The sequence below is a fragment of the Strix uralensis genome, chromosome 4 (genome assembly GCF_047716275.1).
Source record: "Strix uralensis isolate ZFMK-TIS-50842 chromosome 4, bStrUra1, whole genome shotgun sequence".
In the NCBI taxonomy this organism is placed as follows: domain Eukaryota; kingdom Metazoa; phylum Chordata; class Aves; order Strigiformes; family Strigidae; genus Strix; species Strix uralensis.
The window spans coordinates 88,387,829-88,631,621 of NC_133975.1; the positions used below are offsets into that span (position 1 = coordinate 88,387,829).

Sequence of the window (243,793 nt, forward strand, 5' to 3'; positions counted from 1 at the left end):
AAATCTGTTGTAATACAAATTATGCAGATTTTTTGCTTTCCTTGATAGCTTAAGAGAGAAACTACAATTCACCAAGGAGTTGAAACAGTATTAGTTGATCAACAGACTTCTATCTGATGTTGCAAAATTGCAAAACCTCTTTTCAAAGGCTTAATTCAGCAAAGTGGGGAAAAAAAGAATAAAAGAGCATGAAGACAGAGACTTATTACCAAAAGGAGAGTAATTAAAACAGACCTGAGACTGCTTGAAGCAAGCATGAATACATTAGCCAGAACAGGTCTATTAGGGCAGATTCTTTTCTAATAAGGGTTAACAAATGAGGGAAGAGAGGAGAGAGGGAGCCTGGGAGGAAAGCTCAGCACTGACATGAAAAATATGCTGTGGGAGAGAAGGGAATTGAAGGGTTAGGTGTACAGTGAAACTCTGATTTATGAGCATGAAGACAGTTGTGGATAAGCTCCAGCATCTAGTCTAACTATAATCAGGTCCTTAGTCCCAAGGAAGCACAGTATGTCCCAGAACCATTTAGTAACAGGCACTCACCTGACTCATAACAAAGAGAAAGACAAAATTATTTAATAAAACATGTGCCATCCACCTCTCAGTTATTTTAGGTGATAGATTTCTCTACAGAGAGAGCAGCCAGTCTCTGTCCTGTTACACTGACCATCCACCATCCCTAAATATTCATATAGTTTTGTACATAGCACCAATTCACCCTGGTGATCCATGTCAGGATTTCCAAATGTGTCATTTAGTTGTCTAAGATTCTTGCCTCAAAAGGGAGGGAGGCTTAAAATGAAATAGTGAATGAATGAATGAATGAAGTTCACGGGAAGTTAAAAGTTCCACAGGATTTCTGAAAAGTAGCTCTGCTGAAAAATTTCTCTTCCCTGTCTGCATATTGCCCATATGCTGCTCTCAAAACAGATTTTACTGGCAGTGTATAGAGACGTGCATACTGAGTGTACATATACCAAGCAGCATATACCAAGACAGTGCCTATTTCAGGCTTCAGATGCTAGAGATGCTATAGGAAGGTAAAAATAGAAATTCTAGAAGTCTTAGTTCAAATACTACCTGTGCCACAGACAATGCACTACAACAGATGTGTCTCACACTGTATGCCTCGGTTTCCCCATCAAGAAATTAAATCCAAAGAACCAATAACCTCTTACCAACCTTGCAAAATAGGAAATAAATCCACAAATATTTCCAAGATGAATAGATTCGGTGAGGACGCAGGCTTAGCTTCAGGTGCATTTTCTTCATGTAGAGATTTTAGGCTTATTGATTTTCAGCTACCACTGGCTTTTTATTTATTTTTTTATTTATTTATTTACCAATTCAGAGCCAATATGGCTAAGGGAAGTAAACTACAGTGAGTTCTTTTTGACCCCGAATCAACGCAGCTGTTTGCTGGAGTGACACTGGTGTACCACTGGTGTTGCTTTTACTAGGAAAAAAAGAGTCTTTTCAGAAGATTTAGTTCCTTCTAAATCTCTATTGAATTGATGGCAATATATATTTTACACAGAAGAACTATTGAAATTTAACACTGGACAACCTGTGGGTTTCTCTCAGCTAGATGAATACACCAGAATTGCTAATCACTTTATCTACTTTAAGATTTTAAAATAAGCAAATGTTAGGTGAAACTAGGAAAAAAACTTCATCTGTTCAACAAATCTAGATATAGCTTTAGAGGGTCTAAATCTAGGGCAGTATACTTTTGTAACAGGTGAAAGCCAGAGAAAAAGTTCAGCTTGAACATTCAAAGAAACAGCAGGACAAGGAACCTTCTTTTACTTCTAAACTGAGCACATTTTTTTGAGAAATAACAGACATGGAAACTTGAAAGCCTTTCTAGTTTCTTTTCAGAGCACGGCCAAACTTTGAAGTCTCATCCTGAGAACCTATACACAAAAAACATGATGCAGCCTGGGGTAGAAAACTGCCCTGCTTTGCTGCTGGGTGATTCTTCTGTGACCATCACCACGGGCCTCTTGCCAGCACAGTTCTGCTTTTGCCGAGGGATGTTTGAGGCAGCTCCACAACAGCAACAGCTGCTGCCACCTTCATTTGCAGCCCCATCCTGAGCTCAAGCAGAAGAAAGCCTGATTCTATGGGACCCTCCTGTGGAACTTCATCTGGCCCTGTCACTTCATCACACAATCCCTCCTTGAAGGAGGGAGGAAACAGCAGGGGAGAAAAAGGTGTGTAGGGAAGGTGGACAAAAGAAAGACCCCCCCCCAAGCCTCACATACATACCTTTCCCAAACCCTGCTGACTCCTCCTCACCATACTAGCTGTTATTAAATATTTTATCTTATCAATACCTTTGCTAATCCCCGACATCCTGCTGTCATCTCCTAGCTCTGTCCCCTGTACAGAGCTCCCGAGGCTGTGCCACTGCCCTTCCCTTGCCGGGGCCCTGCATCCTCCTCGAACACCGCTGAATCCTCCCTGCCTCTCCGTCACCCAGTCTCAGCAACCCACTCACCAGCTACCCTTAGGACAGCAAACCTGAGCATTGCTGACCTTACTGAAAAGTTTTCTGCTGACTCTGGCCTCATCCTCTCTAGATTTCTTCTTTAAAAATTAAATAACTATATGTATTTCTTTAGCTTTAAGTCTCTAAGTCAAAGAACAGGTTTGGAAGGTAATGCATTTTTAATGAAGGGTAGAAAACTGACAAACCATTTTTAGATAGAGCCACAACAAATATTTTTCTCTATCTTTTTAAGTGTGGGGTTTTTTTCTGCACAGTAAATTTAACACAGTTGCTTTTACAGCTATACATGCACTGATACACTAAGTAGAAAGAATTAATCTCTGAAGAAAAGGATATTAAAAATGAGATTCATTAAATTAGTGCAGGTTTACAAATCTCTCTATCCCCACTATTTATATGAAAAGAAGAGAAGATAAAGACACAGAGAAACCTGCATTTTGAATATGAAACAGCAGAAGCAGTCCAAAGACGCTAGTTGTCCTGGGGCCAGTTCTTTCCATTTTTGCAGATTAGTGTAACCTCATGGACTTCAGTAGAAACCACATCTGCTTCCATCAACTGAAGATCTAGTCCTTGATTTCCGTGCTAAGCCAGATTCCCTTCACAATTGTACCAGTATAACTCTATTAACTTCATTGGAAACATTTGCTCAACTGAGCACACTAGCAGTCCTACTGTATTTATTTTTCCACCATGGGAAAAATTTTTTCTAGTTTTTTCCCCCAACTCTGTTTTCAAATCTATTCTGTTTTCATTGCTTTTTTCCCCAGTTATCTAGCTAGAACACGAGGTTCCAAGTGGAACCTGGCTCCACTTCACAAATGCGTGGTGAGTTTGTGGTCATTTCCAAGGGGTTTGGAGCAAAACTAAAGCCCTTTGTCCAGGTCTTACATTTACCTGTCAGCAATCACCTGCTCACCTTTGACTGTGTTGAAACAAACATGTTCAAATATAAAGATGCATCTTCTTTAAAATACTGAAACAATACATAAGAGAAACACAGGTTACTGGGTTGCTTGCCTGTCCTCCTGGGCCAAGCAGAGTGCACTCCCATATACTTTGATCAGAGATACACAAATGCAGCTCATGTGGAGTTGGTGCTTGAACCTAAAAGCTGATCATAAATAAATCTGCCACACAGTACAGCTCCACAGTTATCCTGCTGCGTGGGAGCTCAGCCTAGTTATGAACCTGTGCAGGACTTTGATAGAGACAGGGTATCGGGACTGTTGATCTATTATACTAATTTCTTGCTTTCCTTATGGACTAAATCAGGCTTGGCAATTCACTCGTGCAGAAGACAGATTTGGTATTCATTATAAACAAAATGTTTACAAAAAGCACAACATTTCCTTTTAACTTATCCCACCTTCTCCCAATGGGGCCCATCCACTGGTTAACCAGATTTGCAATAGAGGAGGAGTCAAGATGAATGGCTGCTTTCCTGCCACCGTCATTCAATCATCTGGAAATCTAATTTGTATCTTATTTGGCAGTCAAGCAGCCATCTGCTCCAAGGATATGCTCCAAGGGCAGCTGCCAAATACTGAGCAGGCTTTCTGCCATAGGGAAAACTAATTGCCTTTATTGGACTAATACAGGTTGAGAGCTAATGATACAGGATGTTTCTCCACAAAAGAAGTAAAAACTATGTTTTTTAAAAAATATAGTTAAGAATGACATTAACTTCTGTAAGAGCTAAGCCTTTCAAATGACCGACATCCACCCACATGGGATTGTGACTCAGTTATATGGGCCAGAGCAGCAAACAAGAAGGTTGTCAGCCCCATAAGACTATTTCTGCCCTATAAAAGGTAATGTGTGTGTGCAGATGCATCCTGCCTAATCTGCAGCCATGATGCCAATGGAGATAGACTAGCTGCACACAGAACACAGGCAGCTTGAAAACATCGCATCCCATGAGAGCATTATGTGGTCTACATCTTATATTGCCTTCTTTTGGGATTTCCAGTCTCAACCAAATCAGAAGTGGAAATGTTCTTGGTATTGCAATGCCATTTTTCAAGATTGTTAAAGTATTTCCATTCTGTACCATAATAATACTAGACCTTTAAAGGGAAAGGAAAAGGGGGGGGGGGGGGCGGGGGGAGCTCTCTAAAATAACATCACATAGTTAAGTTCATCATAAGCACAAAAAACTCAAGCAATTATTGTAGTCAATTCTCTCAAACCCTCCCTACATTTCACCCTGGTTTTAAGAACATTCTTGATAAGTCTAATCAGAATTGATACATTCCCAGAAATTTCTAGTTGTGATAAATGGAGTATTTTTCCAAGGAAATTGCAAAAGGGTAGGACGACCAGGGGAAGGACACAGGGGAAACAGCAAGTTTTAATCACAACACAAACAACACTCAGTCTAAAAATTCTGTTTATGTTTAGGGGAGATACCCAGGAGGTCAATTGTGACTGCTTTTTCTGCAAATACTGCTTCATTTCCCACATGTCATCAGCCTGTCCCTCACTACCTTTTCCAAACACAGCAACCACTGCCCTCATAGTTCAGGAGTTCTGCAAGATATTTAAGGAAACAAGCAGGATAACTGAAAAGCATTTCTCCACATTTGTTCAGTGTTGTGACTGAAGCAACTTGGAATAAGTAGGGGCCAGACTACAGACTAAACTGTTCACAAGACATCCTGTGCTCTGAACATTCCTCTCAAATTAATACCACCAAAAAATCTGGGTGGGCAGTTCTAGGACCTGCTGTCTTTTGCTTGTCCATGACAAGAGATACAACATGGTTATTTGTGATACACTTGCAAAATATATGGGCAACTTGTAGGCAGAGGAAGAGACACAAAGATAAAAAGGATACTGTTCATTTCATGTGTCCATTGAGTGTTAACCTCACTTTTAGAAGAGCCCAGTGATGTCACTCATGACAAATGTAATCCTAGCCATTTCTGTTCAGAAAAAAACAAAAACAAATATCATGTTCTTTTCTATATGAGCCTATACAGGCAGGTTTTCTGCATTGCTGACCTGGAGCAGGTTTAAAGCAGATCTTACAAATAAGGAATATCTCTCTCTCCCCTAATTCCCTCAATGATTCAGATGCACCACATGCTAGAAGGTTTCTAAACATCAGATCTTACACTACAAGTTTTAGAAATATGAGTACACGCACTGTTGGCATGATTCCACACTAACACAAACACTCCATGCTCCTCTACTGCCTTTGGTTCTTCACTGACAAAGGAGAATAACAAAAAGATATTTTGCAATATAATGTATCTCTGCATGACATTCTCCTTTACTGAAATAATAAAAGAAAAGGTGTGGGAAGGAGGGGGAAAGGGTAGTGGGGACTAGAAGAGAAAATCCTGAAGTGTTTAAAATCCCCACAAAGTTATTTGCCAGAAGTAGGTTTGGGTAAATGGGCAGAGGGGAAGAAGGAGAAGGATTGGTGAGTTAAGTCAATGTGCTGTGCCATTCTGAGCATGCAAATAAAAGTAATTACTGAAAAAAGGGAAATAATACCACACATCTGCCCACAACAGTAGTATCTTGTGGCAAAAAGAATTACATATCATTTCCTACTTCTCAGCAGACAACAGCAGCCACTCTTACCGAAGGAAAGCCTGACAGTGTTTAACCAGTCCACTCCTTCAGCACAGCTGGCAGCTAGAGTGCTATCAGGGTAGAAAGCTGGCAAGAACAGGGCAAAAGGGTCTGGGTACATTCACTGTGAGTCTTGGTCTGATTCCTCCATATCGGTAAGCTCTGGGCTATTGGACATGCTTGTGTACCAGAATTCATCAGTCAAAGGAGAGAATTAGACCTGGATCCACCTAGTCTACTGAATCCTTCTGTCCTGCAACCACACTCAAGATAACGTCCTGGTCCATACAACACCTGATAGCAATAATATGTCCAGCTCTTGGGGGACGGAGACTGGCATAGTGTAAAGGTCTCCTTAGCCTTACTCCTTCTTGTAATCCCCTTTTCTTTCATGATACCCTAACCCTATCATGAACCATTGGTTCATGATACATTGATACAATCCAAAAATCAAAACTTTGGATTCTTATTTGAGTTCTTATTCCTCTATTTTCTTCTTGAAATTTGCTTTCCACCATTCATCTTCACATGGTTCTTTATTCCACTATTTCTAGATTTTAGCCTACAAACTAATTAGTGTTGTGTATGTGTTCTGTGTAAACATAGGAGCAGAAAGATACAGTGGTAACAATAAGCATTTCATACATGCTCATTGCTTTTTTCCTTATCTGCTCAGCTCCTTTGGCAGGGGCTGAAGTGTGAGTGGTATGTGCTGTTCTTGTTTTCCCTTGTACTATATTTACTTAAACCCTAAAACCTTAGGGCACTTCACTCACTTTGCCATGGCTCTGCAAGACCCAATGGATGATTCCTGAAAAACTCAGTGTAGGATCAGGGATCAAATTATTAATCCCTCTGAGTAACAATCTGGAAGTGTCTGCAAAATGCTTTATGTCTCTGTAGCACTCTTGTGATAATACCACTGCTCAGAGGAGGAAAGGAAATTATAAGCTATTTCTTTAAAGCAGCTGATCTCTCAGTCTCAAAAAAGGTTAGGTAAGGATACAGGTTAAAAAAAAAAAACAAAAAACCAAAAAAACCAAAAAACCTCCAACAGTAAATGTCATAGCGGTATTTCTTGGAAGAGTCATGTAAATGTTATTTATTGTGACAAATACATTTCCAAAGCAGATGTCTTCCACAATCTATTTTACTCAGCCACATCAAAATAAAACAGTTGCAGTTTCAGCCTTCTAGGCAGTATACCATTCACAGGTCTCTGTAAGGCCAGTTCATCCCAGCATGAGAAGAGCAATTCAGCTTGTTCATCTATACTGCTCTTCAGCCCTCTCTCAGCTACACCACATGCCTAGTCTATCACAAAGCGGAGCTGTTTGGGGCACTCTGAACCGGCCCTTATATGGGACATCCTGACCTACACCTTGAGGCACAGACCTCTCTAAAGTGTTTGTTACCCTAGACTCTCCTACTAGAGGCATTCAGGCTTGCTCTGCATTTTCCTTTTGTATTGCTATCTCTGCTACTCGTAGGTAAGCTTTGGAGAGTTTGGGGTTTGGGTTCAGGCCCAAAAGCTTTGGCATCAAGTGTAGAAGTTTGTCAAAACAATGTGAAACTTCAATTAAATGTGATTTGTTTATCTGACATAGATGTGACAGAAAACTACCAGATTCATTTCATTGCAAGTTGTTCCTTTCACCCCATACCCCTTATCTATTTATATATATTCAGACTGTGTAGATCTTAGGACAGAGATTTGCACAATTTGAACATTTTTACAGGGCCCTGAGAGATGCTAGACTTGAGTGACTGATAAGGCTGACGAATTTCCCAGTAAAATAAACTATCTCTTCAGGGAAATTTTCTGGGGGAACATTCTGAAAGGTACACAGATCTACAACTTTCCTTCAGTAAAGCCTAAACAAAAAATATGAGCCAAGCTGACACAAAACAAAAACACTTTGATTTTTTTTCAAGTTGAATCAGCTATTCAGTTTTGGATGAGTTCAACATTAATCTACATTTGTTTGAACATGCTGCCTCAGTGACAGATGACCGGACATCTAGCACATCTCCTATTCCTCCTGAATAACACTTGCAACATCTCCTGAGCAAGTACAAGATAAAAGGGAGATGCCACAGCTATGGGGCACCTCCTGGGAGCTGAGGTCTAACTACTGAGACCAACCTTTCTAGCTGAGAGAGCTCAAACAGCTGAATACCAAACCCTTGATATTACATTTACATTTCAAGTTTGACCAAGAGTTAAAAAATAAAAATAAAAGCCCAAAAGTAGTCTCTCCCCAGGAGAGCAAGTCAATTTACAAATAGTTCTATTTAATAATAATGAAGCCACAGAATCTCACTTACCAGACATGTTACTGCCACATACACCCTTAATACATTACAGCCTCTCAACTTCTAAAGTTTGCCTTCTTGACAGTTGCTGCATACATATACAACTGATCAACCTTTGAAATTAAAATCAGACAGCACCACCAATAACAGGAAGAAGTTAATTTGTTGACAACTAAGAAGCTTCAAGATATGTTGCACCCCCGATATCCTGAGCTGAACTGTGCACCACTCAATAATCCTTTAATCTGAACAAAGGTCCTCATGGCCAGTGACAGCATGCAGGCAGGCACTGTTGCAGCACCAGAGAGCACCACTGCACAGAGAAGTTGTGTTTTTTTCTTTACCACATCAACAGAATTGGTTTGATCTACAAGGTTGAAAAACAGTGGAGAAGCTGTTACACCAGGTCTGTTGTCCTCCCTGGGGGTAACCTCTATCACACATTCTCAAAGATTAGAGTCTTGTTGCCTCTCCCCACCCAACCCTCCCTTCTCTCCTTTTTTTTAAAAAATACAAAAGCAACCCACACACAGTACAATGAAGTCCCAATACAGCAAGGCATACAACTATATCTTACTAACTGTATGCAGCACTGGGTACAAAGTCTCTTTCAATCTGATTAGACTGTTTTTCATTCTTTGCTCTACAAATGCCTCCTCTCTATCTTGATATTATTCTCTTCAGCTTTGCTCGAGCCTGTTAGTTTATACTACAATTTCCAAAACGTAAAATATATCCTGAATTTAGCTCTAAGATCAATGGCTCCAGAGACTCAACTCTGTTTAGAGTCCAACTACACAACTGCGTAGCACCCACACATAGGGCTTCTCACATGTGCGTTGGTGCTGGTGTTGTAGAGGGCAAAAGGAGAGGAGAATGGAACAAAAGCTGTTACTACAGGCAGTTCTGTTCTTTAGCACAGGGTGTTGGACTTAAGATTTCTGGGTTTTAAGGGTTTTTTTGCAACACAGGCTCCAGACTCTCTCTGAACATCTTTTCTCTTTTTACCTCCAGCTTAGCTGCATGTTTCACGTCAAGGGCTATGCTAGCACATGGAGAGACTTGTCTCCAGATGTCTCAAAGCTTATCCCTCACAATTATTGGTCTGGCATGCTGTAAGAGAGGACATCGGGTTGTCCTTGTACTGTCACTCAGGTGGTCTGTCACCACAGGCAAGCTAACTTAGAAGACCTGCTTGGGCATTCTGGAATCTGCATCCTCATGCAGTGCCTAGCCTGTAGCAAGTGAATACAGCCAAAGATTTAAATGAGTGATCTGTTCTGAGCATCGTACTCTTCCTTCATGCAAAAGAAGATTTTTCAAATATCTTTCAAGCTACACTTGTGTTCCAGAAACGAAGAGGTATTTATCATCACTTAGGAGAGAGAAAAATATCAAGAACGGTGCACTTTTGAGCCTGCAACTATGACAAAGAAGCCTGCAGAGCTAGCTTTGGGCAAGCTGAAATATGGCCTTGCCTTTTGGATACCAACTGCAAGATGATGTTATAAAGCAGCCAGTGAAACCCTGTAGGTCTACTGTTGGCTGGTTTCACAAAAAACTCAGATATTAATAACTTTGCTAGGGCTGAACAAATTACCCTCAGTATGTCACACGCTAAAGTCAAGATCCACAGTACTGAAAAGACAAGTTGAATAGATATGAATATACAATCCTGCTCAACTCCATCTTTCAGGAGAAGCTCCACTGACGAAGGATTTCCTGTTGCACGGGATCTCTCCCATCATGTATAGAACAGGCTAAAAGAGTATCAGTCTCGATATATACTATATATATTATATAAATATATATAAAATAAAAACCAGTCCAATTCACTTCAACTTTCAGAGAGTAGATCAAATGAAACCATTACATGGTCAAATCAGCCCTGATACTGTAGAGATGCTGATGCTCCTCACTACACTGTTTCTGAGGACTGGCTGTGAATACTGTGAGGGAATACACAGCTAAGCAATTATCCTCAGGAGTTTTCAGGCAGAACCATGACGAGGGTATGTAGGCAACCAAGTATGATCTGAGGTAGCAGTTTCCCAGGAGGCAGTAAGAGAGAAATGCCAGCGTCTGTCACAAAGTAAAGTCATCCTTTGTCTAACAAAGTGCATGCTTTCAGTCTCCTTAAAACATGAGGGACTCCCACTGCTCCAAGGATGTGAGTGAATACAAAAGAAGAATAGGTAACAGTAATTCACTTACAAAAGTAAGAGCTTTAGCATGCCTTCCCTCAGTATTGGGGCTATATTGAAGCTATTTCAGAGCTTCACTGACTTAGTTAATAAAGGATCATTAAGAATTATGACAAATGGTTTCTGCTCAGTCACATCAATGACAGCAACTAAAGACGGATGACAGATAATTAAATGAAGAAGAAAAATGTTCCATTTACCTAGCAAGACTCGGACTTGTTCTGTAAGAACTGTTCTAGCAAAGGTTTGGAAAATTCAGTGCTACTGAATACAGATCTGATCTCCTGGAGAAACACTTGGGAGTGTTAGCATAAGTAGAGGATTTCCTCAGCCCTCCACTTGAATTGCATCTGGTTCTATGATGTTCATGTTTCTGGATGTCAGAAGCATCATTGAGAAGTCTAACATATTTATTAGAGAAAACTTCAATCTTTATAGTATTTGTATCCAGTCAATCTTGGTATCTGGGTCTGAGAAAGATAGTCATAGAACACCAGGTTGGAAGAAACCTCAAGGATCATCTGGTCCAATCTTGGCAAAAGCACAGTCTAGACAAGATGGCCCAACACCCTGTCCAGCTAATCTTAAAATGCCTGATGTTGGGGAATCCAACACTTCCCTGGGAAGATTATTCCAGTGGCTGATTGCTTTCATTGTGAAAAATTTTCCTCTTCTGTCCAATCTGAATGTCCCCAGGAGTAACTTGTACCCATTACCCCTCATCTTCTCCATGTGACTCCTTGTAAAAAGGGAGTCTCTGTCTTCTTTGTAGCCACCCTTTAAACACTGGAACATGGTGATGAGGTCTCTCCTAAGCCTTCTCTTACAAACGCAGTTCTCTCAGCCTTTCCTCACGTGCCAGGCTGCCCAGTCCCCTGACCATCTTTGTGGTCCTTCTCTGGACCCTCGCCAGCCTGGCCACATCTTTTTTTTATAGCAGGGACCAGAACTGAACACAGTATTCCAGGTGTGGCCTGACAAGCGCTGAGTGGGAAAATGACTTCTTTATCTCTGCTGGTGATGCACTTGTTGATGCAACCCAGCACCCCGTTGGCTTTCTGTGCTGCAGCAGCTGACTGTTCGCTCACGTTAAACTTCTTGTCCACCAGGATGCCCAGGTCCCTTTCCATAGAGCTTCTTCCTAGCTGGGTAGATCCCAGCCTGTGCTGCGCTCCTGGATTATGTTTTCCCAGGTGCAAGACCTTACACTTGCCCTTGTTGAACCTCATAAGGTTCTTTCCAGCCTACCCAGCTCTTCCTGCAGGGTGGCTCTCCCTTCCAAAGTGTCCACTTCACCACTCAGTTTAGTATCATCAGCGCCTGAATTTTTGCTCCCAAGGCCTGGGGCCCAACAGTACTGGTAAAGACAGAGGTGATGAAAGTGTTGAGAACCCCTGCCTTTTCAGCATTGTTGGTGACTGATTCACCTCTCTTGTTTAACATCCTCTGAATGAGGCAGTAAGACACCTTTAAGACTATGTCCTTCGTTTTTTCCTGCCACCATTTTCAAAGCTCAAATCTTATTCATCTTGACATTGATGATGACATAGCATTAATGCAACAGTTTCTCCAGCAGCTTAGAGCAATCTTGTTAATGAGTCTCAGTGACAAGGCTCAACAGTGCCTGACCACCATCACAAACTATCCAGAACCCTGAACTAATACACTGTTTCACTTGATGGGGTTTAGTACAAATTGAACACCAGAATTTGTGGATAATATTTTATGTAAGTCCATTTCTTATGCCAGCTTTGAGTAAATAATCACTTGGAAGCAGACACCAAGAATTAAATAGCAGAAGGTTTTAACCACAGAATAAAATATTACAAGTATTGTTGGAAATTCTTGATGAGGGGTTGAGAATCACAGTACATCCACCTGCACAGCCTGTCAACACAAACCCAGAAACCTGTTGGAAACAGCTGACAGTAGGCATTGCTTTTTATTTGAAATATTCATTAGAATTACTGCCTCCAAGGCAAGGGTTGGCCTTCTCTAATAGTCAAATGCTTTTCAGAGTATGGGAAGCAGATATTGGATATACTATTTGTTGTGTTTATACTGACCAACAGGTACTGAAGATTTATTTTCTAGTAAAAGAATTCTACTCATCTATGGAATAGGTACACATCTTAACGTCACTATGTCGAAAGCAGCTGTAACAAGATAGATTACATCTTTATCAGCATTGAATCCAGTGTGAGGAAAGTTTTGATTTAGTCAGCTTACATGGGAGATCTCAAAAGAATAAAATGAAAACACATACACAACCCTATGGTGCAAGACACGAGGATTGCAATTCACTAGGCAAGCTATTTTATTTCAAACACTAAAGCAGTTTCCTGTGGAAGTTACTGGCTGGTGAAGTTCATGACATTGTGCCCACTTTCTGACCACTTTCATTCAATAAACATATTTAAGGTTTCTCTGGAAAGGTAAGGAAAATCTGCCTGAAGGCCTGCAAAGACACTTAGGCTACATATAGCCTTATTATAGGTAGAGCTGAGACCAGCTAATTTCAAGATTACCTGAGCCTTCTTCTTGCCTATAATCACCGGACTCCACTATTTGGCTTGAAGCATTTTTTTCCCGCTAGAGCTGAATTATTTTGGAAATTTTTAGCCACATTGTTTCACCCATTTCTGAAAACAGTACCAGTGGAACAGTTGTTTGGTGCCTAATAAAATCCAAGATGAGATAGGAGTGCAAATTCCTGCTTTCCTGTATCTGAAAAGAGCCTGCAAGACATATGAAGTTACATTTCTATTGTACTGAGCTCTGATAAAGCCTCATTAGGAATATTTCTACCTATTTGGGGGAAGACACTTCAAGAGTGATAAAATCTAGTCAAAGAACATCCAGGTGAGAGAAATGAAAATTATAGAGAGCTAAAATGCACCACCTACAAAAAGCAGATTAGACAGATAATCACCATACAGCCTTAAAAGGCTGAGGGAAGCCAAAAGTCTTCAAATATGTAAAAGGCTGCTACACCCCCACCCTACATCCCCCCCAAAAAAGCGCAATGTCAGTTTAGGCCTGTTTTTCTTGTCCTACCCATTGTTACAAGATGAATAATTGAGATAAAACATTTGGCAAAATTTCTCTTTTTAAACACAGATAAACACTGCAACAGCATGCTTAGGCTGCTTGGAGGATCTGTCACTGAGGATTTTAAGAACAAGTTAGACAAACATCTCCAAGACTGATAAAGGTATTGTTGATTCCACCACATGATGCAAGACATCTCTCTCGTTTTCTTCCAACTCTATAATTATTTAACTGTCTATACATCTAGATTCCAACTACATCTCCACACAGTCAGTGCTTCTGCAAGTCAAACCCCAGGCTTTATTATTTTCTATGTGCCCAACATATAAAACCAGTAATCACCTCTGATCACAGAATCACAGAATCATCTCGGTTGGAAAAGACCTTGAAGATGGGAGATCTCAAAAGAATAAAAGTCCAGCCACTAACCTCACACTGACAGTTCCCAACTCCACCAGATCCCTCAGCGCTGTGTCAACCTGACTCTTAAACACCTCCAGGGATGGGGACTCCACCACTGCCCTGGGCAGCCCATTCCAAACACGCCTATCAGATACTGACTGGTTAGTGATTAACACATAATTATAATACGGCTTACAGAATGCTTCTGCTCCTACGCATGCTCAGGGGAAGGGTCCTAACCTGGGCAGGGGTCTTTTTGATCCGCGGGTGTGTTTTTTCTGTTATAATGATGGTAGTTCTCTTTCAGGACACTCAGAAGTTAGTTTCATTGCCAAGTTAATGAATCCATTAGTCACTTTGCCAGGTTGTCAAGTAAGTCATTCTCAACACAATCTTTATGGTCCAGGATGTTCTACTTCTCTTCTAGGGTTTGGAGATCAAAGCTTATTCTTTATCAATTTCTTACCACTAATCAAGGTCATCTTGACCACGCTTCAACGTCTCACCTGACCAGGCTTCAAAATCTTGTAACTGTCCCCATATGTGCGGTAACTATAGCGACTAGCATAATCATGAACCGTGGCTACTAGCAAATGTGAAGTATCAGTTGGAGGCCTGAAGAGCAGTAGACTGTCCCTCTCACTCCAGTGGATGCAGCTCTTCAGGGAGAGCTTGGGCACCTCTGCCCTCCTTCTGCCTTGCTCTCCTCATGTGCCTTTGAGTGTATTAATGTGGCAATAGGCAAGTTCAGGTGCACAGCCACACTGTTGTCAAGCTAATTCACAGCACAGGGTGGGGGAGGTTGGTGGGCTGCTGCTTCACAGCTCCACTTCCACTGTCCTCTGTTGGCAGGGAAATGGGACCACATTGGTGCAAGCATCATTTCCAATGGAAGTCTCTGTCAGAAATGCTTGGAAGAAGGTGACTGAGGTGGGAAGGGACCTCTGCAGGTCATCTGATCCAACATCCCTGCTCCGGCAGGGCCACCTACAGCTGGTTGCCCAGGACTGTGTCCAGATGGCTTTTGAGTATCTCCAAGGGAGGAGACTCCACAACCTCTCTGGGCAACCCGTGCCAAGGCTCAGTCATCCTCATGGTAAAAAAGTGCTTCCTGATGTTCAGAGGGCACCTCCTGTGCTTCTGTCTGCACCCATTGCCTCTGGTCCTGTCCCTGAGCACCTCGGAGAAGAGCCCAGCTTTGTCTTTGTTGCACCTTCCTTTCGGGTGTTTATATACATTGATGAGGTCCTCCTCCCTAGGCTGAACCATCCCAGCTCTCTCAGACTTTCCTCAGAGAAGAGACGCTCCAGTCCCTTCAACACCTTACTGGCCCTTGGCTGGGCTCTCTCCAGTATGGCCATGTCTGTCTTGTACTAGGGAGCCCAGAACTGGACACAGCACTCCAGGTGTGGCCTCACCAGTGCTGAGGAGAGGGCAAGGATCACCTCCCTCCACCTGCTCTTGCAGGTGCAGGATACCATTGGCCACCTTTGCCGCAAGGGCACATTGCTGGCTCATGTTCAACTTGGTATGGAACATAAACACCAGCATGTACTGGTGTGTGACGGTTGTTCCCCACTCAGGCGCAGGACTTTGTCCTTCAGTCCTTGATGAACTTCACGAGGCTTCTGTCAGCCCATTCCTCCCGCCTGTTGAGGTCCCTCTGGCAGGCAGCACCACCTCTGGTGCATCAGTTCTATGTCATCAGCACCAGCCCGCGCTGGGGCGGCAGGAACGGGGTGCAGCTCACGGGCCCCGAGCTGGCGTGAGCCTTTCCTCGTGGTCAGCTCGAGCCTGACCTGCTCCACTGTGCCTTGTTTCCAAGGGACTGGATGAGAAATATGAGGGCGAAACTCTGCTGGGAACATTCACGTACGCCGCGCAGAAAGAGCCAACCCAGACCTTCCCTCTGCAGGTACAGAGAGTGCGTGTGGGTAAGAGGCCAGGACAGAAACGCTGCTTTGCCAGCAAGTCACTTGCAGAGAGAGGGTGGACGGTCCCTGCCGTGGCAGGGGCCCGAGCTGGGCCAAGAGAAACGCGGCCGGGATTAGGAGGGAGAGAGGAACAAAGGCCGCACTGGCCCCAGAGCCCCCTCAGACCCCAGAGCTGCCAGGGAGGATGCCCAGCACCTTGACAGGGCAGCAGGACTTTCCCTGGGATCACTGAGCCTGAGGTTTCCACAGCTACCCGCCATGCTCTCTGAGGCCGGGCGTTGGCTCTGCGGGGGCACAGGGGTCCTTGGCCGCCTGAGTGGGAGAAGGGAAGGAGGGAGAGGCTGGCACCTCAGCCAGAGCGGCAGCTGCTCCCGGAGCAGGGTCGGCCTGGCAGAGGATGACGCATGCAGCCTGCTCTCACTCTTTACACCCCAGGAGTAACGCTGCTTTTTCCATGGTTTCTTTGCAGAATGGGATCCCCAGAGTTTTTCAGCTTTTGAAGCTTCACATATAGAGCAACTGGGGAGATCCAAGATACACCTGCATTTATCGAGTGCAGGTGCATGGGAGGGTCGTGGGAACGAATGTCATCAGCCAGACACATTCGGAGACCTTCCCTCCATGAGAATGTGCTGGGTTGGAGTGGCGGGGTTTTTGGTAGCAGGGGAGGGGGTGACAGTGGTGGCCCCCTGAGAGAACTTCTCAAAAGCTCCCCCGGCTTGGGAAGAAGTAGCCCCCACTGTTGGAGTTCGGTGCTGGGAGGACTGCAACATGTGGAGGTGACCCACGCAGAGCATCTCCAGAAGAATGCATCCTGTGGGGAGGACTCACGATGGAAAGTTTGTGGAGGACTGTCTCCCATGAGAGGGATGCCACAGGGAGCAGGGTGCAGAAGGCAGAAGAGTGCTTCCCTGCCTCTCCCCTTGTTACAGGGGTAAGATCGCTTCCTTGTCCCTGCTGGCCACACTATTGCTGATACAAGCCAGGATACCATTGGCCTTCTTGGCCACCTGGGCACACTGCTGACTCATGTTCAGCTGGCTGTCAATCAACACCCCCAGGTCCCTCTCTGACTGGCAGCTCTCCAGCCACTCCTCCCCAAGCCTGTAGCACTCCTGGGGGTTGTTGTGGCCAAAGTGCAGCACCTGGCATTTGGCCTTATTGAAACTCCTCCAGTTGGCCTTAGCCCATCGCTCCAGCCTGTCCAGATCTCTCTGCAGAGCCTCCCTACCCTCGAGCAGATCAACACTCCCACCCAACTTGGTGTCATCTGCAAACTTACTGAGGGTGCACTCGACCCCCTCATTCAGATCATCAATAAAGATGTTAAACAGGAGTGGCCCCAAAACCGAGCCCTGGGGGACACCACTCGTGACCGGCCACCAACCGGATTTAACTCCATTCACCACAACTCTTTGGGACCGACCATCCAGCCAGTTTTTTACCCAGCAAAGCGTGTGCCCATCCAAGCCACGAGCAGCCAGTTTCGCCAGGAGAATGCTGTGGGAAACAGTGTCAAAGGCCTTACTGAAGTCAAGGTAAACAACATCCACAGCCTTTCCCTCATCCAATAAGCAGGTCTCCCTGTTGTAGAAGGAGATCAGGTTTGTCAAGCAGGACCTGCCTTTCATAAAGCCATGCTGACTGGGCCTGATCATCTGGTTGTCCCACACGTGTTGTATGATGGTACTCAGGATGAGCTGCTCCATCAGCTTCCCGGGCACCGAAGCTGACAGGCCTGTAATTTCCAGCATCATCCTCCCGACCCTCTTTATATATGGGCGTCACATTGGCTGATTTCCAATCTGTCGGGACCTCCCCGGTCAGTCAGGACTGCTGGGAAATGATGGAAAGCGGCTTGGCGAGCACCCCAGCCAGCTCCTTCAGTACCCTCGGGTGTATCCCATCTGGTCCCATAGACTTGTGTGTGTCTATGTGATGCAGTAGGTCACTATCTCCTCCTGGATTGCGGGGGGGTCGTTCTCCCAGTCTCTGTCTTCTGGCTGAGGAGGCTGGATTCCCTCAGTACAACTAGTCTTGTTATTGAAGACTGAGGCAAAGAAGGCATTAAGCACCTCAGCCTTTTTCCTCATCACTCACTGCCACGTTTCCTCCCACATCTAGCAGGGAATGGAGGCTCTCAGTCTTTCTTTTGCTGTTGATGTACTTACAGAAACATTTCTTGTTATCTTTGACTGCTGAAGCCAGATTAATTTCTGGCTGGGCTTTAGACCTCCTGATTTCTGCCCTGCACAGCCTCACAGCATCTTTGTAATCATTGTGAGTTGCTAGCCCCTTCTTCCAAAGGCCGTAAACTCTCCTTTTCTCCCTGAGTTGCAGCCAAAGCTCCCTGTTTAGCCAGGATGGTCTTCTCTCGCGCTGGCTTCTCTTACAGCACCTGGGGACAGGCTGCTCCTGTGCCATTAAGACTTCCTTCCTAAAGAGTGCCCAGCCTTCCTGGACCCCTATACCCTTCAGGACCACCTCCCAAGGGATCCTGTCAAGCAGGTGCCTAAACAAGACAAAGTCAGCTCTTTGGAAGTCCAGGATGGCAGTTCTGCTGCCCCCTCTCCTGGCATCTCTAAGAATAGAGAACTCTATTATTTCATGATCGCTGTGCCCAAGCTGGCCTCCAGCCGCCACATCCTCCACCAGTCGTTCTCTGTTCACAAAGAGGAGGTCCAGCAGGGCACCTTCTCTGGTCGGTTCATTCACCAGCTGTGTCAGGAAGTCTCCCACCCATTCCAGGAATCTCCGGGACTGGTCCCGCTCCGCTGTGATGTATTTCCAGCAGATAGCTGGGAAGTTAAAATCTCCCACAAGAACAAGGGCAAGCAATCGTGAGATTTCTCCTAAGTGCCTATAGAATATTTCATCCACCTCTCTGTCCTGGGTGGGTGGCCTATAGTAGACTCCTACTACAACATCTGTCCTGTTGGCCTTCCCCCTGATTCTAACACAAAGTCTTCACTATACTTGTGCTCGAAGCAATCATAACAGTCCCTAACATACAGCACCACCCCATGCCTCTCCTTCCTTGTCTATCCCTCCTAAAGAGCTTGTAGGCATCAACTGGTGCACTCCAGTGATGGGAAACATCCCACCATGTTTCTGTGATAGCCACTACATCATCATTTTCCTGTTTCATCATGGCTTCAAGCTCCTCCTGTTTGTTACCCATGCTGTGTGCATTGGTACACATGCACTTCAGATGGGCTGATGTCCCCAGGACCTTTTTGCATTTAGAGGTCCTAAGTCTGGCCTGAGCTTTCACAGGTGTTACCATGGTTACTGATCCATCAGTATCCTTGCATCTTTGTTGTGCTGCACGTCTCCATCCCTTGCCTCCACTGAGATGGCAGGGTGAGGGTCATCACTGGCACAACAGCCCACAGACATTGGTAATCTACCCTGGGGCTTATGTGTGGGAGTTCCAGTTTTGTCCCCTTCCCCCTTCAAATCTGGTTTAAAGCTCTCTCAATGAGCCCAGCTAACTCCTGCCCCAAGATCCTTTTCCCGCTCTGGGACAGGTGCATCCCATCTGATGCCAAAAGGTCTGGCGACCTGTATACCAACCCGTGAAGGAAAAATCCAAAGCCCTGCCAGTAACACCAGCCTCAGAGCCACAAATTCATCCGTTGAGTTCTCCTGTAATCTTCGGACATGCCACGCCCTGTTGGCCCATCCTGTTGCCACGCCACGCCCTTCAGACTGGCCACGCCCTTCGGACGTGCCACACCCTTGTGGCCCGTCCTGTTGCCAGGCCGTGCCCTTCAGATGTGCCACATCCCATTGCCGGGCTGCACCCTTTGGACGCGCCACGCTCTGTTGGCCTGTCCCGTTGCCGGGCCGCGCCCTTCGGACGTGCCACGCCCTGGTGGCCCATTGCGTTGCTGGGCTGTGCCCTTCAGACACGCCACGCCCTGGTGGCCCGTCCCGTTGCCGGGCCGCACCCTTCAGACACGCCACGTCCTGTTGGCCTATCCTGTTGCCGGGTCGCGCCCTTCAGACGCGCCACACTCTGGTGACCCGTCCCGTTGCCAGGCCACGCCCTTTGGTGCGCCACATCCCATTGCCGTGCTGCACCCTTCGGACGCACCATGACCTGTTGGCCCGTCCCGTTGCCGGGCCACGTCCTTTGGATGCGCCATGCCCTGTTGGCCCATTCCATTGCTGGGCTGGACCCTTGTGACGCGCCACACCCTGTTGGCCCATTCCATTGCCGGGCTGGACCCTTCGGACTTGCCACGCCCTGTTAGCCCGTCCTGTTGCTGGGCCACACCCTTCAGACACGCCACGCCCTGTTGGCCCATTTCATTGCTGGGCCGCACCCTTTGGACGTGCCATGCCCTATTGGGCTGTCCCCTTGCTGGGCTGCGCCCTTTGGACGCGCCACACCCTGGTGGCCCATCCCGTTGACGTGCTGCACCCTTCAGACTCGCCACACCCTATTGGCCCATTCTGTTGCTGGGCCGCGCCCTTCAGATGCGCCATGCCCTGGTGGCCCATCCCGTTGCCAGGTTCCGCCCTTCTGACGCGCCACGTCCTGTTGCCAGGCCGCACCCTTCGGACGCGCCACGCCCTGTTGGCTTGTCCCGTTGCCGCACCACACCTGTGGCGTATTGAGGCACAGAATCTCCATCAAGCGCAAAAGGAAAGACACTTTACTGTTACAACAATATATATTTATGCTCTGGTTAAAGCTCTTACTTCATAATTAGCAAATCAGCAATTAAACAGCTATCTACCTTTTCTCCTATCAGCACAAGACCACTCTAACACGCGCTGTGCAGACCAATCAACTTCTCATTCACGCGCTGTTCACGCGGCGGTAACTTTCCACAGTTCAGTACTTTTCCACAGTACAGTGTTGCAGCTGTCTGATGTTTTTTCCTGTCACATCGGCACAACTTGGCAGTTTCTTATCTTGCTCCCAAGGCCTGCTTTTCATCAAAGCCTCACTGTTTGTCCAGGGGCTGCGCAGAGCTGACAGGCCGCTGTCGACTTGCTTCTCTCCCACACACACCCTTCGGATGCGCCTGCCCTGTCCCGTTGCCGTGCTCCTGGTCACTCACACTCCCTGGGGGATGCTCTTGTACGTGAGGGGCATTGGGTGTCGTCACTCCAGGCTCTGCCCACCCTGAGTCCCTGCTGCCCTCGTTTGTAGCTCACTCTTCCCGCTCAGGGGGAGGCAGCTTGAGGCTCTCCCTCTTCCCTAGGCTTTTGCCTTCTTGGCTTGTGGTTTTGCCACGGGTTTTTTGATGCTTTCAGAAGGGTCCCCCGCTGCTATCCTCCACTTCAGACCCCCTCTCAGCAACAGTGATAAAGCACTGTTTAAGTGAAAGGCTTTCTATAGCACAGAAACAGTAGCTGAACGTAGTTCCCAGGACAGTTTTTAAATCATAGAATAGTTTGGGTTGGATGGGACCTTTAAAGGTCATCTAGTTTCAATCCCTCTGCAATATGCAGGGACATCTTCAATTAGACCAGTCCAGAGCCCTGTCCAACCTGACCTTGAATGTTTCCAGGGATGGGGCATCTACCACCTCTCTGGGCAACCTGTGCCAGTGTTTCACCACCCCCATCATAAAAAATGCCTTCCTTATATCTAGCCTGAATCTACCCTCTTTTAGTTTAAAGCCATTACCCCTTATTGTATCACAGCAGGCCCTACTAAAAAGCCTGTCCCCATCTTTCTTTTAAGCCCCTTTTCAGTACTGGAAGGCCACTGTAAGGTCTTCCCAGAACCTTCTCTTCCCCAGGCTGAACAACCCCAGCTCTCTCAGCCTGTCCTCATGGGAGAAGCGTTCTGTCCCCCTGATCATTTTTGTGGCTCTCCTCTGGACCCACTCCAACAGGTCCATGTCTTTTCTGTGCTGGTGTTCCCAGAGCTGGACACAGCACTGCAGGTGGGCTCTCACCAGCCCAGAGTAGAGGGGGAGAATCCCCTCCCTCGCCCTGCTGCCCACACTTCTCTTGATGCAGCCCAGGATGTGGTTGGCTTTCTGGGCTGTGAGCGCACATTGCCAGCTCATATCCAGGTTTTCATCTACCAGGTTCTTCTCCACGGGGTTGCTATCAATCCCTTTATCTCCCAGTCTGTATTGATACCAGGGGTTGCCCCGACCCAAGGACAGGACCTTGCACTTGGCCTTGTTTAATCTCATGACATTCACATGGGCCCACTCCTCAAGCTTGTCCAGAACCCTCTGGATGGCATCCCATCCCTCAGGCATGTCAACTGCACCACTCAGCTTGCTGTCACTGGCAAAGTTGCTGAGAGTGCAATCAATGTCACCATCTATGTCACTGAAGAAGATATTAAACAGTACCAGTCCCAGTACAGACCCCTATATATACTCTTTGTTTGCCTGCTGTAGCAATGCTCCTTTACTATCCCCCTAATTCATGCCTAAATTAGATAGCTGCTGTGCATAGGCTGATGCAGTAGTGTACAGGGGAACAACATTATGAGAAATGTAATTAGGGATTACATTGTGAAGGATACACACTTACAGGTGAATTAAGGTTGCATAGCCACGCTTCATTCTGGAAATATTTGTGAGAGATTTGGCCGCGAAACCTTAACAGTGTTATTTAACCAGGCTGTTGGTTAAATTTAAGAAAGTTACTATGCAGCCAGTTTACTGTTCCTGCCCTTCTCTGACTGACTTGAAAATTTCTAACTCTGGTGGAATATAGAGAAATTCATCTGCTTCCCAACTCCAGCATTATTTGCTTGAAGGGTAATCTGGCCTCTCCTGTGGCCTGTTCTTTGCTGAGGAGCACAGATGATACCCAGAGAATTGTCTTGGCAGCACTCAGTTGTTTATAGGATTTTGCAAGATTATATACAGTGATTTCCTGCCCCCCTCCCTGAAGTTATTGAGTTCTCCTCCCTCTCCTTCTCCACAGAAGGATTTGAGAGGACAATTTTGGAAAAGACTAAGGCTAAGCTTCTCCATTTATGTGAACACAGTTTACTTAAGACAGAGAGATGAAACATCTGCCTTAGAAACCAGATGCAAATGAAAACAATGGTGTTTACATCCCTGGCACTACAAATTTTTCTGATAATGAAGTGATCTAACTCAGCATTCATTTATGGAGGACTCTGCAGAGCCCATCAAACGTAAGGGGGGGTGGGGGGAAGGGGAGAATGAGGGAAGGATCAAGAAGAAATAAGTTGTACATGAAGGGAGGACATCGACAAAGGAGTTAGCTGCGGTGAGAGCCCTAGCAGGAGTTGGGTAGAGCTAAAGGTAGACTGAGGCTTAAAGAGTGAAGCCACTTGTGATCGATACCTGCATGGAAGCAAAGACAACCACAGCAATAACAAGCTCAAGGCATGTTGTTGCCCCAAAGACAGCATTACAGAGGCACCCCTACACCATCACAGTTGCCAGAAATGGGGTCTACTAGAAATGTCCATGGTTTCCTCTTAGATGGGTACCCTATGGAAGTTAAAAACCAGGAAATGATGCATTTAGTTCTCTGTTGGACTGCTCCCTGTGGACAAAGCAAGCTTTAACTGCAAGTGCTCAAGCCCTTATCACTGTAGGATTTGGGGAGAGATGGGGGTTACAGGTAATAACAACAGAAACAGGCAGAAGCACATTAATTTTTTAATCGAGTTATTATTTGCAGTTCATTATGAGCAAGAATCAGTAGCTTCTAATGGCTGGAGCGGCCACTGTGCCCATCTCCCAGCTTGTGGCATGCAGACCCTCTCACCACACACAGGGCAGTGATTCCCTCTGGTTGTAACAAAACACAGAGGAGATGCCAGTTAGCCATTACACAGTTTTAAAGGTGCCTATGAATGTAATCTACTGGGCTTAGGGATGAGCATCATCACCTAAGGGTGATCATACAAGACTTCTTGTTCCAAATATTTTGTTGGCTCCAACCACCAGAGCAACCTAAGGTTTTCCAACACGTGGCACTAGTGTTAAGGTTATAAACAAATAACAGACCTCCAGCCAGTAGAGAGCAGAGTAATCAGGCACACAGCAGTCATGCATATTTTATGTGTTCTAGATCAAAATGAGTGCAAATTTTAATTGAAACTGATTTCACCCATTATGGGAAAGCAAAAGCACACATTTTTCAAATCCTACTGTGGCAACACACAGGCTTGCATTTGCTTTATTCCAGCAGAGGGCAAAAGCTACACAAGCAAGAGCACTTTGAGAAGACAATTAGGTCTAAATAACAGGAAAGGTAAAAGAAAAGAATATGCAGACTCTTGTCACCTAAATTTTGGTGACAAATCAGCTGACCAATTTGGTGGCCTTCTACAACGGGGTTATAGAGCTGGTGGGGAAGGGAAAAGCAACTGATGTCATCTACCCAGATTTGTGCAAAGCTTTTGACACTGTCCCGCACAACATCCTTGTCTACCCCCTCCCTGGCAGTGTTCAAGGCCAGGTTGGACGGGGCTTTGAGCAACCTGTCCTAGTGGAAGGTGTCCCTGCCCATGGCAGGGGGTGGAACTAGACGATCTTTAAAGTCCCTTCCAATCTAAACCATTCTATGTTTTGACATTTTTGATAGCATAAAATAGAACTTTTTGCAGGTTTTGTCCAGCTCTTACAATAACATGTAATACAACAACTAAAGCTTCTCTTCATGCCTTTAAAAAAAAAACCCTAATAACATCACAGCAGTTCACGTATCGCTTTGTTGATACATAATTCCCATCTCCTCCTCAGACCGCATGCGCTCATTTGTTCCACTAAGTTTACCATGAACTGTTTGGAAAGATTATCTGAACTGACAGCGATTCCATTGCACAAATTGAGAATGCCATACTTCAATGTGTAACACACACACCCCTCTGAAAAGCATATGCAGAAAAAATACACACAGGTTCTTTCAGTTCAACACTCAATAAACAGTGATATAAATGTAAAGTGGCAATTTTGTTCTATTCCTAGACAAATAAACAGAAACTTTGGGACTGCGTGATTATTGGTGGTTGTAGTAAAGGAACTGCTGGTTTTGCAGATCATGTGGTCCTGTTTAACCATAAAGGAGGTAGGAAAGGGCCAGTTTGAGCTACTGAGCATTGCTAGATTATCCATATGGCACTTATCATTTCCACTTTGGGAGAAATATCTGGATGGCCACATTAATAGCGATAATAACCATACTACTCTTTGGCACACGTCTCTTCAATACATAACGTTATACTGAAATACAGTCACTTTGTCACATTGCCTTTGCTTTTGTCTGAAATATTCAAGCATCTAGCTGCTAGTAAAAAATAAAAAAAAAATTAAAATGTCAGAATCTTTTAATCTCTGGACACTTTTAGTGGTAATACTGGTTTACGTTAGGTGCCGGTGTGGTAGTTTATATTCGATAGCATGTCAGGTATTAAAATACAAAAAGGATCAGAATCTACAGAGTACATCAATTAAGTTTTACATTTACTTTACCGTAGTATTTAAATATGGCACTGATTCTACTTTCATTTTCTTATATCAATGATTGCCATCATTTATAATAAAAGAATATTAATACGAATGAAATTAAGGAAACAAGAATGTGATATGAGCATCAGAAAAAAACCATTGCAAGAGTAGAAATATCTCCCAAAGGACATAGTGAAATCTTCCATCTCTTAGACTCCTTTAATATTAGGTTGGACAAGCCCTGAGAAGCTATTATGGGGAGGGCAGGGGAATGCTGTAATAGACCATGGGAACGGACTGGCATCATCTGTCTACACCAATCTTTTCTGTCTTTAATTGAGGTAATTCTGTGGTGATCCTGCAGGCAAGATTAAGCATATTGTTGGTACAGCAATTAACGCATAAATATTCAGCTCTGACATTTCTTATCAGCTAAGTATAAATTTCTGCCAGGCTGCTTCCCTGCAACATTTGGTAAATAAACCCATTTTGATCAGAAGGTAATTTATTGCACACTGGAGTTCAGTGGGTGTGATCACTGAAAATGACAGATGAACAATCAACGGTTTGGGGAAATGATAGAAACAGCAACATATTTACACACACAGATGAAGATGACATCTCTAATGCAAACATTTGCAAGCAGTTTTTTATAACTACGCAAATCACAAGGACTGATAAACCCAGGGGCCAACACTTGACAACAGGAACACAGAGACAGGCAGCCTCCTAATCCCACAGGCAGCTTGCTAGTCTGGTAAACTGAGTTTCTAAAATACTGAGTAAGCATTCTTCTGCTGAGAGAGGTTTAGGCTGTCTACAGTGCAACTCAATGCAGATTTAAACTAGCTCATTTGGGCAGTGGTAGCTATGCAGTTATAACAGCATGGACATCAAAAGTAACATAAGAAGCTGAATAAATCCTTAGGGAACTGGCCCGGGGTGGCTGCAGCTGATTTAGCACCAACTTTGACTGAAGCATAAACATATTTGTATAAGCCTAGCTTTTGAGATGCACTCATAAACTAAGAACCTCAGCCCAGATTGAGTTTCAGAGTGCCACATCAACGAGAGGAAGCTGCCAGTGGGCAAGAGATGCCTCATAACTTTGAAAAAGGGTCTCAACAGATGGAAGTCCTGGTTATGCCAGCGATTTTTTTATGCTACCTTTGAGTCATTTGGGTTTTTTCTACACTTGGAGTTCTTCTGGATAAAATACATTTCCACTCCCAACACAACTGCTTTTAGAGGCTAATTTTGCCCAGTGAGTGCTCTGTGAGTAAAAAGTGTTGTGCTGCTGTTAAGTGCACAGCGGTAGCCGATTCAAACTTATTTGCTGTGAGGAAAAAATAAACTTGCATAAATGTTGCTACAGAGCTTTACAGTTCACAAATGCACGGAAGCTTTGAAGACTACTTATAAAACTACTATAACACTTATAAAACTACCCAGAAGACAGCAGACTGTTAAAGCAACGGTCTTCAGATAATGCAACTAATTGGTGCTGTGGCCTCATCATAAACTTGGCAGGAGACAAGCGCACTTCCAATTGACCCTTGCTAAATCTTTAAAAAAACATCTTTGCAATCTTTGCCAGCCATCTTCAGAGAAACTCATTCCTTTTACTATTGCACCAACTAAAATGAGTATAACCAAAGGCAAAATGTGTTCAACAATACCAGAGGAATAACAGTGCAGAAGATAGACAAGCCCAGAGCACAGCCCAGAAGCTATTAGTTAGCCTACAGGTTCGGCATGAACAATACTGGTTTATATGAACAGCCTAGAATTTAATAAAAGTAAGGCAAGTAGCAGCATTTTTATTTACATTTCAGCTTTTTAAATATCTAAACAAAAATTAGGCTCCAGAGACCACTTCAAGGTTTCTCCCCGTTTGCCCCTATTAAGCTAAGAAAGAAAACCAAACATTAAAACAATTGAGATGCATTAAGATACTAGGACATGAAATCACCAAAAATCTCTTTAGACACTGGAGAATCCTGCAGAGAGGACTCCCACTGGCAGTATTTTATTTGATGGGAGTCTAAATCAAGACATAAGTCTCTAACAAGCTGTAACCCAGATCCAACAGGCATTCAAGTCAAAAGAGCAAGGGCTCTTCTTTAATTCCAGTAAAACTAGCCCTCGCTGTTACTGGAGAAAAGCCTATAAGCAGAGTTGACTCAAGCATTCTTAGCAATGTACATACCATTAGAGCAGGAGAAGATAGGGCCAGGCTACTTCTGCTACCGGAGTGGGTAGGACAAAACTGGAATTAAGAGCAGAGTTAAACATTTGAGAGGAGCAACTTTTTTTCCACTGATTTTCCATTACCTTGTTTTCTGCAGCAGTCTGTTGCTATCAACCAACGTATCCCAACACCTCTCTTGGCAGCAGCCACTGCCACTTTCACCAGGTCTAACTCTAGCATAAAGCCAAGCAGACAGGCACCCTCCATTTTGTCTATGCCTAAAATTAGGGCTAGGTATACATGGAAAAAAAAATACAGACAGAACTACTATTTTAAGGAAATAGATTGAAGAAAGGAGGTGGGAGGAGGACTACAGAAGGACAGCAAGGAGAAAATAGACTTGAAACCCTAAGCTCTGCTTTTTGGAGTAACTAAGCAATAAGTCTCAGGTTCATTCTCAGGCCCCACTGAAGGCAGTATTCAAGTTCCAGCTGAGCCTAAAGAGAGCCAGGATTTCTGGTTACCTCACAATTTCTTACATGCACCTTTTTCACACAAAGTATAAACTTCCCCTTGACCAGGGTGGAAATAGTACTCTTTGAAGACAAGCCTATGAATTTAAGGCCAGAACAATGCAATATGACACAGGCAATGCCTGTTCACCAGGACTGACATACCAGGTCTGCCAGAAGGGAAATTCAATGGCTGCATGTCTTCCATAATGCAAAGCAGCCACAGGATAGCCATATCAAACAGGATTATGCACCACAGCAGCTGTGCAAAACAGTCACAACACATTAGCAAATTCTCAGCATCTAAAAAAGAGACAAGAATTCAGAGATAGCACTCCTTTCACCTCAGTAACATCACCATACAATTGCCTGTCCCAGGAGACAGCATCTCAAGGCACTCACAGGACAGGAACTTTGATTAAAAGAATATACTGACACATACAGTAGCTATCTGCAAAACAAAAATAATAAACACCTTCCCTCAAATGCAGCCCAGCACTTTGCTAAGTTACAGCTGCTATCTGATCAAGTCGAAACAGATTAGCAGTCCTTTCAGGTGCTTAACTTCAGCATGCTAACAGAGCTCGTGATTATCCATCTCTCCAACTGAAGGAGGCAGAGAAATGAAAATGAGCTAAGCATAAGAAGCAGGTGTAGACAATGTGAGGTCCTTATCAGACAGGGCTAGAGAAGGCAGGTTCTTGTTTTCACTTAGTTTATGGATAGCTGGTCATCTGCTGGGGGAGGGGGCTTTATTTTTTGCACCTGAGGGCTGAACATAACCCTCCTGACCCCCCACTCCAGTTGCATTGTGCACCTTGGATCTGTGTCCTCCCTATCTCCACAAGAGATGTGTTGCTATTTGTTGTTGTTTTTTTTTTTTTTTTTTTCTTCTTTTCCTGATATTGATCTGAGAGTATTCATGCATTTGTCTTTCCAGGACCCCTGGAGGAGAGTTTCTTGTAATTTAAATATATATTGTTTCTAATGATTGGGGGGTTTTTTTGTGAGATACATGTTTTCTTCTGCAGCCCCTTCCTATATTATACTGCTCTACTTTCTAACCAGTATTTCTAAACAGGGTGTGAGATAGTTTTTACTTGTCTTATGCAAATTGCACATTCCAACTTGAGCTGAAGACATCATTTGCCAAGGAAAGCAGTGCCATGAGGTCAGTGTTCTTACAGAGCACTCTAAAGAAGACAGATAAAACAAACTCAAAGAAAAATCTAGGAATTGATAGTTATTCTCAGCAAGAGAACTTAAAAAGCTGACCAAACACAGCAGAATAAAACTGGGGTCACATAGTCAGGACTTGGTTTAGGTCCTCAAGTACCCATAAGAATTGTACAAATGTTTCTGAGGCCTCATTAAGTGTTAGCCACTTCAATGAAAGCTGTGAAAGGGAGTTGAGACATAGATTTTAAGGAACAAATCTCCATGGTTTTATACTGCTTTCAAGGAGAAAGTCCCCACACTTGCAGGCAGTTAAGTCACAGTTTTATTTCATGTGAATACAGCCAAGGCCACTGGATTCAAATGATGGTACACAGCACCTCTGCATGGTGTCCAACCTGCTCCTTTTCTGGATGAAGCTGCAGAAGAACTGAGATTGAAATATACATTCAGATTGTCCATGGCTTTATAGTCTGGATAAACATTTACATCTCTGCAAAGAGGTTATAAAAATCTACTGAAGCAGTATAATTGTTTTACACAGACTCTGCGGAGAGGCAGTTGACTGTAGCACCCAAGAATAGGAAATCGGGTTGTTGCATGCCTCAGTCAGCCATTTGTTGCTGCCCTGTGGGTGATCCAGGTTTTTTTGCACCACAGAGAGCACTAGCTTGAGCAGCTCCCAGGTTCCTCACCTGGAGAACTTCGTAAGACACCCCTCCAAGGCAGGACCACAAACCAGCTGCCTGCCTCTTCCCCTGTGCCCCTAGGCAGCACCAAGGTAGAGCAGCATACAGTATCACCTCGTTGGTTTTGAAAGAGTCTTGCTGTGTTTTCAGAGCAGAAAATCTCCATTTACAATGCCTGCAGGAGAGCACCACGAAGCACACTGGCTCCCAAGCAGCTACCTGTCACAGGAGTGAGAAACCACTAAGCCTCTGATACAGCAGCTGCTGCTGATTTAGGCCACATGATTTCTCCCCCACTGTGTGTCAGGGTCTGTGAGACCCAACTGAGTCCTGAACTCACCATCAGATGGAAATGTCTGCCTTTTATCATACTTTGATTCTGTGAGCAGCAGCTGCTCTTATTTCCCAATTTATGTTGGAGTCCAGACTCAGTAAGGTTACTCATTTCTTGCCTGTTTGAGGGGTGGGCTGTGGTCTCCCTGTTACTGCTGACCTCTGGGGACTGCAGTTCTGCAAGTGAGGTTCTGCTGAGCTGGGAATCATTTTGCATCTTTTCAGAACAACTCTCAGGTTTCTAAAAAGTGCAGTCCATTGTTCATCTTTACTCCTGTATGCCTAAAAGCATAATTCACTTCTGTATCTCTCAGCTAAGATTTATGAATAAAACAGCGTTATGAACATATGACTTAGTTTCACCTATGACTCATGTCAAAAGCCTCTCAGTGGAGTGGCCCAATTAGCAGGTACCTGTGCAGTTTCCTATGGCTCATATTTAAAGACATCTTTTAGATATGTTTGAAAAGTATAGTCTTGTTGAAATATCATCAAAGCAGCATCTTACTGTAAGGTTGAAACAGCAGTTTTTTCTTTGAGATTGTTTTTCTGTCCTCCTTGAAACACGGTATCTTCTGCCTCTTCTTAAGCACTGTCACATGTTCCTCCTTAATGTGGATTTTCTCCTACTGACAAGTCTAACAGCTCTGACAAACTCATGCAATTTCATGAAAAAGCTAGAACAACCATTTGTATTGGAAAGACCTAGAGTTTAAATATGAGCTTTCAAGCAGCATCCCCTCAGAGTCGGTGGGCAAAGCAGACAGGCTAATCCCAATGCACAGTTTACAATACCTACTGCTGCCCCCAGAGCAGAAGGTTCTCAAGGACACTGTGGTGTGTACACAATATCCATTATGTGATACAAAGCAAAAAATCCTTTCATTGGTCATTAAAATTCTTAGCATTCAGGCATTTTTCTTCACATGTAGTACATTTACTAATTCCTAGGGATTTCACGCTTATTTAAGTCTTTTAGAATTTGATTATTCTCTTCCTGCAAAAAAAGCTGAGAAATCCCACTTTGGTCAGGTCCAGTGGGCAGCACTGGAGAAGAAAATTGTAATTCCAAAACAGCATCTAGAGCTGAAAATCTTGGGGCTGACAGAAAACCCCTGGACCAGCTATTGTCGTAAACCACTTCTCAAATGTTTGAAACCTAACATCTCCTCAAGATGGCCAAAACAATTGCACATTTTTAGTACTGTGGTACATTGTTAAGACAGCCTCATTTAATATCAGATAGACTTTCTTATTATGAATAGTTTCTGAATCCCTCACTTTGCTTTGATGTGAAGAGTCAAGGACTTGCCCATAAATTATGCTAAAGCCACTGTCTGTAACAAATGCTCAGATTTATGAGCCGTCATAACCTTCATCAGCCTCAACCTCTACACTTTGTGAATCAGGGTATGTCCATATCGCACTGGAGCCTGTAAGGTGCAGCTTTACGTTAGTTGGTTTAGGTGTACAGGGCAGGCTGTGAAATGCTCCTGAGAAGCAAAGTAATCTCAGGCAGAATTCCTTGCATCCACAGTCAGCTTTCTTGTTTATCTCTGTGGGACAGTATTTTGCAGTGCAGATGTACTGGCAGTTTCAGGCAAAAATGCTTCCATGTACTGGGCTTTGTCTACATTCTGTTAGCTGCTGACTTCTCTGTGCATGTTCTTTTTTTTCCATAAAAACCAGCACTGTCCCTGGCTGGATGCTCCTCAGCTCTTATGTCAACTCCCCGCCTCTTCATCTGCTACTTCTCTGCACACTGCTGAGAGCTTTGATTACAGTATGCCTCTCTCCTTGCAGGTGGCATTGCTATAGTAAGTTGGTTACATGTGGAAAGGCACATCTCCACATGTTAATACCTCCATCCTTAGCACCTTAACTCAGACAAGATTTTTGCTTTCCCATATAATGAATAGGAAGAGGCATTAGCTGAAATCTGTAACATAGGAAATACTGATCTAGAGTTTCACAACATGCTACTGCCTGTCCTTTGCCACATGGACCAGAGAATTATTTAGTAATCTGTCCATACTTTTCTGATTAGTCTTTCATACACTCCTCCTAATTTTGAACCTCTGTGCAAAGATCTGGGACATTTAGAGACATACAATTATAAATACAGTCGCCCCATCTTGACCTGAGCAAAACCCCCTTGAAGGGCAAGCCCTGAGCAGAATTGATCGCTCCCATCAGTCACCCACACCTGTTACAGCAGAGCAGTGCAGGGCAGGCTGCTCTGCACTGGCCTTCAGTACTCCAGTTGAACATCATCCTTGCTAGCAGACATATTTGTACGGAATAACCTTTTCAGTATTTAAAGTCACAGGTGTAATGGATCCTGTCCATGGATGAGAAGAGTTGGGGAAGTAGATGATTTTTTGTGGCCTTTAATAGCCCTGTTTTTACTAGCTACTCTAAGCTTTGAATTACTTAGGTATAACCCAAAATAATTTAAGAAATGTGCAGTTAAACATAAACCGCTTTAATCACTTTGGGACAGTAACAAAAAAAAATCCACATCAATGTATTTATTTTTGTTTCATGGGCCAACACTCAGCACAGTGAAAATGTTAAAGCCATGTATGAACCTTTTGAAAAATATTATTCTTTAAGGATCATATTCTGTATTTATATTTATCAACCTTGAAAAATAAGACATCAATATCAGGTTATTTCTTGTCTACCCACAAAATCTCACATTGTAAAAAAATTGTTAATTCATCTTTGTTCAAGATATCACTCTCCCCTTTCAGCTCTCCCCAGAACTCCCCAGGAGAGAAATAACACTTCAGTTCTGTCTTTTTAACTTGCCTGATTTACATAACTCTAATGATATTTAAGTACCTTTGGCTGCACTTTCCTTTCCTTTCTCTGCTTCTTTACTCCCAAACTCTCAAGGCAGATGAAGTAACAGTTGGCAGTGTCTTACTCATTACAGCATTGCCTGTGCTGTTCTCAAGTCACGCCGCTGTGGTTGCAGCTGGCTGAGCGGCTCTGCAGTCCTCCCATGAATTCCAGTTTTCCTTTGGGAAGCCACTTAATGAAGTGTCCTCCCCAAAGGGGGGAAAGAGCTCCTCCTTGGAGTTGCACCACACTCGCAGAAGCAAGGGCTGGAGGAAAGCAGAGGTGCAGCAGATCAGGGCAGTTCTGGTTCAAGCCTGACCTCTCCCCGTGAATGAGTGATGGGGACACATCCTGTGAGCCTTTCATCTGCACCATCCACTCTACGTATGAGAAGACACAGACATCACTCTGTCCAACAAGGCCAAGGAAGAGAAAAATTACAACAAGCCCTGATAAAAAATAGCAGCCATGAAGAGATGCAGAAAAGGACAAATTTGGATTTGAGGACTGAATTTATAGGTTAGGGATGGGCAGGTGTGCAGTTGAAGTGTTCCTGCAGACAGAATGTAAGGAATCTCAGTAAATAAAGGTGATCTTCAGCTGTGCTAATCTCCCTCATTCACTATGAGTAAAGTGTGGGATGGCCACCACAAATCATGTCTTTTAGGGATGGACACATATTTCAATATTCACAGCCATCAGCTGATATTTCACCTTCCTTGCTATTCAGCTCTGCTTTCTGTTCCTATTTTGCACACCATCTCTTTCCATTTTCTTTATGTACACAAAGGAAATTGAAGTATGGGAAACAGCAGTAACTGTTTTTCTTCACTGCTTCCCTGGTAAGTCCGTGTGGGGAAGGAAAAAGTAGAAACCAGTTCTCTCTGTCACTCCCAATGTTGTGCCAGAGGTCACACATCTACACAATTTCTGCTCTCTGTCTTTGTAAAAAGGGACTGGTGTCCTCTCCGCATACACAGGCAGAAGACATGGACAACGACCTCACGAGCCCTTGTGATTGTCTCTAAAGTGATGGTTTCCAAATGAGCATGTGGATCACTCCTGATCTTTAAACTGCTTAAAGTGCCATGTAAAACACCCTCAAAAGTGCCTAAAAACTATTTTAATCCATGCTGTCTTCTTTTCCTTTTGGCTATGACAGCCACATGCCACCTTCTGCGCTGATGCCTGGCACAGTATTGAGAGCTTCTGTTGTCACCACAATAAAGCACAACTCTCTTCCTATGATGAAAATCCAAGCAAACTGCATCCAGGAATGCTAGAACTATTGAACTTTTTGCTTCACACAGAATAGGTGTAAGAAATGCAAGCTTGGAGCAGCCCTTATCCTGGATTTTTTCAAACAACAATACCATTAAAACAGAAAAGCCATCAGAAACAGTTATGTTCCCATGATGATCCTCTATCACCAGTCATAGTGTATACCCCATCTGTTGCTCTTGCTAGCCCCCTCTTTTTTTTTTTTTTTTTAACTCGGATTCACCAAGAAAAATTTAGCATTTTGCCAAAAGCATACAATGTCCTTTGTGATAAACCAAAAATAAAAATTCACTGTTCCATTGCTTTCAAACAACTCATAAAAATGTTACCTTCTAACAGAAAGTGACAGTCTTTCATGTAAAAACTAATAAAAGATAAAGACTAATATATTCCTTTTATGGGTCACAATATCATCTTCTAAAAATTTGTGAGGACTGGACTACTTTTTGTGATTACATTTAACCATCTTTTCTCTCAGAAGTTTAACTGGAACAAGGCCCTGCAGGATATTCACTATATTACCTTTCTGGCCATTGTGAATTTACTATTTGGTTTAGAATAGATCGCTGTGGACACACAGGAGATTTCTCTCTTTTTCCATTTTAGAAGAAATGAGTCTGACCAATGTACAGTTGGTACTAATAAAGGCAGAATAATCACGTAATCAACCCCATATATTAGGGTGTGACCTTAATGCCATGACAGAGGCACACCCAAAACCATCAGAGTCACGCTGTGTGCTAGAGGAGGGAGTGCTCCTTGGCACACAGAAAACAGGTTCCAAAGGATGTATCTACATCATTTGACTTACATATGGGAACTGTAAACCTCCCCACACGCCCACCAGTATGCCATGATCTGCTGATCGTCACTTCCAATCGTTCAGAGATGCAACCTTTTGTACTGCTGTATGTTCCTAGGTGAAAGTGAATCAGTAATCAAGCCCTGCATTATGAAAAATGCCATTTTGTTTTGGTCTGGTTTATTTGTTTGTTTTAAAAATATGTTACTTTTAACAGACAGCAACTACATACATATCCTTGGTTATCCCTGGACCACCCACACTGTAATTTCCACAGCTCTTATTTTAAATTAGAAGCATTTTCTCCATTTCTACCTCCCAGATGAAACCCCTCCTTGTAACAGCAGATGGCAAGATGCTGCCTGGGTACAGACTCTACCAATCCCAGTAAATACATGAGCAATTTAAATGTCCAGAAGCATAACTAGATCTCGGCAGAGCTTCCAATAGAACCCTGAATATAAGCATCAAACTTTCTCCCACCTCAGACTACCTCACACCTTCTACTGAGAATTAATGCAAGCCAGCTTCATGCCTTCCAAGCAATCCTAAAGCCTCCAGCACCCCATTTGGCTTTCAAAACCAGTGTGTTGCTTCCTCAGTGCAGCATGCTGTTAGCACCATATTGTCTGACCCCACACCAATCTCGTTTTCTATCATGGCTAACTTAGCTCAGAGAGAACGGTTTCTGGCCTAAGAGAACATCTAAGCACCTATGGATCATAACAGGTAGAAAGGTAGAGAAAGAGGCTGGTTCTCTATTGACTGTGCAGTTCTGCTCCAAATGTACTTTCACCTCCTTAAACAAAAAAGAGAAATACTCTGAAATTGTAGACCCAGTAGTACATGCCTTCAAGTATAGACTTAATACTTCTCAAAAAAAAAAGTTATTATTCCAGGAAATGGCTAAATTCCACCACATTCTACTACAATACCCCTGTATTTTCATTTAAAGAGTTCTTTCTCCTTCATATCCAATCTCCATTTTTTAAGCAGCTGCAGTGGAACATGGCAGAAATAGATGCCCCATCCTTAAGGATGGGGAGCGAAGTGAGTTTAGTGAGGAAATCTTTAAACCCCTGTGGGATGAACGTTACTGTGGAATTGGAAGGCATAAAGATATTTTTAACAACTTCTGTTGTGTAATTAGGGAGGATTATTTTTTATTTTCCTTTATTTCATTTTTAGAGCAATATCATAATAAAAATCTTCTCCTGTTGCTTTTGTTCGTGCAACTGCAGCATCACACAAGCCCAGCAGGACAAACTGTTCTTGTGAAAACCTGATTTATTCTCTTATCTCTGACAATCTAAGACGGAAGGATTAAGTGATGATCCTCTGATCTTCCTTTTCCCTTGTCTCCATGCATACACTTCACTCTTGCTAGCTTGCTGACCAGTCTTAAAATATATTGCTTGAATGGCCCCATTCCATTAGGGAACTGACATCTCTCGCTTTAGAATGTTATTAATACAGTCCTTGAAAGCATTTAACCAATGACAATCTAACATTAGCTCACAATGGGATATAAAGATATTACAGTTCATTAATTTATGGTTTAATGCTGGCTTCTTCCAATCTGTTGTCCTTTCTCATTACAAACAGCAAAAAAACAAGCTATAAAGTCCACAGTATTCTGCATAAAATGCTGCATAAGGGCTTAATTTATTTATTTACTGGTATGATTTAAACACACAAATCCTGTCCCTGTTTTGCAAGTCAGTTGTCAAATAATAACTGTTGGACTTCTGGCAGATACTATTTTTGCTTCAATTTTCCTCTTGCCATTTTTCTTCCTGCACAGGCAATTTACATAGTATATTTTCCTCTCCTGCAAAATCTCAGTAAAACATGAGAAACATAACACACATTTCAGTCAGGCTGAATTGAATAAATGGAATAATATTATTTAAACCTTTTGAAAGGATATTCCTGAGAAGGAGGATAGGTTAGTAGTTACAACTGATTTAAGAAATGCAGACAGAATGATGTTCAGTTCTGTCATAACCCTAGTTCTCTGCAAAATTAGATCAACGTAATTGAGTTTTAACTGCTCAAAAAAACCCCCAGAAGGAACAAAAATATGTCAAAATGTCTTGTTTGGAAATTGGAATAAAATATTTCGTGTCTTCATTTCATGATCTGAACTTTACAGTGTGCTTCCTGGCAAGCAGGAAAGCGGCTGTGCTGAAAAGGTCCTTGAGAGCCTTGGTGGACACTGTGCTCTGCCAGTAAAGAAAGCCAGCAGCATCCTGGGCTGTGCTAGCAGCAGCATAGACAGTAGATCCAGGGAAGTGATTATCTGCCTCTGCCTTGCACATGTTAGACCACATCTACAGTACTGCATCCAGTTTTGGTTTGCCAGGAAAGATGAGCGAGTTCAGCAGAGGGTCACCAAGACAACTGGGGGCTGCTTGTCCTGTGAGGAGAGGCTGAGGGAGCTGGGCTTGTTCAGCTGGAGAAGAGGTGGCTCCAAGGGGACCTAGCAGCAGCCTGCCTGCACCTACAGGAAGTTATGGGAAAGACAGCCAGGATCTTCACAGTGCTGCACATTGGGACAACAATGGGAATAAAATGGAACAAGAGAAGTTCAGGTTGGATAGAAGGAAAAACCTATCTCCATGAGGGCAGTCAAGCAGCAGAACAGGCTGTCCTGAGAGGCTGTGCTGCCTCCATCCTTTGAGGTTTTCAAGACTCAGCTGAGCATCCCACTCCAAGCCCGCAGCTGACCCTAACCTCAGATGGAGGTTGGACTAGAGACCTCCTATGCTCCCTTCCAATCTGAATTGTCCTGTCATACTATAAACATAACTGACCTCGGTTCCCAAATCCTATTACATACATTCCACTGATAAGACTCTGGGAAAGCAAAGCTTGTAGGCAAGAATAAGTTTCTCTGATAAATCAGTAAGATACTATGGTGTTCCAAGATCAGAAAAAGGATGCACCTATCCTTGACTGCAAAGTGTCTTTTTTTCTCTCAATCATTAAGTTTTGTATATAATTGCTGTAATAAAGCTTTGGGGATCAAAACTCTCTACGTGTTCCAATTTGCAATGTTTGAATTCTGGGGTTAATATTCTTATATCATAAAAGGTAACAAGGAATGCCAGGGATTATTATATGGCCTGACTTTAACCCCGTGTCAGCTAAGATATTAGTATGTTAATATAAGCATTAGCAACGACAGCCATAGGCTCAGAGACAGAACATGAGCCCTGAATTAAGATGTTTACTTAAACACAGCCAAGATTTTTTTAACCTGGTATTAAAGCATAAAACAAAAAAATTTCAGTGTTACTTATAAATACATTTTAAACATAATTTGTATTTTAAAAAGCCCCTAAACCGATGCAAATCACTCCTGCAAAAACTAAATAAAGATAACATTTTGATTGGAGGAATGAGTTTATTCAGCAAGATTTAGATGTGAAAAAAACTATGAATGGTGACGTGGAACATTCATGTAACTCTGTACCATTCATAAAGTGTCAACTCTGCGCAAACCTTAAGTTGCTCCACAGAAGATCATAAAGTGCACTGCTTAATGGAAATGCTTTTTTCTAATAAGAAGTAGCAGAATATGTTTGTGGGCAACTTGGGGCAATCTCTTAGTTCTGCCAGTACCTTAGCGAGAATGGACTCTAATACATGTTTCATTGCCTTTATTACTGTTTTTCTTGCTGTTTATTGTCTCCTGTTCTGATTGAAATACACAGGTGTAATGAATAATTTATAGCATTGCACATTTACTCTTCCAGAAAATGCAAATCGTAACTGTGTCTATATCAGTGATAAAATGGGTAAGCAGATACACTAAAAAGAGATATATAGTAAATGCTTACAGAGCTTCACCAAAATTACCAGTCATCCATCCTTCATAACTGTCCTGTATTGCTCATCACAGACCACTAATGCTTTAAGAGCCACAGAGCTGTTCAGATCCATCACTGTAGGTGCTGTGACCAAGCCAATCTCCTTTAAAGTCTATGAACATAGCAAAGGTGAGACTGTAAAAGGGGAATTTAATTTTTCTTTTAGTAAAGGCCTGCCTGTATAGAGAAGCCTGAGAGGAGACTACAACTAAGGTACTAAGTAACAGGCTATATTCCCTTTCCCCTCAACAGCTATACAACATATGGATTTGTTTCTTTGTGGATTACTCTGAAATCTATTTTCTATGAGAAAGAGATGACCACAGAACAAGAAGGAAGAAAAAAAATATTCTGTGTTTGCTGGAATATATAGGATGCCCAAAGGCAGACAGGCATGAAACCCATGAAAAACCCAATCATGGAGAAGTAGAGTCAGGTCTGTAGCGATCCACCATTGGCTAGGCTTCCCAATGGCTTGGTAAGACACCAATATACACTGTAGTCTACAATAACGGGACAGCACATTATCATATATTGTTATTTTGATAAGTGCTGTCCCTTTTATCTGTCTAGGAACCATTTTAATCAACCTTCTCAATCTCTCCTGGGTTTATAACATTCTCAAGTGCTTGGTGCAAGCCAGGGTCCAAACACATTTTTTTTACAATGATCTTCCACAAGCTTCATATTAAATTGCCTCCCTTACGTGTTAGAATGAGGCTGAAAGTTCTCGACAATCTTGACAGCCCCATAAACCTTTTTCACATCCTAGAAATGAAGTTCATTTTAATGTGAAAATTAGGTTAAGGTAGGCTAGGGTCACTTATTGTGACACAAGTCATGATGACAGACCGGCATTGTACTCAGTGGTCCCCTGTAGCAGTGAAACTGTACTTGACTTTTCTTGCTTCCACGAATATTTTTTCTGTTTCCCAGACTTCTTACACCAAATTCCTTCAGATTCCAAAAATTTCTGGATGTCATGCACAGCCCAAGTCTGTCACAAGAGTTACTGATCCAGTTAGTAGCATTAGATCTTTATGAATATACAACCTCAGTATTCATCTCCCCTCGGACACTAGAAGTCTGATGTGTTTTTTTAGAGAGAATTATTTTATTAACTTGAAACTAATTACCAGTTAAACAGTAGATAGGAAAATGCTCCAGTAAATTGATCATTTTAAATCAGATGCAGTCTAGAGGAATACAGATAATTCAACCTTAGTTGATGCTTATATTGAAAATAAAATGCAAGGATTGTTACATGTCTAGAGTCAAAAAGGTTCATCACTGAAAAAAAGTTGTTACTTGTAATATTAACAGGGCTTGTTCAATGAATATTTTATTAATTGCTCCCTGTAAAAGCCAATCCAGAGTACTGGATTACTTACTTTATCTTGCTGACTCAGATCTGATCAGTTTGGTACTGATTCAGCCATTACTACCAATCTAATTTTTTGCACATAAAACTTCAACAAAAAAATATATATTAACTTTATCATTCATTTTTTTTAATGTCAAAGAATTAACACCTTGCATTTTTATAGTATCTCCTATTCAAGAAGTACTTAGTTTTGGCAAAGACAAATATATTAAATCTCATATTTTCTCTGTGGGTTAGGTATCACACAAGGAAGAATACTAAAGAAAACTCATGGGCTTGTTGAAGGTTACTTAAGGTGTCTGTAGCAGAGTAAGGAACAGCACTCACACATTCTGATTCCCCACCCTGTGCTTTTCCTACCAGGTCATCCTGACTGAAATTTTGTTATCTCTGCTTCTGTGCAATCTGGAAAACACTCAGTGCAGAAATCCTCTGCTTCACAGAAAAGGAGAAATTCTCTGCCTTACAGAAAAACAGACACTGGGATGCTCCACCATAAAAGTCAACACAGCCTAGCCACCTGCCTCCATCCTTCCAACTGCTATAAGAAAGAGCAGCAAGGTCTATGACTTTTCTGCTGGCTTCACACAGAGAAGTTCAGATTGCACCTGCTCTCAAATGCAGTGAATCACTGACCACATATTCCCTAACATCCCATATGTTACTTGAATGAATGATTAAATGAGAAAAATGTAGTCACTCATTTATGATGTTATTTAAGTGACTGGAGAATCAAAAGTAAAAAAAAAAAAAAAAAATTGAAAGTAAACAGTGAATAAAGGGAGTATGAGGAGGATTTAGGAGTTCCAAGTTTCTTTTCATCTGGGATTCCTGCATAGGCAACATTGACTTAAATGCTCTTAAGTCCATCTTTGTTAATAAATCTACATGGAAAATGCAACAGAGTTAAAGATAATAATTATTTTCCAACCTGGCAATTGTGCTAATAGTGACTTGCTACCCGCACAGCAGTCCATGATTTCTTCATCCCTCCAGGGATGGAACATGAGGCTTTAAATGTACCACTTTCAGGACTATTATATTTCTGAAGCCATTTTTACAAGAGGAAAAGTGAACAGTCTGCCACCCAGGACAACTGGGTAGCACAGCAAAACCAACAAGTGCACGGTCAGGTGCAGATGAAGATCTTGAAGCAGATGCCTTAAGGTACACACAAAAGAAAGTTCATTTTAAAAGCAATGCTTACTGGTTTTTATGCTGAATTTATACATCTGGGAAAATACATAATGTGATAACAAAGTATATTTACCATCATTAAAATTCTTCCTTAAAGTGAACTGTAGAAACTGCTAAAAAGACACTGCATTCATGCAACAAATAAAGCAAGAAAATCTGCAAGCTCTTCTGCTTCACAGAAAAAAAGTTCACACAAAGCAGACAAAGGAGTAAAAGAGACAGGAAATAAAAAAGATGATGGGGAAAAGAAAGGGACTGACTGAAAAGGCATTAAAAGAGGAAAAAGTGGAAGTAGTTTGAGAGAAGAACCTCAAAGAACAGGAATAGTAACTTTTGGAATGAATCTTATCCACAGATAATTTGTCTCAGAGGAAGCTGCTGAGAGGCAGCTCGGTGAGGACGCTCAAGGTACAGCTGGGAGCTCCTCTAGTTTTAGGAAGCAGGGAGGGAATATGAGCAAGAAGAATCATTCACAGTTTTTGATTCTCAAGGGCAGGCCTGAGTCAAGATTTTAACCACCTTTTGAGTCCCAAATAGAATATCTCAAAACTTTCTGCTAGAAAGTACTAAACTGTAGAGCTCCCTAGACTTTTTAATTTAAAATTAAGCTACAGCAATTACCATTCCATTTCCCTCTTATGAGTTAGAATAACAATTATGAATCACCAGGTTGAATATGGTTTACTCAACCGCTATTATCAATGAGGATATCAATTTCATAACCATGCAGGAAACATAACACTACTTTCAAAAACCAATTACCAATTTATATATATAAAAATGAATTAAAATATGAAAACATCAAATAAAAATACAAAGAGTAATTATTTAGTATTTCTGAAACACTGGATGATTGTTTGTCTTTTTGTTGTGATTTAGAAAGATTCTAAATGACAAACTGTCCCTTCCGATTGCTCACTTTTTTAATGATTTCTGTATAAATTGTAAGCATGAAACTCTCATCATTTGTTTGGTAATGAAATCTGATGACTGCACCATAGGGCTGCATGAGATTTTCTACACTATCAGCTCATGTAGTATCTCGTACAATGCAGATACGCAGTTTGTCTCTCTTTCATGTTCTTAAACACAGAAAGAGGCTTTGCTTACTTCCTTCAATAGATTTAATAGATCTTCACACTAATATTAGTGAGAAACTTCTACACAAAATAATGGTCTGACAATCAATGGCAAAAAGGGAAAAAAGTAAGTATCCATGAAGGATGCTTTCTGAAATATTTGGGAATCAGTCCATAAATGCCAATTAGTGAATCCTTGCATGCTATTTATGAGAAAAATAGGGTCATAGAGAGGTTCAATAACTTGCCTGTGCTTCCATGAACCTTGATCTTCAAAGTGGGTCTGCCTGGCTCCAGGTCTCCAGGTGTATCAGCTGTGAAGCATCTCATCTCTTGTATCCTTTTAATCATGTAAATATAATTAATGCTGAAAGACTTTATCAATAAGGAAATAACGATGTCAGGGGGGAAAACTGAATATCTTCAAGCTGATTCAGATGTTCTGTGTATGCAGGTCAATGGTTGACCTGTACAAGACAGTGACAGCAATTTAATACACGACAGATACTCAATTTTAAAAATACAGTCTTTCTGGCATCCTTGATATAGCAGTTGCATCAAATTGAGTTAGTTCTTGTCATAATTGCCAAAAGAAGCCAATGTAATGTTATTATCAAATATGTAAATGGGACCATTATCAAGGCTGGAAGCCAAAGGAAGTTTCAACTCTGGGAACGAATAGTTTCTGTACAGCTTTGAATGTATTAATTTATCCATTCATTATCAGATATTATCCTACGATAAGCTAAGAATACACAGCTAAAAGTCAGAGAAACTGTTAATTCATATATTTATGTTGCTTACTTGATAGAAGTAAGCAATGAAAATAAAAGAATTCAAAATGATCACACATAAAATAGGTTTTTTTCGCTCTTTTTCCACTTCTGTCATACAATATTATATGTTATTAATAAAAATAGTAATGGTTAATACTAATCTCATCCTACATTCATTGTTCTCAAAGCTTTTTACAGATGTGACCATTTGTTAATTCATAAGCAGCAAACACATTTAGTTTACCTTCTCAGTGGAATGAAGGTCAAACCCTGACCAGTCATGACAGTAGAGATGACTATGTGATAAGCTATGTAGGATACTAGAAATACTAATTTAATAGATGTGGGTGCTGCGGGGGTGCCTGCGTGGCCCGCTGTTGGCAAATGGCCTCCATAACACTACCTGTTAAAATCAGAATGTAAATAGTGTGTATGTGTGTGTGTATGTACCAAATACACAAAACTATCTGGAGGCCATTTGCCCAAAACTGGTCATGCTAAAGAAGATGAGGACCATCAAAGGTGGTCATGTTAAAGAGGAAGCCAAACATCAACCAGATTAAACAGTAACTGGGGAATTACAGAGACTTTTGAAACAAAGGAGGAATCAGCCTGAAAAGGAGTATAAAAGAAGCAGGAAAAATTGTAGTAAATGAGACATACACTGGAGTGAAGACAGCAGGAGCCAAATCTTGTCTGTTGCTGCCAGAAATGGCCTGGCTGGCATCGCAGGGCCCTGCCTGTGCCTGCCAGAGCTGCCCCCCAGATGCCACGGGGAGCCTGCCTGCAGCTCGTGGGCTGTCAGCATGGGATGCAACAAGGAGGGACCCACACAGGGGATGTGCATAAATGAACTTATGGGGTGTTTTTCTCACCAGCGTGTGCATCGGTGGATTGCAGCAAGTGGCATGGGTCCGCACAGAGGCAGAGCAGCCACATCTCCAGGAGGAGGGGTGAGCATGCTGGAAAACCCACATACCCCGAAGAGGGACATGTGCCTGTAACCCACACAGCCCATGTGCACCCAGCCGTTTTGGTGGGCGGGCAGGGAGCATTAGAACTTTTAGAATTAGCTAAAGAAGAGTATTTAGGCATTTGCAGATGTTCATTAACATTTTTTAAGTGCCTGATATTGTGTGGTATTGCTGATATAATTCCTGAGTGTGTAGTTCAATAATTGCCTTTTAACTACGTGTCATTAATAAATCAACAAACCACTTCCATCTCATTTGGTTTAAATTATTGGAAATGAGCAGTTCTTCCCTTTAACAAACACATATAATATCATGCCACTGCAACACTGTGTCCCTTCAAACTTCATAAAATGAAGACAGGAACAGCTTTTTCACTGAGAGTGTTCTGTTTCACTGGAATGTTTCATTTTTTTTACAATGTATGACATAAAACAATGGAAAAGCTGAACCATGCATCCCCGAACTTTATGACACAATAACTTGATTAAAAGGTAAATTAAAACAAAGGCTTGATGACAACATTTTGGCATAACTGTAATTCTTATCTAAAAAACTCATCAAAAGGGAAAAAAACTTCAAAAGGATTTTGTTCACCAGTGTACATTTGGCTCGAAATACTTCACATTTTGACTTCAGTGATTAAAACTGCAGTAACTTCATTCGGGTACTGGTGGGTTTATGATATGACTGAGGCAATCAAATTTAACGTTACTGCTAAGAGGAACCGTGTCTCCTTCCTTCTCAGTCACGTCCTCCTTTCTCTCCCACTTGCCAGCACTGATCATCCGATCCTCCATTTGTAAAATAGATATATTCTGAAATCTGAATTCTTCGATTTTTTTCTAATGAGTTTAACTCCCTGAAGCAGATCATTGTGGGATACTGGAAGACTCAATAATGAGCCTGAATGTTCCTCCAGAGGCTTGTAGGAACTAATCTACTTCTACCTCCAATTCTTAATTCTCTCTACTTCTTAAAGTTTGGGAAACTTACTCAGTCCATTCCTACCTCAAATGTAGCAGCTGAAATAATATTTTCCTTGTTTCAACAGATCTGGGCAGACTGCAGAGACTTGGTAAGTGATGATTTCGTTAAGACTGAGTTTCACATTAAATTTATCTGCAATTATACATATAAAGACTTTAATGAATTGACATAAAATGTATTAAAATGTGTTAGTATAATTTAAACAGTTAATTCCAATGACAGTAATTGGATTAAATCTTGGGAACATTTAAGGGAAAACATATGACCTGTTTAAATTAATGCTGCTTAGAATGGTAACTCCTAAATTAAACCTTTGCCCTAGAGTTTTCATTGTTTCCCTTTCTTTCCATTTCAGAAGATGATAATCTTATTCCACAGATGCATCTGACCCACTCTCTCTCCTAGCTTCCCATGATAGCCACATTCAAAGCCTCTGTTCCTACCTGTGAGGTGTTCAGTGACCATGCTAGATGATGCCACGTACCAGAGAAACTCCAGGGCCAACAGCCCCCACACAAGAAGAGCTCACTACCCAATGGAAATTTCACCTGTGCATAAGTCAGGGAGTTTTAGCAATCACCATAGGACTGCAACCTCCTTGCAAAGAATAGACTTATCACAGAATTACCGCTTTCTGCTCAAACTGCCAGGCACAGATCTGTAGATTGCCTTTTTCCAGGAAAGCACATTATAGGATGTACCTTTAAAGAAACAGGCCAGCATTCCCCTAGATGCCCTATGAGAACAGAAGCAAATCACATGCATGATTTCCACCTCCCCCAGAAAGGATTAGAGAGAAGTACTTTTGCCCAACAGTCCCGTTACCTAACTTAGCGTGAAGGAATATTAGCTTTGATTGGGGTGTTAACATCATGTCCAGAGCAGAACAGGTTACCATCACTGTGAATTTTAGCTCTGATCAAGGAAACATGCATAGAATGATTGGCCATGCTTTCAGGAAGTCACTCTGCTGCAAAAAATAATTCTCAACAGAGTCAACTTGGTGTGTAAGTCTGACAGTAAGTGGACATTTAGGGCTCAATTTCACCCTCATGAACAGTTTTCACTCATCTGATTAAAGGAGTATCTGCTTTAGCTGCACTTAAGCCTCACTTAAAAAGCATTTTAGGTTTAGTCAGTTACTTGGTAACAGAGGATTTTTCTCAGTTAAGGAACTTATTCATAAAAGATTTGCTACATAACAAAGCCTGACTTAATTTGTCTTTATGGAAGGCTATACCTTTAAATTCAACCTTTAATCAGAGGATATAAAAATGTCTTATAAGAGCAGCTGAGCATTATTATCCATTGACAACATCTGAAGAAGCTAAGGTGTGGAGTTTGTAATTTTTTCAGCGTCATGTTTCAAGTCAGTGGAAAAGCAGAGATTAAACAATGGTGTCCTCAAATTCAGGAGCCTTGTATCAGCTACTGTATCATACTGCTTCTCTGTTCTCTGTGTGGTTTGCACCTTAAAGCAGAATAATGTTACCACAATTCAACTGAATGACACTGTGTGTATTTACCCTTATTTTGCTCTCAGCATGAGGAAATCTGATTCAGTTTAAGATTCCTTCATTGCTGACTAAACTAAATCAAATTTGCTTTATGTTTGCGATGGGTTAAGAGTGAACTCATAACCAACACTGCAAGTCGGGCACCATGTGGTAACTTGGTAAACCACAGTAACGTGGTTACTAGGGTAAACCCTTATTTTGATGAGGTAAATGTCACTTTGCTCAAGACTTAAAAAAACCTTACCATGCCACTGCCATTTTTTATAGTGACTGACTACAGACTTATCTATCAGTAATCACTGTTTTGATCACTGATCTGTTGTCTTTCCAACATATAATACACATATATAATGTACATATTATATGTACATAATGTACATACAAATATAATGTATAACATACCCATCAACACATCACTGGAATTGGCAGTCCCAGATTTTTTATGCCCCTGCATCTTGCAGCCTTACAGAACAAGGAGACATTCCTGCAGAGGGTAAATATCAAGAGGAACATAAACCACAAATATTTGAATCTTCAAAACATTTATGTAGGAGGCAAAGAACGAAAGCAGATTTCAGCTCTTCCCCTCCTGCCTCCCTAATTGACTCAAGTTCGCCTTCTGGAACCTGCTTTACTTTTCCTACCAAAGGATATCAAGAGCTATTTTCTAACTGGTTCATTTTCATCTGTAAAAAAAATGCCTACTACCTGTGGTGTCAGACTGTAGGGGACTCTCCACAGGGAAGCAGTAGAAATCCTGTCTCTTGAGCTACAGACTGGACAAGGAACTAGAGTACATTTTACAGTGGCTAAAAAAGATAGACTGAATAGGATGCAGGCCTCTCTGTCCTCATTTTTATGACAGAATGAATTGGATTATTATAGTTACATGATGCTTTCTATGAGCAAACACAAACAGATGTCAAAAGAAAACACATTTCTGTGCGTGCAGTAACAGCAGATGGAGGATCGTCACAGAGCCTGCAAGGTAGGGCAGGGCATTCATTTAATACCAGATCATGCTTCCTGATCATGCTTATGCCTACTTCATATCACCTCATTCAGTGTTTCTTTTACCCTATTTTTTTGCTTGGAATCACAAAGAATGAATATTTTAATGTGCTAATGTTCTAGAGACAAGCTGCAGATTCAGTAGTTTCCCACTACTTTAATTAATGGATACCACACTGTCTGGAGTTCCCAACAGTCACAGTTTCTATTTATTGGGAAACCTTTAACTCTCAGTGAGGAGGATCATTATCTGATACTCTACAAGTGAAGTGTCTGATGAGAAGAGCATGATTAATCAGAAAGTATTCTGAACAGCTAGGCTCTTGGTGACAGGCCCATAATCAAAGAGGCAATAAGAATGTGCACTAAAGCAATTTTGTGATTAACATATACGTGATTCTGGCCACTGTTGCATACAAAGCAAAGTGTTGAGGACAACTGGACAAAAAATGAACAAAATTTCTTGTTTCCATAATTCTTCAAATGAAACCTGAACTGAGCAGCAATAAAGCTGCAATCACCTTCTGTCTTCAGCCTATGAGAACAATAGATGGACAACCTAGTAAGTAATACATTTCCTCTTCCTAATTGCAAAACTACTGACACTTCTTATTCGTTCCCTCATACCCTAGAATATGTCACGTAGTAAGATTTCAAAAGAAGTTTTATATTTAGTTGCAAGAAAAGCTGGGCTAGGCATGGCAAACAGGCATTGATTATCATCAGCCTGTCAAAGAGGGACTGCAAAGGTCTTCTTGCCAAGTGACAAAAAATACATCTTCTCAGTGTGCTAACTTGATGATTTTTTGTTACCTGTTTTCTTTGTTCATTTTCATTAATTATGATGGCAGTTTGTCTTCTTGTCTTCCAGGCAGCCTACCCAAGAACCATGACAAAGCAATGATGCTGTTCACCTGTCAGGGACGCCTGCAAGATCTCCAGAAGGAAAACACTACTGGTATGCTCACATCCAAAGGCTTCTCTCATAAAGAGAAGAAAGCAAGTAAAGGACCAAACCCCAAAAGTTTTGACTTCTTTTGGATCACTGAACTCCTGTGTTCCTCCTCATCCCTAAAATACTTGCTACAATAATGCAGCAAGAGAAGTAAATATATGTGATCACCAAGCTTATCAAAATATCTGAAGGTATGAAAGAGTTATTGCAAAGTTAAGCTAGGGTATTAATTTTTAAAACACACTTTAATCCTTTTTCACTAGCAGATAAGTGACTTTAGTATGTAAGAACATGCACACAAGTAGCTTGCTGTGAAGTAGTGTCCTGCAAGTTTGTACCTTAACTAACACCACAGTAACATTTTTGTGTGCCATATTCTAAGAAGGGGAACTCTGGATATATCCATTATAGGTACTTTCACTCTTGAATTAGTAGGTGTATGCCTACAGGCAAAAGCATCTCGAAAATTACTTGAGACAGATTCTTCATTGCTGTAATCCTTGTACAGCCCTTCACACTGGCAGAGAGTGGGTATAAAACACTGCAGCACTTTTCAGCCACTTTGTCTTCATTTTGCACAAATGTAAATGACTGCAAAGGTGCAGAGCAACAGAGAATCTGGCACTTTATAAATATTAATTAGCAAAGAATTACACTGCCCCTTTGTGGTGCTAAGCATTATCATTCCCACTTTATAAATGGTGCTGCAGTCACGGAACAAGGTTAATTTACTAGTTCACAATAGCACAAGACAATGACAGAGCCAGGAATAGAATACAGGGACCTCACAGCTACTTGTAATCCTGTGAGCCCCACAGTTTCACTTTTTTTGTGTTTGCCTTTCTTACTGTCTGTTCCCCAAAACAGCTAAAATGACATCATATTGCTGTCTCTCTACCTGGGGAAAATATGTGAAGATTCCCTGCAGCAAAAAGCTGTCAGTGTCACAGCAGAACACAATCAGCCAGGGATGGTTTCCCCTGGGACAAGAGGCATGACAGCCAACAAGCAAAACTAGCAGCTCTAAGGGGGTTTTTGTTGAAAAAAGGTTGGTTTAAAAATAAGTATTGTCATGTTAATTGTGATATTTCCATTGACTGTCCACATTAAAAGGCTTAAGAACACACCTTGCACAATCTAATGACTGAGATATATTATAAATAGTAGACAAATCTCAAAAACTTCAAAGGGTTGATGGTGCCCCCAGAAACCTTTATATTTTGATGAATCTTGGATTTTTGTGACTGGCAATGCAAAGCAAGTTCTGTGCTCTGGCCAGAAATACTGGGGCTGGGGGGAAAGAAATAAAAATAAAAGCAACTTCTCAGAAAAAAAGGTGTTCTCTCAGAATTTGACAATACCTGTCACATCAAGTCAATTATCTGTAAAAGGCATGCTGAAACTGAAAGGTTTAAGAAGAAAATAAAAATACACAACTATTCCTTAACCTCTTCTAGAGACCAATTCACATTCCTATTTTAGAGGTTTTTTGTGTCATTGTTTTCTTTGTTTGAGTAGACTAGAATTCCATCATCAGAAGTCTCTGTTAATTTGAAAAGCCAAGTACAGGACATTGGTGGTTCCAGATTTTGTTCAGCAAGCTCACAGTCACAGTCTGTATTACAAGATAGCTCATGCTATCTAATTTCATCCTGATGCAGAAACCTGAAGGTTCAGATGAAAGGATACCACAATCCACCAACAAGTACAGGAGTTAGTCCAATACTTCTGGAATAAGCAAGAAGACACTATTCTGAACACAACTTATTGCTGAAGAGAACTGTCTTCTGATAACTTCTAACTGGCCAAAATTCAATAATATGGGGACCTCTCAAAATATTCAGTTGTCCATACCTAGTATGAACTGCTAGAGAAGCCAAGAACAGAATGAGTAGCAGAAGCTTACTTTCTCATCTCTACAGGTGGTAATGAAAGTATCAGCACGGGGGTCTACAAGTACTTCCCCTATTGCTTCAGCAAACAGAAAAGATAACTAAATCTAACACTACTCAGTAGCAAAGCAGTCAGGTGAAGAAAGAAAGTCAAATGTAAAGCAACACTATTTTATACCCTACCAGCAGCTATCTAAAAGAAAGCTCTTACAAGAATTTGCACAAAATGATAAAGTGACAGATCTGAACATTCATTCACACTACCTAACCACTCAAGTCTAAAATTAAATATATTAAGACCAAATTGTTTCTCTTGATATATGATTGCTTCATCTCCACTTAGGTTTCAGTGACAAACTATACTCTGTATGAAGAAAATCTGAAGCAAATTGAGGTGAAGCAAAACTGAGGTGGACTGAAAATTGGCTGAAGGGTGGGGTGGTGACCAGTGGTGCAAAGTTGAGTTCCGGGCCAGTAACTAGTGGAGCACCCCAGGGGTCAATACTGGATCCAAAACTGTTCAATGTCTTCATTAATGATCTGGATGATGGGGTGGAGTGTACCCTCAGCAAGTTCCCTGATGACATCAAACCAGGAGGAGTGGCTGATAAGCCAGAGCGTTGTGCTGCTATTTAGAGGGACCTCGATAGGCTGCAGAAATGTGCTGACAAGAACCTCATGGAGTTCAAGAAGGAGAAGTGCCAAGTCCCGCACCTGGGGAGGAACAACCCCAGGCACCAGTACATGCTGGGGGCCACCCAACTGGAACGCAGCTTGGCAGAAAAGGATCTGGGGGTCCTCATGGACAGAGAGTTAACCACAAGCCAGCAATGCGCCCTTGCAGCAAAAGTGGCTAATGGTATCTTGGCCTGCATTAGACAAAGTACTGCCAGCAGGTTAAGGAAGGTGATCCTTCCCTTCTAATCGGCACTGGTGAGGCAACACCCTGGAGTGCTGTGTCCAGTTCTGGGCTCCCCAGTACCAGAGAGACATGAACATACTGGAGAGAGTCCAATGAAGGGCCATGAAGATGATTAAGGAATTGAAGCATCTCTCCTATGAGGACACGCTGGGACTGTCAAGGCTCGGCCAGGGGTCTTATCAATCTATACAAATGCCTGAAGGGAGGGTGAAAAGGAGACAGAACCAGGCTCTTCTCAGTGATGCCCAGTGGCAGGACAAGAGGCAATGGGCACAAACTGAAACACGGGAGGTTATGTCTGAACATATGGAAAAAAACTTTTTTACTGTGAGAGTGACTGAGCACTTGCACAGGTTACCCAGAAAGGTTGTGGAGTCACCATCCTTTGAGATATTCAAAAGTCTTCTGGACTTGCTTCTGAACAGCTGGCTCTAGGTGACCCTGCAAAGGGTTTGATCTCAAGAGATTCCTTCCAACTCCAACTATTCTGCAAAATATAAAAACGTTAAGTCCTATCATTACTACTACTGCTACCAGAAATTCTTGGCAGTCATATGACCATAAGGTGATACACATAGCATAAAAAGATAGCAAAGTGTGAAAAGCCATCATCTTTCTCTTCAGGGACATCAAGTAAGAATATGCAACAGAGACTTAATTTTTCCGTCATCTGCATATTAGTTCCTGTATTCGAGAAGAATATGGTGCAATGTAGAGATTTTTCAAGTACTGGTGACTTGTAACAGTCTCTCTGATGGTCCTCCACTTCCCGGGGATAAATGGCACCTGGCAGACAAACAAGAACCCAACTTTTATACAAGGAGAAACCCCAGCTGCTCTAACACAAGTTAGGAATAGCCCTGCTTCCCAGCCAGTCACAAAATTGGGACATACTGAGCTTTAGTATTCTGTGCTGCATTCATCTCTAACAGAATTTCTGTTGGCACAAAAGGCATAATGCAGCTCTGTCTGATATCACTGAAAATCTTTTTTTTTGACCTCAGCTAACAATGATCAGGTATGAAATTTCTGAAAGTGACATCTGGAAGACAGTAAAAATAGTCAGATTTGGTGGACTCTTGGTTCTACAGTCACACATATTGTTTGAACTACTCGGCTTTATCTGTCTAAACAAATAAGTAAACAGACTACATAGAATAATGCATTTCATCCCTGGCGTAATTTATCTGGGATTCCCAGACAAGTCATTAGAAGAAATGTTTGGTTGTTTCATGACAACATTCAAAAGCTAAATGTCAGCTGAACTATTAAAATTTCTTTGTTGATCATTTAAGCAGTTTTAGAACATGATAGAAAATAGTGAATAATCCCCAGCATTGCTTTTACTGGTAAAATTTCTGTAATTAGTCAATAAACATTCACCGGAAAATGAGTAGGGGACACATTAAAACTTCAGCTAGACAGTTCTTAAAATAAACAGAAACTGCAGTAAGGAAGATTAGGTTAACACTGAGGGTGCAACTCACAATAACACAAAGAAAAATGCACTTTCCCATTTTTTGTCCCAGGCATCCAGTGTTTCATCCAAGTGATTGAACACTGGATCTGCTATTTACCTTATTCATCTCTCACCTCAAGCAACCTCTGTGATGTATCTCCTGGGTCTCCATTTACTTCTTGGACCTGACAGTGTAAAGCTACAGCAGTGTTATTCTGTGAAAGATCTTTCATGCAAAATGTATCTCAAAGCAGCTCTCAGACTTAAATTAAACATTCCGCTATAATACAGAAGAAACATGTTATGCTGCCAATTTAATCTGAAAAGCAGCAAGAAAAAAATGTATGACAGACCTGCATGTTTACTGTGTCTTGCTACCTATATTAAAAGTGCTCAGTTTACCAATAAAAGTGCACATTATTCCCTGATAACCCTAATCCTGTTTAATGCATCTGAAAACTATTGTGAACAATGCACTGAACTATCTTTTCATATACATGAAACACACCTGCACTACGAAATGAAAAAACAGAAGTAATGAGTATCTGGTATGGCCCTTTACACACCTACTAGCTAGGATCTTTTGTTTAAAATAAATAAAAAAAAAAAACCAAGCCAATTTGATTAGAAATAAAGACCATTGTCTGAGTCCTGTTAGCTGCCAGAGCTGTGCTGTATAGCGGTAAGACAGAGTCTGAAAAGCAAAGTAGCACACTTTATGGATCCTAGTTCCAGAGCAAATCAGTGTCAGTTCTCTACCCAGTACAGCCTACAGAGGCAATATCTTTGTCTATGCTCTCAAATGCAGGCAAAAAAGCCATGGTGTGCACTGGTACTTCAGCCATTCTCCTTTTACTAAGAATTTGTGGCCATATTCCATGGTACCTGAAAATTATTCCCCAGTTGTCTTAACCCTAATACCAGCCATAACTCTATTAATGATTCCTACTTATCATCATTTATTCTTATTAAAAGATTAACATCTACTTAATGATACCAATTATCTTTTATACTTTCTTTCATGTCTCCTCTAATAATTTAGAGGAGTCTTTTTTAAATGTCTTCAAATCTTCCCCAAAAATTTTTTTCAGTTTTGTTACGCCACAGAAATATTCACTTGAATTTAGCTACTAATTCTTATGTAGTCTACTACATACTTTTAATCTCCTGAACTTCCCTCCCTTCAACACCCATCTTTTTTCTTGTACTTAAAATGGCCCTTGTAATAGGGAACAAGTTTCTGTTCTCAGTTTATCCTCTTCAGTAATATGATGACAAACATTGAAAGGAAAATGAGAAACTGCAGATTCTGTAGGAAGCAGATGATTCAAACTTCTCTAATATTTTTAATATAATAAAAAACTAGCAGCTGGTTAAAAAAGAAGTCAGTGAAACATAAACTGAATATAACACAATTTCATACTGAAGGGATAAATAATATCATTGCTACAAGTACATTGCAACAACAAAACAGAATGTAGTTTGTTTAATCATATTGTTTTGTGCTGTGAGGTACAATTTTGCTAATTCCTTCCTGCAAAAAGTGGCAGGACTGGCCAGCATTTCATTTTGCAAGCTCCCTGTTAATATCCATTTCAAGAGTGTTTGGTCCTGGACTGAATCAAAGGCTAATGATACTTTAGTGGAGACCACGTCTCTCCAAGCTGATGACCATCACTGACGTTTTGATTTAGACAAACTCATACTCAATTGTTTTGAATCTTTTATGGTTAGTGTTCCTTCACAAACAAGATGCAACGTTAGAAAATAAAAATGGTTATGTTTTAAACCTCTGCAAAGAGAGTGCAAATGACCATATAAACAAGACTCAGACACATTATATCAGAAAGAAGCATTATGCCCTGTGTTGTAGAAGATACTACACGAGTGCCAGTGACTAATATTCTGAAGGCAATACTTTTCTGTGTAAAACCACATCAGCACATTCACAGAGCTGTAATACAGAGGAAGAATTTTGGGCTGTCACCTTTTCAAATGCTATAAACTCGCACTATCGGTTTCAGGATTGCACAGTCTGACAACTTTTCCTGTGTCACTAATGGGCACAGTCTCTAGGATAATTATTCACTTGATGCAGGCTCTTTCTCTTCCTTTAATAAAGATATTAAAAAACAAGCACTGGCTGCAGATCCACTTCATGTGAAAAAAGACAGTCCTTGCCTTCACCCAGAAGCAGAAACAAGCAGATGGTGACCTCAGTATTAATGGCTCATAGCAGGCAAAATTCCCATTGGCACAGAGGGGTCTGTGACATGGTAAAGAGCACATGGCATTTCATAAACCCAGTGCTGAGCACCACACCAGTGTCCTTCCCACTGTGCTTAGGGGAAAGCCAGTGGTCTAGATGTAACACCCTTGTGTTTCCCAGTTCATGATCCCATTTCTCTCTTTCTTGCTTCAGTGTGTGAATGCAGGCATGTCTCCTTTTCTGCACACACTTAGAGCCTCAGCAAATGCTAAGCAGCGAGAACATTTGAAGGCTGTGGCTGAACAGATCTACTTTACACAGTATTTGACCCAAAAGCAAACTGAGAACTGTGGATTCGACACTACAGTGTAATACTATGTTCAAACTGAGAAACATAGCAAACAATGAGAATTAAATGCTACGCAAACAATGCATGTACCCATAAGCTATGAACACTTGGAAATGTAGTATTGCTTCTGAAAAATGAACTTTGGCAACTGTAATTGCTGTTAATAAAAGCAGCCACCTCTTAACAGAATATATGTGTTTAATATTGAATAAATAGCGACAGGACCTCTTTACCTACCTACTTGCATGTCAAGCAAAGGAACAATAATGCTGTCCTCCCATTTCTTCATTCTTAAGCTTTGAATTATACTTACTCAATATTCAAATATTATGAGCCTCTTCTGCCTTCTCTAGATGTCATAATATCACTGTTACTAATACAATGTAAAAATGCTTATGTGTTTCTGAATTTAATTTATGGTGCTGGTGCTGCACAAGTATTGTGACTAAACTCAGTGAGAGAACATAAAGGAAGGAAAAGGAATTTTATTTCAGTCAAAACTAATTTCACCCACAGTCCTCTCTCATGGATTTAACTCATTCATTCTTTTACGATCATTCTTTCATATCCATATATTCACAAGCAGTAAGTAGTCTGGCCATGATGGACAAGAACAGTAGTTGTCAAGCCCTCATAATGTCTTCCAGGTCCTTTTTACATTGAAGATTATGGTCTAATGTTTGGAGGCGCCTTTTATACCCTTGGCCTAAGGCTTTTCAACCTTAAGACTGACAATGACTATGAAAAACTGTCTCTTCATATTGTCCTACCTGTCTGAATCAACAGGCAACACTGGTCATTTACTCACTGTCATTTGTCTCCTTATCTGGGTGTTTTATAGCTCTAATTCTTTATCTTCTTGCTGTATTTTCTTTAGATGAGAAAAGCCCAGCAAGAATATACTTAAAGATGAGGCAGAGCCTTATTTGAAGGGTCCTATGGAGGGAGCTTTGCAGAGAACAACAAACACTAACTGGCTAATTACACATTGTTACAGCTCAAGAGTAGCACATGACCCGAAGAAGTCAGGACTGGAAGGATCCTCCCGCTGCACTTTCTGATTTGTTAGTAATTAGAAATAGTAGTCTTTATGCTGATGCAGTCCCCAAGCACTAGGGCCAGATGTGCTGAACACTTGTAGTTCTGAGACCACGGGCCAGCAAAAGAATAGAAGTATCGTTTGCTGAACATGGCAAGGGCACCTGATGATAAGATGCACTTCTGCATAACAAGTGACTAATACCACATTCCCTAAAGCCCTAAATAATGTCATGGTCTAAAAAACTATTAATTTTTCATGCAGACTGTCTCCCTTGTATGTGACTGTGCAAGTCTGTGAAAGCTACAAGCGTGCATGAGAAAATCCAGAGTTGAGCAGCAAGAATTGGAATGAGCTGGGAAAAAAATTCATCTTAGTCCCAGTGACAATATAAATACTTCTCTAGTCCCACATATGGCTGAGAAATCTACCCTCAAGCCACAAGACTCCCCTTCCTCTCACAATTCATGCATCCTAGCAGATTTTGTGAAGCACAGGAAGAACCCTGCTGCCCACAGTCGGTCAAAGTCAACTATACTGCTTAGGTCTCTTCCTACTTGCACCAATATTTCAAGAAAACTGAGTCATCAAATGATTTACAGACTTAAGCCCATAAGCAGAAGAGTAGCTAAGAAAAATACAGAGGCCAGAAAAGGAAAACATATACATTTTCTGTAAGAGTCACTGAAACCAGACAGTGTCAGCATAGAAGGAAGCACTAAGATTGCAGAAGCTGCAGATCAAAGGTTTCACTTTCAGGAAGTTATTGTTAGTTCCACCATGATGCCAAAACCAACAGAAAGCCGCACTAAAGATCAGCTGAGGGTGTCCTTTACAGACAGGAACTATAAAAAAAAAAAAAAAATGTCCAGAAATTATTGATTTGTAGGAAGCTAGTGCTGGTTAGAGATTTGATCTGGATCTGCCTAGACCTTTTTCTATAGAAAGATAACGTAAGCAGAAAAAATACTTTTAAACTGAAGAAGGGACAGGTTATATAAAAAAAGTAACCCAGCTTTTAAAATGTAAAAAATTCAATGTGACCACATCAGACAGAATGAAAATGAAACAGTTTCATAAACAACTCTCCCCTCTGCTCATTGTGTCCTTGGAGACAGATCATGGCTTGTAGGCACAGCTTTGGATAGCTCAGTGGCTTTCTGAACTGCATCAAACTTTGCCAGTCTCCTCTTTCTCCCAAGGAAGTTCATTTGGTTGACTCTGGGGTCCTGCTGGCTGCTCTTCCGAGTGGTCCTCATCCCTGTGGGCTGCAGCCTCTCAGGCTGCACTGTGACTCTCCTCCTGCCAGACCTGACAGCCCTGGAACCTTCTCCCCCAAACAGGCCCCGCAGCTCCCCAAAGCCGCACCCACCCCCTGCTGTCCTTTCCAAGGGCTCTCCTTTTCCAGCTCCTTTTTGAAGGGACACAGCATGCAACTGAGAACACGCACACAAAACAAATACCATCTGTCGCATTTGGGAATTTTAATTTCTGTATGCATTGACCTGAGACAAGCTCTGTAGGCAAGAACTGAACTACATGAAATCTCTCTGGCTGAGCTGTGGGGAACAATAATAAATTTGCTTCCTCTAAGGCACTTTCTTTACATCTCCTAGTAAAAAGAAGAAGAAAACAGTTTCTGCAGACCTTACATTCTACAACTGGGTGAATTATTTCTGAAGCAAGCAAGCCACATAGGCTTTGATGGAAGCACTTGGGGCCAGATCTCCCCATATGAAGTGCTAAGGCTTGGACAATAGGCCCAAGCCAGAGTTGACCTATAGATGAATCCTGTATGTTTTATAATTGACAAGCATTGTATCAATAGGTATTGTACTAAAATTATAACAAACCACCTGTCCGGATGTAAAAGGTGGGAATATTGAAACCTGAACAATAGGTCTTGAACCAAAATTGCTAACTCCGTATGTAGTCATTAGTGAAATATGTATAGAAAATGTAACTTAAACATCATAAAACATGTATCCTTCTTTGTGTGTGTAAACAAGGTAACAAGACCACAATAATAGGGCCACAAAGACAATTGTCTGGCCCTGTGACCTGGTGTGTGACCTTGCTCATAAATCACCTAGATAAGCTGGGAAAACTGCCTTAGTTTTTTCCCTGAGCCCCGGCCAGGCTCTGGGAAAATCTAACGTGAGACTGACTCCAGATATTTCCGCTTAAAACAAAAGGTGCCAGCTATTCTGGCTTACTGATTTCAGGTATATAAGGCTGGGCCCGCTCACAGCGACTTTGGAAGCCTCACCTACGGGTGGACGCACCGCGTAGGATTTCCCACTTGCAGGGAAAGGTTCTCCAAATCCTCGCTGTAACCGGGGCTCCCCAGCGACTGCGGATCTGGATGATGGTAAAGTATGCAAGTGGTGATGTATTTTTCTTAATCACTATTCTCTCTCTCGTAGTAATGATTTGATGCATTACCCTGTATTTTCCTATTTGTTAAAGCGCGCTACTTTGTCTTTTCTTACTGTATGTTTTCTATATTATTCTGTTATATTATTTAGTTATTTCTAGTGAATACGCCTGCTCTTTTCACTCTGGTGTCTGAGTTTAATTGATATCCCTGATCAGCAAAACACCATACCTCCCCTCTTACATAGGTGAAGTTACACCACAATTACACTAAAAATATCAGCTATTCCACATCGATCACATGATGGAGAATATGCTGTGTTGATGATGTAACATGCACACACCTAACAGTGCATTGAGAGTGTTCCTATGTCATGGTTTGACAGGCAAACTGTCTTCTTACATAGCCAAATCTGCACCCACCACCTGAACTGTGGCTGTAGGATGGCTGTCATGTCACCCATCAGTTGTGTGATGCAGATGGGAGAAGTAGAGAGCAAGGTTACTGAGGAACAGGGTGATAAGCAATACACTGCCAGCACAAGTTATTCTGCCTATAGCCCATTGACTCTTGTCTCTGAGGGGCCCCTGAGAAAGAGACTGGTGGGATCAAGCCAGATTAATTGTTCTGACATGACAGATTTGATCTTCATGATGGAAGTTTGTCACCCTGCCCTATGGTGAGAATGAATGTGCTATAATTCAGTTTGAATTCCCTATACTGTTACTCAGTCACAACTGCTTCCCATCAAGCGATGAATTCAATAGAGGTAGCAATGTGAGGAAAAAACCCAGTTGCACCAAATCACAGACAATCCTGAAAAGAAAGCAAAAGAATTCCTTCAGATTCAGGACTCAGAATCTTATAGGCCTGGGAGGAAACCTGGTATGAGTTTCCTGTGCCTAAGGAATGAATGATTCCAACTTTTCTGGAGAATTGGGATAAGGAAGCCAGTTCCTTTTTGGAAGTTGTAGCTGGAGGTACACCTAAATAGTTCTTAAATTAGAAGACTAAACCTTTGGCACGCTCTACTCCAGCCTGTGGGCAATGACGACCTACTTGAGTTTAAATGCTTTCAAATTCAGGTTGGCCAAAATAGACGATCACTGTTGTCCATTCCAACTGAAATATTCTATGCTATGCTATGTCTGTATCTAAGGTTGCATGAGTTCGAATCTGTCTCCAGATAGAATCTCCCCCTTTTGTAGGGAGCCATACTCTGATTTCACACTATAGAACTGAATTACAAAGGGATGGCAACTTCTATTATCTGTCTGATTTCTGACCACTGAGATGTCTTTATCAAACACTATGGGTATCTTCACCTCAATCAAACGCTTTTCAGCAACTGTGGGCATTGGGATCCTCTTCCACTCTTTAAAAAAAAAGGTAGAAGTAGTAAAATAAAAAGGTGGATTACAAGAATCATGCAGGAAAACTCCACAGAGAGGATCACACAAAAATGGAACCCTAGTAGAAAAGCAAGGCCATTCAAAAATGTTGGTGAAGTAATGGCTCCAGCAAATGATCTGTAAATCCAGAGTATGAAGAAATTGCTGACAATGTTGACTTCATGCTTTAAAATAAAGGTACAGAAATATGCCAGTAATGTAGATGCAAAGAGGAACTGTAGCTTGAATTGAGCAGGGATCTTAGTCTTCGTTTCCTCCTAAAGTCTCTACCAAGACAGCTGTCTACGACAACACTTCATTCCAATTACAGGTTTTTTGCAATATGATGACTTGTGTAGTAAGACACAGGTGATAACTCTCCTTAGATCATTCTATATAGAATATTCAACAAGCCATCACATCTGTAAGTCAGAGGAAATGAGGACCAGACCTCTAACCAGTGGATTTAGAGCTAAATTTTTCATATTTGTCATTCTCAGTACTTTAAGCTGCCGTAAGATACTCTGAGGAGTCTTATTAACTATTCAGCAGAGAGATTTCATCAGCGCTCTCTCCCCAAATATTTCTATTTAAAAGTCTGTTCACCTCTATCACCTGATAATCACTACATAAATTAGACTGAGACCTGGATATCTACTGCCATTCCTGTTACAGTAACAACCTTATAAACACTCAGAAGTAGTAGACAGACATTAGCTGCTAGTTTGTCAAAACATTTCCAAGACCAGCTACCAGAGATAAAGCTTCTGCATCAGACAAACCTTTTACTGTGACAGCCAGATGATGATACTGAGACAGCCTGCGCCTTGCAGCAGGACTGAAGATGGCTGATTCTGATAGTCTGACAAGCAGCACCAGAGCTATCTTTCTTTACTACAGACTGCAACCTGTTAGCATTAGTCAGTAACTAGGAGAGATGTAAAAGGACCCTTCCATCAACAACAGAACTAAGATCTGAGTAAATGCAAGAAAGGAACACAGTGCTTCTCTGGGAGGGAAATTAACATTTTCATAGTATTTTACCACAGACACCTCTGAAAAGTTGAGAAATAAGTATCACTGAAACCTACAAGGCTTTCAGTCTTTTTTTCTTTCTTTGAAATGGAATATATTATGATACAACCAACCACAGCAGAGGAAGTCTTTTACTACTGTACCTCTTCAAACCATCATAGCTTTATTAATTATGTAAGACCTCAGAAAACTAATGATATATCAGTTTTGATCATGATACGCTACGTGTCAATTTTTTAATTAATTGCAATTTTCTATAATAATCTTTCTGACTCTAGCTAAGCAGCTGTGAATATGGAGCCACAATACAGCAAACCAAGTGCCTCCTCTTTGAGATACACATAATTGCCATGTCAGGTGACAAATATGACATCTATATTGATATTACAGCCAGAAGTAGTACAAGTGTCCCTGCAGCTAAGACTGCTTTTCTCTTGTTATCCTTTATATTGAACAGGAAGTCAAGGAAAGCGTAAGACTCGGTACTTCTGGCAATGAAAAATTACAGACTCATTCAGCAATTTCTTAAAACTCCAGCAAATTGTCAGTACAGAAATCAGGCAGGTGGCTTGGCTATCCAGTTCTCATTAATCTGCCCTCTGGCATGTGTCAGTGCTCTGAGACAATTTTGTATTATGCTTTAATAAAGCCTTTCAAGACATATTGAATATGTAAGTAATTTTTCATTGAAGGACATTTGTGTGGCAGTCCCTAGACATGGGCTAATTATTTTTTCCTTGAATATTTTTTAAAGAATATCTGGTTTCAACAATGCAGGAGTAATATTTTGTCATCACTCAGACTCATGTTACTAGATTTGTTTGGTCTTTAGAGTACAGTAAACAATACATACAATCCCATTTAGAAATTTAAATGAACCAACTCCTCTAAGTTATTATACCTATCTTCATTCATCTATAAATTCCAAAGTATTAATGAATAAGAAAGAGAGTTGAATTAGATAGAAAAACAAGCTAGCTCCCTCAACTGAAATTCCAAAGAATATATTCAGGGTAGTGTTATTTTTTATTTCCACAGCTGCTTCTTCATTAAACAGCTATATCCGTATCTCAAAACAGTAAAATATTGCTGAGAGGGAGGAGATGGGAAGAGGACTATGTCCCCAGTACCTCCATGTGGGTGTGTATGCTATTTTTAGCCCAGGTTTGGACTTTCCTAAGTCTAACGTAACATCTATTTTTGCCCTCTTTCCATATCATTAACTGGGTCCTGTTAGAAGAACTCTAATAGTATTGTTTAGAAGTGTTCCACTCCCGAGATTTTTCTCATTAGAACCATTGCCCTCTGCAGAATTATTGGTGTGATTCTAATTAGCTTGCAATGCCTTCAATTAGAGAATCCATAGCTGCCCCCATTAAAAAAACCAAGGATGTCATCACTTTAAAGATTAATAAAGCCTCAGTATTAAATGTCCCTGTCTTCTCATTTCCAGCATAAATTATATTTGATGTGGAGAAAGGAGAAGTGTGAAGCCACAAAAACTGTGCCAATTCAAATATCTAGAGCACACACAAATGAAGTGCCAGTTAAATAGCTCTGATAAATTCCAGTGTTTCAGAAAGGTCATCTATTTTGTTTCTGCTAGTGCATGGGCAGTTTGCCTCGATTATGTAGTAGAGGAAAAGCAGGTCATATTTTACAGTGTGTGAACCATCTGAAGAAAGGAATAACCATTTAGCACATCTGCCAAGAAGAAACACCAGAAGGAAACATTTCCATGATCTATTTCATATACTTCTCTGCAATTATATTTTCTTTAACAGGTGCACTGCAGGATGAAAGTGTTCTGTCAATTCACTGTAGATTAAAATCAATAAATCAAGTACATCACAAATTCCCTTCTGCTTGCTTTGTAGATTTTAAGGAACTATACAGCTACATCTGAGTCTTTGCTGCCTCTCAAACATGTTTTGTCATTCTACATAAATGAAACTGTGAACAAATTTTGTGCTTACTCAGCAGAAGCATGTCAGACTAGACCAAGACTGTCAGAAAGTTTATTGTGCAGAACTGTGTCCTTTTAACTTTAGAACAGCTAAATGAAACCCTACATACCCTACCCATTCTGATGGCCCTTCAAGGCCTTGGGCAGAGGTATCCTAGAAACTATGACAATGGATACTACTTCTGTCTTCTCCATATTCTTTATGATGAAATCTGTGAAGAAATAATGTCTAGATTAATTTCCAGATCTTTTTCCTCCACTAGACTTTGGGGGGGGGGGGGGGGGGGGGGGGGGTGTGTGCAGAACCGGTGAATTACTTTTTTTTCTTTTATTTTTAATGTATGATCTGAAGACTGAATCAGATGAATACTTGTCTGTCTGGCTTCCACTCCTTATACAGTAAAAAGACATTTCAAAAGATATTAATTTTCCAATCCAATCTCATGAAATTGATACTATTGGTTGATAGTCCTGACCAAGCAGCACTTAAGATATACCTGGAAAGACTTTTTTATCAATGAGACATTTGAACCTAAGTAACATTCAATCAACCACTCAGGAGAAATTTGTTTCGGAAATGAGGGGAATTCAAACCAAACCAAAACCAACAGTTATTCAGACAATGCTTACTCTCATAACTTCACAAAGCACGCACAGTTTGACATGTGGATGGACCTCCTTGAAGTTCATCATGCAGTCTTGCTTTCCATTGTTCAAATTGCATTGTCAGGTATAGGTTCCTCCCCATCCACACCTCATATTAAGTCCAGCATATCTGTCTCAGCTCCATAACTTTAGCTTTTCATCTTGGTACAGGGAATATTTACCCTATCTGAACTTTCTTGAAAAAAACATGGCCAAGTGTTATATTTTATGTACAACCTGACAATGTGCCCTGAAAATGCCATAGAAAAAGAACTCTGAAAAGAATTTACACATTCTCCTGCTTTCAGATGACTTGAAAAATTCTCATCTACATATCTTGTAATTGTTGATTTGACACAAAATGTAACTTTAGGTGTATATGTAACTTATAAATATTAATGTCCTACTAATCTCACATAGAGAGCACTAAAAGCCCCAAAGAATAGCTCCTTTCAGTGTGACTCTGGTAACAGCAGTCAGAAGATATACTTGATCTCTGTCCCATCAACTGATGTCCTCTTGGACATGTATTCATTACACAGTCCTGTGAACCACACAGAGTTTTGCAAATTGGAATTGGAATAAGGGGGTCTGAAGACTTTATGGTGAACTTGGGGGGTGGATCTTTCAACTTTAGCTGTTTTCTTTAAAAAGTAAACTGCACATCTCGAGTTCTTAATGGGGTTGGTATAGACGCTGTTGGACCTTGTACATAAACAAGGGGATGTGAAGGCCGAAGGCTGCCATGCCTGCAGTGACCATGAGACAGTGGAGTTCAGGATCCTGGAAGGAGGGGGCATGGCAGAAAGCAAGATCACAGCCCTGCACTTCAGAACAGACTTTGGCCTCTTCAGGTATCTGCCTAACAGAGCCCCATGGGATAAGGCCCTGGAGGGAAGAGGGATCCCAGAAAGCTGGTTCATATTCAAGGATCATCTCATCATCTCATCCAAGCTCAAGAGCAGTCCATCCCAATGAACAGAAAGCCAGGCAAAAAAATTCAAGAGGCCTGCATAGATGAACAAGTTGCTCCTGGCAAAACTCAGACAAAAAGGAAGTATACAGAAGGTAGAAACAGGGATGGGTAACCTGGGAGGAACATAGAGACACTGTGCTGAGCATGCAGAGGTATAGTTAGGAAAGCCAAAGCCCACCTGACGTTGAACAAGTGCATAAGTAGCAAAGGGAAGACTAGGGAATATGTGGACCCACTGCTGAATGGGGCAGGGGCCCTGATGGGCCCACAGGACATGGAAGAGACTGAGGTATTGAATGCCTTCTTCACCTCAGTCTTTACCAGTAAAGCCAGCTTTCAGAAATCCAAGGACCCAGAAACCAGGGGGAAAATCTGGAGCAAGGAATATTTATCCTTGGTGGAAGAGGATCAAATTAGACAATACTTAAGCAAACTGGTCATACATAAGCTCACGTGCCCTCATGGATGCACCTAAGAGTGCTGAGGGATCTGGCTGATGTCATTGTGAAGCCACTCTCAATTATCTTCAAACAATCATGGTGACTGGGAGAGGCGCCCAAGGACTGGAGGAAAGCAAATGTCACTTATATCTCCAAGGGCAAGAAGGAGGACACAGGGAACTACAGGCCAGTCAGCCTCACCTTGATCCCAGGGAAGGTGATAGAACAACTAATCCTGGAAACCATTTCCAGGCACATGAAGGGCAAGAAGGTGATCAGGAGTGGTCAGCATGGATTCACCAAGGGGAAGTCATGCCTAACCAATTTTGATAACCTTCTGTGATGAATGACTGGCTTAGTAGACAAGGGAAAGCAGTGGACACTGTCTACCTAGACTTCAGTAAGGCTTTTGACACTGTCTCCCATTAGACCCTCATAAAGCATGGGCTAGATGAGCAGATAGTGAAGTGGATTGAAGACTGTCTGAATGGCCAGGTGCAGAGGGTAATCATCAGTGTTACCACATCTAGCTGGAGGCCAGTAACTAGTGGAGCACCCCAGGGGTCAATACTGGATCCAAAACTGTTCAATGTCTTCATTAATGATCTGGATGATGGGGTGGAGTGTACCCTCAGCAAGTTCCCTGATGACATCAAACCAGGAGGAGTGGCTGATAAGCCAGAGCGTTGTGCTGCTATTTAGAGGGACCTCGATAGGCTGCAGAAATGTGCTGACAAGAACCTCATGGAGTTCAAGAAGGAGAAGTGCCAAGTCCCGCACCTGGGGAGGAACAACCCCAGGCACCAGTACATGCTGGGGGCCACCCAACTGGAACACAGCTTGGCAGAAAAGGATCTGGGGGTCCTCGTGGACAGAGAGTTAACCATGAGCCAGCAATGCACCCTTGAAAGAAAGACTGACAGTATCCTGGGCTGTATTAAATCTAGTTTTCCATACTCTCCCACGTTTTAAGATGTATCTGTTTACCATAGCCTTAGTTATTGCCTTATTCCTTAACAAAACTTTCCCCAGGTACAACACTCCATTACTTACCTTTTTAAGAAGAGAGGTAATAGAAATAATCAGAAAACAGATCAGTCAGAGGAAAAGAAAGGTAACCAGATATTACCTAATCATTCCTTTTCTTCATATCAAGGTTCTTTCTATATTATCACATTGTGCAATCTCTAATTTTTTAAACTGTGTGACTCAGAAAACATTTACAATATGAACACTGAAAGGGGAAAGATTTACTAACAAAAACAGAATACCAGTGACTTTCAAAAGAATTAACTTGAAAAGGTCAGAATTGTGGGTACTTACCAGAGCCCTTGTCTAAAATCCAGGCTGCCGGAATCAACATTGCTACTTTCTGACTTTTCTTCAGCTCACACTGAAAATTTCTAGTTTACTTCAGAAAAAACCTGAACACTTTTGTAACAAGAACAGAGTAGATCCATTAGGTATAGGTAGGTAATGATGTTTATAGTACCGCTGTTCTTTCTACATTTCATTAAATTTTCACATTTATAGTGTCTCAGACAGAAGAGGATCAATTCAGATATGTACAAAACAAACTGGCTCCTGTTTTACAGCTACTACAGATGCTTTACATCCTCTAAAGACTGAAAACAAAGCTGTTGCAGTCTAAATAACCTAGACAAAAGTGACATTTGCTCAGAGGACAGATATTTATTCTGTTATGGATACAAAAATCAGGGGGATTAAAGGACCAAAGGCTAATATCATAATGCTCAATCTCACAAATGACACATTAACAGGTATTCAAGAAAAAATAAAATCAGAAAATTTAAAAAGCTTTCTCCTCATATTGATTTGATGTATGAAGCACTCTCATTCTTAAGCTTAGGGCTAGAAAAGGATCTGTCCACACAGCTGAAAAACACGGCTGGGACTGTCCTATATACACAGAATGACAGAATAACTGTATTTAATCAGTATTTTAGCTCCCTGCAGACATAAGGCGCTTGATCTTATGTATTATCTTTGATTACAAGATTCTTAGCAAAGAGAAGTAAATTACATTTATTTTTACTTAGAGGTATTTACCTGGAGAGGTTTATCTTCATTTCACATCAGAAGCAACCTTGCAAGCATCTTTGACACTTTAACTGGGATATGCAGCAGAAAAATCCCTATTATTATCCAAAACAAAACAGTTGAAAGGACATTCAGAAAAAGAACTTAAGGGAAAACCTGGCTTCAGTCAATGCATTCCTGTTGATATTAATGAAGCCAGAATTTCACCCACTGACACATCAGAAAATATAATATCTGCATATGACAGTGCCCAGGATTATCTTGTTTGTTATATATAAAATATATATATAACATTAATAATATGAAATCTTGTGGACAGAATATGGGATTTTCAGGTAAAAATTAAAAATCCTGCAGAATTTAACCAGTCTATTTTCATTTAACATTTGTAGGTTTCTTTGATATCCTCAAGTGGAAGATACAAAGAAACACAGAGCATAATACTGTTTACACAGTGTATATATTTGTTGATTACATATGTATTGTACATGATATTGTTATGTTATATGCTAATTAATAAATTGGATTAAATTTTAATCCAGTGAGGATGACCAAGAGGCAGAATATTAAGCAGATCCTATTAAAAATGTTCTTTCTTCAAAATCTGTGGATTATATTAGAATTGCTGGAAGTTTTTCTATTTATCATTTATTCCTTCCAGAGAAAGTGAGTCTGGGCATTCCTACCATATCACTAGTACCCTGCTGTGACAATTACACTGACTTGATGGGTTTGAACAGCAGAAAAAGAAATTACTCTAAATGGGGCTTAATTTGAAATACCCAAGCCATTGCAGCAACAGCAGCAATTTATAAAACTAATGTCAGGGAGGCTACCTAACAGTTATTTATTTTTAAACAACCTCACATATTCAATTATTATGCCGTCTAAGGCCAGTGCTCATGCTAAGCATTTTTGCATAGAAACATACACACATAGATCTGTACCTTTGATTTCATTTAGAAAATAAATATGTTTAAAATTAGCAGGGTTTTTTGGTTTGGTTTGGTTTTTTACATGAACGGTACCAATAGATTACTTTTCTGACAGGAACAGGCTTAGAAAATATAATTATGTGACAGTGCTATCTAGAAACATGTATAGGCAGAACCTACACAACTTTTATAGCACATAAATACATGTTGAGCTACTGAGCTACTATAGTCCGTGTTTTTATTTCTCTCAAACTTCAAACTACAGCTCTATGCAGCCCTGGTAATGCATATACTTGTGTTCTGACATAAATTTATAGATCATCTTCTCAGAGACTCTGCAAATGAACCTCAAGAATGACATATATATCCTCCTCTCTTCCAACTGAAAACTATACACACAGCATTGCTCCATGGCACACTAATATCCAAGTCCTAGGACTATTCCAGATTTGTAAATCAGCTGTAACAAACGACATGATGATCCTCAGAGGCAGACAGTTAACCACCAACAGCTCTGTATTAATACCAGTGGTTTAGTAAACAATAAAGAATAAAACTCGAAAACAATAGGCCCTTGCTATTGCTGAGGATAAAACAAATTCTAATAGAAAATGTATGACTAAAATCCCACTTAAGGAGCTGTGCAAATATTTAGGCCATTAGTGAACACTGCATTCTTTCCTTCTGCAGCCCCTCTCTTATGCAGTTTCTTTCCTCTATAGCTAAAATAAGTATCGCTGCATATCAGCGCATGCAAGTGCTAAATGCCTGTCTGACAGACCAGCCGTACGCATTTTTTGCTTTACATTACTAACTGTATCAGGAAGGATCTTCATTCCATTTACCTACTGGTGAATTTGACCTCTATCACGTCATACCTTCTATATATTTCAGAATAAATGCAAAAAACATACAGTCTCCAGAAAAGGAAAAAAGTGTGCATCACAGGTATTTACACAGTTTGTGATTTTGTTTCTCAAAGTGCATTCCAAATGATGACCTAACCAGCATCATCACAGCACAGATCTTTTATAACTTGCTGTTATTTACATTATGCATTATTAACAAAATAAGGAAAAAACCCATTTGTTCTCTCAAACATGGCCCATTTTTAGGGCCGTATTTCCTCCAAAGTTCACAATAGAGACTGAAGGCTGAATGTTGTGATGTAGCTTCAGATCACTGTCATAAATGCTTTAACATTCACATTATGAGCTGCATAACAGAAAGAAAAATAGAATTTATGCATCAATTATTCAACCTTCACAGCATCTGTGTCAAAATTAGAGGTAAATGTAAATTTGCCTTAATTAGTGCAAACAGCATATTACACCAAGCCTCTCCATGGATGTTTTCTCTGCTTAGATTCCATCAGGCATTTTGCAGGTATCTTTCATTACAAGTAGGTCCAATATGATCAAGTAAGTAAATATGGGAATCCTGACTGTTCATCCACTGCTTTTCTTGCATTCTCTGTTCCATAAACACTAATACCAGCTACTGAACTTGAAGATTAAGGTGCCAGACACCATCACACACTGGTTTTACCCAGTGACCACACCTACCTTCTGAGGATTCTCCAGCCTTACCAGTCATGGTCTCAGTCTTCCATGCTTTGTAGCTGTGGGTTATTAGAAAAAAAAATAAAATTGACTATGCTCCTGCAAGTATTCAATTGAACACATTTTTAAATAAATAGCATAAAAGTGATACCATATATATGGCTATGTTTAATTTTTCTGTGAATTTCTATAATTTCTAACTACCTGCACTTACTATTTATATTCATTAAAAATTTAAGATTCTGATATTTATTTCATCTAATGTCTGATTACTTGCAAATGTTTAAAATAATAATTTACCCTCTTATCACATCCCTTTTTCTTTAAATGCTCACTGACTGCTGTTTCTTTTATCCTAATTCTCAATATTTCCTTTCCTTGCATCCAACATTTCCTATAAACCCAACAGGTTTCCCTTAGCCTGCCTACCTCTTCCTACATTTTCACACTACTTTGTGAAAATATTCTGCACAGTTCTAAACCTGAAAAAGTAGCAAATAAGTTATGCAGAATGATATCCCTACCAGCTCAGGTCACCACATCTCTAGACTATTTTTCTTCTGGAAAGGAGTAAACCTTCCAACTGAACAGTGACTATTTTTCCTAGAAAAATATTATGGTTGTTATTTTCCTCATGCTGCATCTTCCTTTAGAATGGATATTTTAAACACAGAGTAATATTCCATTTACATTATTGCTCCTGCTTTATGTTAAATGTTGTATTAAAGATAAAACCTTACAGAAGAAGTTCCTCACCAAGCTTTAATCTTTTCCCATATATAAAAATCTTATGTATTAAAAGATGTGCAACTCTTATATAACAATAACATGATCGTGTAATTAACAACTGTATTACCATACAGAGATTCAAAGGAAAATAATAAAATTCATGTGAGCAACCATGAGGTTGCATAATGTCTGAGAACACAACTTTAGAATCAAAATAATGTTTGCATTTGAACAAAGATTTTCGTACTCAAGTGGGAGATGGAATAGTGTGTCCATGTGCTCAGTCTGGTAAGAACAGAAGGAATTACAGAGATCTTTTTCTCCCCTCCTCCTTTACCCTTTAAGAAGCCTCAGGAAAAATGGACGTATTGTTGGGTCAGGTGATCAATCATGAATCAATAACTGTTTCCTTTCAGCATCATTCCTTTCTGCTGTAGGTGCTCCTGCAGGTCCTGAATGTTCCCAATACACATTGTTCCATCACAGCAGCAGCATGGACTTGTAGTCTTTATATTGAGTCACTTTTGGCAGCCTACAAAAATGTCTTTCAGAAATGCAAACAAAAGAAGGGAAATAGTAATTTGTAACATTTTATAATTCAATGAGAATTTCAAAAGATTTACAAAAGAACTGTCTTTAGCTGCAGGTCTTTGACCATGAAAAACTCCAAAGGTTGGTGAAAACAATAAGGTATCAAAGCTTTGAGGGGAAAAAAACTCTTACAAAAATCTTACATAATGAAAAATGTTAGGCAATCTAAAGAGAGGGTTCACTATCAGCTCTCCTAATAATGATTCCACTTTTTTTATTTTGTTCTTTCATAACTAAATTAGGACTTCAGTGTTCATTCTTACTTTCTGGCTAATGAGGTCTATTCTTCTCTAGCAGTTAAAAAACTTGAAAGTCCTTTAGAGGCCTTATTGGAATATGTAAGTTTTCAACTTCTAGCATACGCTTACAGCACAGATAGAAAGAACTCAGGCTTTTTGATCTGACAGTTAAACATGCATGTGGTGTAATAAGCATGCTTTTGGTTATTATAACTGTCCAATAAAATTCCCTCTATTCTGAAACTGTTATTTTATACTTATTGATGGAGATTATTTGAGGTTTCTTTGCATGAGCTAAAAGCTTTTCAAAGCATCAATAGATTTTTGTTACATGTGTACACAGTTACCAAAACCCTGAAGGCAAGCTTCTAGATGTTCTTACAACAGTAAAAAAATTGTTTAAAAGCCTATACTCAATGAGCTCTATGAACACACATGGATATCACAATGCCTCTTCTATTTCCCTTCAGTAATCTCACAAATGCCATTATCACCATTTATTAGTATGTTGTTACTTTAGCTATCCATTGAAAATATTATTCTGCATTTTTTACTTATGCTTCCTGGCAATTGTTCCAACTCCTATTACAGGAAAAAAACAAGTATATTTGAAATATTTCAAATTAAATCCCAAGTCATGTGTTTAAGTGAAAATGACTTAAACACTAAAATGCATGCTAAAGAGCTCTCTATTTCTTTTGCATGATCAGTATAAGTTTTAGCTGAAAGCAGACAGGGAGAAGATAGTGCTGGAACATTTACTCTTACTAAAATAGCAAGATGAGTGTATATGCTAATACCATTGAAGAAGCAAAATTTGTGAAGTGGAAGGAAAGAAGCAGCTCCATGAGTCTATGTAGAAGCTCTAGCTTTAGATAATGATTTAAGACCTTAGGACTCCTGGTTCAGAGAGGCAAAAAAATATGCTACAAGAAATGTCAGAAAGACTTAAATCTCTTCTCTCAGATACATTATGTTCAGTATACAAGGAAATTTAGGGCAATACTCTTGTGGTCAGGAGTATCGGCAAGCATAAAACCCACTGTGGATCCACAGAGTAAGCAAGTTCATCAGCTGCATCATTCAGGTATACTCAGAAGCAACCTAATGTGGAACTATGTACAGTTAATATGTGCTCAAGCTACACAATTTATCAAACCAATCTGGCTATATACAATTTTTTTGGTTGCCTGATGTCTTTCCATGACCATGGATAAAGACTATAATTTTTACTACCTGACTACTTTTCAGGACTATACAGGGGACTGTATTATGCAAGTCTTCATCAGTGACAATTTCTTCTAGGCTGTCTGGCATCAAAAGGAGCTTTAACAGCAAGGTAATGAGTGACCTTTTTTTGAAACATAAGGGCCTACAAGGAGCTGCTATGCTTACAGAGCAGGAACAAGACACCACTAACATTGTTCTCAACAACTGATTCAGCAACTTTTCCAGCCTGTCTTTGAAGATCTTCCAGATTGTTGAGAACTCTTTCTTATACCTGCACAGGCAGGCCTCAATGTGTGTCTCTTGGTTAGGGAAGATATTCTTTTTACTTCAAAAAAAATCTGTGCTAATTTTTTTCCTTCATACTCAAAACACTCAGTAGGTTGTTTTCCTTAAGCTTAACTTCTAGTTTCATGTACAGTTTTATTTATGGAAAGGCACTATACAAAAAATAGTCCTTTCCTCTAATTTCCAGTCTATAACCAGCTTCACATATGAGTCTCAATGATTAAAGTAATAGCTTAATGTTTTTACTATTATCAGTTTTGTGGAGCCAATTCAACTTCAAGAGAAAAAATCTTACTCTCTATTGACTTGTAAACATCGTTGGAACATTTAAAAATCCTTTTCAAATTATGCTACTTGAGGTGTCACTAGCATCAACAGAGTTAGCACATAGATGTAAAGCAAGTTTTTAAGAAACATAGCATAGCACAGGGGAATTCAGGGTAGCATTTCGGCTACCAGATCCTTCTTACTGAAACTAATTCATCAGATAGAAACAACTGAAATTCTTATCTCCACAATGGTTTCATCATTTATTCACAAATTGACCCAACTTAGCATGGACACATTGGAAAATGAACTTGGAATTCTGAATTAATATTTCTAAATATAAGAAGACAAAGGCCACAGTATTTAGATTAGTAGATGAAATCATACAATCATAGAATGGTTATGGTTGGAAGAGACCTTAAAGATCATCTAATTCCACCCCCCCTGCCATGGGCAGGGACACCTTCCACTAGCCCAGGTTGCTCAAAGCCGCGTCCAACCTGGCCTTGAACCCTTCCAGGGAGGGGGCAGCCACAGCTTCTCTGGGCAACCTGTGCCAGTGTCTCACAGTGAAGGAATTCTTCCCTATATCTAATCTAAATCTACCCTCTTTGAGCTTAAAACCATTACCCCTCATCCTATTCCTACACCCCCTGATAAAATGTCCCTCCCCACCTTTCCTGTACCCCCTTTAAGTCCTGGGAGGCTGCTAGAAGGTCTCCCCAGACCCTTCTCTTCTCCAGCTGAACCCCCCCAACTCTCTCAGCCTGTCCTCACAGGGGAGGTGCTCCAGCCCCCTGAGCATCTTCGTGGCCTCCTCTGGACCTGCTCGAGCAGGTCCATATCCTTCTGATGTTGGGGTCCCCAGAGCTGGACACAGGACTGCAGCAGGGGTCTCACGAGAGTGGAGTAGAGGGGGAGAATACCCTCCCTTGACCTGCTGGCCACACTTCTCTTGATGCAGCCGAGGATGCAGTTGGTTTTTTGGGCTGCAAGTGCACATTGCCGAGTCATGCTGAGTTTCTCATCAGCCAACACCCTCAAGTCCCTCTTGGCAGGTCTGCTCTCATTCCCTTCATCCTCCAGCCGGTATTTGTGCTTGGGATTGCCCCGACCCATGTGCAGGACCTTGCACTTGGCCTTGTTGAAGATGATGAGGTTCACATGGTCCCACCTCTCCAGCCTGTCCAGGTCCCTCTGGATGGCACATCCCTTCTCTCCAGTGTGTCGACCGCACCACACAATTTGGTGTTATCAGCAAACTTGCTGAGGGTGAGCTCAGTCCCACTGTCCTGGTCTCCAACAAAGATGTTAAATGGCGCTGGTCTCAGTACCGACCCCTGAGGAATGGCACTCATCACTGCTCTCCACTTGGACATCGAGCCATTGACTGCAACCCTTTGAGTGTGGCCATCCAGCCAATTTCTTACTCACCAAGTGGTCCATCCATCAAATCCATGTCCCTCTAATTTAGAGACAAGGATGTTGTGCGGGACAGTGTCAAATGCTTTGTACAAGTCCAGGTGGATGACGTCAGTTGCTCTTCCCTTATCCATATCCACCAGCGCTGTAACCCTGTTGTAGAAGGCCACCAGATTCGTCAGGCACAATTTGTCCATAGTGAAGCCATGTTGGATATCACCAATCACCTCTTAATTTTCCACGTGCCTTAGCATAGTTTTCAGGATGATCCGCTCCATGATCTTGCCCAAAACAGAGGTGAGACCAACTGGCCTGTAGCTCCCCAGGTCTTCCTTTTTTCCCTTTTTAAAAATGGGTGTTATGTTTCCCCTTTTCCAGTCAGTGGGAACTTCATCAGACTGCCGTGACTTCTCAAATACGATGGATAGTGGCTTAGCCGCTTCATCCAGCAGTTCCCTCAGGACCCACAGATGCATCCTATCATGTCTCATGGACTTGTGCACCTTCAGGTTCCTTAGATGGTCTTGAACCTGATCTCCTACCATGGGCAGTTCTTCATTCTCCCAGTCCCTGCCTTTATCTTCTGTGACTTGGGTGGTGTGGCTGGAGCACTTGCTGGTGAAGACTGAGGCAAAAAACTCGTTGAGTGCCTCAGCTTTCTCCATGTCCCAGGTAACCAGGTCTCCTATTTCCTTCCAGAGAGGGCCCACATTTTCCCTAGTCTTCCCTTTATCACCAACGTACCTACCGGAGCTTTTTTTGCCATCCTTGATGTCCCTGGCCAGATTAATTCTATCACAGCTTTGGCTTTCCTAACCTGATCCCTGGCTGCTCGGACAATATCTCTGTATTCCTCCCAGGCTACCCGTCCTTGCTTCCACCCTCTGTAGGCTTCCATTTTGTGTTTGAGCTTGTCCAGGAGCTCCTTGTTCATCCATGCAGGCCTCATGGCGTTCTTACCTGACCTCCTCTTTGTTGGGCTGCATCACTCCTGAGCTTGGAAGAGGTGATCCTTGAATATCAACCAGCTTTCCTGGGCCCCTCTTCCCTCCAGGGCTTTACTCCATGTTACTCTACCAAACAGAACTCTGAAGAGGCCAAAGTCTGCTCTTCTGAAGCCCAGGGTAGTGAGCTTGCTGTTCCCCCTCCTCACTGCCCTAAGGATCTTGAACTCCACCATGTCATGGTCACTTCAGGCAAGGCTGCCCTCGAGCTTCACACCCCCACCGTCCTCTCCTTGTTGGTGAGAACAAGGTCCAGCACAGCATCTCTCCTTGTTGGCTCCTCCATCACTTGGAGAAGGAAGTTATCATCAATGCATTCCAGGAATCCTCCTGGATTGCCTATGCCCTATTGTGCTGTCCCTTCAACAGATATCGGGGTGACTGAAGTCCCCCATGAGGACCAGGGCTTGTGAAGGTGAGGCTGCTACGGGCTGTTTGCCCATCCTATTTGCAACACTCCTGGTCCCTGGCACTTGGTAGGGCTGCCTTTGTGGGAGTGGGAGGTGGCCACCATTACTCCTGGCCCGGCCCACACCTCATTAGCCACTCTCTCTTGTGAGAGCTGCTGCTGCTGGTGGGTCTCCACTCTCTCCTTGGGTTTCCCTGGCTCAGGAAACCTCCTTGCATGCCATGATCCCCTGCTCCGCTGCAGAACATGCCTGCACCTGAGCTGATCGCCTCAGCGAGTAACCATTTGTGGTGGTTACACCACATTTAAATCTTGCCCCATCACCTATTTATACACATTCAGCATGGCCGATTTTCCAAATCTTTGTGGCCCTTCCCTGGACTCAATCCAAGTCCATATTTTTCTTGCACTGGTGAGCCCAAAACTGAACATAGCAGTCCAGATGTAGCCTCACCAGTGCTGAATAGAGGGGAATAATCATTTTTCTTGACCTACTGGGAATGCTTTTCCTAATGCAGCTCAGGATGCTGTTGACATTTGTTGCTGCATGAGCTGACTCATACTCAGCTTGTCGTTCACCAGGAACCCCTAGGCATTTTCTGCCAAGCTCTTTTTCAGCCAGTTGGTCCCCGCTCTGCTCTGGTGCATGGGTTGTTCCTCCCCAGGTGCAGGACTTGGCACTTCCCTTTGTCGAACTCCATGAAATTCCTGTCAGCCCATTTCTCCAGCCTATCAACATCCCTTCGAATAGCAGCACAATCATCTGGTGTGTTAGCCCCTCCTCTCAATTTTCTATCACTTGCAAACTTGAGAGTGCAGTCTGCCCCCATCATCCAAGTCACCACTGAAGATGCTAAACAGTACTGGTTGTAGTATTGGCCCTTGGGTACACCACCAGTGACTAGTCTCCAGCTGGAGTTCCTGCTGCTGAGCCCAGCAGTTTAGCTGATTTTCAGTCCAGTGGACAGTCCACCCCACTGTCCACTTCTCTAGTTCATAATTTACTTCATAAGTTTGTCTAGAGGATGGAATTCAGAGAATGTGTCAAAAGATCAAGATGTCTTAAGATCAAGATAAACAACATTCACAGCTCTCTTGTCTACTGAGCCACTCAACCTTTCACAGAAGACTGTCACACTGGTTGAGCACGACATTCTTTTCATAAATGCATGCCAACTACTCCAAATCACCTCTATCCCTAATATGTTTAGAAATGGTTTCCCTGGTTATTTGCTCCATGGATTCCCAGGAACTGGGAAGTCTTCCTTGCCCCAAACTTTCCCACTGGTCTCAGAGGCTGGTTAGAGACCAGTCTCAGAGAACACATTTCCATTTTAAATTCTAGAAGGTATGACTTTGTCAATCCTGTCAAAGATGACTGAAGATACCAATACTCACAGTAGCTGTCTCCATATGCTATGGAAAGGAATATCACTAAAAGAATTTGTCCTTGTGAGGAAAGTAATATAGCGGTATTTTGCAGGGAAGTTGTATGGCTTAAATAAAAATTAAATAAGTATTTCAAAACTTGAGAAGAATAAAGAGTGTGTCAGAAGTCAGATGCCTTCTGTATTGGCAAAGTGGAAAACAGGCTTTGCTTAAAAAAAGAAAAGATTCCTTCTATAGGGTTTTCTATTCTGCAGCAGAAATTGTTTTCATGTTCTCAGAATAATCATAATTAATGTTATTCAAATAGTGAGTCTCCAAGCAATTAGAACCAGGGATAATGGAGCATGCTGAAAAGTTTTATCTTACAAGGGATCCACCATCAGGGCATAACAGGTCAAAAATGACAGGTAGCAAACAAAAAGAAAACATTTTATTCTATCACACCTTATTCTTGGAAGAGTCACAGGAGAATGAAGTACAAACAGGGGAAAGATTCAACTCAATCCAAAATAAAACATCCATTAAATAGCCTTAACTCCTCCCTTAGAATTTATTTTCTAGAGAGACAATTGTCACAAGTAAACAGACTTGAGAAACTTTCCAGTTTTCAAATGGAACACTGACTTAGGATCTCTTCACAGGACACAATGCTGCTTGCCAAGTTCATCTAAGATGTCTTTTTTCTTTCCAGGAAAAAATAGCAAACAAAACCCTCCCCCATGGTTATGATACATTAATTAACCTATCATTTCTAGAATATAAGAGCTTGCCAGCAGAAAAGGCTAAAATTGTGACCTGACCTCAACAAGGTTCCTCATTCCAGATGATAAGTACCTTTAATTAGCATTTAAGCACTATTAGATAGCCATATTTGGATGGTCCAAACAACTTTCATTAGGTTTGATAGCCATTAGAAGCTTAAAAAGAAAAAGTGCCTCACATTAATCTTAAAGACACATTCTCAAAAGAACAACTAGCAAGCTCGTGAATGCAGAGTCAGCTTAACAGTAATTTTTTTCAAGTGCATCTACAATTAGGACTCCAGTGTTGCGTAGATATGTTTAACCATGGGTTAAACCAAATGAAGGCTTAACTTAATTAGGCTGTGATGAGTTTCACCTTACTATGGTTAGATTTCTGCCATTACCCTCACTGGTGTATTAAAACTATCCGAAGTATGCCTGACTATATTCCACTGGAGTACAAGCAGCAGACCACTGAGATACAGACATACACAATGATCAGGACTTTTCCTACAGCTTTACCATCTTCCAGCACTTATGGACTAAGGCACAATTAAAGCAAAACTCAATTAATTTATAATTACCCAGCAATAATGATTATGTTTTCTTTTTCTCTGAACATCTGTCATGAAATGTTTTCATCTTCACTGAACATTAGTCAAACACCTGCTTCTCTGAGCTGTGATGCTGTTGGGAATCATTCTCCAACAGGGGTTTAATATGTGCTGAAATGGGAATGAGTATCTGTGCCTTTAATTAACAAGGAAAAAAATTTAGTAATACAAAAAACCAGCTAACACCTCTTGGAAGCTAAAACATAAACATAAGTTTTCTTTCAAACTAAATGAGATGAGTCACTTGAAGTCATTTCAAAATAAGGATCAAAAGCCAGTGACAAGGTTTTTTATCTGAAAGAAACTGCACTGTCATTAATCTTCAAGTTTCAGAATTCTTCCTTCTCTTTTTTGCTTTGACACGCTTCATTTTCTATAAAATCAGGATACAAATATATCATAGTTTAAATGCTTTCTGCTTTTTTTTTGGCCATTATTTGAGATGTGCAATTCAGTCTAGATTTCCTATTCTCATCTCTAGTATATAAATGCTGCCTCATTTATACAAGAAGTTGTCAATTCTTTGGACTGAAAATAGATTAAATGTATATGACTAAACTTAGAAAATATTAATATTTTGTTTAATGAAGAACTTATAAAATTATTCATGTCAAGAAATGGTGACACAGTATGAACGCAAAGGTGTTTCTTATGTTTCACATATTTTAAGGCTTGTATTACACACTGGCAGGTTGGAAGTTGAGCCTAAGTCCTGCCACTGCTCTAATCTAAATGATGTCAGGACAAAGGCAAACAGAGATCATCACCTGATGACATTTTTATTAGTAACAATTAGGTCAATTAGTATTAGCCTCTGTTCAGAATATATATGCTCAAATTAGGCTCATTTCCCAGCTGTTACAGACTTATCAGTGTCAATTTCTAGAGACCAACATGGTTCCTAAAAATAAAGAAATAAAGAGAGAACCACAGTATGCATAAATGATAATGCATTTGAATAAATGATACTTGAAAATGGTGAATCGATCTGAATATGAGAGAGACTGTGATAAATTCAGTAAAGAAATTAACAAGCTGCAATAGATGGTTGATACCCTACCTACAGGAACAGCTCAGCATATACAGAGGTTATGCATATTTCATGTCATAAATCACAATTTATTTTAGACATCACTAAAAATTAACAGCTTGCTTCAGCCACATTTACTCTCAGTCACTGGAGTGCTATGCACACTGCCTTTGTGCTTAAAGCTAGGGATGGTTAAGTAACTGACACCTGTTTCCCTCCTGTTCCTTTTATCCCCTTTCTTCATTTGAGTGAGTCTGCCTAACACTAGGTTTTTATTGTAGACCTCTTAATAATACATGCAAGAAGCCCAGGCCCTCATTAAACATATTGCTAGATTTCAACTACCATTTCAGATACCATATTGTCTAAGCCTAGTCTTCCTTTAAGAGACTGTAATTCTAGCATCATGTATGCACAGGCTACTGATATAACCATATGGAAAACAAATATCTTGGATTTCCTCTCTAACCATAAGAATATATGGAACTATGGTGGATGTGAGGGCTTTATTGTACAACAAAGCAAACTGTTAGCTGAGTTATATTTAGTACATCTCCCCCAAACCAAAGATTAAACTAATTTTTACCTCCAGCAGTTAGTCTCAAAGAGATAACTGTCTGAGTCTCACTAATATTCATTGTTTAATCCTGCTGAGCCAGAGAACAAATTCTGTGACTTCTCTCAGAGATATGACAACATTGCAATATCTACTACAGCTGGTATCTAGCCGATACTGATGTAGACTAGATTCTGCAGTAGTTTTAGAACCACTGCAATTACTCTAGGCAACAACATAAGCTAAACTCTGTATCTAGTCCAAAATCTTGAGACCTGCAGTTCAGGTCTCCTTAGGACCCCACGACAGCGTTATTTCTAATTTAATGAAGAAGGAAAACTAGTACTTCTTTCAAGAAAATAATTGAGCAGGCTCCAAGTTCTGGCAAGATTAAAATATAAAGCTATAGGGATCTTGGAACCAAAAGGATCACAGTTAAATGGCAACAAACTTCCATCATTTACACTGCCATCTGCACTTCTAAATCCCAAAATGAGTGACTTAAGCTTTCCCATAAGAGCACTCAGTCTGCTCTAACAACATTCTCTCAAAGTAAAAAGCCTAAAAATAAAATAGACAGTATGATATATATACACTTTCTAGAACATGGATTAATAATCCTAAATCAGTGATGACTAAAAAGAAAAATGTCACTATGAAGTTGGGAACTATATATTTGGGGAAAAGCACTGCTAGTTATTCCATCTCTTAACCAACACTGTGAGGAAAAGAACTGACGGAGGACCAGTCTGCTCTTCTTGCCCTAAACCCTCAAAACCAGCAGCCATAAAGAGCTATTACAGTCCAAGAGTGTAGTGGCTGACAACTAAAACATCCATGACACCACATACTGAAGAGCAGAATACATGTGTAAGACAACTATTGAGAGAAGAGCAGATGCTCAGTTCTCTCAATATTAAACCCTTAATAATTGAAAAATACATACCCGTATGGTAGCTTATGTTTTTCAGATGTATTGCTGCTGTGTGCATTCCACTGGGGCTGGGCATGCGTTCCTGCACCTAAGGTCAGAGAATTGAGACCCTTCAGTTCATAAGTACACTTCAGTCATTTGCACACAGTGTAAAGGAAACATTCTACTCTTCTTTCTTTTTCATTATAGACTTCATGAGGCATAAAGAAATCTGAAGCAAAGGGGAAAGTTGGAAAAAAGTGGAATACAGATGGGAACAGCATGTTAAAAAAGTAAATGTGTTAGACAGAGGCAATCAACTTTTCTCTTTCTTCATGTGTTTATTCCTATTCCATTGTCATTTTCTCCCAAACAATAAATGAATGAGGTAAGAAATCAGTCCTTTTCCAGTATTGATGGAATGAATGACTAGCTAGAAAACATACCCAGAACAATACTTGTTCAAAATGCTTCTACAGAGAAGTCTCTGTTATTTTCTTGTACTTGCCAATGAGCAAATATGGTGAAAATTTTTGAACATGCTAGAATTACACTGAGCATTGGTGCCTTTGACCATTCACAGCATTGCACTCTACTGCACATCTAGTTTTATAATTCCTGGTGCAAACTAGAGAACTCATCAGTCTCAAAAAAGACAAATGTTGAACAGCTTAATTCAAAACTGAGTAAAGACTAGGGCCATTATGACACCTGAGCTGTACATATTTAGCAGTGGTTTTAGGAGCTTTGGTCATGAAAAATGAAAACCTTGTAATGAAGAAACAAAGAGTATATGTGCATGTGTGGGGTGTGGGGTTCTGATACCAAAACTTTCAAGTCTGTTCTAGCTGTTTCAGTCTTAAAAAACATACATACCACAAAAAGATGAAGGCAACACATGCATGAAACACATGGCAAAGGTAAAATTTTAGAAGTTTCATTAAAGAGTATAAAGACAAAGGATACTGCCTCTTAAAGGACAGAAGACTAATTGCTGGCAAGGGCACACAAAGTAAGTCCTGGGAGCAGCCCAAAGCATGCAAAGAAACCTACAGTCATTACTATCAGTAGCTGCAATTAAAAAAAAAAAAAATTAAAATCTTTATTTCTGTATTGAAGTTTTCTTTGTAGATTTTTTCCTGCTATTCAGATTAACCTTTTACAGAGCATAACCTGTATAGCTCAGAAATGCATACAAAAGCAATCTTACTAGGTACAGTTGAAAAAGGTTAGAGTGTGAAACTAATACTTTGTCGTCAGTCCAAAAAAAATCACCAGTTTATGCCAGAAAACTGGCAGAGAATTTGAACTACCCTGTGAACTAAGTTTGTCTTGTCTATGTAGAAAATACCAATATAAAGTGCTTTACCTAATTTTTTGAGAAGTCTCAGAAGCAAGAGAATTGTAAGGAATGTATCCATCAGCACACTTGAATTCAGAATAAAAAAGGTATCCTCTGGAAAACACAGATTCCAACCATCTTTGAAAACAGGCTTGTTTCCTTTCATTGCAAACAGATACATAGCCACATGATACTATTGCTGAAAATAAGGATCGCTCACCTAAGGAATTTCCAATTTTGATTCCTGGCAAAAAGTTTTCTGCAATTGTAAGCATGCTAGAGATACTTAACTTCATTACTGACATGGTAATCTGATGATATATGTATGTATTAATTCAAGCGCACTAATAATGTTGTATACAGAAGAAAAAGCATTTGGAAATTTGGAAAACTCGTTTGCTTATGTAGCATACTGTTATTTTACTGTTGTATACAAATACAATCTTGACAAATGTTAGGAATTCTGAAAAAGCATAAGATCAGAGTAACATAAAATTATTAGATCCTCATACAAATAGTAATGAGGAGAAAACATGGGTACAGCATATTGTTCACACTTTGAAAACTAAATCTTCCCTAGACAGAAAGTTTGAAGACTCCAGAGCAGAGACATTTCTCTGAACTCAATATGAGCCTTTTTATTTAATAACTTATTCCTTTCTTAATTTAAGTGATTTGGGGAGTTTCCCCAATGCAATTTGTTTGGCTGCTGGGTGGGACTCAACTGTCCTTTGAATCTGTCTGCAACAGCAGAATGCAGTTTACATTCTTTATTATTCAGTCACTAAGTGTGTGCCATGATAAACAAGTGACAGACCTCAAACTAAAACAATATGGAAATCTGTTGTTAGTCATAGCTACTGTTCTTTAATAAAAAAATCCCAGTTAAAACGGACAATGATTTCATAAATCATTTGTTAGCCATACCACTGTGCAGTAGACAGTGATACTTTGCACATCCTGTAACTGAAATTAAAATGATTAATTAACATGACATGTCAACGTATTGCCTTATGCAGAGACAGCTGTTCCTACTCTTTCCAGATGGATATATTTAAAGTTCTATCATTCAAGCTATATACAACGCACTAGTGGTTATCTGAAAACCTCAAGATGCAAAAATATTAAATGCTATAACAGAACTTCAAGGTAATTTTTAATTAAATTTTAAAATATCTTGAGATAAAATTTCACATAGTTGTTCTGATAGGCAGTCTGTACATTGAAGAGTCTGTCCAGTTCAGCAGATGTTAATTAATGCTGATTCCTCACAGATTAAGAAGAGACTTAAATAGTTAAACCAACAGGGGAAAAACAGGAAAAGAATATTATAAACCTGTGTATTTCTTACTCTGACATTCAGAGTAATCTTTTATGCAGTCCTACTTTTAGGAATTTAATGGGTTTTCTATTTTTTATTATGCTTGTATTAGGCCTAAACAATCTACTGCTTTTGGAAAAGCTTTACTCCTTCTAGAAACCTTTTTGTCTACTATTTATTGTTTCAGGATTAGGAAGTTTGAACAATAACAAAATAAATTTTTTGCTTCTGAGAACTTAAAATTCAAAAATGTTACATATAGAAAATAAATGTTACATATAGAAGATAAAATCTCATTTAAAAAGCAGACATATTGATAATTTAATTGCATTTAATTTTCTGTTTTAATTTTTTGTACATATGCAGGTTTTTTAGAGATCTGAATGAAGAGAGTAGTAGACCATTCTATGTATAAGACAAAGACAGGGCGGAAGTCAGTTGGAAACAAAGAAATTAAATTGGCACCACTGAAAGAGAAGTTGCTGGAGAAGATATTATATAAATGAAGAGATTAATGGACACTGTTGTGCCTTGTGCTAGCAGCATACTTAGAACTCATTTACAACTGCCTTTCAAGCACAGACAACAGTATTGCCCTGTACGCCTGCAACTGCAAGATAAATTCTAAAACAAAGTAAAGCTGGATAAAGCAGACTTAGGCAAAAGAGTGGTAACGTTTGTAGGAAAAAGTGTATCACACAGAATTAGCCCTAACTAGTTTTCCATACGTCTACTGTCAGGGGGGTCACCACTCCTTCTCAGACAGCTGTAAGAACCAGAGGCTTAAAGCTTACTTTCACCACCAAATTGTTGGCTATAGCCAACAGCAGTAAGCTACTTGCTACAGAAAAGAAGTTAAAATATACCTTGTGGTGTTGTAGGTCAGCAAGGCAAATTACAGGTGTCTCGGAAATAAAACATCAGACTCAAAACAGCAAAGAATGGTATTATTTTCTTTTTTTCAACCATTGTGTATGGCTTTAGCATAAGGAAATGCTTCAAGGGAAACTGAAGAGAGACCAACATCAACTAAACACTGCACTGAGAAAATCCAGACCATTTTACTACAGAGTAGAACAGCAGAGCACCTGCATGAACAGGATGCATCTTATTAGAAAGGAACAGCATGTTCTGGAACCAATATCCATCCAGCATGAAGTCCTGACAAAATAATGTCTGTCTGTTAAATGAATCCTGAAGGGGCAGCCCAGGAAGAAAAAAGATGACCTCCAGTCAATCCTATAGGCAGATAAAGCAAAGATTGCAACACCTTCATGTCAAGCCAAGCATTACCTTGGTTGCATCCTCATCTTCTAGAGGCTTCTTCAGGCTTTCCAACAGATTTTATCCCTTCCTATTAGATACATAACTGTATGGTGTATGCATCTGTCTCTCCCATAGCATATTCCTGCAATGTGCTATCTCAAGAATGAAAAAGGGCATGAGTAAGCTCTAGCCAGTTCAACAGAAGGTGACATAAGCCTATTATTCGATTTTAAAAGCACAGAAATGAAGGATATACATCCCCATTTACTTCCAATATTCTCGCTGACTAATATATACCAACCCAATCAGCAGTGGCATAGATATGAACCTGTTTCAATTCACACTGAAATAGATTTACCATACATGTGGTCAGTTACTAAGCCCCAAGAAAAGGAATGAGAGCAAACGAAATACACAAAGTAATTTCTTAAATCATTGTGCTGTTTCAGAACCAAACATATAAATATGCTATCAATAACAAAGGTCATCAGCATGTAGTAAGGAACTAAGAATACTTCCTGAATCCGACTTCTCGTATTTGGGCTTGGGGATTTTTTTTTTTAAGAATTTCTTTTCATATACACATGATGACAAATAGGCAAGACATATAACTAAACAAAATATTAATGCAACAGAAATAGAAGCAAAGACTACAAAATTATATTGAATTTAGTATTAGAGATTAAATGTTTAACCCACTGTATGACTACAATTATTATTCATATTACTGTACTGTCTAGGGATCCTACTGAATGATGAGAATCCCACTGTGACAAGAGTGGTGGAAACCCCCAAAAAAGGAGAGTCCTGGATCATAAATCAGACAAAAGGAATGAGCAACACACTCAGAAACATGAGAATATGAGCTAATATGAATCAGTGTAAAAGTGTAATTATAACACATCAGCAGCCCTAGAGAAATACATTTTGAGCAGGCAGATACATCCTAATTATAATTTCTTAATATTTAGAAAACCTTTTCACTGTTGTATATAAACAAAATAAAAAATTAAGCAAACGAATCCATCAATCCTAAATCTGTAATGCAAAGCTTCATTAGTGCTAGCCTCTGTATAGTCTCTAATGACGCATAGGTTAAAAAAATGGTCAAGCCAGTCTAACAAGATTTGTCTATCTTTGATGAATAATTGAAGCTTAATCATAAGCAAAAATCATTTTAAGAAATGCTAGTGCACAATGAACTCTGAGGCAAGAAGAAACACTGTCAGTTTAATCCCACAAATCTGCACTTATTCTTTGTATAACAATTTTATTCTTAAGTGAAAACAAATAAAATTTTATAGATGTTACAAAGTGACCAGAGATCTAAAATTATATATAAAGTCATCACAGTTCCTTCTCCAGCATAAGCTGAAGTAGTGAAGCAGACTACTCCCATCAACCAGTCAATTGCTTTCCAGCATGTTGGTTGGACATAACAGATGTCCAATTCCTTCTCATTCACAAAGAAGGAAGCAGAATGTTCTGGTTTTTGGTCTCCTCCCATTCTTCCAGGTTGCTACTGTTTGGAAAGATATCAGCAAACATACTCAGCTTCTTTAAAAGACATCTTTTGTAGACAGCCGAATTGGACAGCAAGGTCTACATTCAGTGGATTCTCACAGCAGAGATGTAATATTCTTGTGGCTCTACTTGTAGCCGAATGATTGAGAATTGTGCAGCTGTACTATATAAAAAAACTTGCCAAAGAAAGACAGCAGGAACACTAAAACTAAGCTAAAATAAAGGATTCTAAGACTGAAGAGAAGAAAATTACCTGTCTCTTATGGTCCTGTATAAAGACTGCATTCAGATTGTGTCCCTAGTGCTTGTGTAATAAGCTGCAGGCTTTAGTGTATAATAATTGCTAGCCAAAAATAGATAGGGAATGCTATGAGAATACACCTTGCACCTGGTCAAGAAACTTGCCACAGCGTCAGCTGTAAGTCTTATTAGATAGGGAATTCCTATGTCTTGTAAGCCTTCTAAACTCTTATTAGACACATCTGATTATGGTGTTTTCTCTTTGAATCCTTGACCATACCAGTTTGGGAAAATCTAAAACTGCACTTTGTAAGAAGAAAAAAACCTGCAAGAAATATAATTTCACATGTTGTTATGAAAGCTCAAATATGGACACCTGCTGTCCCTTGGATTCCTGGTCAAGTAATGAGCACTAGCCACTAGGTAAGGAAATCAAATACACTAAGCAGAAAGGTTTGAAGAAGGTTCATACAACCATGGTAGATAAGGCTCAGATGCAAGTAGGCAGTGGGGCTAATGGAAGAGCGTGAAAATGACGTAGTCTTCAGGAAACATCCATCTAGATGATTCTATTGAAATGGTGTGACTGGAGAGTGTCTTTAAGACAATTAGAGGAAATGGGGTGAGGTCCAATATAATTCTTGAAGAAAAGGTAGGATAGTTGGGACTTTGTCTCACCATGCTCAAGAAAACTCTTCATACACTAAAATAAAACCAAAATCTTCAGTCTGTAACAAGTGGAAAAATCATGCAAAATTGAACATAAAACCAGTACATGTATGTGTCAGCAGTTTTATAACATGTACAGTATAGTCCAGTAGAGATAGCTCCTTCCCTCAACAGTGTCTCCTTAAGAGTCAGCCTAAGAGCGTGAAGTTAATTCTGAGCAACAGTAAAGACATTTTGGTGCAAACAATTCGCATGCCTTTGCATTAATCCAAACTTGCTTGAATTGCAGTGGCAACAGGATTCTGCTGACAAGTTGAGTCAAAGGAAACAAGCTTACAAAATAAAGGAAGGTTCCACTGAAACACCATGAGCATTGTTAGGTATTTGTACCTGGTACCAAAAGGGGTGAATACCAGCAAACACATCAGTGGAAATGGATTCTCAGATGCCTGTAGTAATGCTGGAAGAACTCTGTCTTGTGTACTTTGATTCTGAAATAATCTTTTACACAGTGAATGTAACCAGTGATGCAGGCAAACAGACTAGCAATTTTTTTTGCAGGCTTAGAGATTTTATACTATCCTCTTATTTGTATCATGCAGTGCCACATTTCATGGTTTTTAGAAATGAACAGTACACAGTGAAGTCTAACCCAACCTGTTTGCAGTTGATATTTATGCACAACCTTCTTTGCTTCAGTCTTGCTCCCAATAAGCTTGCAGGTGCATACAGGGGACCCTGACAAAAGTCTGTAGACTACAATTAGAATTCTAGTGGTGCCTTAGGGAAATGGAATTTCTGTGAGTTTTAAACATAGTTTTAATTCAACACAGTAAGAAAATCAAACAAAGCTTGTGCCCTTTGACAGCCTGCTCCCAACCCACCCAAATACGAATGAAACTGTAATACAGTAACAACCAATGATCAGAATATGACCAGCATGTTTATACACGACTGGGACTGGTATTAGACAAAATCAAAAGAGGGGTTGCAAATGTTAAGTATTTCTGGCAAAAAGCAGAATGATTTTTTTGCTGGCAGAGGTCCTTCACCCAGCATTGAAAGGTTTATTCGTGGCTTTATAAACTGATATAGCAACTTAAAATTCAGAGTACAATATCATGTCTTCTCATTAGACTTTCTCCTTCCCACCTCCCAAACTAAACAAATGTTTACCTTGATTCTTCAGATATTTGAGAGATAATATTGCAAAGAAACTTATGACCTGGAAAAACAAAATTTCAATTCACTGTTTTGAAAAAGTTTCAAATGGTAGGTGCTACTCCACTGGCATGAAGGAAAATCTCCCTTCCCTTTTCAAGAATTTGTAATGAAAATTTTCTATTTTATATTCTTTCATGTTCCTAGCTCAGAAGACAAGACCCTTATTTTATAATTGCATACCAAAGAAACATAAAACCTGTTATGGATGAAACCTTCACACTGTGAATATCTCTCCATAAGAAAAGTATCATCAGTTCTCTTTTCTGAAAAATTGGTAAAGGAGAAAAAACTTTCTGGTAATTGCAAGTGTCCTTAAAATTCAGTGCTAGAAGAGGCAGACAAAAGACTTCTCTGAAGGTAAATAATTTTAAATTTTGGAATAAAACATCCTTCATGAATGAATCCATTACACTCTGCAGTTCACAGTGAGAGGATGTTGGTAGAGGAGGTTTGGGAATCCCATGCACCTGACTGTAGGCTGGACTGAAAATCAAGGACAGAACTCAGGCTGGTGTAATTGCAGTGGTAGCAGCAAACTGTTGATGATGACCCCAGTCTCCAGGCATACCAGTGTCACAGAAGACTAGTTAACTGAACTACTCTGAATAAATTTCTTAGCTCAGTTGGTAAGCAAGTAGAATATTCAGTTTCCAGAGACTACATTTACCCGGCAAATAAGTTATTACAGAGAACGTGACAATGATAATGTAAAATAGCAAAGAAGGAAAGAGTACTGTTCATATTCTTTTTTGTGAACATAACACGCGAGCACACACACACACACACACGCACAAACGCTTCTTAAAGAGGAAAAATTTAATTAAATATTAGCTTGTTTAAGAGAGTATGAGGGTTGTCTTTGTTTACGGATGTCAGACATGGTGGTTTGGTACGAGGCAAAAATTACATGACTGGATTGTTGCAGAGCTACAAGGCAAATGGAAGAAACAAGATGTACACTTGCTTGCAAGCATTCTGGCTAGTATCCTAAGGAGTTCACAACCTTCAAAAGATTCAGCTTTGTTTCAGGTATTTAAGACAAAATTTTTATTTCTTGCTGTTTCACTTTTCTGTGAACTACAATAAAAATCGGGGGGGGGGGGGGGTGTCTCATTTTCATTTACCCATGGATCCTTCCATCTAACTGGACTCTCTAATATTACTTTTGTTTAATATAAAACAAATTCAGTTTTAATGTTCAAAGGTCCCAGGATTCCAAGACGTAACTAACTGGTATCCTTAATGGAAACAAATCTCTAGAAAGAGATGTATCTAGTAAGCAGTCTATTGCTAGGTTTCTTCCTCTGAGAAGTACTGCATTATAAGCACTAGAGGATTATACGGCCCAGGGGAATAAGGTCATAGCATCTACATTAGTACATTTCTTAACAATAATTTTATAATTTCTTACCGTTTCATGATCATTTTCTCAAAGATGATGAGCTAATTATTCATTAGGTACTTAGAATATCTAAGGAGGCACATGTACCCTGCCAGTATTTTGTCAGACATAGTCTATTGAGATATTGTCACATTATATAGTTATGTCTTCTATAACATCAGTGATTCCAGTTCTCTCATTACTACATCAGAAGATCTCCTCTTGCCCATCTTAGATGTTCTGTTATTTATCTTCTTTAGTGATATTTTCAATTGAGTTACCTGACTATGGAGGAATTTTCATATGTTAATTCATTTATTAATACTATTTCTGCATCACACTCATTAAATGAGCTGGAAATTATGAACTCTGAAGCTGTAAGTAAAGAGCTTCAAAAATAAAATATTTTCAAAATCTATAAATATCAAATAGATAACGTAGTATTTGTGGAGAAATAATTAAATTAGTTTTCCCAAAGATAAAATGCATTAATCTAATTGTTGAGGAAGAAATGTTTGTAGGTTTGGATTTTTTTTTCTTTCCAAGGAAAAGGAAAGTAGCAATAGCTTTATATGTACAATTCAAATTTAAGTAAGAAAGGTTATAATTTAGCTTACATTTGTGCCTCTGAAATACCACACGTTTGGCTAAGTCAGTGGAAAATTTATCAGAATCACTTAGACAGGAAACTAACATCAAACAGCTTCCTTAGTAGTTCCAAAATACAGAAACACCACTTAACTCTAGCCATATTTAGTCACAAAAATTCATCATCTTTAGCATATCTTGGCCACTCTTACTCATTTGCCTTTATCCGTCAATCCATCTTTAAATCCCATTTGGTATCTATGCTCATTTTTACTGATATGTCTATTTAATACTACTAACAGGTAATTTATTTTTTTTTTACAGCAGGTTTCAACTTTGATTTTGTTATTCTTTTTCAAGACACAGAATAGCTTTTTAGTTGAGAAACACATAACTGAAAGGGATCTACAGGATCAGTCCTGCAAGTAATGTCAGAGATAGTTCCTTCCTTAGTTAATTCCTTTACATACCAAACAAGTTCCATCTTACTCACCACTATTTCAGTTGGAAGACTGTTGCTGAACTTCACACCACCAGAGATTTCCTCTTACTTTTCAGCCTAAAATTTATTCATGGTCAAGTGCATCCGTTCGCTATGTCAACACTGCCCTTGGTCTATACATAAATAGAATTAAATATCCTTTAAACTTTTGCTTTGTTAAGGTCAACCAGCCACGCTTTTTTTATCTTTAGTCACGTGGCATTTTCTCAGTGTCTGAACAGTAAACATTTTCTGCACTTCCAGTATTCCAGATTGGATAGCACTAGAACCTGTATAATGCTATTAATATTCTTCCTATTTGGAGATAATCTCTTGATATCTTGTACATTTTTAAAATATATATATATACATACAACCCCCCAAATCTACAAATTTGTTTGTAAAATTGGTTTGTAAATTATCTCTTTTCTTAATAGAGAGCAGACTACCAACAGATTTCAAAACACTAAGAATTACTAACAGTTTTATGTCATGCATAAAAATTCATCCTTGTTTATATCTTCTTGGAACCTACTGGTTTTGGGGTAAATTGTTAGATTTTTTTAGAGTACTCCAGATTGACAGGTTCCATAACTGGGATAATCTGAAGTATTTTACTTAAAAGTAATGACATTCAATGCCAAAATTATAAATGGCCACCTATAATATCCTAAAAAAATTATTTTTGGAAGAAAAAACACAGAAGGTAAAAGAACAGTGCTAGAGAGTAAATGTAAGAAATTGAGCCACTGAAGTAATCCTGCTGAAACCCACTGTCCACAGAACTGAGCAACACTGTGTCACTAAGCACTTGTACTACACAATGAGTGTGTAAAAATTCAATAAAACACCAGTTAATTTTTCCTTTGTGGATTTTATGGTTTCTTTGGGGTTTGATTTTGGTTTTTTTTTTTTTTTTTTTCAATCAAAGGCAACGTCCAGAAACATTATCAATACTAAAGAATCTGTTCGTGGCATTGTTTCACAAAAGTTCCTAACAGACAGTGACTATTTTATTGTTGGATGTATCATTTATTTTATTAATGATGAGATGTAATCAATGGAATGCTAAAAATAAACTTGTAAAGAAATCTAGTCTGAAATCTTAATCTGTTGTCTGAAGTGAGTTCAGTGGTCACGGTAACACCAGTTGAAGATTGACTCTTGCCCATTGTGAAATAGGCATGGCTCTTCTAAAAAGGTCACAAATTTTTCAAATATAGGCACCATGTTTTCAATTTTGCACATACAAAATATGTTCATGTCACTCAAATTACACAATGCGGCAGTGATAAGTCTGAACATTATTGTCAATTAATGGCAGAGAAAAGAGCCCAAAGCTCACGTAAGACTAATGACTGGGACAAATCCTGAAAAGAGACAAAAAGTATAAAACAACAGTTTTCCTGTTGTATGTGGTTTTGTGTGTGCATGTGTGAGAGTGCATATAACAAAAAATGTTTAAGAGTAAGTTCAGATAATAGCCCATCCATTCGTTCTCAGCTTCTTATCCAGTTTCATTGCTAAAGGCTTTGATTTTAACTGCATGTTAAAATGCAAATTCAAATCCCATATAAACCATTAGTTAGTGTGTTGACTGGTTTGAACCAATCAAAATTAAGAATTACTGCCGACTGTCTTCCTTTTAATCTACTTGTCAGCCTCTGGGTATGTAGGATACTTGACTGTCTCAATTTTCTCCTTAACTTTATAGGACGGGTACAGGCCTGTTCTTCCTAATTTCCTATTGATGCCTTTTGAATAACCATCCCAGTGGTTTCCAGCTACTCCAATTATATCTCCAGGTTCCATAGGAATTTCATCAGCAGTTCGTGGATGATGAGCATAAATAGCAATCTGGTTGTGGGCGTTCTGTCCCCCAAAATAGTAGATATCATCCAAAGAATGGAAATATGCTGAAGCATCTGGATGCAATGTCTGCATAATTTCATAGGCAACTCGACAAACCTTAGAAATAAAAACAGAGAGAAGTCATAAATATTGTGTGCGCCTGCAATACACGACAGAACTCAGCAACCAATGCATAAAAATTAACTTTTATAAGAGGATCAAGTTTGGGAATATCCAGGTCAAAAAAAAAACCCAAACCAAAACCAAACAAAACCAAAAAACCTGCATATTTACTAACAAGAAGCATACAATTTTGCAGAATTTTAATTAGTACTCTGGTGATCAGATCTGGTATATAAATGGATAAATAATTACAGCAGTCGCCTTTTCAGTAAAAATTAGAAACATCTGTATGAACACTAGTCATCCTGCTTTTTATAATGAATGTGTAGCAAATCAAATGTAAAAGCAAATTCGTTTCCCTTTTCTACTAATAAAAACTGTATTTTACTTTCCTTTGAAACTTTAGAACTTACATTTTCAAAATTTATTCTGCAATAATGAAGCTTTACATTTACTTTCCTGAAGTAAGTTCCAATTTTCACAATCAAGCAGTTCCAGAAGACCAAGACTTTAAAATGCTGTTAATATTAGAACAGTGATAGAATTATGACTGTTGGTAACTTGGAAGACAACTAAATAAAACTGAATTCCAGCAGACAATAATGATGTTGGCGAGGAGGAAGATGCATTTTGAAGTGTCACTGTATCACATGCTACCCAGGGCATTTCTTTCAGACTGAAAACAGGTCCCCATATCAGAATTGTGTTGGATCTCTCAGAGTTTCCAGAAACACAAAAGGCTGCCACTATATTAAACAAAGCTCTTTTCAACAGTGAGCTAGAAAGCTCTTCTCTGTCAGGTGTCCAATCTGGCCACTATGACATTTCTGACTTCTGATCTACATTACTGTATCTTTCTCTGATTTTGTGTAAGCTTGATAAAGCTTCATAAACTAACAATACAGCAGACTTCTTCAATATGAAGAAGCATTTCAGCTTTTTCATAATTTTCAGTCTATGTAACTATAGTAAAACTTGATTTTACTTTTCTTTCCTCCCTCTGAAGATACAGAGAATAGAACTTTGATCAGTCAAACTAAACATATTTGTACATTCCTAGCTTCTTTGAGAGAGGCATTTGCTTTAAAAATGTAATAGATTTCCTTTTATCCCTCTCCATCTGATCTTTGAATTAACTTTTCAGAAGTAGCTTTCAGAAGATCAGGCTGAAGTTAATTATTTTGAAGTACCTGTTATACCCCATACTACAGAAACAAATTTGATTACCCATATATTGGTAAGAGGTCATTTATTTTATAGCTTCTGTGACTGTTTTTGATGTTTTGTTCTCTGCATCTGTGTGCGCTCCAGGAGGATACACACATACACTCTGTAAAAGATTTTAAATCTCTTCAGTAGAAATGCTTTTTGGTGAGTGTAAGTGTCCTGCATACCTGACATAAAACATACATCTCTCAGCAATTGTTTCCTTTGTAGTGGGTAACTAAACTGTAAGCTGTTGAGAGCAGCAGGTGAAGAATTCACATGCAGAATTGTAGTTAAAGCCAGCCTCCCATTTTTTGTTCATAGATTCACTTGTTTTGCAGCCTGTATACTTACATGTACAATGCAAAATACAAAGACTAATAAATCCTGGAAGGAAATGAGATTATGAAGCAAAATGCGTCAGGCAGTGGGAGCTACGATTTCATCTAAATGAAGACTGAAGAGAAAAAAGCTCTTTGTTTCAATGTGCAATCTTAATTCTGCTGCTGTGTTACAATTTGTGTAACTATCTACCATGTGGATTTTCTATACATCTCAATTAAGGCAGTGTGGATGAAATACAGTGACAAGGTAGGTTGTTTCCCTGGACTCCACATCACTTGATGGGCCTAATTTCGTTAACAACAGTATTTTAATGAAATATCTGTTCTTCAGCTTATATCAGTATTTTTTTAGTTTTGGTAACATAAATAAGAATTAACATAGGAGACTTCCTAAAGCACCTGATTCTATTCACATATACTGTAATTTTCTCTTAATACCTCTATAATGAAGCTTTGACTTTTTTTGGCAAGGGAAAAGAAAATGAAAAAAAGTCAGCATCCAATTGATTACTGTGAAAGTCCAAAATCACATTGGAAATAAATTAAGACTACATTCTTATCCTTACTTCATACAGATTGGACAACAGAGGGTCACTAACAGCCTCATTTTGCTTACCTTCAATGCCAAAGTGATTATCAAACTGTTTATTTCATTGATGAAAGGACAGAAACAGTAGTTCAAATGTTAGAGATCAGAGGATCAAATTTTAAACCCATAAAAGAGAAAACTTTCTGAACAGCAGGAAAAGTTGCAACAGACCTCAGAAAAGCCCAATATATGAAAATACTGTTGGGATCCACATTGTTGCATGACCAGCTAAATGGTGTTAAATGATTTTTGAGGAGTTTGAATTATTAAAGCACAAGAAATTGCCCAGAATAAATTAGAGTAGATGGTTGGACCAAATTCGTAATCCCAGCTATTGAGAGTAATAGTCTAATACGGGATTTCCTAGACTTCAGTAGAATTTTCTGCAACTCTGTAAAAGCAAGTATGTCATCCAGCAAACTTGTCTACTGTCAAATGCAGGGAGAGGCAAAATGAAAGTGGAGCTCAAAGATACCATGTACCTCAATGGTATCCTCAAAGGGGTTGTACCAGATGATCTCCAGAGGTCCCCATCAACCTGTATCACCTTAACTGTATCAATGTATTTTAACAAATATTCTTCTTTTGAAATTACCCCAACACTTTAAATTCAATTACAATATATTCTGTCCAAGCCATTTGTATCTATATTTAAACATTTCTTCTATGTTTATACCCAGTGTTTTATTTAAAGCAAACATTTACCACTTTTAACACAGCTATCTGAATATAATAATAGCAGAAAATGTTATCGATTGCTTATTTTTTATCCAACACATAATATGAATTCAGAATATGAATTATATTAATAATATGAATTCAGAATATTAATTATATTAATAATATGAATTCAGAATATGAACTGTCTCTCCACCAACGCACGTGTGGCATTTAAGACATACAGCTCTAGGTCTTAGCTGATGACCACCTTTCACTGTGATATGCATTCAGTGGACATACAGCTGAATCAAACAATTATAAAAGCGGATGGCTCCTCACAAGCTTTTCTTAGTGAGGATTTTTACTCTGGAGTTTATTCATGTAGTGGTTTGAAGCAGCCTATATTAATAACCTTCTAAATATGCTATAAAATGTCGTTTTCTTCACAGGGTTTGGTGAACAGTGGAAAAAAAAGTATACACAAGTATGACTGAGGGATAAGAGGGTTTTCTATACTTTTTCTGGTTTTGCTGTCTTCTTGTCATGGTAATGGTATTAAGAATTATTTTTCTTATAAGAAATTGATATTAATATTATGCTTGTTACCTATCTAATTCTCATTACAGTGCAGAAAACAATTTACATTTGAGGCTGTGGAAAACATTTCTTTTTGAAGTGAATTTTAACTTTCAGTTTTGTGTCCACTTCCATGTAACAGTACAATGGTGTGTGATCATAATCTATTGCCATCCACAGTGGAATGCTTTCCTAACCAGGAGTGTCACATAACAGCATATATGACAACAGTAGGTAAAAAACATTTACTCTGATTTCAATCATATTTTGCCATACTTGCATTAGGTGGATCAGCATATCAGTCACAAAATATTGCTTTCTGATCTTTTTTAATCTTATACAGCTTTTCATGATATATGAAATTAATATACAATACAATGTAATAAAGAAAATGACAACAATGACAATTGTATGATTCAGTTTTGTAATGGACTCCAACTTGCTTCATCAGACCACTCAAGAAAGGAAGCTTGTAGTATAATAATTATCTGCAACAATAAGTCTCTACAGATTACGGTGGTCGGAATTCACATCTATCACATTGCTGCTGGATTGCTAGAAATATAATAGACTGAAGAGAAATTAGATGTCTGCTTTCTTCATTCTTTTCCATTCCCTAAGGCATTCATCTAAGGCAACAGCAGACATTTGAACTCTAGTAAGAGTGCAATGATGTGTAGAAATGGATGGACACAAGTTATATATTAACTTTATGCAAAATTAGGTAGTGTTAAACATGTTTAAAATTATTTTTACTTATTTTAAATTCCTTAACTAAGCTGCATAGAAATGGATAGATACAAGTTATACATTAACTTTATGCAAAACAAGGAACTCTTAAACATGTTTAATATTATTTCCTGCTTATTTCAAACGTCTTAATTAAACCAGTAACTTCAACTGAAGAGAAGTAATCAACCAGTGCTTACAGTCCTCTAAATGTTCACACAGCATACTGAGACTCTAATTCTTCCCTGAAATTTTCATGAGAGAGCACTGAGAATAAGATAACAGGAGCATGAAGAAAACTACGATTTAGAACTGGTACGTAAACTCCATATTGTATTTGTATTGCAGTTTACCTGGGATGAAAATGTACAGACCAGGAAGTCTGCCTGAGACAAAAAGTGAATATCCAGAATAACACCTCTTAGAGAATTTTCAGTGTATCGGTTATGAAGTCCTGCTGACCAGGATATGGAGTTATCACTGATAAATTCATAATTTGGATACCTGTGAAAATACAATACACTGTTAATGGCAAAGTCTTACTCTATTTTTTTTATTTTTTTTTTTTTTTAAAGAAGCATCATCTTTGCTGCAAGATAAGGTTGTTAATTTGTTTTGAGTCTTTGCTTTACAGGGAATGAATTACAATTTTGCTGAACACTGCTGCCTTCAAGCATACCCGCTCTTTACCCAGAAAAGAAGAAAATTGAATAAAAATACGCTGTAAGTCTGTCTGGGATCTGACACTGTAGAAGAAGGGAAAGAATATGAGGAAGTATATGCCACATTCTGCTAATGCTACTGATTTTAGATGAAATGTACTCAGATCACTTCACTTTCTCTACTACTACACAGAATATGGGATTATGTCTTTACTAGATTTTTTTTTCTTTACTAAATTTTATTACCATACTCTCTACTTGATACTGATTATGACACGGCAACAAAAGCAGTCACCTGTAAAAGGGACATATTAAATAAACAAATCTAAACTAACCAAAAAAATAAGAGTCTTTCACAGTTAAGGCCACATAGAGAACAAATTTTTCTATTTACTGGTCAAAAAGAAATAAAAGTAGTGTAAAATTTCATGTCAATATACCTCTGAACATATCATAAACAAAACAGTAATACTTTAAGTCAAAGTGTTTTTATTTGAAATATAACACCTTGGTTTATATTACCTTAAAAATAAAAGTTTTTGACATATAACAATGACTTTAAAAGAAAAAAAAATCCTTTTAAAAAGTGTCAAAAAAGAATGGTCTTCCTCAAAATATTTGTAACCCTTTACAGGGGAACTGAAATCTGAAATAAACTGTGGAAAGTACCACAAATTAATTAAATTTTCAGTCAGCTCCTACCAAAAATAATCTGTATATGTAAAACCCCAGGTAGTTGTAACAAAGATGATCATTATATTGCTGTTATACAAGAATTATATTTCAACAATGAAATGCAACTCATGCAACTAACCTGCGAACTACAAAATTTCAGCTACAGGGCTAATTATAAAATAACTTAAATAAAACCTATTTTTCAAATTACAACTTCATAACAATTATAAAACAATATATTACATAAGATAGCAAGGCTGCTAATATTTCATTTGTAAGAATTAATTATTCTTATACTGTTTAATAAAGCAAATGAGAATATATAGAGAGAATATAATGCTGGAGCAACAATAACTTAGACCTGTATCTAAATGCTTCAAAGTCTCATAATCCTGTGCTGAACATTGCTCAAAATAAGGCTATATTCACAAGTTCTTCAAAAGTTACTGAAGTTAGCACCACTTGTATACAACAATGCAGCGCGTGCATATACTCTGAACACACGGAAGACATGGTTATGACAATCTCTCAGAAGAATATGCCTAATTTATTCCATTTTAATGTTAAAACTATGGGAAAACTGTTTTCAAAAGTGAAATAGGCAAATATAGAAGGCTTTTCCATCTAACATTCACTAGCCGTGACTACCAAATCAGGAAATTTATCTCAAGAGCAAATCAAAAAGCCATATGCAAAATTTCCATATTTGAGGAAGAATTTTAATTTATCTTCATAGTGATTTTAATAGAATTTTATGTTCCCAAGAGAAACACCTGCTCTAACAAAAATTAATGTATGTATGGCAAATTTCCCAGAGGTAGTATGAGAATTTTAAAGGGTGCATCTGATCATGAATGTCAGGGGAAGTTCATGCTGCATTAAAAACAAGAGAAAACAAAACAAACAAAAAAAGATAAGTAGGAGAAGATGGAAATATTATTCATTTGGAATAACTGATAAGATGTCTTCTGTAAATTATAGAAGCATATGGATCAAGAAATAGTTTTTTCAAGATGAACTCTGTCACAATAATAATTTTCTTTCTTATCTTTTCATGTATAATTTTTTGTCTGTACTGACATTTTTTGTCAGTATTTAACCAGCTCTCAAAATACAACAGATGAAAACACAGTATTTGTGATACAGTCTATTTCTCTTTCCATTGTGTGAATCGTTTTAATATTTTTTTGAAGGAAAAAAAAAAAGTACAGACCAAATGGAAATGTCATACTACTCTGTGAAAACTAGCTGAGGAACAGACACAGGAATCAGTCTTATTTCAGTGACACAGCTCTGAGGGGAGCAACAGGAAGAACGTTTAACAGGAGATGTCATTTCAATGGACAATGAACATAGTAAAGATACTTGCACACCCCTTTGCAAGTTCTTGGTATCAGGAATACTGTTAAAATTAATCACTTTTTTCAGACTTCAAAAATCAGAATCCGCATGCTGAGTAGAAACAAAAGAAGGTTTCTTGAAGAATCTGATTTTCTACTAAGAGAAGATCTTAGTTAAGTTAATAACTTAACAGATGAAGCACACCACAAGAACTGTAATATTGGATCTGGTAACAAAAAAAAAAACCAACAAAACAACAAACAAACCAAAAACCAAACCAACCAAAACCCAGAAGTATTTACACATCTTCTTATGCGTACATTTAAAATTTTCTCCTTCCTCCCTTTCTTCTGGAAACAGTTTTTGAGATGCTTTTAAATCTGGTCTTCAATTCAGTTTGGTAAAGTTGATCCAAATTTACCTAACTAACAGTTTCAGAACCCAGTGATCCATTTATCAATTCACAAGTTAAAGTTTTCAAACAAGCACTTTTATGTTGTCCCGCGCACACAATGCTATATTCATGCTTGGGAAAAGAGGTTGCTTTTAAAAGACCCCAAAATGTGAGCATAATAGCAGCCATACTCAGTGTGACCAAAGAATCTTCTAGTCCACCATCCTGTCTCCAAACACAGGCTGAAAGCAGAGCATAAAGAAAAATGCAGTAAAAGGCCAAGCCTATACACCTCTCAAGCTTAGCCATACATGACCCACCAGCTTCATGCATTAGGTGAGGTTTAATTCTCCTTCCCACACCTGATAGTACTTTAGATTGTATTTAAAGCTGTTCTTACCACAATGACTACAAAGAATAAAGGACATGAAACTTCTAAAGCTCTATAGTTAGCTCTTGCTTCCTTCTATTCCCTTTTACGTCTGTATTTATATTATGATTAATGTAATACATTACAAGCTTTTGAGGATTTTTTTTTTTTTTAAGCAGAACTCAGGCATGATCCTATTACTAGGATTCCTGAATGCATGGTAAATGAATAATAAATAGTAAGATGTCATATTCTTACTGACATAATCACCTAAATACAGTATTTTGTAGGATCCCTCCTAGCTTACCAAAGAAATTACCCACACAATCTCTTCTCTATAACAGGAAAGGACCAGACTTTGAAGACAAAACCAAAGAATGAAAAGTGGTATAATACTGTTTTCTTTGTATCAGACTACATATATGTAGTGTATTTCTTCCACATATCTAAAAATAATACCTAATTCTTCTAAAGCTACCTAATAGATTCTTGAAAGCTATATACAGGCCAGGAAGGATTTTTTTTTTCCCTAGAAAAAGGCGAAAAGAAGAAATCAGAAGAAGGTGGGGAAGAGATAGTTTAAAGTCTTTCCTTCCTGCACCTACCAGCCTCAGATAAGGATAGAAACTAATCACAGTTACGAGACTATTTCAAGTTCCAAATGGTTTCAGAAGCTGATCAACTAGTTGTGTCAGTATAGCTTATCACTACCCTGTGCAGCAGGTGCAAACCATGGCAAGTTCCAGGCTCCTGTTCTCAATTCGCTAGGACTGCGGAGGTGTCCAGAACAGGCAATCCAAGTTTTCTTCCCTCTGAAAGAAGAGTGCGAGCATGTGTGTAGACTGATGGAGTAAGAAGTAATGTGTTTGTTCAGGTCTTGCTCTAAAAAGATTTGGAAAATATATGAGCTGTTCATCAGACTCAAGAACTTTGAAGCACTGCTGAATTCTATGTAACAGGGGCAGGGAGGGTTGCAACAGCTATACTACAGATAGTACAGAGGGAGAAAAGACATTCACTTGCTATTGTGGAAGCAAATAAACAGTGAAATAGGGTGGAAAAAGCAGCTTTCATAAGTGCTGGGAAGGGAAAAAAAAAACCAACCAAACAAACAACCAAACCCAAACCTCATGAGGGAGGCAAATTACTGAAAAAAAAACCCAAAACAACAACAACAACAACAAACCAAACAAACAAAAAGCAAAATACAGATGACTTTATAGGTAAAAATCCTGAAAGGAAGAATGCAATTTGTTGGATTTTAGTGCTCATATACATGAGAAAGAGGCCTAAATAGATTCCTATATAAACGAGAAATGTATTAAATACGGTTTCTTAAGAATTTATGTGCATGTTCAACTGCATTATTTTGAATAATCTACCTGAAAGAGAGAAGATGCTGTAAATAACATTATAGAATAGAAACACATATAGTAGAAACACAAAAGTTTGTATTTGAAAACTACTAAATCTGGCAAATAACAAGTAATTTACACCATCCCTAACATATCACTTAGATAAGACAAATACCATGACCTCTGCTTACCAGAAGTTGTCAAGTGCTTTAATCCCATAATCATTACAGCTGTTGAACTCTCAACCATGCTCCTCTCTAATCATGTTGTTCTGTATCATGATAATTCTGAAAATATATTGCTTTTTTTTTTCTTTTGGAAAACAAAACAAACAAAAACACTCTACAAACTGACAGTACTGACTCCACTGTCTTTACTACTGTACTCGCAATTGATAGACATCTGACTGCAAGGGAAGTTTCTGAAACTTCAGTCAAAACATTTCTGTTTTCATGACTAGGAATAGTTTGAAATACTTAACAGAAACAATGGTCAACATTGTTTGACAGCCAATCACTCCTATAAAGAGAGATCTTCTGTCTAGTACTTACTGATATTACTGCACCCAATAATGAATGCAACATAAGCTACCGCAATACAACGTGACAGCTGTTTCTACCAAAACTTGATAGTTCAATATGTCAGACGTGTAAACTAATTTGGAGCTTTCTTCACAAGAAGAGGAAGAAAAGGTTCTTTGTTCCCCAAACCTGCCTTCAGATGCCCTTAAATGCTGAAATATCACATTGTGTCCTGCCTTCTGTGAAATCACAGGAAGTTTAAAATGCCTTCTACTGGACTGCAAGCAACAATAGGGTGCAAACAACTTAGGAAATTATGTTTCGGTGTAAACTATGACCTGAAAACTCAGCAGCAACACAAAAATTTCACTACTTACAGATTCTATGGCTTTTATTAAGAAAACATACAAAATGAATGCTGTACTAATGAGCTGTATCATCACATCTCAGTAAAAGTGTGATTTGGAATGAACCTTGAACTACCACAGAAACTGCAATGCTTAATAAAATTCTGTATCAGTTTACTGAGCAAGTCACAATTCTACTATTAGTTTTTGTTGCTATTGAAAATTTGGGATGATATGTTTACATAGGTAGTGCATCTCATTATTCACAAACCTAAGTATACAGTGCTAAGGATTGAAAGTTGAACACAAAAAATGCATAACCAAGACTGTTACAGTAATATTGAATTCTGTTATGTTACAAACAGTAATTAAAGTTATTTAGGACAATGTAATGAATTAAATATTATAACCTCTATTTTGTATTACCTGTCTTTTCAATGTTCAGATTTGCACTTTAAATGTTATGTTATCATAATTGTTTCTGCTACTGTTCTTGTCTCTATATATACAAAAAAGGAAGGATTAGATTGCCATCATCTGGAGTTGTGTATGTTCGTTTAGTTTTTTCAAAACTCCATAATTTTAAACAGCAGCCCTTTATAGATATGAAACAAAAATAGAAATAGCACAATTGAAATACACAGGTTTGCAATGCTGTAGAAAATTCCTCTACTACAAAATAATATTTTCTGCTTACCTTGTATATGCCAAAGAAAATTTGTAATCCAGTATGTTATCTTACATATTTTTCCAAGCATGTCTACCAAGAATAAACAGTTCAAAAATTTGTCACTTTTGATTTACCTTGATTTTGAAAAGTATTAATTTCCTTGCTTAAATGAAAAAATATGTATTCTCTGCTCAAGGGAGATAAAATTTTGGAAACAGAAATAGGTGCTATTCAGTAGACAGCTAATTAAATAGTACTCAAATGGAAAATATGCTAACTTGTACTCAGTAACGAATACACTTAAATTCAATGCATCTGAAATACTTATGCAAGTTTCCATAGTCATAGCGATAAGCATTTGTGAAATTGTTTATATACCATAAACACCACAACCCAAGAAAGATACAGTTAAACATGGAGCATTATTCTTCCATATGCATCTGCTTTCTTTTACTAAACAGAAGATTTTGCCATCTCAGTGACACCTTGCAAAACATGCAACTTAATGAGATTTACAGGAAAATACAGGCCATGTTAGGAGTAAATGAATGTATACTGTGCATTTCCAGGTTTGAACACAGTTATATTTTCTATGACAGGCTGGGATAGCCTACAGCTAGGGTAGGTTGTTACACCCGTGTTCTGAAGAGCTGGAAGAGGACAAAAAGCAAAAAAGGGACAGTGACAATGTTACAGATTGGGAATCCCACATATATTTAAGGACAAACTTTAAAATTATTCAACATGTAGGGTGAAAGTCTTCTAAGCTGTCAATACAGAAATCTTTCTGAAAGAGTCATCAGAGGCTTTTCAACCAACTTGTAAAAATTTCTCTGGCTACTATTCACAGAAAGGTATTGTTTGGACAGGTGAAACTTCTTAATACATTAACTAGTTTTTACAATATTTCTGAATAATTTCTTTTTAATATGGATGTTCTATAAAAAGCTTGGTGTGTTTATTATTTATGTTTTCACTTCCCTTTTACAGTATTGCTTTGTTTTTAAATAGTCACAGGTATGTCGCTCAACTCTTCTAGATTTTTAACATTAAGCTTTGAAAAGCATTCTTGGGGGAAAAAATCATCCAAGAAAAGAGAGAAAAATCTGAAAGAAAAATCAAAATCACTGGAAGCTGAAATGCAATCTTAACTTTAGAAATGATAAGAAAAAAAAATATACTAAGATTTCTGCACACAATAGTCAGAAATTGTGACGCTAACCAGAAGGAACAAACTGTAACATAAACATAATTCATCTTACTTGGATTTTGCCTCTTGCAACAATGAAGGGTCATCTGTAGCCAAATACACTCTTTTTTTATCAACATGCATTCTGCGAGCAAGAAGTTCAAACCGCTCTTCAACATGTACCATATATTCTTCAATGGGATGAAATGCTGCCTCTGTTCCTACTTTGTCTGTCCTTCGGACGTGAACACTGGAAAAAGGCAGAAACTAGGAATTCAATTTATAAATACAATACATGCTTTAGTAACTGAAATTTAAACTTTAAATTTCATGCCTGTGATTTTAGAATTCATGTTAAATTAAATCCCTACATAAAACAAGAAAGGATTAAAACTCATTGATGTCCATCAAGACACACTGACAACATTATCTGTCAGTCTGTTCTTGAAAGCAATATAATAATCTTGCAAGGAGGCAAAGGGTAACTGGAAGAAAAGAATTAAGGAGATTTAATTATAGCATACAAGGTATTCCTTTTGTGCAGAATGATAAGTTAGCGGTGTAGTTAGATAATGCTTGATCAATACAGTTCAAAAGCAAAACAGGAATATTTGCATCATGGATATATTGAGACACCAACTACAATGTAGGGTTTGAATGAAGGTAGTTAAAAATGCATCTTCTCCATCTGCTTGAAACCTAACAAAGCCTTCGGATCCACCGGTGGTGAAGTGGCCTACCAACTTAATGGTCAAAAGCCAACTAACATTTGGACAGACCTACTGTGTACTCCTACAAAAAGAAAGATTAAGGGTTGAAGGAAAATTCTGGCAAAGGAAGCAATATTTGCAGACTTGAGTACAGCAGCAGCAAAATTTTTCACGTTACATGAGAGTAAAAACCTTTCTTCCACAAGCTGCTCATTATTGCCCATAGGTACTTTCCTTCCTTCTCCCTGTATCTCCCCATACAGAACTTTCCAATTCATACTTACTGCTAAGAAACAACAATAGTGAAAACATCAGCAGGAAAGGGAAAGGCACATACCATATTCAAGTGCAGCCAACAATAAAATTAGTTGTGGATTGTGGCATGTAAAATGTAGGCTTAGACTTTTTTCCTCAACTGTAAAAGCTATCAGCATTTAAAAAGAAGACCCAGACAGAAAAGTGTCTGGAATACAAGCTGAAAGGCAGCTACAGGAATGAAATTCTGCATCACGTTACTAGATATGGAAGGACATATAAAAAAACTTTCTATTGAGCTGCCTTTTATGTATCTGTCCAGCTATAGGTAGGCAAGTATGCTGAAGAAGTACTTGTAATCAACTTGTGCTGTGCACAGTTAAAAAGTAATATCTTTATCTAGAAAGCACCCTCTCACCCCACAAAATGCTTGAGGCTCTTGGATAACCATCATAAAACAATTTGTTCTGTACAGGAATCACTATATACACATATTAAAGCACAGACAGTTAAAAAGAAAATTAAATACCCACCCGATCACTGGATGTTTGAAACCAAGTTTCCTTGTGGCTTCCTCTATTTCTTTTTCTAACCAAGGCTGTGGACGAATCAAGTATTTCACAAACTGTGAGACCCACCACACTGCAGGATCCCCATGTACACGAATTAGTCTATCAGCCAGGTCTTCAGGAATAGCCAACGGTAAATAAGGTGGTCGTGGGTGTAAGCTGTCAACAATGGGAAGTTCCACCACCTGAACATCCTTATCATTAGCCTCACCTGTTTTAAAATACATACTAGGATGAGTCAAGCAGTTTATTAATAAGCTTTACCATCGGCAAATAACATCCCAAACATATCAGCTAAACTGTAACTTCAACTTCAAAAAGACTACCTAATCGTTGCTCTACCTTTTCAAAATAGCATTAAAAAAATTAATAAAAATCATAGTTTTAGACTAGAGTTATGTACCAACTGTATCTAATAATCCATTCCAGCAGAATAAAGTTGAAGGTCCTTGAATTCTTAGCAGCTGGTAGTTAATAGAATATAAAAAGTGTTCCTGTTTATATATTCATACCTTTTCATATACAACTACACCATTACTGTGTGCTTACTTGGACAGACTTATTATCTAAAATGCTTAAAACTCAGTTACTTGTTTAAAAAACAAATATTTTAAGGCATAAGAAATTCTTTTAAAAACCCTATACAGTCCTGCTGCTCTTTTGAATACATTTTATTGCAGTAAATCTCAGCATTTCAGACATCATTAGAACCATTGAATTAGCTACTCTACTGACAGAAGGGGAGAAAGGACAGAGAGACAGACAATTCCTGTCTGGAAGAACTATGAAGTAGCAAATTAAATAGATCAAGGAAAACAGCCAAGCACTATGCAAGCATGTGATTTACATACAGGTAAAAATTTGTTCTCTTTTAAATACTGAAGTGGAATATACAGATGTTTTAGATGGGACTTGCATTCCGGTTCAATAACCACTAAACATTTTTAAAGCGTTTTTACAAATTACACGAACATAAGTGTCTACATAATTGATAATTCAAAGCTACTTTCATATACTGAAATAAATTATAATACACGACAACATAATACAAAGCATTACATTTTTGAAACTCTGAACGTTTCAGGTAAGATTTCTAGTGTGTTCATTTCCTCCAAAAGAATATTTACATTGTCTGCAGTGTTTACTGCCAAAGATGGCTAATTCTCTGTTTAGTGTTCACCAGCCAGGAAAGAAAACTGTTTTAAACATAAGCAAATCCAATGCATATAACTGTTGATGACCAAGGAAACCTAATGGTTAAGAAAATCAGTTCAGTGCAAGGATGAGTCTTATTTTAAGAACAGTTAAAAATCCCTAAGGTTAGAACACTTCTGCATGCACTAAAAATCATTTCAGTATATTTGTGCCAAAGTCCTAGAAATATGACAATTGCATGATTAAGTCATAAATTGCCAGAATGCTACATTAACACCACTGAGCCTACCAAAAATAGTCAAAATTCAGCAGTAACTCTCTGAGACATGGTTATTTAAATGAGGAATGTTTGTTATGGTCAGGTATATTTTCAATTAATTTTTAGTAATTTGGAAAAATCTGTCTTCACAGATATCTCTATATGTTAATATTTCATCACTGCACTGTATAACACCAGTGTAAAGGGATCCTTCAGAAGAATTTCCCATAGAATATGCACTGTAGGTATGGATGATACTTTTTAATTCACGAATCCAATTCATATTTTTACCATCCATTATATCACACTTACAGGAAAAGATTTAGTAAAAGTTCATAAATTTAGTAAAAAAATAGGCATTTAAGTTTTCTTATAAGACAATGGGTAGTATATCAGTATATCTTCAGAAAGCTGCAATAAAGAAAAGCAGCCTGAAGCCAGGGAAATGCTAAATTTAGTGCAGATGTAGTCAGAAGTCCAGACAAGAAACATTTAGCTTGGAAATGGTAAGGAAGAACACTTAAGGTTCCATCCTTTTTACCCCTTCCCCCTCAACTGAGAGTGGGGGAAGGAACAGGGTGGCAAAAGAAGCAACAGCAATCTTGGCTGAGAAAAGAAAGAAAATACTCCAATCTTGAGTTAGAGAAGAAAATTCATTGCAATTCTTTTGAGGAGAAAAAGCAGATGCTAAGGCGCATATAAAAAGGTGATTTTTTTTTTTTTTTTTATTAAGTATGGTATGACTCACAAGTTTTTAAACTTCATTTTAGCACTGAAAAAATATGTTGTGTAAAGACAGCCATTTGGAAAGTCTTGCTAGTGATAGAGCTGACTGAGCGATCTGACCCACTTCTTAGCATTTTGACCCTTAAAAGCACCCAACACATTGTTCCATACTATTCAAAGGACAAGAGTGTGCTTCTAAAACTTTCCACGGGCTGTCTTAAGGTTTTGAAGAAAATTAGATTGGCCAGCAATAACTAGGACAGCTTTCTGCATACAGGACACTGGATTAAAATATATCAAAATCAAAAGAATACTGAAGATGACTGTGGGGGGAAAAAACAAAACAAAACAAAAAAAAAACCCACACACCAGATTTCGGCTTTAAACTGCATGTGATACATCGTTTGAATAATAATGAAGTTGCAAGACTTGCTGAGAATCAAAATCAGAAAGGACCGAAATGTATTTTATTAAGGCAAAACAAACAACTTGGTGGTGCAAACTTAACTACTAGGTCAAGTCTTAATGAGTGCACTTTGAGATACAGAAAGCTACTTTTCAAGAAGGAACTGAAAATATCTTATGGTTATTTCACAGAGAAGATTAAGAGTTCCTTACTTTGTAAAACTACACAATATGAGACTGAAAATTGGAACTATTTCTGAAAGTATGGGTAAAAAATGGAAAGTGATAGAATGAAATATTCACAAATACAGATCAAATACTGTGTTGTCATTATAATTAGAAATTTTGAAATGGCTATAGAAGCCTCTCATGCTTCAGGACTTCTGCCAGTTACTAACTGTTGACAAAATAATTCTGACACACATAATGTTGTGTTGAGACAATGCATATAAGTGTTTTTTTTTTAAAAAAATAAATCAATCAATATGGTCATCACTACTTTGAACAATGTTCTGTTAACAGTTGACATAAAATTGCAAGTGGGCAAGGTGCGTAAGTCCACTTAATTCAAACATACAAACTTCTGACAAAGCACAGCCATTTGACATCACCAGTTAGAACATCTGTGTAATCAAACACGCAGCTGTGTGAACAATTCTAGGAAACTTTCTGACAACTTTCTAGTTTTTATATTACCTCTATTATCACTCTAAACAATGAAGAAAAAACCTGCTATTAGTCTTCACTCATTTCAAAAAGTACAAGATAGCAGATGCAGTAAAAGGAAAACTTACAGCAACTGTTTGCTTTTGTCCTGGACAAAACCAGTGAAGAGTAACTCTTTACTAACCTGAAGGAGTAAACAACTCTCTGCAACAGCCATATAGGCAAATGAGAGCTTTCTTATCCTACTGATTACTTTTTTTTTTTAAGCGTCTGCTGAAAGACTCCTAATAAACAATGATCTTGTCCTATTTTCAACGGGCATAGTTTAAAAAACTTTCGTGGAAATTTTGGATAGCAGGATATTGGTTTAGCTTACTCAGAAATAAGCTGCAATCAAAATCAACGATACGGTGGATAACCAAACCTCAGTCAGATCAATAGGCAAGCATATACATTACAAAAACATTGTCACTTTCTTGACTGATACGAATTGTAGCTGTTCAACTAAAGATAGTGAAGCTGGGTTAAAAATACAGAATGATCTTTTTATCCACACATTTCTTCAGTTTTTAGCTATGTATTCTCTAAATTTTAAAATATTTCAGTTTCTCCACTGCGCAGCTGTATTTTGTTAACTAATAATAGATAAGCCATAAAAGGTAATAATCCATACTAATGCTTATATCTTTTTCTCATGTTGGTAGTTCAAATCACAGTATCATCATGTCAATCAGGTCCAACTCCCTGCTCAGTGTAGGTCCAGCTTTGACATTTGATCACAGGATCATAGAATTATTTAGGTTGGAAGATACCTCAAGAGCTGTTATAGGTCATTTACACTTCAGGAATACTTCAAGCTACTTCTTCCAATGTGATTTAGTTTGCTTTTACAAAGCCAAAATTTGCCTCCATAATTCTATTTATATATTTGAATATATACAATATATATTTAAATATATATTAATATACAGAACTATATATAAAATCCTATTTATAGTTTCTTTAACTTTCATATGATTCCGGGTGCTATTTTTCAGTGACCTAAAAAATTCTCCTCCAAAGTTCTGCAACATAATCCATTTTTCCATCACTGAGTAATCAAAAGATCGAGTGTTTTTGTAACAAAGTACTGCGATACTGATAACACTCACTCTTTTATCATAACAACATACTCTGGAGGAAAATCACAGGCTGTAAAGAAATTGATTTTTATTTAGATGACCAATGCCAGTTGCACCCCTTAGTTCTTATTTATCACTGATTACTTTTTAAATACTGAAATAAGCTGTGTGTGTTATAAGAAGCATAACTTTGCTTCCCTGCAGTATCCCAATGTGCCTTAATTGCTGACTTCATAGCTCACAGCTTACATAATTTTTAGTGATTTGGCATAATCTTACTGCCTGTCTACTTTTAAAATGTCCTCGTAATTTAGAGTCCATTTAGAAACTTTTGATATTTATACCTTTCATATCACCTTCTTTAAAGCCTGAAAAACATTTGTTTGGCTCAAAATGACCTTTGGAATTCTGTTATTTTACCTTACCTTACCGTCCTGCCATCTGAACGTTGTTCAGACCTGCATTTCGATGGGCATTTTCATTGGGTGTTCATTACTTTGCATGGCAAAATGTCAGCCTCATTTCAAGTAACAATCAATATTATTAGTTAATGTTAACTGAAAACCTGTTTGAGCACTTTACTCATTATCCTATTATTTCAAAATTTTTCATCTAATTTCAAAGTATTCTTTCAAGAAGTTGTCCTTAAAAGTATGCCAAGGAACACTGTGCTAAGAATATTTCTGTTGTGTAAATGAGAACTTCAATTTAATTTCAGTCTGTGTTGCTAGAAAAACAAGTGAATTCACTCAAAAATGGAATAGCTTCATTGCTTTCCTGTTTCTATAATACAGACTTATTTAAGCCGATACCAACTTGCACAGACCAATCACAGCTGTAATTAACTAAACTCTACAACCTGAAAGACTTACTGCCAATTTGAAGCCTCACCCCAACTGAGTGAACAATTCTAAATTCACATCACACAAGATATGTCAGAGTGCTAGGAACGCTGTTAGATTAGAATAGGATACAGTGAGAGGGACAGTGCTGAATTCTCACAAGGCTCCTCATTGTCTTGGTGGCTACTGTTACATACTGCAAAGTCAGCAGGTTCATGGTTCATCAACTTCAATGATATTTTAATGGTTTTCTTTGCAAAACGGACAAAAATATGGAAACTATGCAAAGTTATGGTGTGTTATGCTATCATGAATTGTCAACTAGTTCAGAAGAAAGAAAAAGTACGCTTTCATCGGTTCTGTGCTGCAGATTACATCTCCTAAAACTTATTATTTGGGCATTTCCAAACATTATTCAAGTCACCTAGTAAGAACTTTATGCCATAGTTGAATTATAAAATGGAATTAAAATGAGATAAAAAATCCTATTTTTATTTTGAAGTAGTCGATGTAAAATATAACTTGTACATCTAAGTGATTTTTCTCTAAGATTTTGCTTTGTACATTTTTAATGCAAAGTTTTTGAACTTTGTTAATGATTACTTTCTCACTAGTGTTCCACTTACTAATTTTTTTAATCATCCTTTATCTAAGCAAACCTTTTATGGCAGGCAGGTATTGAAGAAATTTGGTGCAATTCAGTTTTAAGGAAACTGAAAATACAGTCCTTTTTTGGGGGGGTGTTTATATGACATATGGATAGTTTTGTCCCATTTGTCATCCCAAGAGGCTGATTCTTAACAGCTTCAGGAGGGAATAAACCAAAATGTTTTCAATCATGCCAACATGTCTTCTATTACTCTTCTCAACACGGGTACCCCCATGACTTTTTTCCTGCATCCTTTCCTCTCCTCTCTTGCAAAACTCTTGCAACTACCCTCAGGTACTCCCATGTCTCTTACCACTCTCTGTACTGTTTGCCTGTTGGAAGGTGACATCTGTGATCTGTCACTGCTTCTCACTTCCTGGTAGGCCTGAATATACAGCGGCTGTATACACATATCCAGGCTATCTATTTTGAGGGCTTTTGAGAAATCTTAACAAGACCTATTTTTTTCAGTCAAATTTGACCAAAATTCATCCAATATTCAGAACTTGTACTAAGTTAGGATAAAAAAAGGAGCAGATAGAAAGGTACAGCATGATGACAAAACCTTTGCTCTCACAAGAAAGTTGGCTAAAATAATTCTCTGCCAAAGATACTGTTTTATCAGCTCTCCCCCCAGAATAAAACTTTGATGGTAGTTTTATTTCTGGTCCAGCAAAAACCCTGACTTCCAGATCTTCAGAACTAGCAACATGTCTTTGTAACATGAGTTCCATTGACTTTTAATAGTATTTATCTTCCTGTGTTGTTCTGGTTCTTTGAAAATCCTACCCATAATCAAAACCACAGTGTAAAGATAAACAGTGCTCTTACTGTCTTAATAAGTAATGAGATTTCAATGAATGTTCTCCCTCTTGGACCTAATGAAAGCATGAACTGAATGTATAGATTTCTGCATTTGAAATAGCTATGTCTAACAAAACTAAAGCAGTAGCATCTACTGATGCCTTGAGGGCCTCCATTTCATTCTTAGTATGCTCAGGTGAGCTACATTATAAAGACCTATATTTCTGTTTCACTTCTCATCACTTATTAGAAGTTTTTTATAGCAATTGTCACGTCACTTTTGAGAGAACATTAAAAAGTAAAGATTTTTCTCTTCCTCAATTGCTTAGATACCCAGCATGCCAGCTGGAAAGTTTACAGGTGAAGTGTGTGATTGCACAAATTGACTGCACATAACAGTCAGTGAAGGTGTTTTCAGCATTTCAGTCAAACTAAGTAGAAATCAAGCAGCTTACTAGTAATTTATTTTCCCTTTTATCTTTATATATTCAAACTGCTTTTTGAACAATGCCCCATTTCATCTAAACAGCCTATATGAAAGGGGTACCTTTCCAAGAAGAGCTCCAGTTCCCTGGCTACCAGAAAATACCATAAAATGTATTTGCAAACGCAAATACACTTTTATAAATGCAAAGGGGTTTTGCCATGTTACCCAGGTTTAGTCGCTCATGCAAACAGTAGCCAGAGTTGATGATTTAAAAATAAGATCTTACATAAGGATAGCTGAAATAACTTAGAAAAACATACAGAAAAGATCTTTACAGCAATATTGAAAAAACCCCTTAATTTTGGATTTGATTTGGAAAAATTCCACTGAAGCTTATTCTCTGTTTCAGTCTAATGTTAATTACCATATACTGAAAATACTTCCAAATACTTGCTTTGAATATTAGGTTGTCTTTTCTAGAATAGAAGATAAAACAGCTTACTTTTATAATAATCCTTCAACAGCTGCAGGGACTTATCCGCAGGGACTGATCTCTGGCATGCATATGCTGATTGGACATAAGTATGAGCCTGTAACAAGCATGTAAAAACATGCAAAAAACAAAAACTCAAGACAATATTTTAGGAGACCTAAAAGTTTCAAACAGGTCATGAGAAAGGAGCTTAATATTCGGAGTTGGCTGTCAAGGCATTTAGTGGAAAAGGACTTCCAGTTTAGACAACATATTTTCTGTCTTTCTGAGCTTAGAGGTTTATAACTTGAGCTCCCAATCTTGTCTTGTCCTAATTTGAACACTTGGAAGACTCTTCTTTCAATGAATTAGTAAAATTCCTTCATATGCAAGTCCACCTTCAAGGTGCATGTAGACAAAAAGACACTTTAGTTACCCATAAATAAAACAGCAGAGAATAAAACTGACGTGCTGTTGGAAATTCATAGCAGTGAGGCACACTTCACCTTAACAGTGCATCTGAAAGAAACTGAAACAGGAATGCATTCTACTTCATATGATCTACAAACATAAAAGGGGGAAAAACAAGAATGTAACCCTGCAATAATGGAATAGGAAACTTTTTTGGTCTTCAGTCATAGCATGTATGCCCATTTTCAAGTGGTCTGTTATCTGAAGACAGAATTTTGTATTTTCCAAAGAAAATAAGGTATAAATGTAATGGAAGAATCAACAAAAAACCCAAGATAACTCACAATTAAATATAAAAGTTTTCTCCATAGAACGTTTTCTCCATAATTATTACAGTAATAAAGTATTATTAATTTGCACACTATTAGAAACTTAAAACGCTACTGTTTCTTATAGGAGTTAAAGGCACTTGCAAACAAAATACCTGTGTTTTTGAGGTTTGTCCCAGGATTTATGTCATAGCAGACAAAGGAAAACAGGTTCTAATGATTTCTCTACAAAACATGTCAGATGGCATTCATGGACACATAATGTCAAAAAAAATATAGTAAAGGATTTTTCTTGTATTAAATACTTATTGTTTCACATGAAATGTTAACAAAATAAATGCGTGTCTTCCAATGTAGGTAGAAGACTCATGTAATAAAATGCAGGTTTTCAAATTTCTCATCTGTTTTCAACACTAGGAAGAAATCAGTGGGCTTAGGGCCTAAAGACTGAGAAACAGAAATATAAAATAGAAGAAATTATTTCTGCCTTAAAAGTCTTGGCATAGCTTTCAGTTATTTTACATGGTGGAAAAACTGTATTCAGTACCATTTGCCTACTTAGTTGATTCTTCATGTCTAACAAAATATATAGCAATGAAAGCATCTTTTCAGTATGACATCCGTAGTCTACACAAGAAATAGTTCTTGAGTAATTAGATGACATTTTTAGGTGGGTTTTCATTCATTACTCAAATGCAAAAAGACAAGAACCCTTTAGGATTTGACAAAGTTATACTGAAATGAATGAAACTTCCAGCCTTGAACTACAACCTCGCTATACAGAATTAATAGTATCTGCATTAATAGAAAGGATGACTCCATCGTAAATGATACATTCCTAAGTATCACAGTGATATGATGACCCATAGTGCTGGAGGTGCCCTGTGATGCCTTCCACCCAGAAATGGTGGTAACCATTTTCAAGACATAGAAACCCACAGCTGCCAGGTCAGATTACCTTTGTTTACAGATTATTTAAAAGTAAGTAATATTACTTAACTATTCCATTGCTGACATTGTAATGCATCAGAAAGTAATTCAAAACTTGAATGCAGGTGATAAATTCCCCAAAACCTGAGAATGCTTCAGTTTGGACTGAAATTCATGCAGCCGAAGAACGAACTTGGATTAACATTTTTAACTTTGTAAAGATTGTTTGAGACCTAACATACTTTTGAGGTAATTTTACTCTCAGTTTGCCTCATGCTGACTTTTGATATTGAAAAAAAACCCGATTTTTTCCATTTGAACACAAGACACACTTGTATTTTTCCCTAGTGGACACGTTACAGTACAACTTTTCAAGTACAGAATGGTTACCTTAAATCCAATAAACTCTAATATTAGACCAATTTGTAGTTTTTTGCTTATGGAACAGTTCTTAGAAAAGTGACAGTTAAGTAAAAACTTTTACAGTTTGTGATAGAAACTTGGAATCTGTTTGCCAATCTATGTTTTATTATCCATGATTTAATGCTTGTGAGAAAAGTTTGCAGTTAATCACTAACCTACTAGTATATTTGCCAGTACTTTGGGGCAACATCAATCTTTTAGGAAAATGAAAAAGTCATGCTTCAAAAGGTAGTATTTCATATGAACAGCATAAGATACGTGACCAAATATGTGATCAGTTATTGGTAGCACTGCAGAGAATGGAACCAAAAGTCCTTTTTTCCCCCCTTCATGCACTCCCCAGATTTCCAAATCTACAAAATAACAGCAGTGCTTCAACTTCTCCTAAACAAACGATGTAGGGAAATAAGTCCCTACTGTTTCGAAAATAATTATTTCAGTGGGCACATTTATTCATGAATAAAAATCCCTTGTTCTAGGTTACCTTCATTCACTTCAACATACTTAAATAATTCTCGCTGAACAATGTGTTTGCTAGTCTGCTTATGGTGCTGCCCATGCATGAACTATTATCAGTCAATTGCATTTTATACAGACATCAAATCTTAATCTAAATTAAAAATGACATAAGGAGAACTCATTGTATAAAATCTCCGTATTTATGCTCCTTGAACATTAGCAATTAAATAGCAATTATATACGTCAAACATTAAATAAAGTTTACTTAACGATGACTGTATTTAAATGCAATGTATTTCCCATTTATCTCTCAGCCTGCTAAAAAATGCTGCTGACATGGAAAACAACCTCTAAGAACACCATTCCTTTATCAAGAATAGATTTAAAGTAATTCCTCATAAAATTAAATGAGAACCAGTGGTACACTTACCTTATATAAATGGCTTAATCAGAATCAACATTCAATATTGTGGTATTGATTGATTATGGTGTGAAAGAGCATACAGATTTATTTTATGAAGAACTTATTAAAATACAAATGGATTTAGATTTGTGATTGCACAGGTGAACTTTGTGTCACAAGTTGTAAAATGATGTTAAAAGTATTGCTACAAAAAAACCCCAAAACCAAAAACAACCCCAACCAACCAACCAACCAACCAACAAAACCTAAACGCACTGAAAGACCAAAGGCAAACATTCTTCTACATAAAAACAAAAGAAAAAAAGCTAGTTACAAGAAATTACTGCATTTCCCATAATTCTAATTTCAGATCATTAGATCTTTCAGGAATAAGCAAAATGTCAGTGTAGTTACTTGATTTTAATACTGAGCCCATTTAATGGTCTTTATGAAAAAGTTACAGCTATTTATACACTTTTTCCTTAACATTTTCTGAAAGAAAATGGTATTCTTGTGAAAACAGCTGTGCAGAAAACTGAAGTATGTAGTTTTCTACTTACACACAAAAAAATGCAAAATGTTGACAAAAACACCACATCATCAACAGGGCTTTACTCTGAATTTGAGAGAGAGGGGACAACAGAACTCAACTTGCTTAGTTCATGCAAGCCTTTCTGCTTCTGGAAAGGCTGCCAAAATAGGGGTCAACAACAGCAGCATCGAATCCATACACTTATTTCAGAGATGCAACCAAACACTCAGTCAGACTGGTTTTGAACCACAGATATGAACTTGTGATGTGAAAAGGAAAAACTTACTGTACTGTACATGAATTGAGCCACAAAGTTCCTTTAGTATTACCATTTTAACAGGCATTCTCTAATACAGAAGCTGAAATATTGAAAAGCAAATGTTAATCACACACTAAGTTCAAGCACAAGTTTTTAGGCAAACATGTTACTACAGTTTACTGACCACTGGATGTACTTCCACACTTCCTAATATAGCAATACATAGTCAGATCTCACCACTGAGTGTACAGTTCAGGGTTGTTCTTCTCCATTTCCTGGTCTTTATCAACACAGACTTTTATCTGCTATTTTATTTCACAGTCACTTACTACTGCAAGAGCCTTCTGTAGCTCTTCACAAAGAATTTTCACTTTCACTAAACAAAATACCTTATTATTACAAATATTGCCATCTCACATTCCATCTCTTTGCCAGATGATATATGAATATGTATAAAGTATAAAGTTTGCATCAGTCTTTGCTGGTCGATTACTCCTCTAACAAATATTAATCACTAATTTCTATCCTTTCCCTCTGAAGTTTCTTTTAACCCAATTTTACATATATCAGGAGCTTCCCTTCTATCTCATGGCAGTTGACATCTGGGGAAGCCTTCTGAAGTACAAGATATTAAATTAACTCAGTCTTCCATGTCTACATAGTTTTGCCTCTTTCAAATAAATCTACTAAATTTATGAGACATTATTTCCTTCTATAAAACTCTCATTTACTGTTCTCCACTGTAACATATTTTTCTGTGCATTCCCTAAATTGATTCTTCATTATTATTTCTGTCAATTTGTCCAGTACAGAGTCTATGATTTCCTGGAACCCTTTTTAGAAATCAGTATTCCTTCAGCCACCTTCCACTGTTCTGTAGAACAGCAATTATAAACAAATAGCAATTATAAACAAAATGTTTTGTTTTGAAATGCTTTCAATGACACTTGTTTGACAAAGAGCATCCAAAGTGTACCCTGCGAAGAAAAATTCCAGCACGGGAGCCTCCCTAAGTTCTTCTATAGTGAATGTGAATATGAAAGATTTTTATATTTCGTACTACAGTCTTGTCTTCTTTCAGAGCTCCTTTCATCCCTTGATCATTTACTGGCCCTCCAGATTTTCTGGCAGGCTTCCTTATTCTGATGTGTATGAAAAAGTATTTATTATCAGGTTTTTTTGCCTTTAGCAAGCTTCTCCTCAAAATCTTGTTTGGCCTTCCTTACCACATTTTCTTATGTAATTTGCTAGAAATTATATTCTTTCCTATTTTTCTCATTTGTACAAAATTTGTTTGGGGTTTTGTTTTGTTTTCTTAAATGCTCTTTAACAACATCAAGCAACTTCATGCTATTTGCCTTTAAAAAAAAGGGCTTTTTGACAGGTGGTGTGAGTTTGGTTTTATGTAATCTCCATGCTGCTTGCAAGCACTTAGTCCCTTTTTGTAAACAGTTGGATTATTTTTTATGTAGCTCCCTTTTTTAAATGAAACATTGTAGTGGATTGTTTGGATTAATTTTATTTACTGTTATTTATTTGTTATTTTAAGCAGACATGGCTATAGCTTTGCTGCATGACATCATCTGTTCTTCTCACGTTAATTACTGTTGAGTACTGAAACATCCCATAAGTTTCTGATATGCTGTTCTGGCTACACACACTTCAGATCAGGAATTTCAGCCTCTCATTCTGTGTGTAGACTTCTGTTTCTTCTGGCACCTTCCTACCGCCCTAGCAGAAAACATTCCTCCACAAAACCAGATTTGCAAGCTGAAAGCAGGACTACTCTATGATATCACTAAAAGTCTCCATTGTGTTTCTCTCCCCTTTTTTCCTCAGTTTCGTCCCTTTGTCTGGAAGAGAGTACTTTGTTTCTGAGGTCTGAGAGATGCACACACAGCATATAACCTTACAAATGATCCCTAGTGTCCTAAACTGAGAAATCCCTACCCTCATGCAAGATAAATTTGATTTACCTGAGTTCTGCTTTCTAAGATTTCTAAGATGCAAAGATAACTTTTTTATTTTCTCTTAAATAAGTGGATGGCCACTTCAGATTTTTTTTTCCCCTATCAAATTCACTTATCTGGTTTCTCTTACTTAGCCTTCCCACCTAACTGAACTTCCACTGTAGCCACAAAATGTTGAAGAGTGGTAAACCAATAAAGCAAGCCAAATCTCTTAACACATTTCCACTGGAACATGTCAACTATTGACAAGAAACTGCATATACATGCGTTAAGAAAATCAAGGTTGTGAAATAAATAAAATCTGCATACAATCTCTTTAGAGCATATACTAGATTTAGATTTTTTATGATAACAGTAGCTGGTTTTCATGTTCAACAGTGGGAAAAAGTAAAATTAAATTGTTAATTGGAATGCAGCCTATTAAACCCAAACTTTAAGGCATCTAGCAAGAGGTGTCATGAGAGATACTATACTGTCTTTCCATGTAAACTAATCCCATATTCTCCTGCAGGATTACGGATTGGAAAAAAAAAAAAAAAAGAAAGAAAAAAATGGAAAGTAACACAATTATAATAGTGAGTTGCACCCAAGAGCTTAAAATTCAGTATCTTTGCTTGCATAAGGAAATGCAAGTTAACATGCTAGATGAGATGGCATTCACAGACATGTAATGACAAGAAACATGAGACTATGTAATAACGTTTTTCTTAGAATATTAAATTATTACTGATACTGCAGGATATACTTTTATTAAAACATTGTATGTAACATCTGAATGTTTTGCACTGTACATACGGTTTTTAGACAATTTTCCAAAAAGTTAATGATGAAAATAACAATTAAAAAACCACGTTCTTCAACAAAATGCAATTTCCAACAGCACACTTGACTTCCTAAGCAGTTATGTTTAGTTAGACTCATAGCTAAAACCAAAATCTTTCAACAGCTGTTACTATCCACAAATAATTAGCTAACTACAACTGGTAATATCCATTAAATATCAAGCTTATGCTAATAAATGGGCACTACATAATATTAATGTTCTGTTTACTCTGTTAATTCAACAATATTCTTCCAGAGTGCTTTCAGGGGGTAAAAAACATTTCAGTTCTGATCTTGTTTTCTCCTTTGTCCTTCTAGTGTTTCATCCCATAAGTAGGAGAAAATGGGGAGGGGGGTTTAAGGACAGAATAATCCTAATTGCACGGCCATAAAATTTCTTGGAAAATTAGTCTCAGTCTTAGAAGTTTTCCTAAACTGAAAAAATACCAAACGGAGAAGTGCACAAAGTGAATTTTAACATAAAAAATAATGCTGGACAAGGGCTAATGACTGCAGCAATGTAGATGACTGAGCCTAAAAAAACCACCAAGAAGTGAAAGGTTGTTAACTGTAATACAGCTTGCAACAACTGAAGAGAGTATCTATAATAATAAAAACCACTACTGTTTTATGTTTTCTTTTTTAAACTATGTATTGTATTCTTGAAATTCTTACTATGTTCATATCTAAAAAACTGACATGGACAAGGCTTCATTGCTACAGCATTATCTCCCCAGCAGTGGTAAGAAATGCACACCCCAGAAGCACCTTCCTATCTGTTTTCCAGTTTTTAGAGTATGTTCATTTTTGAAATGGCATGTTTTTAACAGATGGAAACACATATAAGGCTGACACAGCAAATAATATAACAACATATAAAGAACAAGTTGAGTAACACCAAGTTAATTATGAATTGTTAAGGAGATAACTAATACCTGTATGTTGATACTCACAGCATTTAAGTTAATGTTGTGACATGATCCAGGCATTTTCTGACTGTAACACTCCTTCTGCCTGTAGTCCCTCCAAATCAAAAGTCCTTCTGAAGATTTCTTTTTTATTCTCAGGTCTCTGAACAGAACAACGCTGTTCTTTTACAAAACCTGCTTCTGTATTTTTACTACTTGATCCTACTTCCCACCAGGTACAGAAATTACTTTCGCAAGTATCTTCATTTCTCTGCTATGTCTGCAATGAATTCCAAGCTACTAAACAGCAGGATGGGATTATGACTATGAATAACTTTGCTGCATACTATATTTAAAAATTAAGCCAAGAGTTAAATGTCTTTATGCGGATTTCACTAGGTATAAAATTACTCACCCTACTGATATCGTATTGGTCCTAATTCTGATTGCAAGATTTTACAGTCTATAATACTATCTCCCTGGAAAATACCTGTCGCAACAAGGCTTCTAGAAGCTCTGTAACAGAAACAATAACTGCAGACACCATTTTCCAATTTTCAGACAATGACCTATATTATATAAATGCAGCTATGACAATAGCTAATACATTCTTAAAATGAATTCTAAATACTTTTTTTCCTGATTTTGAACAGCCATATTTCGTAACAAGCAAAAAGCTGTAGCACGAATTTTAAAATAATTTAAAATTAATAATGTACTTTTGGACTAAAATTTAACTTACTTTAGGACTAAAGGAAGCCTGGACTCTTCACTCTTGCTGCAATAGGCAGATGATCTATACAATTAAACCCCTTCTAAAGAAGGACAAAGGGGGGAAAAAACCCAAAATATATTTAACAGTTTTCTTTTTATTACACATGGATGGTGGAACTGAGTTCAATTACATTACCAGATACCTTCTAAATACAACTTTCTTTACAGTACTCTGAAGATCTTGTTTTTACATATATGAGAAGAACTTACTTCTCCAGAAACTATTTTCTATGTGAATAAAAGTTAACGAGAATTGATTCATAGCAGGAAAAAGATACAATCTTCTCTACCCATGGTTCAAAACAGGATCACAAATAGTCTTTTAAATTACTTGTAAAGCTACAGCAAAGTATGCTGTTCAGTTTCTCTGAGATCCAGAAAGCATCAACCTATATTTTAGAAAGGATGTAAATTTCATAAAAAGCAACACTATTAGACTATTTAGTGTTCTAATGATATTTGAGTTGCAATGATAAAAAAATAGTATGCCTAATTCTTAAGAAGTGGTGAAACTGAAAAAGACATACAGTACTTTTATCTGGTCTGCTGGTTATAACATTAGCATAAACATGTCAATTAAAACAAAAAAAAAAAAAAAAAGAAAAAGGAGCAATTTCTTTTACTTGTGTCTCATGACATATAATTCCTACCAGGAAAGAATGTAATTGCTTTTGGAATATACTGAAATATTTGCCTCATTACCCCATGTGATTTTGAATTCACCTCTATCAGTTTCATTTTTATTTCTGAATATTACTCAGAACATTTTTGACTCAAAGACTTCTAATCAGAAGAGGATTTCAAAATGTTCCAAAGCACCTTAACTTTCAAGTCAATTTTTAACCATTAGAAAATAATTTTTTCCAGATTTATAACCATCTCTAACTCTTAATAGGAGATTTGCAATTACCTCAAAGACATTATGTATAGTAAAGTAGGCTTAATAACACAAATCACTCTCCCTCTCCATCCCATCTCTCTCTCTATGTATTTTCCTTAACTGTAAGATCACCTGGTTAACTGAATTTGACTTCCATTTGTCTCTAAGACTTTGCTTCTTTCATTCCTGACTAACAGTTTTGTTCATAAAGTTAAGCACTGATCTGATATTTAAAAGTGGAAAAGGATTGCCATGTGTGCTCAAAGACAACAACTAACTCTTTAGTTATACCTTATGTTTCTTTTCATGGATTGACTCAACTCACTCAAAAAAGTAAAACACACATTTTTAAAAATGTGTCACCTTATTTTTCTGCTTTTCTGCTTTTCTGCTGTTCCAATCTCTTGAGCACAGCAGGTAAAGGACTTTTTTAAATAAATGATTCTGCTTGTGCTCATGCAAGGCATAGCTATTCAGCTGCTGATGTTCAGTCTTCCTCTCCCTAGCCTGTTCACTGTATACCAGACCAGAGCTTCAGTTGGGTCACTGAAATCACAATAACCTTCTATGTCACACATGAAAAATATTAAAAGATCAAAAGGGAGATAATCCACGGTTTTCAAAAACACACGTAATCGTGATGCAATGAAGACTTACTGATGGCCCTGCATAAATTATTACAGTAGTCAGCCAATCCTTCTGTAAAAAACAGACCTTATTCCCAATCCAAATTGTCCAGCCACATGCTTTTGTCTGAAAGTAGAAATTTTCCCATATAGAAACGCCTACAAAATGTGGTGGGACAAGCTTCTTAAACTTAATTTTTAAACTGAATGATGTCCTTTAATCTCTTACTGTAAAGCAGATTTTTCTGGCCTTGAATCAGTGTAGTTCTTTCCGAGAATCCTTTCATATTTATCAATATCCATTCTGAAGGCCAGATAACCAAACTGGACAGTGTGCTGCAGTCTGGCCATGGCTCTGCAAGGCGAAAATAACTTCTTGCTACTGTTCAATAACCCTCCACTTAGACACAAATAAGGATCACACTCTGCTCTCTTAGTCTACTGCATAGCTCTGAAAACTCAGACCTACCTCATTAGAATTTTAAGAGTTACCACTTTCTAAATATTTTTTCATGTTCACGTAAAGAAATATCTTCATACAGAAGGTACCATTAGAACAAAAATCCACACAGTATCAGGAACTTCATTTCATGATACACACAACAGAAACAAAGGGAAAATACAAGACAGATTGCTGTTCTGCTCTGTTCTCTCAAACCACCATTCCCCAGCATCCTTCACAGCAACATAAATTTGCTTGAATTAAAATGTAAATAATGAAAGTCAGTGTATAAAAAAAAAAGACACTAATAATTAGAAATATAAATGGATCCAGTTTTTTATGCAAGATTTTATAAAGAAGACTGAGATATGGGAGCACAACATACTTCATGCAATTGTCTGCAAGATAAAGGGTTTTTTAGGCTAATACTAAATATTCATCTGATCTATGTAAAAGAAAAACTTCTGTCAAGGAAGATCTAGTTCATGGAATGAAACTTTTTTATTTATTGCAATTAATTCTGCAGAACTTTTTATGGTTTGAGTTTGCAATTTTCATTTAGTCCTTTTGATTACTGTTGCCTGACTGGCTTTAATAAATTAAAAATTAATTTTCTGTACCAACAGTATCCTCTTTCTTGAATTATACATATAAACATATTAGTTAATTTATATTTCAAAATTATAGTTCAATGAATACTTAAAAGCTGGCACTACCTCCAAATGAAGAGCTCTGCCATTTTTTCCCCTCTGGGTACTCCTGCCTTAAAAGCATTCATTTGTCAAACCATGGCTAGAGGCAGGAAAGTCAATATTCAAAGGAAACTGCAGGAAACTTTGTTTCAGGTTTCCTTTTTCAAGTTATCTTTCACCTTACTGGTTTGCAGGCCTCATGGGAAGGAGCATGCACTGTTATTTAAAACATGTAGATGGCTTCTTTACCTCCACATCGCTTCACTTCCCATCATGAAATGTAGATATGACTTCTAACCATATATTAATCCATCCTTTCTATTAATCTATTTTCTGTTCCCATTTATTGTATGGTTCCATTTTTTTATCTTGTTATTTTATAGACCTCCTTCAATGTATTATTAGGGAATGCCACCAGGACATCATAAATCAGCAAGTAAAAAATGATAAAAAGAGGCCTACCCTGTTTTAGCATGTTGCAACAATAACAGAACTTTATGATCTGGCAAGTAAAAATATTCATGCTCAATATAACTAACATAAAGAAAATTAATTTAAAAATTTAATGAAAAATATGTCTTCACAAGTTCTCTGCATTTTGGTTCTTATTATTATGAAGTTCTACCTGCTTCTAATGACAATTCCCACCTAAATTATTCATAAATACTTTGGTCATAGATACCAAGGAAAAATGAACTACAAGTAAGTTACAATTGCAGGCAAGGTATAATTTTAAACTTAAAAAGAACATGCACATAACCATCTCTTATTAGGAATTTTTTTCTCTAGAATGACAGTATGAAAGTGAGTGTAACAAAGGGAAAGGAAAAATTATGCCACAGTGTAAAATAATTGCTGTATTTGCAAAAATCCATGATAGAATTCTCAATCTTTTAACATATTTAAGCTAGAAAAATTGAACTTGACTTGTAGGAATACCATGTCAAACACAAAGAACAATTCCTGCCAGAGATGAGATGACTCCTAATTCTCTGCACATATGAGAACATGCCTTACTAATCTCTTGCTATCAGACTAACGTCAGCTTGCTTATTAAAATTCACACTACTTCTGAAATTCCAAAACCATGCTAATTTCTTCTGAAACAGACAAGCTTAGCTTTTATGCCTAGTTAGGAGAGGACTGGACCAATAATATTTTAAAATATATATATTCTCAGCTCATATAAGTTTCTTAATTCTTTGTAAAAGAGATTACCATCTGAATTGTTTTGCTAAGATAAGACTTCAGAAGCTTCAAAACTTCATGTTGGTAATACAACTAAAAGTGTCAAGCAGAATCAATTTCATTCAAAATAAGAAAGATAAATGAACAGATTTAAACAATTTTGTCATGAAACACAATTTACTATATTATTATCTATGCAGGTCTGCAAATTACATGAAAGTAATTCTTCAAGATGATATAATTTTCTGACTTTTTGGCCTATTTCTGTAATTTCCACTGATGTTATAAGTATTCACTTGTATGAATATTTTTGATACATAATGAAATAACTTTTATTAAAAACCCATATACACAGCATAGTAAGTACATGACATAGGAGAAACATTTTGTTTATCAGAAATGGAAATTTATAATGTCAATGCATTTTTATACATTTATTTTGAAAATCTAGAAAATCCCATGCTGATTTCAAAAGTTGTGGAGGAAAAAAAATTAAAGGTGTGGTTTTGCAGACAAACTGTTTTTAATTACAGTTAAGAATTTCAGACTTATTCATCCTAAAGATACAGGGAATTAAAAAAAAAAATTAAAATCTCTATAAATTTAGAAAGACATAAAAAGCATAGAAACCTTCAGCAAGATAGAATATCTTTCAAATTTACTGGCAATTAAGTATCCAGTGAAGATTCCTACTGAAGCCATACTGAAGCTAGGAAAAAAAGATCGATTGTCAGTATCATTCTTCCTCAGTGATCACGCCATTGCAGAAGATTAGAATTTAATGCAGTTTGTAGTGTGTGTGGCTAGCCAGTAGGCTAACCATAGAAAAGATTGTCTTTCATAGCTGAATATCTTCTATCTCTAGAACATCAAAATTCAAATTAGTGGCATTCATTAATTTTTAAAAAATTTGATCACAGCAAGATGTCTTGCATTCAGCCTTCAAACTATTCATCCTGATCCAGAAATCAGGATTTTTTAAAAAATAAAAACTGTAGGGACCTAAAGGAAATATTTGCACTTTCATCAGCAAGAGCCCATATTGCAGGAAATCATGACCTATTTTAACAGATTTTCATTAAAATATATAGTCTTTTTAGGCCATGTGTGCATAAGTGCTTCAGAACACTAGTTTACAGCTTATTATGCTAAAAGCAAGGCTCACAAATTGCCTGCAACTAAATTCTGGGGTCACATAGAGCAGTCTGCCCAGAACCATGCCAGATGGTTGTTTCAGTTGCTAACTTTGCCAAACATGAATAAAACTTCAGCTGAAGTTTTTAATGTCAGTTTTCCATTTCTACTTAGTTTTAGAAAACATTCAACTATTTCTAAAAACTAATTTTTGGCTAAAATTTGCATTCACAAAAACCACTAGAATTTTAAAACAAAAGTTATGTAGAATCCTTAAGCTTTGAAGAACAGATGTTATTTCAGTGTGCAAATGTTGTTTCAATGCATAAACACACAACTATGTTTACACACCAATCTGTAAATTCGATTCTGCAAATCTGAAAAAGTTAGTTTGAGATCTCTAAGACTTTAAGAGTTAAACTCCTTAAGATTCCACATGCGCTGGGTGTGAAGTGTCCTACTGAGAAGACTGAAGATTTTATGTTCTGACTATCAACCACATGGAGAAAGATGTAAGATTCACCTGCATGTATGAGGACTCATATGTGCAACCAAGATAGGAGGAACTGACCCTTTGTAGGAATTTCTCTTTGACACCGCTTACCCCTTACTTGCCTGCTGTTCCTGTACTTTCACCCTCTTCTAAAGCAGCTGGTTCTGGACAGTGCCAGTTTATTAGGATAAAAGACCAGGTTATTATTAGCCATAATCAACACTTCCCACAGTTGAACTCAAGTTTGCCCAGATCACACAGTTTATAGGTTAGGAGGACATCTACTCCGAACTTCTGGTCAAAGCAGGCTCAGCCATGAGATCAGAACAGGTTGCTCAGGGCTTCAGCCAGATAGGCCTTGAAAGTCTCCAAAATGGAGGCTGCACACCCTCTCTAGGGAACTCGTTTGGCTATAGTCACGATGAAAAGGTTTTGCTTTTAATCAGCATTGTTCTTAGTGTGGTAACTAAAATAAGGACTTGGAAATGTTCTTTACCATCCAGAGAAGACAAATGACTAGCTTAGTGAAGTAGAGCTGTGTGCTTGCTTTGGAAAGGCAAGTACTATTTCTGCATTTTATCCTAAACTACAGTTCCCTGTAACATTTTACCCTGCCCTGTCTTCCTCTGAATTCAGATTATTGTATCTGAACCTTCTAAGATACCACAAACATCTAATTTGAGGAATATTTTGCAGTAGAAAAATATCCATAATACCTTTTCCACAGAGACAACAGTGGAAACTATGACATCTGGTTGACACTTACACATATACAATGTGTTGGATCAAGGAAATTTCTGCGAAGTTTAATTCTTGTTATGACTGGACTCAAATAGGCCCTGGGCTGAATTGTCCAGTGCATAGGCAATTCTCCTTCCTCTACATATCCTTCAGGGCACACTTCCTCACTAAACTGCTAATCAGCCAGATAACAAAGATCTTCAAGTACTATTGGATCCAACATGAATAAGAAATGTTACTGATTCTCTGGAAAAAAAGAGAACACAAATGAAACAAAGAAAATGACACACCACTCACAAAAACAACAACAAAACCTAGTATACAACACAAGTCCCAAGAATTTTCAGTAGGAAGTAAAATAACTATAAAGCAATCATTCCAAGTAGTACAATTGTTGAAGACACAGACACTTCCACTATATGTAACTAGAAATCCTTGAAAGGTATCAGTTCTGCCTATAATAGGTCTGAGGACTTAAATAATTTAAGAAACTATGAAAGGCACGATCACTATGGAATGACAACTGAAACCTGAGACTGTTGAAAGAACGCAGAGGGAGCCCAGCCATCATTTAATGCACAAAGGCTCAACTTTATTAGTACTCACACTTCTTTTATATCTACAATAATTAGTTCATACATATTGCAAAAAGCGAGCTCCTTATAGGTTGCTAAGGTTAGATACCTTGGTTGCTAAGGTTAAATACCAATCCCACCCCTTATGATTTCTACAAGGCCTTCTACATAGTCTTGCTTCTGTTCTTTGTTCTTCTTTGATACTTTTCGGTATTTTCCCATCACGTCGCCGTTGTCAGCAGTTCCTCCTCGGTGCTGTGCCCTTTCTCACGTAGCCAGTTGTTAGCAAACTGCTCCACATCTCCCCCGTTTTCTTTTTGCACTTGTACTAAAAATATTGCAGAGGCAGTCTTCTGCAGGGCCCTTTGCAGAAGACTGACAATACATGGCAACATCAAAAGTACAACCACAATTACCAAGATCACTACCCCTATAGACTTGATCAGAGATATTAACCATTCTGAAAGTCCCCATTCTTTTAACCAGCTTTCAATCCCTAATCCATCTACTTGTTTCAAGCTGTGCAGGCCTTCTTGCAATTTCCTAATCTTTGCATGGACTGAAGAATAATTGTCTGTCAGGTTCATGCAACACATTCCTTCAAATTCCTCACATCCATGGCCTTGTGCTAAAAGCAAAAAATCAATAGCTGCTCTATTTTGTAATACTGCATGGTTAACACTTTCTACATCTGCTGTAAGCCGATCTAAAATTTCAGAAGTGCGATTAAGCTCATCTTTTGCCCAACATCCTATCTGTTTTGCTAAGTTCATGGCTTTATTAGCCGCTCCTCCTGGTAAAATAGTTGCAACTAACACCTGTGTAAATTCTGCCCAGAATCGTGGTTCTCCTATCCCACTACAATCTAGTTCATGTATGGACCGCTGCGTCCTGGTTCTGTTAGTAAGTTTCATCAAAGCAGACATATTCGGGTGAAATAAACTTAGTCGTCCCAGGTAACAGGGACCTCCCTGTGGATGTATCGGTATACCATTCCAGGCTCTGTCACCACATATTAAAAAGATTCCTGTTGGTAGCTCTCTTGCTGTTGTTATGTTGCTACCATTACAGCTTGAATATAGTTGCTCATACACACTACCAGGGTCTAATGCTGAATCTAATGAAGCCCACATCTTCCTGTGTGTATTAAGGTGTTCCTGCCTTGGCAGAAAGCTGACCCATTTTCCAGTTCTTTTAGTTGTTATGCTAGCATTTGCACTTCCAAAAAGTTCTAATTCCTCAGGTGGAGATTCTAATGTTGTATTTAGTGATAATATAAGCTCACACTGATGTTTCCCATCATCCTCTGTATAAGCCGCACTGCATAGTGTCTGATTCACAACATAACTACAAAACTCTCCAGGTTTCCACACTGGAAGTCCAACCAAACAAGTACGGAATGGATGGCTGATACTTCCTAAAGCCAAACAGAGTGATGACTGTCCTGTCAAGTTGGCCAACGTTACCCACACATTTTCCCTTGGCTGATTAAACCTCATCAATGCATCTATTGCTCCACTTAGTGTGAGGATGTAAAGACAAATTATACCTCTTTGTTTCATTGTTTTACCTTTTTCCCTATTGTTAGATATCGTCTCTGCATCTGTCCCCACCTACGGGGAGTAACCTGCATCCATGTAGGGATAGCACTATGTATGAAACACTCAGTCTGTAAGTGCACAGATTTTGATTCTTGCACTAGCCGCTGTTTGTGATGCTGTAACCACCAAACAGCCGCTGACAAGTATAATGACTCCTGATTTTCCCACAGATATAGACACTCTTGAGCTGGCTGTCCTGTTAACCTTGCAAGTGCCCTCAGTGGATTCTCATGAATCCATGCATTACGACAATTAATGCACCTTGACCCAAAATATAGCTGTGATTGATGTATCCAATATCTTTTCTCACACCCCCCACAGAATAGTTTTACCCAGGCCTTATGGTCTTGACTCTGGCAGCCTAAGCAAGCGTGACTAACACTTGTCACACTAACATTTAACCATTCAATAATTCTCCAAACATCTGACAGCGTTGCCCAGTAAAGTGGATGTCCGAGTAGACTCTCAATCCGCGCTAGAACCGGCTGAATCTTCAGTCGCTGTCGATGAACTTGTCTCTCTTCCAGCGTCATTGGGAGGTGCGGCAGGTTTCGCCCATCTCGCTGGAACCCATGCGGTGCCTGTTGGTGTAGAAACACAAAGATATCCCCTTGAAATGACAGGTGAACAGTCTTTCTGGGTCTCGTACTCAGATTCAGTGTTAGCAGGGTCAGGCTTCCTGTGGATCCGAAGCCTTTGTTTCCGCAACTCTCCTCAGTCACTGGTCGTATTGTTTGAGTCACTTGTGGCAGGGGCACCAGCTGTGCAATCCGTTGTCCCTGTGCAATCTTTACTGGTGGATTCAGTGTATATGCCATAATATAGATTTCACCTTCATAATCTGCATCGATTACTCCCGGTAAAACAAATAGTCCACATTGTGATGCCGATGATCTTCCTAATAATAAAGCTCCCATGGCTCTCCCATTAATGATGATAGGTCCTCGTACGTTCGTAGATATTGTTTGAGGATTATTTGTTAACAGGGTAACATCTACTGCTGCTGCCAGGTCCAACCCGAGACTTCCCCGGGTGGCGGGTTGAAGGACTGCGCTGCGGCTGCAACTTTCGTCGTCGCGCGGCGGCCGGCGAACGTGCTCCGTGTGGAGTTTCCCGACCGTCTGCGGCAAACCCCCTCATTATGGGAGTTGGATCGGCAAGTTTGACACCATACATTTCTGGCTGTACAACTCTTTCGTACATGCCCTGGAGCTCCGCATCGGTAACACCGCAGCTGCCCCTTTTTAGGTGTTTGCACTCTACCTGCTGCCGAAGTCTGGAGAGGCGCAAGGGCTGCCATAACCTGACTTTGAGTAGCCTGAGCCTGTTCTTTCATTCCTTCCCCTAATTTCTTTATTGCCTCTACAAGAAAAGCCTGAGGTCCAGTGGGTATCGATGATGCCGTTTCAAGTGCCTCCTCTACAGTCCAATTTGCCCCTAATGTATTCAGTAAACTCTTTGTAGCAGGATTGCCATTTTGTAAAATACATTGTTTTAAGAGAGCACCCTGCATGTAGATAGGTACTCTTGCTCTTTCAATTGCATTCACCAACTTATCTACAAAACTGCCCAAAGTCTCTTCTCTCCCTTGCTTAATCCCCATATACATTGGAACTCCGCCTGGCTCTTTCACTTGCTCTATGGCTTCTCTCACTAACCTCATTGCCTCTCTCACCTTATCCGGACCGAGCAATGCTTGAGCTTCTACTCTAGCATAAGGTCCTAACCCCATTAATTCATCCATTGTAATCCCTTGTAATGGATCTCCTGCTTGCCGCTGTACCGCTACCGATTCTAATACTCTCGCTTGCCAATGCGCATTAAACAACAACCACTGACTAGGAGAGAAAATTAACTTTGCTATACCTCAACAATCTGCAGGCAAAAGAAGCTGAGTGCTCCAGAGATAATCTAACATTTGACGAACCGGTTCACCAGTAACACCATAAGAACTCACTGTAGAGCGCAATTGTGACAAAAGCTTCCAATCTAATGCCGTAACAGTAGCATTTATTCCACCAGCTGGGTTCGGCTGAAACTGAACTGGAAAAGCCATTGTTGTCGCCATCTGAGTCATCGCCTCATCCCCTTTTTCTAACCCCTCTCGTGCCAATGCATTCCAAGCCCGACACCTTTCTTTAGCGATCTCTATCCCCAGCCCATCTTCTGAGCCAGGAGTAGAATTCTCGCTTTCCGGCGTCACAGTCTGGCTGGACGCGTCAGGGCTACTCAGGGCGGGGGCGGGGGGAGCGGTAGGGAGAACTCGTTCTGAGCTTTCCTGTCCCGTCTCTTCGGAACGTAAAGGTGGTAAAACAAGCTCACGAAACGTAGGCGGTAATGGCCACCTAGTTTCCTCCTCCCCATATCTGGTGTTTTTCTCTTTTGCCGCAACTGCGCCCTGTGCAGCTCTTTTTTCAGCCTGATACCTTAGCAATTCATTATGAACCACCCTCCATAACTTTCCCAACTTTTTTGCTGTCTTATCATCATTCAATGTTAATTCCCATAATTTATCTCCAAATTTTCGCCATTCCGATAACTCATGAACTACATGTGGATTAATAAAACAACCTTGCTCTACCCCATAAGCTAAAAGCCCCTGAAGATCCTTTTTTACATCTATTCCCTCAACCCGGCGTTGTGTCAGCCAGGATGCAAATAAATCATATGCTGCTTGCCTGTCCATACCTGATTTTTTCCGTTGCAGCCTTTCCAGGTCTCGGCAGCACGTATCAGCAGGGTTCACCTCTTATGACACCCAGGGCGCGGGCCTTTTCTCTTATTTCAGTAGCCTTTCGCCGTCCTTGCTGCTTAAGGACCTGAACCACCTTCTCTGGTCTTTATCCTTCGTGGCGCCTTATACGTCCTTTGGCACGTATCACGTCGGGGTCACCATTTGTTGAAAGAACGCAGAGGGAGCCCAGCCATCATTTAATGCACAAAGGCTCAACTTTATTAGTACTCACACTTCTTTTATATCTACAATAATTAGTTCATACATATTGCAAAAAGCGAGCTCCTTATAGGTTGCTAAGGTTAGATACCTTGGTTGCTAAGGTTAAATACCAATCCCACCCCTTATGATTTCTACAAGGCCTTCTACATAGTCTTGCTTCTGTTCTTTGTTCTTCTTTGATACTTTTCGGTATTTTCCCATCACGTCGCCGTTGTCAGCAGTTCCTCCTCGGTGCTGTGCCCTTTCTCACGTAGCCAGTTGTTAGCAAACTGCTCCACATGAGACACTTGCCAGAACAGACAATTCTTCCCCCTCTGGAAGTAGCTATGGGACGGGGTACATGTTCCACCATTTCAAAGACAGAAAGGCAGATGAAGTGAAGGAATGAACATCTACATTTCTCTTTTCCTCTCATTATTGATGTTAATTTCCAAGCCCAGTGACTAGTTCAGAGTTCTCCTAAAAGAGAGTGCAACCCTGTACCTGTCAGAAATGAGGGAAGGGGAATATTTCTTGTGACTCTAGGGTACAGGGTACAGTCTCTGATGACTTGGACATTTGGCCATTCTTCCCTGCATCTAAACTTTACACACCATTCAAAATCTGTGTTATCAGGAGATAGCCAACGGAAGAGGAAGAATGAAGACAGTTTGGGGGGGGAAAACAGTTTCTGTCAACCCAGAACTGAAAAGCTCTACTTGCTATCCAAACAGACCACCTGTATGTTGTCTCTATGGCACTGGGACAGTACTGGTCTGCGGAAGTCATGCTGTAGCTCCTGTAGTTCTAATGAGAAAACCATATGCTAAAATAACATCTCATCAGCGCGCTATTTCTTACTGATGAGTGTAGTCTACACAGTCATTAACTGAAAATCCCTATAAATTTTTTAAATGTCCAATGAAATCCAAGTCACAACTGTCGCTGCCAAATACATCCTGGACATACTGGAAAGAAATTCTTGAGTCTGTAGGCAGAACTAACATAAATAATAAAGAGTATCAGTCCTACTTATCTGTCCTTAAGCAGAGAGTTACTGAGCCAAAATTCCTTTCTGAGATAATATTAATGTGCCACATGCTAACAATCAAAATTTGCATCAGTGCTGATAAATAAAACAGCTATAGCCTGAAAAGTGGCACAATATCTCCCTTACTGTTCCCCACTCTAAATTGCTTTTGTTCATTCTACCTGTTGTTAGTTTATCTGCTCATCCAATAATTGTGAACTGTAATTATCAATAATACAAAATATTATTAAAATTAACATTCCACCTCTCTCTAACCCAGTTGTTTAATTATGTTTTTTGAAGAATCTCCTTTTATCAATGAAGATATCTCACCACATTTACCTAGTCTTGGGTAAGAACAGTCAGTTGTATTCTTTTCCATCAACTGTGTCTTCCCTGCATTTATTATGACATTTACAAACTCCCACTGTAACACCAGTTACAGACTTAGAAAAAATAAATATGCCTAACAAAAGAGGAAGAGTCAATAAAATCCATGTTTTAAAAGCTGACAATTTTTCACATAAAAATTATCTGTGCAGAAATTTAGTTTAAAAAAATTCTTCCTAGTACTTATCACAAATTGAGAGCAAAAAGTTAGCATATTGCCAGCCATCTCCAGTTGTGCTGTATACCTACTCAATTTTGACAAATACATGAAAAATGTTTTAAATACATAGAAAAAACTATAAAACCATGCAGATGTTAATAACTCCTCAAGATGTTGACTGCAAGAATTCCATTAAAATGAATGCTGTTTACTTTGAGACAAAGCTATCTGATTCTTCAAACATGAATGCCCATCTAGTTATTCTAGCAAAATTGTTTAGCCTAGTATAAGAATGGATCAACTTACTGATCTACAAATAAAAAGGTATTTAACACTGCCACTGGTTTTACAACCTGAACTCCAAGTCAGTTCAGTTTACATTAAAAATAATTTCAATTATTTCATTATTTTGTTGGTGTGTGAATGACTACTGGATACCATTTTCTTTGTATTTCTTTTGCTTTATATTTGAAACATGCTTTATTGTTTTAAAGTTTACCAACAACAGCCTCTATTTATTACTCTCTTCTCATAAAAATTGGATTCATATCTGGCACATAACACAGTGGCAGACTGCTGAAGGTTTATAATTTAAATCTGAAATACAAAAATTTTGTATTAAATAATCTCTGCCAAAGCAGAAATATCTTAATAAGGATAATATTTTTCTCAATACAATGCAAAAATAAGATTCAATAGATGCTTATGTATTCAACTGCTGTCATAGTTATTACGCTCCACATAACATTAAAGAAAGAGGTATCAAAATAGTTCTATGTGAATGAAGCTGCAAAAAACAAGGAGAAATTGAGTATTTAATTCTTACCTGACCAGTGTCCAGTGGTGGTACCTGATCTGTCAGTACATGTCTCGCTCACAGGCCTAAATACAGTCTCCCAGCCACCGGTAGCATAGCGCCAATTCTGAGACTCTAAAATGAGTGTTCGCTGAGTGCCGTAAGCGATCATGAAGCAGTAGACTACATGATGAAGTTGACAACCATAGCCACAGCCTTTGTTGATATTACACACAAGTTTCTTAGCTTTGCTGCAATCCTTCGGGTTCTGTATGTAGGGATAAAAAAGTGAAGCTGAAGAGAACATACACACAAAGGCATATTTTTTTCTGAAAAACTGACAAATGTCATAAATCACACAAACCATCCTGCAATAATACATCTCATATTAAAATGGATGAGTAAGCTTCAGCTCCATGAAAATTTTATGTGAATTCTTCACTGTGAACACGAACAGCTATTGAACATACTTCACTATCCTAATGTAAAATAGAACACCTTCAAGATTTTAAATTACTTTCTCATTTGTAAATCTGTCAGAATAAGCTAATATTTGCACTCAGAGTTCACATTTCATCAACATGATTCTCAGTGTTAGAAGGCTTTTTCCAAGTTTGTTAGTTCTCTCTCAATGAGCATGCACGTCATCCAACGAAAGAAAATTTCCACCTGTCTACAGGATACAGAATAAAACAAATGCTTATTAATGGACTGCTTCCCAGACTAACTGACCATATACCAAATAGAGAATATAAAATACATATCTGAGCAGACTGATAAAAGACCATATTTTAATCTGCATACACTCTCAATAAAATAATATACTACACTTCCACAATCCAAGAAACAACAACAAAGGAGGCAAATGTCTACATGATGTGAATGCTATGTTTAAAAGTACAAACTACTAAATATTTTTAGGTATGTGGACAACACCAGAACATAATCTACAGAAGTTTTTCTTTCTGTAAAATGTAGTACTTTGCTGTACACATTTATTCTTGCATGCCTCTAGACATACTCCTGCATTACAAAAAGGTCTTTTATAAAGTCTCTAGGATGAAAAGTTCCTTTTCAGTTAAGCTGTGAGAATACTGATGTTTATATCAATATATATATCAATATATATTCTGTTGCTTTCACATTTAAACAACTTTAAATAAAACTTTCTGTAAATTTGCAACAACTCAGGTTTTTCCAAAAAACAAGAATCACCATCTGACAAACTCAGATCTCTCCACCAAGAGATCTTAAAGATAATCTGAATATTCTGAGTCCTAAAATGTTTATTAAAAATTTTGATTTGTGCATTCGGTTGTGTAAAAGGAGGGGAGAATATTTCAGATCTAGGGAAAAAACCAAACAAACAAAACAAGAAACAACAAAACAACAAACCCACAACGTGTAATTTCAGCATTTAATTTTTTTCATTTCAATAAAAAAGCATCTGATTCAAAGCCTAACTAGCTATGAAAAACAATAAATTACATTAAATTTCCATTCTTAATTTTGGTTCTTCAGAACAGTACTCTTGCCATCACAAATCTAGTGGATAACTTGAGATTAAATCTAACAGGTATTTTTGAGACAATAACAAATCTATTTCCCACAGTCTGTTAGGAGAGAGAGTTTTTCTAGTATTGCGTGAAAGTCCACAAAGAAATAATTCCATGAAATAAATCTCCTCCCTAAATCTACAGACATATTTACATGACACAATGAAGTGCAATGATAGCAGGTGCAAGTAGAATCATTTTCTGCTGCTTTCTCTTACTGAGTAGAAAATACAAGCTCAATAGTGTATATTGTTATGTTGCTATTTTTAAACTGAAATATTAGACTAATAAAAAAAATATAAGAAGCTTCTCTCTGTCATTTAGAAAAGCATTCAGTTGTAGAAGTTCAAAATTTGTATTTTGTGTTTCTTTATCCATTACAGTTCTATTTTTGAAAGATGTGTCTAGATCTTTTAACTGCTAGTTAATAATTCATACTTTATGCAGACTATCTCAGAAGAGTTTTAATACCATTGTGTAACATACTATATAACTAGACTGTAAAAAGAACTATTATGGTTAAAAGTAAACCATTAGCAAAATGTATTTACAAAAAGCAGGACATACAAGTCTCACAAGATATCAATTGGCTCAGACAGAATTTTATTTCTTTTTAAAATTAATTAATGATTTTGCAGTATACTTTTGTTGACATTTAAAAAACCTTGATTTTAAAGAAAGCACACAAAAAGGAACAATAGACACATTAGAGATGTCATCAGGGCCATAAAACATGTTAAGACGGTCTTCTCATTTTTTCCCACATAGCAAAATTTCTTATTGAAACTAACTTTTTCATAATTATTTTGAAAGAGATAATCTCTGAGAATTTTCAGAAAATACCAATAGATTATGTTTTCTTCACTTTCTATTACATTCAAATGCCTGTGTCCACTTGAAAATGAAAGCATTTAATTGGTGACATATTTGAAGTTGTGTAAACTTTGATAAGGTGTGCCTTTTCTTGCATGCAAATGCAAGTTTCATGTATTAGCTTATTAATAATATTATGGAAATCAAGTAGGAATAACAAAGAAACATAATTTCATACCATGACTGCTTACCAATGTTGATATAATGCACTTACTTGGGCTTTAACATTACTTGGAGACTTAACTAGAGAGTATATATATTAATATTAGTTTGTGACTTAAACAGAAAGCTAATCAGTCTTTATGACTGTGGGTTTTTTTAATTGCTATACTCAAATTTTAAGACAAGGCAGTATTTGAGCTTAAATTGTTTCTTGAGAACTTTAAAAAAAAAAAAAAAGAAAGTAAAGATACTCAGATATATTGCAGTTTCAACTGAGATTTCCTGAAAAATCGAGAAGGAAGAAAAATTACAATTGCGTTGCATGTATCTGAGCAGCTTATGCGTTCATAAGCCAAAACTGCCAAACAAAGCAACTCATAAAGGTATTGAGCTGATAAAGGGTAACAACAGTCAATTTCAAATCCAGTGAAGACTGACAGATTTTTCTTTCCGGCATGAAGTCACAGAAAACAATTACAAATCTCTGATGTGAATGAGCAGTGCGCTCTGTTCTCATCCCTAACTACACTGCTCATCACAGACTCTTATATCCAATTGAGTTGTCTACATAACCAAGAGAGGGATGGAAGGGACCTCCAGGACTGTCAAGCCCTGTAACAGCCACACAACTGCATTAAAAAACAACTGAGCAAACAAAAAAAAACCCCACAAAAACCCAATCAAGCAAAACCCAACCAACCAAGCACACAAAACATAATTCAATATGTAGATTAGATTATCAAGTTATGCCAGTTTACACCTTATTTTTCTCAGAAGTACTTCTGCAAACACTGCAACTGAAAATAGTAACAAATTTTCAGAACTGTAAAATGGTTAAAATTATGTATTTCTGAGGAATAGAATGTTATGTGTCACCTAAAATAAAAGTGGACTTTTATAACCGACAAAATGGATTTCACGGTCTTTCATCACCAGTAACATGGGCATACACTATTGCTCTCACAAAATTCAGGGTTTCCACTAATTGATACAGCTAAACTCTCAAATAAAGGCAATGTGCCATTACTTCCTATTTGCAAGCACTGGCAGATTCCAGCTCCTTCTTCCCTTAAGAAGTTTTACAGCCCTTTAGGCTGCAAATGACCTCTCCTGCCTAGGTTACAAGGAAAGTAGTATATAACCAGTTTCTCTGCAAGAAATATATCTCCCTAATCTTTCTGTAGCATGTGACAACGTTTGTAATGAGGTATGCAGGCCATGTGAGTGTAGCAGAGTTACAGAAGTCTGGCTGACTTCTCTTTACTAATGGAGCTGGAAAATCACCTATTACATTGCAGACCTACAAAACTGCACTAGCAATGGGAGAAACAGTAGCTTTTTGTCTTGGATTTAATTACAATTCATTGGTCTGCCTGTTTGAAGGAATATCCTTGAATGGCTTCTTCTGAATAACTGACTTAGGTAGCTACTTTATCTTCACAAGACTTATTTAAAATTGTTCTCCTGCAACCATTTAAAAACTATTTTAACAGAGACATACCAAACAGGACAGCCTTTAAATCAAATTATTTAAGTTATTTTTAGTACCTATGGTTCACCAAAGGAATGCTGCCACTATTGCAAGAAGACTAACAAGACTGAAGCAGATTCCATGCTATTATGACACTGTCCCAAATACATAAGCCTTCTTAAATTCAACTTTAAACTTAATTCTGCAAAAGCAGCACAGTACGAATCTTACATTGAAACATGTCTTCTTTAGAAGAGAGTGTGGAATGACAGTCTACTCATGTTCTCCAGGGTACTCAAGATTTTGTAGACCTCACAGAGGTCACATCCCTTTCTCAGTTCTCTTACTAGACTGAAATCTTCGTTTATTTAGTCTTTACTCTCAGAGATACCAAGTTCATGCATTTGATCATCCACATTACTCTCCTCTTCAAGTTTTCTAGTTTTATTACACTCTTTCTGAAACTAAGGGACTAGAACTGCACAGTCTATCCTTGAGGCAGATACATTGTTTAAATACTGTTGACCACTGAAATTATATTTTCACAGAATTATCTGTGGTAACGTCAAGATCTTGTTACTCAATGGTATTAGTCAACTGTGTATGTGTGTTAAAGACTGTCTTCCCCCATGTACATAACTCAAAATTCAGTACAGATTACTAATCTACAATTTTAATATCCCGTCAAAGGTAACATGACTGGAGCATGAGCTAATAGTGTAGAATTCTTCTATAACTGTTAGCCTCAAGCTGTTTAGCACAAAATCTGCAGAATGTTAATGGTATTAAAGCCAGATATTTTAAATAAACTGTTTAAAATGAAACAAGTTTTTGGTCTTAATTTTCTATCTCTAATTAAAGCAAAACAAACAACAAAATAGAGACTGAAATCCTAGGAAGCATTAAATCAGTATTATCTTGTAAAAATACTAAAAACCTGGAAAAAGTTTTGACGGGAAATTATAGCTATAGTGGGAAATACCCATTACTGAGTGGGTATTTATTTTTTCCCTGAACAAACAGTATATTTTAAATTGAACCATCAGCAAGAATGATGAAAACAGACCATATCTCTGTTCACATAATTCTACATATTAAACAAAAGAATCAATAGGTATAATGCTTTCTAGCACATTATTTGTACGAGTTCATGTTTGTTTCTTATTCCTATTGGGTGACTGAGTACTTGAGTAAAATAAAAACACACTCCACTAACTCCATAAGCTGCTGAAAGATAATGAAACACCACAGTATTTTCTTAATGCAATGTGTGGCTCCAAAATTAGTTTGTGGTGTATTTACATTCAGATTACTAGCACACAACAATAGCAACAAAAATCAAATCAAATAAAAATGGTTAGAAACAAGATAATTTGAAACATACAAACACAGGCAAAATCTATAGTAGTAAACTGAATGTGCCTGAGACTTATTCTAGCTGGCACAGAATAGACTGCATCCATGCTATTGAACTTTCTAAAACCTCTTAAAACAGGGTAGCCACACACAGCAGATGTCGTAAAAGTGTCTTGTACTGTCTCAAACACTGCCAAAGAATTGTCTGGGAAAAAGCTACTTGATGTGAGTCAAAAGCATGCCAGGAACTGTTCTAACAATTTAACAGTATAGAACATTATGTTCCAGTGCCTGGGAACATTCTCTGTCATTGTTTGACTACAGTAAAAATAGTCTTAGGACTATTTCCAGGTCCCCATCTTCCACTTCTTTTGGTGCTCAAAGAACCTTCTTCTCCAGGGCTCTTGGTTATTAGCCTATTCACAGAGTCAGTAGGATCAGATGGGCAAGGTGTCAGAAGTGCTGCTTCAATGCCTCACCACCTTCCACTGTTTCCAAGTGCACAGTTAGCCATCAAAACACACGACAAACTGGCAAGAGTAAATTCTGATGCTTAACATACATTTTACGATAAGAGAAATGACTGTGTTGTTTGTAAATTTAAAAAACTTTAGAGAAATGTACTCTCATCCAATGAATCAAGACAGATTAGAGAGGAGTGGGCAAGCAGTCTGCTACAAATTACAAAGCGTTATAAACACAGTATAATACTCATTAATGAAGGTGTTCTGCTTCTATATTTTCCATAAATATTTTATTCCTTAATGCTACAGTCTGATGGAGGAGACAGTCCCACCGAAATTCTGAGGAAAATCCCATATTTTGAGAGAATTATGTCAAGGAAAAGGTGTTTCTCATCCTAGTTATGACAAATGTAATTCACACCATCATCTATTCCCCGTTCTTTGTGATGCTACTTGTAATGGTTCCTTTTCATACCAGCTCCCCTCAATGCTTGGAGAGGGGGAAGGGGGGGAATAAATAAATAAATAAATAAATAAATAAACCCAAACCCAGAAGTTTCTTCCAACTGCTGGAAGAAAATTTTCTTCTTTCCCTAGTCAGAAATATCAGGTTTTTGATTTGAGTAACAGGGAGCCGTATCTGCCTCTAATGTTAATTCCTGTAGCTTGCACCTACCCTCCCCTACAACACACAAGCTTCAGCTTGCGTAAAACATCCCAGCATGCAGACAGACTAACCATATTATGTTCCTCAATCCACTATAAATTCTAGAGAAAACTTAATATAGATATCAGCAGTGATTACATGTTATTAAGTGGTCATTATCCTAATACCATACTTTCAGATACTGAATTTACTAAGTAACTTAACGAAGACAACCCAAGACAAATCACTTTTACATTTTCATATGTGATAGAAATTATTCAGTTCTTTCTAAACCTTCACAAAAAGTCAGAAAAATTGGCTTGCTGTCTGCTATTTTCTTTTCAATTCTTTTCATTTTTAAATCTATTTTGCCCAAAAGATAACTTTTTAAATGCTAAGATTCATTCATATGCCCAAGTCCTTTATTCTAGTGTTACAGGGAAGGAATCAAATCACTCTTACAGTGCTGTGCAATAAATTCAGCAACCTGGTAAAAATGGGAAAAGAACTGCAAAATACAGATGAGCTTACAATATCAAACAGTAAAGATGGTTCAATACACAACGAAAGAATCTGTTCACAAAAAACATGAATAAAATACTGAGATGTGCAACTACAACAACAACAAAAAAAAAATCCACTGATCCCTCAACTGGACAAAACATCAGATCACAAATATAATTACATTTAAATTTCAGTCCATCAAAGACTTTCAGTAAGTAATTCAGAACTATTAAAATATATAGCAGTAAAATAGACAGAAAAATAAGGAAATGCATATTAAGTCACAAAACATTCCTGAGAATCCATCAAAAGTATAACTGAACCTCCTGATGAGTAGGTTTTGGGTTGCATGGGTGGGTGCACTCCAATCAGTGAACAGAGCTCTTGGGGACTTATAAGAAATTTTCAGTTCAAGCCACACTTCCAAACCTGAAGTAGGCCAGTTATAGAAACCTTACTTGACAAAATGTGTTCTGGAGACAGTTTCATTTTGTATTAACTATTTAGATATATCACTTCCCAAGACAATTCAAGTAATTCTGGAAGTACCAAAACTAATCAAACATGTTTCCTATGCATTTTTAACTAATGGATCCTTCTTGTGTGGATTCTTTGCTGCCTAAAGAAGGGTAAGTACAAACTTCAGTCTTCTCCACTTGATGCACTAAGTTTCTTGCCTCTACCTTCCCCACTTATTTCCACAGAAAAATCTGCATTAAGAAAATGTTAAACTGATGATGCTGTAGAAAAGACTGTAACAAGGTAACAATAATCATCTGCTAGATGCTACATTTTTAGGCCTTACTAGTCTGTCAGTAAATGTGAATCTGAGACAGAATCCATTAATTGTTCTGTTCAATGACTTCCCCTTAGATATAGACAACCACATGACTGTCATTATCTCCTTTCAATTCTGTAGACCACTAGTGGCACTGCTTCATTTCTAATTAAATGAGAAAGTGTATTTAAGAAATGATTGAAGTTTAACCAAATTAATAATGGACATAGTTGTCAAGTTTAAGACAAATAGAAGATGTAGCCAAAGTGTATCAATATTATAAATTCATAACCATAAATCCTGACTGGAGCTATACTACCTAAGTAAGCAAGTAGCACTTGTGGCCAGGAACACATCTTAATCAAGCTCAAGCATATGGCCTTTTTCAGCTGTTTGCCTTGCCAGTAGCTAATCTTGTCTTTATCATTTCAAGATGAGACTATTAAAGTATGCTATTCATGGAATCATAGAATAGTTTGGGTTGGAATGGACCTTTAAAGGTCATCTAGTCCAACCCTATTCCTAAGTCTACTTCTTAAATCTATTCAGAAACTAGAACTACCATTCATGACATTTTTTTTCCTTGATTAAGTGAATTATCAGGATTCTATGTATTTGGAGTAAATGCCAGAAAGCTTTCAAATAAACCTAAGGGTATTGAGTCTACCACAGCAAAACTGAAGCGCTAAAAGTCTGCCCATTAAAGAAATCATCTCTTCTCCCAGAACAGTGCCCATACAGACACATAGCTGAAGTCCTTTACTTAGTGTCCTCTTTCCCCATAAAATAGTAAATGCTGATGGAGAATTTTCTGAGATTTTTTCCACTCTGGAATTTACTTTTGCCTTTGTTTCAAATTAGTTTGAATTTATCAACACCAACACCACACAGCAACTGCCACAACACACTACAATTTGTTTCTTATGAGTGAAGTGGAATAACTGGGAAAAGATATAATACATTAGATTTCAATTACTGAAAGATACAAGTTTACACTTTTCAAGATTTAACAGTTGTGAAGGGTACATCCCTTTGCACATAAGCAGAGTGCCAGAGCCTTTTGTGTTGCTTTGTCATTTTAGCATGAGTACTTCTTTTAAAAATATATATCATTAATTTTAATGGGAGAGAAAGAGAGAGGATTTAATACACTTTAAGACAGAAAAACTTAAGTGACACATTAAATCACCAAAAATACTGGGAAATCCAGAAATCTCAGAATAAAATCTTGTAAGCAACTTTCTCTTCCTTGCATACATACACAACCCCAACTAAATAGTATGAATATGGTAAACTATGACTATTATAATGGATGATGTTGTTGAGTAGTTAGTAACCTTTCTCACCTGCTTATATTTTTAACCTTCAAAGTTGAACAAAATTTTTTTTTTTTAAATTGGAGGCAAAAATATCCTGCTATAGGGAGACTGCATACTAAATGACAAACTTCATAAAAGAAATAGAACAAAAATAAGCACAAAAGGGGCAGAAAACAAACTGCTGCCTTCAGAATCATCTAGTCACTCTACCACTCCCAGAATATACAGTACTACGTGAGCCCTTGTCCAACTTCTCTTGCACATTCTCTTCAATTGTTTGATCGTGAACATCTCTGAAAATAAGGTCTTTTGCTTAAATGTAAGCTCCTAGGTTTTTAAGTGTTCCTCTAACTACAGGGAACTAGCTAAATGTAGCCTCATTAAATCAAATTTATGGTAATGCCATCCAAATGAAGTAGCAGTCGTCACTATTCACAATCATTCAGCTAAATGATTTCCCAGGGAGATGTCCCAAAATAATGCAGCTGTGACTGTTCAACATGTACCAGAAAGAAAACTACATGGTACTTTTATTCTTCACAAAAAAAAACCCAACCCCACACCACCCACAAATATGTTCTACACAGTTCTTTTCTGGTATGAAGTTGGGCAGGTAATGGTTGTTGAATTTTTTATTTTTTAATACAGTTATATTATGAATAGAGGTGTATAAGTGTAATTTCAGACCATGGACTTCTTTAGTTTGCATACTCACAGTCAGTCCTGTACTCTTCAAAACCCTGAAACCCACACTAGCAAATAAGTCAATTGGACTTCCAAATGTGTAGTCACAGACATATTCCAGTTGTGGATAATTACTTCCAACAATCATTCAAGACACAAGGTATTTTAATCTTTACAAGGGCTCCAAAAGCTTATATCTGGCTTACAGGCATATATGCAAGAGATTGGATCCTCATTTTTTTTCAGACAGAAGAATGAGAATAAAGCAAAAGAGAGATGGTAGTAATTGTATACATGAATGACCCATCTCAAAGACTGTAACTACTCAGAAGAAAGAACATTTTCTATCTTTGAAGAGATGGCTAGGTTTCCACCCTAACTGTGGGAAATGCTGCACACACTGAGAATTACCATGCCTTGGGGTTTGAATCTTTTATATGAATGATGATAATAGTAAACACCTAGAGATAAATGATCCTCCATAAACACATGTAAGCACTAAACCATCCTATCCACAGTTTTCTGCTACAGTGTAATTTTTATGATTTTTTTTTTTTTCTTGGTCTTTCAGCATGCAACCTTCAAAAAGGGACAAAGTGCAGTCAAAGATCAAAACCAGATTATAAAAAGGAGAGAGAAATGGCCTCTAGTTATCTTAGAGGGACTAATACTTTCATGCATGAAACATGGAAGAACTGGTAAAAGACAAAACCATTAAATTAAATGTCTAAGAAATTTTAAGTCAAGTCTAGAGAAGATTGTTATGAATTTCAGAAGAAACTAACCACAGTAAACATGACTCATGAAAAGTGAAATTTTGTATTGACAACTAAATTTAAAGTAAGCATAGTGGAAGAAAAAATATTCCAAGTTTCAAAATTCAGCTGAATTAAAAATCTTGGCCATCATCTTCAATAGCTCCATAGTGACATGAATTCAAGTGGGATGTATTATTAGCTAAGTAAAACCTTAGACTGCATAAAAAGCAAGGTAAGAAAAAGACGTATTTTTTGTACTATTCTATAAATCAATAGTTTACTGTCATTTGTCAACTAGTGAATGCTCACTTCTAATAGTCCAGTCAAGAATTAGTGTTAAGAGAAAACATCAGGCCAAAAAATTAAAAGGTATTATAAATTCTCGTACATGAAGAATGATTGAAAGTTTTAGGTATGCTTAGCCTGAAAACAGATTAATAGAAAGAAACACTGTAAGCATAAGGAAGAAAGAATAGTTTAGTAAGAGAAGGCTCATCACATATTTCTATTTCACTTTTTAGTACAACAAAAAATGGGCATCCAATACAGCTAAAATGTTTCAACTAACCTAAAAGACATATAGAATAAACAGGGTAATATTATTCATGGGATGAACCCATAATTAATTTCATATATTAAATGCATAAATATGAATAAACATTCTGTTCAGTGACAGAAATTTTATTATTGTTTCCTTTTTTCCACAAATTTATTAATAAAACAGAAACAAAAATGGCTTGTAAAATGGACATTGAGCCAAGTATGTTAGACCCAATTCTAATTCTGAACCTAATGCCACAATTTTTTGTAAATCACCTGTTCATGCTCATCATCAGGTTTCCTTCTCAAGATAATGAGGATAAAGTTAGTTACCTTTCTTAGAATTGCCTGAGGATATAATACACTTTCTGAAAGGCTTTAACTAGTTGTGCTACAGGTATGAAATATTAGGATTCTATATGTGTTGTGACTTGGCACTGGTTTCATTCTTAATATTGTTTCTACTTTTTTTTAAAAATGAGAATAAATTACCTCTATAGAGAGAGGAAAGCCCTTTACCATAGACTATACATGTCTAAACAAATTTTAGGAGCAGCTAATTGGGCTCCCAGCTCTTCACTCAGTAAGTAAATTTATTTCAACTTCACTAAAAAACAGTGTAAGCATTTATTTAATGCTTCAATTTGAGCTTCTGTCCTCCTGAACTCCTTTTATTTTTGTTATTCACTGTACATCCTTGGAGGTCCTAGTCTTGAACTCAGGCCCTGAACACTGTCAAACATACAGCAGGAAGACAATCACTCTCCAGAAACATATCCATGCTTAGGTAAGACAACAAATGGATACGGTGAAAGAAGAGAAAAAGGTAGAAAAAAGCCATATTTATCAGCACAAACAGTAGTTACAGTACACCATTGCCAAACAGTGGCATCAAAAATGAAAGAATGAGGAACAGCTCTCAAGAAGGAGTTGAAGAAAGACAATAAACTGATGTATCCTGCATAATTTATAAGGAGTTTTTTCCACAGAAGGGTGTCCTTTTTATTTAACAAGCAACAAATACATAGCTCGGTTACAGATGAGAACTGAACAGCTGAACTGTGAAATGTGAAATAATGAAAATCTGAGAAACAAATTCAGCTATTTACATAGAGAAGAGATCAGCCATTAGGGATGACCATATAAAACAGAGCAGTGAGGTGCACACATGCAAGGAAAAACAAACCAAGTACAAATAAAACAGACTACATCAAATAACTTTTTGATCACTATATAAAAGCTGCATGCATTCATACATGAATATAAGTCCCAAAACCTTCAGATCAAGTTTTGTTTAAATTTTTACAGACACACACAAGCACATATATTAAAAAGGCTTTATGCACTGACAAATATGAGCATCTATGAGAAGTCTCACATCTGTTGAAACAGTCTATGACTGGACAATGCAAGCACTTCAACTTTGTATACTCATATTTTTAAAAATGGGCTGCTTGTTCAGAAGTTTCATACAAGGACTTCCATACTTTTATTTTTAACACTGTGCAAACGTATGTATGCATTCTGATAATCTAAAGAATCAACAATAGAAACCAGAGAGAACTTTTATAATAAAACAAAGAATCCAAACAGGTAAGTACAGCCCAATGAAAACCACAGATCCAAAAAAACCCACAAACAAACAACCCAAAACAACCAACAACAAAACCAAAAAACCCAAATATTTCCTTGAAATACTATAATTCCATATACATATAAAATAATGTTTGAAATAAATGTTCTAATTTCTTTTGTATGTAATCCATTCATATACAAACATTCACTTAAAACTGTCAGATAATTATTCTATTACAAGGGTGTAGCTAAGTGCTAAATTTATAAAAAAATGTTTACCTTTATTTAAAAGCTCTAGCCCCTTACCTGTAGATAAGTTATTCTCCTCTGTACCAAATCTGTTAGATCTTTGGCCTCTTTTTCTCGCCAATCTCCTGCTCCATCTGTTTGACTGAGGTAGTACAAGTCGGTCATTATTGACCTGTAAACAACAGTGGAAAACAGTCTCAAAAAAATGGGAAACAACCTTCACATTACTAAATTGGAAGATTAGATGAAATCAAAGACAAATTAAACAGTTATTTCAATTATAGCCTCAAAAACAATGTCTTCATGCCACCTCCTACCCCACAATCCAAACAGCAGCCAAGACTGCCTGTGCTCTCCATTTAACATATGTTCCATTCCCTTGAGTAATTATAGTATTAAGGAGGAGATGGGATAGAAAAACTCTTAGGCCTCTGCTATAAAGCATTTGTTTCTGGTATGTGCTAAAGGAAACTAAAAAGAAAGAATTAGTTCCATGCTAGATACACTATTCAGTGGTGCCAGCTGAAAGCGCAATAGTGATTCCTACGGTAGCTTCTATTATAATGCTTTGTTACTTTGCCTCCAACAAGCATCTTACTGTGCTTGTATAGAATATTACAAATGTCTTTAGCACAGGTACAGCAGTAATCCTTCTATTTTTGTTAGTGAAAACAAACTACAAAATATTAGTACGAGGTTTAGTAAACAGTATTTTCTACGGCATGGGGCTCCTTCTGACTCTGGAAGAAGGTAAGCATCCTGCCTGCTTAGAATGACTGCATGCTGCTAATACTCAAATGGAAAAAAAAAAAAAGAATTAAAAATCAAAACCAGACTCATGGTCCTAGTATAAATCTAGACTACAAAAGATGAACTTTGAGGAACTATCAAATATTAAATTGAGGTTGTCTAATATACTAGAGATCCTCTTCTTAGGTTTACCACATTTCAGTGATCAAGTAAGAGAATAAAGAACTATTTGTCATGAGACAAAAAATGGTATATAACACTTATTTGATAAGATCAGCCAGGAATTTTGTGAAAAACAGCCCAAACAGTACCACCCAGGAAAAGGTTTTTTACATCTGTGGCTTCTGGCAGGAAATACAAAACTAGAGGCAAACTATTCAAAATATTTGTAAAAACATTAATGGCAATTCTACAAGTAACAGTTAGCCCAATTCAGAACCAATAATTTCAGAATCGGCTTTATAGCCTGAGAATATTTAAAGTTGCTAAAGTTGCTAAACATTTCTCCATAAGTTTTAATTTTGAACCACTTTTCTTAATTCTTTCATCTGAACTTAAGATGTTACAATTTATTGCCCGAAATTCTTTATAAGCCAGAAGTTTGACCAGGAAGAGATGCAACAGAACAAAGGCGAAGAAATTTGGGAGGTGACAAAAAAAGAGTGTGAGGGGAAGACAAGCATACTTCCAAACAGCCTTTGAAGCAGTCTTGTTAGCGAAGTAATACAAGACACTCTTGTTGGCAGCAGTACTGGAACCATAAACCTAGCTAGCTAAGGGTATCCTTTGTAAATAAGTTTAGCAAATGAGAGAGGAACAGATGATATATGTCTGTTAAGTAACTACTTCCAGTGACACAATATTTAAGTGGTAAATGATAAGAGATAAGTCAAATTGGGACAGAGTTATCGTTATCAGCAGAGTTATCAGACAGCCTTCTCTCGCTAGTAACTGGATTTATGGATCTGTATCTTTCCATTCTCATACATTCATTCTGGTCTTCATACTCATGCTTCTATACAGGGTAACAGTGACACTGACTTACTGTATCATCTACTGTTGCTGTATCAAATATTACACCCAGATTGTTCAGCAGCAGTAATGTTCACCTTCTGTCAATCAGCTGGAAGTACCATATTTACATCCTAATCTCAAACTATATAAATCAGATTTTCTTTTACAAGGTAACTGAGCTTGAAACACCCTACTCTAGCTTTGTACGAAAAATAAACAATTTTAAATATCATCAGGTAACTAGTTTCGACTCACTAACCATTAATGACACAAAGTAAGATGCAAACACAATTTAGGGACAATTAGAACAGAATTGACGATGCAGTAGATCTAATACAATGGATTATATACAAATAACTGAACAGATGAAAGAATCTGCTCCTCTGAAAGTAGCGTTTTCCAATTTACAGAAAGCATAGTAGGCAAATTAAAAAAGGAAACCCATGCATTTTCTTGGCAATATAAATATATTTTTCTTCCCAATCAGGATGTAACCATGTTGGAAGTTTAAAGAAAAACCATAAATTTCAGGTCTGAACATTAAAAAAATAATCCTCTACTATCACTAAAAGCAGCTGCGCAGCTACAGCCACATTTTAAACAATTTTCAAATGCTCTCTTTCACTGGCCTTAAAAAAGTCTTTTCTGTACTTGTGATGTAAGTAATCAGTATACTCTTCTTTTACTTTACAGAAATATATTTCTTTAAATATTGGCATAAAATAACTGAAAATACAAAGCCTACCAATAAAAAAAAAACTTTTGCCCTCTCAGCAGTTATTTTTTGTATTTCTAAAGAAAAAAAGTGGTATCCAAATTTCGTTTTTTATATTATTGGTCATGGTGACCAGTAGGTAAGTTTAAATAATAAGCCTTACAGATGAAACATAATTATTTTCCATCACTTTTGAGGTAAAAGGAATGATGAGAGTCCTTACACAGCCTCAGTGACTCACCAGTTTAGGGAATGCAGTTTTGCTCAGTACAAACCATAAAGAATATAAAATAATTTGGGGGAAACTTTATGAATTCATGCAAGAGTTTTCAGACAGTATCCACAATCTTTTTTAAAAAAAATTTACTATTATAAAAGAAATAAAGCAGAAACTGAAAAATTCACAGCTGTTATCACAGATAAATTATTATAGGGTAGTGCAATTTTAACACACTTTCAGTCACGGAGACCTTCTTTCTTTTATTGCTACTGCTGGGAAATGTGCATTTTTTAGGTTTACATCTGCTAGGTTCTTTTCTGTGTGACATCATGACAGTTTATTAATACAGATTTAGAATAGAGACAGACTAATAGCAAAACCAGTGTCAGCCTCCATGTGAACAGCTAAAAAGTTGATGGACTGGTGATGCATGAGCCCAAGATAGCTAAGAGCAGAAAAAAGATGAGCCTGCACTGGATTATTAGAGTCTGTTGTGGGTGGGTGGTAAAATGGCAGGAAGAATTTTGGGCAGTGGCATTGCAGATATTTAGTAAGTCAAACTTGGTCTTTCATTGTGTTACTAACCAACAATATCAATTTGTTACTGTTAATTTTGTTTCACATCATAAATTAAGTCTTGGAGCTGCTCTTAAAAATATTTTGCTCCTGGAAAGCAGAATGGAGTAAAGCAGCTGGCTACGTATTTCATCTGCATTTGATTATCACAAATAAAAGGGGGAGGGCAGCATTTTTAACACATTTTTAAAGATCAGTCTAGACATTGATTCCACTCATATGACAAAATTACATCATTACATTAGCAACTTTACATCAACGATGAAAACTCAAAGAAAAAAAACTGTCATATGTTCCACCAAATTCAAAGGAAATAATGTGTAAATATGTCCAAATACTATGCATCAAACCTTGGGCATCTACCACAAAAGCTTTCCTGTTCCCCAAGAGAAGGAATGAAACTAACTCGGTAACAGCCACTTTGCAAACAACATAATGCCAACACAGGAAACAACCATGACAACTAGAGGATTAATCTGTTCTTTTTTGCCAACTCTCTATCAAATAGTCTTTCCACTGTAGAAAGTTACTCTCAACAACCCTCTTCCCTATGGCAACTACAAGAATACAATTACATATTCCATAACGCAGGAAACTCTGCATTGAGCTACACTGTTTCTTAAACAGAATCAGTAGTGAAGTACTGGACAAAAATATCTGCCAAGACTGGCACTCTCCAGGAGAAAATCTACACAACCCCTAGGACACTGCCAAGAAATAGTGATTAAGGCATCCAACAAGAGAAGCGCTATTAGTAGTAGACCATTTGCATAACAGCACCAAGATTAACAAAGAACTCTAATACTACTTATCCAGTCACAGAAACTGTCTTTAAGTTTATCATCTCTTAAAAAGCATGTCTTCTCTATGACATAACCAGCTTTCCTCACAAACAAAAAAATAAATATTAGCCACTTTCCTTATACAGTTATCTCATCATTTGATCACTACCCACCCCTTTATCTGCTTTCCCACATAAGGAGGTTATTACAAACTGCTTTAATTAACACTAATCTTTCTAAGCCAAATATTAGATTAGAATATATATTAAAATATCTAAGATATATGTTTATGAATACATATGAAATAAGTAATACCAATTGCACATGCAGTGTTGCATTTATTTAAAACACATACATAACAACTTTTTAAGACACCACGTCAACAGAAGGGCATTTGGCAACCTGTCAAATCCCTTTAAAAAAAAAAAAATCAACAAGTGACACGTACTTAAAAAAAAAAAACAAAAAACAATGCAGCAATAACAAAACCGCCCCCCTGCCCTCCCCGCCCCCCCCCCCCAAGCTGTGATTGTCAGAGTGAATGAGAGCATCTGATTTGCTCATTCTAAACTTATGTTCTGTTCCTTTCAGGAAAAGGGACCAGATGGACTGTGTGGAGGGAAAAAGAGACCAGTCCTTCCCCGGGGAGCTACTGTGCATCCTAAGGGAAAGGAGCACCCCCGAGACAGCAATACATCCCAGGCCAAAGGATCTGCACACAAGGAGCTGGGAGCTTGCAACTCATGCAGCAAGACTGAAAGATTTAAGGGAAAGAGCAGCCAGCCTGCCCTCAAAGGTGAAAGAATGAACTTCCTCGGGACTAAAGGTAACCAAGATGAGCATTCTGCAACACAAGATAATTTATTGCCTTAAGCCAATGTTGTAAATACACCAAGAACACAGGCTGAATAATCTAGAAACATTTTTGTATCTATTTTCTCTTATGCAATTGCTTTGAGCTTCCATATTGTGAAAAAATTGTCTATTTTAATAAAACCCAGTTTCTGGCTGTTTGGTTTAAGCTTAAACAACTTTAGTCTTTGGGGACCACATCACATCTACACCGATCTACTAAGATTCAACAGACTCTGGGACATTCTGCTTTTGATAACCACTGTTGTCAGCCTAAAGAATACTTTTATTCAACAAGACAATTCTTAAGTAAATGAAAAAAAAAAAAACCAACCACAGTATGCATTTCTACTATGGGTTTCACCCCATCTTTAAGTACAGACAGATGTGAAGATAAGGCTGTCAGAAATACAGAAACTTGCAAGTTGGGCTAATGAATTAATAGTCATTGGTGTAGGAAGGAAAGGAATAAGAAGAGAATTCATTCAGGGAAGCAAGGACATCAAAACCTTCTGGCATCAAACACACAATATTATTCAAGGTTCCACTGTGGCAACTGCCTGATGTGATCCTGGCTATATAAACAGAGCAGTAATGTGTACACAAGTGATTATCAGTAAGTCTGGCATTAGACTACTTGCTCCAGTTTTGGCACAGCTAGTTTAAAAGGTCAATCAAGAATCAATGACCTGAAGTCACAGAAACTGAAATGGAAGTAACTTCTCTAGAGAACAAATATTTCTGAGTGGAGGTAACTGTTGGAACAAACTGTCCAGGGAAGTGGCAGCTTCTCTGTCAGTTGACTGTTTAACTGAAGATCTCAAGTCTTTTGGAAAATTCTGCTTCAGGCAAGCACTACTTTTATTTCAGTTAAACATACATAATTGCACTCAGCAGAGACATAATTGGATGAAATGTAATGGCTTATTTTATATAGATAATAACTCCTGATAATTCAATAGTCCCTTCTCACTTTGAACTCCATTGATCTGTGACAAACTGGGTTTTGGAATTGTGGAATATTAAAAAACAAAATTTAATGGACTATACTATTTGCCCACATTAATAATCAAAATATATTATTTTTAAACTATGTTTTAAATAGTGTTTACATTATTTCCAAAGAATTGAAAATTCTTTACTATAGTACTATTTTTGAACACTCATGCTTTAATACTGATGTTCACACATGCAGATCTCAGCTTTTTTGGAAGAGAGATACGTGTTTAAGGTGGTATATTTAGTTAATTCAACTGTTTTCTTATAAATGTTTACTAATGAGATACAAATTGCCATTGCAATTCTGTTGGGAACACAGCTATAAATGTAATAGGCTTACAGACAGATTTTACTGAATTTTTAACACTTCCTGAATTAATTGTGTTGAGCATGAACAAAACTCATACAGAACGTTTTAGTGTAATACAAAAGGTACTTCAAGAACAGGGAGGCCAGAAGATCTACAACAACTGAAAATATAATTCCAAAACACCTTTGAACTACATAATAATGACAGTGTAATTAAAGGTCATTTCTATCTGAAATATTTTGTTAAAATTCTAATTACAAAAAAAAGTGACTTTTCAGAATGACAATTAGTCCTGAAATTAAGATAGTACCCAATTTTAAAGTAATTCCAATTATATAATATCCCAATGATCAATGTAACTTATATTCCAGTATTTGTAAAAGGCATAATCAGATACTTAAATATTTTTAAGGTTTTTTAATGGTTATGTTATATGTACAAATATGCACATATGCACATATATAGACAGATGCAACTGAAATGCAACAACTGGCATCCAGGACCCAGGTCTTCTGATTTAAAAAATGAAAATATATCTATTTAAAGGGTCATACTCTAGGCTGTAGTGACACACACTGGATATATACTTGATGTCCCATGAAATACAAGTACTGATTTTAAGTTCACGCTTCAGACATGGTATTTTAGCCCACATAGTAGTAATTTATCCTACGAGATTTTTAAGCAGTATATCAGTAGTTTACTTAAATCAATCCATAATCCTTACAACATATATGCAGAATCAACTAAGTACCTTTCCTCATGACCCAAATCAGACAGAAATTCATCAATGCGTCTTTGCAGTTCACTTCCTTCTAGATTTTTCAACTTCTTCAGTTCACTCTGGAGGAAAAACCAAAGTTCCTTAGCCCCATTTTCAATCCTCCTCCTCAATATTTCATGGTCTTTTCCAAGGCCTCCTATTTAAAAAAAAAAAAAGCAGCATAAAAGCATCAGCACTTTTAGCTGAATTATTTCTTAAAAAAGCAATACATTTGTGATATGGAATACCAAAACTTGTTTTAGAAGTAAAAGCAAACTTGTCTACCAACCATCTCCTGTCCGCTTCTTATAGTTTTCTATCTGTTCTTTGGCCTTTAAAAGTTGCTCCTCTAAAGCGTGTACCTTTCCTGCAGCTGGTCCCTGATCAATGGGACCATCTGGTATCCTAGGATATAGAAAATAAAGAAATTTTATTATTTATAAATATGTTATTTGATAAATTATCTGCATTAACTCAGCTCCCCTCTCATTTTTGTTCCATACTGTTTTGCTGATAAGCCTTCTTGGCATTTTCTTAAAACCAGAAGAAATTAAATATAAAGATTTTTAAACCTCAATCCATAGGCGAAAAACAGTGCATAACACAGCTGAAGATTCAACCTGGTGTTAAACTGTGCTGTTTACAAGACTTCCACTCACTGAGACCAACGCTAGGCTCTACTTGTGAAAATAGTATTTGCAGCAGCTTAGCTCAGACCATTTATTGGACTGACTGGCACACAAGCAAAGCCTAATCAAGGGATGTGCTTCACAAGACTCAAGTTCTGGCTACTTTTATATTCACACATGAAATACGTTCTGGTCTTGAATGCTGGTCATACATTCTTAGAGGACCAGAGATCCAGCACTGGAACTCCACTTTCAAGTTAAGTCTTCCTACATATTGGCACAAGATGATTTCAATGTATTTTCTGGACTCAGAATAAGAACCTAGCTTCTTAAATGTACCATCATGATATTTTTTTGTGACAACTCTGGTATTCTAAACTGCTGGTCACCTAAAACTACACCAGCAACTGTAACATTCATTTGTGAAATCTCTGGCATGGAAGACCAGAAGTATGGAAATACGTATCCTGAAGTCTATGAGCCATAAATCAGCCCTGAGGGTATTACTGAGGTTTGTTCATCATCTCCACTTGAATCCACATATTAATAAACTGAAATTATTAACATGTAGAAATTAGATACTATCTTCTATTTGCCTCACAAATTAAAAATTAATGAAGGGAAAATAAAACCCCCTCTCATCTCTAGAGAAATGAGACTTCTGGTGGATCCAAGGGTTAAAACTCATTCCACCTTTTATGACACTTTTGTAAGAGTTGACACTGAAAAGGAAAAGAGAAAGCAGATGTGTAATGAAAAGTCTTGAGAACTGTAAAGAATGCAGAATTCTTGCAGAACATGAAGATGGTTCTTCATTTGTAATGGCACATGAGCATAAAAAGAAAGGGATATTCTCTCCACACACACATACACAGAGTTTCAAGGAACCATACAGGAAGACCCCTCACCTCTAGCATAGAGAATATAGTGGTTAGAGAGAGTATCTTCACCCTAAACTCGAAATGACAGCATTCCAAAGATCCCAATGAGATGTCATTAACTTTAATGTCTCTCAGATCTGTATAAATACCAATAAATTTAGGAACTGATGAAAAGTCCACTTTCACTGGAACGTTTGAAGGGAATAAATACCTAATGTGAGCATCAGAAGGGTACATCACACGCAGCATAGCATTTAAGGCCCTTTTTTCAGAGGGTGGTGGGAGAGGTGGAAGAGGTAGACTGACAGAAATGTAGTAAAAAACTCTGTACTCTTAAAGCTCCCTATTGAAAGCAAATTAGGGATAATTAAATTATTGCAAAATACATATTTGTGTTTTAAAGCTAAAGGTAAATTAAAAGGAATTATCAATAACTGCTCATATATCTGCTCTTTTATGCACTGAGGGAACAAGTATGACAAAACTGAGGAAAATATTCTAACCTTAAACGTACATTCCCTAAATATACTCCCTCTGTACGAACAATGTGTTTGTGAATTTGTTTCTACAACAAATGTACAGTATGGTACCATACTGAGATACAGTGCTGTATTGCCATGTACAAGACAATACAAACCTTTGAAAAGCATATTGAAGCACATTTAAGCTCTTGCACTAGTTTAAAACCACAAGGTTGAAATATATTTGTGATCTGCCAACTTGGTATCACAATCTGGACTGTGACAGGATAATTAACCACAAAATTACCAGGAAAAATGGAACGGCTCATCTTGTATAAGTCATATTCCTAAAGGCAGAATTTGTGAAAAACAATAAGGTAAAAGGATACAAAATCATTACCATAAGAAATCTTCACACAGCACACACATCCTCTGAATGTAAGAAAGTAGCAATTACAGAATCCTATGGAAGGATGGTTGTGGATGATATGAAAGAAGCACAGTAATTCTGACCATAATTACCATAATCTGATATAATTAAGATTTTTAAAAAGCAAAGTACATGCCATTTCACATTCAGCCTGCTTTGGCACACTGCAATAAAAATGTTTACTATACTTAGGTTGTTAGATAGAAGGAGCTAGGTTGGGGATGGAGGGCATTCTCCTAAACTAGTTGTTTGGACTTTCAAAAGTTACATTGTTTTAGAATAAAACTAAAATAACTTATTCTTTTTGCAGTTTTTTCTCTACATCTGTTACCTCATCAGACTTGGAATTGCTGTCTTCCTCACTTTCATCCAGTCTCAAAATTAAGGAAAAGGTTCTTCTCTGCAACCAGCACAGCTTGCTTGTTACTGCCCTCTACAAGTACATCAACTGAGTTGGAGATAAGGCAACATTTGAGGGAAAAGTGTTTGAAATAAAATCCTTATCTATACTCATGGCATCATGTATGTAGATAATTTCTAGTGCAGAATATCCTAGGAATAATGCATATTTATGAATAAAAATTCCTGTTGAAAACCATATACGTAAGTTTTCATAATCAAAAGTCCTGACAACTGACTTGCTCCTTAAAATTTGAGATGTGAGTTTAAATTAATCTAAACAATGATGATTCTAATCAACAATAAAAGCACATCATTAAGCATCTAGCACAGAATATCCTTCACTTAATGCTATGACACCACTGTAAATTAAGCTATAAATACAAAATAAACAACATTATAATCTACTTACATGCACAGCCATGATAATACAGCAAATAGTGGTTTTGTTTTAATGATTTTTCTCAATACTTACATGGTGTGATTTTTGCATGCTGTTTCCTACCATTTTATAGTAAATATAAATATCTTTTCCATAATGAACTCATATCAAAAAAAGATATTATTGTATAACTTTAAACATCAAAAAGATTACATTATAGAGATAACCCGTTTCTGCTTTGTCTCTTGTTTAGTAATCCAGCTACACTTATAAAGACAGCAAAAAGAATTCTGTGTACATCATCCATATCACGTTCTCATCACCTTCAGTTAACAGAGGGGCAACGGCAAAGTAGCGGTCGCTAATCTGAATCTCTAAAGGCAAAAAGAACCACTCAAAAATTAATTGTAGTGTCATTCAATTTAGCTGGAAGAACTGTCATATACTGTGTAAAAAAAGAAAAATTTAAAACAAAAAATAAATTATAAAAACCATTCTAACTCTTCCTATTTACAAGGTATTTAAAAGGTTACACTAATTTATCTGGAGGAGGAAAAATGAAAGATTTCACAAGTTCACACTCAAATATTTTCTCATTCTTTCATTTATAACTTTCTGAGTTCTTTGTATGGGGCTGAAAGGTTTATAACTAACTAAAACCACATTATGATTGGCTTTTCTTTTTCCACTTTTTTTCCCCCCCCAAGAAGAAAATTATGTTTAACTATTTATGACCAATAACACATAAAAAAGAACAGAAGAAAAGAATATAAGTTGTCACTTCACCCTTCTAAGATAAAACCCCAGTAAATAAAAATGAAAGAAAACACTCAATGTTACCTGCAAATAAAGAGCGAGCAGCATCCCTTATCAATTTAAATCAGCACAGCCCTGATCAGTGCTCACTTACATCCACTGAAGATGTGTCCCTTCCCTTAATTCAGAATTGCACAAAAACCAAGAGCAGACATGTACACCTCCTTCACACACTGGCCTGTGCAATACTCTCAGCTTCAAACCTGAGACACTTTAAATACATGCAATAGAAAACAATACTTTAAAATAGTATTTAAATTTTTATCAGCCTAAAGCTGTTCTTGTATCCCAGTCCCTTTCACTGCTTACTACAGGCTTACTGGGCCCAGCAACTGCCCAGAGTAATTGGTAGAAGTACTTTAATAGATTTGCCTATGATTAATTGATCCTGAGTTTGGATTCTATACCAGCCTCAGCGACAACTATGTTAAAGCAAGTATAGTGATCTTTTAAAATTACCATCCTATCTCTTCTTTGTGAAGCTATACTCAGAACTATAAGAATAATGTCTTAGAAATACTGGTGCTTGGTTTTATTTGTTAGATTACATTTTGCCCTTTTCCACTCCTGTTCTGCTTTATGAACGATCCTATTCAGATTAAGAAACAGGTTATCGTATTTATTATAAGAATTGCAGGTTCTACAAAATGTAATATTTAATAGAGACTCTAGGAAGTAAATACAAACGGAATGTGATGAATTAGTAATATGAACACAATATGAATACGTTTAACAAGATTCTCTATTTCCCTGAAAAGAACTCTGAAACTACTGGTTCCTATAGTGCCAGGCTTACCTTCCAGAAGAGGATACCACTAATATACCATAAAAGATAAAAATTTGACCATCACCCACCAAGACACAAAGAAGCCCATGAATACGATGAACCATTCATGTATTGCAAAAAAGGAAGTCTAGGACACAGATGAAAGCATACACACCACTTTTCCAGTTTCTGCTGAAGAATATCAGACATTACAAAAGCGGTAATTTTAAGGTCTCCTCCTCCCAAAAGTCTTTTATCATCTAGATGCAACAGTGACGGCCTTTAGCAGTCATATCATAATCCTACTAGTAAAAAAACTTTTCAGGTAAATCTACATGACAGGCAAACAATGAAACAACATTACATAATACTTTAATTATTAATCCCTATTGCGTTTCCCTTAAATGACTGCAAAAATTGTAGTAAAGATTTCCCTTTTTGCTGTGAAACCCACATCTGTAATAAGTGTTCTTGAAAGGGCTTTTCCAATTCTACTACAGTAGATATAGAACAGTAAAATAATAATCTATAAAAAACCTTTGATTTATTATTATTTTGCACTAATGGGATCTAGGCTTCTTCTAAAATCAACCCAGATTTCCTCACACACTATTGTTTATAAACATGTAACGACTATGGTAACTCTCCAAATCTCATTATACTACAATATTCACCCACATAATTTCTAAAACTCAGGCAATACAAAACCCCTTTAATTCCATTTATCTTCTGCATCACTAATATACATCTATGCCTCTTTATAGCCCACAAGTAAGGTTTTTAAAAGCATTATATTGGCAAGAGAAAAACTACAGTAACTTCTCACATAAGGCTTTTCAAATGCACTGCCAAAACTAAGTGGTGCCTGAGGTCATTTGACGTCATCAGAAGTGCACTACAAACGTGTATTCAGTTCCTAAAGGAATATTTTTATTTCAGGCAATTTTCAAAAAGATATGACTGTTCCAACTTGCACTATTGCAAAGGTACATATTGAAAAAAAGTATCTCAAAATAACCTTACCAAAAATCCTTACAAAACTACAAACTATTCATAACCAATATGGGTAATAAATTACAAATATTAAAAAAAAAATAATCAGACGAATATGATGCAGTTTGTAAGATCAAACATACAAATGTCAGGGGAAAAAAAAAAAAAAACACAAAAACACCAACAAAACTAAACAAATGAAAAAACCCCCACCAAACAAACAGACCTCTTACTGCCCTAAAACCTTAATCCTACTCTTCATGCATCCTGTCTGAAAAGAAGCAACCAGGGGAAAAATTACAAGATCAAATATAATTTAAGTATCACACAGAAAAAAAGGCCTAAGCAAGATTTTATAAAGCTTTGTCACAGATACAACATTTCTCAACTTTTGATCAGTTGATTTTGCATGCACATAAGGTGTGTTTCATAAGGCATGCTTTTGGGGGTTTTTGGTTATTGCTGCTGTCTTTGGGGATGAGGAGCTGCTACATAAATCGGCAGCAAAATAGCTTCCAAACCTCAGAGTGGAAAGATCACTTCTTGCTGTTGTATACTGGCATTCATGGATGGCTGGATGAAACTAAGCATAGCCAGTTCCTATTTTCAACCATCCCAGAGGAGTGACACTTTCGTCACTGAGAAGGAAGTCAAAGAAGTCACAAGAACCCATTATAATGGGAAATGCCAGGCAACTGAAATGTATTGTACCGAAATGTATTTTACCATATATAACTACAGTCCCAATGTAATTAAAGATGAAATACCAGTTTTCTAACTTCAAAATGGAAACTGTGACAACAACTTATACTTTTCTTGAACTACTGAATTCTTATAACCATACCCGCTTTCAGTCCCTTCCTCCCTGACCTAATTAGCTATTATTATTGGCACAGCTAGATATTATGGTAATTTTCTAACATTCACAAAGCTTCTTTGCCCACTAAGACAAATTCTGTTAACTTGGAGCTTTTTACCATCCAAAAGTTTTACCTAATTATGTCAAAATACTTTAACTAGTGTAGTTAATCAGATGCCTGTTACAATTTTCCAGGTGGGCACTCTCATTTTGTTTAAAATCCTCCCAAAGAAACCTTAAGGTAGAGTTATTATTGAAATATGCTTAAATTCATGCATTAGCTTAACCCTGTTGCATGCCAGAATATATTCTATATCTTCATGGCAAAAAGTGTGCTGCTTTTCTGTTGGAATAAAAACACCCTCTAGCTCTCTAGATGTAAAATCTTAGTGGATAAGGGAAGCAAAACCAAGTTTTTACCTCAGTGTAACTAAATACAACCTGGCAATAGGGTTTACCTTAACAGGCTACACTGATGTAACAACTGTTGTCTTAACCACTCAGATTTCACAACCTGTATCAGTAATAAGAGTTTTCAGTACAAAACCAAAAATTCTAGCATTAAATCATATTCAAATAATAGTTCCAGCCTTTCTGCCTTTGATCAGTAAAGACTAAAACAAATTATGTCTTCACTTCCATGTTAAGTGGAGCAAAAGTAATCTTTTCTGTCTAATTCTAATTCAATTTCTGAATTTAAGAGATGTTTTTGTTTCTTTAATATATGTTCATAGCAGCAGTGATCTCTTCCAGGACACAGATACTGAATCCATGAACTGTTGGCTAATGCCTCATTTTAAATTGCTATATTGCTATAAAACTGTAAATGGGATGATTTCAAAGCTAATGCTTATTTTTAACACCTCTTGTTCTATCTGGCCAACGAAGAAATGAGATACTGAAATTCTATATCACATTTATCATTTAATACTTTAATGATGCAGGTTGACCAGATATTTCTCAAACCTATTTATGAAGTTTCTATAAAAACAGTGTCACAGATTTTGCTCAATAAAAATAATGAAAAGGCTCTACATTGTGATACATCACTTCCCTCAAAGTCTAGTACTTCACCAATCTCAGACCACTTCCAGAAAAAAAACTATGCCTGAATATCTTCCAGTCCCAAGCTGGCTCAGTTCTGGCCAGCGGTGACTACTGAACCTGGAGATTTGTTGGTGTTCGAACTGGCATTTAAAGTCATTTTAGGCTTTCTCATGCAAGCTTTCAGATTCTTCTGTGGTTACACAAAGGTCTCAGAAATATTTTTAAGTAACATATTCACAAAAAAGAAGCTGAACAGAGTCCAGTTAAGACAGTTTTGGATCTATATTCCAGGTCTAATTCCAGAAATTTGCAGCAATTAACTGAAGCATAGAGAAGGAATATTCTAACATGTTTAGATTAGAACTAAATTAATGTTTTTATTTCTACAAATCATGGAAAATTATCAACAGTATAAGCTATTATTTAAAACTTGTCCACTGAAAATGTAATATTTATCTGAATATAGATAGGTTAGGTAAACAAAGGTGTTTAGAAAAATCATCACTGCCTAAAATATAACCTGCATCTATGCATATCCTGTCTCTACTGCCTCCTTCTTGAGAGGAAAAGAGTACCCTGCCATCAGTAAAATTAGGAACATTTACTCTCTTCTAGTCACTGTGTAATTTGAACTGGTTATATTTCAATGACTGTGCAATACATCACATAGCATTTATTCAGGTCAGCCAAACATGGGAGGCTGAAAGCATGGAGGGTGGTAATCTTTACATTCAAGGCCAAATATTTCCCCCTCTGAGAAAAGAAACCCTAAGGTTGTCTATTACTGTCTAGTATTAAAGGAATTTAAAGATACTTTATTTATTCAAATATAGGATCTTAAGTTTCTTCATCGCCGCATACTCTACATTACACCATTTTGTCAACAAAAATATACTAAACTCTTGCCAGTGCAGTTGTTACCACATATTAATAAATTGAGCTTAGAAAACTACAGCCCACTCAGCCATTCATGGCCATATTACTCAAGGTGAAGATTCTCTATGCTTAACATAGAGGGCACTTGGGTCAGCAGCATTTCTCCACCTCTGTGCAGCACCACATGAATGCTGAAATACTTCTTCAGGGCTGACACACTCAAAACTAAAACATTTGTTTTCCTAAGCTAAGAAGCCTCATCAGCATGCAGCCGTACCTACAGTGCATTCCAGAAACCTGGAACAGAATGTAGTGAAAAGAAATTTCAGTAAGGCAGGGAAGGCCACCCAACATACCAGATCAAATAGCCCTGGCTGTGCATGAAAGAGAGAGAATGTACCAGAAGGAACATCAGAACAGGGTTGAGAGGAAAGGTATTCATTTCACTGCTACAGAGTCCACAGGTGTGATTTCATTCAAATGAAGGGGTGGGTTGGATTTGTGTGTGGTGGGGTTTTGGTAGCAGGGGAGGGGGCTATAGAGGTGGCTCCTGTGAGAAGCTTCTAGAAGCTCCCCTGGCTCCAAGTAGGACCCACCTCTGGCCAAGGCTGGACCAATTAGCAACGGTGGCTGTGCCTCTGTGATAAGAGATTTAAGAAGGGGAGCCAGAGAGGAGGAGTTGGAGTTGTGAGGGAAATACCTCTGCAAACACCAAGGTCAGCTGAAGAAAGGGCAGGGGGGGAGGGAAGGTGCACCTGAGCAGAGACTCCCCTCGGCCTGTGGGGAGAGGGCAGGCTGTGCCCTGCAGCCCATGGAGGTCACTGGGGGAGCAGATGCCCACCTGCAGCCCATGGAGGGCCCCACGCTGGAGCAGGCGGCTGCACCCGAAGAAGGCCAGGACTCAAAGAAGCCCACGCTGGGGCAGCCTGTTGCTGGGACAAATGCAGCCCATGTGAGGGACCCACGCTGCAGAAGTTCATGAAGAGCTGCAGCCCATGGGAAGGACTCACATTGGAGTAGTTCATGGAGGACTGTCTCCAGTGGGAGGGACCCCACCCTGGAGCAGAAGAATCATGTGAGGAGTCCTCCCCCTGAGGAGGAAGGAGTGGCAGAGACAAGGGGTGATGAACTGACCACAACCCCCATTCCCCATCCCCCTGCAGCACTGTGGGGAAGGGAGGAGGGAGAGAAATCAGGAGCAAAGCTGAGCCTGGGAAACAGGGAGGGGTGGGGGCAAGGTGTTTTTAAGCTGTGGTTGTATTTCTCTCTGTCCTACTCTGATTGCTAAATTAATGGTGGTGGTGGTGGTCAAATTAAATTGATGTCCTTTTTCTTTCGAAGTCAAGTCTGTCTTTTGCCCATGGCCATAACTGGTGAGTCATCCCTCCCTGTCCTTGTCTTGATCCCAGAGCCTTTTGTTTTATTTTCTCCTCCCCACCCCTGAGGGGGAAGGAGTGAGCCAACAGCTGTGTGGTCTCAGTTGTCCTCTGAGCTTAAACCACAATAAGGGGCGAAACAAACCAACTTAAGATAACAAGAACAGGGCTAGAACCATAAAACACCCTGGTAAGGGAAACAAATAGATTTGTCCAATTCTGTAATTTTTCCTATGTTTTATGAAGTAAAATAGCAAAGTAGAAGATCCAAAATAGCATCTGCTTCTAAAGGGTATTAAAAGGCAAGTCCAAAATCAGTTTCTCCTTGCGAAGCAAGAACCACCCAGATGAAGACTCAATTGCCAGTGCCCCTTGTTTTGTATGTTCTACACAGGTGATCCTGGCCTGACCACTGCTACACACGTGTCCTGGTGCTTGTGGTTGTGAAAGAGACAGCAAGTGAATTCAGCTCACTTAGACATTTTAAAAATAAACATCACCCTCCCATTCTGTAAAATCTTGTACTAAGCTTTGCCCTTCTCTAGCTTCTTAAAACATATGAAGCCTCTGCACTTGTCCCCACAATCCATCAGGACTTTTAGGCTGTGTGTGGTAATGTCCACGTACTTAGGTCTAGTCTATCTCTGGCACACATCCTGCCTAAGAAGCTCTCCCTTGCAAGTTCTTAGAAAAGGAGATACCAGAAGTCTATGTTAAAAGCTGTCTGTCTGAAAAATGAAAGAAAACACTTTAAACTGTAATTGTACCCATCTATAACATAACAAATAATTACAAAAATGGAGATGATACTACTATTTTACAAGTATTGCTGCAAGTTTAGCAGCAAGGCAAGGAAAACCACTTAGTTAAATCATAACGCAGCAAGTCTACTGCAGCTCATCTTCAGCAAGTCCACGTTTATCTTCAACAAGCTATACAAATGTCATCAGCACTTTTAAAACAAGCTCTTCCACTTACTGCATGCAGACACATAGAAAAGTCACCAACTGTTCTAACTGGTTTGAATGTCATACTAATTGCACTTGTTTGAATTTGGCATTGAGGAGTTAATAACCTACAGAACTCTATTATAGTGACAGTAACCCTTTGGACACCATTCAATAATGACTGTTAAATAACAACTATATTAGACCAAAACTAAATGTAGATTATTTGTTTAAAGGTTTTGCAATATATTTTCTGTCAGTTATAGCATTGATTAAAACATTTATCTATATTTTTAAATGTTAAACATTATCTTACAAAAAACACCACAAACAACCCTTTCAATTTATTTTCTGATATTTCATATTTCAACCATTTTCTTTTAGATCCTACCTGAGAGATTCTGCCATCCGTCTTAAGTCTTCATTTTGCTGCTTTAAACGTTCAAGTTTAGCAAGTATCTTGGATAATTCGCGACTAGAGTGATCTGGGTGCTCACTGTCTCGTACCAGGTGTCCACCAATATAAAAGAGTAAAGTTCCCCAAGCAAAGAGGATAAGCATAATCCAACGCCAGGAACCAGTCCATGGCCGCATTTTCAGAAGTTCAATTCACTCCAGAACTGCTTCTGCTCATAAAACAACAAACATTTTAAGTCCTCAGCCTGGTCAAAAGTGGACAATTTCAGTTCCTCTGTTTCACCACACTGTACCGGAGAAAAATTATTCTCAGTGTTTATCTTACTTCAACTCCTTAGAGAAGATCCTTATGGGGCTGTACATAGAAAGCATTATTATTGCATCATTCTTCGTTTATACTCTGTGAAAATAATAAAAAAAAAATCTGAAATTATAATTCTGATATATAAAAATATAATGGATTGCAATTAACCTAAATGTACTGTCATTAACATTCAGGAATGATGATAGACCATGTTACTACTTCCTGTCAAGGAGAAAAAGAAAAAAGCTTTTAACTTGCCACAAAAAATATGCTGAGAAGAATTGCATATTATTTATGTGGTTCAAGAATGAACCACATAAAGAATATGCAATCAATTCTGGGTTTGAAATGGCCAGAAGAAATGCTGCTTTTTATAAGAGAAATATTTACCAATTCATGTGTCATTTCACCCATTAAAATAGTTCAAAAATCATTCTGTGGTAAACTTAATAGTCTCTTTTACTATCAACAAAAGAGCTTTCATTCAATTACAAATTCATCTTCATTTTTTTCATTTTTATGAACTCTCTTCTCCATTTTTATCATGACTCCCACCCTGTAAGAGAAGTTATAGCCATTCTAACAATATATCCTACTACTTTCAAGTACATTGGCCTAGTATCAGCTGCAATACCAATTAAGCAACTTGCAAGCACTGCAAAGAGTGTAAGCAATAATTTCTAAACAATCCATTGCATATTTTACTCTTAAATTTATAGTGACCTCTGAAATGCCCATCTAAAATTAAACAAAATTTTATTTCCTGCTTAAAATTGCAAGACAACACAACTTCTCTTCAATCTTCTACTGTACTTTCTAAAATAGATAAGAACACTGAACATTTAAGAGGCAGAAAAGGGAGGGATTTCAAGTAGAACTTATGTGGCATTGCTGTACTCACACATTTGAAAATCAGGCATGACTTTAAAACCCTAGTTTTTAGAAACATTTTTTCTTCTGCTTTAAAACTAACAAGTGTTATTATTAAAACTATAAAAATGCAAAAAAAATGCGCTAAAGGTAATTCCTTCTCTCATCTAAAAACACTGCATCATTTTAAAAAATGCAAAATCACCTCAACTCATTTTCTACTTGGCAAAACATCATTCAATGAGCGGAAGTATCTCCTCATTCTATCTAGAAGAGATTTTAAGATTTAACTGCTCAGCATGTCCAAAGTCTTCTTAAGTACTTCTCACCAATCTTCCCCTTTCTCTGCAATGTAACACTTCTACCTTTTGTAAAAGGCATATATATGCCATTTATACTCAATTTCCAAAACAACCTGTATTTCCAATTCTCGAATCTGTAAATCACCGTATTTCCTCTGAGATGCTATCCACACCCACCTTCTCCCAAATTATTATTCTCTGTTTAATCCTTCTTTCAGCTTATCTTCTTTTTCAGTTCATTTAGGTTTTTTTCTTCTGTTCCAACTCATTTCAAGTTCAGAGAAAAGACTTCCCAAATGGCAATAACTTCCAAATTCACCCAATCATGGACATATGCCTGGAGCACACACTTCCAGATACAAAAATTCTAACATAGTATTAAAAATGCTGGAAGATTTCTCTGGTTATCTTGCAGAAGGGTTTTTGTTTGTATGTTTTTGAAAGAGCAGAAAAATTCCACTTAAGACTAGTAAAATGGTACACAAGATAAACTATTTGAAAATTGAATATTACTAATGAAATGGAAAACATCTGTAGCACCTCTCTCAAGCTCTTCCATTTAATGTATCTGTGACAAGGTGAGTTATAAGCAGACCAGTTTTCATTGAAAGCAATGTCAGAATCACATGCTAGGAGCATGTAATTTTCTACAGATCTCTAAGAAAGCTTTACATAGCTTTTGCTTTAGCTTGGCAAAGCATGGGACTGCCTTCAGGAAGATAGTGGTTTCTTCAACAATCTTTACAGATCACAGCACAAGTAAAAAGAACCCACATTATATGAACAGAATAGGCCATGCCCAACCCACAGAGGACTGTTGCTATAAGCAAAGCAAGCCTAGTTAATTGCAGAAATGATTAATATAAAGCCCCGATGGACTGACGGTTAAGGTTGAAGTGGGAAAGTATATTCTTACATCTATACTACCAATCCCTCAGGAAATGGTTGACTGTGGCTGCGGCATGCTAAGTGAAATCACTAAGTCTGTGAAGGTAGAGGAAAGAAAAAATAATAGGAGACTTCAAATATTCTCTACCAACTGGGTAAATATGCTGGGAACCATGATGAGAATAAACAGACATCATAAAATTACTGCTTAAAAGAAAAGTCACTATGAAGAAGTCTTGACTTAATCATAAGCAGTTTGCAGAACTTAGATCAAAAAGTTTCTGCTGGAGGACCACTTTATAACAGTCTGCATAATATACTCAGATACTCTCTTCTAGGAGCAACAAAGTAAAAAAATTCACTATAGCAATGATTAATTTCAAGAAGAGGAACTATTTTAAAAGCTAAGTGGACTCCATGCCACCTGGAAAGATGTCACTGTCTTAATTAAACAGCAGGTAAAGGTGACTATTATAATTATCAAAGGAAGTATCCTTTTAAAAAGTTACAAACATGATCAAATGATTCAATAGGTAAGACTGTAAATTCTGGTACATTAAAGACATAAAAATACTGAACCTTTTATCCAAAGCAGATAGCTTACTAGAGACTCCAAAGTCAACAAATGATCAGAGTATATAACAATCATTTAGAGTACTTTGCAAGGAGAAGACTGACTTTCTTTTATTCAGTCTGTTTTTCATAACACAGGAGCTTAACCAGACTCACAAATCAGGTACCTTCTTTACAAGAGGAAGTGTTGATCTGTCTCAAACTACGGTGTTAGTAGAACAGGCTATCAAACAAATTCACAAAATTAATATAACAAGTCGTCAGGTACAGATGGTATTCTTCCAACAGTTCTAATGAAGTTAAAGAATGCAATCGTTTAATTATTAGCAGTAGTATGTAATCTCTCACTTACAATCGCCTTGTAGCAAAGGAATGGAAAATGAAAACAGTAAACCGAATTCTTTGTAAGGGGTACAACAGGGATCCCTGAAACTACAGGCCGGAAAAAAATTACACTCATGTCAAGCAAATTGGCAGAAATAGTAAGAAGATGAAATAAAACTGCAGACATAAGGATGAATGTAATAAAAGTAAAAAAGTACTAACATGGCTTTTGAAAAGAGAAATTGTGCCTCAAATTTATTAAAGTTCTTTTGAAGATGTAAACAAACACACAGGCAAGAGAGAACCAGTTGGTCTAGTCAACGTGGATTTCCAAATGGCATTTGACACGGTCCTCAAAATGTTTCAAAGAAACTAAGCTGCATCATGTGAGTCACTATCCCATTAAAAGAGAAGACTCTTAGAGTAAGACTAGGCAATCAGTTTAAGTGGAAAGAATGATCAGGGACCTCACTGGGACTCAGAGTTCATACAGTTTAATATATTAATAAGTGATTTGGAAAACAAGGTGAGAAGTGAGGTGACAAAGTACACACATAGTACAAAATATGATAGCCATGAACTGAAGGACATCAAGACACTGTAATGAAGAAATAAAATTAAAGATGAGAAATCAGTTTATATGAGTGTGTAGAGTTGTGTATAGATGACATTTAAATCATTATCCATCAAGAATGGACTTCAGCTGTGATAGGTAATTCTATAAAATATCAGCTCAGCAACCAAGTCTTCACAGGTTTAAAAAAAAAAAAAAAACCCCACAAAAAAAACCCCACCCAAAACCCCACCCACAACAGCAAAAAAAACACACACACAAACCCAAGAATGCCAAAAATAAACACCAACAGAAATCATTACCCTTATGTCATTGCATAAAAACACTGTGTCAGGACTTTGATTACTTCATAACATTTCGATTCAACCAACTCTAAAAGAAATTAGCAGAGAGAATGGCCTTCAGTAACTAAACAGATTAGTAGAAAGAACAACTCAGGAATTAACAGCAAATTTTTATAAAATCATTAATGGTATAAGAAAGTAAACAGGGTATAATTGTTTGTTGTTACTTTTAGTACAAGGTGATAACAAGTAAAACTTTCTGGTTTGAATAGATTCAAAACAAAATAAGGTATTTCTCAAAATGTGCAATTCCAGCATGAAACTCATTTTGATCAAACACTGTAGGTGTTAAAACTTTACATTTGAAAGACCATTACACCATTTCAAGGGAGATTAAAATTCATCACCGGCTACCCACAAAGATATCGCCCAATACTCTGAGAATCCCAAATCACATATTGCTGGAAACTGGAGAATATACCAGGGTAGTACCACCATAGTATCCGGGTTCTTACAGTTTTCCCTAGACATCCACTACAAGCCAGTCTTGGCGATACATCAGCCTAGATAAGTCTTTGATCTGATATGGTGTGAATACTTTTAAAACAATATTCAAAATGTTAAACAAACAATATTTTAAAAGTTATTAAAGGGTTTGTGTTACAAAACACAAAAAGACCACATTTTAAAAGGGCTAACTATCCTACATTATAACAACAAATTTTAGAACTCATTATTAACAAAAAAGTAACTTCTTCGGTGTTTGGTTTAAAAGAATAAACAGAAACTCAGTCAGACAGGAGAAATATCAGACAATCTTTTTAAGGAAAAAAATTGAATGATAGCTTTGTCAGGTATTCGTCTGTGGTTCTGAGGATAAGATTGGTCATGTACTTCTGGCTCTCGAGCTTATAAAATTTTCAAGTGTATATGGGGGAAAAATAACTAATGCCATTTTTATTTACATCACTACATCTCGAGCAATTAATGGTGTACAGTAATTTTCAAGTGCTTTGTTCTTGTAGCATGTTCACATTAAAGTATGGACACTTTAAACTTAACTTTCTTTAACAGTAAACCAGTTTTTACATCCTGAAAATTAATAAAATTGTGTCTAAAACAATTAATGGACTTAATATTTTAAAGAAGATAGGAGTTCTGAAACTACTCCTAAATATTTTATATAATATGCAAAAGATAACATGTTTTATATGATTCCTATGAATCTCTGATGATGTCATTGTTCTTTTATAAGTTAGGTCACAGTACAGTTAAATATAAAGATGACAAACTACCTGAATAAATAGGAAGAACATTCTGAACTAACCTTAAACAATCAGCCTGTACCTTTAATGTGTAGCTAATTATACATGAGTTCTATCTACTCTTAACTGTTGGCTTTGTACTGTAATGTGCCTTTATACATTTTTTCTTCCATTTCATACTCTTCTGGGAATGGAAAACGGCAAAGTATTTCAGTATTTCAAAGCCCATACAAGACCTTTAACTAAATTGAATTATAATAAAAGACTAACAGAAATAAAAGAAGATGGAAACAATAAGGGAAAATTATCACATTTTTAAAACTGTTCAATTCCTACAGCTTTTATCAGGTTTCTGAAAGATCTCCACATGCAGATGTATACCACAGACTTGTGACTGACAGTCAAGATGTACTGTCAATATGTATCCTTTTTTAATTTTATATATAGCTGTTTATGAGTTTTCATACTGTAAACTAAGCTCAGGACTGCCCAAGACTGAAAATATGAGCCCAAAGTTAGAGAAAACTCAACAGCAGCCCACAAACCAGTAATTCCAACCTGAGACGAATCATAACATACATGGTCATAAACATCGTCTGATACTGAATACCAAAATAAGAGCCCACCAAACTTAAAATTTGTGGGAAAGCAGTGCCAGTAAATACATTTTATTAAGCAGGAAACAGGAGAATATCTAAATGACAATGATTGGTGTTATTAAATTATGTTATTATATAGTGAAGATCCTTTATCTAAGAATATTATGTTACATTTCTTTTACCAGAGGAAGCCATGTATTCTAATTTACTAGTTATCCCCTGAGATTTACCATGATTTCTTGTCTTACACTTGATTGGATTTACCCATACCCTTACATTTTCCAGTGCATAAGCATGTCAAAACATAGTATATTGACAATCAGCTAATTTGCATTTTCTTCCCTGCAATTTTAGATTAGTTCTTGTCTCCCTTCTAGAGGATCCTGAGGATGGTTGACTACATTCTTATAACATCACCTTCTAAAATAATGTAATAAGATTTCTTATCTCTTTGAAAGGGCTTACCCTGGGTGTTTGGGATGAAAAAGAACATATTCCTCTATTGTGCCCAACAGCTCTTGGAATTATCTCTACAGAAATCTTTAAAGCTAATCTTCTTTTTAAGCTTCTTCACTACATCCAGTGATGAGGGTTTCAATCTGATCTCTCAGGTCAATAACCTCCCATTCTTAAGAACCCAGCTACCATCCACAAACATCCCAGTCACAGCCCTGATGTAGGTGCTAAGCATGGACTGAAAGCTCAAGCTCAGTAGAAGCAGCAGCATACATATATAGTGGCAAAAGAAGTTTTAATGCCAAGTATCAGCGTGGGGCTGGAGATGCCACAGTGAAATTGGTAACCTTCAGGGATTCTTGAACATAGGCTTGTAAAGATACAACTTTTAGCTGTCGTGAAATGAAGCAGTTTGGACTTACATAAACAGTGGAGTATCTTCCACATATGAATGCAAAGGGTCTCCCAGTTCCACGGGAGACTGAAGATGAAGACACTAGACACCTATGAAATCTTCTCAAAATACTAATAAACCGGTATCGGGGCAATTAACATCAAGGCTTTTGTATTTAAATGTAGGAGTTTTCCGTCACTCCTTATAAACTGATTTGTTATTTCAAACTCCTGTTTCAGTTACTGAAGAAATCAAACCAATATCAGGAAAAAGTTTTGTAGAATAAGAAAAAAGTAATGTTAAAACTAAGTGCTAAATTGAAAGCAAAGTATCACCTACAGTAAGCTATTTTTCAGGTTTAATTTAATCCTGTAGCTCTCTTATAAAAAGTTAACACAAAATATGCAGTATTATTTAAAGAAGCAAAAAAGTTCTGATAAGTACTTGCTATTATAAATCATTAGGAATACACAACCCTGAATGCATCAGTTGAATGGAAAATAATATTGTGAGAAATTAAGTCAAATTAAAATTTATTTACTGCTAAATGCATAGCATAGAAAATGTGGTTAGTGTCAGAAATTTTAGACTCCATTAAAGAGAAGATAGAATATTTAAATAAAAATAAGGGTCTGCTTCAATGCCTTAATCAGGAAATCAAATTGTGCATACTACATATGTAAACCACAATTGATTATAAGTATATAAAAATGTTTTGTTACCAAATTAACACGGAAGGTTTGGTTAAAAACCATTGCTTCAATACAGTGCAATGCAATGTTTACAAAATGACTAGAGGAAACAGTAAAGAGAACATTAACTTCATTAAAATGATAACAAAAAAAGAGACTGAAGTGTAGCTCCAACATCATCAGGAAAAAACTTTGACATGGATGCACATTATATTTTGCTATAGCAAAAATTATTAATCAATGAAAAAATAAATACATAGTATCTTTCATTATCCTGCCCCCATAACACCTTCTGGTTATTTTAAAGCTTTAAAAGCTACTTACAAATTAGAAACTTGAATAGCCCAATACCATCATTTCAAATGAAAGGACATCTTTCATGACTTAAATAAGGTACTTATTAACTTACTATTCCCAACATGCCTTCAATAGCAAATTCAGTGATGGAGTGGAGATTTTCTCCTTGTGTATTTCTGCTTGCTATTCAGAATTATGGCCCCAGAATAGCACCTTGCTTTTTCTTAGCAATGTACAGTTTCAAGTTATTTTAGATTCAGTTCAAAGCAAGCTAAGCAAGTCTACTTTTGGCTCAACCACCTACTGACCTAGATTCATTCAAAAAAAAAGAAGTGCACCTTATGCAAGTTGAAAAGAAAAGAAACTACTCATGAAGCAAAACTCATACATCACTATAGCTAATATATAAGGCATTACACTTAATGACATGCACATCATCTACAATTCTTTTTTTCACAGTATGAAACACAAAATTCACTCCACTGTTAAGGGCTATCACAGTAACATCACTAAATACAAAACAATCAAAAAGCATGTTACACTGTACATGCAACTTAGATTGAACCTTCGCATCATTGTTAGTTTCGCTTAAAAGTAAACTTAAATTAAGTTGTGTTTTTAAGATTTCACTAACAAAAATAACCTTCTCAGGAAAGCATGCTACCTAATGTTAACCGGTTGTGCTCTATAAAAATAAAATTTAAAAAAACAACTTTCCGATTCCAGTTCCTATGTAACAATGATGTGATGGCACAGCTTCTGCAAAGGATTAGAGCCTAAAGAAATAATCCTTTTAGGATATTAAAATAAAACTAAGGATCAAAGGACAAAAATAACAATTAAATTACTCTGTAGTGTTTTATACAAATAAGCAAATGTTGCAAATATTATTCATGGTGTATGCAACACATTCTTTACGAAGGCTTATATATTATTTGATTAATGAAACACCATCTTCATAATCTGAACTAGGTCATATGGGCAACATTTCCTCAGTTAAATCCTATGTCCTAGTATTTCAGTTAACCATGTCATAGAAACCTCTTCAAGTTCCACCTAAAAAAAAAAAAAAAAATAATGGATTTCCTTTCCCCATTACTGGAAGGCTGTTTAAAAACTCACTCTTCCATGCTTAAAAGCCTTCTTTAATTTCCAAATAAAATTTGTATTTTGCTAATTTATACTTGTGTTTTCTTGCACTACTGTAAACTCAGTTTAGAGAGCTTGGTTACTGCCCTGTTCTGTACACAGTGGTGTACCTACAGAAAGCAGCCATAGCCCTTCTCAGACGTATATGCTAGTCTGAGTCTTTCATGCTAGCTTACAAGCACTTCACTGCAAAAGACTTACAAATTCTCTGAATCCTGAACCAGCTCCCATTCCAGTCAAGTCTTTTCAGAACATCAGGAATCAGAATTACACACATAACACAAGATGCTGCCGATGTCTTGTATGAAACAAATACCTGCTTTTCTCTCTTGGACCTGATTTCTGTGATATATTCTAGTACTGGATTTGTCTTTTTCATGGCCACACTACTCTAGCTGTCAGCATTTCGCAAGGATAAAATACTTCCAAATCTTTTTGCATCTATATCTCTTCAAATTGATAAGCTCCCATCTCACATACAGAAATTCTTACTTTTAATCCTGTTAACTCCGTGTTATTACACTTTATCCCATTCTACCACTCCAGTATCCCAAACAAAAAAAATTATTCTTGCACATTTTTCTGACCCCCATCATAACACTCCTCTACTTTGTTACCTAAATTTCATTATAATCTGTTCTTTTTGTGACATTGTCACTACTGAAAAGGCCCAAGATGAATAACAGATGTAATCCACTGCACTGTCTCTCCTCCAGCCTAATACTCTTCCTTGCAGCACAAGTCCCTGTCACTTCATTCCTTCAGCTACTTCCTTTTCCAATGAATGAATCTACTTTTCATCCACATTTTCTCTAATTCAATATAAAATTTTCTATGTGCCAAGAAAATGCTGAAAGGGATCCAGATACATAGTTTCTCCTAAACTTTGCTTCATTAGGAAATTTACTTTCCCTCACTGAAACAGTTAGTAAGTAAACCTAGAATAATCCAGATCAAACAATCTTTGGCAAACCTGTGTTGCATTTATCTCATTTTCCATTTTCATCTAGCTCTACACTTTGTTAATTATCATTTCTTTCAAAATTTGTCCCCATGCTTTGCACACTACTGTGATCAAGCTAGGGCTGGTAATTATTTCTAATTCTAGCATTCATCTTTACTAATCCCAAGAGATTTTATCCAATTTAGTTCCAAACTTCTTAGACTATTGACTGGAAACAATTCAGAAAGCATTTCATTCATCCATAACTTTTTAATTACCTTTATTAATATACAAATTATATATATTATTTTCTTCAACCAGAGAACAGCAACCCATTCACAGAACATGTATTAATGTTTGTATTCTAAAAGTATCAGAAATTAAATTCCTACAGTTTTGTATTCAAGTTCACTCTTTCAGTTATATAATTTTGCTATCCATAAAAAGTATCCACTCCCTGCTTTTTCTGAAACAAGGACAGAAATTTTGTAGTATTCTGTATGTGTAATTATTGTGTAAATTTACTTCTTTTTTCTTCTTCATTTCCATTTACAGGTATCACAGGACATAAGTAAAAATAACCATGAAACTTGCTTACTATTTACTCCTACATCCACACCTTCATCTTTACTACTGTTTCTGTAAAAGCCCAATTTTATACCTGTATGGATTGCTCTGAGCAATGTGGGTGATTTTCTCTTCATATACTCCCTTATAATTTTACATAAATAAATATGATCTGCTCAGCTGATACAACCAGCACATTATTCTCAAATTAAACATTTTCTTAATGGAATTCACCACCCTTTTCAATTTCATTGCAAGTGGAGATTTACTCAATACTGAAGCCTTCAAATACTGTAATTTTGGATCTTCACCACAGCAAACTCGCTGGCAGGAAGAGATGGTACTGAGGCACTTCTTTAACTCTGTGAAAGCTGCAGGCCCACTCACTGCATTTGGTTAGAAAACAAAATCATAACCAACAAGAATAAATTTAGGAGAAAGATGCAATGTGACTTATCCTTCCTGAAATCTGGTTAGAGAGATTCTGCCTCTGAGTGTGGAAGCTTGATGACTTTTCAGAGCTTACAGAGCTTACAAAGAAGGTAAATTACCAGGAGTTGAGGAATTAAAGCTAGACTCTAAAAGCAAGATTATCAACTTGAGAAGAGTCATATTAGGATGCATTTAGAAGCATTAGCAGAATACATATTATAATACAGACAAGAAATTCAAAGCAGAGGGAAAATGAGCCTTAAAGGATCCTGGTATTTTTGCTAAGTTTCTCGCGTGTATTCTAAAATGCTCAGCTGACCAACACAGAGACTTTTTTCAATTTAACTGCGTAAAATTTTATAGCTGAGAACAACTTTGCAGAATTTTGAAATGAAAACACCTTCAGAAAGGAAGGCAGAGGAAGAAATAGACAAATATTCAGAATGTCCAGTAAGCAATCTTGTGTCAAATTTCTTTTTCTTTTTGGAGTCAACACTTAAAATTTGTTAGCAGCTTCAAACAGAGCTAGTTGCTCTGTATATCCTACAATCGTAGCTAGTGATTACTGATGCAACCAACATAAAGGCAACAAGCAAAGATGAACACATGTAGATTATAAACTGAGAGCTGATTGACAGCTCCAGAGTTGCTGTATTTGCAAGCCAAGTAGCAGCAATAAATTCCCTAAAATGACTGATGATCAGTGAAGACATGACAGAAGTCATCAAACCAAGGCTGCTACTGCTTCTTTCAAGTTCTTAAGAAGGTGTATAGCAGACAAACTGAAGCTGAGAGAACAGTAAGTGTAATTTCCCATCTTCCTTACAAGTCTTAAGTTCAATCAAAATCCTGTAGGAAAGTAATGAAGGAATGTAGGCAATTCTTTCCTTTCACAGAATGGTTTGGGTTGGAAGGGACCTTAAAGATCATCTAGTTCCACCCCGACCCCCCCCCGCCATGGGCAGGGACACCTTCCACTAGCCCAGGTTGTTCAAAGCTCCGTCCAACCTGGCCTTGAACACTGCCAGGGAGGGGGCAGCCACAGCTTCTCTGGGCAACCTGTGCCAGTGTCTCACCACCCTCACAGTAAAAAACTTCTTCCTTATATCTAATCTAAATCTACGCTCTTTCAGTTTAAAACCATTACCCCTCATCCTATCCCTACACCCCCTGATCAAGAGCCCCTCCTCACCTTTCCTGTAGCTCCTTTAAGTACTGGAAGGCCACTATAAGGTCTCCCCGGAGCCTTCTCTTCTCCAGGTGAACACCCCCAACTCTCTCAGCCTGTCTTCACAGGGCAGGTGCTCCAGCCCCTCCGATCATCTTCGTGGCCTCCTCTGGACCCGCTCGAGCAGGTCCATGTCTGTCTTATGTTGGTGCCCCCAGAGCTGGACACAGCACTGCAGGGGGGTCTCATAAGAGCGGAGTAGATGGGGAGAATCTCCTCCCTCAACCTGTTGGCCACACTTCTCTTGATGCAGCCCAGGACACAATTGGCTTTCTGGGCTGCTGGGTCATGTTGAGCTTCTTGTCAATCAACACAATCAAGCCCTTCTCCACAGGGTTGCTCTCAATCCATTCTCTGCCCAGCCTCCTCCTCCTCCTTACAACTGAAATTTTCTATTCTATTCAATGGGCACAAAATAAAACACGAAATTCCATTTAAACCTAAGAATATACTTTTTAATGTGAGGGTGGTCAAACACTGGAACAGGCTGCACAGGTTAAGGAAGTCTCCATCCCTGGAGACTGGACATAGACCTGAGCAACCTGCACCAGTTAACCCTACTCTGAGCAGCTGGGCTGGACTAGAAGATCTCCAGAGATACTTTCCAAAGTCAACTATTCTGTGATTCCACGAAATAACAGAACACCTTAAGAATTTAATTTAATCAGCACTTTTTAGAGCTTTTGGTGTGGGAAAAAAAAAATTCTAAAATGCGTAACATGTAAATGTACAATGTATATTATCTTTCACATAAATAACAGTTTTTAAATATCATAACTTCATAACACAAGTAAATTTTTAAATATCATAACTTCATAACACATCTAAGAGCTTACCCTCTCCATGACAGCAGAAAATAAACACAACTGCATCATGCACTTGGAGGTCAACAAGTAATTCCACTAGTCCAGCAGCCAGTGAAATTAATTTTAAAAGAAAAAAGAAGGTCCCTTTAGTTTCTCATTCAGACAAAAGCGTTTCACATTCTCTAAGAACATCTTCCTTCTGACTTGCCCTTGTACCGTAACATTAAGAAAGAACCTAATTCTTCATCTTAAAATATCGCATTTTCTACTTTTTATTTAACTAATTATGAATTTTCCACAAAGATCAATTACTTAATCAGAATATTTTTAACTACCATCTTTCATTATACCTAGGTTAGATACAATGTGATCTAGCAATTAAAGAACTGAATCAAAGAGTATTTTAGGCTCTCTATTGATTCAGTGAGTAACTTGTATGAGCCAGTCTCACCAGGCCCCAGTTTCCCTTGTTAATATTTGCCAACCCCAAAACGATGTTTGAAGTTGAATTCATTAATATTTACAGACACTATCAAATCTGCAGCTGAAAGATGTGATAAATTTTGAATGCAAGATAAAAATCTGCATAATCAAAGTAATTCAGCCATTTAGCAGATTTGTCAAATAATTGTTTCCTCACCTCTAAGCATTAGTCCCTGTTCCAAATACCAGCCAAAACTCTGAAACTGAAAAGGGGAAAAAAAAAATAATCAAGGCTAGAACAATTACTTTTAATATTAATAGTTTAATATTTATATTTAATGTATTTAAACCCTAATTTTTATAACATTAATAGAAGAGTATTCATGTATATTCTTTCATGTACGTTATGGTTTATAAAAAGTATAAATATGTTAAGGAAACCTTGCAAAGAAAATTAATTTTCTTTTAATCAAAACATTAAAAGTCACTAGAATAATCACTTAATGCAACTGCAGAATCACAAATCTGGAGATATGGAGAAAACAGTACACAAATAAATTGAATAGTCCTTTAAAACAATTCCATAACAGAAGAACACAACTCCCAAAATTTCAAGAAAATGCCTGCTATCTTGCAAAAAGCATAATCTCTCTTTATAAATTCTTAACCCAAACACATAATTCAGCTCTCATAACAAAATTCTTCTTTGTTCATTTTAGTATTTACTAGAGACAACATACACGTTGTTCCAAGCCTTGCCTTTTGTGAATTCTAGTAATACCTTTAGATGTATATAGCTTCATACTTTTTAGAAGTGCCCTCCATTCTTTCTGACAGACAGCATTAGGGGGGCAGGAAGCATTTTGCTTGCTTGTTCACAATCATTTTAATGCTTCTTTAAGATGACTGGGTCAGGTATGGCCTCCCAGAGAAAGAGGGACAATCTGCATTGCTTGGAAATATCCTGACTATGCTCAGGTCCAGGAGGTTCAACAAACTGTACAGTATGGCAGCCAAGAAAATTCCAGTACAGGAGCTTGCAGCCCAAGCAACAAAATTGCAGTGAGGAGTAGGGCGCAGGCTACCTGACCTTACACATGATAGGAAAACTTCCAGCAGATCAGAAGGCACTGTGCAGTTCACACCTTACAGTCACTGAATTAACTGTAACCAAGTGGAAGCAACAGGATACTCACTATGAAAATGCAGGCAGGGAAAAAGTTGTTTAAAAAAAAAGTTTACTTTTCTACTGTCTTCCCTATTCACCAAGTTTGCAATACTTAAAATGTTAATTATCCTAACTGTTATTCTAATAAAACTTGGCACTTTTTTAATTAAAAAAATTTGGTCTCCCTTGAGGACCTAATTATAAGGAGAAAGACTAGGCAGAACTGCATCAAAATTATGGCCAATTTAGGGTCCCATGCCCCTGTAGTTATTAAATTTATTTCTAAAAAAACCCAAAACAAAACAAAAAACCAACAAACCACACACCAAAAGGCAATGGAGAACAAAGTTAAGTATTACTACTAATCCTGCTTCAACTATATAGCTTCTGGTCAGAGATCAGAAAAACAAAAACAAAAACCAACAAGTAATTTTAATATCACAGACCAAACATTCCCAAAATTATGCCATATGAACACCTCGTGGTTCAGTTATCACAATGGTAGTGGTTCAGAGAGATCCATAGCCGCAGCACTTGGGGTTTTTAAGCTGAAGGTATACACAGAACGCTGATCTTGAAACATTTTAACAGGAGTTAAGAACTAATCAGAAGTAAGAACTTTTTTAAACTAGATAAAAAGACATACATCAACAATAAAAACAAATACTCTTTGAAAAGATTAATTACTCCTTGGGTTTAGATACAGTAATAAATATAAGTGCTTACAATTTTTGTAACATATTACATTGGAAAGCCTGAAAAAAGATACAGTAGTTTCTAAATTTTTTGACAATTGATGCACTCTTAAACAAAAGAGGCAATTGTACCTTGAAAGGAAAAGAGCAGCGTACTTGTCAAGTATATGCAAAATTGTCTGTCAAACACTTAGACAAAAAGTAACTGGTGATTTTTCTTACAGAAAGGTAAGAGTCAGTTGAAGATACACTCCTCCATGGAAATTATATATATGGACTCCTTTTAATAAGCAATGGATAAAGCAGTCTTCAGTTATACAGTCCCTTTTAAGATAATATATTAACGAGAAACACAGCAAAGTAAGAAGTTACCTTTTGTCTTATCTGAACTAACTGAATGTCTTTGTGAGATAATAATTATCTTAGCAAATGAACAGGATGATTATATAAGAGTGAAGGTTTATTTATTCTAGCTTACTTAACTGTATTGACTCCATACAACCCTAATCTAATATAGCCACAGACAAGAATGAACAATGAAAATTCAAACATCAATTCTAACATCAAGCATGATCTTCCTCCAGAGTAATAAGTTAATAATCTACTGACAGCCCTTGCAGAAACCTCACTGAAAAAGAAAATAGGAAGAGTGAGAATCTGTGAAAGCAATACAGTAAAAGAAGAGAGTATGAAAGTTAGCAGGACATAACTTATGTTAAAAAAGAAAGGATTTCTGACACTGAATTGGTTCTTACACTTGCAAACAAAGGCATAACAAAATTTAGGGATTAGGAGTTTAATCTGGATAAATTCAGCTCATGAGGAAGGGGAAAGGAGTCCCTAAACCTCTAAATCCATAGCAGCTAAAGGAATAAGCCACCGAAACAGATTATTTAATGAAGTAATGGATTCTTGGCCGCTCATTCCCTTTAAACTGCAGCAGCAAAAACGCTTATAAAAAAATATATTGTAGTTCAATCAAGAGGTTGAAAAGAATTGGGTTTTCTGCCCTGCATTAGTCAGATGAGAGTTGATGAACTGAAATGGCCCATCCCTTTCTTAACAGAATTTAGAACTTTCTAAGTTCTTAATAAAGCACAGAACTTAACACCCCTAATTCTGTGAAATACTTCTGGAGATCAGTAAATCTCTAGAATAAAGAAGGTCAATCTTAGCCCATCAAGCTGCATACCAAAATCTTAACATGCTCCATAGCCACATAGTACAGCACATATCCTGAAAACACAAAGTGTTCAGAAGCTTCCCTAAACAACACTGAGTGGAACATCCGGCTGATCTTCACTGCTGCTGGCTGACTTCTTCCAGTAGCCGGAGATTTCTGTTAACCAACAGCCCCTGTGTCAGCATGACCCCACTACTGGTCATATGATATGATTCTAAAATGTGAGCTGCCATCACTTCCCTAGAAAAATGGAGCCCAAGGCATTCTTGCATGAGCTAGTTAAAATGTGTTCAAACATGCTTACTGATCTTGCTAATCTTTCAAACAACCTTTTAGCCACAATGGCCAAACTTTTGATTTTTTTTCTCCAAAAGTCATTAAAAGGCTGATTTTAAAAATACGTTAATGCTCTCCAAATTTTATTGGACATTTCTCTTTAAATCAAGCTGAACTCCTCATTAGAAGCTTAAAGAAGAAAACAGCTAATTTTCTAACATCTCTTAGAATACACAACAATAACATCTTTCATACTGCATGTGGTTCCATAGCCAAGAAATTCACAAAGTAATGAGATGTTGCCCCATCCCCAAGATGTTACTTTGTTCCACAGTTTTGCATTAGAATCCAAATTTATCAGAAAGTGACATACAAACATCTTGCTTTCTGTTTCAATGCTTTTCTGGGACCAAAGTACACCTGCCTCTTCTGCTTGGGGAAAGTGCCGCTTCTTTTCAGTAGCACAATCTGGATACCTTGGGGAAGAAACAGAGTGTGACAAAAGAGATGGACAATCTTTAGCTAAGATTTGATCTTTCCATTCTTGTTGGTGCTGAAGCTCTCCACTAAATCTTCTTTTCCACCAGCTTCCCCATGTCATTCCTTAATGGCTGCAAACATCAGAAGCAAGATCAGAGGCAAGATCTTTGTTCTTTTGGCTGGCATCAAAGCAACGTGCAAAAATCTAATAACCAAGAAACTTAACATCAGCCTGTTCACAACTCAGCTGGATGTTTATAAATCAAGATGAAAAACAGGCAGATGAGAGAGCTGCTGAGTTTGTAATAGTTATGCAAAAATGCATGACCCTTGGAAACCATAAGAAAACTGGAGTGCTATTTGCAACCAGGAGGTTTTGCAAACTCAAAGCATAGTCAAGGCTATAGAGTATTCAGAAGGTGAAAAAAAGTCACAGAACTGAGCTAAAAGCCTTTCTTGTTACACATGGGAGGCTTGGAGACTGGGTGATTTGACAACCCAGCAACAGAAATGCCGGAACACAATTCTGAGTGGGCTACTTCAGGGAAAAATGTCTGAAGTGATCATTATCTAAATAATCAGACTTGCTTTGTGTCACTATTTTCTAATATAAATTGAACTGTGTTTTCTGCAGTGCTTTTATTAGAACAAGAAAAATTTTACTGAAGATTGTAAACACTAATATTGCCATATGATAAAGAAGTATTTGCCCTAAGTTTAATTCCACTGTGCCACAATATACGTATCTTAGCCTGTAAAAATTCCCCTTGGCACTCCAATTTTCTTTTAAACACTATTCTATTTTCATAGATGAAAAACTTTTACTTTAGGACACAGAACTTTACATGGTACAATAGCACAATAACGAGATTTAATGAGCTAATTCACATATGGGAAGCAATTTCTGTGCATTAGCATATATGTTCATGCTGTCGAATTTATACTGGTGTACAGCTTTCCTAGAGCTCCATGTCACCAACACTTGATTGCTTCTTGTATCTGATCTTCACCATCAGCGGCTCAAGTGCACTGCTGATCTAAGATCTATCCTTTTACTTAAAAGTGAAGGAACTGAGAAACTCTTAAGTACTTTGTACAATAGTAAGGCTATGAATAAAACAGGACTGCGAAAGTTGCATGTCAAAACCTCACATAAAGCTGCCAACAGCTTTTCCGCTCAAAACTGGTGTGACATTACTAAGGAAAATGACAGAGGAGTTTAAAACTTCCTGAGTTTAAAACATCTTCGAAGATATTAGCTTTTTGTTTTCTCCTTTTACATCAAGTAGCAAGATTACACTGTTAATCAGAATTCCCATTTTTATTGATAACAACTATCAGTAATTCATACATTTGCTGTCAAACCATGGTGAATGTTAGAAACTATCAGCCTTAACTAGTCAGCCATTTTCTTTAATATGCATGATGGGGGTTTTGTGTGTGCCTGTGAGTGTATACATATATAACTTTATCAATAGAAAAGAAAGTTGTTTGAAATTTTTTTTAAACAAAGAGTATTTTATTTTATAAACTAAAAATTCTTAATATAAGATCAATTAATTTGTCATATAAAGTCTTTAATTATTAAAACAATATGAATACTGTACAGTAAAAAAAGGACTTGAAAGCTAAATTTGCATATTTTCTCACATGCAGTTCTAGTGAAATCCCATTCAAGTATTTCAGACTGGTAATAAGGAACATAATGCAGGGTTTGAAATATCCTTTTTAAAAAGGTCAAGCACTAGGAAAAACCTACAATTGTGTTTTTCTTACTGCTTCCTAGGCAAGTTTACACTACTATCCACAAAGAAAGCCATTACTTCATAGAATCATTGCCTATAGACTCATTATTTGGGAGAAAAGCAGTATTTTCCTTTGTGGTGAATACTTGTTAATAAGGATGTGGCTATATCATGGCCAGCTGCTCCTATGTTTTGCAGTCCTCCAGTAGTATCTCACAATTCCTTGGACTTGCAAGTTCAGTTTTTCCATCTACTCTCTTTTATACCAGATATTATCATCTTATTCCTACTTTCAGTGTAGCGGGTTTTCAGCCCTACCCTTCACCTTCCCTTATTTCTGAATAGTTCAGCCTAAATTTAGCAACAATAGCAAGAAAAACTGAAAGCTGCCCATTACTACGCCGGCTGGCAGTGGAAGAGCTCTCCATGGTGCTGAGCACCTTCTGCGGGAGCCACCCGCGCCTGGAGCCCCGTTGCTCAAGACTCCGGCTAAGGCCCAGCCGCAGACAATCGATCTGCTGCCAGGCTGACGGATTCTCGTTTCAGCAAAATCAGTCTCAGGACAGAAAAACCTAGAAAGGTAAAGTGCCATCTGGATGGCATTAGAGTTTAGCTCCACAGGAAGAGAGGAGGATAAAGGATCTACAGCTCTACTCAAGTTATTCGCAAAATCAAAAAGCAACAATGAATCGAGAAAACAATAAAATCAGTCTACTACCCCCATTTCAAAATTACAAACTGGCAATTAAAACAAATGGCAGCAGAAGCTAAGTGGAGGGCAGAGGCTTCCCCGTAATGCCCCAAACATTATATACATGATTATGTACCCTGACATGTTCAGAAGTGAAGTACTGTCTTTTGAAGTTGGTTTTGCTAAAATCAGATTTTAGACAGAGAAGTACAATGAACAGACTTCTAAAGACCTTGAGCAACTCCGTATCCAGGCTTATAGGTCAAGGGGCAATGAGAAGAAAGAAAATTTTGAGACAGAAATGGTCCTATAAATCTGATAGTACATGACACCAACATCATTCTTACATGGAAATTAACTTTTTGATGACAGGGATTAGAAGGCGGCAGGTTATAACAGCAAGACATTAAAATATTGTCCATATAAGATAACAATGCTAGTGAAGGCTCTATGTTGACATGACTGCAGAGGATTTTATAACAAAACTAGAGAGTCTTTTAGAAAATGCTGGGAAGGAACTGGTGACTTCAAGTCCACGCCCACTCCCAGAAACAATACAGGAAGCAGCAGAAAAGAAGTCTTTGGAGTACAACTTGAGCTGCTTTATAAAATATTATAATGACTTTGGTTTTGTTCCCTGTGACACACATAAGCCAAGCAGAGAGGTGGTGATGAAGCTTAATTGGAAGATACTAAATTGGTAGGTCACAGAATTTTTGAGAAGCAAATTCTTACATGCATTAAAACTATAGCAAAACTTTTTAAAAGCACAATAGAACCAAAAGACTTGGCAGAGATTCTGTAGAGCCAAATGATGTTTCAGTTGTAACAGAACAACTGAAAAACAGGACAACAGCAGGAAAGCTAAATGAAGTACATTATGCATTAGCAGATACTAGGAACTTAAATTGATCCCTACATTGAAATCTTTCTTCAGAAAGACATGACAGAAGAATTCTTGCAGCTTGAAAGGCCAGTAAAATGACCAAAACCAAATCATCAGGACCAAATGAAAACTGTGTATGGAAATCAAGTAACACAAAACCGTTGAGAGTTTCACAGTATCTTATCACTTAAGATTCCATAACAAGGGAAGAGAATAAGACCATCGGTTTTTCAAAAAGGCTCTGAGGAGAACCTGAGAAACAACAGACCAGAAAATACAAATTCTACATAAGGTGAATAATAGAAAGCTACAGTACACATCAAAAATAGTAGGCACATAGTTAAACACCAGATACCAGGAAATAATCAGCATTGTTTTTGTGAGGGAAGTCACGTCTCAGAAGGTGACTAAGTTTTATGAACAATTCAATTAGCACGAAATTAAGGGAGACCTGGTTGATGACACATATTTGGATTTTCAGAAGGCACTATTAAATTGTGAAATTCACTGTAATTAAAATGTGTTTGAGTTCAAAAGTTTGGATATGTTAAAAAATAGACTGATATAATCTTGCTAGAAAAATCCATCCATGGATATTACACTGCATCTGTCTTAGAATGAAGCTCAGAAAGCCAGAAGGATCATGGCTGCTTGCTTACACTTCTTCCACAGATAACTGCTGCTGACATTTGAGAAGAACAGGGAAGCTTTTCAGACAAAAGCTCAGATCAAATTAATTTTACAACTGACTGTTTCTGTCTGGATCTTATGTAGCCATGGTCATTGCTGAAATCTATTCGGGTAAGTGAAGAACAAAAGTGAAAGAAATTGCAACAAAATACAATAAATCAACACTGCCCCAGAATTCAGCCCATTCTGATAAAGCTTTGATACAATTCTTAGAGTCTTCAAGATACCAAATATAATGATCATGAATTTCTGAAGCACCAAAGTTAGGGAGATTATTTTTGTTGTAACAATTTTACAAGTAATTATAAGGGAGTTGGCTGGAATGATATATAGTGCATGTCTATGCATTTGGAAGTAGGCAGCATGAGTGGAATTCTGCAAATATACAACCAACCCACACTGCCAGAGAGTTTAGGGCCGCCTTTTGCAAAATTAAGTCTTACTGTGTCAATGCTAATAGAGATTAATAGTTAGTAGAGGCAATAAATTCTACTTTTAAGACCACTTTCTCTCACACTCTTCTCTTTATGAAAAGCAGCAGCAAACCATAGAAAGAAAGAAGCCACAACGTGTGACCAATTATGTGAAACCTAAGAAAGATGAGGGGATATCATACAGCTTAAGCATTTCTACAGAAGAAATGTTATGAAAGTTGTTTGGGTGGTAAAATAAAACACAGAACAACTTTTTTCTGTAGTTTATAAAATGGCTTATTTATAAGTATCAGGGCTTACAGGAAACAAACTATTACAAGACTTATTTTGTCCGATAACTTTGTTCTAATCGGAGAGTTTGCCATTCCTCATAGCAAATTGATTGAAAAATTCCAATAATTAGTTTTGTAAATGCAGTAATTACTATGCTCTTCTATGAAATAACAGGGCATTATTAGGACAAACACAGTTAAGGGCTCCAAAAAGCTGGCTATTCAGAAAACAAGATCAAAGAAAATTTGTAATTGTTTGTTTCCAACCAGTATAGTTTCCCAAGAAATTACATCCTTTGAAATACAAAAGCAATCTGAGAACATTAAGTACTACAGAAAAAATATTGACATTATAATATATACTGAATGTTTGAAACTGCTATTTCTTTCTAAATAGCTCCTATGGTCAACTTTAAAATGTCCTTTCCGCAAGCATGCAGACCCTTGCAGATGAATCAGATACTTCTGTCCACCATAATAAAATGAGCATACAGACAAACTGAAGCCATGTTTGAGCAGGAAGGATGGATTAGTTGGCGTCCTGACTTGCAAGAGGTAAACTTACTTCTCTGTGATTTTCCCATCCTAATACAACCTGTGCATGTGAAAACCATGTTCATGTTTTAATTTACAAGTCACACCATTTCATGTGTACATTTACTATTTAAAGCATAGGCAGACTGCACTTTCCAAAACAGTGTAATAAAAACAGTTGTGCTCACATTGTGTCACATGCTGCTGCTGGTATAATTCGGTCCTTCCCTATTCAAAGGACTTACTGTTCCTGCTTTGCACACCTAACTTAGATCCTCATCCTGCAGCTGGCATTCACAGAAGCACCCATAATGTATACAAAGTGTCAAGCTGCAATCAATACACAAAACTTGTCAGAAACAAACAAAAGAGAATCCCTGACTACCTACAGGATTTCACACATTTTGATTTTCCAAAAACTGGTCTGTGTTATTTCTAATCTTTTCGGAATGATATCCAGTCATCAATTTGTAGGAGAACTATTCATTTTTCCTATTTTATTTACACGCATTTGTGTATGTGATGTCAAATAAATAAACCACTTACTAAATTCACTTATCGGAGGAAAAAAAAAAAACACAGAATACCAACACTACATTCCCAGTGCAATAGTGCCTGGCCTGTTTGCTAATTGCATTATATAGAGTAAACGATTGAGATTGCCAAAACATCAAAACCCACAGGCTACATTTAAAATTTAAGTAATCATAAAGCATTACATTTCATGTCTGTCAGAGGGGGTGGAGGAGAAGTAGATTAAGATACTAAAACTTGTTTTCGAAGTTCAGGGAATACTATATGCTTTAGATTCTAAAAATTGTTAATGTCTGCTATTCAAATATCCCAGAAGTGCACTACATGGAGAAACTGAAAATTAGACAAATAACATTGACAAAGTGGTAACTGATTTTCTACCCTCTCACAGAATCATCTCATTTGGAAAAGACCTTGAAGATCCTCCAGTCCAACCATTAACCTCACACTGACCGTTTTCAACTACACCAGATCCCTCAGCGCTGGGTCAACCCGACTCTTCAACCCCTCCAGGGATGGGGACTCCACCACTGCCCTGGGCAGCCTGTTCCAACGCCCAACAACCCCTTCTGGAAAGAAATACTTCCTAATAACCAGTCTAAACCTTCCCTGGTGCAACTTGAGGCCATTACCTCTTGTTCTGTCGCTTGTTACTTGGTTCAAGAGACTCATCCCCAGTTCTCTGCAACCTCCTTTCAGGTAGTTGTAGAGGGCGATGAGGTCTCCCCTCAGCCTCCTCTTCTCCAGACTAAACAACCCCAGTTCTCTCAGCTGCTCCTCGTACGACATGTGCTCCAGACCCTTCACCAGCTTCGTTGCCCTTCTCTGGACACACTCGAGTCATTCAATGTCCTTTTTGTAGTGAGGGGTCCAAAACTGAACACAGTAATCGAGGGGTGGCCTCACCAGTGCCGAGTACAGGGGTAAGATCACTTCCCTGTCCCTGCTGGCCACGCTATTGCTGATACAAGTCAGGATGCCATTGGCCTTCTTGGCCACCTGGGCACACTGCTGGCTCATGTTCAGCTGGCTGTCAATCAACACCCCCAGGTCCCTCTCTGACTGGCAGCTTTCCAGCCACTCCTCTCCATCCATCACCCCAGTTTTAACACAATACTACCAACATAACAAGCACTGGAGTTCTTTCTTTGAAAAAGATTCCTTATGCTCAATTGAACTTTTCAGATATACCAGTTCTCCTACGGCATTTTCCTTCTGCACATATGTATGTTTTTATGAAGACTGAATCAAACAGCTACCAAAATTCTGACTGAATTGTATTTTATAGTCTTCTTTTTCTCAACCTGCACAACTTGTAAACATCAACTTGTAAAGACATCAGAATCAAAATACCTAAGCATATCATTACAGTATCTCAGATGCAATTTTAAGTCCACCTCTTCTGCTCATAGTTTATTCAAACTTGAATAAACTTGGACCATGTACATCTGCTGTTTTCAGATTTTTCATAAAAGCATCAACTTGAAATGAAATGTAATACTAATTTGAACACATTTGTAGACTGGATCCAGTTTTTGAGTTGCTGAGCAATTAACAATTTCACCTGAGGTTCAAAATGCTATGATAATTAGCTCCTCTAAAAAACAGTTTTATGTTTTCCTAAGTCACCTTCTCAGGTGTTGATTAAAGCCATATACATGACTTCAAGATGGTTAGTAACTGCCACTGCAATTATTTGGAGTACAATCTTAGCCTTTCCCTTTATGTAGTTAAACATCTTGTATGGCAAAAGGAACACTCACACCGAATTTCTTTCAGTAAATGTGTCACTATTTTCTGATAACATGTTGTCTTTTTAAATTTGGAACAAAATAAAGAGTGCTAAATTCCTTCATTAAACTACAACACCTAGGTTAAATGAGCATATTGTGCTTTTTTGTTTCTACCTAGAGTGGCACTACTAATCACTCCTGTCAAGAGTATCTTAGCTATCACTACCACAGTATCTGCCCAACACAAGTGAACGTTAAATCTTTTGCTATGGTCAGCGTAATGCTTTAGCAGTTTAAAATATTTACAGGACCGGTAGCAAGGTATTCTACCTCACACTATGATCACCAGTCTTCAGAAGCATAGGTGACGATGGACATCAGTGTCCATGTATCAGGTGGTCAAAACTGATATAAGCTTTCTAAAATAAACAAAACCGAAAAGAAGCTACCTGAAAACAACAGCCAGATTAATTCTGTTATCTATTTACTAAATACATTTCGAATCAGTATTAAAGACAGCAACACTGAGGGAAAGAAAGTGAAGAGAAAGAAATGTAACATGGCACGTACAAAAAAAATCTATTCAATATCACAACATTCTTCTACTGTAGTAGCCCAGGATATTTTTATTAGCTAATGATTTTCAGAAACTTCTTTTCAAATACCAGATATTTGGCAGAGTATTTTTGTTTTCCTTTGGAAAAAAAGGGACATATGGGCATATAAATTATGACTGCGAACTGTCACTGGTTATTTCACAGAAATACGTATAACATTAAAAAAAGTTCTTTAATTGATGTATACAAGAAACTGTACTTCATACTTTTATACAAATTCATTTATAAATGGTCTAAATATTTATTAATAGATTCCGTAAGAGTTCTCTAGAAAAACTCCCTATGCAACAGTGGATGGAAGACAAATTACATACACCTATTGCATAGGTGGCTCCAGAGAGAAATAAAAAGATTTCAGATCCAGTTCTCATTAATCCAAAAAAACTTGAGTTTGGGGATCTTTATTGATTTCAGCCATACACAAGAACTTAAGCTTTTAAAAACACACATGCGATAGAATATGTATTTTAAATACACCAGTACACCTTGCTTTTCATAGCAATGATGGTAGATATAAGCCTAAAATAGCATGGGGTGATCAAAAATTTAACTCCAGTATTTTTAAAAAAAATCCACTGTCCTGATTTGCTTTTAATGGATCTGTTAACATTTTCCAAACTGCAAAAGGGATTCCCAACGCTAGCAAAAATAATACTGTACTGACAACCAGATCTACAAACAAACAGAATGTTTTCATTTGTTTCAGATTATTAAATAAAAAGTTTTTAAAGAAACTCAGTTATGCATAAGTATAAAACCATTTAGGTGTTGCCAAAAGGCAGATCAGGCTTTAGAAAAATATTATTAGAATATTTGTATTACAATACACAAAAAGAAATTATATGTGCGATAAACAGCAGCAACTGCCAGAAAAAATTGTGCTTTACGGTTCTTTTTCTTAAGCAATGCATATTAAGACCATAACCAAGAAAATGGGAACATTCAAGGCTATTGTTCTGAAATATACCTTTATTGTAGTGAGTTGAATTTAACTACATCTGAAAACTCACCCAAAATCTTACTTTTCCTTAAAGCAGAAATGAACTTAAAGTAATATTTTGACACTTGTTAAACCTGAACCAGAACAAATTGCACTAAACTGAAAAATGTTCTGTTTGCTATCTAAGTGTAGACAAACCAGTGTCCGTCAAATACAGAACAAGGCAGGGGGGCAAAAACTTCTTTACTACCAAATTCAGCTTTATGAAGTGTAATTTTTTTAGTCTTTTCACATAGTATTCCAAAAGACTTCCACACACTGTATTGAGTAATGCGAACAGCCATATCTTCATGAAATGCCACATGCACAGGTTCATTTAGTACCATTCAGATTTTGTTTTTACTCATTACCTGACCACAGGAAGACTTCTTCCCAAATCTCATTATGTACTCATTTCTAACTTTCTTCACTCCTAATCTATGTTAGAGAAGTGCACAAAAAAAAAAAAAAAAGATACCTAAAACATAAACATTATGTCAAACTTATTTAGAACCAAATACAATGCTAGTTTCCTGTACAGATTCTATTTAGAAAAACTCAAGAGACTCTGCTTTCCCGCTAATTTATTCTTATGATGAACTACACATGACCCAGCATAGTTCCTTGAGCAGGATAAAATGAATCCTTGCATTACATTGTTTCTATTATGAAAAGTAACCATATATTCCTGTTTTTCTATTCCCCTATGGAGTTACAAATTCACAAAAAGACTGCTTCTCTTTTCCCAGCAGACTCATTTTTCTAAAAGTTACTGTTGGAAAGTCTTGCCAAAACCAGGCAATTTAACTGTAGTTTATCGATCAAGTCACCTCTACATTGGCTCTTCTTCAATATACCATACTTATACACATATCCAATAACTCTGTTTTCAAAGTTTCTCCAGATTTGCTTGGTATAGAAGTTAAACTTACCGATCTTTTGCCTCAAAGACCAGCTTTGGAATTCTTTTAAAATAAGGTTCTATTAGATACATCACCTTCTATTTTTCTGATACAGAGACCAATATAAGCAATAGTTATGCAACAAAGTCAGTTCTATGTATACATATGAATAGGATTTGGTCCCAGTATACAACTATAGCCAGCTAAGATAAAGCTATATACTGTGAAAGAAGCACATTACCAGGGAGCAGTGGGGGCCATCATTTCACAGTTCTGTTGAGGAATTTTTCCCACATGCAATACAGGCTTTTGGAACAGTTTGGCATAAGCTTTTTTCCTTAGGTTTGTTTGTTAGTTTGCTTGTTTGCTGGTTTGGTGCATTTTCTTGTTTTAAGTGTTATGCTTTCTCTTCTCTCCTGCCCCATTCTCTCAGATTTTCACTGCTTGACAAAAAAATGTATTATAGACCAAAACTGCTGAAAATTAGGATATAAATAAAAGGCATGAAACCCAATAAAACATTGCAATTACACACCCCAAAACATTCTTTACCTATTCATAGTTCTGATGATTCTAGAAATTAAGATAATTTTAAAATGTTCAGATCTTTATCAGTAATAAAATGAAGTGGAGGGGAAAAAAGTCAACTTATTCTGACAATAAAAAATGAAAAACATTAGGTTCCACCAAAATGATCCCAAAATAATTCTTGTATTTGATATTAAAAAATAAAATAAAATACAATAAATAAAATAACAATGACCTGGTTCTTAGCCCATTATAAAATAACTTGTATTCTCTGCTTCCTTAGGAAAAACATATTTTTATAGTTCTGCCTTAATCTTGTATAATTAAATGACAGGTGAGGAAAGATTAAAAAGACAACCAAAAAACCTCACCAAAAAAAAAAAAAAAATCAACCCACAAACAAACAAAAAACCAACCAAACAAAAAAATGCACACAACAGAAAAACCTAGAACCCTCTCCACAATTTGACTGCATGAACTGGTCCAGAGAACAGGGGAAAAAAAAACGGCAAAATTTTTCTTGCCTTGAAGAACTCTGAACAAGCAGTCACACTGAGCAATTTAGCTGCTGGAGAAACCTAATCAATTCATAAACACAACAATCTTTCTAGATGAAAGAAACACTTGATTATTCATCATAACAGGCCAGGCATTAGACTGAAATCAAAAGAAGTTACAGCATTAGGCAGAGTAACAGAATAAATCGCATTTCAGAAAAAAAACTGTAGGTCTGGACAAAAAAAAAACCAACAACAAACAAACAAACAAACAAAAAACCCCAAACAGGAAGAGGCATTTGTTTATACTATGCCTGCTAAAAAGAATATAGATTAAAAATTAAGAGGAAAAAAAAAACCCTTTTGTGTGTGCATATGGGCACATAACATGCTTTTAAGGTCACTAAAGAAATGGCACCGGCGATCTGGAAGCAGCATACATGTATGGAAGTACTAAACTGCAACAGAGTTCTGATTATTTTCAGTATCAGTTAAGTTAATTCTTCTGTCCTTCTTTATAGCCTGTTTTGAGTCTCAGCACATACAGAGCTGGAGAAAATCCATAGATTTTAGGAAATCACACAGAACCTACTGATTATATTTGGCATGCACTAGGAAAAGATCTCACGCTTTCTGCCATCAATTCCACCTCCAGATGATATGTTTACAACCATTACTAAATTATGAAAAAGTTGATGCAAAGGCATAAATGAAATGCAGGCAATAAGCGATCCTTCAATATAAGGCAAATGGGGAAAACCCTTGAGTACTGCCAAATTTGAGGGATTTGCAGAGTCAAACCTGCAAGATCATTGCTCCAAAAAGGCACGTGAAAGAAACAAAAGCAGAGTGAGGGGTGGAGAGGTATGTTATTAAGATGTTCTCTGAAGCCATTAGAATGCATGAACTGCGTTCCACCAATGTCTGAACAGGGCTGGAGTTTTCCTTTTTCTTGACCTTGCTTTGTGCTAGGCTCCCTGCTCCAGTGAGGCATCAACATACTAATCCACTCTAATATACGTTGCTGTAAAACGGTCCCAAACTCAGAGATTATTTTACACTGGTCACATCCTAGCAACATGCCCTGGAATACTGCTATTGTACTGAACAGCCAAAACTAAACATAAACTGCTAGCTGAAAAATCCAGGGATCACTTAACAGTTCTGACCGTGATTTTGTAGTATGTTCAGAGTACATGTAAATGCCATTACTTTTGACTTAAAGTGTATGCTTCAGAACAGAAGCGGTTTTCAGAAATGTACCATTTCAAATACATTGTGAAGCACTGATGTAGAATGAATGTTTCATTTTCAGTTTTTGCAAGATAACTTCAGAAGTATCGGCATTAATTAACTTTTCCCTTCCAACAGAGCTTAGTAATTCAGGTTCATCACACAAATCATGTCATATCGTAACATATTTTAAGAATTATCTATTAGTTAATGGCAACAATTATGAATTGAAAAACAGAGATTCCAGGTATATGCAAATTAGTTTTCTGGAATATCCCAGGAAAAACGGGAAACAACATTATAAAATGGTAAGAAAACATGGAGATCAGCAGACTGAAAACAACTAGATGAATCATTTGAATGGAACCAGTGGGACAAAATTAGTGTAAACATCTTTAACCTGAATCTTAATTTAAAACAGAAATGGTTTAGTAACAGCGAAATACAAACATCATAAAGTATTTGGGGCAAAATAACTTAAGAACCTATTCTAATAGTATCGCTACATTAGAAAAAGTTTTATGCCAGAAGGCATCACCTGTCACACTGCTGCTAACAGGGGCACATTACAGCATACATACACTTGTTTTTGTATATATTCTGACTCCTGTTCACAACATCTTGTGACCACAGAAAGATGCACGAGTCAGTTGACATTGCAGAGCCTTCTTTATCATTGCCTAAGATATGATTAATGGATTGTTTTACAATGCTCTGTGGGATGCTAATCACAGCATTCAGGGAATTATGAAAACTCAAGAGTCCACTTCCCACAACTCCACTTGCGGATTTTAATGTCCCCTTTTTAAATTAATTGTGGCTCACCACACCAGTTTCAATTCTGCCACCCTCCAGAAGAAACATGAATTCTTCTCAAATGAGTATTATGCACATATAACAATAGCATACATAATTTTTCCATATTTGTTTGACTTCAACAACTACAAAATCACGCGGTAATGAAGACAAGATAATCAAGACAAAAGGATGCATGATACAGATGGTGCACAAAATTCACCAACTGCTGCAAGTATTCATTGACCAGCTGCACAGTGCTGAGTGGTGCTTTTGGGTTGTGAAAAAAACACCAAGATATACGATCATTCACTGTTACAGTTACAGGACAGTCAGCAATCTCCTTGCACCCTTCAGATTACGTTCATGCCAAACACCACTGCCATGTAACATCACCGACAGCAAATCAAGGTCATTTGACAATGGGGCAAAATGGAGTGATGGCCCTCCAGAAGTTTGCAATCCCAGACTACTATCAGTCACCAGATCATCTGCTTGAAGGGAAACAGAAAGTAAATAGCTATCACCACATATGAAGAGCCACTAAAAACATGACCTCCTGCACAGCACTGCAACTGTAACATGCAGGCAAAGTAACATTTTTAGACAATGGAATTTCTAAAATGTGATCAATCAAGAGGAAAGAGACATATAGCAGTTCTGCCTTCGTCAGCCAGTCTTAAGCATAGAAGGGAAAGAAGTACTTTTCTAGGTGAAAAAAAGAATATCATCAATATTAAAACGGTTCAGTAGGAAGGTGCAAAAAGTGGTCTTTTAAAAATAGAACTTCATGAAAACATTAGCATTTTTCCTGGAAAGACACATTCAGTGGCAGAACTGCAATGCCAATATTTATTCTGAAGGATTCTACCTTTAGCCTGACAGGCGAAATTCTACACAGTGTCTAAAAAGGAGAAAGGAGTGATACAACTACTGCATAAGAAGACACAACATGGCCCTTGACTATGCATTTGATTAGATGAAAAGGAGCTGGTAATGCCTTGAGACAAGGATTCATTTCACAGAATTTAATATTCCTGTTACTGTTACACATAATATTTTGCATAGTATTTGTGACAAAAATGTTACCAGTAATATGCTGACTTTGGTGAGGGTATGTTGATAACCTGTTGGCAGAGGGTAGTATGGTACTGAGAACTGAACTGGGATTCCTTTGTAACACTTTAGTTAATGTTTGTTCCCTGAGCAATAAAATGAGGTCTCCCTTCGGTCTGCAAAGCCAATGGCAATCCTTCTTCCTTTTTTCCATCTAATGTGGACGTTTTACTAAATAGTCTTGTTGCACTGCCTCTAATACATCCTGCCTCCCATCTCTGCTTGCCAAGTAGGCTTTTTACCACCAGAGAAACCCAGAAAATCATTTCCTAAGCTATGTCTTCCCTTCATCTAATCAGAATCAGTCTTTCAGGTATCTGATACCTCAACCAAAGGCCACTGACAGAAAGAACAGATTTATTTTGTTCACATTAAACAAGGGGGAGGGGGGGGGAGAACACAAGTACCATTACATTTTTGCTATGAGAATCTCTCCAAATTAGATCAGTTTGTTTCAGGAGTGGTTTGTCACCACCCTCAAGAGAACTGTATATCATTCATCACAGCTTACAGATACAGATACCAAGCAGGGTGAACTGTTGAAGATACAAATATAGAAATGGTGCACTGAAAATGGCCCAAATTTTAGAGGCAGTGGTGATTACGGCTGCCATATGATACTGAAGGCAATCATGGCAAGCACTACACCCAGCACTGGTGAGGCCACACCTCAAATACTGTGTTCAGTTTTGGGCCCCTCACTACAAGAAAGACCTTGTGCTGGAGGGTGTCCAAAGAAGAGAAACAAATCTGGTGAAGGGTCTGGAGCACAGGTCTTATGAGGAGCAGCTGAGGGAACTGGGGGTGTTTAGTGTGGAGAAAAGGAAGCTGAGGGAAGACTTATTGCTCTCTACAACTACCTGAAAGGAGGTTGTAGCGAGGTGGGGGTCAGTCTCTTTTCCTAAGTAACAAGCGATAGGACAAGAGGAAATGGCCTCAAGATGCACCAGGGGAGGTTTAGACTGGATATTAGGAAAAATTTCTTCACTGAAAGAGCTGTCAAGCATTGGAACAGGCTGCCCAGGGAAGTGGCTGTGTCACCATCCCTGGAGGTACTTGAAAGACATGTAGATATGGCACTTAGGGACATGGTTTAGTGGTGGACTTGGCAAGTGTTAGGTTAACAGTTGGACTCGATCTTAATGGTCTTTTGCTGCCTAAGTAATTCTATAATTCAATGGCATGGAAAAGGCATCTGGTCAAAACTTTTCTGAAAAAGCACAGGAACGAAAAAGAAAAATTTTTTTTTTAAATAAAAAAAATGCCTTGTGTCATTCATATTTCCAGTTTACCTCACAAATCTGGCTTAAAAATCAGTTAGTTTGGCCAACTAATTACTATCTTGCTTTCAAAGAGTATTTCAGATCTCCAGTGTATTTTATTTTCATTGTGTAGATTGTGACATATTTTTGTTTGCAATTAATCGATTTCGTAATACATAACCAGAAATTCTACCCGATTGTCAGAACACAACAGCTTATTTAATTTCACAGGCTTTTTATGGCCAACTAGGTTTTTAAGATGCTTTGAAAGCTAGTTCTTTGTTTCCTTTTCTTACCACGTACTCAGAGCTACAATCAGAAGATGCTGCCAGGGAGTGGAGGGAGAATGTCAGGCTTCCACAAGAACATAAAACCAATAAATACAAGCTACCTCCCTGAACTCACTTCACCCATTCATCAGGCCTCACATTGGTATCCAAAGTCTCCTCGCTTTCTTTAAGAGGCTGGATCCTCTAGTACATGCCCTTTCAGTGAATTAATTTTCACAGATGTTACTATCGTACCCTTTTCAGAATCTTGAAAGAAATCCACTTTCTAGTAATAATGTTCCTAATGTATTCCAAACAGGGATAGCATGAAACTGCATCAGAAAGTCAAAAGCATGGACAGCAGCATCAGCATTTTAGTTATTCTCTTTTTCTCTTCTGGTAGAAGCCACCTTAACACCCAACTTTTTGTTCTTTTCTTGGTTCTCTTCTTGTATAACTATGATATACACAGACATATCCCTGCAAGTACTCAGCAGAGGGGGTTGTACCTTTTTTCTGCCCAGTGGAAGGCCCAGAGGCAACAGACACAATTTGGAACACGGTAAATTCCAGCTCAATAAAAGAAAAAAACCCAACACAACCACCTATGAGGATTGTCAAACACTGGAGTAGGTCTCAAAGAGCGGAGATTCCACATCACCTGAGATATACAAAACCAGACTTGAACAAGCTACTCTAACTGGAGCTGCTATTGAGGGGCTGGACTAAACATAAATCCCTTCCAACCAGCATGATTCTACAATTCACATGTGCTGAAAAGATCCATGCAGTTTACATTACACAGACTGCAGCATGAAAACAGTTACCCAAAACACATTGGATAATTTAAAGACAACAGTTTGATTCCAATCACAGTAACCATTAGGCAATTGAAACTGTAGCCAACTGCTGACAAACCACACTGTGAACTACATCAATGAAAGATTATTTCACAAGACAGGGAATGTGGCATCCACAGAGTAAAACAATGTTAGCAGGAGACTTTTTTTAATTTACAAAACAATTTTGTTTAAATACTAGATTTGGCTTTAGCAGCAAAAGCTGAATTTTGAAACTGAGACATGCAAAGCTACCATAAGTAAGGGTTATTCCTACAGGCAAAATATTGAATTGTGGGTTTTGCTACAAATCTACATTACTCCAATTTCAATAAATTGGTTTAAAAATCATGGCCATATCTCAAGGAGGTTTGTAATAAAAAGCTTATTTAAATTCAGCCACCTACAAGCCTATTTTTATATAGTATGTATCAAGGCTAATATCAGTAGTCGCAATACTTTCTGAAATTTTTGTTCAAGTACTGCTAGGGTTAAATTAAAAAGGCTTTGGGGGGCAGGGGGGAATTTGTTTATACAGACTGTATTAATACTGTCTCCAACATAATCTGACATCCCACAAACTGATCACTGAAATCCAATGATCACTGAAACTTTTTTCCTATTCTTTACATCAGAACCACACATTTTGTCCAAAGTAATGCATATCTTTTACTAAAGCCACTCATGTGATTCAAACACATTAAATGAGAGAGAATGAATAATTCCCAGATAAATTGCTCAACCAGTTAGCTACTAAACATGTCTGTTTTCAGCTTTTACCAATGCCTTTTCATACAGGATTAAAGTACAAATCTTCAAAACTTCTCAAGTAACACCTCAGTAGAACAGGCTTCTTAAATCTCTAAAATGAGATGCACTTTCCCAGAATCTGAATGATCCTTACAGCTCTTTTCTAAACCCCTTCCTACTTTCTGAAGACTAGACCTCCAACCTAGTCATAATATACCCACCACAGTCCATTAATATTGTATACAGCAGTAACATCACCTCCCCTACACCCCTCCAACCAGTTGGTTTATTCAAAAGTACTGTCTCTAACCTGTAAGTGCAATCTACAATATTAGTCTCTAAACCTGGGTTCATGCATCTGGCTCTATCCAAATACAAGTTCTTCAAGTAAGTTCAACTTGCCAAGCAATTTAAGAGTTAGTGATCTCTTTCTATCATTAAAATTACTTACTATATGTTTAAAACTACAACTTTTAGATATTTATTAGGAGCCATACATTCTCCCCAAGAGCCAGCAAGACAATGTTCAAGAACTGCCTGCCACGTAGCTTTAAGGGAACCTTCCTTAGGGTTTGAAAGTTCCCTGTTTACCAACAGTTTTTTGGATTCATTAGACAATTTTAGTACAGTTAACATGAGTTACAACAAATACCTTTAGGAAAAATCAATCTGATTAAAAGACAGTATCACTAGAATCAATTTCAAGTCAATCGCCCTATAATTAACCTATGTCCTGACTGAATTTTTTCTACATACTGGCAAGGCATCTAGTTTTTCTCATTCCCTTTAGACTTGGGGTATTTCAACACTTGTTTAAGAAAAAAAAAAAAAAAACAAAACAAAAAAAAAAAGACTGACATGCTAAAACAATCAAATTAAGATTTTCCTGTGCTAACAGGTTCTGTCAATTTCTAAAGTGTTTAGTAACCACCATTTAACATAATCCAAACATAGACACAATAAAGGAGTACTTAATTATCAGTGTAGTATGATTACATCATTTAAGAAAAAAAAAAACAAACAAAAAACAAAAAACAAAGCCAAAACAACTGAAGAATATTTCTGTATTGTAGAGGTAGCCTTGGCATTTATCCACATCCTTTTCTTCTCTCCATGACAACTACAATTTCTTCTAATAAACAAAAAGTGGGCAAGACTAACACCTCCAGTCTATCATTTTATCTAAAATTATAACTCAGATACACTTTCATCAGAATTTGCTATACCAATTCTCTGTATTTCATATTAAAAAACAAAAAAAACCTGTGACATAGTCCCTCACCTATTTAACCGCAGGAACTTGTAAAGCAGGAAACGTATTCCAGACAAAATAGACTTCTTGTCTGGCTATTTCCGCTGATCTTGTCAACAGGCAGTTTTAGTTTAGTGTAGCAGTCTAATCTCAGACATTTAAAATGGTACAGACTATGAACAACATTTGAAATTTGATTTTTCAGGCACTATAAAAATATTACTAATTTATAACCAAGTAATACCCACAAGGTCACCATCTCTAATTCTGCCAAATTTACAGCCAGTGTTTTAGATTTGGACTATTTAAGTTTAAAATTAGATGCACTGAAGATCAAAAGTTACTTGGTCCATTGAATAAAATACTTAAGCTAAAATATTTAGAAATAAAACTCTTATTGTAATATGCAGAAAGAGATTCTATGCTGCTTCTGGGCATCTTTTACAGAAAGCTGTTCTCCACATGCTCCACTCACAAAAGAGATAGTCAATTAAGAAAACAAAAAACAAACACAGCTAGAAACTAGACATTAAATAATAAAATGTAATAAGGTTATCAGAAACCCCTCTCCTCTAAGATGAGATCACACACGTTCATGTTTCTTACTACATTTTATGAACTTCCAAAGACAGACATATGCTCTTCCCAGTCTACTGCAGTGCTTCACAAGCCACACTGCATTAATCTCCAGTGGAAAAAATGTTAGCTTATTTCATTTTGTAGTGTTCCAAGAGACCTAGAGCAGCAGCACTTACTCTGTATTAAATCATCCTCGATTTTTTTAAACCTCTCCTCACAGGTCTTGGATCCAATGTTCTGACTATCGGTACTATTGTCTTCTGGACTGTCCAATTTGGCAAGGTAATTTTGATTTGTTTGCATGTATTAAGTTCATGGCTCAAAACCAGACACAATGAGCTAGCTGACTCCAATTCTACTCTAAGTTGAGCAGAGGGATTTACAGTGTTTTATGACAGTGCCTCCATTTATTTATCCTGGTATGATCTTACATTTTCAGAACTTTTTTTTGTGCGTGATACTGTTGACTTAAGCTCTTAACTCTCAATATTTTTCTCCAGAACTCTCAGCCATTCCTTATTCTGTATTTGCCTATTTTATTTTTAATTTAAAAGCAGTATTTTAAGCTTGCCCTTAATGGTTCATATCTTCTTTTTCCCAGATTATTCTAATTTGTTGGTTCATATTAAATTCTAATCCAATCCTCCAACTTCTCTGCAGTCTCTCGGACTGGTATCATTTTTCACTGCAGTAAACATGCAAGTCAATGGATACATTAGCAACCTCTTAAGAAGGAAAAAGACATGAAAGACTGTTGCTTGTGCTGCTGCATCAGAACTGACTTATATAAAATGCATTTTTAATAAAGAATATATTTCAGAGAGCCAGACGAGCAATAAGCCATCTTTCAACAAGAATCCAAGCTAAATGAATACCAGAATAAAAAAGTGAACTGAAGCCGACCGTTAGAAAAAGAAACGGACTATGCTGATTCTCAGACAAGGGGGAAAGTAGTAAGCAAGAAAGACAGTAGATACTCCAGAAACAAGAGGGATGGTCCAGCTTCAATCCTTGTAAAAAGGGCAGGGCTAGATTAGCAACGTACCCTTCTGAAAAAAATATTTTCCTTTTCCATCAGGAATCATATGTTGATCTATTTTGATATGTAGAAATAAAGAATATCTATCCAAGATTTCAGGTGCCCCTACAATAAACCTTAAAACTCAAAATATAAAGGGCTTTTGCAGAGATTAGTTTATCTTCAAAAGCCTATCACAGATAAATCTAACTTACAGTATGTGCAAGAAAGGATAAGAGTGTTGTAGAATGTAATAAAAAATGCCCAGTTGATCTTTTCTAATAAACTACAAAACTGCAGTTCATAGATGGAAAATTACTTTACAAAACTGTAAACTAAGATACAAAGTGCTGTATTATGTAACATCATGTACAAGAGACCAGCCAATTCTGATAAGAAGTGAGGTTTGGACAAGTCATGCAAGTTCTTCATACGTACTCTTCATACATTTCCTGGGCCTGAAGCACACATATTTCACATGGGGCTGGGCGGGGGGGAAGACTATTACAGATTTTCTAGCTATCTAGTAGGATTTTTTTCCCTCTGAATCAGTGTTTCTATTCAGTATCAATGGGTCACTCCTACTAACAGCAAGGGCTGGGAGGGACCTGGCAAGATGAGCCAGTTCTAGTCTAAAGCTCTCACGGAAGCCACATGTGTTCTTCTCCGAAGTCAAATGGTCTATTTCCAGTCTAGCAACTTTACCAGAACCTTACAACAAACTGCTGGACAGATCCAGTGGCTGGCTGCTGCCTACAGGGCCAGGTTATGCTCCCACACTCTCTGCTCCTGCCTGCAGTCTCATTTCTTCCTTTGCACCACTTCAACGCTCTCTGAGTTGATCCAACCCACAAACCAAGAAACAAAACTAGCCACCTTTTTGCTGGGTTTGTGAGATAAACCAGTTAACTGGTTTCAGCAGGAGTCAGATGTAGAAGAGAGCAGGGTTTGGGAAACAGAAACAATCCCCTCCAGTAAGCAGTTACAACAGCTAACCCAGTTTCCATAAACCTAAATGGAAACTGGATGTGTGGAAAGCTACCACCATATTCTTTGTTCTGTCCTGGCCATGAGATCCTCATTTTAAATCTCACATTTTCTTTTTTAAACCAATCATTAAATTATTAAACTAAGTCATTCAAGAGTTATAACTGTATAAATAAATCATAATAATTGAGAGTACTTTAGACATCTTCAGCTTGACAATCATGACTGAAGTTGGGTGAACAGTAAAAGCATCTCATCTGCAACAAATCTGCTTGAGCTGTTAGTCTGAGCTGTTAGTCTAAGCTTATCCTTACCACAATTAACAATACTGATCATAACAGTCTTTTCTACAGTTGCATCAAAAAAGAATAACATCATAACATACTTGGTTTCCAAGTTTACACCTGAATTCACATTTCAGTGAAGCTCACTTCATTCTTTAATCAACTCCTCAAAAAGAATGGAGTTACTATTCTTCTAAGATTTATCTTTTATGATACATTCCTTTATTTAAATGAGTATTATGATACCTGCATAAACCTTTAAAAACATAAGAATATGTAGCATTAAGTTTTTAATACTCGTTACCATTTGAGAAAATCTAGTACTGGATCTAGGGTATCCCAGAGTACACAATAGTTTCCAGACACAACAGCTTAGTTACTTACAACTCTCAGAGAAGCTTCATGGAACAGGGCCCGTGCCCAGCTTCCACACAAGTACTGCTTATCTCTGAGAAATACATGTAATATTACTATACAGATGAAAGGGTCCAAAAATACTGCCAAAGAATAAGGGGTTTGTACACAGGACAGAGGATACATAATGAATCTATCAAAGAATTTCTCTTTTTAGATGTGAGAGGCAAAGAAGAGAAGGGAGAGAAATGGGTGTAAGGAGAAAGAAAGGTGAAACGGATGTATGATTGGCCAAATTTTGTCAGTGATCTGACATGAAATCAGAGGACCTGACCTCTCTTTTGCAAAGTTTGCTTTTTCCAGCTGACAAGAATTTATCAACAGAAGGGCAGTTTTCAGTTGCTGTTTAAGTAGCACACGTCTTCATCTAGCTTCTTTACATCTAGCTTTTGTCCCAGTGGAGGCAACATCACAGAGGAAGCAAAATACTTACTTACCAGCAATACTTATTGTTCACATTAATACTTTTGGGGGACTCTTCTTCCTCACTTTCATTTTGAAGCCTAGGTAATTCTCTGAAAGTAGAAGAAAAGAAGATCGTTAGTTTTTATCCTTTTTTATCTTCATCCATGTTTTCATCCTTTGACTATTATATGCAGCATTCAAGAGATGAATGTGAACGCTCTTAAAAATATTGCTCAAAAGTTTGTATGATTTGTGATTAGATGACATGTAGCAAAACTCTTATGAAAGCAGACATTTATACATATGAACAACCTCTGTTTACTGAGGTCCAAAAAATAGAAACTGTCTGCTTCATTGCTGAAAAAAACAAAGGTTAAGTATAGACCCTCAAGGCATCTGTAAAAAAAAAAACCTAAGAAAGCGGGGGGAGGGGGGGAAGCAGTGGATTCATTCTTGGGATATATATAGCCAGGCTTTAGGAAAAAAACACTGAGAAAAATTATAGGATTGAGACTTTAAAACCAGATACCAAAAATTAAAATAGTGAACTCGTCAAACTGAAATAGTTATCACATGGAAAAGAATAGGCTCTAGCTTTAAAACAGATGTAAGCAAGTTAAGTTGGTTTGTACCACTTGTTTATTTATTTATTTGTTATTTGTACATAACATAACATACATAATAGACCATATATAACATAGCAGATTGTTTTAAACAAAATCTTTTGGGTTATCAAGGCACGAGGGTTACTACATCATTTCATAACAGTGGTCTCACTAATTCAGAATGGCTGTATACTACTGAACTAAGTGTTGATTCTTGGCCATTTAGCCGAAAAGCAAAAGCTGCACATATCAGACTCTGAAACAGCAATAAATTGGATGTTGAAAAAGCTAATTTGTGAACCTGACTTCAAGGAAAGGGATATAACTGGGAAACAAAAATAAATAGGAAACCAATTAAAGCAACAATAGTACCAGGAGTAGGAGTGAAGAGAAAATTATAAATGCTTCAGGGTAATTGTATTGTACTGCAATGAGAATTTTGCCAAATTATTCTTATTTTTGAACGCAAATTAAGTGATTTTATATTTCAAAGAGAAACTTCAGCAGCTGTACTGTTAAATGAACAAGGTGAACTGGCAACTCTAAAAATCTCAAAAGCAGCAACAGCGATAAAATTTCAAGAAGAGACAGAATTCTGTATTTTCTTTTTAACGTAATAAATTATTTAAAAACAATTGGCACCTACAAGGTCAGAGCCCATGAACTTCCAAAAATAGAATGCCTGGGGGCAAAAGTGAGATAGCTTATTTTCATTTCCATTTGAGATTGATAGTTTGGGCATACTTCAGCTAAGGTGGCACTCAATAAAAAGGATATAGCTTTTCCTGTGATAAAGGATCTCAGAAATCCAAACAAAAAATACAACACTGTTACCCCTAGTATAAAAAGTAACATCAGGGTTTTAGCTTTCCAGAAAAACTAAACTAGTTCTTTTATGGTACTTTTCATCAAATCAGTTACACTACCTGTTTCACAACAATGGAGAGGTGAAATTATCTGCTGAAGGTGAATCAGGAAGCCTAGCAAAACTGAATATGGAGCCCACCTGTTCCAAGGGCTAGCTCTACAGCGAACCCACTGGCGCCCAGTCTAGAATGAAGGTTACTTTTAATTTTATATGAAGCATTATGCTGTATCTTCTTACAAGTCCATATTTGCAACCCCCCAAGCAGGTAGAAGGCAGCATATTATGTGAACCGTATGTATGGAAGACAGATTAGCTCATAGTAAATGTGAAGTGGAAATGTTTACATTTCATGTAATGAAGAGAACTATTGCTAAATTTACAAGTTGATTTATCTGTAAGCAACAGAATTACAGGCAGTACCAAACAGCCAGACTCCTACCAGTCTGGGCAATTTAGCTCCCCAAAATTTTTAACTGTGGTATCCTAAAATATATAAAAGCACACAGAACAATAAAAAGGAACCATGAATATTTGGGTCTTTTTTTCCACACAAACATACCATCGGAGTGAAGTAGCTACTTAACAGTTGTTGACAAAGTAGAGGGTAAAAAAACAAAGTTCCAAGGTAGTTTGTACCTCTGTTCCAGGAAAATTTGTCCACAACATGACTAATTTAAAAAAAAGAAATCACAACACAGTGAAATATGTTCAGGTGGTTTAACATAAAACTGTCCAGCCTAGCCTGGTCAAGTCATTTGTAGCTCAATTTAACAGATTCTACCTGTATGACAACAAAATTTTAATCTGAGTTCCAAACATTGTTTTGCCACCGACTATGCACTGGTGCTAGAATATTTTCTTGTAGCCCATAGTCTGCTCAGAGTAACACACAAAGTAACAAATGCTGTACTGAAATCAAGATGCAGGAGACCAGCAATTTTTTTTTTCCATCCCTAAATCTATTACTAAGAGAAAAGAAATAAAGCCCTTTGTTTTAAGATCATCACAACTAATGCAAAGTGACTGTCTATTCCAGCATCTTTTCATGGAACTGTGGAAAAAAATAGTCCACCCACTCCACGTCATTCAAACTTTAAAACTACCAAAAAGCTTACAATTTTCCAGTCTAATATTGCTAATATACCACTGAAAACAGAATTCTATGTAAAAATTAAAACTATTTTAAAAAATTTTTGCACTTGTTGGTCAATCACCTCAACAGTACTAATATTACTAGATGAATTAGACAGATAAGTCTGCCCTTCTAGCAGAGATCTTTTTGGAGATAAAGGTTACCTTGAAGATAAGAAATTTTAGTTATATGCCCGATTCTGACTTTGAATTGCTGGTTGAACATGGACCAGTGACTACCTTTTATTTTTAGAAAAATTAATCTATTTATAAAAAAATATACCCTTATAAAGGGTTTGAGACCACCTGGAGTGTTTAATCCAGTCTCCTGCATTACAAGAACCTATTCAAAACAAAATCCAAAACATTTCATCAGTACTTTTCATGCATTTTAAGTTGAACCCTAAAAAGATGCAAAACTTGAATGCACAACAGCAAGAGAACAGAATTCAAGGATGCCAGCCACACTGTAAGTGCCTGCAACTACAAAAGTGTTAGATGAAAATACCTACATCACCTCAGGAATACCGAGCGTTGGCCAGGGGGGAAGAAAAAAAGAAACACTTTGCCCCAGGCAGATGGAGAAAGAAGAGGGGAACTGATTTAACTTTCAACACAGACACTAGACCCGTATGCCAGGCCAGAGCTACTTTTTCCCCAATACCACAGGAAGAATCAGACACCTCACTCAAAATCCCACCTCTAGTCAATGGCAAATTGCGTCCACTTCAGAAGAAGATAAATTATGCACCGAGAAAAATTTAAAAAATACGTATTCCCTTCTGATCTCTACAGGATAACAGTGGTAGCCCTGAAGAACAGAATTTGTAAAATTGAAAACTTCATGACAAATAATCAAATATTTTCTTGGCTGCCTTATCCTCTTTCTCAGAGATTGCTGTTATTCCAGTACCAAGAAATTTCATATGCTCATTTTTAATTTCTGACTCCAGGATCAACCTTATCATCTTACACAGTCTTTTCACATAACTATATAACCACTGACTTTCTCTCTCCCCATTACTGATTTTGTACAACCAGACCTCAGCCTCTGATCTTCAAACAAGTTCTGCTATTAAATTTATCCCTCAAATGTATTTATTTTCACTTGTTTCTCTCCCATATACGCCCTCACACCCAATAAAGACTATTGCTATTTCTTCCTAGGCTTTACTTGCCAAATTCTTTCATTCTCCTTTAAGACAGCAAGTTCAACTTCAGCATAATCACACTAACAGTTCTTTCTTTTCTAAACGACTCGATCTTTTCTGAGTGTGACTGATCAGAGCTATATACCTTCCTATATGCAAATCAAGCAATGCTTTATTGGCTGGTCCTAACACTCTCTTGTAAAAGCTCGAAACCAGCTGGTGTGTCTTGGAATCATGTTACTCTCACAAAGCCACACCATCTGAGAAGGAAACAGATCAGGATCTGGGATGACTCAGATCAACAACAACAATCTACCTCTGATTACCAGTTTAGTTATACCAGGAGTTCTTGGCAGTGCTCAAGTATGTGAATGGCAATTTTTTTTTTTTAAATTTAAATCATATTCTATTACTCCAAACACATAAATCATCCTCTACTATTAAGTGTAATAATCCTGCGTTCTCTAGTATTAGCAATCTCAGAAGCGCACAGACCAGCCTTTTAGCGAAGTCACTTGCTTATTTCAGTGATGGTTTCAAGTAGCTGGCAGGGAACTGACTGAACCAATGTTAGGGAAAATATACAAGAAAAGAATCAATTTAAACAACAAAACCATTTCAAACAAACAACAAAATCAGCTAAAATGTTACATGGAACACTTTTTCATGTTTGGTAAAGAAAAACAAATTAAAAATTATTCCTTCTGTAAGCCAAGTGAAGCTCAGAACTGTGTTTTCCAGTTTTAAGACAAGACAGAATGTGGTTTTCTAATGGAGGAACAGTCCTTTAGCTGAAAAACTGAACTTCATTTCTCTTATATCCATCAATCCATCTGTCTGGTATCATTGTTGGTTGCTGATACTAAGCAAGTTTCCTTGAACAAATATGGAAACAAAGAGCTTCCCAGGGGAACAGCAGGAAATATTTTTTATATATGTATATTAAAAAAGATATATATAATATTATCTAGATATATTTTATATAGATATATATTTTTAGATTTTCTCTTTGTTGTTGTTGTTAAGATTCCTTACTGCTAAGAGCTAAAGAAAAGCTGGAATATACTCAAATCCATTATAAGCAGGGATCAAAGCCAAATCATCAAACTTCTACCACACACAGAAGAAAGGCTGTCAAGAATTAGCTGTTCTGCAGTGAAGTACACAGGATTCTACCTGTGCTTCAATTTTGTAGAGAAGGTTCCCCTTCAAACAAGCTTTGACTACCACAGATTTGAGAAGGGCATATAATTGTTCAATGAAATTCTACTTTAATCAAACAAGATACAGATTTGAAAGCATTATTCCTCAAAATTCCTCAGAATAAGCCTAAAAGACAGATTTCCTCACACCTATTTTTCCTTATCAAACAGGACTTTGCCACTTTGACCTTGTTCTAAGAGTACACCATCTTTAATGGCACGAATAATAATTAAGAGCAAAATTCAGTATCATTAAGTGCTTATCCTTACCAGAAGAAAATATGAAACAGTTGTTATAACGTAAAAAGTCCCTTCACGATACTGAAATTTCACACATAATGGTTTCTCAAGGCATAAATCAAGAACAGTCTACAAAACTGATACAGTATACAAAACAGTACATAATCTGCTGATTTCTTTCATGGACTAAGAATTAAGTTATTAAATAACATCCCAACTATAAACACATTTTTAAACTATTCCCTTGCTAGGAGGTAGGTCACCCAGATTCTAATAAATTGATGTGACACTGTGCGGTTCTCAAGTTTCTTCCTGCTCCCCTCCCTCAAGACACATTGGCCCAACCACTTGACTCATTTTTCCCTTTTATTTAAAAAAAAAATACATGACCCTAGCCGACACCTCCCAATATTCCCCAAAGACAGGTCACTGTTGTTCAGGGTCCCCAGCCCTACATTTTTCACTTTACAAAGTTTCATGTATGTTAAACTGATATTGCTAATACGTTACACACTTGCATGAGCAGTGCAAATTTGGGGAAAATTTGAGAAAACACTGCAAGCACTGGACCTCTCTTAGTTCTCTCAAATCCAGGAAAACATATGTTTCTTTTCCCCAGAGTCCCATTTCTTCTCAGCCATGTGAAGTGCCATCTGTGCTTCCCAGCGCAGCAAGCTGAAAATCTGCTGTAACTCATATCACCAGTGAGCAAATTAAAGGCAAAGACTGTCCTCTTTAATAGCAAGACTTACAAATGACAATCTAGATCATGGCTCCAAAGTGGTAAGTAATGAGCATGGTTAGTAGGTCATAGGGAGGAAAACATGGCAAACAGTAGACTATCTTCAGAGCTTCCTTGATCTCTGTCAACTAATGTAAAAACTATAGGAATAAAACAAGAGTAGCTGGAAGTCTCAGAAAGTAAACAAAAATATGACTCAACTGACACAACACATTTAGTGGGATACTACATAAAGTTAGAGGGCATACTTGGCTCAGGAAGGACAGATATAGATGGCAGAGCAGGAAATCTTGTCTTGAATATCTAAGGTTTGTATACTTGTTCTGAGATCCAGAATGCAACAGAAGCCAAGCACTCCACATAACATTAAAATGAGAAAGTTACAGCGAGAAGGAAAGTAGATGTCTTATAAATTACCAAACAAGAAAATTTAAGTGGATGAGGGTTTGTAGGGACTGTTGAGAGAGGTTGTTTGTTTCTTTTTGGTTCTTTAGTTTTGTTGGGATTTTTTTCCTAGAGAGCTAGCAGAATCATTCAAAGCACAAGATTTAATATTAATAATTCACAGGATAGGCCTTTCAGGAAGCAGATCATAGATATAACTGAGTTGACCTCTAGCTGGTAACTGGCTTGACTATTGACTTTACAAAAGTTAGCCTAAAAGGTTACATCAATATACTAATGCCTGAAACTTCTCCAGACACTGAAACGCAAATCATTATGTTAGAACAAGCCCTGAAATACTTTTGATAAAGGCCAACTGCACTCTTCCAACCTCTGGGAACAGTGTGAGGTTTATCACATGGCCGGGAAAACTTCCACATGGCACTGCGCATGCAGCTACCTGTTTTGAAGGCTGAGAGATTAAAAGAAAGGAGAAATCTCAATCCATGCCAGCAGTCCTCAATACCAGACAATGTCCACTTTATTATTGTTGACACAGTCAAAAGGGATTTGAAATCAAACCGGCTTAAGGAAACAAAAACTAAGTGCAGATAAAGTCTGGAGGAGTACACAAAACTAAGAAAAGGGGCAAGTAGTAACCATCTTTAGAAATTTAAAAAAAAGAATGAGGAAATTTAGAGGCAAGAAAATCACACAGAGAGAACACTCACTCTAGACACAGGCTACTGAAAGAAAAGACTGAAAAAGCTGTCAGAAAAGCCCAATCAAGAAAGTTCTTCAGTGAGAAAACAGAAAACACAAGGAAGAAATAACAGCTGAAATGCTGGCAAAACCTGTTCTCTTGAAATAAGGTCAAGAAACTCAAGAAGAAACAAACCTCTGTTTGAATTTGAGGAAGGAAGTCGTGCGGTACAGCCTCATGATTGTTATGGGTTACAGTAATTAGTTCAAAAGAGAAAGCCTATCCTATCAAAAGACAAGGCTATGAATACAATGTTTGACAGTCCCAGAAAAAAAAAAAAAAAAAAGCAAGATCTAAATCAGCAAGCTTCACAGAAGAAGACAGACAGTATCATGCATGTCACCAAAAAACAACTGTGATGTTGAAAACACAACAAAAAGGAACATGGCTGTAAGCCATAAAGAAAATCTATTTTGTTTCTATTTCATAATTATATAACAAAGCTAGAGGGCCTTGCTATTAATTATGAGGGATTATTTTAGACTGTGGGATTTAATTCAGCCTATCAACCTTCAGACAAAGGAGATAAAGTTTTTTAAAAAATAAAAAAATATACACCTTACTACCCACTGCAAATACCAGCTACAGCTACAAATACCACTACTCAGTCTTTTAGAGTCAGAGAATTTATATTGAGAGGTGAACACACAATACCAACAGAATTACTAAGAATCCTTTATGTATGTACTGAAACAAATCATGTAGCAGCAGATTAAAAGAAACAAACAGCATCTTCTATTGTGCCTTAGATGCCTACCTGCTTCCTTCCTCTTTCTTTTTTTAATTCCTTCTTAAAAAGGTAACTTCCTCAAACCTGCCCACAGTGAGCACACAGGTTGATATTGCTTGGAAATTATACTGGGAATTCATACATAATTTCATCTTTCATTTTAAGTTTTTTGAACAAGAACCAAATAAAAATCATAGCATTTTATCATAAAGTCTATCATCAAACAGCTTGAGTGACTCTGCTTTTATTAACTGATTGGTCAAATAGCAGTAAGGTGACATAAACAAGATAGTGGTCGACTTCACTGCTGTGATTCAGAGACACACCAGCAGCTGTGCAGATTTCAAAGATGGTATCAATTTCATACTGCTGCCATTGCTGCTCCGTGGGAAGGCTACGAACAGATGCAAGCAGCGTTCAGCATCCAGGAAGCTGAGAAAAAAGGAAGACACAACACTGCTTCCCTTGAGGCGAGACAGCACTGCAGCTTGGTGTTTATCAGACACAGGCTAATCAAAGGTAGATCTTCAAACAAAGGTCAAGAAGACTATCAAAGCTGAGATTCTAGCAATTAAGATCAAAGAAGTGGTCAGGGATTTTCAATAAGAAAAACCTGAAGGACCGTTTTGAAATTTGTATGTTAGGTGGCTGGTGGTGCCTGATAATGAAGGAAGCTGAAAATTTGTATTGAATATAATTCCATTAGCATGAATATTACACAAAAAAAATCCGCAATTTATATATTTCAGTACACCAGAAAATGCATTTGAAACTATTCCTCCATATTATGCACTGAGCTTTATAGAGCCTAAATGTTAGAGAAAAAAGTACTATGGTACATTTCATTTCAGAGAGCTTTCAGGTATTTTAAGTTGCTCAGATTTTGAATAATTTTTGATGCATCTTTTCCCTGAGCATGCTTCACCTCAACCACAATAAAATAGTGTGATATTAAGAAGAGACTATTGCTAAATGCATGCACGAAGGTTCCTCCTGAAGTGGTTCTCTTATTTTGTTATCTCCCACTTTTACTATCCATTAGGCAATCTTGCATTCCCCTCTTAATCCTCTGATGCTTAATTTATGACAGAAATTTTTAGAAAATTATACACACGTCTTCCCTACTTAGGGATAAAAAGCAAATACCATCTTTAAAGTTACACGTTGAGTTTAATCAAGCTGAATTTCATCCTTTTATCTCTTTCAGTCTATAACGTATGAAAGAAAGCAACAGACTCACTGCAATGAATCTACTGTGGGTTAAAGGCTCCACACAGAGTTTTTCATTCATTCCTAAAACAATATACATTGGTAGTAATTCAGGTTTCCCTACACTATCCAATGACTGTGGTACAAGCTACCCTATGTGACCAGTATTAGATATAAACTAGTATTATTATATAGTTTTGTATATATATGTATGTATAATATGGATATATATAATCTATACTATATATATAAGCTAGTTTTCATACAGCAAAGAACTTCATAAATTATACCAAGCATCACTTCAGTTTTCCTTCATAAAAACAGCTTCACTTAGCCATAGATCACCCTTTCCCACAGCAGTCAGGAGGTGCTTACAGACACGATGCAAACAAGACAAGGCAGTACTCAAACACCAAGGGATACAGAATCGTGAAACTGGGTTTTCTGCTAAATCCTGATCCCTGTAAGAGGACAGCAGGAAAGGAAAAGGCAGTATATGGAAGAACTCCAGGAAGCATGAAAGAAAAAACACTGAGACAATGTTAAAAAACATTGAGATGTAATCTTAAGCTTGATGTAAAAGCACATTTCGTAGTAGCTTTCACTATACGCATAGTTTTACAGAGATACGGTTTGACATCAGTGCTGTCCATCACTGAACTCATTAGAGAGCCTACTGGATAAAGAACAAACTTGTCACTACGCTTCATACATCTCCATCAGGAAATAGAAAGTCTAAAGCTGAAAAAGAGCAAGATAAAAGATAGCTGAGACAAAATGTTTTGTTGAGGCTCAAACTGCATCCTCAAGAACTGATGACTCTTCCTTCCAAATATCTTTTGCTGACATGCTTACCGAATAACTGTCACCAATTCCACATAGGTAGTAAGTGCAGCTTCGGGAAGACAGGCCCCTGCAATAGTATAAATGCCATTAGAAATCACAGTTTGAAAGACGGTATTTCATTTTGGTTTACCACATTCCAGCAGAAACTTTTCATACCGATATATGTGCTACTAATACACCACAAAAAGTATTTACATGATTATTCTCAAATACTGTCACACTGTATTTTGGGGGTTTTTTAATGTTAGTACATACTAACTGTGCACACCTGGGACTATCCACCTTCAAAATAATAGTAAGTCTTCACACAGCTCATCTAAACACAGCTAAAGATTTCTCAGATGGGAATCCACAGTTCACAGCACTTTTTTCTCTACAATCACAGTTGATGTAACATATAAATAAAAAAATGCCATAATCTAAGGGCTCTGAGCTTTAGATACCCCTCAACACCAGGTGATGGCAGTTAATAAACGCCACATAGATGCAACATTTTCAAGCAACAACCAAGAAAAGAACTGTCCAAAGGAACATTCCATACGCTTCCATCCCAAAGCACTTATGATTTCAAACAGCTCAGTTAAAGCTATTACCTCTTTTGATAAGGCATGTCTAAGCCAGATAAAGAAATAATCAGTCTTCTTGTGGTTGCTTCTGCCAGGGAAGGTAAGAAGTTTAAGCAGCAACAATACTACATTTGTAAGAGACTTCAGGAGAAAAGCCACTAACAAAGGTTATCAATCTAAAGATACCTTGCTTGTTTATGACTTTGAAGAGCACTTTAATAACAGAAATGGCACAGAGAAACATTAAGTACACAAGCAATTCTTTACTGTCCTAGAAGTCAGATCAATGGAAACCCCCTCAATAAATGGAAAACTGTACTGGCTAAATACGTTTGACTTGCTGGTGCCACTGAATTACACCCACTATTTAAAAATGTCTCAGCAGGAAACAATAATCTTCATGAACTCCCAGGATGCACCTTTGCTGCCTAACACTGTGAGCATATTGCAACATTTCACATCAGTGTCATGAGAAAATATATTTAAATAAACATTTAAAGACTGTGAAAAAGTGTTTCCATGTTTATGCTAGCTATATAAACATTAAGAAAGTCAGAGGCTGTTCAGAATCTGTATGCACTTTTGAAAGAGCACTCTGAAGTTAACAAAATACAATTCTGCTTACTATTTTTCACATTTCTTTTCAAAACTAACCATGTAACTGATACCTTCGTTAACATTTCTGATGGAACATGAAACCATATCTCCATCTACTAGCCCAGATTTTTAGAAACATAAAAAATTAAGTCATATAAAATCTATAAAAACAAAAAGCCATCAAGATTAATCATTTATTTTCCTAAACACATTCAAAACATCATTTGGATGCCTTAACCAACATGGCATGACTTGACAATAGCTGAAAATCTTTACTATATTGTATCATAGCCAATTCTATGCTTGTCTGCTAAAATACATAATTATTTCTGAAATCTCTAAGGAGAGGGATCTCTGCCTGAGAAAGCACGATGTTACTTAACAAAGAGCAAACCTGGAATCTACCAGGTCAAAATACTATAGAAGGGACACCCAGAGTTAACAAACCAGTAAAATTTATGTAATATTCAAGGACCGTCTAAGATTATATATCAAAGATCTATTGGGGGGGGGGGGGGGGAATACATGTCACATCAACAAAAACTGCAGATAAAAAGGATTTATATTTAATCTTTTCCAAATGACAACTGATGTCAACATGACACAAGAAGTTGGATGAAAGGGTAACTTCATGACAGGTGAAACTCAAAAGACTGAGTTGTCCAAATTACTGTCCAGAAGGAATAGCATCCTTAAGTACTGAGTGCAAGTTAATTTCAACAAGTCAGCATAAATTCACGGGCACTTAACCTGAGAATTCAGTTAAAACTCCCTCAAAAAATAAACAACTTTCTCAAGTAAAAATATAGAAAATACTGCAATTATATCTTCAGGTAAACTAATGAGACACTCTGATTTAAAAAAAGGAAGTTCAGTCATTCTGCTTACCTGAACAAGATGACATCATCCCTGTAGAAATGCTGTACTGCTACCTACCAGTTCCCTACTTTTTGCAAAGCCAATACTAGTTATTGAACAATTCACTTGGCTATAGCCAATAGGTCTAACATAGCATAAAAATTCCTTTACAGTTATTACAATTGATGACAAAAGCATAGGAACATCAAGCCCCATTACATGTTAATGTATTTATCAAATGTTATTTCAACAAGACTAACCATAATTGCAAAAATTGCCAATCAATAATCAGAATTCTGTTATACATTCAGACCTTCAGCAATTACATGCCTCAGCCATTTTGACTAATAGTTTTGTGCTCCCTCTATCCTCATAACTCATTTAACCTTTTCTCAGGTCTACTGCTTTCCACCCTGCATCTGACATAAGGTGAAGAATATTGTACATCCTCAGATTCTTTCTGTTAATTAAAAAAGAGCAAGGCTCTGACAGAGACAGGACAATGGAAAGAAGGCGATAGGTATATGAAGACCATTCTATTAAATACAGAATCATTTCTAGTGTTTATGCAAAAAATAACAAAATGCTTGTAGAAAGCATAACTGAGACCCAGGAAGCCATTTTGCAATTAAGACCCATACACAGCTTAAACTCTAGTGACCTGTATGCTCATGAGATGAGTAGTCTCAATACTGGCTTTGGAACAACTGTATTTTTGGAATCCAGTCTCAACTACAGGGAAAAAACTGTTCAATGCCAACACAAGGGCATCCTCCCTTGAGAAAACACACACCAAACCACAACATCGCAATGAATCACAGAATGGGTGAGGTCAGAAGGGACCTCTGGAGGTCACCTTGTCCGACACCCTGCTCAAGCAGGGTCACCTAGAGCCAGTTGACCAGGAACACGCCTGGATGGCTTCTGAGTGACTCCAAAGATGGTGACTCCACAACAACCTGTCTAGACAACCTGTGCCAGTGCTCAGTTACCCTCACAGTGAAAAAGTTGTTCCATTTGTTTAGACCGAACCACCTGTGTTTCAGTTTGTGCCCACTGCACCATCGAAATGAGCCTTGGCTTTGTCCTCTTTGTACCCTCCTGTATTGATCCTGACCGAGAGACAGTTGCACGTTTAGGAGTTAGTAATCCACATAACAGTTAACTTGAGTAGGCACAGGCCTGTGCTGTGCTGCACAAACTCCTTGGCTGCAAGTTAAACTCAGCCAGCTAATCGTAACAGAAAAGTCTGCAAGCAGTTCCCCCTTGGTACTGACGATTATGTCACCTGTGTGGACTTGCCTTTATCTCAAAGTGCAGCAAGAATTTCTCACTAGAACATCCTCTAGGAATAGAGTTGTTTTCTTGTAAGTGAATTAATTAATAGCTTGAATGACCAGGAGGGAGAGCTTCTCTCCACAGACAGGATCTGCTCTGCTCCGCACACTGCACTGGGGGAAAATCCATCTGAGCTCTGTCTGGTGCTGCAAAAACACAGGGTGCCCAGCACTGGAGGGATGCAAGATTTACCCACTATCTAAATTTCTCTTCTTAGTCTGCCTTATTAAAGCAGTTATCTTATAAAGCCATTTGCTGCTGGGCCTTTCTTACCAAGATCCAGAAGGTATGCTGCATTGTGTCTCTCTTACCTCACCCCCACTCCATTACACCCCGTCAGGTATTTATATACATTGATAAGATTTCCCCTGAGCCTTCTCTTCTGCAGACTGAACAGTCCCAGTTCTCTCAGCCTTTCCCCATAGGAGAGATGCTCCAGCTCCTTCATCATCTTTGTGGCTCTTTGCTGGGCTCTCACCAGTCTGTCCATGTCTCTCCTGCACTGAGGAGCCCAGAGCTGGACACAGCACTCCAGGTGTGGCCGCACCAGTGCTGAGCAGAGGGGAAGGATCACCTCCCTCAAACTGCTGGCAACACTCCTCCCAGTGCAGCCCAGGATACTGTTAGGCTTTTTAGTCACAAGGGCACATTGATGGCTCATGTTCAAGTTGGCATCCACCAGGAGCCCCAGGTCCTTTTCTGCAAAGTTGCTTTTCAGCCAGTCGGTGCCCAGCAAATGGAGTTGTTCCTCCCCAGGTGCAGGACTTAGCATTTCCCCTTGTCAAACTTCATGAGGTTCCTGTCAGCCCATTTCTCCAGCCTGTTGAGGTCTCTCTGAACAGCAGCACAACACTCTGGCATATTAGCCACTCCCCCCAGTTTTGTGTCATCAGCAAACGTGCTGAGGGTGCACTCCATACCCACCATCCAAGTCATTCACAAAGATATTAAACAGGACTTGACCCAGTATAGACCCCTGGAGTACACTGCTAGTTACTGGCCTCTGACTACATGCCACTGATCGCCACCCTCTGGGCCCAGCCATCAAGCCAGTTTTCAATTCACCTCACTATCTGCTCATCCAGTCCATACTTTACTAGTTTCTCTATGACAATCTTATGGGAGACAGCATCAAAAGCCTTACTGAAGTCTAGATAGACAATACCCACTGCTCTCCCCTTGTCTACCAAGCCAGTCATTCATGACAGAAGGTTATCAAAGTTGGTCAGGCATGACTTCCCCTTGGTGAATCCATGCTGACCACTTCTGATCACCTTCTTGTCTTTCACGTGCCTGGAAATGGTTTCTGGGATTAGTTGTTCTATCACCTTCCCTGGGATCAAGGTGAGGTTGACCAGTCTCTAGTTCCCTGTGTCCTCCTTCTTGCCTGTCTTGAAGACAGGAGTGACATTTGCTTTCCTCCAGTCCTTGGGCACCTCTCCCAGTTGCCATGATTATTCAAAGATTATTGAGAGTGGCCTTGCAATCGTTGACTCTCCATATACTGTCTATATAGCCAAGAAAACAACTTACATAAGGAAAGAAAGAGAGTAGATTGTCAAAACACAAAAAATGCCTTTACAAAAGAGCAGTGAACTCAGGTAGCCCCATAATATGGAGCATTTTCTGGGAAAAATGGCATGAGTGTTCCCTGCTTAAATACCAGAACTATAGAGTGAGAGAACACAGAGAAACCCTCAAAGAGCAATGAGAAAAAATTGCCACATAGCAAGAATGTGACCAGACCAACACTGGAGACACGCATCTGGCTAATTAATCCACTTAGGCACACAAATCTGACAGTTCCCCTTCTATGCTCGGAAAGAATGAGTAAGCCCAGCCTAAACAGCCACAGCATTCAAATAGTGAACCTGAGGTTGATACAGTCGGAGTAGATGTACTCACAGTCTACATAAGAAATGTGCCCCAAAAGGCAAAGTCCTGGAAGTCCTAACCAAAAATATAGTTGGTCACAAAATTGTAACTGTCTCTACAAAGCAGGGACAGCAGGATCTTACCTCATGTAGGACTTCAGAAAACAGTGAACTTGGAAGCAAGCAAAAATCAATGTTCTGTAAAATGGTATCTCAATCTCATTCTGTGGAGAGTCTAAGATCAAAACATCTCTGTCTGACTGATACCAGCATATCCTGTTACATCTCAAGACATGGTTTTATGACCTTACGGTCAGATTTCAGTACTTGGGATACTTCCTATTCTTGGCCCAATAGCTCGAAGCAACTAGGGGTACACCAGAGAGACGTGTTCAGCGTGCCTGAGGATAAACGCCAAGCAAGTGATTTCATGCACACACATAAAGAGGTCTGAAGAGCTATCAACTAAGTGGAGACAATGTTCTCTCAGCACTTCTGTAGACACTGAATCTGCAGAATTATTATCTATTATTGCCTATGCATGACACTGCAATACGTTGTACAGGAAAATCAAACAAGCATTTTAAATTACGCTGACCTCTCTGTATCTTATATGTATGCCTAGCTCCTCAAGAGACCAACGTTTCTTTGCTCTAGGTTATACTGAACCCCTCATCCTATAAGAGCACTATCCATTGTAATCACACAAAAAAGAAGGATAAAAGGCCTTTCTCACATGCATTCCAAGGGTCCAGCTGCCACTGAAGGAAAAAAATTACATTAGAAGAAACCATCAACAACCTGCTAAGGGACAGCATCCCCTGCTCTCTAGGAAGTACACAAAGCACACTCACATCTGCAGAGTTTGACGATGCTGTCCTAGGGTGCAATGTAAGCTGTCATAGCACCCAAATTGCCATCCATCTTTACAGCCTGGTAGGGCAAACTTAAGAGCATTGATAGCTAGTCTAGCACCACCTCACTGAAGTTAAAAATCAACAAATGTTGCAGAAAGAACATCTAGCAGTTCAACCCAAAATCCAGGGTGCTGAATAGGCATCTGCAATGAAGAACAACTCAAGGAGAACATCTTTCAATACCAGTGTGTCCTAAACAGTGGGCCACATCAGGAAAAAGCTGTAATTCATACTGTCCTAACTGCTATAACTTGAAAACACACCAAGCAATGCACAGATCAAAAAGTAAGATATTGTACTGTTTAAAAATAAATAAATATTGCCAACAAAGTGAAACAGACTTATTTAATGAACAGAAACGTGAAGACACATATCCAAAATATTGTAAACTGTGAGCAAGTCTCTCCAAACATTTTAAAAAGCTAAAAATCCCAGACCACAGAAAAAGGAAGTGCAGAGACTATCTAAGCATACCAAAGCATGGCACAATACCACAAAGGTGTTTCAGTGAAACAAAACCATAAGGGGGGGGGGGGGATTTTTATTTTTTTTTTTATATTTTTCTTCTGTGAATTCAAACCTTGCCATAAATAAGGAACAAATGCTTGCTTAGGCAGCTAGAGAAACTAAAGACATAATGTGCCCTGCCATGAATGGTCTTACACAGCTTGGGGTAGGCGAAAAGCAAGAGAGAGAAAAGAGACCATCAACGCACTACATATATTGCAACAGCAAAAACTATTCAGTCTCAAGCATACAGTCATCTAATGTGTGTCAAACAGAGGAAGTTGCTTAGCAAACACACAAAAAGAGACAAGATGTCAGCTAAGTACAGCGTATCAGAAACCTGTATACATGCTTCAGGAACATTACATATTTTATCATCACAAATAAAGGCACAGAGCTAAAGGTGAAGGTTCCACGCAGCCTGAGAGCTCACATTCTGAAACAGGTCACTTGGTCAACAGAAAGCTCCTTACAGGCAAAGAGTTTAAAGAGGAATTTATGTAATTGAATACACTAATAATTTAAAGAACTCATTTTTTTAAAAGGACATTTTATGAACTGTTCAATAAAGAGCATGTCAGATAAATACTTTAATATTTATTACATACATGCACATAAACACCTCCAAAAAAATAAAAAACCCTCCAAAAAGCTTGACAAATGTATTTGTACCCATACAAATCAGACTTATCATAAAAAGTTACTATGACACTGTGCAAGTTCTAATCAAATTATGGTGAAGTTAAACCTAAGTAATTTAAGAAACTAAAGATGAACATCTACTGTTATTTTACAAAACCTTTTGGAAAAAGCAACGCTTTGAAAAAAAGTTTAACACACAGCCAGTCAGAATTAACTTCCATAAAATATTCACAGCAATGTTCCACAAGCTTCTAAAACAGTCTTTACCTTGCAGAATTAATAATGTCATGGTGATATTCATTGCTATTAACTGTCAAAACTAACAAAAGAAATTCTCTAATAATACAGAAAATTATTCACCTTACTGCTATAAGGTTATGAAGCAAACATATAATGAAAGCACTCCTAAAAAGCATTTACATTCAAAATATTGCTACCATAAAGCAATCGTAGCAGCACAAACTTCACCAAATTCTAGAATGACCAATACCTGAAGTGTTTAATTTTCTTTTTAATAAATGATGTAAATTATGCTTTATTAACATGTAATATTTGAAGGAACTATGTAAAATGGTTGATTCACTGAAAACTAAGCTTTGCTACAGAAATCACCACTTGTCTTAGGGAAGATCCCTAAAGACTACAGGTTAGCAAATACAAATGAAGGGGCAAAAACTGCAGAAAAGGGTCATTGAAAGATTTCATCCTGTAGCATCTCATACTTGAATAACAAAAATAAAAAATAAATGTAAAAAAAAAAAAAGATCCCCAGCCTGTCATTTAACAGTAGCTCTTTGCTACATGCAGCTCTTCCGATATGAAGACTTGTAGTCAAAGGTGGTCTTATAACAGTTACTGGGCTCCTCCTATCTTAGGACTGCTTCTTCTCCTTTATTTGTTCCCCATCCCCACTCTGAAAATGTGGAGGGGGAGGAAGGGAGAGGAGAAAAGAAGAAACAATCATGTGAGGGAACTAGGATATCATGTATTTGAGGGGGGGAAAAAAAAACATCAGAATTGATTGCAACCGATTTAACAGGTAGTCAGAAAATCACCACCTTGAAATGATGTATTACAAGCTGCATAATATGAATTTACATACATATCATGACAAATGACCCAGAAAGATCACCTATTTTTAAGGCTGTCTGATACTTCCTTGTAGAAGATTCATTTTTCAGTTTCTTCTAAGTTGCCAAAGGCTTTCCAAGATGACCCATTCCGTGCCAGCTGTCCATGTCAAAGCTGAGCTACTTCAGCGTTTTCACTGTATGCTAAACATATTTTTCCCCTTTCCAAGGAAAGCTACAGAAAAATACACTTTTGCCCTATTACAGAAGGCTATTTTTAATTTTAAAAGTTTAATCACTTGCATGCTTTAAGCTCCCCGTGCATCTTTCTACAAGACAGCAAAATGCATATCCTGACACACAAATGATGCTTTTGTCAAGCTCGTTGTGACATTGCTGTTATTGATATGTTATAGCTGAATCAGCTACGCATTCTGTCTGTACTGACTGCCATCTAAGGCTTCTTCTGGGAGTTAAGCATCCACAGTTGTAGACTCAGAGATACAGACATGCAGATGTCTCTAGCCCAACCTCCTGCTCAAAGTCAACTATGAGATCAGACCAGGTTGCTTAACGTTACCGATTTTGGTCTTGAAAACCTCTAAGACAGAGGCTACGCAGCCTCTCTGGGCAACCTCTTACACAGCTTGACTAAACTCATGGAGAGAAAGCTTTTCATTACATCCAGTATGAACCTTCTTTGTTTCATTTTGCAACCACTGCCTCTTGTCCTCCCATCACGCACATCAGTAAAGAGCCTGACTCCATCTTCTCAGTGATCTCCTCAAAAACACCAGCAGGTTGTTATTAGATCCCCATGAAGCCAGCTCTCCTCCAGCTGAACAAACCCAGCTCTCTCAGCCTTTCCTCACAGGGCAGGTGTCCCAGCTCCCTAACCATCTTGGTAGCCCTCCACCAAATTCATTTCTGCTTATCGGTATCTTTCCTGTATTGAAGGTCCCAAAACTGGGCGCAGTACTCTAGATGCAGTCTAATGAGCATCAAGTAGAGAGGGATAATCACTTCCCTCCATCTACTGGCTGTGTTCCTTCTAAGAGCTCAGAATGTTCACAGAATCATGGAACGGTTTGTGTTGGAAGGGACCTTAAAGATCATCTAGTTCCAACCCCCCTGCCATGGGCAGGGACACCTTCCACTAGCCCAGGTTGCTCAAAGCCGCGTCCAACCTGGCCTTGAACACTGCCAGGGAGGGGGCAGCCACAGCTTCTCTGGGCAACCTGTGCCAGTGTCTCACCACCCTCACAGTAAAAAAACTACTTCCTTATATCTAATCTAAATCTACCCTCTTTCCATTTAAAACCATTACCCCTCATCCTATCCCTACACCCCCTGATCAAGAGTCCCTCCCCACCTTTCCTGTACCCCCTTTAAGCACTGGGAGGCCGCTATAAGGTCTCCCCGGAGCCTTCTCTTCTCCAGCTGAACACCCCCAACTCTCTCAGCCTGTCTTCACAGGGGAGGTGCTCCAGCCCCCTGATCATCTTCATGGCCTTCTCTGGACCCGCTCGAGCAAGTCCGTGTCCTTCTTATGTTGGGGCCCCCAGAGCTGGACACAGCACTGCGGGGGGGGGGGGGGGGGTGTCTCATCAGAGACAGAGGGGGAGAATCCCCTCCCTCAACCTGCTCACCACACTGCTCTGGATACAGCCCAGAATACATTGGCTTTCTGGGCTACAAGTGCACATTGCTGGCTCACAGTCAGTTTTCCATCCAATACTACTCCCAAGTCCTTCACTGTTGCCCTTCTTTTCTGCAGGGGCATGCTGCTGCTGGCCCACAGTCAGAGTGCTGTCCACCAGGACCTCAGGTTTCTCCAGCAGAGCTGCTTTCCAGCCAGTCAGTCCCCAGCCTGTATCACTGCAAGGTGCTCTTCCATCCCAGGTGCAGGGCTTTGCACTTGTCATTGAATTTCATAATGCTCTGGATGGGCCTTGTGTTCACAGTGCCAAAGTCCCTCTGAATGGCAGGCCCGTCCTCATTCATGTCAACTATTCCCCCCAATTTGGTGTCATCCACAAGTGCAAGAGTGCACTCTGTCACCATCTCGGGATGAACCCCTGCAGTACCCCACTTGTTACCATCCTCCCTATAGGACACATTAACTAGTACTCGCAGAGTCCATCCATCCAACCAGTCTTTTACTCATGTAGTTCTCCATCCACTCGGACTGTAACATCCAAATCTGGATACAATATTGTTGGAGACAGATTTGAAAGCCTTGCTAAGGTCAAGGTAAATGAAATCTGCTATTCTTCCCTCATCCAGAAATTCAGCCATTTTTCCATAGAAGACAATCAGGCTAGTCATGCATGATTTACCTTTGATAAACCCATGTTGATTGTTCCTTATCACTTCCTTCTTGTGTGCTGGAACGCATTCCAAGAACGCCCATGCCCTTATTTTCCCAGAGATGAAAAGGAACCTAGCCAGCTTTGTAGCTCCTCGGACTGTATTTTGGCCTTTTTAGAAGGGTGCAACACATGCCTTTCTCCAGTCATCAGGAAGCTCTCCTGCTATCCAAGATGTTTCAAGGATGATGAAGAGGGACCTTACTGTGACTCTGACCAGCTCTGTCAACATCCTCAGTCACAGTCCAGTTGGCCACATGGACTTGTATGATTCGAGCTCTCTCAACAGTCCCCGACTCAATCCTCATCCACTACTGGTAGCTACTCTCTGCAAACCCTGCCACTAAGCACAGAGGCCTGGGACACCTTCTTGGTGAAGGGTCACTAAGGAAATGAGGGGAGGGCATTGTGTCCCTCAACTTTATCCGTGTCACTAAATGACACATCACATTCAGAAAGAAGCCCATGTTTTACTTGTCTAGCTTTTTACTACTAAAGTACTAAAAGAAACTCTTCTTGCTGCACTTGACCGCCCTAGCAAGTGTCATCTCTGCGTGATCACTGGCTCTCTTGATGTCATCCCTACATACCAGGACAATGTTTCTAAACTTCTCCTTTATAGCCTGTCCTAGCTCCCACTGCTTGCGTACCTCATTTTTGCACTGGAGCTCAGACATGAGTTCCCTGTTAAGCCAAGCTCATCTCTTGATAGGCCTGCTTGTTTTCCTGAGTAATCACTGGCATCTGAATTGCTTCTCAGTGATATACTGCTGGACCCAGCAAGCACGAAGAGGTGAGCTATGCACATGAACAAAAGGGTGGAAAAGAAGGGGACCAATAGGACTTAACTGAAGAAAGAACTGCAATGTAGAAAAAAATTGATACAGTTGACACAGTGAACAGATTCTTGAATTTGGGATACAGACCAAGTCTGAGATGGGTGAGAAGACTGGTAGGAAAGGCAAAACCAAATTCAGATGAGAGACCAGCTAGGCAAGAAAACCAGAATGAAGTACAACACAGAAGTTGGAAAACTTCAGAAGACAGAACAGGAGCCAGAGGAAATGAAGAACAGAGAGGACAGATCCTAGGCATGATAGAAAACTGGATGTGAAGCTGAGGATAGTGGACAGAAGCCTGAGAGCAGCACACAGGAGCGTGAATAGCTGGACAGGATTCAAACAGTGATAGAATACTGGGATAAACAATTTATTAGTTAGAATCTCCCAGAGCACAGCAGTTCTGGATCTCGGGGAAAAAAAGCCCTTTAGCAAAAAACACGCTGTTTACATGGTGAAAATAGGACTATGATAAAAATTTCAGAATAGGGCAAAAAAGATTGGGACAGGAAGATATTTAAGTAGGTATTACAGAAGGAATAAACAGAAGAACATGCTTATTCCCAGAGCCTGGAATAGAACCCAAGATTCCAGAGTTTCATCACTACTTTGAAACACTTTAAAATCTCAGAAAAACATTCACTGACCATATAATTTGGACCACAGATGAATTACAAATTACTACTATCCACTCTCTGCTAGCTCAAGAGGCAGAAACCTTATGGCAAAATACACAAATTCCAGCCTTTCTAAAGTCATATGCTCTAATGCAATCCCACATGATAGAAGGTTTCCTCCTGTCCATCAGGGTCGCTGTCTTTTTTTAGTCTAGCATGCTGACTATTTTGTTTACATGCGAAGAATTTATTTTTTTAAACAGATGAGTATGAAAAGCCTAACCCTCATTTAGAAAAAATTACAGTCACATCACAAAAATTAAAGATTATTTGATCTTGTTCTCTGTGCCCTTGTGCACAAGGTACTCTTGCTGTATTACTAAACAAGATATTAAAAAAAAAATTAAATAACAACACTATATAAGGACCTTGCCACATGCACTGCAAATATTGGCAAGTGTGTTGTTAATAAGATAGGTATTGAAGGAAAAGAGAGGAAATTAATATTGTGCCAGAGAACTTGATTTTCTTCTTGTTCCTTGCAAGTAAATCACCTTTAAAAAAAAAAAACAAAAACAAAAACAACACACTATCAATGGGAAATCCACTCTTCAAAATTTTGGGACTTTGTATCTTGGGGTTAACATTGCAGCAGATCTAAGTATTTATACATGCAGTCTAAATCAACAGACACCATACTACAAACCAAGCAGTGATGTCTTTTCCAGCATATGCATTCATGGATCCCTGTTAAGGGATCTATAAAAAAATAACAAAAAGAAGCCAGGTTATTGTTAGTAAATTACATAGGGAGACAGACTTTTATGAGAAAACATTTGAGAACATGCAAATCATTAAAACTCTGATAGATTATTTTGAAAAATCATATCATAAAGGCTCTAAATTGGATACTCAACACAAAGGGACACATAACACATCTCCAGAGATTTCTGTGAAAATATTACTAGTGAAACATGCAGGCACTAGAGACTGAAGGTAATGAAACAGCAAAAGAGGAAATTAAGAAGGTACAGTATGAACAGCACATAACAAATACTAAGGCCACACATTATTCGATATCAAGAGAAAAGATTCAATATTGCTCACTGAACACAGTCTGTGTCATTCTATGCTATATACTGAAAGAAACATTGTAGGGAAAAGTGTAACATTTAACCATATATTTAGAGGCCAAATTACAGTTCTTTCAAGAGTCCTTAATTCTGGCATTATCATGATTTACGAGAGCTTGATCTTGCAACTTCAAAGTTCTTTGAAGATAGTTTTTGTTGCTTAATAGCAAAACATAGGTGCTATTTCCCTAAAAAACAGAAACATCACTTCATTTGCAGATTATATTCATCATAAGAGATACATATTAATGCAATCATACATCGCATGCATCATCTGCATTTGTTTTCCTTATTGTATTAGAAGTACATTCTATGACCAAACAGCAAGCTTTTGAATGAGTCCAGAAAAAAATTAAGTCACATTTTGCTTTGACACTAGCTCCCCCTCTAGACCAGCCTAAGATTATAGTAATTACTTTTTATTTTAAATTCTGACTCTGCAACAAGACTTAAATACTCAAGTCCAAATCTTCTTCATCTTTATCCCCTTAAATGTCAATGAACAGACTGATCAGATAATGTACATGTAGAATTATCATTTATTATTTTTTACTGTACATAAATTCCAACACTGAGAAAAATCATTGGGTTTAGAACACATCTGACAGAGAAAGCAGCAATTCTGTACAGCTAGAGAGAGACAAGAATGGACCAAAAATACAGTTTTTCAGATTAATCTTATGAATAGTCTGCAGTATTTGTAATATATAAACATTTCATTATACAATCAAGGCCCTTTTTGCAGTCCCAATAAAGTGATCATAAACCAGAGATGCCAAAACAAAAGGGAGCCCCTCTGGGGTTTAGTCCTATCTTTACCAATTTGCTTAAGGTAAATGAGCTCCATTCTGCTCCAGCAAGTATAGCTAACGTTTTTTTCTTGTTCTAATATTAGCTAGAACTATCTTTTCAGTTGCACAGCTAATGAAACTGCCAAAATTTTAAACAAACGAAGACACAAGAGTAAAAGAGAAAGAAAGCTACAACTTCCAATCTGACTCTCTGTATTTCCCAGTTGTCAGATGTCCTGGCAGCTACATCACTAAAAGAGTGAATTTGCATGATTTAACATTCCAGGTTGATTCCTACACCTCCCTCATTACTGAACTGCTTGCTCAGAAAAGATGAATAATTAATTATACTTTCAACACTGAAAAAAGGTTGTCTCATTAGTTGGTGTTGGGAAATATGCGAACTTTGCAATACGCTAGTTGGCCAGTTTAAGGTACATGTACGTATGAAATCCTAACAAGTACCAGTAAATTTGGCAGTAAGCGTACCTGTAATAAGCAGAGAAACAGACATTACTGGAAATACATCAAAGCATAGTCATCAACTCCTAATAACTAGCTTGTGTTAATTATGGAAGGAATTTTAACAGAGCCTTCTGTAAAACCACCCCAAGCAGCAGCAGCACAGGCAATATTGGCCACTTATTTGCTTTTACCGTTCAGATTTTTCTAAAGTTTATCACAATTTCCAGTGGAGAATGACTTAGGAAAAGAAAGAAAATTAACACTATAAAAATGAAAAAACCTTTTCATGCTTAAACATTCTTTCTGAAGTATTTACTCCATTAGCTTTCAGTTAATACCCAGGCACTAAAACACTGAATTTTGGGGTAGAGGGAGTAGGTGTGCATACATGTGCAGAAACGTACACATGTATACTGAAACACACACATTTCAGCTGACCTGTATCCTCAGCACATACACGCACACATCAAAAAAAGGCACTAAGTGCTAATACAAGATCACTGACAAAGTGTCCTGAACACACGGTTGTTTTCCACATCCACGTATGCACAGCATGTGGATCACAGTGTGCCATGTGTGCACTGAGGGCACAGGGACAGCAGGTACCGCCCCGAGGAACTTGCAGTCTTTCAACAAGCAGTTTTTCAGCTGATGTCTATGGCCAGAGGCTTTTTGGTACAACCCGCACCACAGCATTACAGTTTCTACCTGTTCTCGTACCCCCATGAGCTGCTGAAGGCAGAGGGTCACAGCCTGGTCTTTGGCGAGCATCTGGAACACAGTGGGTACACACTCGCACACACGTGTGAAAGATTTGAGCAGAATTAAGCACAAACTCGACTAGGGGAGGAACCACTAGAGCCTTACCGGTACCAGAATCCAAGATCAAGGCAGTTAAATGCGCCGAAATACGGTAAAGGTCGCCGTGGGAAATGCCCGGGGCAACAACCGATGGCTCTGCACCCTTGTAAGACAAGCACTTCCTCGAGCTACCAGGCGGCCCTGGAGCGCAAGGTCCGCCCGCGAAGCCCACGCTTCCCGTGCGTTTCTCTCTGCCGAAACCAGGCGTCCCCTCGGGCGGCCGCACTTCCCGGGACGAGGAAAGTTGGAGGCCTCCCCCCGCGGCCGCGGCGCACGGGACGGCGGCAGCCGCGCTCCCCGCCGCGGGAACCCCGCCGCCCGCCGCGCTCCGCGGAGCAACGCCGCCGCCCGCGGCTCGCACGCACTTCCCTCCCGGGCCCGGCCCGGCCCCATTGCCGACCGAGGATGCCCCAGCCGCCCGCCAAGCCCCGGCCTCCCCGGCCCCCCGCCGGGCGCAGGGCCCCCGCCGCGCTCTCCGGCGGGCTTCAGGCCCCACCGGCACCCCTCAGGTGAGGGAGCCCGCGGGGAGCCCGGCACACGGCGGGAGAGACCGGCCCCCGCCCCGCCACCGCCACCCCGGCGGCGCCGGTTGCCGAGCAGCACCGGAGTCGCAACAGCGGCGGCGCCAGGCCCGGGGGAGGGATGGGGAGCGCTGGCTGGAGCAGCCCGCTCTCGGCTCGGTACCCGCTTCCCCGCCGCCGCGGCTCCCGCTCAGCCCCCGCATCCCCTTACCCGAGTGCCGGCGCCGCTGGCGGGGCCCGCGCTGCCGTCGCCGAGGGTGCCGGGCGCGGGGAGACGCCGGGGCGAGCGGAGGGGCGGCGAGGGGGAGGGGAGGGCGGGGGGAGTTGAAGCGGGGAGGGGGGGGACGGACGAACAGACACACGCCGCCGTGAGGAGACGGAAGCAGGAACCCGCCGCCGCCGCTTCGCGGAGGAGCCGCCGCCGCTGGCGGACTGAGACGGAGCGCGAGACGCGGGCAGCGCGCGCCGAGGGCGGGGAGCGCCGCGCGAGCAGCTGACAGCGGGGAGCGGCGTACGGCGGGCGGCGCGCGGCCGCAGCTACCGCCGGGGCCCGCCGCGGAGCGCGCGCCCGCGCGCGCGGCCCCGCGAACGCAGTAGGAAGAGCTGCGGCGGCGGGCGCGCGCCGGCCGGGGGCAGGCGGCCTATGAGGGCGCGAGATGGGCTGCCGGGGCGCGCTCGTCATCCCGCGCTGGGGCGCGCATGCGCGGCGGGGACAGGCCCACTCCCGCACTCCCCCGCGCACCGCGCTGCCGGCAGCCCCACAGCCCCGGGGTACCCCCGCCGCCACTCCGCACCCTGCACGGCGGCGCCGCGGGGAGGGGGGGGCCCGGCGCGCTGCGCCGCGCCGCGCCGCGCCGCGCCGCGCCGCCCTTTCTCTGCCGAGCGCGGGGCGGCGGCGTTCGCGGGGAGCGGCGGCCGGCTCTGCCGCTGCGCTGAGGCAGTGGGAGGGCGGCCGGAGCCGCTTGGGCGCCCCGGGGGACCCCCCTCCGGCGGGGCCGGCCGCAGCAGCCGGGCAGCGGAGCCGTGTCGGCGGACAGGCTCGGTGCCCGGCGGGCGCTGCTGCCCGCACCGGGCAGGTCCCCGCCTGCAGCGCTATTGCATCGTGCCCGAGGAAGAAGCTCAGTATGGTTGGTTTGATTTTTTTTTTTTTTTTTTTTTTTAAGATAATGATTCCTACAAAGGACAGAAATCTCGCAAGATTTTGTATTAAGAGAGTCAAAGAAGCGCTCCGTGTCCGCGGGGTGAGAGCAGGACTTGGGGCAGGCCTAAGCACCCCTGGCTCGCCTGGCACCTGCAACTTGTTCACCCCTGAGCACCCCTGGCTCACTTGAGCACGTATGACTTGTTCTGCTCCTGTGGCTTAGCAAAACGCATCCTGAAAATGCACATAAATGCAGGTGAACTCGGCTAGATGCAGAATTTCAGGGTATTTAACGTAACTGTAATTTCCCAAGCGCTCACATGGGAAAGCTATACACATTTTCAAAGTTTGTAACGTGCGCTGGGAGTGTTTCGGTGTTCTTGGGGGATGAAATGGCAGTGATGAAGCGGTAGCACGCAGAGTGGGAATCGCAGGACGAGTGTGTTTCAGTATGCTATGACTTGTGTGAAAGCCAGAGCTGGTAGGGCGGGGTTTTTTGTAACTATCACATCCTTCTTACACCCCCTCCCAGGCTCAGAAGAGCTGTCCTGCTTCTCAGTGGGTATGTCATGTATTTGTTCACACTTGTCTTCTCCAGCTTGTTCCACAAGCCCTCTTTCTTTTTTTTTTTTTTTTTTTTTGCCCCAGAACTAGTAAACATTTGCAAATATGCTCATAAGGTTTATGGAAGTGTCTGTTGCTTTTTCACTTTTGACTTCATACATTATGGGTCAGCTGCCTGCTAACATGGAGCTTGGGGCACAGCTGCCGCAAGCATAGTCTGCGGGGCAGAAAGAAGAATTGTAATATTCTGTGCCCATAGCAACCTTCCAGAGAGATCTGGAAACGCAAAAATAATGACTATATCTGTTTTCCCTAAGGTTTTAATTCCTAACTGACAAGACTAGAGATTAGTTTAGAAATTGAAATCGTAAGCACATTGCCAACGGTTGTCAAATATTGAGTTGCTGCTCCTAACCCCTATTACTGTGATAGCTGTTATTATTATAGCTACTAAAAATTATATTGTGATCATGTCTACAAAATTAGTCAAGGATTTGGATTCCAAAACCCGTTGGGTTACGTACAATGTTTACACAGGTAAAAGAACAAAACAGTTGTTTCAAAAGAGCTTGGGGATGTTTTCCATTTGTGATACAAATCCACTAGTGAACTATTGCTAAGGCATGCATAAGAAAAGCTAACTTAGCATTAATAACCTTAAACTTGCTATCCTACCATCCCTTCATGGGAAAAAAACCCCACCCCAAAACCAAAAACAGTGCCACAAATCAAAAACATTTGAAAAGTCTAAATAGATGCAAAAAAGGCTAAAAGTGAATGCAGGGAAGGGAAGGGAAGGAAGTCCCCATCCCTCGAAGGGTTCAAGGCCAGGTTGGACAGGGCTCTGGGCAACCTGGGCTAGTGGAAGGTGTCCCTGCCCATGGCAGGGGGGTTGGAACTGGATGGTCTTTAAGGTCCCTTCCAGCCCAAACCATTCTGTGATTCTAAGCTGCATCAAGATGATCCAGAAAGTAAGGCACAGCTTTCCAAATGACACATTTAACTGCACGTTGCCTCTGCTTGGAGGATCGCACCTAAAGAAAGATTCTGAAAGAAAATAAAATCATCCAGGGAGACATCTGAAAACTGAAGAGCTTCTTCTGATAGGTCCTTGCTATCTAGTGGGAAAATACTGTTTTGTAGACATAAATCTGCCTACTAACCCACAAAATATTAGGGTACTTTCAGTGCAAGCAGTTCTGAGATACAATGTCCTCAAACTGGACAAAAATCAGGGCTAAAATAAATGGGCTATTTCATTAATAAGCTTGTGGTGATTTCAATTGTACTTAGTATGGTGTGAAATTAAATGCATTTCAAGTGATTGCTTAATGCAATGAGGATATTACTGCTGATGTATTTGCTTTCAAGTCCATGATATTCTGTGCTATAGGCATATTATCTTAAATCAATGAAAACAATGTACTAGGATTGACCCAGTATCCACTGGAGATACCAGTGGATGAGATGTGATCAATCTGCACATAACTTGTACAGTTAAGAGTTATTTTTATTTGTATTCTAGTTCTAACCATGCTACAGCAGCTACTGCTATCAGCCTCATTTTTATTTTGAGGAATTGGTGACCTGAGCAGTGCTAAGCCATGACATAATGGGAGAAGGAAAATTTAATGACTAGTGAGAGAGATGAAAAGCTACTGAGGGAAGTGCTCTTACAGAGCACTAACTTTTTACAAATGCTAAATGCAGCAAGTATATATGTTTAGAAGTACATTTCCCAAACCAGACTAAAAGGCCAGTAGCTATTTTTTTTTTTTCACCACAAAAAGCTCATTTTTAAGTGTAGAACTTCACTTGTGCCTCCAACAACAAATCCTTCATCAAGTGACCAAGGGTCAGAGCCTTGGTTTGTGGGTGCTCTAAAACCCTCGAGAAGGGAAATTTATGCTAGAACATGGGACACTCACTCCTATGATTAGGAAACAAATTATGTTAAACAATCCTGCAGTTTTAAGGTGGAGCCTTCTAGTTGTCCAGTGTATGTTTTCCGGTGCTTAATCTCACAACCCTAACGAATCGCTTTTAACTGATACAGACGCAAAATCTGCTGGAGTCAGGTAATTCTTTCCACTTGGCAAGAAGGTGGTAGCACTTTTACATAGCAGGTGGAATCTCAGCAGGGCAACTCTAGTTTCACTTTGATGAGACATCCTGCCACCTGTCTCAGAAGTTACTCTGAGTAGCAACTTGAGTTAAAATGAAATGTGAAGATGTTTTAACTTTGCCCCTCAAATACATGAACACATACTGGAGTCCACATTTAACCCTCATGGGAAACAAAATTCTACTTCTGTGAACTTTTTCTTTCTCTACACAACGTTAGCTGTCTCCTGTTCTTCACTAGCTCCAAACCCCGGTGTCATAAAGCAGTCTTAACAGATACCACCAACTCCTATAAAAATACCCAACTTCTTAAATCCTTATCTCTTTGAGTTGCATGATGGCCTCAAAAGCTTCAGAAGCAAATTCAGTTTTTAGCTATCACAGTAGTAGAAGTATGCTTGAAAGGAAAAATCACCAGAACTGGAAAGCATTTTAAAAAATACTTCTGGAATTGATTTGGGGATTTTTATTAAGCATCACTTTTGAGTTTTGGTTACCTTAGGTTTTCTGAACACTTTTTATTTATTGCAGTGTAACTGTATCTGGCAAATTCTTCCCTTATAAAGATGTCCAGTTTTACATGTGACACCAGAGTTAAACCACACATTCATCCAAATTCCTCCATATGCAGCTCAGGGGTGCAAACTGGCTTACTTCATGCCAGCTATTCTATATTATCTATTGCAGACCACTATAAAACAATAGAGCTCAAGTACCACCAAAACCAAAATCAGAACAGCAAAGGGTTACAGGCATTTTTTTATGTGCTGTCTACAAAGAATAATACAGTTTCTAGAAAATTTATCCAAGCTTTATTTTGTCATATAAAGTAGTAATAAGGCATGGGTAGGAACAGCTCTAGATCCAGTATATTTAAAAAACAAATGCAGAAATGACATTTGAAAAAATGGAACTGGGGTGGGAGGGTGTTATGCTTTTGTCCCTCTTAAGTAAAAACTGTGTATATTGGGGAGGAGGATGAGTTGGGAAAGAATATAGGCATCTAAATCAGTTCATTTATCCGCCATGTAGAAGTCAACTTGTTATGAGTACCCAGCCACTGTACCAGTCAGGAAAGCTGTATGCTTTTATCTGCAGAAATGCAACCGGAACATAAGAATTAAAGAAAACATGTCACTAGGGTTAAAGGAAAATCAAGCCACAATCAGCAGGAAGATTACAGAATCTGCCAATGTTAAATACAACTTTTTAAAAAATGCCTAGGAATATTATCAATTATTTAATATAAAGCCAAGTTTCTTAAATTCTAAACAATGTTTTAAAGGGTCCATGAACTACTTCTTTTCTAGCCCTCAGTGTTTTGCTTTTTCCACTGGTTTGAAATCTGATCTTGCACTTGTTGAGTATCAGTTTCAGGTAAAACAGAATTTCAAATAATTGAAAGAAACACGAGTTAGTAATGTTATAAGAAACTTTTTAAAACATTCTAAGACTTACATCTGTATCCATTAAAGAATATCACCAAAACCCATATTTTTCATTTTCCAGGAAACGCCAGCAGGTACAAGCCAGTCATCATAAGTGCAGCACAAGGTAATGGTTCCTCCTCTTCAGAAAAAAATAAAACAAAAAAAAAATTTTGAATTAGTGAGAGGTACTGCTGTTACAAGATGTAAGATAGTGTTTCAGCATAACATACAGAAGTACTTGCAGCTGCAGAGCAACTCAACCAACTTCCCTGTCACATTTATCAAAACACTTTCAGATTCCAGCTTAAAGCAGGTGAAACCATAACAAATATTGCACAAGGACTGTTTATCTGTATCCAAGGCATTTGAATAAAGTGTTTATATAAATCAGTGTAAACTTATTCTTTCTTGACACTTCCACTTTTACAACACTTTACTTTGAATTCTGACAGGGTTTGATGTGGCATACCATTTTGTTTTTGTCCACACACTGGTTTTATAGCAAGGAAAGACTTATAAGTCGAAAGGAGCAAAGTGCAAACACTATTAAAATGAGCTGGGCAGGTCAGGTAATCAAAAAATCACATTATGGGTGTTCAATAAACGTCAGAGATGCCTGTGGTTATGTGGAAGATATTGCTGCACAGTGGTATCACTTCTGGGTGAACAAAGCAGGGACAGCTTCACTATCACAGCAGCAGTCTGTGCACCTCAGCAGAGACGATGTGTTCATAATATTGTAAAGACAAGTACTGTAAATGCAAAAAAAAAAAATCTTCTCCATGTATATTTTTTAAAGTTGAGCCACAGGTAGTGCAGCTGCATAAACACAATAATTTGTACCTGCGGGTGAGTAAGTAAAGTACAAATTATCAAAAAAGTGTGGTTTGGATCATCCAAAACGATGCACAGTAAAAGCTACTTCAGGATTAAAATCCAACAATGCAATGCAGTACAAGCTGTGCTAGCTGCAACATTGACAATGTCACCTAAAGTCGGCCCAGCACTTCCCACTTTAAGGTCCCATTTCAGTTACCTATAGCAGAAATACTTGATTTCATAAACTGTCAGCCGTTTGGACCAGCATTTTCAAAGCTCTGTCCCTTTTCTTTCAAATGTTAAACTTCAAAAGTTTTGGAGTAAGAGTTTCAAATTTGCCGGGATTATGTTGGTGATAAGAATGTGCCTTTAGCTTTTCCTCCAGAAATCTACTTGTATTTAGCCAGGCTATTTGTATAAGGAGCAAGGGGAGTATATGACTTTAAAAAAATCGTATTTTTCACACCCTCAGAACTGTTACATAAACTAATTGAGTTTTGCAACTGTTTTCTAACCAATTTTCCCAAAGAAGCTAAATGTATTGCATATGATCTACTATTTCCATAGGACCTAATCTGAAACTGAATTTTTGATCTAGGTATATATGGAGACTAAAAGAGGGAAGTCTTCCCTCTCATGTTTCAGATTGTCTCCATGCATCTTTTACTCCTGGAAAAGCTAACATGCATCCTTACAAACAGACAAACTCATCATTTTTCCACTGTAAAAGACTAGGAGAGGCAGCATTTCTAGAGCTGAATAGTGATTACAAACATCTAAATATGTTAATGTGGTATTACTAAGATGTTAATTGCTACAATATTTCAAGGTTTCCTCACTCAGATTTATTTTATAATAGCTGAATGCATGACACTCAAAAGAGTTCTGGCATCTAAATTATTTGCAGAGTACATTAAAGCTGTATTAATTCTCTCTTCTGGACACTATTTCCCTCTATGAAGCAGACGCACTTGTTCATAATCAACACATTTTTACATGAAAATTTCCTAGCTTTACTCAGCTCCTACTTCTACCACAAGAGGGAAGGGGAAAGTGGTGATTATTATTGAATGCTTGACTGTGCAACAGTGTTTGTTCAGAGTAGTTTTTGGGTTGTATTCACCTACAGGCAAATAAATAAAGCTACTGGATTACCAGTAATTTTCTATATCGTCACCCTTTTCCTTTAAGAAGAACTTGGCCCTCGAATTTGGGATTCTTGCTAATTTCCAGCAATTGATTCCAGATTGATTTATCTTTGCATTGGACTGGACGTTATAATTCCTACTTGCTAATTTTCATCCTGGGTCAGGTTAAGTTTCCTACCCCAATAAATTTGTGTAAATAAGTTTATCATTTCTTGTAGGATTTTCAATATTGGGACTTTAACAATAGCGTTATCAGATAATTTAGGTATTCATGTCCCTTGGAGAACAAGAACTTATCTGAGAGCCCCATCTGTGTGCGCACAGGGGCGTGGTGGCTCCATTAGCTTTCCAAACAATGGATTTCCTGTGAAGGTAAATTTACACTCAAGAACAGCCTGGTCTGGTTTACAGCCTGCAATAGAAATGTGGAACACTTTATCTGTAGCTTATAGGGAAAATAGTAGCACCTTTTCCAGTAACAACCCCAGCTGTCCTCTCTCTCAGCATTGTCTTTGCAAATGGTGTATGCACATACTTTCAAAGGATGATCAGCCAATAAAAGATCTGCCAGAGAAAGACAGTCTGTAGCACCGGCCCAGCATGTCACATGAAACTCTGCTGAGTTCTGGACATAAATACTTCTGTAAACCAAAACCAGACAAGACAAACACATTTTATTCAATTAAGCTTTCATTAAGCTTAATTTATTTTGCTTTTGACTAATTTCTGTAAATCTCTTATTACATCAGTAGCTACAATTGAAATAGTTCTTAAATGTCCCAAGGGCATTTCATTGTTATTGAGTCTACCAGTATTCAGCGCAAATGGAAAACCAGCTAATAAGCAAACAAAATTAATTTATCAGTACCATTTACTTATCAGCTCATTCTCAAATCACATGTCCCACATGTAACTTGAACGACCAGTTTTTCCTTCCATTAGCAAATGCGTTAAGAAAAAGGATCTACCTCCTAGAAAGTACCAGATAAGCCAGATACTGTATCCTACTTGGAAATTTAAAAGTTATATGTAGGGCCTGCAGTTGAATTTCATTCCTGTTTCTAGCAGCATCGGCACAAATCAAAGACTGTGGCTAACAAGCAAGTATAAAGCATGACTTTGTATCTCATAAAATAAAATAACCTCCACACAGTCATAAAGTATCTACCAGAAAAGAAATACAGCCTTCGCTTCCATGAGCAGGAACTAGAACAAGCCCTTCTCCTACAACTGAGGTAAAACATCTACTTGTAGCTCTGGAAATGGGTCTTGCTACAGTGACAGATGTACACAGGACTTTCTTTCTTACTTATTAAACTCCATTATCCCTGGAAAAAAACTCCAGCTGGTTCAAAACATAGCAGGCTCTTTGCTGGGAACGAAGGGCTGTTGGGAGCAAAGGGCTGTTGGGAGCACACTACTCTGGCATGCCCATCGCTGTGGGTTCTCTGCCAAATGCCAAGGTTGTTCAAGGTTTTGCTTCTAACATCCAGCATTCCCACTTGGTGGCAGCTCCCTGGGTGTCCCACCGTACCAGGAAATTGTCAGCTAGTGAGGAGAAAAAAGCTTTTGTCGGTAATGCTCAGTCACTGCACTGTTTCCAGAATTCTTTTGATAATCAATTACGCCTAACCTTAAAGAAGGAAAATAAGATTCAGTATAGTTAGGAAAGCCAAATTACCCAGACTTCTCTAGTAATTTTGAAAAATGTTATGTTGCATAATATGAAGCATTGAAACTGACTTTCATCACTAATCTTTCACCTTTCTTGAATTAATATTCGAGTGATGACTTCATAGCATCTCTGACAAACAGCCAGATATACAATTACTGTTCTTTAAAAGTCTGATAGATCTCGGAGTAAGCATTTAAACATTGTTTAAGGCAGTTTTGCTGAGCTCTGCTCAATTGTGCCAGATTAAGCTGTTTTGCTGCAATGCCTTCTAGCAACACAAAATGCAGCAGAGCGCTCTCCAGTTTAGAACCTGGTTACTACCAAAGGCAGTTACTGATGTGGCCATTGCTGAAAGAGGGCTAAAAAACCCGTTTTACCTTCTAAGCAAATCTGTGTTTGACTACTGTAGTAGTGCTTTATTTGTAGTAATAATAAGCTATCTACTGTATGCAAACTTTTTTCAATTCTGAAGTAAAATTTGGATACGAAGCTGGTGCATGTGTGAGATTAAAATTCATCTTATCTAGAATGGTAGCACAAAATTCTCATTTGCACAGGGAATCTAGGGAAAAGTGCTTTATTAATTATGCCTAAAAGCATACAGTATGTAAGTGAGGACTCCTATCTCACAAGGACTCAAAATGGGTGAGCTTCTTTTTGTTCTCTTCTCTTCCTGTGTATACTCCAGGTGGTAGACTGAACTAGAAACACACATATAGTCTATCTAGTCTTATAATAGCAAAGGCAAACCAAAATTAGTCACCAATTCCACCTAACTGAATTTAACTTTGCAGGGTGACCACAGAACAGCTGATAGGTGGCAACATATTTTACACTATCCTCTATCATGGTTAGTGCAGCAAAGCAATCTTACACAGTCTACACGGTATATAGTTGCATCATGTTCAAATGAGACTTGGTATTTGTTTGAACTCTACGAGTTGCCTCCAGGGAAGGGTTGAAGACAGCGCAGCTCCACTGTCATTGGAGACATCAAGGATGAAAAGTTTACATAATCTTTTAGAAACATATTTTAAAACAAATTATTATTATTTCCTTTTGATGTTTCTATTTCCTGTTGATCCTACAGCCAAGTTTATATGCAATAACAGAAATACCATGACAGGGAACTGGTGAAAACTGATGTATGTAGATACAGCTTAACCACAGATCTTGGAGCAGCAGGATTTATATAGCAGGTTTTAATCATTCCAGGGTTCTTCTATAGCAACTCCATAAAGGATAGTCACTATCCAGGATGGTTTCAAACCTATAATAATTATGATAAGCTTTATTTTTTTATTGTCTTTTTCACACTTGTGTAACACAAAACTTTACACAGATAAAATAATGCAATTAGAGAATAAAAAAATAAGTTGTATTATTATGAAGTACATATACATCTGTTTCTACACAATGCAAACATATCAATCAGTCAAAACCCAAAAAAAGATTTGAAAGCATAAGGAACTAAGGAGCATTTTCTAGTGACAGAGTCCTAGAAGGTGATCAACAGAGTTTCTTTCTTTTAGAAAGATATGGGTGTGCCCATTGGACTGACATTATATTCTGTACGTCCAGGAAGAGCGAAGCAGCTTTTGTTCCCACCTAAACAAATGATGTGGGTCATGTCTCCTCTGCCAATGACTTCCTGAGTTCTGTGTGGCAACCAGCCATACCTCACTCTCTCAACATCAATACAGCTATAAAAACATATACAAAACCTTTGACCATTTCACCTCTCAAAATGGTAGTGCTATTGTCACGAATGGACAACTTTCTAAATATTCTTAATCAGAACATACACATGTAGAAGAACATTTTAAATCTCTGCTGTAATAGTTTTAAATGTTTTGAAATGTCCACTGACATGAACCAAATAGCTTCTATTGCCAGAAATGATTATTGGTGGCTAGTGGAGAGAAACCTTCCTGCTAGTTCGTTATTTTAAGTGTCAGTAGTCTTCTTCCTACAAGAAAGAGAAATATGTGAAGTGGCTGAAAGATAAACATGTGAAGTGGGTTTTGCTAGTTTTTTTGGATAATCATATAATCTGTCTTTCAGTAAGACCAACTGCTTCCTTGAGCCTGCGTGTCTATCAGCTTCCCCAGCACTGTAAAACTAATCTGTATTTCCCATCCTGATACTTTTT

General features: G+C 38.1%; 1 protein-coding gene across 4 annotated transcripts; it reads right to left on the reverse strand.

The window, feature by feature from the left end:
* Positions 1–90,075: 90,075 nt before the first annotated feature.
* On the reverse strand, positions 90,076–233,228 carry FUT8 (fucosyltransferase 8). 4 transcript variants are annotated; one of them, XM_074867606.1, is made up of 12 exons: positions 232,952–233,012; positions 206,937–207,014; positions 167,813–167,887; positions 167,462–167,696; positions 156,498–156,613; positions 156,200–156,365; positions 149,285–149,399; positions 136,323–136,560; positions 106,828–107,074; positions 105,403–105,579; positions 98,159–98,309; positions 90,076–93,695 (listed from the first exon to the last, which is right to left on the reverse strand). In XM_074867606.1, the coding sequence occupies exons 4-12, from the start codon at positions 167,662–167,664 to the stop codon at positions 93,378–93,380; spliced, it is 1,731 nt and encodes a 576-aa protein (XP_074723707.1). In that variant the 5' UTR covers positions 167,665–167,696; positions 167,813–167,887; positions 206,937–207,014; positions 232,952–233,012; the 3' UTR covers positions 90,076–93,377. The 4 variants fall into 4 exon arrangements, with proteins under 4 accessions (XP_074723707.1, XP_074723710.1, XP_074723708.1 ...); XM_074867610.1 differs by lacking the exons at positions 90,076–93,695; positions 98,159–98,309 and adding exons at positions 101,704–102,059; positions 104,168–104,230 and having other exon boundaries at positions 167,462–167,887; positions 232,952–232,999; XM_074867609.1 differs by lacking the exons at positions 167,462–167,696; positions 167,813–167,887 and having other exon boundaries at positions 232,952–233,228.
* Positions 233,229–243,793: the final 10,565 nt, after the last annotated feature.

Excerpts from the sequence above, each read along its gene's own strand:
- FUT8 (XM_074867606.1), bottom strand. The coding sequence starts at position 167,664 with ATGCGGCCATGGACTGGTTCCTGGCGTTGGATTATGCTTATCCTCTTT. Across the intron at positions 136,561-149,284 it reads GGAGAATAACTTATCTACAG|AACCCGAAGGATTGCAGCAA; the intron begins GTAAGGGGCTAG and ends CCCTACATACAG. Across the intron at positions 93,696-98,158 it reads TCTGTACATTTTCATCCCAG|GTTTGTCGAGTTGCCTATGA; the intron begins GTAAACTGCAAT and ends TTTATTTCTAAG.